The 288,358-nt window shown below is 40.1% G+C and overlaps 2 protein-coding genes across 7 annotated transcripts; both read left to right on the plus strand.

Annotated features, from left to right (window-relative positions):
• Positions 1 to 21,897: 21,897 nt before the first annotated feature.
• Positions 21,898 to 214,698, plus strand: NCOA2 (nuclear receptor coactivator 2). 6 transcript variants are annotated; one of them, XM_042785714.1, is made up of 26 exons: positions 21,905 to 22,037; positions 31,963 to 32,042; positions 60,517 to 60,557; positions 93,219 to 93,467; positions 122,778 to 122,875; positions 138,263 to 138,364; positions 138,538 to 138,710; positions 162,800 to 162,903; positions 167,851 to 168,028; positions 169,433 to 169,618; positions 170,455 to 170,556; positions 170,649 to 170,789; positions 174,167 to 174,314; positions 176,483 to 177,752; positions 186,735 to 186,945; positions 189,757 to 189,966; positions 191,963 to 192,178; positions 192,812 to 192,941; positions 196,000 to 196,165; positions 198,077 to 198,355; positions 199,219 to 199,296; positions 199,813 to 200,068; positions 201,745 to 201,922; positions 204,212 to 204,410; positions 209,934 to 210,023; positions 214,326 to 214,698. In XM_042785714.1, exons 6-26 carry the CDS (start codon positions 138,282 to 138,284, stop codon positions 214,335 to 214,337), a joined length of 4,410 nt encoding a protein of 1,469 aa, XP_042641648.1. In that variant the 5' UTR covers positions 21,905 to 22,037; positions 31,963 to 32,042; positions 60,517 to 60,557; positions 93,219 to 93,467; positions 122,778 to 122,875; positions 138,263 to 138,281; the 3' UTR covers positions 214,338 to 214,698. The 6 variants fall into 6 exon arrangements, with proteins under 6 accessions (XP_042641649.1, XP_042641648.1, XP_042641646.1 ...); XM_042785715.1 differs by lacking the exon at positions 60,517 to 60,557 and having other exon boundaries at positions 21,898 to 21,992; XM_042785712.1 differs by lacking the exon at positions 60,517 to 60,557.
• Positions 214,699 to 226,446: 11,748 nt separating this feature from the next.
• Positions 226,447 to 234,103, plus strand: PRDM14 (PR/SET domain 14). Its single transcript, XM_042786303.1, has 6 exons — positions 226,447 to 227,305; positions 227,388 to 227,545; positions 227,747 to 228,017; positions 229,582 to 229,784; positions 231,621 to 231,722; positions 233,879 to 234,103. The coding sequence occupies exons 1-6, from the start codon at positions 226,447 to 226,449 to the stop codon at positions 234,101 to 234,103; spliced, it is 1,818 nt and encodes a 605-aa protein (XP_042642237.1).
• The last annotated feature ends 54,255 nt before the right edge of the window (positions 234,104 to 288,358 follow it).

Here is a 288,358-nt window from a genome sequence, read left to right on the forward strand (position 1 = left end):
AAAAAATTGGTAGAAGTTTTGTCTGAAAAGCAGGGAAAAAAATCTCAAAACACTCATCAGTAATTGGGAGAAAAAATAAATTACAGGGATATTGCATTATGAACAAAGCATCAGAAACGCAGAGAAGGCAGGAGAAAGGCTAATGAAACACAGGAAGGTGTACCTCAGGCACACCAGCAATTAGAGGGCTGCTCCTCCTCCTTGCAGTTTGATTCAGGTTGTGAATCCTGCCTAAATCATATTCGTTATTAAAGACATGTTGTACGGCATTTTCCCTTCCTGCTGCACAGTCTCATTAAGCATTTCCCTCCGTGGGACTCTCGTGGGGGCTCTCTTGTGTTAAGATGCTGATCTTCCCCAGGTTACCGCAGCCTTCGTGCCTCGCAGAGCAGAAGCCAAGGTGGCCTCTGAAGAGGATGCATCCCTTGTCCTGCCAGGGGATGGAAAGGGACAGTGAAAAACTGATTAAAAGAAGGAGTGACTGTCTTTGGGAAGGACGGCTGGTGGCCTGGGACCTGCTGAGGGCAATGGGAGGTGACAGCCATTTGGAGAGGGGACATTCCTCAGCGGGGTCCCGCTCAGAGCCCCGTTTATCAGGGCTTTGCCAAGGGCACGCATTTGGGGCTGGAGAGCAAAGGGCTGCTGTGGGGCAGGGGGAATTTCCTGCTCGTGAGGTCTCAGTGCTTTTCAGCTCTGTGGGGAAGATCTGAACTGCAGGGATATAATCACTTGGGACGGGGCAAGTGTGATGCTGGGTGACGTCTGTGCAAGGTCTCATTTTAGAAAAAAACTTTATCTCACATGCTGCTTAGCCTACTGTTCTTCTCAGAAATAAAGTAACAGGCTTGCTGTTACTCTCTGAAAATTACTTCTGCTCCCATAGGATTATTTTCTTCATTTGGGGAAAGAGATTTACGGTGGAAATACCACAAAAATTGAGTTGCCGCTTTACAGATAAGGTGATCTTTACATTTATTTGTTGACTGCCTCTGTAACACCAGTTAAAGACAGATAGCAGTTTTCCAATCTACATAAACCTGATTACTTTCCACCTTTCTTTCTTTTTAGCTTTAATGCCATGTTGTCCTATATAGTGAGTGAGTTATGGTAATTAGTAATAGAAAAATCCTTTAAAAAAAATACTGAAGGCCTGACTTATTTTTCTATCGATAAAGCTTCCGTAATTTCTTGGCTGTCTTGTAGCTTCAGAGAAAATTCAGAGTACCAGCAGAGTAAGTGTAGTGTGGGAGGGGTTCAGCTGAAGCATAAATTAACTGTATTTCATTTCCCCTTAATAAAGAATTTCAGTTTTTCCAGGGCTAACTGTATAATCAATTTGCTCCCCTGCTGGCTTGCTAACTTGCTGTTGGCTTTGCTTCAATAATATCAAGCCTGTAATGAGGGAAATGGGAGGCTCTAATCACACAGAGGAGAAATAAGCAGCTGCAATTGAACGTGTAGTTTAGCTGTGCAGAATTTTGCTGCGGCTTTTATCACTGAAGAGCTCAAATACATTTCCCCCCATGCCTGCCTTGCTTCGGAGACTAAAAAGCAGTGTACTCCTCCAGACTCATTAATCATATTTCACTGATTGGGTGACACTAAATACTTAAATCCTATTCAGTTTTCAGCAGCCTTGAGCTTACTCCTTCTTCTCTGTAAAGTTTTATTTTTAAGCTGTACTTGTGTAGCCAGGGTGCATCACAGCTCTGATTTTCTGTATTAGTAATGTGGCATAATTTCATTTCATTCTGCTGTGAAATTGTTAGTCAAAGTATAATTTAATTGTAACATTATTGTACCACAAGTCTGGGAGAGATTAGAAAGAAAAAAAATAAAAGGTAAAGTAACTGCTGAGTTTGTTTTTCCTGCCTTCACCATGCCTAGAAATTATACCCAGTGTTATGGGTCTGTTCGGTTACTCACTTGTAATTCCACATTTTTTTCCAACACTTTGGATATACAAGACACAAGTTAAACATACAAGATAAACAAAGATTATCTTTAGTCACAGTATCGCCAGACAAAAGGCTCTTCTGAGCTAGCAGTCCCCACCCCTACATTTCTATTTCTGCTCTTCATTCTAAATGCTCTACTTCTAGTTGCAGATAATCTGCCCGGCAGAACTCTGCAAAAAGAAAAGTCTTTATGTCTAATTAAATATACTATTTTTTTTTTTAATTTTTGTTTGACTTTGTGGCCTTTGTGGGGGAATGACTTCTGCTTCATAGTGGGATTTTTTTCTTTTCTTTTTTTTCCTGCCAGTGCAGGGGGGGAATAACTGGGGGGAGGAGGTGGGGTTAAAGTTCAATTTTAGTTTTCTGCGTCATTTGGTCTCATTTTGACTTGTGGCCATGTGATCAGACAGCATTCAATGCAAGGAGAAGCAGAGCGGGGGAGGCTGAGCCAGTGTCAGAAAAGCTTAGAGGAAAAGTAAAGATTGTGAACTGAAAATGTATTTTATTTACTTTTCTGACTTTTTTTTTTTTCTGATTATGAATATGCAATTATAGTTCATAAGCAATTTCTTGTTTGCTTTCTGTGGTGTTTTGGAAACTTCTATTTTCAGAGTCCTGATGAAAAAAAAAATATATCCTTACTGCACACCACCACCAAAAGTCAATACTGTTGCAAAGATATCTGCCTAATTTCTATGTCATCAGAGTGTCCTTGATGTCACTGCAGAATATGTGCCCTATATTTGGTGAAAATTTAAGAAACAAAGTGATGTAAATGTAATCAGGAAAACAATCTTGTTTCACTTTAGAAGCAGGATGAAGCTTACCGTTGATTCTATTGGTGTAGTACCTACAACAGTGCGCGAAATGGTCCTTTTTTTGGCGAGGAAAGCAATCAGAGCGAACAGCAGCCACCCGTCACCTTTTTTTTGTGCGTGTGAGCCGCTGCCACACTGCGTGTGCGCGCGCGCGGGGACGCGGCCGCTGGGCGCGTGCTCAGGCGGCGGGAAGGCGACGGAAGGCGGGGTGGCTCGTTGCCTTCGCGCTCTTTCGGACTCAGAGGGCCACACTGTTGCCCACGGTGCCGGAGCTCTGGTTTTTCTACTGCTGTATTTGGGCTGTACCTGCTTGACGCAGCCCCAAAATGGAGCACGGAAGAAATCCTGAGGGCTACAACGTGGCGGGGGGGGGGGCAGTCCTGGAGGTGCTGCTCAGCACTGAGCAGAAGCCAGAGGTGCCGTGCAGGAGGTGCTCTGGTTGCAGTGCAGGGACGAGCCAAGTACATGTGCTTATTTCAAATATCATGGATAACTGCCAGCGAAAAGAGGCTTTAAGGAGTGGGGGATCCTGGGTATGTGGTGGTAAACCTCTGACGCTCTTTTTTGCGCTGGCTGGATTGAGGAGGCCTACTCCTACTTCTACTTTATTTTCTAGTTTGATCTCAAGATTTATGGAGCATACGAGGTTTTCTGTCTTGGCTCAAAAGACAGAGTTGCCTTGCCTTTTAATTCTTGTGATTCACCATTCTAAAATCTGACTGCATAAAATTAAGGATGAGAAGCACGCTGGTTTTGTTTTAGCACTTCAGAAAGGCAAAAAAAAAAAAAATCAGTTATTAATTAAGTTTTATATTTCTCCCTCTGCATAAAGCAGAGTGGTTCCTATTACAACACGACTTCTTCAAGGTTTCAGAGAGTAACAGCAGCAGTGAGGAAAAAGTGCACAAAGACCCTGCTAGGGCTATAGTACTTGTTGTATTTACTACAAGCTAGGCCAGAAATTGTCTGTCATCAAGGCAGTTGTCAGTAGCAGCCATTACTTTAAGCACTGCTTGAGAGACAAGAGCTCGAAAGCCTTGAAATAGAGACAGGAACAACATGATTTAAAGGAAGCTTTGGTGGGATGAGGAAGTAACAAGGTCTAATGGTAGCGGTGCTCTCTGCTAAACAGTGGGGTTTGTGGCTTTCCACTTCGGATGATTAAACATGACTTGAGTGTCAGCTTTCAGATTGACACATGTTGGTTAAAATGTTGGTCAGAATTCTTGTGAAAAATGCAGAATAATGAGGCCCCAGTCCTCGTGATGAATGCCGTTCATTATATAATTTGAGAATTATTGAGAGCATGTACTTCTGAAAGGAAGCCTCCTGTCTTCTCCTTTCAGACTTTGACTCTTTTGTTGTGACTGATGGAGATACCATTTGTCAGGAGGCCTTTGCGAAAAGGAAACCCTTCTCTCTGGGATTAGTGGAGAGAACCACAACTCATTCCTAATTTGCCACCATTCTTCTGCAAGAGACTTTGAATGGTTTCTAGCCAAAATGAATTGACTCAACCAAGAAATACACCCATTGCCAACCCCTTTTTCATTTTTTTCCCCATCATGTTTTATTTAATGGTTCCAAACTTTTGCTCTCATAACTTTTGCAAATAGGAAAACTCAAAACCTCTTAACAGTTTAATGTTTTCCTTGCAACATTTAGGACCTTTTATCTCCTTCTACCCTTTGTTTCAGTTCATTCCAATCTATGCCAGCATGCTGCATATCTTCTGGGAATGAAAACTGAAACATATTTAGCTAGCAAAAGTGGCTTTCTCTCCTCTATTAGAAGAGAAATACCACAATAACAGCCTGAGTTTTACGTAATTTTTGTGCTGCTACATCATGTTGTGAAATCTTCTCCAAATTGCTGTCTAGTGTCACCTGCAGGGCTGCTCTGGCATGCCTGCTTTCACCATCTCAGCCTTCCCCCCACGAGCTTTGCCTGTGCTCTCCCTGTAATAATTTTCAAAGTTTGTTATTGTATTTTCTTACAATGTTTTCATCCTCTCTGGTTTTTGTATTACCTCCATTCTCACTAATGCCATCAGACCCTCTTATTTTAGCATTATGTGATGTGGTTGGCATGTTGTTTACGACATGATCTGCCATTTTATTAATGAAGATGCTAAATGAGATGAAACCAATTTATAAACCTCCTTAAGCTCTTAAAGAGCTAAATAAACTCAAATACTCACTGCTTACCTTTCTGGTTTTTAAAGATGGCTTTAAACGGCTTTCAAGCCATATAGTCACTCTTGATGGAAGATTAACAAGACGCATCACCAACCCTCATGCAAACCTGTGAAACAGGCCCTGCAATTTCATGAGGGCAACCTGGTTGGGGGCTATGGATGTTACTTCCATTTTTAAAGTGTTTTAAATAAGATTGTATCATCAATTTTGTTTAAGCAGTTGATATTTCTTTCGGGCGTACTCCTTGCTACTTGGAACAAGTATTTTCTCTTCTGATCCTTGCAATAAAGCCAAATCATTCAAGTATTTCCTCTGTGAGGTTATTAGTGATGAATATTGAAAAGGTACGCTCAGGGGTATTCGAGAATGCTCTTCAGTAATTCCTGACTTTTCATTTAGAAAATACGCATCCACGTGACTACAGGTCCAGACGGTGGGCTGTAAAATCTGTTTCATGTAAGAATAGGGGAAAAGAAAGATTTTAAGTAGACCCAAATATATGGCCTTATATATTTTTTGTACGATCTTAACTTTCTCCAGCACATATTCAAATATCTTTGAATCTCTTTGAATATCTTTGTATCTTACATTTTCTGGACAACAGTCTTGAAACGCATTTGTATTTTTTGTTGTATCATCATGTTTGAACTATTTTCTTATTGTGGATATCCCACGCACTCAGGTAAGTTAAAACCTTCTCAAAGACTTACCAATAGTCTTACGGCTGAAAAATGAAGAGCATTGTAATAGTAGTAATAAAAATATAACATGTAGCACTTTATAGTTTCATAACGTTCCACAGAAATTAAAGCACCAGTGTGCCTCGTGCTATCAGTATTAATTGCACCACCTTATCATGGTAATGTGGTAAGAGAGAACTTCCTCAGCATCACACAGCACTGTGGTTAGGTTGTCAGACTGAGCGGTATTGGGCATTCCTGGCTTTTAGTTTGGTACTTTCCCAAAACATTAAATATATCTTGGTTATTGGTTTGCTTGTTAGTGATTATCCTGCCAGCTGATGCATTGGGGAGGTTGTTTCTCCTTCTTGTAAATAAGTTGGATTTTTTTTTTCTTCATAACATTCTTAATTCTTATTTCAGGAGTTGTTACTTATGTGTTAATGTTCCTTTTTGGACATTCCACCATATTCTGTGTTTGCCCAAAATTTTCTCTGGAGTTAGTCAGAATATTCATCAAACTTTGTGAGGTTATCTATTTCCTGAAGGTACTTTCAGGCCACAGTTTTAACAAATTGCTAGTTATTCTCTGTGCCCCAGTTTTCTGGAAACATCAGACCTGATTTTCAGAAACCACTGAAAACAGACCACATTAAAGTTTCAGGTACCCTGAAATTACCAACTGTTAAATCTTGTCCATTACTGCATTCATTTCCCTAGATTGTACTCTGTACTTTGCATATCATCTAGCATCAAAATAATGAGCATTTTGTCTTGCTGTATATTTGCTGTAGAAAGCATCTAATTTAAGGAATTTCAAGAGATGTATAACTCCTGTACTTTACGGGATTTATAACAATTTCAACTCTATTAAAAATATGTAAATACCAATTTAAAATCTTTCCCTCAATTGATTTTGTCTTGCCTTTTTACCATATAATTGAGTATTTTTCACTTTTTTCATAGTTTGATTGGTGTTCCTGTGGAGAAACTGAAGTTACGGTGGTCCCACTGTTTCCCCTTACATTCATTTGTTCACATCAATTTTTTTTCTTAGGAAATCAAAGTACTTTCACTGATCTCTTAGAGCTACATTGCTCTCCTATACTATACTCTGCTTTACGCACAGTGACTATTTGTTTGGGTTGTGTTTTTTTTTTCTTTTTAAAATTTATTTAATGCAATTACAATTCTTTCTTTGACTTTCATCCTCAGAGATGTGGCTTCTTGTTTAATTTCTAATGAAATTAAACATGCATGTCACAAAACTTGCACTCAGTAAAAAACAAAGATCTGTTTTGTGTCTGAAGTTACATTGTAGTATTTCAATGAAGGGCTTAGAGAACTGTTCTTCGTTTCTTAATGGAACTGTAAGTGAGCCCATGTTACGCGGGTTTTTTTTTACTATCCATTATTTTGTTCATTTTGAAAGACGATATCTCAGTTTTCCATGTGAAGTTTCTATGTTCCTTTTCCAGCTAACCTAAGAAAAATATGTTGTTTACTTTAAAAGATTTCGAAGTCTGGGCAAGCTGAGATAGGGAGACACAAATCCGTTTGCATGACAATATTATACTACAGGCCTGTATATTCTTTTCTTCATCAGAAATGGGATTATGGCACGAGTATACAGGATTTCTTATCCATATAATTTGATGGCAGGAAATATTAAAATAAACTATAAACTCAATTTGCAGCTTGTCTAAGGGAGGAAATTGGGACACGACTGGGTAAAATACAGATTGCCAACTAGCAGCTAAAAAATGTGGATTTGCAGAAATGGAACGATTACATAAGGTTCTCTGTTATTTTCTTTCAGTAACATTGAATATAATTACCTTGCCATTTATCTTAGTAAATGTTAGGTTCCCAAGCAAAGCTACACAAACACAAATTTTCGTATCCTTTAAAAATACTGAAGAGACTTAACTATATTTCTGGTGAAGCTTCTACGCCTTAATTCAAGCAATCAAATTAACTAAGGAATTGAAATTCGGAGAAAATAGTTATTACTTTGTAGGAAATTCACTTCTACAAAAAAAAGAATTAGTATTTTGTTATTTTTTAGAACAATGAGGGCCTAATTTTTAAAGGTGCTGAAACTCTTCTAATTAGTTTGTAAGTGAATTAATTGGTTATGGAAGCTATTCTATTGAGATACAAAGAAATTACAAAATGGGCTCCATCCCTGTGCCTCAGGCCCGTCGACAGCAGACCTGTTTTTCTTATGCTTGTTTCAGGCCTGTTCTCTTTTTGTATAAAAAGTCAAAGTGGGGGCCTGTTGGTACTGACTCCTGAGGCTGCTCGTCCTGGGCGAGCTGCCTGGTACCCAAAGCCATGATGCTTCTGATGAGATGCAATGCCTGTGGGAAGCAGGGGGCGGGGGGGTGTCCTTTTTTTACCATCTTGTAGGGACTTTATTTCATTTATTTTATTTTATTTTATTTTATTTTATTTTACTTTTTCCACATCTGCCTGATGCCCGGGTTTCATGAAAAGAAGTTCCACAGAAAAGTCACATTTGTTTTTTGTTTTTTGGGTTTGTTTTGCTTTGTTTTGTTTTGTTTTGTTTTGTTTTTTTAAGAAAGTGAAAGACAAGCAAGCCTCAGGATTTTTATTATTTTGGTATTGTTTCTTCACTCAGCTGTTGCTTTGAATTACCAGTAGTGCAATGATTGTTTGTTTGTTTGTTTGTTTGATTGATTTTCTGGTACCTGTGAGGTACTGTCCAGGTTGAACTCTGGCTTTGGGGGGGCTGCAGGACCACACTGCACTTGCCAGCGCTCAGCAGGGCAGGAGCCCCCGGCCCCAGCCACCCCTGGCAGCACATCCTTCCCCTCCAACGCCTCCCCACTGGCCATTCTCGCCTAGGATCGGAGAAAAAGCATCTTCTCTGTGGAAAAGGGAGCCTGGGGATTTTTTAACAGTCTTGGTGAAAGAGGAAATAAAGACCAAGAGAAGATACGATGGAGGCAAGGATTGCTTTAAGGGACTGTAGCTGGGACAAAAGGAGCACACTGCTAGAAACTGTATGGGTGCAAATCCAGGAGGTGTAAATTTGTGCCTCAGTCCTGGATTGGACCAAAATGGGCCCCTTGGCCCGAGTGCTAAGTAATTCCTCATTACTCTGGCTGAGAATTCCAAAGCAGTTGATTTATTTTCCAAAAGTCAAAAGCTTGCATTGCTTTTTTCACAATTAAAACCGTGCTGGGATTGCTACTTTATGTCAACTTCGAAAGTTTGGCTTCCATCACAGTTTTCTTCGGAAGTTTTACAAGTTCGTCCTCCAGTGCCTAAAGATTTGCCTGACTTACAATGCCTGAGCACCTCCTGCATCTGGAACACCCAAACACACAGGGGTCTGGATGTGATGGTAGGCCTTAATTTCTGATGTATAAAACATACTATGCCGTCAACTGTGAAATAGTACAGATGTACCGTGCTTTTTAATAGAGTTAAAAACATAGTATGTTTAGGGAATTTTAAGCCTTCAGTTTGGAGCTGATACACTGCAAGCTGTTTGGCCTCCATTGCGCTGCTCATAGGAGCATTTTCTCTGGAGTATTATTTATACTTAAAACAGGCAATAAGTAGCAATATCGACAGGAAGATCTCGCAATGCAGAGAGAGGGCTGCTACTGGCTGGAGAAAAGCATAGAGTATTGCTGGAGAAAGATTGGCTGTCGTCTGTTTTTAATGCTGTACAACTTCTTTTCCTTTATGTAAGTGATGTCAGTGCTGCAGTTCCCTCCCAATGCACGGGGCAAAGTAAGGGTGACACAAGGCATTCATATAGAAAAGAGCTGACGCAAGGCTTTGATGCAGATTTCTGCCTACCTGTGTGTGAACCAGTTACACAAGTACTACAAAGTGCGCTTTTATTTTTTTTTTTTTTCCTTATTAGTAAGTAGTAGTTGCAGACACTGTGATTTGAGGCAGGGCGAGGTTCCTTTCTGCCAGTATTTAGAATAATACTTGCATTTTCAAAACACAGTATAGAGTTGAATCTTCACATTGTCTCTCTTGACAGCTTTTTTCAATAAAATCACGCTATATTTCAATGTAGATTCTATCCTTATTGCAATCTGTACAGTACTTTCTCAGGTTTTTCCTATCTAGATTATAGGTAGGTAGGTTTTAGGGGAACATATGAAGTTTGGGATTGTTGCAGGTATAAATAAAGCGACATTTCCATACCTTGACTATTCAGCAACTTCATTTTTTGCAATAAACCTTTGCACTTGCTGTGAAGTAGCAATTCAGTCATGATTTGGTTATGGATTATGGGATATCTAATATGTATGTACATTTCCTTGTTTAAGAAACAACTTGATTTTCAGTTCATCTTAATTTGCATTTAATTTCCAGAATTTCTTACTTCAGACACCAAACTGGCATTTTACATGTAAAGAGGAGAAATTATCTCTTGTAAGTATTCTTGTTTATTAGTATTTTATCTGCCCAGAAATACGCATAGTTTTTTTTTCCTTTTTAGCTTCTATTACTTTGTCTCTTTGCTTTGACTTCAGCATGTTTAATTAGAATGAGTATGAATAATTACAACTGGTTATTTTATAGATGGAATTTATGCCTATAATGTGTATATTGCCACATTTTGAGATATAATGCATTATATTACAAATGATAAATATAGATTTTAAAAGCAACATACTCTGAATGGCAGTGTTCAGATGAAATTCCAAATGTTTAAATACTCTGTTTCTACAAAATAAACAGCATTACTTAGGAAGTGCTCTTGCATTACTTCTTCATTCCATTGTTTGGGGTTTGCCAGCTCACTTGATTTTCTTCTTCGAGTCATGTGAATTAGGAAGGCTTACTCGATGTAGACAAGCCTACTACTCCTTGCTCATGCTCTCCCTGCTATCTGTGGTTAGAATTTGCTTTTTCTAGTTTTTAACAGAATAGTGAGAAAGTACTTGGGAAATAAGGTCACACAGTGAGTAAATTGCAATTTATTACTGCATAGTTGCATAGGCCATCTGATAGTTAAATAGAAACACAATACATAACTTCTCTAACCAACATATTTTCTTACTCCAGAAAAATTTGCAAGTATTCACTAACTGTGTTGCTGAAGAGGATGCTAAGAAAGAGGCACTGAGGAATTTAACACACTTGAAAGTAATGAATCAAATAAAATTCTTGAATAATATCACGAGCAGCTCCCCCAGAGAAAAGGGATATAATCCATTTAATAGGAATATTTTACTTGGTTCTTACGGGTAGATTATAAACTAAAATGCATTTTGTCATAAAATAGCATGTAAGACAGTCAGTATGGAAAGCCAAACCATGTGTTTTGTGATACATACTGCTTTCCTTGAATAGTACTTGTTCTACATGTCACAATCCAGGGTTCCTTCTTTATCATTATTATTAAAAGAAAATGAAAGATTTTGTCAAAGCAGTATGGGATGAGATTTAAGTAATTTCCAAAAAAGCTTTTTTTGATTGCAAACATGTTTTATCTCAGTATTATGTGTTTTACGAATACTGAAGTGTTGGATTGATTAATTTCTTTCACTGATATAATTTTAACAGTAAAAAAGGAATACACGGATCTACAATATTGAGTATGAAAACATTATCTTTAGAGAATATATAGGTAGCAAGTAAATTAAACTAAAGGCATGTTTGGAAGGCATCTTGTATTATGCATGATTCTGTCTTGCAAGAACTAGCTAAAACTGGGCTCACTAGCTTCACGAAAACAAACACATTTCAATTTCCAACTCCAAATAGCTTAAATAGCCTCCTGATTAGCAAGGTACTTAGGCATGTAAGTAGTCTCGGTGAGTATCCCCAGCAAAGCTAAATATATTTGCCAAATCACTTACCTAAGGGTGTCTCCTGAATTTTTTGAATTGTTGCATTGTTTACTCTGCTCTAGTTTCTACCAAGAGTGACTCAACAACAGTTAAGCAGCTGCTCCAGTAGGACACCTCTCTATCATGCCAAACCCTGTACTTGGCCAATTTTTCATTGTTCCTTTTAAATTCAGTCTCTAGGTGCAGGATGGGGATAGGGGTTGTAGGTTGGGGGGGTTTTTGTTTGTTTTTGTTTGTTTTGTTTTTCAGTCAACCCATTCCTTACCTGGTATTTAGCTTGTAATGTTTGGCCACGGAGAATCTTTTTTTTGCAATAAACTTGTACAGTCCTCAGCAAAATTGGATCCCATTCAATAACTAATCACTGCAACAGCAGAAGTGTTTGAATTTAGAGTTATGTGACCTGTTGCAAAAAAATACATGGGTATGAATAGAATACATGAGGAAATGTGAGCATCTCAGTTTCACAGACATAAATAGTGTCTTTCTCCATCCTTGTAGGTTTTTTCCTACAAATTTGTTTGGCTTAAGACTATAGTGAGGTGTTATGAAGACTTTTTTGTAGTTAAAAGAGTGGTTCTCTGATATTCCTGATTCTGATTTGTAGAAATATGACTAGTACAGAAAGTACTATATGTGCTGTTGTCTTTGAAAAATTCAGTCAGATCTACACACAAGCAGTAACAGTATTCTTTGTTTATTATGTTTTGATTTAGAATTTTGATTTTGCCAAAATGTGCAAACATTAGTGCTCTAAACACCTCTGTTAGATTTCTTTCTTTAAAATTTTTTTTTAAATGACTGGGCGAGGTCTTCAGTTTAAGTGGTGTATGTCTTTACTTCAATATAATGTCTGTAACGATGTATTAAACTGCATTTTTACGTTTGGGAGCCCCTGTAGTCAGGATGGTAGATCTGATCTCTGAATAACAGTGGTTCTGTCCCCGTGGGGGAGGAATAAAATGCTTGTTGGGATGTAGAAGGGACATACAGCCTTGGTGGTAAATGAAGTAGTGCTTCCAGCATCAGGAAGGCCTCAAACTAAGAAGTATGCTCGTTATCAAAAATGCATCCTTTTCTCTCCACCAACTGGAAAAAGTCCATAGCAGTGTGAATGATTCGGGGCTGGCATAACGTGTCCTGAAAGGGGAGCTGGAAGGAACTGGGATTGCTCAGGCTAGAAAAAGACTGAGGAGAAACACTGCAGCAGCAGCTCTCCAGATGGGTGAGAATTGGCAAAAAGAAAGAGAGGGGGAAAAAAAATCTCCTTATCTATGGTAGATTTGAGGAGAAGATAAAGGCCTAAAATGCAGCAAAAGAAACAATGTTTAAGCATTAGAAAAACTAATGGTGAGGAGAGTAGAGCAATGCAGGAGCCTGGGAGGCTGAGATGTCTTCAGCACAGGTGATTAAGAACAGGTTAGACCAATGCATTAGGAGGGAGATAGGTGTTGATCATCCTGCCTTAAAGGAAGGGGGTGGACACAGATGGCCTCTTGACCTCTTTCAGCCTCATGATCTTGTTTCTTTTTTTTTTTTTTTGGATTCAGGGTATATATTTAACCAACCCAGCTGTATTTAAACTAAGAAAGAATGTGGTAGATTTCTATATAGAAATTAAATTCTTCTCATATTTCGGCAATCTCTGATGTAAAAAACCGGACACCTTTGTCTCAGCTCAGTCTGTCCTTCAGAGGACTTTTTTTTCCCTTTGATAAACATAAGGCTGAGACTGTGGGTAGAGTAGTATACAAAGGACAATTTGTTTTGGAAGCCTGCATCCCAGCAGGCACTGTATCTGTAACCATCTCATCAAACATACCTGAATTGTCTAACACATGATCTTTCTTAATTTTAACAGTCATAGTAGTGGGGAGGGGAAAGCTTAGGCTGCAACTTGTCTCTGAGAGAGACAGCTTAGAAAGGACTGCAAAGGGGGGGGGGAGTAGCTTTATGCCACTTGTCTTCCAAACGTTAGGGCTACAGTGGCTGTTGCAAAACACTTGTTGATTTAAACAGTGCAAGCAGAGCTATTGACAGAGCCCATTACCTTAGCTGTCAGGTTGGAGTCACCAGACAATGGTAAGGTTGAGTTGGTTAAGCTATGTGTAAGTACACACATGGTTACAAATTGTGCTTTTCCAAACCATTCAGTGCATTTGCATCATCTTTCAAGCACCTATTCAAGCATGTATTATCTTACTGCAAACACCAGCCCTAAGTTAGTTTATCCATTTCTCTCTTAGTTCCTTTTTTAATATTTTTTTTCTTTTATGAAACAGTTTTACTGTTTAATATTTGGTTTTGCAATTATTATGATAATTATTAGAAATGTATTTGAGAACTTAAAAGTGGAGTGGCTGGAGTGGGATGGTATAATAAAAAAATAAAATGTAATACAATAGTAGCCTCTTCCTCCTTTAGTAGCCTCTTCAGACTTTGCTAACCTTACTATTTCTGGATGAGCCATACTTAAAGGATATATATAACAGGCACATGTAGTAAAAACAAAAGCAAAATCTGTCTACAAAAAACAGAGATGTGAGAATGTTCGTGATAGTATCACAACTTCAGAAACGATCTTTTACTGATATAGAGCTGTCTACTTGAGTATGCAAGGAGGCTGGAGCTGAGACTCATTTTGCTGAGGCACTAATTCTGATGCCCAGTGATTATTTAAGTCAACACCATTACCTTTCCTTCCTGACACAAGAAAGGAGAACTAAAACCATAGAACTGCTTGCTATAATGTGAACAGTGTGTCATCTTGATCCTACAGGTGGAGGAATCATGTGGTAATAGTATCTGCCACTAAAGCCCAAAAGTGGGGGAAGCCAGTTCAAGGAGACTGCCAGAGCCTGCAAATCCAAGGAGCTGCTTGGGGAAGGAAAGGACAGATGTCCACAACCCATCAGGGAAATCTTCAGCCCTTCTGGTTGCTCTGCCCTGCCTGGCTCAGTCTTTAAGAATGACTGATCCCCATCCCTCATGCCTTTGTCTGGTGAGTCAGATGAAGCTGATGCTAAGGTGTTTTCAGAGGGCATGTCATTAGGGTGAAGTGGTTGTAGTCCCAGGGAATGGAAAACCTCTGTCCTACTACATAGTCCAAAAGGCTCAGGGAAAATATTTTTTCCCAGTATTTGTTAGATTTAAATAATTCCATACAACAATTTGGTTATTCACAAATTTAGGGTTGGAAGTTGAAATGAAAACATGAGCTTAAGAAGCTCTAATGACAATGTTATTGTTTTAATAATAGAAGTAAATTAAATTAAAATAATAATGTAAAAAAACAGCAAGCAGCTGAATGTCTGAATTTACAGAACTTGAACGTAAAACTCTTAACTCTGTCCTGAAGTGAAGTCAGTCTCCTTATATTTCCTTCGTAATACTTTCTAGACTTTCTTTACTTCAGCTAAAGGTTTGTAAGATCAAGCTTCTGTTCTATCTGTAAATCAAAAAGCTATCTATAGCCTCAAGTTTGGAAAGCCATTTAACTGGTTCTGTGACTAAATCACTGTCATCCTTCCATCTTGATTTCATCTCTTTCATAATGGCATTAAGATCTGCAACAGAGAGGGGCAGATCTTAAGTCTGCTGCATGAAATGTGCTACTTGTACAGACATGCTGAGTTTTTGCCAGTTAAAAACATGCTTCACCACCACTCTGATTTTTTATTTTATGTTGTTTTTTTGTTTTTTTGTTTTTGTTTTTTTTTAATATCTCCTGTGCTCTAATTACATGAGCAGGTAAGTTTACATGTGTACATAACTCTAGATTTACACAGTAAGTGACCAATGCAGAACACAGATTGATCATCCTCGAGGTGTAATCAGCTTAATAGCGAATTTAGAAAGTACATTCAACATAAAAGATGTAGGGTCGCTTAGGCTGAGGGTTGCACAATCATTATGATTTAGGAGGAAAGCATTCTGGTGTATGTGGTCAGTGATAAGAAGTAATTGTTAAATATGAACTAATAAAACTGCCTCAGAATAATTTTTCAGGGGGCACCCCAAAGACAACAGCCCGAAGCGTGTGTCTAGGAGGGTGTCTTATAGTGTACAGCTCTGCTTGCTAATGGTGGGGTTGGCTTTTAGTTCTGCCCTTCCTTAGCAATGCTTTTTATTATCAAATTCTTGTAAAGGTACAAAAATGTGTTTATTCAAGTGCAGGAAATCAAGGGAAGAAGACAGTGTTACACAATTCTAAACAAAAGGTAAGTTAACATGGTCAACAGTGTGACTGCAAGGAGAAGACAACATCGCTCTTTAAAGAGCAAAACCGTAACGAAACACTTCTAGCTCTATTTCTTATATGTTGCTCAGTTATACCCCTTAATGTGTATGCTTGAGGGCTGATTGCATTTTTGGTTGAAGTTGGTTTGTAGGGTCAAGCTGGGATTTTTTCATCCTCGGTAGGAGGAATGACAATGTCTTTATGAATTGTCTGAAAGAATATACAGAGTATGTCATAGCAAAACTATTGTTGTGCACATGCTGCAGGCTGAGAATATGGGAGAGGCAGAATAAGAGCCTAGCAAAAATAAAGAGAAAAGGGAAAATATGGGCAAAGGGAGAAAAAGAAAAAAGGATGGTTAAAGAGAAGAATGATTGGAGAAGTTGGGAGAGCGGTGTGAAATAAAGCAGAGTAGCAGAAGAAATTCTGTTTTCTGCAAAAAGTATCACAGAGCCCCAGAATTCCTGAGGCTGGACAGGACCGCTGGAGGCCATCTGGTCCAACGCCCCAGCTCAAGCAGGGCCATCTCCAGCCGGCTGCCCAGGAGCGCCCAGCGGGCACTGCCCCTTTCCTCGTGGTTGGAATTTGGTGCCACCTGCTCGGCAGTCGGTCCCATCACAGTGTGCGAGAAGAATGTTCGGGGCAGATTTTGTTTGTCTGATCCAGCACTCCATGTGGGCAGATTTTCCATCGGCAGCTGAAGGAAGGTGGCAGGAGCAAGAGGGCTGGGTAAATGGAGGTGCAGGTCCAGCAAGGCAAAAATATAAGGTTTTTTATTGTATTACAATACAATAAAAATATATACACTTCTGGTACTAGCAGTTGTGCTTTAGCTCTGCAGGTGTATTTCCCTCAGCTGAGCATTAGTTTGTCTTAGCATGAATTACTACCAAAGTAGCATGAGTAAAACGAGTCATTTATTTTGGTATAAAAATATTTGCACAAATATTGATTAAAATTTTAATACTTACCCTATACATTTATAACTTCCTTTGGAACATTTCATAAGGTGAAATCGATCTTAATCAATTTCTTGTATTAAAAAAGTATGGCTCCTTTCAAGGTTACCTGATTAAAAAAAAAAAAAAAGAATGAAGCAAATTGCTGAATTAATAAGACATCAACATATAATAATACGTTTCACTGGCCACTTTTGAATTTACAAGTTTGTTATTTGAGGTGCGAAAAATATTTTTTTATGGCTGAAGTTTTTCTAGGACAAAAAAAAAAATTGTACTTTTCGTTTTAGCACATAAGCACTATACACTTAGGATATGCTTCTCACTGCAAGCTCTTAATGAGCCGGGTGTATCACTGTATCAAATGGCAATAAAGCCAAAGTGCCATTGAAGAAGATGAGCCAGATCCTAGATGCTTTAAAGAACACAGTGCCATGTAAGTCAGTGTGTTATTTTGAGAGGGCAGAACATGGTAAAGGGCTAATGGAAGGAGGATATTGAGCGATAGTTTGGAGATGTAATATGAGGTCAGAGAGGTAGTTGTCGTAATGGTGAGGTATGCGTATCACGACAGGTGTGTGCGTATTGTGTGAAGGTGGTGGTGACTGGAGGAGGTGCTTGATGGCTGGAAAAAGATAAATGTTGTGTCCATCTTCAAGGAGGGAGATCCAGGGAACTACAGGCCAACCAGCCTGACCTTGGTCCGGGCAGGGATTAAGTAGTACATCCTCCTGGATGCCACATCCAGGTGTTTGAAAGACAAAAAGCTGACTGGGGATAGGCAGTAAGGGTTGACAAAGGGCAAATTCTGCCTGACTAACATGTCTGCTTTTCATAACGAGATGACTGAGTCTATGCAGAACAGGAGAGCAGTAGACGATATTTACCTTGACTTTAGCAAAGCTTTTGACACAGTCACCCATAGACCTCCTTTAACCACACTGGAGAGGTATGAGCTAGGTTAGGCAAAAGTCAGATGGAAAATTGGCTGGACCATTGGGCTTAAGGTCTCTGATCAGCAGTAGCAGGTCCAGCTGGTGGCCAGTATGCTTCAAGGGTGGATACTGGGACAGATACTGTGTAATGCCTTTGTCGGTGACCTCAGTGACGAGACGAAATGCAGATGACAGCAAATTGGGAAGGATTGGTCAGTGCACTGGAGGGACTTCAGCAGACTGGAGAAATGGGTTGTCAGGTACCTCCTGAAGTTCAGTGAATGGTGGCGCAGCGTCCTGCCTCTGGCACAGAATTGCCATCCGCTTTATGAGCTGGGGAACAAGTAGCTAGGAAAGAGCTTTGCAAAAAAGAATTTGGGGGTCCTGGTGAGCAACAATAAATCAGCAAGTGACCTTGCAAGGTCAACAGCATCCTCGGCCACAGTAGCAAAAGAATAATCAGCGGGTCGAGAAAGGCGGCTATTCCCATCCGCGGAGTACTTGTGAGGTCACATCTGGATTACTGTGTGCAATCTGGGGTTCCCCGTACATGAAAGACATGAACATAAAAAAAGCAAATTTAGAGGAGGGTGCTGGAGCCCATGATGTAGGTGTAGATAAGATGGAGCCCTCTCTGAGGTCCACAGTGGCCTTTTAACTGTAAGAGGCAACAGGCACAGGCTATTAGATCTCAGGGGAAAAGAAAAATTCATAACTGTGGTCAAACACCTGAATGGGTCATCCAGAGAGGCTGTGGACTCTTCATCCTTGGAGGCAGTAAAAACTCAGCTGGATATGACCTTGCAGAATCTGGCATAACTTCAAGATTGGCCCTACTTGGAGTTGAGGGTTCAACCAGAAGACCTCAACAGGTCCCCCGCCACCCAGAAGAGGGTGAAGATGGTATAGTAGGTTTAAATAATTTTAAATTTAATTTTGCTTTCTTTGTGGGTTTGAGTTAGGTATATACTGTGTCAACGAAAACCTTACTGGTTTCATAAAGACCGTATTTAAATCCACTTGGGAATGTTAATGAGTAAGTGGGGATTCAATTCGCTATAAAGGTGGGCAGAGTGATTCTGCAGGGTAAATGCAGCTGCTCATGAAAAAGGCTTTGTGTACCAACAGCTGCATTACGTATACCCCTGGTGTCAGCAGGTGCACATAAACCCTTCTTCCTTAGGCGCTAAAGCTGCAGAGGGAGCTTTATGAGACAGCAACCGTACCTGAGTGGCCCACCAAGTTTGTAAGCATTCAACAGTTTGTTCATAACCTTTCACCTTATGGAAGAATAACTTTAACTTATTTGAAAAACTTAGAAACACACTCACAAATACTAGTTTTAGTCATAGTATCCCATGTACCAATTTTTTAAAGAAATACGTCATGTAGAAAAAGTAAGTAATAAAAAAGAACATTGAAAATAGATGGTTATACTGGTCAGGAAAACATGATTACATTCAGATTCTGTTTTTTTTCCTGTTGATTTATGAAAAAAGGAAAAAAGTTATGAGATTAAATTTAACCAAACTTCACTGAAAATTCAAAATAATGAAAACATTTTCTCTGTGCTAAATTTCACACTAGGAAAGGTTTGCAGATTGCAGTGAACAATCTAGTGAATGCATAAAGTGATGCTGTGAGCAAAATAGCCGGCAGAAGTATAAATGGGAGGAGGATGAATATGAGAAGATGACAGAAAGCTTTCATTAGTCCTGTTTAGAACGCATGAAGGTTCTGTTGAAAAAGTAAGCCCAGCTCTAGTCAGCACAACGCAGCAATGGTGAGACTGGAGAAGGTTCAGAGAAGAGCTCTAATGCTGAATAAAATCCAGCACTGAAGTGTGTTTATCAAATCTGTTTCCCATCTGGAAGATGGTGCTTTCCCTTTAAAGAATAGCAGTTAGGAATAACGTAATTACTGGGCTTTGTTGCACACAATGGTATTTGTAACCCGGGTTTTGGGTTTTGGCCTTAGATGACAAAATGCATTTGATCATGAGTTATAAGCTTGTGGATCTGAGCATATGTATGTAGTTAAAGCCCCTCTCACACCCAGTTTGACAAGGACGCTCAGCCACATCAGACTCAGGGGTTTTTGCCGAAGTTGAGACCATAGACTTTGTGCTACATCTTTTATGTTTGTACTGCAGCAAGTTAAAAGGTCTTCCTTGCTTTTCCTGGTGAGTTTAGGTACTAGTTTAATAAAGACTTTTGGATACATTAAAGGAAATGTGAATTTGGGAAAAACCAAGCTTTCATAAATAAGAAATGTTGGAATTAAAATTACCTGTGCAATTCTAAATTGGATGGCCTATAGTCATAAAATTAAAGACATACTTTTTTTTTTTTTTTTTTTTTTTCCCCCCAGAGGACCACTGTTTCTCTTAGCATAGGAGAACAAATGAATCACGACTGTGAGGTAAATGAGATTATTGCCTGTATAACTCCTAGCTTATTTGCACAGATACAGCAAATGAGGCCAGAGGAAAAGCTCTGTCTCTCCAGAACTCTTTGCCTCAGGTTTTTTTCACATATGAGCTACTCTCATTTGCCATGTTATTTCAAGGTAATATTCTGATTTATCTGCTCCTCAGACAGAACTAACCTTTAATCCCTTTGCTGCCTGCCTGTGTACGGGCAGAGTGGAAGAGCTTCCAGAAGACAGAGTAATTTCTCTGCTGAGTACAACTGATGGAGAGGGACACTTAGAAAGGTTGTCTTCTCCAGCTGCTGCAGCCCAGTGCTGGAGCATGCCCACTTGCCTTCTGGAGATGATGCCAAAGTACCCCACCTAGAACTGTGGCGTTTACTGTAGGTAGGATCTGTGGTTAATTTAGAAGCAAAGCTCTAATTGAGCATATATGAACTATACTCCTTCCACCCCCATTTCCTAATAGGTCTAAATTCAAATACATTTCCAATGGCCATCCCTCCCACACCCAAGTTCTTTCTCCAGAAGAGGAAAATATTAGAAGTTTACAGTGACTTGGTTGCAAAGGCTTTTTTAACATGGGCGAGTATAGTGAGAAAGATAGTTTTCCTTTAATTTGTTTGGAGAAACAATTGAACTATTTTTGCCCAATGAAAGAAGAAAGCTGAAAAAAAAAAATTGAGTCAGACACAAGCACGGGAAATTGTATGTAGCACAGTAGGGCAAAATGTAACCATCTGAAAAACAAGGGTTATGATCAAAAAAGTATTGGAGAAGCCTAATTGCAAGCAGAGTTAGCCATACCACCAGTAACAATGTATAATCTGTGGATAGCTGCAGAAAAACTTGGGGTTGCACACCCATCTGAGAAAACGTCAAAAATAACAATTATTACAGTGTGTAGAGTATAGCTCGCCATGATCACCGCATGAAAATGTAAAGCTTTTCTTTTACGATGATAGGATTTCTGCATCGTGGATTGCTTCTTGAACTGCAGGGCAATGTTTAACGATCGCCCTCCAGCCCTTAATAATTTTTAACTCCTGCGTTCACCCCTCCGACCCAGGAGAAGCCTGCATCTTCATCCCCTCGCTCCCGCGAGTGAGGTACACTCGATGCTGTGTGAGACACGATTTTCAGCGTATGTGTGCTGTCTTTTCTTCTTTTTTTTTTTTTTTTTTTTTTTTTCTCCCGGGGGCAAAGAGAGGACTGATGAGGATTAAGACTCTTCCCCTCCCTACGACCACCCCTCCCTGTTTTTGTGAAGATGAGCCATTGAAAGCCGTATCGGGGTTGATTGCTCCAGTCCCGCTTGAGAGCGAGGTTCCTCCACGGGCGGACCGCAAAGGGCCCCATTTAAAGTCTTGCTCTCCGAGGGCGAAGGACTTTTTTTTTTTTTCTTTTTTTTCTTTTTTTTTTCTCTCTCTTCCCCCCCCCCCCCCCCCTTTTCTTTCCCCTTCCTTCCCCTTTCTCCCCCGTGCGGGTGCCGAGGAGGAGGCTCCCTTGGCGGAGGAGGCTCCCGGCAGCGCTGCGCAGGGCTGCGGGGAGGGAGCGGGGCGGCTGCCATTGTCCCTGCGGGCGGGGAGCGGGGCAGCCCCGCGGCCCGGCGGGCGGCGGCAGCGCCGGCCCGGGCCGCCCCCCGGTACCGCCCGGTGCCGCCCGGCCCGGCCCGGCCCGGCCCGGCCTCCCGCGGCCCGGCCGCTGCCGCCGTGCCCGGGGGCAGGGGGGAGTGACTTGTGCCTCCCCCCGCCTCCTCCCCGTCCAGCCCTCTTCTGGGGGGGGGGGGGGGGGAGGAGGAGGAGGAGGAGGAGGAGGGCGAGTGGTGGGAGGGTCTCCATTGAAATAAACAAGCAGGCAGTTATTAAAACGGGAACATGGCGGCCGCAGCCCCAGCTTCAGCTTCATCTTACAAAGCGAAGGTCAGCGCCGGCGGCAGCCGCGGCGGGAGACGGCACTGACCCCCGGTAACGGCTCCCGCACGCCCCCTCGGCCCCGGTGCGGCGGGGGGTGTGCCCGAGCCCCCCCCCGCGCCTCCCCGGCCGCCTTGTGTAACGCCGGGGGGACGCCCGGGGCCGCGCCGGTGCGCGGAGGGGCGGCGTTGGCGGGCGGCACCGCGGCCGCGGCGAGGCGGCTTCCCCCTGCGCCGGCGGCGGGGAGGGGGGGGGGGGCGGAAAGCGGGGCGGGGGCCGCGGCCCCCTCCGTGGGGAACCGGAGGGGAGCCGGGGGCAGGGGACCGGCGCGGCTGCCCCTCGCCGGGGCATCGTGCTCGTACCGCCGGAGCCCGGCGCTGGGCGGGGGTGGGGGGGTGCGCGGGTTGACTTCCCCGGGACGTCCCCCGTTTTGGCGGAGCGGGGTGGGGGCAGGCGGTACCGCACCCCGCCCTGCCGGGCCGAGGGGGGCTGGTTTCCTGCTCCCAGGCCAGGCGGAGGGTGGGTGCCGCCTCTCCGCGCCCCTGGCTGGGGGGCGGCGGGGGGGCGGGGGGGGAGAGTGCGAGGAGCCGGGGGAAGCGAGGGGTGCTTGCGGCTGCTCCCGGGGGCAGGGGCTGCCCTGCCCGTGCCAGGGGCGGATGGGGCAGCTGAGGTGCGATTTTCAGGGGATTTTGTTTAGGACATCCCCCTCCGAGCCCCTCCGCCAGCACTCGCCGACAGGGAAACTTGAGGGAGGGTCTCTTCTCGCTGACAAAAGGGGCGATTTGGGGAGCAGGGGCGGTGTTCACACACCCCCCCCCCCCCTTCCCCGGCTGACAGCGGCTCAGCGCGCAAGGGTGCGGGGCCGCTCCGCTTTCCCTCCGCGGGGCCGAGCCGGCCGCCCCCCTTTTCCTTCCCCGCGCCGGGCAGGGCCCGCGGTGCCCGGTTGCCGTCTCCCCATCCCCCTGCGCTGGAGCCGGGGCTCCCCGCCGCTCCGCGCCCGCCCGAGACGCGCGGGGAAGGAGGGGGCCAAACGGGCAACTTCTCTTAACTTTCTGCGCCGTTGAGGTGGGGGGGGGGGGGGGGGTGGGGGTTGCGCCTGCGTGTGCGCGGCGGGCCGCGCCGTGGGGCGCGCCGCAGTCGCGCAGCCAGGCCGCGGCGGCATAGCTGCGTGGGAGCGCAGCCCCCGGGGCGCCCGGCCGCCGCCGCCGCCTCCTCCCCACGGCCACGGGAGGGGTGGGGGCCCGGCCGCCGCAGTGCCGTGTGGCTGCGTGTGTGTGCGCGGGGCGGGGAGCGGCGGGAGGAGGAGGAGGAGGAGGGGGATGGCATGGCAGCGGCTGGGCGCGGGGCCGGGGTCTCTGGGTGGGTGCCGCTGGCGGGGCGGGCGGCGCCGCTCGCTCCCGCGGGGCTGCGCGCAAGGCGGCGGGGGGGAGCGGGCCCCGACACGCGTGGGGGGGGTGGGGTGAGGTGTGTGTGCGCGTTGAGGGGTGGTAGATGTCCGCCGCCTCCGCGGAGGGCGGGTGCTCAACCCCTGCCCGCCTCCGCGGGGGGCGGTGTGCGCGCCGCCGCCTCCGCGGGGACCGGCGCTGGTCGGCGGCTGCGGGGCGCGGTGTAACCGGAGCCGCGTCCCTCGCTCCTTCCCCTCCGCTCGGGCCTGAGCGATTCCCCCCCCCCCCCCCCCAGCCCGCGAATCACACGGCTCCTCGTCCAGAGAGGGGCATTCAGGCCGTGCGGGTTGTCTGCGGGAAACCTGCCTGAGAGCCTGGAAAAGAAAAAAAAAAAAAAGAAAAAAAAAAAAAAAAAAAAAAAAGGTGGGGGGGGTGGGGAAGGAAAAAAAAAAAAAAAGAAGGTGGGGGGAAAAGCAAGGAGGTTGCTGGCAGTCACCGGGAAATAATGATATCTGATTCTTAGTTTGTGTTAGCCTGTATACTTCTGTCTGAAGCGTGCGTATGCGGGAGCCCACTGTCTAAATACACTTGTAATTTAGCCAGGAAAGAGTCTCCTTGTGAAAGGAGAACAGCCTGCTCGTTCAGTATTAATCAATTGCTTTTGTATTTATGTGTGGGATTTTTTTTTTTTTTTTTTTTTTTTTACTTTCAGAGTAGTAGATGAATAGGCTCTAGAACTGAACCGATAATATTTTTATGGTATTTAAGTGTAGTTTCAGCTAAGCGTATAGCGTCTGGCTACGACAGTTACAGCAGAGCTCTATTGCTGCTGTAAATAAGTAAGCAGTTTAAGACTGCCAGTCTTTCTACTTAAAGCATTTTGTGTGTGTGTGTGTGTGTTCTTATTTTGCTGCCATTGTGACTGAAGGCAGTCATTTGGTTTTTTTATCCCTTTGGGTTTTTATATACTGAACTATAAAATCAACTCCAGTCAGTTAATTTCCTGGCTCTTCACAGCCCGATAGCAGCGTTGGGCCACCTGGTGGGCTCCTCTCATGGGGGAATCCTCTGCGAGTGATGAGCCGGAGGGAGCTGCTGGTCTGCTGTGTTGGATGCTCTTGGAGACATGACAACATTGCACACCCGTGTTAATTCATACCGCAACTATTCTTCCCCAAAGCAGGGCTCTTGTTTGCTCACACGCAGCTGAAGACCACTGTGAATGGAAACCGGTTGTTTTTATCGCAGTTGGTGTAGGTACTGTGCCTCCTACGTATCTTTCAGGACACTTTCCTTGTTTACATCAGCAGTGGTGTCATAAATAGGATATACCAGGCTTGTGCATATTTGCACGTACAGACGTGTGTACAGGCACGTATGGACGCTTGTGCATTTGTGTTTCTTATTTTGGTGTTTGTGATACTGCTGCTTGGGGACTTGAACACAGAAGTCAGCTCTGCTGTGTCACAGGAGATAAAGGAAGATGTAAATTGCCTCTGAATGGTTAATCCTTAAGTTTATGAGAAGTGCTGTGATAAGCTTAATGTTCATAGCTGCTCTTGGTCATCTTGTAGTCAGTCTTGTAGAAAATACTTTGTCATTGACTCAACCTCCATAAATATTGAGAGCAACTTTAAGAAAAGTCAATCTTTTTAACATCATGCAAATATTTGAAGTATCATGTGATTTTTTTTTTAATATGTTCGTATCGCGTTTTGGTGGGCGTTATGCTATAAATGCCTGACAGAGGTGGTGTAATCATCTCCTAAAAACTGAAGATTTCTCTATTTTGTCTTTTCTCAAGCTTGTGATATTTCCTAGGGAGAGGATCTGTGTATGATGTTCTTCGTCAGTATCACTGCAATGTCTGAAGGCCCTTCTTTAATGTAAATCTCCTTGTGTTCCTCGTTGTGTGTCCTGGTAGCGTCAGTGCTAAATTTGAAACTTGAGACATTTGAGAAAGGAATACTGTATTGGCATCAAGAATGATATCGTGGGAATAAGACAGTTCAATTTAAGTTTTTAAGCTGAAACGACGTTATTTCAGAGAGAAAATAATTTCTGGTAGAAAAATTAGAAAATGCTAGGGAATTACTCACCTGCAGTGTAGTGTATTGCTTTAAACTGAAGCTCTGAAGCCAAAATTAATTATTTAAGAATAATGTTTGCGTTTTTATAATCATTTAGGATGTCGCTTGATCATTGTAAGGCTGAAAGGCTCTGTTAGAAGAGGCACGTAAGCTGTCTGTAGTGTTGCCACTTCCAACTTTTCCCTCTGTCCTCAATAAAACCAGTGAGAGCTGGCCCATCTGCAGGGAGCCCAGGTTTTGCAGCAGGAAGAACAAAGTCAGTGAGCGAGCCAGCTGCTGCTACAATGCCCACTGTCTTCTGCTCCTTGTCTTTGTTGCTGATGTCACTGTTTCTTTGGCAAAATCTGGGCTTCTGCACTCAGCTGGAGTTCCTCTGGCACCTGACACCAGAACTGCAGAAATTGTGGGGGCTTGTGAGGTCTAAGACTTGAGGATGCTGTCAGTTCATTTAAAAGAAAAAGCTGAACTAAGGACTGGTACCAAATTCAAGTATAAATGTAATTCTCTTTGTCTGCCGAGTGCTAATAGATTGTGCGCTGGAGAATGGGAACACTGGACTAAAACTGTTCTTGCTGCGTGCATTTTTTTTGTAGGTTTGCTGTGGTTTGCCTCTCTAAACAAGGCAGTTTGTATGAAAGTTAGGTATAAAGTATTTAACAAATACCACACATTTCTTCAGTGTTCTTACAGTCATTAAAATGCTCAGTATTCATTTATTTCTATGTTTGGCTTTGGAGGTCAGAGGTTAGATGTATTGTTACAGTATATACTCCTCTGCGTGACACAGCCTTTTAAACTAAGAACAGAGTAATGTCAATGTTTACTTTATAAAAGGCATACTGCAGCATCCATTCGTCCACCCATTTTCTACTATTAGTTAATTTAGTTGCAGGCAACTACTCTGGCAGGATCCCTTATTTTTATTTTGAAACGAGGTGAAGTTCACTGCACTACTTTATTTTTGTTAGTTGTTAAAACATTCTCATGCTCCTGGTGGCAGATAATGACAAATCCTTCAATGTAGTGCTGGGAGCACGGGAGGTGGGGAGGGGGGGGTAAGAAACCCCCTCCTGAGCATATGGAGACATCCAGAAAAAGATGTGCATCGTCAGCTGTGATTCCATTGTGTGCTTGCAGACGGGATCTGGGCTCTTCTTCTCTTGGGAATTTAAACCTTACAGAAGTATTCTTTGGCTTTTACCCATCAGGATAATTGAGCTTAGACAACATATTTCACATATTTATTATAGATAATATTTTGATAATATTTTAAGATTTCAGGGAATAAATACAGTTGCCAGGACTCCTGCTCTGTGTTGGAATAATATTTTGAACAGGCATACATACATATTGGTGAAATGGCAACTTTGAGTAGTAAGAATAATTTGTAATATTACATCAGTGGTTACATATTACTAAGACATCTTACCAGTTCTACAGTTAGTAGTTTGTCAGCAGTATTTACATTATGTAAGCACTCCCTGTTTTTAATGATTCAGTAGCTTAGCCTTTTCAAAACATACCGAGTAGAAATGTGACATGAAAAATGACAGCTTGTATAGTTTAATCAATTTAGGATATAGAATTAAAAAAAAACCCAAACCAAACCAAAACAAAAAAAACCCCAAACCTGAAACAAACCAACCAGGGAATATTTTAAACAGAGTTTTAAAGCAAAGCTATTTTGTCAGTGTTTTGAGTATTCAGAAATAGTATTTACATGATGAAAAAACTAGGAAGATATTAATTTTCTTTTATTCAGTCCTGTATTTACCTATTACCTAGAACAGCTTTTTCTCTCCTGAGCATTTGGAATGCTTTTGCTGATTTTATACAATTATTTTGAGTTGATGAATAGTTCGAAAAATAGATCTTGAATGTGGTGGATTTACTGAGTTGCATTATGTTCCTGTTTGTGATTTTTCAATCTTGTTCTATGGAAATTGCATGTTATTCAAGTTAGACTAATGGAAATTTTACTTAAGAGTTGTATGGAAATAAAATAGGCACAATTCCTATGGAAAGTGTATGGTCACTGGGGTGTTTGGAATTTTGAAGTTTGAAATTGGTTCATTAATTTAAATGTCTGAAGCTATACAATGTATTAACAATGCACACTTTTTTTTTTTTTTCTTCCCACAGCTGCATCATTATACCATTCCAAGACTTGCATTTCCTTAAATGGCTTCCATAACAATCTCCCATTAATACAGTTACTGGCAGATATTATTCTTGCTTTGCTCTCATTTTAGCGGTTATATCTGATAGTAAATCTCACTCTTTCTGTGTGAGTGCTCCCATTACTTAGGTATTCAGAAGCCTGTTTGTAATATGCATTTGCTTTTTGCAGCTAAGATGCAGTGCCCTTTGTAATGCCTAATTGCATTTTTCAGTTTGTTTTTAAACTTCAAGAAGTTATTTGCTGTTTGGGAAGGATAACTTGTATTTTTAAAAAATATTCCACATTAGATGGAAACCATTAATGTATTAATGAAAGGGCAGAGAGTATAGGTAAACCAATTAATTAAAATATCTACTGAATGTGTTGATTTATCCATAAATCTTAGGTAGTATGGATCTCATGAGCTTCTGGTGGGGGGGGATCCTGGGACACAGTGAGAACATATATCTGATGTAGTGATGACTGAGTGTTGCTATTTTGATGCTTTTTTAGTGAGCTATGTAAGACATATTGTTGCTCTTTGGTAGGATTTATAGTGGGCATATCACAATTGGCTGCTTTATTGGCTGCCTCGGTGGAAAAGTCTGGGATTGAAGAATGGGCATGGAAAGTGAAATAACATTTTACTTGTTAGGTCAGAATTATTATGGAATTTTACTCTTACTCTGCCCATGCTGTAATTCATCTGTGTGTGAACTGACTTAGTTTTTCATTGCTGTCAGTATTGATCTCTAATGAGCCTTGCCCATGCATTTTGAAGAAAATCGCTCCAATTAAAAACAATGCAGTATGTCACCTATTTGTACCCCACAGATTACAGACGAGGTACTAAATTGCATTTAAAAAGAAAACTTTATGAGGATGGAGGAAAGTCTGCCTATGAATAAATTCGATACTATATAGTTACGCTTTTGTTACAGGTATTTTTGTGAACTTACAAATTCATCATATGCCTGTGTGATGAAATCAAGTTTTAAAAAAACCCCACACAAACCCCAAGGTCATATGTTTTAATACTTGTGCAAGTGAGGGTTCAGATCTCACCCAGTCTGCAGTGGAGATGACTTTTCTTCATACTTGTTCCACCATGCTTTAGGTTCACGAGGTAGCTCTAAAGTCCTTATTCTTTACTATTTCAAAATTAATGTCAGGAGTAACCACTTAGGTTATTCCCATAAATAAATGTGATTAGCAAGTGAAATCAGTTGACAATGCCCTTACACAAGTTGGTACTTTGGTTCCAGAGATATGAGCAATGTCGTCCTCCTGTTCTATCTATTTCTTAAAACGGATTCTTTGTGGAGGAAGATTGAGTCTATACAGATAGATACTTTTTTTTTATTTTATTTTATTTTAGCAGATTTCAGTTGTATTCTTAAGGAGAAAAGCTGTTCCTCAAGTATAAATATTTGTATTTTTTCCAAAATAAAAATTTGCAACTAGAAAGATACTATTTTGTTTCAGTGTGGCCAGAATACTTGTTGCCTTTATCTTAAAAGAAAAAGTAAACCTGTTGATACTTTACTGGCTACAAAATGTAGCTCTAATAGCATAGTTTAAATCTTTTTTTTTTAATTGCTTGGCAATTTGTTGGTATTTGCAGTGCAAACATACTTTTGCTTGTCTTGCTTTTTTTTTTTTCCTTTTTTTTCTTTCTAAGAGTCATGGCTTACTTTGATACAATGATACTGAATTTTTAGTGAAGCCTCAAACTATTTTCTTGTTACAGTTCTGTGTTAAATTAATATTAACTGCACAATGGTGAGATCATTTGTGGCACCATTTCTTCTTAGTAGAAGAATGAGGTAACCTGAAGACTGTATGTAGATAAAAAACTACGTTCACTAAGCTTGCACACTGTAGATGATGGTCTCTTCCAAGTATGTCTAAAGTGGTAGTCGTTCACACCCTTTTAGCTAAACTGTAGTTTGTAGAGTTGATACTGTGAGTTTTGTTCACAACTACAGTTTTTATGGAGCAGGGAGGTAACACATCTTAGGTTCTTGGAATACAGGTGTCCCTTTGCACTGGAAAAGGAAGACATGACTGTGCATGAATGGAAAATAAAGACATAAAGAGCTCTCGAGTTAGAGGATGGCGTGTTATTCTGGGCCATATCAATTGCTTTTAGTTATTATTTGACCCTTAAAAAGTCTTCTTTTACTCCTTGTGGGATGGAGGATTGGTAGTGTTGGCAAGCATGGAAAATGATGGCAATGCTGTATTCCATTTTTATATTGTAGCTAAAGCTGATAATTTGTGTACTGTTTGGGGCAGAGACCTTGCATGAAGGCCTACCTACCGGCCTCTGAGCACCACCGTTAACAGCATTATGATACTGTGAAAGCTGGCTTTTTGCAGGAGTGCTTTATCTTGAGTTTTGAGGGGCATCCCAAGAACTTCCTTGTTCTTGTGGGAACTGGCATGGGTACTAGCATTGCCTGATGCCGCAGAGCCGGCCTGCCTTTATTTCAAGCTTCAGAAAGCGCTTGAGAAGGGAAGGCAAAGGACTAATAGGTAATTTCATTGTCCATCGCTTTTCTTCACTGACTATCTGGTTTAGTTAGAGGAATAAATCTGGAATGTACCAGATTATACATCTATTCAGGTATGTAAGCTTGTCACTAGTTGCTGTATAATCCAAGAGTTTTATTTGGAAAGAAAGATCTTGTTAGTAGTATTTTGAAGGTAGTATTTCTACTGTGAAACAATAATTTATGTCTTCGTTTTCAGACAGTATTATTATTAAATGTTTTATGAGCAGAACAAATGAAAATCAGCAAAACTTGTCATTTTCATTGTTGCCACATGGCACTGTGGGCCAAAGCGTAATGGTCAGGAGCTGTGTTACTCATGTGCAGACTCTTTGAGCTGCAGTACTGGAGGCCACATAGATCATCAGGTGGTGGGACCCAAAAATACCAGTGAGCAGCCATGCTAGCTGTCAGGAAACAAAGTGGTAGTGTAGCAGTCATTCTAGTTCACTGGTGTGCAGCAGCTGAAAGACAGGAGGTGAGTGGAAAATGCTTCTGTCTGCACAGGCACTCTCATCATCATTGCTCCTCTGTGAAAAAGGTCTCCCCACCACGGGCTGGGGGCTGCCGCCTGCATCTGCTGGTGAGACAGTGGCTTCTCTTTGCTGTGTCTTTCTGAACTGCACGTGTCTAACAACAGACACTGTAAATCTCACTGGATCACCAAAAGATCTAGTAGTGCTTCAGCTAAAATTTTATTCTAAGATGAGAAGGTGCTTTCTGCCAGTGAGGACCCACTCCAAGCCCCGTGTTTGTGGCCTGTAGAGCTTGTGTGCTTTTTGGGCATTCCTGAGGAAATAATGTAGTCATATCTTCATGTATATATTTTATAGAAGAATACTTCTTTGTTAATGGTGCCCCTGAGTAGCCTGTTACTTGCCTGTGACTGAAACAACTTAAGCAGAGTTTGTTTGAAGAAGGTTTCTGAGATGGCTGAAATGACAGAAAGAATGAAGTTGTTTCTAAATTTCATTTCTCCTGAAGCATAATTTGTGCACTTTTTTTCCCCCTCTGTTGATGACTCTTGTAGTGTATCTTCCATTTTCTTTATGTTCTGCCTTTTTGTTTGTCAGAATAAGAAGGTAGAAAACTCTTTGGTAGCTTGCTTGGATGCATTTGACATAAAGTGGTGTTTGACCTACAAACAGAAATGCAGGTATAATATTTATGTGGATAGTGGCACGTTCCTCTTCCCTGAAGAAAAGTGTATTGCTGTGCAGTGTATGTCCTCTGCTCTACTGGACTCTTAAGCTCTGTACTAACAAGGAGCTTTCTCTTTTATTGTCCACTGATACTCGTAACTTGGGTCAGGAGTATTGTAAGTAGAGATTCAGAGAAAAAACATGCTTTTGTACCTACAACTTTTAATAATGGTTGAAAGACATTTTATAAGAACACTAGTTTCTCTTCTTTAGAGATTTGAAACTAATGTGTTATAGAGTCAACCAGCCAAGCAGTCAACCAAAAAAGGAACCAACTGCTTTCACAGAGGGTTCCCACAGATTCTCTTGCAAAAATAAAGGCTGTGTACCGTTAATGTAAACATCTTAGTTGTTATCACTGTGAATTTGCAGTAGGCAGCAGGTAGAGAGGAAGTTGTGTGCCTGGAGTGATTGTGCAGCTGGAAGGGGGTTGTAGTTATGTCTGGAAAAACAGATAATGCTCTGAAAAGTTTGTTTCCCTCATTGTGTTATGCTTAAAACTGCAATGTGCTACGCATCATATTTTTATTTTTCTGTGCCTGTCTCCAAAAAATGACCAATATTTTTCTCTCAATTTTGTTCCTAGCATGCTTGAGATGTATCTGAGTAGTGAGGCCCCCCTCACGCACAGCCCCTAGAAATCGTTGCCTGCCTTGCTGAGTCTTGGTGAGTTGCCTATATCCTATTGCATTTAATTGGATTGTGTTACAGTTTTATCTTCTTCACTGGGTAATTTGATGTGAGATGTCTTAAACTGATTGGGTGGATACAGCAGAACAAGCCTTCATTTTAAGTAATGTATGATACTATACAGTGGGTCAAAATGCAAACATTTTAGACACTTTCAAAAATAATGCCCAGGCTGGGTATGGAAGCTGGGATCTTGCTTTAGTGCCAGGACCAGAAATGGGACTCTCTGCTGAGAGGCTGAGGGGATCAACGTGTGATGTTCTTCCACATTAAGTTTCTTTGATATTTTATACAGTAACTAAGGAATTGACATTTTTCAAATGTGCTGATTATGATCTGTCTTTATGGCAAAGGTTGAGTATGAAATAATACAAGCTTTTCCCTCCAACTATCTACACTAATAAATTACTTAAATTGAGGGTTGAAATCGGTATAATGACACTGATGACTTAAACTGCTTGTTGCTCAAGAATTACTGTGTGATGACTCCATCAGGCAGTGCTGTGCCTGTTTAACTCTGCTCACAAGAAGGGATAATACCGCTGAGAACTAGAAAAAGGGACCCCTGCGGATTGTTTAAATGCAGACTAATAATAGTTTGGTAGTGCAGTGAAAGTAAGTAGAATATGAATGCCGTGTTTTCATTTTAGGTATGTTTCATATATCAATATGCTCACTTGGTATAAATATTTTACAAATATGCATTTGAGATTTTGTGAGAACCTTTTCAGGGTACTCATGAATAAATGTTGTCTTTTAACACGTAGAGTGACTTATTAAGGTCAGAAATATGTATTTTTGAGGCTTGAACACTAAATATAGAGGTGGGAAATGAGCCTGCTAAAAAGGTTTTAGCTGTTTGGGGGATAACTTTATAAAATGCTAGCCGTTTATGGGTAAAATTATGTACGTGCACATCAAGTATCATTTCCTCTTTTGTTAATTATGTTGAGCAATTTTTGCAAACAATGCTTTTCTTTAAACTTACTGAATTTTCTAGCATCGTTGGGTGAAAACAGATTAAGAAGCTTTCCAGTCCTTCTGTTTTTTTTCCTGCCTTTTCCCTTGGCTGTTCTAATAAAACACTTTGTAGTTCATTGTGTTCAATGGAGTTTATAATACTGGTTAATAGTTTGTTTATGTATTATGTTAACTTGAAAATGATCAGCCACATAGATGTTATTACTTATTTACACTTATTACTTATACCATGTTACTTATTTATTTACACTACTTATCTGGGCTGCATAATGATCATAATAATGTGTATGTGCAGGTCTTCTCAATAATAAGATGCTTTTTAAGATCATTTAAGCAAATTGTTTTAAGAAAGGAAATAGTGAGAATCTAAAATATTTTTTTTGTAATAGTGAATAGGACTCATAATAGAACGACTTAGGTATGTGTAATAAAGAAAGAGAAAAATGTCACTGCAAAAATTCTCCAAAGAGAACATGAAATTTTGTTGTCAAGTTGATAGTATGTTTGTTTTCAGTTGTCTCAATTGTAATTTTCCATTAAAAAAAAGGAATGCATTAAGTAGAGACTGAAAAAGGTAAATATTCAAATAAAAAGCAATTTGAATATAATTGCCTTTTTTACCCCTTAATTAATATATGTGGGCAAAACCCCCCTCTCTTGCTTATTGTTGCTACATTCTGTACCAAAATTTGGTTGTTACTATGCCAGAAAATAATCCGGTACCTTTACAGATACTAACTAAACCATAGTTGCTGTATTTGAAAAGTTCAAAACCTTTAATAAGAGCAAATAGAGATAAATATTTGTATATGAAGTCTGTGGTGATGACAGTGAGGAAGAAACAGCTGTAAAAAATGGATGTGATGAAAGGATCTAGAGGGCAAGGATGAAGTGTAGTGGTAGTTCTCCATTTCACTCTCCATCCTTTTGCTCTGAAGTGGATAGTTATCCATGTGTTCATGTGATAGTTCAGCGAAAGTAGGTTGCATAAGACAAGGAATAGTTTCAAATTTTGGTTCTTTTGAATCCTTGGAAATTCTTCCATTGATTTTTTGAATGTCCTATTCAGTCCTATTTTTGAACATAGTCAGATGTTTACCTTTTCCATCACAAGATCAGAGAGCTGTAGCTGTTTATTTTAACTAGTACACCCATCTGAAATTACGCTAGTGTCTGAAGGATATATCAGTTGGAGTTTCATTTAAGAAATCCAGGCCTCAGCTTCTGACTGGAATTGCTTGTGGAACAGATGTTGGTTTTGACTGTGTGTTGTTGTGAGACTGTACCACCATTGTGACTGAAATTGTGCACATTCAGCCTGTCCACCACTGTATTAAGTTTTTGGGAAGGTGAAACTAATGCTTAATACTTCATCTATTTTTATGTGATATGATGGATAAGAGTGTGAATCTTCAACCTGGGCTTTAGAATATGTGTATAGGAACTGATAAATACTGTAAGTGACAGAATTTGTGGTTGCTCCCTTTGTACGCTGGTAGTTGGGGCGGTGAAAAATAGCTGCTGCATACTACTGAAAAGCCATGCAATTAAAGACAGTGAGAAGTTTAGACTTTTGTTTAAAAAAAAGCCCCAAGAGATAAAAATACTAACTAGTCTAAAGGTTTTCAGTCAGAAGACATATTTTTTTTATTTTCTCCTCTTCATTTTGCTTTAAATGGTTTGCTTTGTAAGGAACATTTCTCAGAAAAAAAAAAAAGAATTTAGATTAGAGAAATCTGTTTTCTGTCACCCTTGATCTGGAGAGTCTGTTTCAATCTAGCTTTGTAGCGATTTCATTGGCGTTTGTGTTGTAGTTAGCGTCAAGTGTGATAGATAGAAAATATTTGTGTGTCTGTTTGTTCTGAGTTATAGTACTCCTTATTGTTGTCTACAGCAGTAGTAGATAAAGAAAATTCTGACAGATGTCTCATTTTTGACTGTGTCCTCCTAATACATGTGTGTGTAAAGGGAATGCTGTCAGAAAATAAAGTGCAGTACTGAAAATAAAGAGTGCCTTATTGAAATCAAGTTTAAGAGCCTTCAGTATTGGTTTAAGGGTGCGAGTGAGGAACCTACAGTAGGTTTCAAATATCAGATCTGAAGGAGAGCTGGTCTATTGGCATGCAAGGCTGGGCTGGGCTGGTGCCTGCCTAGAGCTCTGGAGTCAGTTCAGAGCACCTTAATTCCCACGGGACCTGTGTTTCTGAAATACCTGAAATAAAATACAGGTATCGATCACAGGTGTGGATAATCTTTACTGCATCGGGTCTTCTCACTTGCACAGGGATCTGTGAGGGATATTTAATCTACATTGAATTGGTTTCTGATAAATAAAGGGAATGTGTTTCCATTCCTAGACTGAAATTGGGGAGTTCTGTGCTGCATGAAATATGATCAATTTTTTCTGTTTTCAGTCACTTCTGTTCAGTAGTGACATTAGTTAATATGAATTGCCTGTAAAGATGCCTGTAAAAGTGGATGCTTGATTATAGTGAATTTAATGCAATCAATGTTCAAATGATACTCCTAATCTGAGAATGAAGTTCTGTGTGGGTGGTACATTGAGAACAGAAGTATAGAGAAATGAGCATCTATTAAGATTTATACAATTGCACCCCACAGACTCTTTTTTTTTCCCTCTAAAATTGGGAATGAGAGCTTATGGAAATCTTTGGGTTTAATTTTCTAGAAAAGCTGAAATTTACACCAATGTAAAATATTGCATTGCCTTCAAAATTGATAAAAAATTGAAAGTATTGTAAAGAGAAATCTGATCATGCTTGCAACTAGCAGAATTAGATTTGTTGATAATGAAAGCAGTTTTAAAGTACTTTAATAATTTTGAGGCCACAATGTTCAAATTCATTATAAATCTGGACTAAACCATTCTTAAATATGTAAAACTCATTAATTACTGTGAATGGAATGAAATGGAGGGCTCAGTCAGTGAACTTTTTACTGAGCTGATGAAACCAAACTTCATATATATCTAGGACTGTTGAAAACACTGTGGTTCAATTGATTGAAGCCTGCCTTTTGTATGTTGCTATATCCCGGAAGATTATTTTTAACATTTCAGTTTCAGTGAGATAAATAAAAAATATTTAGGAAATGAGATTGCTAACTTGATTTTATTCATTTCTTAAATATTGGGTTTGACTTAGTAATGGGCTTTGCTAAGATTTTTTCATTTCTTACCTTGATAGGAACCTTTTTATATGGGCAAAGGTATAGCATATGCACATTTGCAGAAGAAATAGCTGTCATTATCATCTGTGGAAAATCAATATATATTTTAAATATAGATTGATGACACTGTACCACCAGTATTGGAGCCTGGGAATTCTAGAGGGGTCAAGAACAGGACAACTGAGCACTTGCATCATCAAAGGAGATGAGATGCATTTACTCAGGCAGATTTTCCTCTGGGCCTGCCTTTAGACTCTGAATTGGAAAGAGTGAAATATTTACCCGACTTGGCGCTTGACAGTAAATAGTATTAATTAAATACAGGGCTTGAAAATGACACTGGTATTTCAGATTAAGGCCAGTAGATTTTGCCTTGGCTTTCTGGAAATTGAATTCCAGTAGTCTGTTTATTTGACAGCATTATAGTACAATAATTTGAGGTTCATGGATATTTCTGTGCATTAAAGTGGGTGAATTTTTATAATGTCACAATGCTGGGATGTTAGGCTCAGAAGACTTATGTGACTAGAATAGTAAGTGAATTTGCAGCTGATTAATATGAAGTGTGGCACAGTGTGTTTCCATCTGATTAATTTACCTTTATATTAACTGAACTGGCAAGAAATTACAGATTTTCTTTTAAAAAAACTTTGGATGTTGAAAAATAGAGATGAAAGGTCTTATCTAAGTTACAGATGTTAAGAAGTTAGATATTAAAATTATTTAGAGATATTGGTGAGTTTTACAGTATCATCGTGAAGGGCTCTAACTATTAAAAATGTTTTACAAAATCCTCCTCTATTTGTCTCACCACAAGCAAAAAGGGGTACTGACACTGCTACGTACACAATATCTGTCAGTGTGTAAATGCTGTTGGTAAAACTCTATTTACAACTGTGGTCATGATAAACGAAGAATGTACTCTGTTCTCCTGTTCCGACACTTCTGGTTTTATGTTCCGGATTTTTTCCCTTTCATTTTCAGTACTTTTGTTCCTTTAGTAATCCCAGTTCAATAAACTACAGAGTTCTGTCTACACCAAACTCTGTATCTTTCAGAATGATAGCAATAGGCAATCCAGGAATATTTCAAATTAGAATTGAGAAAATAATTAGTTTTATAGTAGGTATTGCAAATCAGTTCATCATTGAGGGAAACTAGTAGTGTCAGAGGGAGTTAAAATGTTTCCATTCATGTTTTTCTTCTGCTTATATTTAGATATTCTCACTTAAACTTTGAATCATCATCCTTACAAGTAACACATGGAATGGAAGATCCCGTTTTGCATTGGGTTCCTTTGTCCTTCAATCTCTAGGTACCTGTTTTACTGCTATGAAAGTGTGAAATGTTTACTACATTTCTTTGTTCAGGTTGTAAGCCTGAAACTCTACTGTGTGGTGCCACAGTTTAGTAGTATTTTGAAATGGGATAAAAGCATCTACATTTCTCTAAAAGTAGGTGGCCAACACATATGAAATTTCACTTGGGTTAATTTTTATGGCCTTTCAGTTTTCAGTTGTGGTTTTTTGCTTGGCTTCTCTTCACAAATCCTGGTTAACTGTGTTTTTATTGCTCAGTCCTGCTGAACAGACTAATGTAAAACCTTTTCTGTCTGGAGTTGCAGTATGTAACTCGCAGAATGTATCCTGCAGTGGAATAGGGTTTATGTGAAGCTTGATGTGTGGACTACTGAATTTTAAAATATTCCTTGTCCCTAACTGTGATTTTAGTCTTTCCTTCCTCATGAGCTCACTCTTTTGTCATTATCCAAGTTCTGGGCTTTCAAATCAACACTGAAATATTTGAGGAACCAGTATGTGTGTGTGTCTATTGTATAACACTGTGGTTGCCACACTTGAAACAAACTCGACACAAATCTACAGAAGCAAAAAAAAATCCAAAACCGAAATCACTCCAAATTAGTCCATTTTATATGAAATATCACATGCTATTCTACTGCTATCACACTCCAAGCACACCACCACCACTACTGTACACCACAGGCTATGTGCCACAACCTAAAGGGCTAAATTGATCTATTAATTTTCTGGTTTTGTTGGTTAGTGTCAAATATGCTGTGTGCGTAGCACATCCAATTCCCAATAGTATGTATGTATTTTTGAATATCATCATGGAACCATGCATATGGTGCTCTGGTTCTGGTTTAGGTACTGTGGGCAATTACTTTTTAAAAACAAACAAACAAAAACAACAAAAAACCCCAAACAAACAAAAAACAAAACAAAACAAAAAAACCCCAAAACAGCCCGATGATGATGATCTTGATTCCAGTAACAGTAGTTATCAAAGTTGCCTCCTACTTAGTCTTCCTCTTATTTGCTTAATCACTCAATTTCTGAGCTATTTCCTTCCACCCCCAGCTTCCAGGAGAAGTATTTTGTGTGTTGTGGTCTTCTGATACAATCTGATAAAGCTTTGGGATAGTCCATTCTCCTGTACTTTTGCCATCTGTCAAAGCCCTCAGGCAGCAGTATAGGAGGAGCAGTGTTTTGGGTCAGGACAGCTTGATCTGTGATTGTGAGACTCTAATAAGAATTGGACGTATTGGGGGGTGTGTGTGTATTTTGAAGGGGAATTACTTACTGAAAATGTATTTTTGGCTAGCTTGAAGCTATTTATGAGTTGGCTTGGATTTCATGAGTAGCTTCGCTGAGGAAGGGGGAAAATACCCTATTAATCAGAAAAGCTATAATGGCTCACTTAGGAAATTCTGAAATTAAAAGTTTTGGATTTCGAGGCTTATTTGACAGGAAGCCTTTAAGGGTCAGTAAGCCGCAGGGAAAGGGCCTGGCTGTGGGGTACAGCTCTGAGCGAGGAGCCGCTGTGGGTGTGCGAGGTGAGGGCTCTCACTGGACTGCGATTCCAGTGGCACAGCCCCTGCCCCGGCTGGAGGGGCGGCTTGTGACGGGTCGGGGGGCTCGTCTGGTGCCTGGTCTGGCTCCCCAGGAGCTGCGGTTTTCACCCCTTTTTACCCGGGATGCGGGTGAGCAACAGGCCGGAGGAGGGAATCGCAACGCTCCTGATTCAGAGAAGAGGTTTGCATTTGGGTCTCCTGCCGCTTGGGAGATTGCTGCCAGCTCTGGGCTGGTGGATGTTATGTTTCTGAGCGGAACTTTGCTGCCTCTGAAACAGCTCTGCTTTTTATTGTTGTGTAAATACTTTGTTAGAGAACTGAATTTCCTACGTCAGCGGCGGCGAGCGCCTTATCTGTTGTGTGTGCCCTACAGTAAAGAACGCTAGTTGCTTCACTTGCCCACTTTCATAGATTTAATTTATTTATCTGCTACCCATAAGGTTGTCTTTTCAGACAAGGTACTATGAAGGAGGCTAAGGTACACATTCACAGATATATTTAGCAATTAAATCCCCTTGTCGATGCTCTTAGTGCTTTGAGGTAGCTTATCCTACTTGGACATGAAGTAAGCTGTTTGAAACAGTGGCATTTTTCCTGGTGAATTGAGTATTTGTGCAACTTGAAACAGTTTTAAAATATGCTCCTCCCCTCCCTGTTCAATGGCTGAAATGAAAAATCCATTATATACACAGCTCTGATCTTGGTATCAGATGTTTCATTGTCCATAATTAAATGGATACATTTGACTACAAAGATATAACACAAAGTTTCACATGGTTGCCACTGTGTATACCATCCTTTTTCAAAATCTTTTAAGGTCAGTGTGAAGTATTTTACTAGTAAAATGGATGAGTTATTGAAAACCCAAAAAGATCAAAATGAGACCTATTTAGATCTCTCAGAGCAAATGAGAAGTAAAAATGTGAACAATGTGTAATGTGTCTGGCAAAGGTAAAAATAAACCCTTAAAAACTTAAAACCACTAGTGAGCATTCAATGTTATGGTGGGAAGAGCCCTATGCCACACCTTTTCTTGCTGTTGACATGATTTCGGGACTGTTCTTACTGTTCTGATTTTGTGGAAATACCGTGGTATAAGCATAGTGATAACTTTTTCATGATGAGCTGTACTCTGCTCTGTTACACTTGTGTAAATAATTTTTACTCAAGTGGTATTGCAGAAGCTGAGAAAGGAAGGTGGTGAGCCTGCCCTTAGAATTTCCTTGGGGGAGGAGGGACTTTTTAGATAGAAGAGATTCTGAGAAGGGAAATAGGAGGGTTTCTTGCAGAGAGGTTCAGCTAACTAGCAGTACAGGAAAGATGAAAATGTAAAATCCAGTATTGGGTCAGACTTCATGCTAATAGAAAATATTTCTCACTTGCATTAGCTGAATATAAAGACAACACTGTTTTACTGGTTTTAACTGACTTTGTTTGCCACTGGCAGGGAAGGAAGTCTGTAAAAGGGAACTGGTATTTTCTTACACAGACAATGTCGTGAGGAGCAGAATAAATTAATGCAACATGGTTTTCTGTGAGGGTGCGTACCTGCAACATGAGAATTTTTTATTTAATATTTTAATAATTGAAAATGTGTGGGTTTTCCTGTGTGTGTATATTTGTTTCTATGTTGTAATTAGTACTGATTTTTATCCCTAGTTTTTAGTGCTGTCCTGTTGCTTTATTCGGTGTACCGGGTAATATCAACCACTTTTATGCCATGTCCATGATGGGCTCTGTGGTTCTTATTGTGCCAAGCTGCTGCTGTTCTTGTGTTGTGTTAATCAGGCAGTTAAAACGATTTATTCAGGCTGGCTGAGGGTCATCTACAAAAATGGAACATACTGTTACCTTGGACAACTTTTTTTTGTTTAATTGACAAATAATTTAGGGTGGCAGAGAACCATCTGTAGAGTTGGGGGACTTATGTTCGCCCCTGCATGTGATGGAAATTTCCCTATAATTATACCGACAGGAATGATCTTATGTGGGTAATGGCAGGGATGGAGCTAGTCCTTGTGCTAGGGAGCCAAGAGTTTACTCTTCAGTGCCAGATCTGCCAGAGGTGTAGTAAACAAGTCACTTGAGCTGCAAGTCCCTCAGTTTCTATTCTGTAAAATGGGGTCAAGCCTCATTATTTTCTCCAAATGCAGAATTCAAATTCATTGGTGTTTGTGGATTGCATCGGCAAACTAAATAAAAATGTATTTATGTATTTAATTTCCTCAAATGTAAATAAAATTCCTGCTTTTATTTACCTATGTTGTGAAATAATACTGAAATTGTAAAAAACGCTAGGGAGAACTCTCCTATTAATGCTGAAGCAATGGCCTTTTGCTATTTTACTAAAGAAGAATCTACCTAGATTGTTTTGAGTTAGTGTTTTTGTCTGCTTATGTTATGAGATAAAACATCAAGTATTGACTTAACTTCACATTTCACAGAGGAAGAATTAAAAATTATCTCTGTGAAGGGTGACTATGGAGTTACTCTTTGAAATTCTAATTTAACACTTCAGTAATGGGTCAAGCCTGCTCTGAATCCTCTGTGGGATTATTTGATTTGCTGTCTGGTTAACCTCAAGGAAAATGGGATGTCTTTAAATTACTAGAGGTGCTAGCTATCACTTTATAATGGAGCCACATGGGATAATTTGTTGTTTTAAATTAGGATTGTCACCTGATGACTAAGGGATTATATGAATGGGGTTTATTTTTAAGATCTATCTTGAGGTTGAAAATTGCATTTTTATTCTTTTACTTATCAACTGTATAATTGGAGATTGATATAATTGAGGGATAAAGGGAAAATATCTTCTTTACCTGAGGGGGGGGGATGGGGCTAGGGGTTTATTTGTTTTGTCTTCAGTGTTATTTATGCATGGAGAAGTTTTTCTTTTGTGTTTATTTGCATGAATGTTTTGTGCCCCAACAAGAAAAGTATTTTTTTTTTTCCATAATAAAATTGATTATTAAATGACATTCATGTGACTGTGGAACTAAAGGGAGAAGTTCTGGTTTTTATAAGTAGACAAAGAAGTAGCTTGAATATTTTGCAAGCTTATGCATGTAAAGTTTATCCTGCCAAAACCTTTAAAATTAATTTGCAAAGTATTGAAATACAAGTACTCAAATGTTTTATGCTGTGTCATACATAAAGGAGTATTTGACAGTTAATTAGTAACTTAAATTTGGGGGGGGGGGTAAAGGCAGGATTTCAGTTAATTACTTCAGCATTTTACTTTTCACTCTATGTTGGACATTCTGTGCATATTGCTGTTATAATTTTTTCAGCTGCAGTTCAACTTTAAAAGCCATATAACATACCTAGTCATATTTTAGCAGGTTACATATTTCTCTGTCTTACAAATTAAATTGAATTTTTAAACATCTATAGTTTGTGATGTCATAGGGTATAAATTAATACAATGAAAAGCTTAGCATAATACATCATTTTAATGGCACTTAGTGTCTCCTCGGGAGTATTGAATGGAGGCAAGCAGTGCAGTATGCATTGCATATACTGAGAAGTTTCACAAGACTTTTTGACAGCAGTTTTGAAATGAGTCGTGGGCTCAGCTTCTCTGCTGCTCTGAGTGTAGTCTGTCCTGCAGAACTTTCCATTGCCAGTCTGTCATGTACCATGTGCCTGTATTTCACTTAAGATTTCTGATTTGAGTAGCTGTGGCTATACATCATTTGAATTGCATACTTAACAGAATTTACTTACTGTTGCTTCTGAGAATTTTATGTTAATTTTTTTTTTTTTTTAAGAACTCAAATACATTTATTCTTTTACAGTTCCATGTATATAAATTTATAATCAATTTTTAATTTGTATATCAACATGGTGTGGTGTGTTTTTGAAGTTGGTAATAGCTACGGAAATGTAAGTTGACCAGGTCCGAGGACTTGTGATTTCAGAAGGAAATATTGGTTAAAACAACATAGTCATCAGTTTTGTACATATGTAGGGAAGGGAGATTTTTTAGGATATGAAAGTTTTTCTGTGCTTTCTAGGAGCTGACAGAGACGTAAATAACACAGTACAATAAAGATTATAAAGATAGAAAATAAGCAGATTTATTTTGTAATATTTGCATCAAAGGTTTGTTTACAAAGGCTCAAAAGCCTTTCTTCTGTCTGCTGCGTTGAAGCGCGTATCGCAAAGTGTGAGTTGCAGCAGAAGCAAGCAGGGCTGGGCTCGCCCGCCTCTATCTGAAGAATTGCTAGCATGCACGAGTTGGGCTGCTTTGCCACTTCAAGCTGCATAGCTTGCTGGTGATAGGAGAGGTCCTACAGCTACACATTTGTTGATTACTAAAAATAGTGGTGCTGGAGTAAGGAGGGTAGAACAGCACAGCACCAGAAAACCCCCCAACTCTCCAGACCCTAAGGTTTTAACAAACAAATGCTTAAAGAAAACGTACCATGTCCCCATGGTAGGCAGAGTTGCAGGCTAGCTCATTCCTCGGGTCTGGCTGACTGGCCAGCTTCTGCAGCATGCCCTGAAGGTCATTCATTTGAACTATTTGGAAAGAGGATGGATTCAAGATGCAGAGGTAAAAAAGCTTTTGTAGGGAATGCTTGATTTGCTTCTCTTTTTTTTCCTAGAGGGGAAATACAAACTGAAGTGTCTTCTGACTCCAGCTGTAGTGGGGGAGTATGAGAGTTCACACAGACAACTTCCAGACAGAAACCTCAAATACAAAATATTATTGTGGATGAATTGGAAATCTTTAGATTGGGGCTGCTATCAAGTGTGAAGAAGAGTGATTTTATTATTGGTAGGTGAAGTGCATCTTGATTTATCTTTCCATTAACCCTGAGGTGACCCTTCAGAAGGTAGAAGGTGGTTCAAACTCTTATTAGCTGAGATCTGGAGATTTCCTGAGTATAAACTTATATGTTTTGCCAAGTTGTATGGCCACAAATCATCAGGCTTTCTCTAGAATTTCAACTTAGTCCAAAGCTGGGGTTCAAATAAGAAAAGAAGAATAGCACTTAATAACATAATTTACACAGACTGTTTCATGTGACAACATTTTAGCTACTGTTTTCTCTTTTTTTTTTTTTTTTTTTTTTGAAATAGTAGGTTGGTGGTTTAGGCTTGTATTTCAGGTAAGTCATGTATTCTGTATTTATGTACAAATTCCCATTAAGAATAAAGGAAGAGATACAGAATCTTTTCAAGCTTGCTTATAATGTGTGTAGGGAAGTGTTAAATATGTTCAAAGTTCTACTGGAAAACTTCTTCAACATTGTAGGGAATTTATTCTGAGTTGCGGTTTTGAGGGATCATTTGCCATGAGAGAACTTGTCACTCAGCAAATCTTCCACTAGTAGTTTGGGTTGTATTTTGGTAGGTAATTCATAAGGCATAACTTTATGATCATGTCATTTCCCCCAATGGCAACAAGAACTGCTTTCATGGGAAATCAGTAGTAAGAACATGGATTGATGTATTTTTAGTTTTCTTTAATGCAATTAAACATCTGGAAGTAAGCAGAGCCATCATCATGTAAGCAGCTAGCTTTCTACAGAATCTCAGGAAATGCTCTTGACAGCTTTTTGCAAATGGCTGCTACAGTTATTTGGTGTCTATTTTTCTGTTCAAGGTACTCAATTTAGTATCCTGTACACATTGTTAGGGTCAGTTTGACATCTGGCCAATATTCCTTCCTGCTTACTATTGAGTACTTACCATGCCTGTTGCTCTGTGTGAAATTAATATATGTTAAGCTTCATGATGGTCTTGTGAGGGTAGGGGTTGTACAGGAAAGTCGGTAGCACAAATAAGAGTAAGAAACTGTATGTCTTCTAGATATTAATGAAAAAAATCAATAGGGTGATGGCTAGTTGCAAATAAGACAGTCTAGTCTGTAAGCATTGATAATGGTTCAGTTAACTTGAGTTTCATTTGTAGAAGCTCACTGTTTCACAGAGTGAGAAGTTAGTAACCGAGTAGTATCTCTGTAAATAAGCTCTTTCCTAGTGAACTTTTTGCCTTCGGACCTGTGCTCTGTTTGTATTAGCCAGGTCTTTAAATACAGAATAAATGAACAAGAAAAATAACTCTCTGGCAACAACTAAGACGAACACTTCATAAGGTGTTTAAGAAAAACAATCTTGATTCCCCTCTCTCCCCCCCTACTTCTCTGCCCTCACAGTCTCTGCTTTCTGCTTATGTCCGGCTAAGATAATATAGTAAATGTCTGAGCTCTCACAAGTAAGGCTGTCACATTGATGTTTAACTGACTTTGAAGCAGTGCAGCTGTAAAGGGGAAATGAATTCTGTTCTCTGTCAAAGCCTGTAAAAGAGTGTTTGTTTTAGCAGCTACTGAAGATGGAAGTGTTTATTCCATGACTGTGTTGGTTGTCAAAGCTGGACATATTTTCCTGTATTAATAATATTTGGAATTTTTCATTAGTTATTATTTCCTGTTGGTTCTTGAAAGAAGTATTGAGATGCTGATCACTGTCCCAATCTTTTTAGCTCTTCTTTCTGAATTTGAATGGAAATCTTGGAATTCTAGAGTGGTGGTGGTGTGGTATGTGTGTGCACGCATGTGTAATTATGTATTATATAAAACTTTAGAAGCAGTTGCAAATGTCTGATACTTTTTGATCCAAGAAGGCAATAGGCTTTTTTACAAGAGGCAGAAGGGCAGCTCTTCCAGTTTGTCCTGTGATGGAAGACTGTGCCTAATATGCATGAAATACAACCGATTAGTCATATTTTTTCTTTTTTTTTTTTTTTTTTCACTATGACTTCTGTCATACTTTTCCTCCTGATATATAGAAGTCTGTCTTGATATAAGAAGACAAACCGTGATCTGGATAGTTACTCTCACTGAAGCATATGTTATTCTGTGTAATTTATTTCAAAAGTAGCTTATCACAGGCACTTACCAAATCTTAGCCATTCACCACAAAGAAAATCCTCCTGAAGTGTTTCCGATGCATTGTTGCTATAGTGAGGGGGAAAAAAGGTAGAGCAGTGGGGTTGGAATATCTTTTGGTTTGTTTGGCTGTTTAAGATAGATCATCTAGAGCTGAAACTTAATTAAGTATAAAGGTTTGAAATTGGAAACAATAACCATGCTAAGTACGCCTGTCATGATCTTGGCATCATTAGAACAGAGAGCAAGCGGTGAGGGAAGCTGGTGTTGCTTAAAATGGTATGTAACTTACTAATTACCTTTGCTGTAAAATGGTTGGTAAAAAGCCAAAATACTGCTTCCCTAGTTCCCTAGGATCCTTGTTCTGAGAGGATTATACTTGCCGGTGTTTTTACAAGAATTACATGGATGCCAAAATGTTTCCAAAGCTTCTCTTTGATGATTGGCACAACGTAACAGGGGAGGATGACCAAAAATTACTGAGGAAGTGAGTAGGAGAGAGATAAAAAGGTGTGAGAATAAATGAATCCAGTAGCTGTGTATTTATACATGTTCCCTACCCTCCTCATTTTTAGTCTGGTTTCTAAAGGAAATGAAACTCATGTGATCATGACTGAGACAAAACATGTTTATGTGCATTTGTGGGGTAGTGTGTGTTTGCCATTTCCTTCCTCTGCCCCAAAGAAGCTGTTCTTCTACAGGTTGCAAGAAAATACATGGTCAGGTAAATAACTCCTGTCTTGTTAGTGAAAGAAGGACCTTACCTGTTGACAGCCCTGATTTGGCTTCAGAAAATCATTATGGGAGAGCAAAATTATGGATAGCCGAGGGCACAAAGTCGGTCAAGTGCAGAGGTCTTGGCGTGTTTGTCAAACTAAATTTCCATGTGCCTTACTCTTTCTGCTTGTCAGCTGGAGATTGAAACACCTTTTGATGCAGAGGAATTATAGAGTTTAAGACTTCTGTATTAAAAACCAGAAGATACGTTATATAAAGACACTGTCTTACATGCTTCAAAATCTATTGATAGAAGTCATGTACAATATTAATATAATCTTCTGAGATATATATGGGTAATTAAAATGTAGAACTCCATTTCTTTTAAATAAAAGCGTGAAAAGCGTTACATACACTGAGAAATTCAGGTTGATTATGTAGATTATGGATCCTTTCATTATACTACAGTAAAGTTATTGCTGGTAGCTGTAGTCTTATTTATTTCACCTATGGGCTAGCCATAATGCCATGTCTTAACATCTATTATTTTTTTATAAGTCTCCATTGATTTTCAAGGTAGAGATAGGAAGAAAATATATAGTGTTCTCTGGCAGTGGGGCAGTGCAGGCCTTAATTTGTCCTTCCCCACATCTAACATAATGATTTTGGCTGTCGGTGCTGTAAGATGTTTGTTTCAGCCTCAGATAATCAATCTGATTAAGTATCTTGGCAGTATTTGATATTATACAGAAAGCATTTGAAATGGCAGTGATATTTCACTGAGCTACTGCTCATGTGGAAAGCTTAATTTTAATAGTCTTGGTGATAACAAAAACTTAATGAAAAGAGTGAGGTGGAGATATATATATATGTAAGTATATATCTATCTTTTGGTGTGAGTGTTTGTAGATATAAACCACTATGAGAACTTTTATGTGCTTGATTCCTGTTTGGATGAGTGAAAGCAGTGAGATTTATGTAGTTAGTCCGTTTTAAGTGTTACTCAGTAAAAAGGTTGAGGAAAAATGTTTTCTGAATGATAACATGGTATAGACAAGTGTCACGAGCTCAAGCTGTTACTTGCCACCTTCATGTTCATCAGAAATTTCTGTCAGGTAGATGATGTCCCTGGTCAGGTCAGATGCCCCTAGTGAGGCCAGCTGTACTTCAGGAAAACTGGAAAATTCAATGTCGTCTTACTTGCCCTGAACAAGGTTCTTCAGCATGATTGCAAGCCAGCTTTAACATAGGCTTCTTTAATTCCTAAATTCAGTGGCTGGATGTTTTTGCTTCAGTTTGTCTTGCAAAATGACACCTAGTAAAATTTTTGTCCTGGGCTTTCCTCAGAAAAGCCCATCGCTTGCCAGCTCCCCCTTGGGACTCACCCAAGTCCAGTGCCTGCTGCAGTGTCTCTGCTAGACAGGAGTCTTAGTTTCATCTTCATCCCTTTAGTCTCACCTCTCTTCCCTCCCTTTCTCACTGCAGAATCAGTGTAAGAAAGGCTAAAATTTTTCTCCTTCATAACATCAAGGCAGAAATTAACTTTACAAAAGAAAAAAACCAAATCAACAATCAAACTATGAATAAACTTACTTTCTAGTGAAAACTTTCTTCATTCACCTTTCTCAGCATTAAAAGTTAAATGGCACAGTGTGCCTGGTATATGAATAAACGCAAGCCTGATTTAGCTTCCTGACTACAGCAGAAAAAAATTCAGGCATGCTTTTTAAGGAATAGTTATTTAAAAGTAATGTGTTTTTGTTACAGCATGATTATATATTTAACAGGAAACTAGGTTGCAGTCTTTATGACTAACTCTTATTACTACTGCTCCCCTGGTTTCCAGGAGATGATGACTATAATGCTATATAAAATCTTCAGGTATGTAGCATCATTTCAGACAATTTTTTTTTTTTTTTTTGTCTCAGGGTATTACTGCTCAATCATTATTTTGTAAAGAAATGTATTATATCTGAAACCAGTATCAATATAATGATTTTATTTTCCTTCTAACTCGTTGGTCAGGGTGGACCGTAGGAGGACAATAATGGGACCACATCCTGAGGTTTTTTGGTTTTTAGTGTTTCATATACACAAGTACAGAGTGTATCTGGAACTTGTGTTTTACATGGAGGAAAAGTTGGCTTTTTAAATCAGTAAAACATACCAAAATAATTACTTTTTGAGATTAAATCAAGTGGGTAATTATTGGGAAGAATTTTTTTTTCCTTAGATGTATTTTTAAAATACTTTTTTTATTGACAAGGGTAAATATGTAATGAATAGCATTTCTTGACCAATATTTACCTACGATAACTCTAAAAGGATTGCATGTGTAATTGCTCAGAACTCAGGTAACTTTTCCTAAAAGGTTTGTGTCGGAAAAAAATAGTTTGGGACTAGTCCTGCACAGACTTCCATTTGAGAGTCAGAAGCATTAAGCACATCTGTTTTTCTAAAGACCACCAGCCCTGTTTGGTTACTTTGATAGCAATGCTGATATTTTCTTATAGCTGCATGCATTTCATGATCTTTAAAATACCAGGAATGTTGCTGTCAGTGTGCCTTTTACCATCGTATATTACCATGATTTGACAGCTGACAAAACAAGCATGCGAAGGCTGACATTTGTGCCAGATGTCTTTCATTATATATTTTTATAGGCTTAATTTTTCATGTGTGCACTTTATGTTGGCAGCTTTAATATTTTTTTGCAGATGAAGCTTAATTGTCTTTTTTATGCACATTTATATTTTAGTAGATTAAAATTTTACCACAAAATGTACTTGTAATTTAAATTGCTGTGCAGAAAATAAAAGCTTACCGAAAAGATGACCTAAAAAGTTTTGACCATTTTTTAGGCTTTAGAAAAAAGAGTTGAAAGCAACTTATTCTGATAGAGAAGCTTTTGACCACCTGAGGAGCTTAAATGCCGTATTTTTCCTTTTATCGCCTTATGGTAACCCTTGAGAAACTCTTGTGATGCTGCTTTAAGGAGTAGATGGAGTCCTGTTATCCATAATCAACTGTACAGTTTAAATATTTGCACTGACTCTAGCTAGATTCTGATGGTATATGTTATTTTATGGCAGTCTCTGAATCCTCAACAAACAAGTGAAGTACCGCGGAAGTTTGAGTTGTCTCTTGGATTTGGCCCTTCTGCCACTTGGTTTCCAAATGCACCTGGGAAGTGTCTCCCAAGGAGGCACCAAACATGCCGGAGTCCTTTGGTCCCATAGCTCCTGCTGTACATTCACACCGGCTGTCAGTCCCTTTACACAAGAGAATCTTAGGAAATGGGAGTGAAGGGTAGGAAACATGGTTTAAGGATTTAACAAGTGTCAGAAGTTAAGCAGGGTAGGGCTAAACCACTTTTTATTTTCCTTTTCTCAAAGGTAAGGAGATATCTGATATATGCTTGTTATATATGAGGATGATATTATGGTTTTAGAAATTTTTCACAGACTGTGGATGAAGGAGAGATTTTGAAATAACAAATAGCCAGTGCTATGGCATTTTCCTGCGGTGACAGGGACTCCAGTTGTAAAATTGTCAACTTGCCCGGGTCAAGTTAGGGTTTTAAAGGTCTCTAATAAGCCCCAGGACTGTTCAGTGGGTTGTCTTGGGGTGATACTCTCATCCTCACTCAAAGGTTTATCCTGAATCTTATTCTAACAGGACTCTCTTAACACTGGAATTTTCTTGCAAAGGAACGGGTTTTGCTAAGTGTTTTTTTGACGAACACTGTCATTTAGAAAGTGTGAGTGCTGCTGATCAGAAGTTGAGCAGTCTGCAGTTGCAGCAGTGCCCCCTTCTCCCCGCTCCCTTGCAGTGGGAAGTTATGTAGAAAGGAACAGAAACCGGGTGCCATCTCTTTTGCCCTAAGTTTTTATGATCATCTTCCAAATGAGATTTGATTCTGGAGGAAACAAAATGGTGCGAAAAAGACCTGTGGTTACAGTAATAAGATGGTGAGAGAATCCACTAAAGTCTGCTGAACATGATGGAACAAAATTTCACGGGTATTTTTAAAACAATAAATATAATTGTTGACTCATTTATATATTTCCTTTGACATAATGCCCCCCCCCACACACAGTTGTTTTGCTCCACTGTACTTTACAAGACTGTGTGTAATATCGTTGCTGTAATCCTGTCCTTCCCTCTCTTAACTTCTCCCTTAATGGCTTTCAAATAATGGTTTGAAATGTTAACACTTCTCTTTTTCGAAAATATTTTTCCTCAGCTTTCAAATGAGAACTACTTTGAATTGTCCTTCTGATACTTTTAGTTTTTCTGCATTTATGAAACCGAATGGAGCATTCTCATTCTTTGTTTCCCTTTGGTAACAGAAAACATAAAAATGAATAGGACCTAATTTGTGCCAGCACTACAAAACTGGTAACATTATCTGCATACATTTGAACACCATTCGGAATTCTAGTTTTATGAAAAATCTTCTATCATCTCTCTTTACTAAATGCAGAATTTATGTGCATTTTAATATAGCATAGTCATGGAGATAAATGAAGGGAAGCAGGTGGATGTGAAAGGGCAATAAAATGAGAAATTTGAACTGCAGAAGACTTTAAAAACTTAAGATACTTGTTTATTCTACTCAAGTGACAAATGTTTTTGGCAAAGAAACTCTTATGGCATGTTAGTTCAGTTGTAAATATATTAATTTGTATATTTAACTACAAATACTATGATGGATATTTTTATAACTATCCTTTAAGAACATTTTATTTTAAAGTATTACAATCTCAAAAAAGTACATAAATTTCTGTTGCACTTTTTACATCAGTAATAACCAGGAAATTCTAAATTCAGACAAAATCTTATTGTTTTTCATGTGCAAATATTTTTTAATGTTTCTGTTCCCAAATTTCCTAAATTGAGCACTAAAATGACAATTTCAGTAGTCATGAATTTTTGTGCTTGTTTTATTATGGACAACATGTATGACATAATTATGTTGAAACAATGTGGATTAAGTGTTTATATACTTTCTGTATATCTGAAGATTTGGTCAGTAGAAGAAGCTAAAAGTCCTGCCTCTCGTGATTGAAATAATCCAAGTGAATAAGTAAATTGTCATAAACTCTGGCAGAAGTGGAAAGATTGGGCTGTTGTCTAGTGCAGTTCTACAAATTAAATGAGTGTTTATCTATCTCCCAAGTGTAATACACAAATGGATGTTACTAAAATATGCAGTTATTACCAGGCAACAGTTATGAGAAAAAAACCTTTAGAGTAACAATTTCACTTTTCACATAAATGTGTCTTATTCCTCTCCTACAAGTTGTTTTCCTGTCCCTTTTATATCTACAGGTGTTACATCACTTGCACGCTTGGTTTTTAAAGGCTCTTGTGAAAGTATCACTCTATTACTTCCAGCTGAGTAAGTACTCAGTTGCACCTCATAAGCTTTCCAAGTCACGTCTCGCAACAGTGACAACCCTGTTAGGAAAACAACTGAGTTTTTAAAGCCCTGTTCTTGTTCTCATGCACCACATTAGTGATGCTTGGAGCTGATTTGCGGGCCTATCGATGACTGATGGTGCAGTAATTTCAATGATTCCGTTCAGTGGTGATGCAGATGTTGATTGGTTTTCAGATACTAATCCTGTTCGTTAATACAGCAGTTGGCCACGCGTGTGAGCTCATCCTGTTAAGAAATGGCCTTTGGGGAAAATAAGTACTGAAACATTTGGGCCTGGTTTTTTATACATTTCCTAGGAAATAGAAAGTAAAGAAGAAATGGGTGGATGGTTTCAAAGGCAGTGACAAGGTACCACTGGCCTATGCCAATGAAAAGCAAATAAAACATCAACATTTTGTAAGGCAGAGTATAAGACTTATTTCCTCGATTGCATTTTATGAAACTTGTCTTGTGCTTAAACTTTTAAACAAAGTTCTTGGGCCATTCAAGTGCTGTCAGTAGTGAAAAAATGTTGTAAGGATATGCAAGATGGTTTTTATTCTAGAGCCAGTTCTACTATTCAGCCTTAATGTCAACAACTTTTGTCACCAGGAATGTAATATAACCAATAGCAGAGCAAAATCTCAGCCCAGCTGTCCAGGGATGATTCCTCTGCTGTTGTAAATTAGTGGGAATTCTTGTGAAAGAAGCTTTCCACATGGGGAGTGCTTTGGAGAGTATTGGCACAGACTTCAGCTGCCTTTCATTTGCGTGCCTTAACTATATGTGATATCCATCTTTGCTCCTAAAAGTTGTGCATAAATAATTATCTGTCACCCTACAAATAGCCCAGCAGAGCTGTGATTGCAAAGCCAGCTCTGACTGGGCTGTGCACAAAAGGACAAGTAGTTTTTCTGTGCATTTGGTTGTATTTGAAATTACTTTTTTCTGGAATATTAAATTGTGCTGTCGTTCTTCAGCTCTGTAATTTCAGAAGACTACCATACATAATGTTCAAATTCTCATGGTAAACTATGAGTACTCTTAAGTCTGTTTATTTTCTAACATTTTAATGTTTTCTACTGAATTATGAATGTTTGGTTTAGTTATGTTGCTTTAGCCAAACATTTTTTTTCTGATGCTGACAATTTCATGATCTGTAGGGAAAGTATGTTTAATTTAAGATCCAAGGACACTTGTGAAGGGCTTGTGTGTGTGTGTGTGTGTGTTCAAAGACAGTATTAAGAATAAATCCTCTGGGTTTTTTCTTTTTGACCTTTTTAAACTACAAAAATATGTTTTAATGGGTTTCCTCAATACACTGATTTGTGGAAGCTTTATGTGGTTTTTGTTCTACCTTGTTCTTAACCAGATTTTCATTGCATCTTTCTTTTCATTTGGCTCCAATGAAATATGAGAGTCAGATTTCTAACATACAGCATGTTAGAACAGGTTTTACTGCATCTCCTTTCTCTCCATTTGTGTGTTTGGGTGCATGCAGGTTTGAGAATTATCTACCTTCGCTTGCTGATTAGAACATTTAATTTATTTGCGGGGTTAAAAAGAAGACCGACTTCTGTAAATCAATACAAATTTACCTGTCTTCAGCTTAAGCTGTAGTTGTTATGTATTTTTGTACTTTTGATAGATAAGACCTGCTTATTTTAATTAACTCTTGGGCAGAAGTCAACAAAACTGAGAGGGAAAGACCACAGTCAAATGAAGTGTATATTCCAACTGATGGGGTGGCTAACATTTTCTACGTACTGTCAGGAGTACTTCAGAGCTGTATTATTTCGTTTTCACATTAAAACATGCTTCAAGGCTACAGCCTTGAATACTTGCCTTTTTTTTTTTTTTTAATTTCTTTTCCTTCCCTCTCCCCCTTTTTATGAAATTACTTTAGTTTTTGTTTGTTCATGTAGAAAACCTTAATGAATGAGGCTTCTGGAGTTGAGAGGTCAGGGTATTCTTCAACTTTGCACCAGAACTGTGTATTTTAACAGTTTTATGTGAATTAGATATGAAGAGTATTTTCTTTAATTATAAACTGTGGGTGTGATAGTGTTTATTTCTGATGACATTTTGAGCAGATCTACTGACATAAGGATATGCTTGAGGGGACTTTTTTAAAGTATTAGATGAAATTTTTGTGACATTAAAATATTGTACTATGGCTAGAAAACAAAAAACAAAACGTGGCAGCCAATGAAGGCTTTTTTCAATCCTGTTGAAATTAATGAGGAAATTAGAAGAAATAATGAATTCCATGGGCACCTTTAGTATATACACAAGACCTTTTTAGGCCTGATTTAGCAAAGTAATCTGATTTTTGTGTTCTGAATGACCACAAGGGGAAATATCCTTAACATTGGTTTGTGTAGCTCTCCCATAGGGTTTCATAAAACCTCTGATTAGCTGTTTTAAGATAAGCTAGCAGAAAAAAAAAATAGTGGTCTGTAATGTCCTAAATTTTGCTTTTATGCAGTCAGCTGTTTAGAGGACTCCAGTATGTGTTTTATATTGTTGTTTCATGGAAACAAAACAAAATCATGCCATCTTTTTAATCAGAATGGTAAGTTCAACAGTTGGAGCAGTTGCTCCAATTGTCCAGGTTTCAAATGCCCCTATCATGCTATCTGGTTTTGTGTGAGCTTTTTATTTATTTTTGGCTTATTCAGTTATGCTTTTTTTTTTTTTCTTTGAAGAATTTCCCTTTGGAGATGTGTTCTCTTTGCCGAGCTAATAGAAGCACTAGAGAAATGCTTTCTTTTTTTGAAAGAGTCACATTTTAGATATTTTTTAATTTTTTCTACTGACAAGGGTCCTAATAATGGAGGCAGCAATGGTTTTCTACTTGAGAAACCTTCATGCTCTACTGGGACATATATATCATTTCAGAGACCTTTATAACACTTGTAACTGTGCATCACAAAGTGCCATCAGTTTTTCTTTTAAGAGACCAAGAAGATACGTGTTTGTTTCTGCATTAAACTGAAGAGTTGCTGGATACCGGTTCCATGCTTAGTTCCCTAGGTCGTGCTGCCTGTGGAAAGGTATTGATCTTGATGTTTAGCAATCTTTGAGTTGCCCCAGTGTACATTGCAGAATTTGTTCTGACATGGGCTATGTTGCCCTGGAAGAAGGCTCACTTGTCAGGAGGCTACGTGTTCACCCATTTGGGGCTTTTCTGAATGTTATGAAATACAATTTAAGTTTTGCAGGAATGTTCAACCAGTAATCTCACTCATCTAAGTTTTAACATATGTCATATTAGCTTTTTAACACATAAGACAAATCTGAATGAATGGTTCCAGATGTTATTTGAAATCCTAGTTCACAAGGACACTTGTTTCAAGAACTGAAATTTATTGCATTTGTGTGACAAGGAATAGAAATTAATATGCTTCTGTATATACTTGCCTGCTAATATCATAAATTGATGGAAGCACAATGTTTATGTAGAACAATAATACTTGGAAGAACATTTGGGGGAAACAAAATACTAAAACCAAGGGATTGCTGACATGCATTTTCACCATATCACAGAGTAGGGAAATGCTGTTCTCTCTTTTTTTTTTTTTTTTTTTTTTTTTTTTAAATTACATTCCGCACAAATCCTGTGATTTCTCGACTTCCTGGATTACCTTTTAAACCTTTTTGGCTGCATGGAGAGGATACACTGATTTGACACTTGCTGTGATTGTAGGAAACGCAGAAGATGTTTTGCATGGTAAGGTGGAACCTGCTGTGTGTTCTGTTGTTAACAAAACTTAAAAGCACAGATGTCTGACTCTCCAGTTGTAGCTGGTGTGTGTATGTGTTACCAAGGGAAGTTGTGCTGGTGGTGGCAGAGTACACAGAGCAGCATTCCACAGAACTTGTGACTTTGTACCCTGAAAGCGTTTAGCAACCTGAAGAGATTGTAACAGCAAACATTTTAACCAACTTTTTCAAAGTTGCTATTACAGGAAGAAAATAATCATTTAACCTTAAATAAACACTTTCTGAAACGGGTTAGGAAAAAATTACAGTTTTATTCTTATTTTGTGGTCTTGTTTTTGAGTAGACTCTGCACAAGTGCAAAGGTTTTGCCCCCTCTTCAGTATAATAGTTCATCATGTTGGCCATACAGGGTGGTTTGTAGCAGCAGCATTTATATGTTTACAGCTACATAAATGCCAATCAAGTTATAAACAGCAAAAAAAGTTAGCTTTAAATACAACCGAGTTAGGAAGAGAAATCGGATTTTGAGTACAATGTAAATCTGACTATTCAGTGCAAAATGTAGTCAGGAATGTACATACTTAGCTATTGTCAATATTATTTGTGTGTTTCTTGGCAAAGTGCATTGGTTGTTTATCAGGTAGAAAAGGTAAAATTAGTGGATATCAGGAAGACTAGAAGCGCAATTCTGAAGCAATGTATTATTGTCAGGACGCAGTTGTTATGAGGCCATGGTAATGGTAATGTAATAATAGTGAAATTGTTAGCAATTTGAAATCCCTTAGGCCCATCTGAAGGTGGGTAAGACTATACGAACAACTTCCTTTTCTCCCCTTGCAGCTCTGTGAGTATCTTTACACCAAGCTTGCCCTGTGTGTCACTGAGTTGGCTTTAGCCATTGATAGGTTTTGAATGTGAGATACTAGTGGAGTATGTTGTATTTTGGGTGTTTTTGTTTTACTGTTTCTGAAGATGGACCCTTTGACATGGGTTTATTTGTCAGCCATGCATGAAAATGTGGTCCACTGCACACTCTATAGTATGCATAGATCCACGCCACATTCAGATGAGCATTGTGTCTACCTGAAAGGCTGGTGTGCCAGCTTAGTGCAAAAATACACATTATGATACAGATTTAGGTGCTTCCTCAGTTTCTGCAGTGGGCAGAAATTGCCCCTGTGCTTGGGCTTGGCTCAAGCTAAGGGATAACTTTCCACTTGGTTCTCGTGCTTGTGTGTCATGTTTGACTTTAGGTAAATGAAAACCAGTTAATTTCTGACAGATTTCTTATTGCACATTATCATTTTGGTGTAGAGTTTAAGGGTTACTTAAGGAGTAAAATGATGCTTCTGATTTGTTTGCCAAGGATAAGGATAGTAAATTCTGCTATAGAATTCCAGTGAGTCACTGAAACTATAAATTTAAATATTGAATAGAATGGTATTTCATAACATTGAGTGATGTTCAAAAAAGCCTCTTTTAATTGGCTTAGAAAGCTAATTAATGAGAGGGCCTTAAGGTCTTGAAAAACCCTGAGAGCTTATATTTGCTTTTCAGATGTAAAAAAGGGTTATATAATTGATTAGTATGAGCAGCTTCTGCCTTTGAGACTATAAATAGACAACGTAGCTCCAAAGACACTAATTTGTCAAAATAGCTTGGATATGTTTGAAAACACTATGAAATAATTACTAGTTCTGACTTAGGTACTGTTTCTATAGAACTTCTAATGGGTATTGAGTAGGTATGAAAGGAAAGGTTAACAGTTTGACTTCTTAAACATACTGTTTGGGTTGGGGTTTTTTTTTGTTGTTGTTGCTGTGAGATTTTTTGGTTTGTTTTGGTGGTTGTGTTGTTTTTTTTGTTTTTTTTTTTTAAACTTAAATTGAGCCAGGGTTTTCCAGAATTTTTTAGCAGTAGAACAGCTTTCCTCCTTCAGTATATTCAAGACCACCGTGCACTTGTAATACAGACTTACAGGGAAAATGTTCTAAATAGGGCCATGTGCAGAACATAGCCTTTTGGACCACCATTTGGAGACTGCCGCTTTATAATATTTATTTGTAAGCCGATAGTATATCTCTTTTGGCCATGGCATGAACATGCATTTTAATAGTGTTAGTACTGTAAAAATCATAACATTGACTGTCATGATTTTCTTCTTAGATAAATCTTGCACTATTACTACATTTTTCCAGATTTTTCATGTTTGATTTGCTGTATTGGAAAATGTAAGTTTTTATGCTTGAGTAACTGTACATGTGGAATCATTTAAAAATAACAATAAATACATTTCCACATATGGACTTTTCATAGGTCCTGATTTTCAGACCAGTGATTAAACACACACTCTTTTTTTAAGAAAACATTTACATAACATTTAACTGAGTAACATATGCTTTGTTAAGTAGGGATATCACCTGAGCTGGAAATTAAGCTTGTTGATTCAGTCTTTATGAAATGTGAGCAAGCCCAGCTTTTGTAACTGATTATTATGGATGTATCAACTTGGATACTATCAAAGTACAATGGCAGAATTGCAAACAGCAGCTGAAAAAAGTTAATATGGTTAGATTTATTGTCATGTTCAGGCTGAAAAGGGGCTGAATGAAATATGAGTTGCTTTTATAATGAAAGCTTTCAGGTTTTGGTTAATAGTTTCTTACACTTGTTTCATTGAGAAGACTATAAATACTTGAAAATAGCAGCAATGAATTAGAGGGTTCTTTTCAGTCTAACCACAGTGCTGTTTCTGTGTCACTAGCATCATAGAATGGTTTGGGTTGGAAGGGACCTTGAGGATTATCTAGTCCCAAGCCCTCTGCCATGGGCAGGGCCACCTTCCACCAGACGAGGTTGCTCAAAGCCCCGTCCAACCTGGCCTTGAACCCTGCCAGGGAGGGGGCAGCCACAGCTGCTCTGGGCACCCTGGGCCAGTGCCTCACCACCCTCACAGGAAAGAATTTCTTCCATCTAATCTAAATCTACACTCTTTCAGGTTAAAACTGCTACCCCTTGTCCTATCCCTACACTCGTTGATAAGAGAGTCCTTACCTTACCTAGCTTTCTTGTAGGCTTCCTGTAGGGACTGGCAGGCTGCAATAAGGTCTCCCCAGAGCCTTCCCTCTTCTAGGCTGAACAACCCCAACTCTCAGCCTGTATCCATAATGGAGGTGCTCCAGTGCCCCAGTCATCTTTGTGGCCCTCCTCCGGACCCACTGGAGCAGGTCCATGTCCTCCTTATGTTGAGGGTTCCAGAGCTGGACACAGTACTTCAGGTGGGGTCTCAGGAGAGCAAGGAAGTAGAGGGGGAGAATAATCTCCCTCAACCTGCTGGCCACACTTCTTTTGATGTAGACCTCTTGAACCTAGTGGCTTTTGGCTTTGCTTTTCAAAGGCAATTTCTTGTTACATAATTATTTCATTGTGTTTGCATTGAGTTTGAAACCTGGCATGCTGGGTGCATGCCCAGATTGCCCACAGTAGCTGTACGTGTGGAATAGCAGATGTGTGCAGCTGCCCAGGGCTGGTGCATGTGCTTTGCTTCCAACAAAGATACAGCAGATGAAGCAGCATCAGCTGTCCCTGTCACAGATAGCTGTGCTCTCTTCTCTGCCTGAAGGTAATTAGAGGTTACTTTTGCTAAGAAAGTTCTAGTAAAGCTCTTTTATACATTACATCATGGTAAATACCAATCATTGAGTTTTGCTGTTGGTACCAAGACCTTGGTACCAAGGTCCGTGTTTGATGGCAGTTAGTAGATGCTCAGCCTGAGAATGTCCATATGTACAATTTTCCCTGCAGATTCCGCTTTTCTAGTGCACCACTGTCTTGTGAGCTGCCCGGGTCATATGTCTTGAGTGCCAAGCAAGTGCTAGGCTGCAGAGGTGCTTGAGGTTGTGTGTGTGCTTGAGGGTGTGCTTGACTTTCCTACCAGAGCAAGCAGATCTGGTCTTGTTGGTGGCCTTGGGGCAGCCTTAAAGAAGCAGAGTAGTTAAAACCAAAGTATTTGGTCTTTGAAATGCCTCTTGCTGTATGACAGTCATTCAGGGGGCCTGTTTTCTAGCATTCTACCCCTCCTCTTTTCTAAACTCTCAAGGGAGACTTTGTGGGAAGTCTGTGATACCCATCTAAAATGATTCTTAATGGAAAAACTCATGAAGAGCAGGTGTGACTCTGAGATGCTCTCTCAGTAGCACATTCCTGCCTTGAAGTTGTCTCTGACATGTTCTGACCGCAAGAGGCAGCTCCAGGAGACAGAAGATCTGTTGATTGAAAGAAACTTCATGCCATGAAGAAATGCTCTGACCTACTTCATCCATCTGTCTGGGCTGGTGGTTACTCCTTCTCCCCGAAGCAGGAGAGATCAAAGATTCCCAGGTGTGGCCCAGCATTATTTGCTTTCACAGAGCTGGCTGAACAGGGGGATAAGAGATTTCATGAGGGTTTCTCTAAGAAGGCACACCTCCTGTATCAAAATTACACCAGTTCTGTGAGATTAAGGCTGGAGGATTACATACCTTGGAGTCAGTACTGTCGCCTTCATCTTTGAGTGAATCAAATTATGAACATTTCTATGATGTTAATGTTGACATACTGATACTTCTTGGTAAAGATGTTGTTTTCTTCTCCTCAGACTGCTTGGTGCCCGATGCCGGTCTGAAATCTTCTATCAAAGTAGTTTTATTCTCCATGTATCTCAAATCTCCGTAGTAATAAAAAAGTGCTGCTCTTCCCTCTTCGTGTATTTCTTCCTTCACTTGGGCATCCCTTGAAGAAATCTCATTGCTAAAGATTCTTTGGGAAGTCTTCCTGCTTTCCTCTCTTATTGCGTAAGAAGTGCTGATGGAACACAGGACTGAATTTGTTTGTCTTGCAAAATGATCAGTCTTTCTCCTTGGCTTCTTGGTCTGTTCCATCCAAAGCAAAATCAGTCATCCTTGGAAGGTCTAGGAAGATTCCAGCATCTTGTTTGCTGAGGCTGTGTCTCTAATTGCTGTAGCCAGGACTACCTCAGGCTTTCTGGAAGTTCTTGTTGATGTCGTGGATATCATATGGGAAGATCTCAGTTTTCTTTGATATTCTACAAGTGAGCTACTGAGCTACTCAAGTCTTGTTCAGCTATTCTCATTAGTGTGTGTACTATGAACTGTAGAAGGTCCCTGTCTCCCTTTTAGAATTGCATGGAAGGGCAGATAGCAGTTATCAGTTTTTCTTTAAAATAATTCTTTGAACACTTTAATCACACCATGCAGAACCACTGAGCTCTAGTCTGTAAATAGATTTTTGTGAATGTAAATATAGTTGGGGAGAAGTTTTGCTTGGGAAGTCTTGTGACTGTCCTCAGGAAAGCCTGTCTCTTTCAAGTGGCTTTGAGGCATGTATAATCCCAGAGTTGGATGAATCTTTCATGTTCCAAAGTTCAGCAGGGCAGGAATGCCCAAATATAGTGTTTGGATGAGCTCATCATAAATGCAAAACTACATAGACTTTGGTTGTTGCCTTGAGAGGTTGTGCAGTCTCCACCCTTGGAGATATTCAAGACCGATTTGGACATGGCCCTGTGCAGTCAGCTCTCACTGACCCTGCTTTGGGAAGGGGTTTGGACTAGATGATCTCCAGAGGTCCTTTCCAACCCCAGCCTTTCTGTGATAGTGTCACAGTGATGCCAGTGTAAATTACCCAGTTTGGGGATGAGGGTAGGATGACAGGGATAACTCCATGCAAGTCCAAGCAACAAGAAGAAAATTTCAGGCAGTATCTCTCTTGGAGATTCTCTCTGGTTGGGTAACATCTGCAACTCTGAGCCTTCCTGAGGTAGGATCAATTGAAAACTGCAGCTGTGGATGAGGGCTGTGGCAAATTCCTACCATCTACCCCTCTTATTTCACTCAGTGTGCTCAGTTGTTTTTTTAGGTCTGAAAAAGAGCCTCTTCTGTCTGGAGAAGAAATAGTTATCTGTTGTATGGGCAGAAGGGATAAGATAGAGGTTGATAGATCGTGAATGACATGCAGAGATTAAAAGCAGGACAGTTGTCGGATGGGGGCCCCCCCAACCTAAGAAGGACATGAATCTGTTGGGGCGAGCCCAGAGGAGGGCAGTGAAGATGATCAGGGGGCTGGAGCACCTCCCTTGTGGATACAGGCTGAGAAAGCTGGGGTTGTTCAGCCTGGAGACGAGAAGGCTCCAGGTAGACCTTACTGCAGCCTTCCAGTACCTAAAGGGGGCCTACAGGAGAGCTGGAGAGGGACTTTCTACAAAGGCATGTAGTGGTAGGACAAGAGGTAATGGTTTTAAACTGAAAGAGAGTAGATTTGGATTAGATACAAGGAGGAAGTTGTTCTTTACTAGGAGAGTAGTGAGGCACTGGCGCAGGTTGCCCGGAGAGGTTGTGGATGCCCCGTTCCTGGAAGTGTCCAAGGCCGGGTTGGATGAGGCTTTGAGCAGCCTGGTCTGGTGGGAGGTGTCCCTGCCCCTGCCCCTGGTTGGGAGGTTGGAACTAGACCATCTTTAAGATTCCCTCCAACCCAATCCATTCTATGATTCTATGATCTTCCTATGGCAATGAATTGAGAGTATGTGAATAGGTGTATGTTCTTCATCTGGAAGTTGCTACGATGGGAGCGTCCTGGTCTACTTGTATTTGGTTGCTGTACTCATTTGCCTTTTTCAGACATTTGTGTATTGTTTTTCTTCACAGTAAAGAAGATAAAGTTAATGAAACAATGGTATTACATAAGTAAAAAAACTCAATCATAATGAATTTGCATGACAGTGTAGAATATCCAAAGCAGCACTGATGACTGTCAAGCTACCATTTCCCATGTTTCAAAGTCTTGAGTGTGTAACCTAAACTAGGTTCTCTAATAATTTGTGCAGGAACATTCCTGGGTTTAATTAGTGGGAAACAATAAGGTTATAGTTTTTCACTGCACCACTGATGTCTTTAAGAGTATTCAACTGAACTACAAAATGATCTGCCATCAGTCTTCACTAGGATAGATAGTTGGATTTTGGTTTTAAGTTGTTTAGATGGGCAAGAAAAATGCTGGTCATGACTTGTGATGCAGTCTTCCATTGTCCCAGACTTAACAAAATGATTCTTTTTGTTACTACTTAGTGGAATATTGGCCGTTGTATCTGTATGCTGAATCTGTTATTTTAGGAGCACTGTGTCATGATTGGATGTAAGGGATCTTCTGACCTGCTGGGTGACTTCTGGAAGGTAAATTGAGAGGACACTGGAGGAAAGAGTTTTCTGCTGGCCACTTAAAGTGATTCTGGCAATTCCATTGCTGCTTTGACAGCGAAGTGAGCCCAGCTTTGTAACTGCTGGTTATGACTCTGTATGCTGCCAAAAATTTTGGAGGAATGCAAGAGGAGAAAAATGTGGACTTTAAGAACTTATACATCATCCAAAAGTGAATGGAATTTCATGGGATAAAATGAAAACAGTTATATAGCCCAGAGGGATCTCTTCTGCTGAGTATCAAAGTTATACTGTAAACCACTGAGGTGTAGGCACTTCTGCTTGAAAAAGTTTCAAGATCCTTTATGATGAAAGGAGTTAGGCAGTTGAAGTGTAAGAGTTACTAACAAGTCTTATTAGAAAGTACATAGCAGTGTTATTTGAAATGTCCCATTCACCTCAATAGGTCTTTATTTTTTTCGTTTGTTGCTACTTGACACTGAGACTGTGTTGAAAAGATACTATGACTTGATGGTTTTTGGGTATACCTGGCATTTTCATCTCAGTGGCCCTGCTCACACTGAGCCAAATTCAGCTTTGGCAAACAAATATCCTGAAATTACTAGACACTTCATTCTTTTAAAAAAGCAAATCTTGAAATCACAGGATTTTGCATATCACAGTTTCTGAAGCTTTTATGCATAATGCATTTGTTGGTAGTTAGATGTAATCATTCTAATGTGTGTGTATTATGTACTTAACTGTTGGACAAAGAATTACTGTGATGTATACTAGAAGATTATAGTGTTTTCCAAATCTACAGAAATTCTAACCAGATTTTTACTTCCCTACAAACATCAGTCTTGAGAATAATAAGGAACCCCTGCAGGGTGCCATTAACTTTCCTAGTAAACCTTGCAAGACAGAGGCTGTCACCTTACGTTTCTCTGGATCGCAGAACAGTGAGGCTTTAATTCTAAACAGAGCATTTGAGAACCACTAAAATATTCATTTTTTTTTAAAAAACCCAGACAAACAAACAAAAACCCCAAACACCACCCCTTCACCCTCCCTTACCACCCCCCCCACCCCCCCGCCCCCCAAAATAGTTTGAGGATGTTTGAGTCACCCATTCCTAATTTTCATTAAACTTCTCAGATATCTGGATGTTCTTTTCCCCTTTTCAGCCTTGATGGACGCTGGCCAATTGAGTCAAAATTTGCAGCTGGCAGGTGTGTTGCAATTTTGAATGCGTTGCTTCCCTAGGTATCCATGCTGAAAACCAATAAGTTTATTTAAATTGGAACAGGCAAATACATTTTATAACTTTGTAATGAAAGTTAATTTGTATGGTGTATGTGGAGTTCATCAGGATATGATTGAAACTGTCTTAATCTCACCTAGCAAGCACCTGCAGTGACTAATTGTACTTTGACTTCTGGAGCTGCTGTTCAGAGTTTTAAGAATCAAACAGGTAATAAAAAGCAATGTGATGAGAAGAGGGCTGCTGGATTGAGGAGCTTTCCAGTTTTCATTTAAATATATACTAAAAAAAAAAAAAAATCATTATTTCTGAAAATTATGCTTAAATTATTCTTCAGGTAATTTTTTTTCCTTTATATTTCTGTGGAGTTAAATAAGCAGAGATACAAATGTTTGTAATCAATCTTAACTACTGAAACAAAAGCTTTTCAGAAGGTAATACTCATGAAGGCTGCAGATTTTACTGATGCAGCCATTGATACCAGTGCCACTGGTAAACAAAATACAGGAATTGCAGGTAAAGAAAATTGAGCTCTTTGCCCATAATACCACCTTCATTGCTTTTTTTAGCTGAACTGCACACAGGTCTCCTCAGTCACACAGTGGAATAGCAAATGGTTTTATTCCACCAGCCTGGCCAATATAATCAACATTTATGTGAACGAATTACAGATAACTGCAACAGGATTATCTTTTATATTTAACCTGTGATCTCTAGAAGCTCAGTGCACACACGTCGCCAAGAAATCGATGGCAGTACCACAGCCCAGGTATGTAACAAGAAGCATTAGTTGCCTGAGCAATGTTGGAAGCAAGGTTTGTTCCCGGGAAGTTGACTGTGGGGTTGCTGGAAGACATTTTGTGAATCCTCCAGTTTCTCTTGCATCCAATCAGGTGAAGCAGGAATTATATTTAACAGCTGCATGTTGGAGTTTCCCCCTGTGCCCCCGCTCCCCCTATGATTTTTTTAAATGCTGTAGTTTTTGTGTGTTTTACATGAGATGCTTAAGGGACTTTGTTTATATCAATGTGTTCCTCATCTGTGCACATTGTTCTAGGTATGTATGTACCTTATGAAAAATGCAATGAAGGACAAGCTAAAGTAAAAATATAAGCAGTAGTATTGTTTTAGTAGAACATACGAAGATGGCAGAGGTTGTAACAATAAGAGGCATAGTCAGAGGGTCTGTATACAGAGGTCTTGGCTCCCTTTGCAGCTAGGCTGGCTGTGGCATAGCAAAATTGCATACAGGAATGTAAGGAATTAAAAGTCGTAAGATTACTAGGAGTTAATAAGACTCAAATGAGTCTAAGTATAGAAGAACATTTTAATGCTGTATTAAAATCACCAGTTAAACACAACTTGCAGAAAAAGACCTAGAAAAGTCATAACCCCAACCCAATAGCGCAGGTTTTCTTGAGCAGCAGCATATTAGTAAAATTTTGAATCTGTGCTCTTAAGAATCCAGTGGTAGAGTTGCATAGCAAGGAAAACCTCCTTTGAGACTTTGGTTTAGCAGCTGAATCTTAGAAAGTTATGCATTACTTTCTAAGTATTTGATATATGAATCAAATGAAAACAAAAGGAAGTAGAGAATTAGAATAAGCAGACTAAACTGAAGTCAAGAATCGGAATAAGCAGACTAAACTGAACATCTAATACTCGTTAACTCAAGTTCAGCACAGGTTCTGTATGTGTAAGGCTGTGTGCTTACTAGTTGAGCTGTCTTGTTTGAAGCTAATGGTTAATAGCTTAAAAGTTGATTAACTTGTCATACCAGTCTCACCATACTTTTGTTTTTCTCAAACTAGATGAAAGGTTTCTTTAAGTATGGTTACTGTAGTACTGCATTCCTGATGATGCTGTTAGCTAATGACGCTCTTTGTTGTAGAAATCAGGAAATGTGGGTTGAGCCTCTGGGATCTGTGTGGCTGGAGTATGCAAATATTATGTCCTAAATGGTAAGGTCTTGCTGGAACTACTTGGTATGTAACATTGCTAATAATACATGTCTGTAGTTTTTGCTTTTCAGATTAATTTACTCCCTTGCTGTAATGCTTCCACCCATGCCAAAATACTACTTCTAAAACTAAAACTATCTTTTTATAATAAGATTTCTCCGTATTTCTTAGGGTGCTTGGTATGGGCGTCTGGCTTCTGTCACCAATACTGTCTGATGGCATTTTTATTCAAAATCTGTTGTACACACAGGTTCTGGTTGGTTAAATTGGCTGACATTTAACATGAATTAATTTCAATACACTAATTAAAACAACCGCTGTGGTATGCAGCCTTGTATTTCCATTTGAATTTTTAATTTAAATACAAAGAAATTATTCATAAATATTTACATAATAGAATGTTTGCCATAAAGTGCAGTTAATGTATGCCAAGCTCAGATGTTCTTACTGTGAGCAATAAGAGGCTGTGGGACTTTCTTGTCCATTTGGCTTGTTTTTCTAAGTTTTCAGTGAAGTGTGGGTGGAGCAGAATTGGCATTGGGGACTAGAGAAAGATTTCTGGTTTTGTGATTAGTTTAACTGAAATATTAGAATCCTTGTGTTTCTTAGAAATTTCATTTTGACAGTGTTTGTTGAAAAGCAAGATGATTTTACTGAAGTGATGTTGACATGTCTTACTACACGGGTATTTGATTTAGGATGCTGGATGTTTATGGAAGGTTCTCTGTCCAAAAGAAAAGTTGCCTGTGGAAATGCAGCCCCTGCTGAAGTATCTCCTGGGGCTACTGCTTGGATTGAGCGTAACTTAGTCTCCTTCTTAACCTCTGCTCTCTCCAATAAGTATTGCATCCCTTGGAAACTATTATGTACTGACCTGTTATATCCAGCTGCATTAAGGACCAGGTCCTCAACCATGATCACAGAGGATAATGTGTTCTGGGGAAACACATTTCATTTGATTGAGGACACGATAGTTGTTTGCATGATAGATGTTGCAGTTTCACTCCTGCCTCCTCATGTTGACTCTTAAGTAGTTGTTGTGCACTTCTGTGTTTTAAGTCATGTCCTTTGGTGCAAAAACATAAACAGAAAGATCAAAACCTATAGGTTCTCAAGCATGCTTGAACAGATTGTCATTGTTACGGTATGTGTACAGTCAGTTCCGTGGGATGCCTCTTGTGCATTCCTCATTTCTTCACAAGAAAGTCATCCAGTTTCAGCAGGATTAATTTACTGAGAAAGCCTGGTGATTTTAGTTTTCATGAAGACTGAAATACAAAGAGAATGTATTAAGGAGTAGTGATGAGCAGTGGCATCCCCTTGCAATGTGCCTATCCTCTCTGGCCTCCCTGAAGATAGGGAATTGTCCTGTGAAGAGCTGAGAACAGATCAGAAATATATACTTGTCTGCTTTTGGGATACATGGCAAAATTCATCATTTTCTGCAGGTTTACTAGACAATAGTGAGATTTGAGGAATTATATAGTGGCTCTAAAATAACCTTTCAAATAAACTTTCTATATGAGAAGGAAACTGGAATTTCTTTATTACCATCCCCCCCACATCCCCCCGGTGATCTTAAATGCATCACCTAAATGAGGCAAAAATCCTAGCATTCATAACTCTCCCAGTTACATTCACCTGCGGAGGGAGTGAAACCCCTAATATCCCAACTTGAACCTTTTCTACAGTAAAATATATAACAACATTTTTCATATAAAAATAGTATATTAAATAGTGAAGTAGGCTTGTTATTTGGCAAGAAGGCTACAAATGTCAAAGGGGTGAATTCATCTTATAAGAACTGGAAAATTGGTTGAGTTAAAATATGACAGTTGGATTTTTGGAAGTATATTGGAAAATTAATATTCCTAATTGTTCTACAAAATGGCAAGATGCCTATCCTTCTAGTCTGACTGTATTTGTTGGTTCAGGTTTTAAGTCTTTTAGTTATCTTTGATATGATCTTTAGAAAGTGCTTGCTAACATAACTGTGACTCAGTAGTATAATGCTTTCTTAATTTTATTTCCTTAAAAATAATTTTTTGCCTTCTATTGAATACTATGTTGGGTTTCCCATCTGCTTTGAACAGTTGACTTGTAAATGTTGCAAGCAAAGTTAGTCCATAAAGATATGACCAAATACAAAAATACAGAGGTATGCTTCTTTTGTTTCAGTTCACTAAGGCATTTTTAACTACCGCAACAGTTCCTGTGTGTTGAAGAGGAGGAGGAGGCTGAAAGGGTGGGCTATTTTCAACTGTAGGTGAAGATGGAAAATGGTTGCTGTTTTAGGATCTTATTTTGAGTTTGGTTTTGGGGGCTTGGGGAGCTGTTTTGGTTTGTTTTTTACTGTGTAGACCAATATATTAAAAACCAAACCAAAATATCAACACCCCCTTGCTTCAACGCCAAATAGCTGCTAGACTTCAGATTATAATTTAGAGTTACAAATAGGTGCCTCATTCTAACTGAATGAGATCTGCACATCTAGCAGTTCTTAAGTTTTCTAGAATGATAGTAAATCTGTGAAGAAATAACAGGGTGGTGAATTCAGTGCCTTTTAAAGGTTTTGTTTTCCACTTTGTTGCATTACTTTGAATCTTCTTTTATGTTTTGCTTCATGAATAAGAATCATGATGTTAGAAAATCTGGCTATTTTCAAATATTATCAAATCAAATCTAGGCATTTATGAGGTTGGAGCCAAAGTTCCATGACTTGCCAAGGCAAGAAAGATTCATCAGTAAGAAAAACTGAGTACATTGTCCTCAGGAAATCATTCAAGTCTCTGATAAGACTGGAATTCTGCTGTTAGTTACATCATTTGTGAGCAGCTACATGCATACAACTGGTATTTTGCCTTAACTCACCTAAGAGAAGGCCCGTTTGTAGAAATACCTTTTTTTTTTGTTGTTGTTTGTCTAGAACACTGCTGTGTCTTTTCTGTTTAATGTGTGCAGTGCTGAAGGAAATTCGAAGGAAAATTATGATATATACACTGATTGTTCTAAAATGTAGTTTAGAACTATCAGGACATAATTTTACCATAGTGCATTGAAAATTCTCCTTCTATAAAGTCTGCATTTGTTAATCTCTTTGTAGTGTGGTTATTGTATTAGTCCTGGGTTCAAACTCTGAAAGGTGGTAGTGCTGATTGAGAGAGACTGAAATTGGGATCTTTTCCCCCGCACCCCCCCCCCCCCTTTTTTTTTAAATACATAATTTTGCAAAAGTTACAGGGAAATACTTGAATAATTGTTCAATAATTTAATTAGTATTTTAGCATGACATTTTTAATATTTAATCAGTACTTTGGATTGATTCAAACTTGGAAAACTTTGCCCTTATAAGGGAGATGAATGGAAGATGAGCCTAAAATAGGAGACTTGGCACATGCTTAATATCTTCAGAAGGGTTTGAATGTAAGGACTGTTTCCAGCAAGATAGTTCTAGAAAAATTGTAGCATTTTAATCTCCTCAAAAGTTTTGGGCATCAAGATTTCCCAGTTGTGTGATACCCTCAAATAAAACTGTTCAACTTTAAAAAGCTGTAGAACTTCTGGTGCAGAAAGTAATCTGGAATTGTTCTATCTTGATTTTTTAAAAATAGAAATACTAAATTAATAAATCCCTTTTGTAATCATCTCTGAAGTAGTCTGTACACTGTGGATGCTCTTATATCCTACTGTTCTGGGATTTTTGCACCTGAAGCTGTAGTAAAAAGAAAAGAGAGGTTTTTGCCTGCATGGCACCTACTCTGCTGTTCTCCAGAACTACTTGCTCACATGTTGCTAAAATGTCCGAGGAGTAATAAACTGCCCTTCCTTCTCAGTTAGAATTAGAGTCTTGCTTAGTTTGAAGCAAGGGAACTCACATTGATGCAGTGCAAGCAAGTTACTGTTTGTCAGTTAAACCTCAGCTTTCTGTGCGTACTCTTACCGTGTTATATGTATTCCCCTTTGCCATTATTTGTGGCAACTGTACAGCATAGATTATCCCTCAGTAAAAAGCTAGACTATCTTACAATTCATGTATGGTGCTGCGGGTGTAATACCGTACGCCAGGACTGCATTTGTGCTAGCCACGGGGACCTTACATCCACTACAGAATTGTCATTATGAGTTCCGAACCAAACCCAGTTACAGATAGTATCTTGCTGAAGGTTTCATCTAGAGATATTAGAGCTAGACCTTGATTGTTTAAGTAGTGCTGAAAGATGGTAGCCTGTATCTAATTAAAGGAAAAATGTATGTTGTTTAACTGGCGTGTATTCTCTTAGCCCAGTGTAAGTGTCACCACTTTTCTTTGTTACAGTAAACCTTTAATCTGTTTATATTATAGCACCTTATAGGCATTGATGCTTAGAAGCCTAGTGGGATATTTGCTAGGTAGTTATGCTAATAAGCATGCTAATAAATCTATCCACTCAATATATATTAGGGTTAGGACTTGTCTAGTCCAGGCTTTAAAGGTGTGATCCTGATTGATTTACCTAGCTCGATCTAATTAACACCTCTAGTTAATAGAGTTAAAGCCTAGGGGAAAGTTTAAGCATTAACTTGTGAGGTTTAACACTTTTTGAAGAACAATTGCTTTGTCTTTGCTAGAGTTTTAGTAAGAAGTTAATTAGGTCAAAACAGGCAACAGATCCAACATCACTCTTAATTTCCAGGCAAGGTAGTGCCGTAACTGTGCACTGCCAGAATTTTAGGCTTTATGTGATTCAGTACAGTTTCTCTGTTCTCATCAGCTTTCAAGAGTTGTGGGTAGTACAACACAAATGTGTTGTGCTTTCCATATATAACAAGATACCCTTCTCTTAGAAAGGATTTAATGACCATTTAAAACTCAGAAGTTCAGTGTTTAAACTTGTTTTGCATTAAAAGCAACGATTATGATTAGGCTGTCTGCCTGTCTTAGGGTTTCATCACTTGTTAGTTTTGAATTATTACCCCTTTTCAGTAAATATTGGCAAATATCTCAAAGGGAGGAGGAATAAGTGTCTCAGACATTAATAACAACAGAAAGTCAGGTAAAGTAGAGCGACTAGTACCTGAACGGAGGAAGAACAGGCGTCAGACCGAAAGGAGTTGGCACAGGTTAGGGTGATTTCATAAATGTCTTGGGCATGGGAAGAGCTTTACAAAGTTATTGAACCGTACATGGCACAAGCCTGTAGGAAAGTAAGCTTTGTTAGTCACAGTGCTTGTTGAATGACTATGTTTAGCAAGCATGTATTATTTGCCTAAGGGAAAGCTATTTGTAAATCTGCATTAAACAAGGTGGCTGTTGGAAGTCAGCAATTCGTTGTGTGCATGTTGAATTAACTGATAAATTAATTTTACTTTAGATTTGAAAGGTGTGTTCAAGATACATTACATTGTCATTAGTAAAGTCAAAACTTAGCCTAAGATGATGGACTAAAGTTGATTCAGAACAGGTTTGCAGATCCATTTATTTGTTAATGGTATTTTGTCAACTCTTTAAAAGCCATTCTGTAGGATGACTGAAATATCTTATTTGGGTGTAGTCCTCCATGTAAATGGTTTTGGTTTTTTTTGCTAATAAGACTTTTCAAGTTGTGTCAAGGTGTCAGATCAGAGAAGTTTTCTTTCCATATATGATAGTCATAGAAAAACTTAGGTACAAATGTAGAGGAAAGATGCTTCAACTTCCTGCGAAGCATCAGTCTGTCATCACAGGTAGAGATGGTATATGCAGCTAGGCTAATCTAAATCTCTGATATCCTTGTTGTTTTTGCAGGGTGACAAGATGTCTTAATTTTCTCTATTTGGGAACAAGTATAAGACTTTTTTTCTTTCAGTCTTGGCACCAATTAGTTCATTGATTATATCTTAGCACTCTTCAGTGTATACGAAAATCAACATGTGTATGTACATAAGGGGTGCATAATGGCATCAGTAGGCTGGTCACTTTTCCAATGTATGCAGAAGTGCTTAGCAAAGGGCATTTTTTAATGAGGAGTTTGTTTTCTTTTTCCCATAAGACTACTGCCTCATATTTGTAATGTTATCTGTTTGTTTAGATAATTGGGAAGAAGTGGAATTTTCTTTGCCTGCAAATGTGTTGTCTTTTCTGTTAATTCAGAAACTCGTTTATTGTGTGATGGGATGAAGCCTCTTTGGCAAATCTCAGAACTATCTGGTATCTGCTTCTAACATTATCACTGTCTTGGAAAGGCTTTAATTACAAGCATTTCTTATGTCAGAAATGTAAAAATGATAAATTGATGCTTATTGCTTTTAGTTACAATTTTGTTAAAATTTTAATAAAATCAGTAGTGTATAAAATGTCCTAGAACTGCTATAATAAAACATCTTTTAAAAAAGGAATCTTTTTCTACTTTGAGAGTGCAGCTTCATTTCTTCCTTGTTTCTCCCCTCTGCTTAATTATTGAAAGGGATCAGTATGGCTTCTGTTGTTTATATCTTTGTGGACTGAAATTATTTTATTGTCCTGCTTTGCTGTTTTATTCACTTTATTAATAAAGGAAAATAAAGTTGTGTTGTTTTTTTTAAGTTATGCAGGTCAGAGACAGATTATGATACTAATATAATAATAATGCCATTTTTATGCACATGAGTCGTAATGATGGAGGCAGATGAGTGTGGGTAAGATACACTGGAGTCAGAGAGCAGAGGTGCAGGGAGCCAGCCGTTCCAAGTCAAAGTGCTTTTGTTCCTAACTGATGCCATCAGCAAACTAAACCAGCCACGTTTTTATGAAATTATGACTACAGAGAATTTCCGTGGAGAATGTTGACAAAATGTAGAGATTTAATGTATCTTTGGAAACAAAATAAAAATGATTTCAGAGGGCTTTATTTTGGCTACTATCTTGGCTGGCCTTGAATTTGAGCAAAGGGATGGAGTTCTTGTGCCCTGCTTGCTGGTATGCAGATGGCAGTTCTGTAGCTGTGCTAATTTGAGTACAGCTGTGATTGACTACTGCTGCAAAAACCTAGAGTAGTCCCCAGTTTTGCCCCTTTCTGCTTCTTATTTGAAGATGGTTGTTTTTCTTTGTGTTGTGGTTGGAATGTTCCTGTTTCCATTTGGCTTACTTTCCATTCCAGTAAAATGAAGATGGTTGGTGAAGGAGGTGAACTTTCTTCCCAGAAGGCAGCTAGCTGGAAGTGAGCCAAGTGTCAAGTTAAGGCATCTCCTGGGAAATCATTGTGGACTCTTTAGAGTGCTGTTTCCAGTATATGGATATCTGATCCAGGTTTTAAATATATAGCAAAGAATTTTAAAAAGTATGTATACAAATACCAATTAGACTTTTTTTTTTCCCTGTGTTAGAAAAGTGAACAATTCACATAACACAAAAAATCCAAAGATCAAAAAAGCACCTGATGAGATGTTTGGGGTTGGGTTTTTTGGTGTTTTTGGTTTTGGTTTGGGTTTGTTGTTTTTTTTTTTTTTTTGGTGTGTTTGGGTTTGTTTGTTTACTTGTTGTTGTTTGTTTTTTTATTTATTTGTTTTTAATTTTTAGATTATTGACTGATACTCTTCTAGGTGGGGAAGCTACGGTTAGAAAAAACATGGCAGTTAGAGATTTTTGTCTCATTCTTTTCAGTTCCTTGGTGAAAAGAGACTTTTAAGGTTCAACTCTTGGTGTAAGGAAATTGGAAGGTAGTGTGCTAAGGAGGAGCAGTACTGCAAATCCGTTGATTTTTTTTTTTGTGTGTGTGTGTGTGTGAAAAATGTGAGCAAAAATATAATGTTTGACTCAAATCTACTCAAAGGATCATTTGCTTCCATAAGGAAGTATTTGAAAAATAAACAAACCAACAAAAGCCCCAAAACACCACCACCACCAAAAAACACCCCACCTCACATGCTGATTTATGACTGGAAAACTGAAACAGACCTAAGCGTATTGAGGACATCTGACTGTCAGAAATGGTGTCATTAATTGTCTGTGATTTTTCAGACAACCCTGAAGGAAATGATTTTAAATGTTTATGACAGAGCGTAAGATGAAGATCTGCTAAAGTCACGCTACAGCTGAGAGCATTTGACCCTCCAGGAGATGAGGAAGAGGAGAAGAGAGGATGATAATGTGGGAGATTTCAAGCTGAGGAGTACATACTAAGTCTCCCTTGAATTACCATAACTTTGAGCGTTCTAAATATAGAAACAGCAAGTTCATCCCATTGAGTGAAATAAAGATTGAACGCACAACCTTTTTTTTTTTTTTAAAAAAAAAAAAAAAAAAAAAAAAAAGCTTATGTGTTTCAAGGTATGATCCAGAGTGAACCATTTGAGGAGGAGGGGAAGAAAAAGTACATATCTAATAAAGCTAGGTTCACATAGATTTATGTATTTTACGCTGCAGAAAGTGTGAAATACACAAATTATAAGCCACATGATTTGAAAAAGAATTGCTTTAAATAAACCACAACAACAAACCAGCACTCTGTGGATGAAAAATGATGGTTTACAAACCTTCAACATTAGGGAGAGAATTAAGGCAGTTTGGGAATGGTGTGTAACAAATCAAAGGGAGTGGGGAAGATGACAAATCTAAATCAGAAGCTTGTGATTGTAGAAAGTAACAAAAGAAAAAGCAAAGCAACCCAAGGAGAAAAATAACTTAGCAATCAACAATACAGAAATTGAAGAATGTATTTCTTTTGGAATTTGATTAACCACCTCCCCCCCCCCCCCCCCCCCCCCAAAAAAAAAAAAAAACACATGAAACAAAAAACAACCAAATGATTTGATGCTTTGATGCTGTGAGCTGATGATGAAACACTTGCCTTTCCTGTGCTGGCTCAGGAGGCTATGAAACAGCAGTGTAGTTAGGCATACTGGGTTAATTTGCCAACTTCTGCTCATGATTTCGTGGGATTAGCTGCAGAATTATCTCTACTGACAGTGTTGATTTTTTCCTTTTTATTCTACTCCCTGGGAAGCCCCCCCCCCCTTGTTACACGTGGAAAATTTAGATATACTTGGAAGAAGTTTAATAGTGTCTTGGGCAGGATGAGCTGCTTATTCTAGATTTAACAGCTTGACTCCAGCCTTGAGATAAAATCTCAAACAGGCTGACCAAGGGCTTGATTAACCAGGAATTAGAACAGAGGAATATAATTAATGGTAGCCAAAATAGTTTATTTGACAAGATCATCTCTGATTTTATCTGGAGGAACAATTAGTAGTTTTCATGTAATAGGCTAAGATACAGTATGTTCCAGAAACAGAGCTCAGATAAACTTTAGGTGACTAAGTGCAGAGGCTGCTGTCCAGGTCGTTCTTCCCCAGCAGTATCTGTACAAGGATGGTACAATGTTCTTGTTTGTATATTTTAAACTATTTTTTGTTTTGTTCTTTTAATCTGGAGCCGTTGAAAAATAAAACAAAAGCAGACCTGGGAACAAAGAGTAGGAGTCAGGACTTTCTTCTTAAAAGAGCTCCTGAACTCTAATCTAAAATAAATAAACTAAAAAACTCTCCAAATACATTACATTTACTATCACATTTTGCCTATGTTTATTCCAGTCATTCTCCACAGTGAAATACATACACAGAGAGAGCAAATGAGGAGGATTTGGATACTGCAGCGATTCAAGGTATAATTTAGAACCATGACTGCCCTTCATTCTACGTAAATTTTTGGGTGGTCCTGTGGACCCTGCAGTTTGGGTTGCTGTTGCACAGAATTTTAACAAATTAGAACAGGGCAAACTCAGTGATACATACCTGCTACATTAACGCTGGCTAATATGTTCTAAATGGGGAATCACTGAGCAACTAGTTTAGCAGAAGACACACTTATTTGCTCATACACTCTTTGATATTTGTGATACGAAATAGAACTTTGCAGTCTTTTTGCATATATAAATGATACAAAAGTATTTAAAATGATGAACAGTGAAGAGAACAAGCAGCTACTACAGAGCCATATGGATCACTTGACAAGTGCTAGCAAGCTAACAAAATGTGCATTTGAATACAGTGAAATATGAAGTCCTACATCCAGAAACAAAATAACAAAGGTGGGTGTGGAAGGATGATGGTGAATAATCAGCTGCATACAGGAGTTCCCCAATAATTCTGGTGAAAAGGACCAATACAAATGTGGCTGTGTAAACAGAAAGCAGAGCAGAGGATTGCAATAGTCAGGATATTGTATAATTTCTGCATTAAACTACAGTAATTATTTAGTTTGCTGGCCCCCACAAGTTGGGTTCATAAACTGGAACTGCTCCAAGTCAGATCTTTTGATTAAAGAATCAGAAAAGAGCTGAGAACCTGGGTGTGCTTCCCTTCAAAAAGACATGGCTAAAGTTGGAAGAGGTGACCTTTGCCTGCCTCTGTGTTCCTACAAAATGAACAGTTCTGTGATAGCAGGCCCGTAAGTTAAGCAAACAAATCCGTAAGCAGATCCATGGGCGGGAAGGCTAGATAAATTTAATTCAAAACTAAAGGTGCAAGTTTTTAAAGGAAGGGTAACAGCAGCAGAACATTACATTGCCATATATGGGAGTGGATTTCACAGCAACTTTTAATCAAGATCAGATGTCTTTCTGTGGAGAAAACTACTACTTCAATGATTAATTCAAAAATTGATTTAATTTTATTGCCTGTAGTAAGATTGTAAGATGACAATAGATCTTCTGGTTTAGTAATCTGCTCTCTGTAATGTGATCAGGTGTTTGCTTACTGCACACACATTAATAGCGTGACTTTCCTTCTAAGGGGATCCAAAAGGGAAGGAGAACATCATCGTATGAAATCTCCGGTTCCCCAGTATGATAAACAGCTGTGTCTTTATACGAGACTTGAATTACTTTATTATTTTTAGTTCACAGACATCTTGAATTGGGGCTGTGTATTTTACGCATTCCATTTGTATTCAAACTTGTGCTAGTGGTCCATAAATGAACAGTTCAGCAACAAATATGATGCCAAAGAGCCAGAGTTGCCTTTGCAGTATATTTGTAATAAATATGACATTCAATTGAGAAGCTTTTCAGCAAATGCCCCTTTTTCCGGAATGGATGCTTTATAATTTAAGTAAATGAAGTGTGAGAGAATAAAACATTGTCTTCCTTATCCCCCTCTCCAAAGTCTGATTTATTAATATTTAAGTAAAATTTGGCTGTAGTATTTTACATATATATATATATATATATATAAAAAGCATAGAAACCTACCTATATGTAAGATAGATAAACAAGTAGAAGCATATACTTACCCATATATATAAAAATAAAAGTGCATAAAAAATTGTGGCCTGTAAAGCGGACAACCCACATAAAAGGGGCAAAGAGTTGGAGAAGGTAATATTTTAAGCCAAACTGTTAGTATAATATCTACAATTTCTACTGACAGATCTCAATATGAATATGAAATCTGATTTCCCATTGCTTCCATCTTTACCAAGTTTTTGTGGTAGGTGTCTACCTAAAGCTGAATTAATAAATACTTGTTCTGTGGAAAATTTCTAGCCGTTTTTGTGAATGAGACTGATTAAAACTGTATTGTGTCCTTTTTTAAAAGTTCTGTAGACTGGTATGCTTTGGAGTGAACGTTTTTTTTTTTTTTCCTCAAAAAAAACACTCAAAACAAAAAACCAAACCCAAACCTTCCTGTAATGCATTTTGCTCTGTCCCAATGTAAAAACAAGCAAATTTGGCCAGGGTGTACACTTTAAGATACTTTGATGTCAGTAGAGGAAACATCAGACAGATGTTGTCCTTAGCAAGTATACTTGCGCTTTGCTCAGCTTCTTTTGCAAAATGAATGCATTGTTTGCATGGATTAGCTCTACTCGCCTTTCTTTAAATTTCTTACTCCAGGAAGGGATGTGGTGCTTGGCCAGGGGGCTGGCAGGTGGGACTGGGGCTGGGAAGGGAGAGAGAACCACGTTGGGTCGAGCGGCTGGAGCGGCGTCATGCTGGGCAGCCCGTGTTGGTACTGCGTGCTGTGGTGAAGAGGAGGCAGGGGGCACGACGTTTCAGAAAATAGTCTTATGTAGGAATGAAAACAAAACTGAGAGGCTCACCGTATTTCTGCTCTTCATAATGTCTGTGAAATGAACCCATGTTAGAAGGTGGCTGTCTTCGCTTCTGCTTGCCTTGTGAGCTCAAGGTGCTGGAGATCTATTCTGGGATTGCAAGGTATTTGCTTGCCCTGCCTTCATTATGCTTGCAGTTATGATGCCAAGTGATGATTTGTTATTGTTGCTGCTGTTTTTTCCAAAACACAATAAGTGACATACCAGAAATACTCAAAGAATACTAAAGGTGCAAAAGCTATGACACAGAAGTTAGAAATGCCAAAATTCAGGTTATTTGTGCAAGCATAGCTCAGTTCCCTGGCTGTGTATTCATCATGCTACATCATGCTTTGCCACTGCCCACAATTTTACTACTGGACCCCTGTTTTATTTAGCACATACCATAGATCCATTCTTCGTAGGGGTGTTGTTAGATTGTTGTCTTACTGGTAGGAGAACATGGATGGTGAGAATGGAATAGGGCAAGGCTTGCAGTTAGAAAATAGTCTCTTGACCCAAGGCTTGCAGTTAGAAAATAGTGTCCTGATCAAGGCAGCTGTAAAGAACTGAATTCTGCCCTGGGCTCTGCCACCACTTCCGTGTGATGCTTGCATGTCACTCAGCTTTTTAGGAGGTTGACACTAAATATGCATCTTGCTTGCATGCGCTCAGCTTGGGCTGATTTGCAAAAATGCTGAGCACTCAGTCTTCTCAAAGAGAAGCTGTACTTTGAGTCAGGAGATAATGTGCTTTGAATATTTAAATAAATACATTTCCTAAGTAATTTGGAAAATAAGGGCCTAAGTTTCCATAATAACCACCTACATTTATATACTGTCTGTTGCTCATGCTGGAAGCAGGCATAATGCTGATCCTAAATGTAAATGATGCTGTAAGTGAAACAGGTCAACCTACTGATGAACTTCATATAAAGTTCTCTTATGAAAATAATACTCAACACTGAACGCTTCTGAATAGTGCAATAAATGGTGTGTGCAGTCATGCAATGGGCAGTGAAAGTAAGACAAAACATTGAATGTAGTAAATACTGTAGTGAAGTACAGAGAGCAGCACAGTTGGAAAAGGGCACATTTGTGGTTAAAAGAATTATAATTCATCTATGTGAGAAGACTGGTTTACTCAGGCAAGCTAAGCTACATCCTAACTCAAGAGCTTAATTTCTATTCCTGTGCTCTATTTGTTTGGGGTTTTTTTGGGGTACATTAACATGGAAACAAAGTGAGATGATCACCCTCATGGTCATGTGAAACCTGGTTTTGATGGTGCTAAGGGATTTTGTGAGGGTTTTTTTTGTGCTTTTTCCTCTTGTGGTTTTATAATTTAACTCTGCTGAATGCTGAAAAGCTTTATATGGATGGAAAGGAAGCAGTGTCCCTTAAAGATACAACTAGCCCTAGGATCACTTACTTCCACTTGCTGTCTGCAGATGGTTTTAATGGCTTTAGTCTCCTGCAGATACTCAGTTGCACTCACACCAAATTAACTATTATCTTGTAACTGGTTATAAATACCAAGGGATAAAACAACTCCGAAGAAAGCTAATTTATGGTTGGAACTCCAAATCTTCCCTTGTAAATATTAAATGTTTCATTTCATTCCACTGTGAGTCTCAGTTGATTGCCTTCAGACTTTTGTCTGCTCTGGGGTGGGGGAGCCCAAAATGAATTGCTTGAGATGAAGGGTTCTGGAACATGACTAGGACCCTTAGGTGTATTGCAAATATGAGTAAGTACAGAACTTGCTGATACTCAAAAGTATATGTAATAGAGGGGTTTATTCTGTGGATAATTAGTGCACACATGCGACGTGGTGTTAAAGTTTATGCGCCTTTTTTTTTTGTTTGTTTTGTTTTGTTTTCTTTTAAATTTTTTTAAACAGTTGTGTACTTTGAGAGAAATCGTGTAAGCTCGGAAAGAACATTTCTGCTTTGGAACTGAAATGAACGTTTAAGAATTGCCACTGTAGGAAAGATTCATACAGCATCACAGAATTTGGTTAGATGTACCTCTTCATCCCCCCTCTAAAAAACAATCAAAAACATAATTAGCTGCAGTACTTGTGCACAACCAGAAGTGACTTATCAGATCATCTCAAGTACATGGTGTGTATGTAGCAGAAAGGAAACAGTCTGGGACATATAGTGCAGAATATTTTTTGTGCTCTGCTCTGTGAAGGGAAGCTCTGCAGTTCCAGAAGTCCAGATGTAGGTTAAAATGTATTGAATATCTAAACATTAAAATGAGTAAACCTGTAAGTATTAACTGGTGTCACTTGGGGTTGGGTCTTTCTAGTGTTTTTCTTCTGTGTTTTGGTTTGGGGGAAGGGGGAGTTGTTGCTTTTTTTTTAAAAAAAAAAAAGGGATTATTACTCAAAAGAAGGCTTTAGTGTGTCTGTGTTTTGCACTCTGAGAGACGGGGTGAGTGTATTTTTCTTGGAACCAAAAAATCAGTTTCTTCTAATGAAATGAAAGTCCAAAGTTAGGAAGCCAAGAGAAGATGAGGGAGTAAGCAATTGTAGTAACCATGGAAGGTAATGTGCACACTGGAAGAAGCGCTGTTCTTTCAGTGGCTAATACTGTCATATATTGAGATCATATAATGTAATTTTGACGTTTAAATTTTGATGTTTTATTTGCAAAACACTATTAAAAATACAGTTTTGTTTGACAAATAATTTTGCTGAGAACTTCAGCAAATGGATAATCAACCAGCACTATGGCAGAGCTATGCAAATTTTTGCATGCAGTATTGAGAGTGACAGCCAAAAAAACCCAAACTAAACAGAAAGGGAGAGTTGATTTGAGGTTAATTGTTACACAGTTACTTTTCTTTATAAACAAAAATATGGTCCTTATATACTGAAAGCATATTTTCAATCGGTTGCTTGCCTTGTAATTTTAGGTAGTTTTATGGAATTTGATTCTGAACGTATTAACAGGTACTGCTGGAAAAATACAGCTGTTAGATTCCCAACAGTCAAACAGTATCAGTATTCTCAAAATGTGCCTTTAGATGTATGTATTTTCTTTCTGGGTCTCAGCCTTTTCTCTTGATAACGCTTGATGCTTGTAACCATGTGTTCTCTGAGCATCCCACTGCATTTTCTGAGATAATTTACATAGACCTAGACATGTTTATGTCTGTATTTTGAAACAGAAGTAGATAAAGACTTACAAGTGCCTCTTTGGCATTAGTGAAGATCCTTCTTGCAGGGAAAGTAGTACTGAGAAAAGTCAGGGTCAAACTTCCCGACCTTATTTGTTGATGTTGCTGCTGTGAACTGAACTCTGTACAGCCACATATTCCCATTGTGCACTTACTACTGTTGCCTTTGCTACTTGAGCTTTCTCTTCTAGCTCTGAGTGACTTTAGCACATAGCTGAACAAAGAGTCAACCCCAAATTGATACTTTGCTAAGTGAGAGATTTTGAGCAAGTTTCCCCCTCCTGACGGTTTTAGAAACTCCACGCTGCTGCATCTCAGTCAGAATATAACCTTTTTTTGGTCCAGGTCCATTGCCAACTTTAAAATTAAAATGAAAGTGAACATTTCTAGTCAGTTTAAATATCTTGTGGTTTTTTTTAATGTTATATTTAAACATATATGTAATGACTGTTTAGTTTTGCCTCCCCTTTTTTCCTATTCCAAGGAAGCTCATATGGTCAGGTATTTAAAAATAACCCTCTGAGAAGAACTCCTAGACTTACACTTACTCACACAAAGCCTGAGCTGAGATTGGCCTGACGTTGAGCCACGGAAAGTGCTGGGTTGCTGCTTCTGCCTCTGCTGGGCCCGGCCCGTGATGCCGCGGTGGTGCAGCTCCGTGCTTATGTCCTGTCTACCAGTCAGACTCTGGCTCCTCACAACAGCCAAGCTTTTCTGGTGACAAACAGGACTTTACTTGTTTGTAACACCCTACCTTTCAAAAAACTTGTCTTCCTAGCTGGGCAGTTGCTCTGCAGCAGCCTTTCCTATAGCCCAGTAGCATCCCCTGTAGCCTCCCCTATTGCCTTCCCCACCAGGTCCCTGACTGCTCCTTCCTTACAATTTGAACAGAATCTTCTAAGGACTTTTAATACATCTGGACCATATTTCTGGCAGATTTAGAATACTTAAGATAGTGCTTTAATTATGATACTAGTATCCTAGGATATTAGTCTTCCTCGGGGCAGTGGCTACTAAAGTTGCTGCTGATTGCTGTGGAGCTGGGGTGAGTGGAAGCCATTGCAGGGAGCCTTGTAGGACAGTTTTTGGAGGTACTCGAGCAGGATTCATTCTTGGGTTTACTGTGATAGGCTTGTATTTGCATACAGATTTCCTTTGTTTTTCCATGAATCTGCTCTGACTAATCCTCTGGCCTGTATTTCATTAAAAGTGTTGACTGCAGGATGGTGGTTTTGGTAACAGATGAAACAAAACTTTTCCTTTTTTCCTTTGCATGTGCATGTACAAAATAAAAAGTACAGGATGGCCTTTTTTATTTGATAATTGAGAATGTGCCTAACTTTGTTAGAAAAGCCGTAGTCTAAGAATACAATTCACTGGTCTTTTTATAAATGAATGCCAGTATGGTGTATCAGTTCTCACTCCCACTTATCCTCTTATTCTCTCTCCTTCCCATCCCCCACTACTCCCTCCCTATTTTTAGAGGCAACACAAAGCTGTTTTGCTTCAAAGGAGGGACAAAGATTAGGAGAGTTTGAACGTTTTGCAGCAGATTTCTAGAAACTAGATGAGCCACATTTGTATGTTGTACTCCTAAAATGGTGCTAAATTATTTCTACATTGTATTTCATGAATGCTGCGTTTATTTACTTCTAAATAATTTTACTCTTTACCCCCAGGCTATCAGCAAATTACAGCTGAAGTTTGAATTGTGGCGAATCTGTGTGTGAGGGGTACAGATTTGTTCCTTCTCCATATGAGAAACGGTGGTGTGTAATATTCCCTGCGCTCTTGTGCAAATAAAACTTAAGTTCAGAGTTTCTGCCTTCCTGTGATCTTCAGACTGTATAATCAGGAGTATTAAAGAGGGCTGTTTATGTGGTGGTGATAAAAATCACACGTACTTTCAGGAGACCTAAAGACCCTGCAGGTTTTATTAACCTTTGAAGAAAATCATGTGCATGTTTGCATGTTTATCTGTATTGATAAATATATGTAACTAGCACGGAAGGGTGTTGTTAAGACTGCTAATGTTCACGTTCGTGTCAGACGCAAGCTTGCAGCATTGCAAACCTAGTACTGAATGAGGACACTAGACCTTTAGCTTATGTGAAGAGTACTGAATGTTTGACAGGAATTACTTGTTTGAATGGTAAAATCATTATTGACAGTATTTAATAATGTGGAAAACATTTGTGAGTTAGTTTGCAGTTATTCTTAAAGAATGCAATATCATCAATTGATAAAATAAGGGGACGATTCAAGCAAATGATGTCAGTATAGACAGATCCAGAGCAGTCTTAGCATAGCAAGAATATTTCAGTTGAATAAAATGATTAATTAATTCAGTTTTAAAGTCTGAATTTAAGAAGTGGTGTGGATGATGTTGTTTATAAACTTATGCTGTAGAAAATGTAAGAATGTGATGTTGAAGTTTTACTGAAAATCAAAGTTTAGTTTTTTCCCTGGATGTAATATAGTATGCACCTGATTCAATGTGAGAAGTACCTTTTTAACGATGCAGCACATTTTAATCAGTTCATCAAAGCCATCTAGGAATCCATAGTGGTAGTTGAAAGCAAGTCAATCACTCCACCCTGGTAGTTTTCTTCCTTCCTGAAAGCCCCATCCTTTTAAAGAAAAGTTTGTTTTTCTATCTGAAGTTGCCATCAGCACCTTTTCAGCTTAAAGCCTTGTCCCATCTGTCCCTATGACAAGTTCTGGCTACCCTGCAAACACAAGTGAGGTGATGAAACTGGCACTTTAGAGTAGCATAGGTGCAGGCAGTGGGACTTTGAGCAGAGTTATTAAAATTTAAATAGTTATCCAGCTTGCTTATCCACCTTTGTAGAAGATCTTGTTTTATGTATTTATGCAAAGCTTGCCTATTTAAAAAAAAAAAAAGAGATGTTAGATTTTAATAAGACTTTAATTTGGCAGTGTCATCAGTTTGTTTTTTTTTTTTTTTTTTCTTTCTGTGTTGAACGGTCAGTTCAGATTTTTGCTCCCTTTTATAAAAGGTTGCAGTAACACTCGTTGGAAGACACCAAAGATTCGTCCTTTGTGAAGTTGATACTGATAACACGTTGTAAAGAATTATGGAATCTACACATGCCTGAATGGGTCTGGGCTTTTACAAAGCGGGTTTGACACTCGGCCAGTTTTGGTCTCTGTAGACCTAATAAATGAAAGAGATTTTTCCACTGCCCTGTCACAGAAAACAAAAACTCAGCTTACTGAATTGACTGTTCACTGCCAGTTTAGGAAAAAAATTGTCATTTTCTTGCCCTGTATAATAAAAGCAGTACTAATTAGTAGAAAGTATTAAAACAATTTCATATGCTTTTCATCCAGCATTTGAAGCTTTACAAAAAATTCTTTTTTATGTATGGTTGTGACAAGAACTTTGAGAACTTTAAGTGTTGTTAAACTTTAGCAATCAAATTGCATATTTTCAGACAGCTCTTAAGCAGACAAGAGTTGTTACAAGAGTCTCTTTCAGAGAGAAGAGAGACTTACAAACGGTTTGCAAACTCTTACTGACATCTCTTCCTATGAAAGTAAAACAGTCCTTTTCTTCTTTTAAAATTCAAAATAAACCTATAATTGGTTTATAGGGCCTTGCACTCAAGTTGATGGCATTTCTGTCCGTCTGGGATGCAGAAGGAAGAAATGAGGGAAAGAGGGAGCCCCTTGCATCTGGTTAGCAGGCCTAGCTCTGTAATTGTCTGGAGATCAAAGAACCATTTGATGATGGCCGTTAACACCTTCCAGTATAATATCCCCAGCTCCCTCTCTGCCCATCCTCCTAGTGCAGCTTAAAAAGTTGGCGCTCTGAAAGACCTACCTCCTAAACAGAAGGAAGATAGATGGGAATGAGAATTTGGAGTGCATGGGAAGTGGGGTGAAAGAGGAGGTAGAAGAAATGTGAGGTGGGAAGCCCTGGTGTTACCCAAGGATGATTTACAAAACCTTTAGCAGGCTATTGATAGGAATGGGAGGCTGACTGTCCTGCGGACATGCGCAAGGAGAAAAATATTAGCCATGTCAGCTGGCCAGTTATTAACACATTTAAAAAAAAAAAAAAAGCATCTAAAGACGATTGGTTTGCATGCTCAGATGCCATACGTGTGTGCAGCAGTACCAGCCACGCCAAGGGTATGGCACAGATGTGGTGCAAGAGCTGGGAGTCTGCAGAGCCATGGCCAGGCGTGTGTGCTGGTGTTTCCACACATCCCCCGGTGGAGTGGCTACTCAAAGAACTGGAAAATTCAGTCGTGTCATTTGCAGTCATTAAGCCAGCAGTAAAACTGGCCTGCCTGGTTAGAAACCAGTCGGGTGGCAGTCATATAAAAGGCCGGTCCCTTCCCAAAAAGCGGGTGAAGGGAGGAGTAGTGCTTATGTGACTCAAGGAGCAGATGAGGTGGGTCAACAGTCTGTGAAATAGAGGAGGATGGAAGCATGGCACAGGGGTGCTCAGGGTGCTCTGAAGAGTTGTGACGAGCGTGACTGACAGCCGACAGTCATAGCAAAGTGTGAAGCTCTCTTTACCTCCTTTAATTTGTATGTAGTCAAATTTTTTTTGCACAGTACCTTGCGTGACTTTAACTTGGTGAAAGCTGTGGACTGCAGTTGCACTGAGTTGTAGATAAGGCAGCTTTTCTGTTTGCTTCCACTTGCACTTCAGGAACACTTGAAACAAAGTATCTTCTCTCTTGTGAGAGATGCAACTTACTCCATTTGTGTTCAGCAGGAACAAAAGCAGTTTCCTCATTTTTAGGGGTGTCTGCAGAAAGATTCTGGAACCAAAAAAGAAAGTGAGTCATCAAATTTAGTCATAAAATTGGAGCTGTTTTGATTTTTAGAAGAACTGAGTAGCATTTTTGGGGCAGCTTTTTTTAGCCAGCTTTAGAAATTATGTATATGATATGTTTTATAGTTTTATATATATGCATGTGTATATCTATATAAATACATATGCATAATATGTACTACCTGATTTTTTAGTAAATTGAGTAGAATTATTTAATTTTAAACTTGCATTTAAATGCTGGACTTTCTTTTTGACTCCGAAATTAATGGGATTAATATATAGTAATTCTTTGTTTCTGTGTTGTAAGTGCCACTGGAGGGAAGTATTAAAACCATTTCACGTTTGGGGAGATTATGTGATAAAGAAGCTGTTTCTTCATCTGGGTTCCATAGTGAGTTGCTGGTGAGTTGGCTTAAAGAAAAAAAAAAAAGGATGCTTGGCAAGAAATCCAAAAATAATAGAAACCAGGCAGCTGATTTTGAACCAAAATACTGACGTTACTGTTGGTTTTTTTTTTTTTTTTTTTTGTTTGTTTGTTTGTTTGGTTTTTTTTTGTTTTGTTTTTTTGCCTCTGCTGAAAGCCTTAGAAAAGCTTCCATAACTGTTGCACTGTCCAGTTTGAAGTGTGTTAAGCGTGGGGTGTTCGTGGTGTGGTGTCCAAGCCACACTGGCTGAAGGTGAAAGAACTGCCACTGAGACCGTGGGTTAAGAATGGGGCTTGCTCTGGCCATCGACTGTACTGGGGGCTTTCTTCAGTTCTTGCACAAGGATGCAGGCCAGGCAAGCTTTATCACTAGGTGCTTCTCTAAGTTCTTGAGGGTGCTCCCCCCCTGTTACTAAATTTTCTCACTGGCTACTGTTACAACCCTGTGAAATTTAAGCATCAGTGGTATACAATACAGTTCTACCAGACCAGCAGTAGACCGCTTACCATGACTACTGACCATGGATTACAACTTGGAAACTGCTGTTTGGGGTATTTTAGAGATTCTTCACCCTCAATAGGAGAGAGACAGGAGATGGCAGTAGTCGTAGGGCTGCAGAGGCAGAGGTACCCAGTTCACAGGGGTTGTGTAGCTTAGACAGATGCACTCACCTGATAGCAAACATGCCTGATTTCTTGTCTTTGGGCTAGCAAGTGTTAATCTATCTGTGCCAAATGGAGAAGCATCAGCAGGTGAGTGAGAAGGTTTAGTGTGGCGGGATAAATTGAGCTAATCTGGTAGGGGCAAAAAACTGGTGACTTCTGGAAAAGAAAGTCCTTTTCCTTTCTCCCCCTTTGTCTTCTCCAAGGTCTTGGCTAAATTGTCATGTGGTTCCTCTGTTTTGCTGGCTGTAAAACTTCTCTCAGCCCTTGATGAACTTATTCAGTTCGCTAATCCACAAAAAAAAGGTGATCTGATGGGTTTACTAAAGTATAGGATGCATTCAAGGAAGGGGACAGGAGCACAAGAACTTTTTAATAGTATTTAGCTGTTAGGTTGGCTCAGCACCCTGGTGTAACAGCACACTTTGAACATTTCTGTCCAGAATAATGTGGTGATGTTGGGAGTATTTCCATGAGAGGAAGGATTTGTGGGTTCAAATAAGAGATCTCAAAAAGGAGATTATTAAGATTTACAAATTTAGCCCAGGGGGTAGAGGAGAAATCAGCACATTAGATCAGAGCTGTCAAGCTCCGAGGCACCAAAACCACATTTGCTCACAGAGTATTTGTTACAAAATATTCTCTGCTCTTTCTCATCATAGGTTTCAGGCTCAAAACCTACAATTTCTGCAGCTAAGCACAATACTAGAATAGCAATATGGTGTAAAAAAGGACATTTAATTCAAAGAATGTCACAAATTAGGCACAAACAGTATAATAGAGTTTAATGATCATTGTTTTATTAAGGAACCTGTGCGTGACATGCATTTTTGTAAGTTTAGGAGCAATAAAATTTCTCAGTTCTATTTTTTATTCTCTGCTTTATGGAAAACTTTCTTGTGTCTTTGGCAAATGTATGAATTTTATCATGTAATTTTGAGCTTCTGAAAGTTACCTAGGTGAAAACTAAAGCATGGTTTAAAAATAGCCATGAAACCTTGCAGCAAAAAGGGGGTTTTGCTCCCTAAGATAAATGGTCACAGTGTATTCTTGTTCGAAGCTGCAATAATAAGAGGGAAGATAGCTTTAAAGGTTTGCTTTGGTACAGCACTGCCAAATGTGTGCCAGGAGTCATCTTCATGCTGAGATATGTCCCAAGAGCCAGTTCTGTGGCCAGAGAATACTACAGGTGTATTTGCATTTATTCTAAGGACTTCTTGTTAGCTTTATACATAAGAAATCCTTATATCTGTGCTGTTACTCAGTTTTGCTTTTATAACTCTCTGATTTAATAAAAAAAAAGTAAAATCACACATAAATAAATAAATTTTCACAAATCTGAGGCTCCAGTGCATTGTTTTGAAAACTTAACAGACTATAAGTAGATGTAATTGATACCATATGGATAACATAATACTATATACCCTTTACTATTTGCTCTGTAACTATTTTTGGCGCTGTCATTCATAGACTAAGAAAACAAATTTTCTTGTAGAGTACATGAAGTGAGGTGAGCTTAAATATTGGTCTAAAGTAAGCGCTTATGAAATGACTGACTAAAACCTTTAGTCAGTCAGAGCAGTGCTTGAGGTGCTGGAAATTGCTGTAGATCCTAAGAAAGTCAACTGGGGTCATGAGTTGATGTCCATAAAACTATGATACTTTGACTCACTTTGCACCCTATGCTTCTCTAAATGCTTGGTAAAGAATGGAAGAGGCATTCGACCTTAAAAATATTTAACTGAAGCTAAGTTTTTTTGAACTTGCAATGGTGCTGGGAATGGGGTTAGCAGTAGAGGGTTCATGTTATGGGTGCTTCTTATGTCAGACTTGGCTTCCAAGACACAGGCTTCTTTTCATATGTCAGTGAGCCACAAAATTAAGGATTCCCACTGTGCCACAGCAGTGGGAAGTTGTAGGTTCTATTGTCAGTATTGTTAACTCAGATTTCTTTTTTTTTTTTTTTTTTTTTAATACTATGCTCTAGGTCAATAAAATCAGTGGAATACAGGTATAACATTGCTATTCCATTTTAATCTACTTTTCAGTGTGAGGACAAGCTGTGAGCAGCTGTGTGCAGTGTGTTGTGGAGCAGTAACCTTAATGTGGGAGTCTGTTTATTTGCGTAAGAACCATAATGTTTTATACTGAGCTCATCGTGTCATGTTATTTGAACAGATTGAAATAAAAGAGTAAACTACATTATACATGTTGATCAATGCATAAAGTAGTTTTTGTGTTGATGCTAGTGTAGCAGTAGTTATATAAGATACTGCAATTCTTTGAGATGTTTCTTGAAATGAAAAGGGTAGCATGATTTGTTTTTTTTTTAATGATTGAAAGTTCTAGTATTGTAGGAAATTATGTTCCTTATAATGATTTAAAGAACAGCGTCCCTAAACAAACTTAATAACAAAATTAATTTTACCATGTAGAGAAGAATCCCTCATTAAATGATGCCAGTATGTTGATCATAGCAAATACGCTGTTTGCATTGTAGTGAGGCTTTTGTGATAATTGTATTAATAACAGAAAGCTGCTGGAGGTTTTCAGGGAATAACTTGTACTTTAAAAATGCTGGACACTACTTTAAAAAAAAAAAAAAAAAAAAAAGAAAAAGGGACTCTTACCTTATAATGAATTAATGGTCTTGGTTGAATCTTTGCTGTTAGGTAAGATGTTCAATACACTTCAGCCAGCTGGCTTAAGTCCTTGTAAGAATACACTTATCCTAAGGAAGATTAGTCTTTTTGATGATTAGTTCACTGCACAGAGCCTCACCTTTTTCTTGATGTATATAACTGAGTGTTTATATATTCACAAATCTTACATAAATACATGCAATCCTAGAGCCTTTTCAGGCATTTCCGTTATCAGTGTGCTATGATTTGTTTTACATTAAAGCTTTCCTACTTGATGTAGTGGTTTAGCCCATAAATATTGATTTTGATGACAAAATAATTAGGTTAGTTTGTTAAACAAACAGTGGTTTTGGAGGTCTGTTGGATTTCAGCTGAGTTTTTAGGAACACTATAGTGGTCCATAGGAACTAAATCTGTTACAGTTGCTTACAGTTGAGAGACAACTACCAGTGCCTGATAGTTCTAATCAGCTGGGCAGTGCTGTATGAATGGAAATAGTTTCTTTTCCTTTTTCTTCATTGAAGAGTCCTTTGCTGACAGCAAATATGTTATACTCTGCCAAATGAAATAGTGCATGAAATTCTGCTCTCTTTTTTAAGGAAGAAGTTTTGTGTGGTTTCCATGATTGTACATTGAAGTACTGAAGTTTCATTCAGCCTAATTATATTTTTCATCTTAACTGTAACCAGTGTTCAGATAATTATTCTGTCTTTAAAAAAAAAAAAAATCTAGCTATTACAGATGCTTGATAGCCAGTTTCATTACTTAAATTAAATTCAAGATAGAATAAAATTATTTATTAGTAATTTTTGAAAACGGAAATGTGCTTTTAATGCTTTGTTATGTTTTACACACTGATGCTGAAGCTTCCCAGTTTATTTTCATAAGAATAAATATGGATGTTCTAGGAGTGTGCATGTGGGTCACATACTTTTTTTGCCGTAGTTAATAAGTCCTTTTTGACAATTAGGTACATCAGATGACTCTAGGCTAAATAGGATCTCACAGGAATAGTTAGTCATTCCTTGCAAATAATCATTTCTTATTGAAAAATAAGTGTCAGTGCATTTAATTCATACTATAATTTGCATCCATTCGTGAGCATGTGACACTGTTTTTTTCTTTTCTTGGTCTGCTCTTCTGGACCGTGTTTGTACAGAAGTATTTACAAAAGACATCGAGAAGTTGTTGTCTTGTTTACTATTAAGAGCTCAGTTAAAAAAAAATTTCAATTGGATTTTGCTCTAAAAGAATGTATTGTCTGTTTAGAGAAGTTTTCCTCTTTCTGTATATTAGTTGACAGTGTGCTGCGTTTGTTTTTCATGCTGAGATAAATAATTGCTAAATAGAGAAGAGGAAAGAAAAAGTTTCCCAGAGTTTCATACAAGAAGGTTATTTCCCCTCCAGGCAGGGGCAGATGATCACAAGCAATAGTATTGTACAGAGTTACCCTTCTTCTTTGTAACTGATACACAACTGCTCCTAATTTAGCACAAATGTGAAGTAAAATGGATTTGCTTAAATTATCTCTGCTAGCTGTGTGTGACCTTCATCAGGAATGAAGCTAACCCATTTTACTTCAGGTTTTCATGGCCTAGAAGTATTTTGTCATCAGCAGTAGCTTTTCAGGCAAGCACTGGTACCGTCAGGATGCAGATGGTGGAATCCAGAGAAATGCTAGGTGGACTGTGTACTGTTGTCTGATGACGCTGTTTGACCACTGCTTGTAGGCATGCAACAAAACTGGTGGTGAAGCCAGGGGTGGCTTGTGTGCTGTTCACTCTGGCACTGGCCACCCGCAGGCGCTACTCCTCAGTTTGACCACTGGTCTCAGGTGTTAATATTTGCACAGTTGTCATTTAAGGGAGCTGAATGTCTTAGGCTGTTAAGGTCTGAAAGGGGAGTGCCAGGAATTGCAATAAGGAAGGTAGCCTGACGCTTCCCAGTATAGGATACTGGTTGGAGTTTTTTATAGCTTTGCAAAAAGTTAGCCTTTGGGGCTACATACACAGTTTGCCTCTAGCTTTTTTTTTTTTTTTTTCCCCTGCCAAAATTATTTATCTATCTATAAGAATATGTGGAAAATGTTATTTCTAATTGTAGAGTTTTCTTTTTTTTAAAAAAAATAAATCTTCTTTTGGAAATGCTGCATGTCCCTCTCTTGGAAGCAGAGACTAGGAGTTAGATGGCAGTGTGGGAAGCGCCGGTGATAGGCACTGGGGAAGAAGAGCAGCTTATGAGTCATGGCTTTCCCTTTGTCAGCACTGCAAAAATCTCATAACTAACCAAACTTTAACCTCTTAAAGAAATCACAGTTCTTGCATGCTGTCTTGAGCATGTGAGAGCTGTGTGGCCAGGAAAGGGAGGAGGGAGGCTGATCTGAGGGGACAAAACTGATGCCTTGTACCTCAGAAGCTGAGAGCAAGAAGGAGACCCGTGGGGCACTGGCACACACAGGGCCCTGGCATAGTCCTGGCCCCAAAATTCTGTGGACGGGGGAGACAGATCCTGGGGTAAGAGTGAGAGTTCATACAGTGGCATGTTGGGGAATGAAGGAGGGAGGAAGGAGAGGGAGTCAAGGGGTGTGTGTGGCACTGCTGGCCAAGCCTAGAAATGACGGAGCCAGGGGAGATGAAAAACTGGGGGGAGTTGGGTTAAGGAAAGACTTGGCAAGGGCACTGAAGGTAGGCAAGGAGGACCAGGGCTTGGATCAACATGGGCCGGAGGGTATGCCTTGAGGAAAACAGGCAAAGGGTTTGTTCTGGAAGGTCCTTTTCTACAGAGATCTCTGAATGTAAATAAACACTCTGATTTCAGTAGAAGCTCCTTGAGAATATGTTTTAACCATCATCTGTGGCTAGTCTCCATGCAGAGAACTGTTTTCTGTTTGCAACCAGTTTACTGCTTTGCCACAAGAGCTGCATGGTATATCTAAAGATTTCGACCCCACTGCTCTTCTTTGCAGGTGTCAGTGTGACCCCATCGTACAAGGTCTGATGTCTCAGTTTCTTTTTTCTAGAAGCGGTGAATTTTTGCAGTGTGGCAGTGTCCAAGTCAAGGAATGTCAAAACTGAGCTTGTCTTTGCAACGCTCGCTCTTTTCTTGAAGAAGCCTTGCAATTTAATGGTATTTAACTGCGTGCTGACGTGCTGTTTTTTTTTCCCTCAGGACCTCTACTTCATTCCATGCACGGGATGGACTTGCTCCGGGAATGAATCTGGTTAATGCGGTGGAGAAGGCTGTTCTCTGTAGTACCCCTGCCTCACTTCCAGCAGAAGTCGGGACGCGCGCGGCGGGCGAGGGAGGCAGGGGATCGCAGGAGGCAGACGCCGTTCTGGTGCTCTGCGCAGCTGCATGCTGCCCTGGCGAACGGGACTCTCTTCCTGGCTGTGCTGCCGAGTCCCTAGGTGATGCTAGGTAAGTTGCTCAAGCCTGGCTTCTCTTGTGTCTTTGCTGAAATGTACGCGTCTTGCTTTCTCGCAGATGACTTGAGATCTTTGGATGTGATCTGGAAAAGTGCTGAGCACTGATAACTGCGAGTGAGGCAGTGGGGGTTGAGGTTTGAAAGTGCTATATAAAGCACAATGTAATGCTAAGTGCTGTGAAAAAATTAGGTCTGAGTTATGCCAAACTGGAGAAAAAGCTGTCTTCAGAATTGGAGAATCATTTTGACCTTAAAGCTGTCAATGCTTTAGTTAGGAAGTTGGGAACAACACAGTTATTCTAAGTTAGGAATAACAGAGTAACAGTAGGACTAACCATTATGTTGATGAAGCACTCCACTGCACCATTGAATCCACAAAGAAATTACTTGTTCCGTCTTCCAAAAAAAATTTGAGTAGTATGCAGTAAATAAGGTATTGGACCTTATGCCAAATACCAAGAGTAAAACAGATTACTGTTTTGATTAGTGGTAATTCTGTACGCTGAATGAAGCAGAGGTGCTGTGGAAATGGTATGACATAACTGTGGTGTATACCATGCCACAGAAACAAACAAAGGCAAAATTTAGGTTTCTCTAAAACTTACTTCTGACATTTCCTCTTGTGAGTGCTTGCTTCTGCAGATTGTTTTTAGCGTGGATGTTTGTATCACATAATATGATACGGGGTGCCAGAAGCACAACATTTTTTGATGCTGTCAACTCAGATAATATTATGTACATAAAACCAAAATGACACATAAATTCATCATTCATCACAGGGACATGCCTCTTGTGCCTGGTTGTTGTATCAGATGCAAAGTAGACTGTTTGTAATGCCCACAGTCAGAATCGCTTAAGGTCAGAATTTCATCTGCATTTCTTCAGGCTCGGGATTTGTATTTTCCCAGTGTGACGTCCATAGCTAGCTACAATGCTGTCGTAATCGGTAGATACCAGAAAATTTTTTGGCCAAGGCGTGGTTAAGCTAAATATTGTTTTAACTTAGCTAACCTGAATGCAGAATATATAACATTAGATCATATTTAATGAATTAACGAAGAGCGTGTCTTTGGTGCTTAGAAATGTGGTGTGTTTGCCAGATAAGCTGTTGCTCCCTATTGCAGGAGAGAGAGAGAGATGGTAAAAGCTATGAAGCTTTGATAATGGCTAAATATTATATTAAATACACAGAGTAAGAATGCACGTTCCCCTTCCAGTCTGCTCATGGGGGATCTGTTACATGTGGCTTTGTAAAAGCCTGCTGTAATGCTTTAGGTGCCGAGCAATATTTTTAAGTGCTGCTTTCTAAGAAAACCTGAGGTATTTTTGTTTGACTGCTGCCGTACAGTGCAAGTCGTTCTTTAAATATTTAACCATAAACAAAAAAGGCGGGGGGGGTGGGGAGCAGGGGAAACAATCTGTATTTTATGAGCAGAAGTTAAAAATGAAATTATTTGCTTTACCTAGAACATTGAAAATTATGTTGCAATTAGACTGATGCAATAGCACACATTACGAAAGGATCGCACAATTCGCAGAGCCTGCTGGAGAAAAGCACGGGACTGGAACAGCAGGGGTGTTGTGGGCCTGCGGGGCAGCGCTGGCAGAGCTACGCGGGGAAGATTATCGGCTAATGTGGGGAGAGGAGCGCCAAGAAAAATAAAAACTCTCCCTTTCCAGCGTATCCCATAAAACGGGGGGCGGGGGGGAGGAGGAGGGCGACTTGTGTTATCAATGTGCCTACTTTATTTTGGTGGCACGTCTAATCTGGTATGGAAAATGTTTTCTGTTATGTGAAAGAAAGAAAGAAAGAAAGAATGGAAATGGAAGCTAATTTTGAGCCAATATATTTTGAAAGCTGCTAATAATAGTGGAATTTTATTCCGCGCACTCTATTTCTACAATTGAAAAGTAAAATTCCTTTGGGTTAACTGAAACATCTGTTGAACAAATTGGTTCAGTTTCATGAGTGTGTTACTAATTCTGAGAAGTAGATGGTGTTTTATAAAACTAGTAGAGTCCGGGGGGTTAGTGCCCATATTCTTTCATTTTTTAACTTTTATTACAGTGGGTCATTTTGAAGTATTACGTTTTCATGAATACAGTAATACTGTGGTTAATATTTCTAGTATTCCAAGCTTTACCTTTGCTTTAATGAGTTTTCTTCACTGTTTTTAATCAACATTGCTAATATTCTTTTAAAGTCATGTGTTTCCAGCTTTTTGTGAGGTTCTTGATAATTAAGTAATTGACTAATTTTTATTTAAACTCTCTTTTGGTGAATTTCTGCTTGTATTTCCTTGTTTCTGCAGATTTTTCTACTCACAAAGTTTGAATGTTAAGAGGATTTTAGTTGCTCCTACTGCTGTTTTCACGTTTGGACTAATTATTCTTTGTAACTTCATGGTTGTGGGAAGAATATTGTAGGTGACAAATCGATTTATGGCTTCACGTGGTGAAAGCTAAGAATATCATAAGAGTCAACAAGCTGATGTCATGAATTAATAAAAGAAGAAAAAGGGAGAAATTAAAAACAGTTTCTAAAATTCTGTTTGCATGTGACAGGAATGCTCTAATCTTATACACATATACACATCTCAAAGCAGTTTAGGTTTCTCAGGTACATCTATCAATATCATCACTGAAAGGAAATCACAAGTAAGTGTAATGTTAGCATGCAGATCAAATTAAGTTAATTAAGGTCTGTGTGCTTTCCTGTTAAATATATAAAATCAATGCAAGTTCCTGGGTACTACATGTAACTAGCTGTAATACTTTGACACATTTAAGGGGAAAAGCTGAACTTTGAGTTTAAACAGTATATAAGTATTTTCTTTGTAGCTCATATATTATGTGGAAAATACAAGACTGGCATTAAGTATGTACATTCAGTGTGACTGTAAAATATGGCATTTTCAGCTTCGTGGCCAGAGTGTCTGACTGTTTAGAGTAGCTCAGTGAATGAAGGACGTGAACGGAAGTTGATAATACTTTCTAATGTTAGTTTTACCAGATAATTTCCTTTACTTTTTATTATGGCTATTTTTGAAGCTTTAATGTATGTTAATTACGTGGTAATTTGGTTGTCTTCTTTAAAGATAATGCAAGTATACATAAGAGGGACAGCAGTGTGGAGTATTACTGCTTTTGAGGGATTGCTGGGTTGATGAGGAATGGTGATGCATAATTGAGTTTTGTGAAGGTGCATGTGAGTATTGGCAGCACAAGGAGCTGCCCCACTGCTGATAAGATGTTCCAAACTCCCCTTGTGTCAGTTTTGTCCTTGGTGCAGCTCGCCGAAGTTTCAGATGACGTGCATGAAATTAAGTGAGGGGGAAGTTTTGTGGCTGAAGTCCTGTGCCAAGTCTTTTTGAAGTCATATGCAGCAGCTGTGCTGTAGCTAAAGAAAAGCTTTCTTTGCCTCCATCATAACATCTGCATGATCTTTAACAGCAGAATTGTTCCACTATGATGTATCATTTAGCTAATCCGGGTTGCCTTCATTAAGTCTTTTTTTCTTTTCCTTTTTAGAAATGCTCACATTACTTTTGGGAATAAGTTTGCAAAGATCTGGACTTGAGTGCTTCTATGTAGAAACAGTAGGCTTCAGTCGAAAAAAAATAGTCAAAAGAGGAGTTGAGACTTTGCAGCTGTAGCTCAGTGAGGCTCTTAAGGTAACTGGGCAGATTTGGACTGCACCCCATGAATTGGATTTTTCTATGTCCTTCCTTGTTTGGAGGATAGGGGTTGAACATGGGGTCAGTTTTTGTGTAGATGTCACAAATGCAGCATCATCGCAGCTAACCGTGGTCTAACAGCTTCCAGAAGTGCAGCTTGCCACCCTCCCTGCCGAGGTATTACCCCCTCTCCCTCATGCCAGCGCCGCTGCCGCCACGACTCTGGGGTGAGTTGGCTCAGGGAGCCACACCAGTGGTCAGCTCACTGCATTTTTGGTTGGGCTGCTTGGCTGGCTCTTCAACTCTTTGAATCTTGCTAACTGCAGAGTTGGACAAATGTCTGTGCTGAAGATGGCCTGGAAGGGGGACAGCAGGACCAGCCTCCTCTAGTTGCAGAATGGCTTGTCTGCCACTTCAAAACCATGCTTTGACTTGAGGCAGGAAGAAGTCAACCAAGGGAAGTGTTTTTAAAGCACATGAATTAGACTGTATACCGTGTTTACTTTGAATGCTAAGTGGAGAGAAATCAATAAATCAAGTGTAATTGAATTCGAAATTTTAGCTTCAGTGTTTCTTTTAGTTGGCGGTTTTTGCATAAGGACTTTTAAACTGAACCTTTATTTAATCTTATTCCAGTTTGAGACTAAGAGGCGTGTAATTGTTCACTGTCTGTTAGCATGGCAAAGCTGACATGTTCTCGTAGTTAAAGGGTGGGATCTAATGGTCAGAAATAAAAGGTTGTGGTCTCGGAGAGCAAATCAAAGGTAGTAGGAATGCTCACACTTCTCAGTGTTAAGGATTTTGGTGATCTTGACTGTATATATCTTGCATTTATAGAGGGTGCTTGACTCCCAAGTATGTCATGAACTAAATCTGGAGGAATACATTGTAAATTACATGTGAGTGGGGGTTTTTTGTAAGTAAGAATTATCACATTTTATCATCAGGAATTACTGGATATGTATTTGCTTTTCAGTTGAACAATATGATCAGTCTTCCTGCTGTAATCTCGTAGGAAAATGACTGTCAATGGAAAAGCAGAGTGCTGATTTATGTAATTGTACTCATTGCAGAAGTTTGGTTTGTGAGATCCAATTAACATAAAAAAGCAAAGTAAGAGAAAAGGCACAGGAAACATACTGCTGCTTATCAGGGTTGTTAAATGGTATTTTCAAAATTACATTCTAGTCGAATAATGATTTTCTTCGATTTATGCCAGGAGGACTGCGTTACTCCCCATACTCAGTGTCTATAAAATTGACCATCTACTTGCCACAATGAAGAATTAATACCATACTGTGCAAAATAACAAAGCTGCTATTAAAAATTACTTGAAATACTGCATATTGAGTGGAAAAAGATAGATCTGCTGGCGTGTGTAATTCAGAGCGCAGCCTGGCAGCTCGGGGGAACGCGACACGCCTGTCTCCCCGTCCGAGAGCGACTGTGACCACGTCACCAAGGTCTGAGCACGCCCCGGGTGACAGCTGGGCGTTTCAGTCTCACACGTGGAAAACATATGTGTTTCCCAACGCCTAAGGAGTATGGTTAGGTCCTAGAAATAGAGATGCTTGACAGCAGTAGTCCGATACATGCGTTTTTACCTACATATTTAAAACCAGTAAAATAAGATCTTAAAACCAGTCTTCAAAACCGAGCACATTTAATACATTCTGGTTCCAGCAACGTTACCGTGAGGTAGGAGTGAGAAGCTGAGGACTTGCTTCAAAAACAGGAAGTGCCCACATTTATATAAAATTGCATAGTTTCAGCTGTCATAAATGTGGTTTCGATGCAGTTGCAGGAGTAAAGCCCAAAGTAGTTATAACCAGCTTACTTCCTCTTCCAGTCAAAGTGCAAATAGCCATATAATTAACAATCTGTGGCTCATTTTCTCTAGCTGGGTTAAGTATTCTGTTTCGCCTGTTCAGTCACTGTATAAACAGAGGGAACTTGACTTGCTTAAGAGCGTTTTAAAACACAAATATTCTCGGTCATAACCAGATCTGCAGATTCACAAAAGGGGATCTTCGATTGCCCCTGGAGCTTGGCAGCAGCAGTGAGACCTGTGAGTGTGGCTGGCGTGCTGCCAGGCTCCTTGGAGAAGAGTGAGCCTTTGCCAAGTTGGCTTCTCGCCATGGTAAACTGCATGGGGCAGCAAAACCTGCTGCAGAGCTGGTAGACAGTTTTTCTCTTTAGGGACTTCCCTTCTTACATTCCATTACAAATTGGCTTTATTCAAAGTCTTTTATCATTAATTTTTTGAGGACTGATTGCTCAGCTTTTTTGGACAGCTTTTTTCTGAGTTAATTCACCCATCCTGCCTTTGAATCTTTGCTCATGCACTCAGTATGGCAAAAAAGCACGCGTACAGAAGGATACGAGTGAGTTCCTCTTCTGCTCCTGTACACTCTTGGGTTGGTTCACATACATTTTAGGCTGCTGGGGGCCTTTGAGGAGAGCCCTAACTTTTCATCCAGAAAGGGCCTATCATCACTTCTCTGTCTCTGCAGATATCAGGCACTTGAGCAACAAATAGCTACTGAATATTCCCCACGTACTCTGCTTGCTGGGAGGAGCTGGTGAGGAGCCTTTCCAGGGAGAGGGAGCTCTCCCAGCAGAGTTTCTCGAGGAAAGCTCTGCTTGGTTACTGAAGCTGCAGCACTTGCTGCGTATGGTAATCGACAGTGGACCTTTCTTCCTGTGACAGATTCTTGGAGACAGGCTTCTCTCCATGTGAGAGGTAGCACTGCATTTTGCAAAGCCCTGTGAGAAACCTTTAGGCAGAGCTCAACGAACATTACTCTGTCCTAAACTTAATATGAAACATTTCCCTTACCTTTCCTAGCTTTCCTCTTCAACTATCAGATAAATAGTGGAGAATACTTACTCAAGACCTTATGAAATATACGTTCATAGTGACCATCTTTTGACTTTATGCAAGAAAGTTAATAGTCCTTAAAAGGACTATTTCATCCTGTGCTGCCCAAGGTTTTGCCTTCTTCAGGAAAAGCTGGCTAACTCATATTGTTGTCACTGGAACAACCAGAAGAGCTACATCAGTGACCAGAACCATGACTCATCTTTCTGAATGGAGTTTTGAAAGCAAAAGGAGTCTTAACAGCCTCTGTGTAAAAACCAAGATAGATCTGACTGATTGTGAAGGGAACAGAAATTAGGACAGAGTTCTGCTTTGAGCTCCCTAGTGATTTTAGCTGTAATTTAGCAGGGGAGACAAGGGAAGACCAATGAAAGTGAGTACTCCTTTGCATCCTCTGAAAAAACACGGTTGTTAGATATATTGAAGTGTTTCTTTCATTCTAAATAAAATTTGGAAACTTTCAGGACACAGCAAGGTTTATAACATTTTTAATTGTGTAAAAGTTTCCTTTCTATTCTTATCTTCCAATCTTTTAAGAGAACATACAGCTGCCACTCTGAAGAGGATGGTTGCAAAGCTTCTGCTGCTGCTTCTGCTTTCTCCGTGTCTGTGTGTCGGTAATAATTTAGTATAACATCAATATAACATTACCTTCAGTCATTCAGAAGAGTCTTATCTTAGGTGCTTGCCAGAGTTACTCATGTGTTTCTTTGCTTAGCGTGACATGGCCATATTTTCCTTCATGGCTTAGTTCCTAACCCAAGCACAGGCAATGAAATGTGCTCACACTGCGCTGTGTTTTATCACTGAGTTAAGGGATTGGATGGGGTTGCGTTGTAAAAGAGGACAGTAGGGCCAGTCAGTTCGATGCAATGAATAGATTGCTCTTATTCGTAGAGGAGTATGGTCCAAACAGTGGTCTGTGGGCCAAGACCTGCCTACAGGAAATTTCCATCTGTCCTGCTTTTTACCAAAGGAGATGGAGAGCAGCTTTGCAGCAGCAAATGCTGCCCAGCAACTGGGCTGTATTGGAGGCTTGCCACAATCCAATTTAGAGGGCTGCCTCCAGGGGAGTGGAAGAAGGTGGAGTGGAAGGTGCCAGGTGGAAGAGCCTCCCTTCTCTCGTGGTCCGGTCTTAGTTCCATGATGGCATCTTGACAGTATTCCCAGGATACCTACTTGTGGCATATGCAGGCTGGTTGGGTTGGTGACTACCCTGGGGACTAGGAAGTGAGGTCTGTGAGAATTAGCTGGTGGGAGGTTCTGCCACCACCAAAATATATTTGCAAACCCCTTATGTTAAGCGACCTCTTTTAATAGAAAACCACATCCTTTAAAACAGTTCACTAAAAATGCCCTTATCAATGACAAGCCACCATGTCATATAAAAAAGCATCATATTTGCACATGAAGTAATTCAGATTCAAGCTTCTGATTGCCATTTGAGACATCAAATACTAATTTTTGAGTGGATTTTGATACTATAGTTTTATATTGCCTTTTATAAGAATTTAAAAATTAATTTGAGACCGTAACTATTAAACCTGAAAAGTATGGGATGTTGGAAAGTTATATATATATATATATAAGCAAAAAATAATAATAAAAAAAAATTTGTACATGTCCTCTTCATTGGCATGCAGTGATAGTCTATCAAGTTTTTATTATCCTGAGATAATACTCATACCTATTACATGAGAGTGCTGAATAACTTTTTAATCTATGCAGGTCATCCAAAATAAACGCCTCTAACAATTATCTCCACACTTGGTTGTGTATTTTTATCATCATAAGGTTAAATACTGAATGAAGACTTAGATTTTTATATGATTTTCAACTTTTGTGGTTTTTTTTCAAATTCACTGTTTTAAGAATTTTCACACTTAGGAAACCATTAAGCTCTTGTAATAATTAAGATGGTTCATGTGAAAATGAAGTAGTGCAAAAATCACGTACAAAAAGGATGCTAGATTTAAGATCTTGACTTACTGTATTTCTTTCAGCAGATAGTAGAAAAAACTTTAAGTTACTTCTGTGTATGTATATTTATACAAATAATCTGGATCACCTAATTCCGATACAGTCAAATAGAGAAATACATGCATTATTGTAAAGAGTTATTGCAATTAGCCTGGCCTCTAGTATTCTAGGAGAGTTGTTGTTCTTAAATAACACTGAATGAAAGCAATTCTCCTGCATCCCAGGTCCCGCATATCACTGCTCTATGGACCTACATGAAATCCAGGTACTTATAAATTCCCCTGAGCCTTATCGGACTCCTGTAATGTTTCTGGCTCTGGCATGAAAGATCTGTTTGCTGGGGACAGATTGTTTCTCTTTATCAGGAATGGGGCCCTCATGAGTCAGCTAACCAAATTGCTAAGATCAGTGCTGAACTCTCCAAATTGCCCCAGTAATATAAAGAACAGTATAAATTCATGCTCAGTTGCAAACTTTCTAAAGTCACTTTTTGTACTGTAGAAAAATTAGAAGAGATGCACACACTTAGAATAGCAAATGGCTTTATAGTATTTCCATGCTACTGGATCACCTTGAGGTTTGAGTCAGGTTTCCTGAGTTCTAAGCTTCACTCCTCCAGTCTGTCAGCCCTTGCAGTTGTTTGAGCTCTGCTCTTGATCAAACTTCTCTGCCAAGGTGACAAATTTCTCTGTGTTCAGACACGTAGATACCTTTGGGTACCTTCAGCCTTCCCACTTGCATTCTTAAGAGTCAGTTCTGTCACCTTGTTTTCTCTGTTTCTTTGTTTATACTGTGCTTTTTCCACTGTTCTTTTCCCTTTTGCTGCTGATAAGCTGAGTAGAGTGAGTTTCCATTAAACATCATCCATCTTGCTCTCCCCTGGATGAAAGACTATTCACTTGTTCCTGGCCTGGATCATAGGTGACAGCAGTCCTGTTAGCAGGTGTCTGAATGCTGTGTGTGTATGTGGACACATTTTATTTATTTTTTAATATTTATGTATAAAACATTTAAAAGAAACCTCTACATTGTGTATAATTTTATATTGCATCTAATACCTGCTGTCTGGTATATGATTGTTAGTATTAATCATTTTATAATTCATTATTTTATGTCGGCAGATGTGATTTTATATATAAATATGTTTTCCAGTTGGATAAATCTGTTTCAATGCTTTAAAATGTTGATTTCTATTTTGCTTTGTTTGTTTGTTTGTTTGGAAGAAATACAACATTGCCAAGTAGCTTTTTCTGTTTTCTAAAGATCAGGCATTGACTGAGACTGATCAGTTTACGGGAGTAGGATATGATGGAAGTAGTATATGACTTGGTGGATAGCATCCTAAAGAGATGTGCCTCATTAAAAAGTGTGTAACAGCTTGGGTTCAGTTCCTGTGTATTTTTATTCTGGTGGGACTCCTAACTAGCAATATTTAAAAGATTTCTCTAAGGTTCCAGTTCTTACCTTTAAGAATTAAAAAGTGGTATAAGGGCTTTTCTCAACTTTTGTTTGTTGTTTGTTCTTTCAAATCTGGTTTCCATTTCAGATAGTTTCCACGTTTTCCTACAGCAAGAAAAATTACAGGGTTCAGCAAGGTTGTGACACTTTAAAATTCTGTTTGTTTCTGCAAGATTTTAAATTAGTCTCCTGTCACTGCTGTTAATAAGGGACACAAAAATTAGAAAAATTAAGCATCTTTATGGGCATGTGAAGAATTATTCAAGTATTAGGTAGGCATGTAGATCAAAGGTCTTGTCTGGAAGTTTGTTAAAGCTTTTAGACATGAATTACTGCTTACTGAGGATAGAACAACTTTTTTTGTAACTGTAATTGAAGAACAGAGCCATGGAAGTATCTCCAAGCACAGATGCTGGTTTAGAAGTGCATATTTTGTCTGTTCTGCCTTTGACAGTACATGTATGTCCAGACATGGTTAGGTCTGAAATAGGTAGGTTGTTGGTAACAACATATAAATGCGATAAGCTTCACTGGCGGGTCCCAGAGTATCAGACTTGCTTTAAGAGCTGCTAAGTAAAATCCTATGTTCTTTGTTTGAGATGATGGACTGTTTTAGCCTTAGAATCTATCTTTTGATTTATTTATTTGGACTGATTTTTATTCTGTCTTTTAGTAAATGATTGGATTTCATAACTATTTAAATTTTGTATGTGAATATATTTTATGACCTGCTTAGAAATGGTTTAATGCTGTTATTTGTTTGATTATTATCTGGTATATATTACTTAACTGATCTTCTCAGTGGCATGGGCTTGCTTTTTTTCTCTGTTACATTTACGAAGGGTTTAGCATCTAAGAGTCAGATGTGAAATGGAGCAACTATTCATGTGAGTGCTGACTTGTGTGTATATCCTTGGAGACAGGACATGTATAAATGCTAGATTTAAAAAAATGGAAGGATCTCAAATCTATCACAATTCTTAGATTACAGTAAAATACATATCTATGGAAAAGTATCTATTTATCTATATCTCCTATTAAAAGATAAATGGGGCCTGTTTGTCTGTTTTCCTCTGAAAACTGTCTGGCAAAATCTACGAGATGGATGTAAATATTGTGATACTACTTTTAGGTGATCTGTTAATATAGCCAGCTGTTTAGTTTGGCCCATCTAAATTAGCTTTCTGTGAAATTATAATAAGGTCAAACATTCTGCTTTATTTTTAGCCTCATTTCCTATGGAAACAAGGCTCATGAGCTCACACCATGCAGTTGTGTACAGGCACACACATCCCTTCATCTCCCCTCAGAAGCTTTTGAACCTGTTGTTGATTTTGATCATGTTTTTTGACACAGCAGAGGTCTCAAAATTCAGATTCCACAACTTTTGTATGAAAATAAGTCACTGACTATTGGTGGAAGCACCTGAAGTTGCCTTGACAGAGTGAAAGGTTATGGCATAAAATAATCTTATTAGTTGCCTGGGAATCCTAGTGATGGGAAAAGAGAGACTTTAAACAAATGTCCCAACTGTGGGAAAAGCTTTGTTCAAAGCTTTCATCTTTCTAGACACCAAAGTCAACAAATCAGGAGGTGAAAGTCTGTGGGAGATGCTGCTTGATTAAATCTGTTCTTCATGGGACTACTTGTTTATTATTATTATCATTATTATTATTATTATTATTATTATTATTATTATTATTATTATTATTAGTAGTAGTAGTAGTAGTAGTAGTAGTAGTAGTAGTAGTAGTAGTAGTTGTTGTTGTTGTTGTTGTTGCTGTTGTTGTTGTAGTAGTAGTAGTAGCAGCAGCAGCAGCAGTAGCGTCATAAATGTTTCCATGTATATTTTTGCATATTTAATTTTTAAGGTAAATATATAGGGCTATTCTTATGACAATCCTAATTTTCAACACAGTTTTTGTTATCACTGTGAACATTAATTTAAATGTTTACAGAGCATATTCTCTCCCAGTTAGGACAAACTGAGCAGTTACTTCTGCCTACTTCTGAAACAACAGGTACCGTGAATGCTTTCCAGCCTTGTTTTGCATGTGGTTCTGGATTGCAGCTAGCCAGAAATGCTGGAGCATTTTGCAGGGAGAATTCCTGGCAGTATGGTTGTGCTCCAATGGAGTTAACTGGGAAGAACGAGGTTGGTACAGTACGCTTACTGAATATGGAAATAATAATAATTATTAAGCTAACTAACAAGAAGTGTGTTCTTAATAAAATGTGTGGGTTTTTCAGTGTAATCATATGACTGTATAATACAAAAATTGCTTTGAGAGTGGGTCAAAGATTACACACAGCAGAGACTTGTGTGATTGGTTATGAACAAGTGAAAATGGGGGTAAACTTTTGACCCGGCAGCAGCAAATGGAACTGTATAAAGCACCTACAGATGGCAGGATTTAACATATAGTCAGTCTCTCGCCCTTTCACAGCAATTACGATCATATTACACCAGGCACAGAGGGGAAGGCACTCTGTAACTGTAATACAGTGCGTCTTTGAAAGTTTTGAATATGCAGTTGCGTGTTTCATTTTTGTAGGACCATCAATTAGCTTAGCAAGAAGAATTCTACTTTTGTTGCTTGTGTTTGACTCGACGAGTTCCTGACCGGTGTGCCAAGTCCATTTGGAACAAAAAAATCATTTGAACGGTCTGAATAATTTTGATAATTCAGACTGCAGTGGATTTATTCCTAAACTTGAAAGACTTGGTCAAAGTTTTATGCTGTTGTGGTGGTGATGTGGGGTTGAAGGGACGAGGAGAATGTGGCTACAGAGAGGGGTCTGGGAAACAACATTCCCAAGCAGCTCCTTACATCCTTGTGTAAATGCATTCATCTTTCTAGTTGAGTTTTAAGTTTGCAACACTTAAACAGCATAAAGACCAGTTGATAAACTCCATTTATATGGCAATATTGTGTCATTTAGACAATTCAGTGGCTTTCGGTTTTGTTCATAGCTATGAAATACTTCACAAATCAGAAAAAGCGAAAGAGTCTTGTGAATTAGAGATGAATGATTGCCATTTTCCTGTGAATGTTGTCTGTTAACAAAATCAGAAGCCCACTTGCACTTTTGGCACGGAGTGATAGTTCTGAAGTCATCCAAGTGTATTTCATGTAATTGACTGCCTTGCGGGGAACTGATTGAAGCGGGGGGGGGTGATGCTTGTGTATGCACGTGTGGACTAATCCTATGTTTGGTTTTATTGATCACACTTTGATGTATTGGCATTTGGGAAAAAAAGTCTGAATTATAGAATGCATGCTTCCTTCTAGTTGTGATCCAGCCACTATCTCCCTTTCTGTCTCTTCGCTTTGCCTTCTGGCCTGTAATCTGATGCGTGTGCCAGATGTGGGGAGGTGGAATAGGAGCAATCCAAGCTTTTAGACCATTTCGTGGAGGGGGTTATTTTATTATATCTGTGGTTCACAAAAATTTTCCTTTGGTTTTCCAGAATGACTACTACGGAGAGTAGAAATTGCAAGCATATGGTAATAAGCTAAATAAGATACTGAAAAATGCCTTTTGGAGGAAGGGAGAATTTTCAAATACTGATAAAATAAAGAGTGGTTGGTTGGGTTTTTTTCCTTCTTAAATCATGCTGAAGCTTGCAGTGTACATAGATTGCTGGGTTTAATTCCATTTCTTTTTGGAGACAAATTGTATTCATTTTAGCCATGCCTGTACCTGCACCAAAGAGCTGCTTCTGAAAGCTTTAAGGCACTTAAACAGCTCAGTGACTGCTACCACATGAGTTTGATCTTGTCACACAAGATTCTGAAACTTTCCTGGTTTTTAAAGTGCAGTGAAATGAAAACTATTCTTCTTGAATGCCAAACAGCACACGCTGTCATCAACTGATTCCTTCTACATTTTTCTAACCGCCCCCCACCAAAAAAACCCCAAAAACCGAACACCAAAACAAAGTACACCACCAAACCAAGCTCTAAGTCATTTAAAAATACCACCTGTGCATTCCCCTCTTTTACTGATGATCAGCCTTGAGATACCGAGGTTTGAGCTGCTCTCAGAATTCGCCCGGACCTGTTGAGGCCTCAGCTCCTCAGAGGAGGCTGGGGAGCCACGGCACTGCCCCGTGCTCCCTGCCGGGCTGGGCCCGGGGCCTACAGCCGGCCTCCGCCACGGATAGGGGCTTGGCACAGACCTCGTTAAAAACTAATTGAGTAATCTGAATCTAAAGGTAGTACCCTAATTCTTCAGCGGGAGGTGGTTGTCTCTGTTGTGTTAATGATTTGTATGAATTAGGGCTGTTTGTGGGACAGCTATTCCACCTGAAAAGCCGGGGCAGTTATTGCCAGCTTTCTGCCTTGGGTGTTCTGGTATTCTTGTACTTGGGAGATGTAAAAAACCAAAACCAAGCCAGTAGAGAAAACATGTTCTTAATATATGGAGTAGAAAGGAAAATGAATTAAAGAGATCGGTTTTGTACTTGAGAAAGAAAGCGATTTTATCTCATTACATTCTTTCATGTTCTTTTTGAAGTACAAAAAGGTATTGAAATGTTCTTACTGAAATGTTATTATTGAAACATCATTGAACTATTATGGGATTATTCCCATAGTTTCACTGATTAAATTAGAACTCTAATTGAAGGATGTGTACTCTTCACAGCTATTTTTTTAAATAATAGATTAACTAGTTTAGTATTCCAGTAACCAAAATACTGCCAACGATTATAGCTACTTAGGAAATACACTGTATGCTTCTTTAAAACATAAAATGTGTTAACACATCAACCAAACTGAGGGATGTATTAAACCTTTAAACCAGTAACTTGCTTTATAATAGTTGCTTATATATTCTTCTTTTAATTCTGATCATTATTTCTTGCCACAGTGTAACAGAGAGGCTCATATTTCCTAATAGTTGCTGGAAGAAAAACAGTTAAAATGACTCTTCTAGTATCATTCAAAGCTAAGTACGAAGGTTTCCATTATGAGTTGCACAGAAAGTTCTTATCTACCCTTTGGTAAGTAGGTGAAACGCCTGTGTGCAGTATGTGTAAGCTTAGTTTCCTTTCGGTGTTATCTAAATATCTAATTTAGTTTTCCTTTGTATGTGCTCTGAAAGAGCAACTGACAAAAGCTATCATTTCTTAGACTACATCTCATATCCAGATACAAGTAAAGCATGATGGGCTTTTTCTGCTCCCAGAAGACAACTTTCCAAACCTCGTGGAATGTTTCCTTGTTGTCCCGTATTGAAGCATTGCTCACCTGTGTCAATACTTACCTGGTCTAACTCAGGTTTGAAATTAATGTGGCAAGAGAGCACCATCACCACTGTACCAGTAATACTTAGGTTACTACAAGGGAATCATTGTCACAGGAATATTATGGATATTGGGATGTTTTAAACCAGTCATTAAACCATTGTATGATCATTGCAAATAAATTAATACGTAGATTATAGTTGTAGCATAACACGTAGTTATTTCTGTGCTGCTCACCAAGCTAAGTGCTGGCTGTGTAACTGGAGAATTAAAGTAGTAATTTGCCCATACAGATCTAACTAAAAGAACTGGTGTTCCTGATAAATTTAATTTTCTAGTGGAATAGTAGACAAGTTGCAGATTATTATTATTTTTTTTTTTAATGTAAAGCACCAAATTTAAGGTGAAATATTTATTACAAGGAGGTATTGAACTTGTCTCTTTGAATTTGTAGATGTCCCAGATGAACCCCACTCCTGAGGTGTGTGATCTTCTGAGAGAGATTTTCTCTTCAAACAGGTCACCTCACAGGCTGTGGAGATCACTGGCTTTGCACAACATAGGTGAAATAACAAATACCTTGAATAGGACGACAAATAAAGTGGCTTGACACGTTTGTTTTCCATAGGCATGGGAATGAGATTGGTACTGGTCTTTAGCAGAAGAGAGGGAGACAGGACCACGATTTCTGTGCCCCGCGTTGGCTCAGGGGACAGTTTTGACCTCCTGACAGTCAATCCCGAGGCGCAGCAGGAGCACTGGTAGGGTGCAGATTAGCAAAAGCTGATTGGCACCAAGCACCAGCCCTTCCCATGTTTGTAGACGTGACCACTTACACCTATTAAGCCTATAATAATTTCTGCTTAAGCACAGGTGGTGAAAGTAGTAGCAAAGGAAAAGGTAAGGAGCTTAAATACGAAGAAGGTATGGGGCGAACTGTGGTGAAACATGTGCTGTGTGTGGTAATCATAATCGTGCAGCTCCTTTCACAGGGGGGCTTGTGTTCATCCTGGTCCTCGATGGTGATATTCCTGTTTACACATCAATGCTAGGGGAGTCGGAGACTGAACTCCACCAAGAAGCATTACTTATCTCTCCATTACATTAAAATATTTTTGCAGTTGGGCATAAATATAAAGACTTTCAATGGCTTCTTATAAATCCTGCGGAGAAATTTTTTGATAACACATGCACATTTTGTTTTACTGCCTGGAGGACTCTGTTTGCACAGAGAAATATATTTCATTTGGTCTTCTGAATGAGTTTATATTTTGAAAGCTTAAAAAATTTTCTCTAAACCAGATTGCTTTGCTGTGGATGACTTGATTGGAAAATAGCACATGTCTCCCTGCCTACTTTGCATTTGTTACCTAAATGGAGTAAATTCAGCTTGGAGAGGCTTGGGTAGAAGAGGGATTTAAAATGATTCCCCTTTAATTAATCCCAGGAAAAATCTGGTAAATCTGTCTTTTCTTAGTGCACGCTGTATTCTTTTAACTCCATTTCATTCTGAATGCATAGACAAAAATTAGTTTGTTTTTTTCTTTCACAATGATACTTTGGTTTGTCAATAGCCAGGTTTTGGGTTTACCTTATTTTAGCACATTCAGAGTAAGGAGTGCATGTGGTTTGTGATTCTTTTGTCTTTTCAAAAGCCTGTTTTCTGTGAAGGAAACATTCCAATGGTGGCATTAGGTAAATCTAGTTTTGAAGTACTGACCTTTTATGAAATAGTGTTTTACTACCAATTGTTATAAGCCAGTGGTGATATTCCGCACACCCCCCCCCCCCCCCCCGTAAAATATAAATCTTTGGTTTGTTTAAACATCACATTATTTGAAGAGAGTAAGCTCCCTCTGTGGCAGGGTATAGTATGTTCTTTCTTTGGGGAAAAAGAAACAAACACAAGCAAAACAAAGAAACAACCCAAGGCTTATTTCTTTCTTATCTTTCTTGGTTAACACAAAAGGACCTTGGGTCCTACGACTGCTGCACTTCAGAGGACAGCTGAACAGGTAATTTATGCATGTTGTATGCTTTTAAGTCCTCAGTGGTCTTAAGACAACATAAGGACTCCATCCTGGAAAGTAGAGAACATGCTGATCTTACTCCAGGAAAACATTTACACATAATCTTTACAATTAAGGACATGAGTGGAGCCTTGGACTTAATGTTAGGCAAGACAGTTCAGAGAACTGCAAGATTAAGTATTTAATCTAAACCATTATTTCTTTGGAGTTAATGAACAAATAACTGTCTTCCTACAGTGGTACATTCTCATAAATAGTCTCATATTAATGTATCAGTTTGGGGTTGTAATTAAACAATTTTATATACAAAGCTTTTTGCATGTTTATTTTTTATTTAATATATTTTTCAGAAGTTAAACTGAAATATTAACATCAGGGAAAACACCACTTTTTAGTCTTCTAAGATAAAAGAGTATCATGGATTTCCTAGAAATTTAATTGTGGCTCTGTTCTGGTTTACATAACTTAAGTCCTAGTAGCGTACCTTTTTCTGGTAATGTTGCTGTAAGTAGAATCAGTCTTTCTAAAATGAATTATTTCCTGGTTGGACTGTTCACAATGTGTCATAAAATCAATATCAGAAAATAATCTGCTCAAGTACCTCTCTGTACAATTTATGTAATAGTATACTACAACCACTACTGTCTTCAGGTTCAGTCTGGTATCTGATATGGTCTCCAAGAAATTCTCATTGTGGAAGAGGACAGCTTTGTTGATCCCTGTTCAGCAAATCCTGACAGCTCTGTCCGTGGAGCCAGTGCCCTTTCCAGAGTGTTTGCAAAAGATGATTCTGGGGCAGTTCTGTACTGTCCTGGTGCCACATTCCTAGAGTTAATTTTTTTCTTTTTCCCCATGAATATGTTTAGACTTATATATTTATAAAAGAGCTAACGTCCTTCGTGCTTTCTTTTGAGTAGCATTGAGGTTCAAGACGGTATCTGACTGTTTTCATAGTGTCATTGTAAGTTGCAACCTGAGTAAAAAGGCAGCATGCCTGGTAATACCCACTTAAATATACCTGGCTTAGTGAATGACCTTCAGTGGGTCATCTTATGTCTCTCTTCATCCTGAGATCTATAAACTGCAGATAATAAAACATATATCCACCTTTGCAAAAGCTCTTTGAAATCCATGAGTAAAAGGTATCCCATAAGGTCAAAATATGAATTATTTATTGCTACATGACATGCACAGCATGCAGACTGTAGGGTTATAGAAATTTGTTCTGTTCCTTTTTCCCCTGAGAATAGAAGTCATATCTTCAGAGCCCTACTTAGAAAAGAAGTATTTGTCATATGAAATCTAATATAATCTTTATGAGTATGTGATAATATTGAAACTTTGGTATCTCCAAGGAATTGGTTTCAAGTGTTAATAACCAGCTTCCTCTGTCAAGTGCAAATGCAGTTTTCAAAATAATAAACATTTTAAAGAAGGAATATGAGAAGATTAGGAAGAATAGTCAGAGGTGGAGAGAAGACTGGGTTTTGAAGTAAGGGAATCAGAATTTCATGGCACCAAAATTGTGTTAGGGTTACTACAGAGTAACAGATCACTTGACTTCCTGGTGATTACTAATACTCGTAGCCATTCTCCATTTCCTAATATGTGAAATGACAGCAGTGGTCTTTGAAAGAACCTGGTATTTCTTTGAGTACGTGTCCTAGAGTTTGTTGTAGGCCTTACTTGTCATCAAAGGATGTAAGGGGAAAAAAGTGTTCTCTGCTCACTATTTATATTATTTATTTTATTAATTTAGGTATGTGGTTTTCAAGATAAGCTGTATATACACACACACATATATACAGGTAGATACAGATATAAAACATACAGAAAGCAAGAATAGGCATGTTGCAAGTTTTACACTTCAGTGTGAACATCTTCAACTATACTTGGAGATCAGTAGGCAACTAGTACAGATTTTGAAGAACTGGTATAGAAGTTCCTGCTGAGATATGTTACCTTAATAACTGGGTTTCTCTATGTCAGTTTTGGCCTCTGAAAGTCTTTCAGGAGTGGTCTTCAGCAGAGCACACTTAAATTATCTAGCCTTGAGATCCATAACATTAGCATACATTTAAAGCGATTGGCCTTTAATCCAAGTCCAAATATTAGGTCAGAATTGTATCCAGCTAAATCCAAAAGAGCCTTTAACTATTTGGGATAGGCCCAGGCTTTCTAACACTGACAATAGAGGCAAGAGGGTTCTTGCACAGATTTTAAAACTCCCCTGGGGATAACAGACTCCTGGATAACTTTGGTTCTCTACTGCACTATTGGATGAAGTGCAGTTTTACAGCTGAAGTCACATCCAGTTGGCAAGACTGGGGAGATGTTCCTAGAAAGAAGATTGTCACTGAGAAGGGAAGTAGCGCTATGCCCAAATAAGACATTTTTGAGAAAATTGCTCAAAGAAAAATTACTTCTATGTCTTAATACAGTTGGTTTAGAAAACTATACTTTTAGACCATAGTGAATTGTCTGGTTAAAAGGAGCCATCTGCTCAGAAATATTTCCCTTCATGTTACCTTCCATCTTGGTTCTCTTCCATTATGCTTTAGGCATCGTTTTGCTTGTTCTTTGTATTTATTTGATACTTTCATCTAACCCTCTTCACAGCTGTAGAATCTGAGGACTTTGCTAGTCTGATTTTTCTTACGTGCCCATTGTTCTGGCTCTTGAGAGTGGCTGAGGTACTGCAGGCTATATACTAATAAAGGTAATTCATCTATATAAATTTACATGTAGCATAGATATTGAGTGAGATGTATTAAAGATTGCAAGGATCCTGTGTCATGGAAGCTTCCTAAGTACCTAAAATTTAAATGGGTACTTTTTCACTTCCTCTTCTTTCTCCTTATCCTTCTCAGTAATCTCCATTGCAAATACAAATGTTACTGTCAGTGTTACATAGGGGTATTCCCTTTGCTGTTTTTTCCCCTTGTATTATGAAATATTTAAACTCATAATATTGCTGCTGCAGAAGTTTTTTTAAAACCCTACTTTAATAGGGAAGAACTGCATTGCAGCCAGGACCTGTAATCTCATACTGCCTGGTTTTCTAAAATTGAGTCATTTTAATTGATCCTGTTACTTAATTCCCAATGCATCACTCATTACTTCCACTGGAGACTCTCCCTTGTTGCTCTTCTCAAAAAGTGTTCTCACGTATAACCCTCCTCAGTGCCAAATAGTATGAGCCTATATATAGTACGTACAGCTATCATATTTAGAATTGTGTTATATCCGAAGTCTCCAGACAGCAGGTAATTTAAGAAATTGCATCTCTTTTGGCTAATAGGGACATAGATTTGCCATTCTTTATTGGCTTCTTTCCATGTTTTTTAAAATTTCTTTTAATTTAGATATCTTTGCCTAATGATCTGGAAGGGCTTACATTTCTGGATGGTTATCACTGTATGTTGCACCCACTCCCAGGTAAGATTAAAACAATGGAAAAGCTTTTTTCTCAAAGGCCTTTCAAGAAGAAAAATCCCTCAGTTGCCCCCTAATACCTTAACTTTCTTTGAACAGTAACCTCAGCAAACCCATGCAGTGTCAAATATTCTTATCAAGAGAATCACTCCAGTTTGAGAACAAATCTCCCTTCAATATTAATTAATGGCCTTAGTTCACTTAAATTGCATTGTATCCACCCCTGTTAGACTGTTGTCTGGGAGAACAAGTAATTGACCCTGAACCTTGTCTCTGCTGAGCTAAGTTAAAAGTAATTTCCAAAATCTGAGTGGCTATCAGAGTGTCTGTGTAGATGTTCCAAAACAACCCAGAAGTCCCATCATACACAATAAAATCAACCTTCCAGTGTCCAGGACCCTGCATGGCCTTATCAGTTGATACAAATGCACATCATAGAACAAAACCTCAAGATGGTCTTGAAATGTTGCTCAGCAAGTAAGGCTGGCTGGATTGCCCTTGGACAGCCGAGGTGGCTGTGCACTTGGTGCTGAAGGTGGCCCCGCGGTGGAGGCGTAGTTTGGAAGCGCAGAGCACATCAGTTCTCTCACGGTTGCTTTGGTTGTCTGTTGGCTTGTGGTTGAATTTCTGACTTTTGAAAGCCATATATGACTTTACGTTCAGATTATTTCACAGATCATCTCTGTCTTCTTTTGCCATACTGCTGTTAAAACTGCCAGCAAAATGTTCCCTGTGAGGCCTTTTTGTCTTGATGTGTTGCATGCCCTGCCTATCTTCTCTGTAGTTTTGGGAAAGAAGTTGCACAGGAGAAAAGACAGTTAATTTCAGGGACTTGGCTGATCTCTTCCCAGAAGGATACTCTCTTCACTCAAGGTAAATGGCTTATACAATATTATTTGTTATTACGTTATTAACTTGAAGCTTAGAAAATCTGAGTTCTTAAGAACGTGGGACAGGCAATTTGTAAAATTCTAAATAACTTACAAATCTCATATTAAGGGTGATTTACTGAGGGTTTTAAGAAATAGTCCTGTGAACTGTGAAGTACTGCAGTTTAAAGATGAGAGAGTCATGACAAACGTGTTTGAAAGGTAAAGATGGTAGTCTCTTTGCCAAAAGCAAAGCAATGAAATTGTCATGTATTCTTCCAAACTTGACTTTTCTCTCCATTTAACTGACCTTGTATCATCTTTTGCTTCAGTACAACATGCTCAAGTGCAGTCTTTAAGAAAAATAAATGCGCCATCCCTATTGTTGATATTTTTGTTAAAGTAATGCTTTTGAGGTTCCTTTTGTGGAAAAGCTAAAATGTGTAAACATAGTAGGGGCCACTAATTTTATACTGAGAGAAGATCTGTCAGCCCTGATAGTTGCACATGGTGGCAGTTGTAATGTGTCTGCCATCTATTTTTAAAAATTGTGTCTGCCTTTAACTTTTCATATTGATGTACAATATAACATCAATATGTGTGTGTGTAGGAGTTCTCAGGATGGGACAGGATTTGCTATATGTTCTAAATATTTCAGATTAAAATGATTGAGCTGCATGCTGTTTCTGATGCCTTTCCTTTCAGTCATACATATACACCTACTTTGCAGTCCATTTTAGTGAAAACCTGGAACAAACTGAAGTTGAAAAATAGATTTCTGTTTTGGAATTCAGTGTGTTGAACTTTTCTCTTAGAAGTTAGCAATAGACCCAAGTCCTGACATGTTTCCTCTCTTATCATAGACTGAAATATTCAACACTAACCACACTGGGGGTTATTTGAGATTGTGCAGCATTTCTGCTCAGAATTAGGTCTCTGTTAGAATGTTACATCTTGTTTCTACTGCAGATAATTTCCTGCACACCTACATTTTGCTGTCAATTTATTTAGATGAAATGAGTATTGTCTTCCATGTTTTAGAGCTGCCATTTGTTATTACTGGAACTAGTAGCGAACTTGCACTTTTGTCAGATAAGAAGTGAAAAGTCCGGTTTCTGTTGAACACATAACTGTCATTGTTTTAAATATTCCTTACTACCCTACATTCAGTGATTGCTGTTCTGTTCTAGCACAAGTTTGTTTTTTTCTTTTACCATCAACAAGTAAAATTTGAAGTTTTTGAATTTTCACAATACTTCAGTTAAATCTCAGTTTTGTCACATCAGCCTAATTAAAAAAAGGAGCACACACTGATTGTCTTAAAGTTGATTTTGGCTTCCTATCAGAGTATTTAATCATTTGATTGTAAATCAAATGAATTCCAGCTGCTGCTACTTTTCTTTTCACTTTTGTTTTACTTGGTAGGCTGCAGTCTCTGGCTCTTGGTTTTCTCAACAAATAGTGTTATCTCTGACGGTCCTTGTAGTTTTCAGGAGTATTTGTGCTTGGGCTCAGTTAAACAAGGTTTTTATTTCACAATTCTGTCTGCTACTGATAGAAATTATCACCAGAACACTTTAAAACTCTTATTGAAAAGCTGACTTGCTTTAGTTTCTCTTCTGTACATCGTATCATCCCCTGATATTCTGGATATTTAAAAATACCAAAATTTGGGGCATGACCCTGATTTACTGCACACTAAATTCCTAATGGTTAAGGCAAGAGATTAGTCCTCAGTGTTTACTGTTCATCACTGTTTACCGTTCAGCATTGACATTGACTTAGTGCTATTTGACGTGTTTGTAAGATTTGGCTAGAGTGGAAGGTGCAGCATGAAATTAGCTTATTTATTCTCAGATTTCTGAAGAGCAACTGTCCCTGTGTTCTGGTTTCTTCCATGTGAGGCTAGTTGTAGTCGGTAGCTTCTCCCTTCTTCAGTCAGGTCCTTTGGAGGGATGTGAAAGCCCAGAATTTCAGGGTCTGCAACATACAGTCTGTGTGCTTCCTCCTTGCTGCTCACAGGAACTGACTTTTCAAATGCACAGCAATATCTGCAAGCCACTAGCAGTTAGAAGATGACTACTGAACATAGATGAGACATGAGACTTTTAGGACTTACTGGGAAATGTTAACTTTCTGTTCAGCAAGAGGTCTAGGTGCAGAGACCCACGTATTCATCACCAGGTATGGTAATTTGCTGTATCCTAAACTAAAGGTAGAGGTCCCACTTGCGTTAAACACAACAGCAACTTTCTGTTTCAAGGAAAACCACAAGCAATATATAAAATCTTGCTGAGTTCACACAGCATTGCTGTTATGGCCAGATGGAGCGTTACACTGTGCTGCCCTGCCTGGTTATCAGAGACCATGAAATTTTACCAAATGATTTCTTCCTCAATCCGCTACCTTGGTTAAGTCACATCGTGTAATTTAGAAATGTATTTATTTTTAGCTGAAACTACATGAAAGAAAACCTATCTTATCCTTGGATGAATTAGTATTATTTTGTTCTACTTTTAATAAGAAACATTTTCTAGTGTGACTTTTGTCGAATTAAAACTTTTGTCCAATTTAAATGTCAGCAATTGAGTCTTGCCAGCTGTTGGTCTGCAGATTTCAGGAACCTTTTATTATCAGAAGACTCTTCCTATATAAGTACCTCTGTTCTGGGATGAGGTGAAATAAAGAGTTTAAGCTGATTTTAGAAATATATTCACTGAAAGACACATTTTCTAGAGCTAAAAGTAATTTATTTAAAAAATAAGTTCCCAGACTCTTTATAATTTAGCTACATTCTGTTAAAAATGGATGGTAGCACTAGATGTTTTTATATTTATGTAATGTGTCATGTTAATACAACATTTCTTTCTATGCTGTAGTATTTCCATTGGGGTTCTGGTTTTCTCTGCTTGCTCAACTTCCTGTGCCGAGTTCCCCTCGTGCTGTCAGCGCAGATGGAAGCAACTCACTGTCTTGAACTTGTCTCTCTGTGGGTTGAGGCCCATCTCTACCAGAGAGCACCTCGCTGTGTACAACCCATAGAGAGCACCAGCAAGCACCCTGAGGCAGACTCGGAGCAGGGGATCTGATCCTTTTATAGTTTGCCAGAAGGGAAAAAGATGAGCCAGGAACTGCCCATTTCCAGACTGCACTGAAATAAGCCCTTTTTATTCTCTCATATGCCTTCTTAATTAAAGGTAAGAGAGTGAAGCAGTAGAGATTTAAAAAAAAAAAAAAAAAAAAAAAAAAAAAAGAAGAAATCCCAACCATTACTCAAAAATCTCAGTAAACTATAGTCATCATACTTGTATTAAAAAAAAAAAAAAAAAAAAAGCACAATTGAATTGTCAATGAACGTGCCCATACAGAACTTAATTGCTATATATAGCACATACTGCAGTATTGAATTCTTCAGTTAGATATTGCAGAAACATGCACACAGAATACTTCAGATGGGTTGCTGGGTGCACGCTTATGAAGTTATAAGAACCCTGGTAAGCTGTGTTCACGAAGCACGGATATTTTCATACTACAAAGAGAAGTCAGCAGTAACATCTGAGAGGTTGGGAGCAGAGAGAGTGTCTTTTTCATTGCCCTCACATGGACAGAAGTCACAAGGTACTTAGCACTGTAGATATATGTACTGCTAATACACAGATCGACTGTGAGAAATGCCAAGTGCTCTAAATCCCAGTGGATGTACATTTGATATGATTCTTGTGTCCCTCAAGAGGAGATGCAAAGGTCAGAAAAACTAGATTTATCTACAGTATCCTATTTATTTTTCCTCAGCTGATAAAAGGAAAAAAAAAAAATCTACTTAGTTGTCAAGTAGTGGTGAATTTGGAGAGCCTGAACTGGTAAAATGTTAATATCAACATGTAAGTCAACAAGTTTCCAGTTTTGACATGAAAACCCTGATATTTTTGTTAGTGTTCAGATAGAGGAATTAAAAAAGTTGACCTAATATTTGAAAACTGTATGCTTGGTTCTACATTTATTGAAATGTAACACATGAAAAATCATTGTACTGTCTTTGTTCCTGACCTGAGCAGTAGTATCTTTATTGTGCTTCTTGGCAGTCAGTCCTAGTAGTTTCTGCTTGTTGTTCTCTGTGCCGGTGTGGGGCTTTGCCCTTCCAGTCTTTCTCATGGGTAGTACTTAATGCTGCCTAGTCAGCTTTCCTAAAGTCAGTGTCCTCTTGCCTTGAATAAAGCCTAGCGAGTCAGCTTTGTAATCTTTCAAACATATTTTGAAGTCCTTTACTGTCCTGCAGTGTAAACAAGGGCCATCACTGTAGTTGGCAATGATGGTCCCCTTTGGGTACTCCAAACTGAGAGGATTGAAGGGATTATGAAGATGGAAATGGATCCTCCTGGATATGGTATAGAGGGTGAGAGAAAGGACTAAAAAATGATGTTTTGTGACTAAAAGTCTGAAAAGATGTTTTGGGATAGCTTTACCAGTCCTTGTGTCAGGTTGCAGGAGGAAGGTCAAACACCACCAGATTGTGTTGTGGTATGTCCTTGTCTGTGCCCAATTCACTCTTTCTTAAGAGAAAATAAAGGAAGAAAAACAAAACACAAACTCGAGAGAACTGTGAAATGCATGCAATGAAAGTAATTTTCTGTTTATCAATTTCAATTATTTCATCATGTTAAAACATCAATTGTAAATGTTTTAGTGAAGGTGTAGCTTCCCTGTGTCTACTGCAAAGCCACCTGTGGCTGGGCAAACGAAGTATTAATGAAATAGGTGAACCTCTTCTGCTGTATGAGATGTTTGTCTTATCCTAATATGAAAAAATCTGTAGTGCCAGAATTAGTTTTAAAGGTCACCTGCTCATCCCCAAATTATGTGTATGATTCCTGTGCCAACCCTATTTAAAAGGAAGCAACAATTCTGTCATTTTCACTGGAAGCATGTATTCGCTGCCTGATAAAACCGAGGAGCCTTTCCTTCTTTGCAGTTGCATGTTTCCTTATTTATAATCAGACCGGTGTTTTCTAACAGGAACATTTTTTCACTCATTTATTTTTTTCCCTTTTTGTCTGGAATCGGTCTGTGCGCTGCAGCGGTATGTTCCCTCATCTCCATTTGCTTTATCTGTACTCTGTTCTTCACTAAGCAATCTTTTTAACAACATCTGTATACTTTCACTCCTTTCAGTCTTCAATTCATATTTTATTGCTACAATGACCATTTTCTGTTACCTCCTTTTTATTTACACATAATTCCTTCCCTAACAGTGTGATTGTTGTGTTAGTGCTCACCATATTGTGTTGCCTCTGAATGTATCATTTTATCATTCCTGTAAATATCAGCAGTACAGTTTTAGCTTTGGGAACTGACTGGTATGTTCCCCTTTTTTGTTTTCCTTAGATTTGTACTTAATAAGTGAAGTATTTTGTGTGTGTGCATTTTCTTGTGAATACTCATTTTCCTTCTGGTGTTTGTCTATTAATATATTTTCTTGAATATCAGAGATGCTCTCTGTAACATTCACAGTTTCCCCCACATTTGTATCATTTTCCAGTTTAACCAGTATGCTTGATACACCTTCCTTCAGCTAAGGAATTAATACGGAAAATGCAAGTGACTGTTTTTAATAAAAGAAAGTCATGATTGCAAAACACTTCATGTTCAGTTGAGCTTAAAGTTATATGTAGCTCGGAATAACATTCATTTTGCTTACCTTACCCAGTATGGTGCTTTGAGATGGAAAGACATACTTAGAACTGGGAAAAAGAACCCAACCTCAATTTAGAGTATATGTTTATATGCTTTTCTGCTGAACATAGTGTATTATACAGTCTCCTTGTGGAACCAGATTATTTCCTCGTGGACTGAGGAGGTTTCTCACAGTCTCCCTAAAGCATGGGAAAGGGTAGAGTAGAAAAGAAGATTCGTGCTGCTGCAGAAGGGGCCCCGTTCCCGTTCTGTTTCCAGCTCCTCTGCCGCAGAAGGGTTGTGCCTGGGCTCTGATCGCAGCCTTGGAGCAGGGATCCCCCCGAGCCTTGGGCAGGGCCACTTCCCTCGGTAAGGCTGTCCAGGGGGAGAGGAGTAAACAGAAGAGGTGACGGGGCAACGTTGGCAAAGATGGTGCGTACAAGATAGCCGCTATTTCCTCAGAATTTCCACCCTATTTTCCTATAAGTACAACCACAGCCTCTAACACTAACCTTTTCAGTTTCTGGAGAAACTGTAAGTTTATGATCAATGTTGTCTTTAAGTAAAATTATTTAGTGTAATGGGAAAAGATGGAAGTAGAAGGAGAAAAGGAGATAATTCTGTTTCCTAAACAGATTGGAAAATTAGGTACAAAGCTGCAAAAGTTGTTCTGCAGGCTTGAAAATTATGTTAAGATGCTTCATCCACACCTTGCTTAAACGATTTGCAAACCCCAACACTGAAATGTCAGGTGAAAGGCTATGCCACTGCCCAGTGCTGTCAGAGGTGGGCAGACCCTGAGGGAATAAATTGGATGTCTTTTATGCCACGGTAACAGGGAAACAGTGTGCCAGTGCAGAAGAGGGAAGTTTTTCAGCTTTCAGTCTGTGAAATACTTCAGTGAGGGCAGGACAGAGCAGCATGTTTGCACGTATACATTGCCTTTTACAAGCAGGAAACCTTCTGAACAGTGAGGTGCAAAACCACCCGGGGCTTGGCACTCAGGAGGGATGGGAACTCTGAAGCTGGCGCTTAGGTCGGTTTCCCCACTGGGCAGTGTATTTAAAAAATGTTGAAGATGTTTTTCAGGGTACTGAGTTAAAGCAAGATAAATGATGTCGCTTTAAGGAGGGGGGAAGAAGAGAAAAAGGGAAGTACTCACACTGGAGGTTGTAGTGTGAATCGTTTGTTATTTGTGCTTTTTTGTATTTGCAGTACAGTTGGGTGCTGGGAGAAGTTGAACCATAGGATGTTGCTGAGAGAAGAGTCTTTATTGCAGCAGAACTAAAATTACAGGCAAAAAAATAAAGTACTCTAGAGGAAAAAGAGTAATTCTAGCATGCCAGATATTCAGTATTAAGCATGCTTAATATTCAGTTTAGTCTCATACAACATGTTTATGACCAGTGTGTGTGCCCCGATGAAGGTACTGCCTAAAAATGTATTTGTTAATTAGTTTTGGTGCAAGAAGTAGAAAGAGCACCAGTACTCCTTCACCGACAGCACAGTTTGCTTTTTGATAGAGGAAGATGCAAAATGATTTCAAGTGTGCCAGGTTTGGGTTTCTCCTGGAGTCGTACACTTAAAATCAGCAGAAGGGAGGGAGGGGAGTTACTCTGTCTATTATCATCAAGCTCTGCTAATGTAGCCCGGGCGCCACGTGACTGCAGAAAAGGCTATTATCTCAATGAAAAGGAAACTGCTTTTTAGAGCAGCAACAGAACAGAAGCAGGAGGAATTTTCGAGTACTCCACCATGCTGGATTGTCAAAGGGGGATCTCTCTGATCAGCAGTTAGGGAAGGATTAGCGTGGCCAGTTTGTCAGCTGTCATTAGAAGCAGATGACAGAGATGATAAGCTGCTGTGTGCGCACGTCCTCACTCAGCATGTGCTTTGGTTTACATCAAGACACAACACTGGTTTGGGATAACGGAGAGCTGATATTTTTAAGGCTGTAAATTTACTGGTAATTGTATCCTTTTTTCTTTTATTATTTTTCCTTTTTTTTTTTTTTTTTTTTTTTTCCCTTCTCCTTCTGTTTTTAATAAAAAGCCAGTGTGATGGATGGGGAATTTATCTACATCTTGATCTGAAGACGCAGAAAAACTAGTGAGATCTACCTTCAACTGCAAAGGCTGGAAGACAACAAGGTGTGTTTCTGAAGTGCTGTGACTTCATTGTTAGCACTGTCTTTTTCCACGTATATGTGCTCCCCTGTGTGTATCGTAGGTGTCTGGATGTTAGGGAGGGTAGGCTGGGGGGGGTGGGGTGGGGTGTTGGTTTGGGCAGGTGGGAGGAAGAGCTAATTTATATTTGAACAAGAGAGTTTAAAGATAATGTTTCTAGATAGCAAATACAAAGAAATAATGTAAATTTGATGCTCCAGTTTCTGTAGTTTCCCCCCTTTTTAGTGGCTACAGGTGTACTTGTGGTTGCCTGTGACAGCTTTATGGGTTTATGAGGCTAAATATATCTTAGTGCACAGGAAATATTTTTGTAAGCAAGTTTTCTGGCATCCAGAATAATACACAAGCTCATCTATATTTTCCCACTGTCAAGAGGAGGTGGAGCCCAAGGATGTCTTTTTCATTGCAGTAATTACTATTCAATATTCAGTAATTTCTGTGCACATGAAAAAGTAGAGAGTAAGTCAGACTAAGACATTTTTCCAACAAAGCTTTCTCTTTCTGACCAAGAGCTTGGGTAGACAAAACACACTGAAACATTCGTAGTTGTTACGTAACTTTCTCTGTTCTCTAATCTTAATAGTTTTCTTTACAAGTACACGATCCGGTAAACAGAATGACATTCAGTTAATCTTCAGACCTGCTATTTATCTCATGGTTATGAATGCTGATGTCATTAAATATCTTGGCAGTATTTACCTTCCTTTTAACCTTGGGAGGGCAACATTTAATATTGCAGATTAATTAAATAATAATATCCCCTGAAAAAGGTTGTAGATAGTTACTTGTAGTACGTGAAGATAGTATGCTGTCTCGCCTGCTTGGGAAGTTATCGCAGGCTTGTTGGGATTATTTTCCTATTGTACACAGCATTAAGCCCAGCATTGCTCTTTACCTCACATCAATAATACTAATCCCAGACCACAAAAAAAAAAAAAGATAAAATTAAGTGTTTGGATTTGCATAGGCGTGCTGATTGTCACTTCTCTAGAATTTTGTCTGCAAAGTTAAGGGCAGGATTGCAAAGATGCAAATAACCAGTTATTACTGCAGTGCGCTGACAGTTTGTGAAAAGTGTGTTTTCCCGGATTCATATTGAAATAGTGGTGGTGACTATCATGCTTAGAATCCGTTTAATAATTAACTAAATACATACAGGAAATGCCTTAGTTTATTTTATTTAGGACTTTGAAAAACTCATGCTACTTTGAGATAGGAGGGGGGAAGGAAAATATTATTGTTTTTCAAATTAATGTAGTATGTGTTTGAAGAGACTTTATTTCATACTGTGAGAGCAGAGCCAGAAACGTAAACAAGGTAGCGCTATTTATTTGCTTGTTCTCTTTGGGCTCAGTTTGATTATTTTAATTGCAGTATATCTACATTTTGATACAGAGGCTTGGGGCAGGCGGTGCCGCCGAGTAGAGCCTTGAGAGCCCGTCACGTTTGTGGCACCAAATGTCGAAGCCACAAGAACAATGAAACTTCCTCTCTGCTTGTTGTGTTTTCTTCCTTTATTTCATTACGGAAGATCTAAGAAGATAGAGGGGACCAAGTAGTGCTTACTGAAATATTGGCACCTATGTTTTGTAGGAAAATAGATTTTTTGCTGCTTGTACAGTCATTTTGATTTGCCTGATGCTTTTTCAGGTTGTATTAAGGGAGGAAATTTGTACAACATCACACCCTTTTGTGTAGACTGTGTTCTTCAGTTCTGTGTTCTCACAAAAGTCAAGGTGGGGTGTTTTCTTTCATAAACAATTTCTCACAGAATTATGGTATGTAGCATATATAAAACTACAAGCACTATCTTTGACCAGAGTAATTGTGTTTTCCCACTCTTCAAAATTCTGTACACTGCTGTAGTCAACAAGGTTACACTTGTAATGTTCAAAAAGTGCTGCTCTCTTCTTTTTTCTTTTTTTTTTTTTCCTTCTTTTTTGTTGTCATCTCTGCAAGGTAAATTTCTTGTGCAAGGAGAGAGGAAGACATAACTGCATTGCAAAATATACCGTGTTCTAAGAAAAAAAAAACCTTCTTGGAATGTCTGAGCTAGAGGAGCACTCTGAAATATTTAATTTCGCTCCAGAGTTCTTAGCACAATATTTAATAACAAATGTCATTAGGAAGTCAGCTGGCTGGTTAGATTTCGCAGTGCCATTTTATTTTTTTACTTGTTTTTTATTTGTTTACTAGTAACAGGGAAAAAAATGAGGAAAGGCATGAAAACAACCTTGATTCTCAGAATCTACTTCATTAATAAATGGAATGAATTTGTTAGTGCGCTCCTATAGAATAGCTTCATAATTGTAACAAGAAATATGAGTTAAGGACTGAGGACTGGGTCTACAAGTCAAGCTGTCTGAGCTGAGTAAACGAGAAGACAAAGACAGTTTGTAAATTGATAATCACTGTACCTGTGAGGAAATCCCACTGGAGTCATCTTACTGCCTGCGTTCCTCCTTAGCTTTTCTTACTCACTTATGTTCAGCTGTGGCAGGCCTAGAAGGATGCCTGAATTGAACTGAAAATTATTATTAGCAGGTAAAGCTTTAGTCTCTGAAGGTGAGAGTTAGGATTTGAAAGGCTGTGTCTTTCAGAAGTGGGCTGCTTTAAATACCCAGGAGTCTGTGGCTGACCCAGCAGGTAGTTTCCCTGATATCTGGAGTTGTACAGGGAGGGATTGACAAAGGCTGGCTGGGATGTGAGGATACAGAGCATAAGAAAGATCTCAGGAATTTGATGAAAATCCTAAATGAAGAATCAAACCAAAAGTTTATCATAAATGCAATTAATTTTCAGTGTGTGTTACACCTGAATCTCCTCTTTGCTGTTCCCATTTAATTTTTTCCTATGCACGCTGTCCCCAAACAAACTCCATCAGGATACTGTAGTGCTCAGATTTTCCATTCCTGATAGCATAGGCTGTTGTGATTGAGCAACCATCTAACACAAGATTCTCATGAAGAAACTTCTGTTAGAACTGCATGGTAATAAAAACATTTTCGTTGCTTTTCCTGAATTTTTTCCAGGTGTTCAGTCCAACCAGTTTTAAATGTGTGTTATTTTTTACTTTGGGGCAGTGTATTACAGGCTTCTGGTCAACTCTTTCTATGAATGTAGTGGGCATTTCTTCCCCTCTTCAGTAATTATATTTCACTATATTCCAGAATTAAAACTACTTGGAATATATGCTAGTTCTTTCTTAGCACTTGTGATTCTTCTTTACCATAAAAGATTTAATTGTTAACACAAATACATTTCGGTTTATTTTTACAAAGAGAATAAAGTGGCTGATAGTGAACATTCAGCTTTAATAGTAGAGTAACCTTGTTTTCCTTGGGCTGCAGGATACAGGCACAGTTGTGTGAGGCCTATGGAGTGATTTATGCCCTACGAAAGAGAGAAATAACAGTTTGACATCTTCCTCTAGTAGACTAGAGGAAAATCCAAGCTTCAGTGAAGTCAGTGATAAAATTCTGATTTATTTCTGTTGAGTCATAACATCCCCTTAGAACTCTTCAATTTTTTTCCAGAATGTCATTTCTGCTGTTAAGGGAGCTGTGGTAAAGCTCACAGGGTGTTGCCTGTAAGTGTTGTGGAGGCCAAAGGCATATATGGATTTAAGAAGGAATTAGGCACAACTGAAGATAGGTTCAGAAGGAGGAGGAGGGACAGCAACAACACAGCTAAGCTTGAACCACCGATTGTCAGAGACAGAGAGAGGAGATATTGGGGAAGGATCATTCTGCTGCTGCCATGTACTTTTTCCTGAGGCATCTGCAATTAGCTTCCATGACAGACGAGTCACTAACTAAATGTCTCTCATTTGACTCATACAGCCATTGCTATGTATGTTTTATTTGGTCATAGTCTGTACTCATAAGTATGTGTTTTTATATATATATACACACACACACAGAGTTGTGGGTACAAAGCTTTTGTCCACAAGGTTTTATTCCTTGGTAGTTAACTAGGTAAAGCAACAAGATTTTTGAGAGTTGTGTTTTCGTTTTAAATGCTTAAAAATTACAGTTAAATTTTCATCTTCTTTTGTTATTGCTGGTTGCAGTATTCAACTAAAGCAAATAGGATGAAGACCGACGTGAAATTTGAAGCAATTACTATTTGTTATTCATGTTCACAGATCAGTTTTTAAACTCATGCATGTATTAAGAATGTATTTGATTATGGTGTACAGGCTATTATGGACATTTGATTTTTATCAAGTTAATCATACGTTGTGTTTGCAACACTTGTGTATGACTCTGATGTAATTTATTCTATTAGTTTTGATTTTTTGCTTAGTAACAATGTGCATAGTTAGTACTCTCAATGGCTTTGCCAAGAGTTTAACATACATCTAACAGACATCTGTATTAAGTAAAAAACTGTAATTCTGCATGTTGGGAGATAATACAAGTATAATCTTTTATGCATATCGCTGTATTCTTTCACAAAGCATGTGTTAAATTGGTTGTTTTTCAAACCTTAATAAGGAAAGAGTAATAAAATTTTTTCTAGTTCCTAACTCTTACACTGCTGCTCCAGTATAAATGGATGATACTGGCATGGGTACCAGTATCAGCAGGAAGCACCTGCTGAAGGGAACTACTTGCTCATGCAAATACAGGGTAGCAATAGGGGCCAAACCCCATCTGGTCTCTCCCATAATATCCAGAACCACGTCCTTGTCACCAGGGCACCCTCTGGGACCAGGGCTGAGGCAAGCCACCTTAGGCTGAAGGAGATACTGAGATTTCCATGAGGGATGCTCTAAATGCATTTCAGAGGCAGAGAGGATGGGTCAGCCGGGGCCCGTACTGAAGAGAATGACTTGGGTATACAATTTCAAGAAGTGCTGCAGGGTTCTGAGCCTTCTGTGGGCACCAGCCACGTCCCTGACTGACAGAGAACGTCAACGTGAAGTCAAATTCACCTCACAGCCAGCTGTTAACATTACTATGACCATTTGTGGAGCTGAGTACTAGTGTTTATTTAACTTTAATATAGGTATGTTTGACTTTGGTCTGTTGTTAGCTTGCAACCTTCTAGAACAAAGAAGTTTGAATTCTTAATTCTTAAATTGAAACTTTATTGTTATACACTGTTAAACTCAATGCATGCTTATGAGAGCATCTCAGTATTTTAGAAGGAAGTGTGAAGTATATAAGTGTATGTTGTAGGTATGTGTGGAGTAGGTTATTCATTTGCCGTAATAACAATGTCAAAATGTATAGAATTGCTTTAGATAATGTTTAGGTACACTTCCTGCAAATTAGAGTTTTAATTCAGTGCTTGGCATCTGAAAGAATGGCCTGAAGTTTCAACATGCTTCCTAGTAATAGGTGGTTTTGTAGAAGAAAAAAATAAACCCTCTTAGTGCTGCAGCTATGTGAATATCAAAAACATGAATTGAAGTTTTGATTAGGCACCAGAGAAGATGCACAGGGCTGGGCTTTCTGCACTGCAGCGAAAATTTCAGTAAGATCATGTGTTTTCAGTAACAGTATCTACTCCGGGACTGAAGGAACGTTATTTTGATGACCAGGTTAGAGCTATGAAAGGTGGCATGCAACATAGGCATCTCTTGCTGAGGCTCCAGTGCAAGCTTGGGTTGCACATCACATTGCACCTGACCGTGCAGAGGTGCTAAGTTCATCCTAGTGACCAGGAGGACCGATGCCTCTCTAGCTGTGTGAAGTCACTGAAATGGAGATTGATAGGTGATGGAACTCAAATTCAGATATCACAGGTTTGGTATCTGTGTGTAGGTTCGATAACTCTATGTGTTACTTACTGTGTACAAATGATGCAGAAACACAACACTGTTCTCTCTGGCTCACCCTCTGCTTTTTACTTTTTACCCATACGGAACCCAGTTTCCTGTGCTTTTTATTAATGGAATATATTTTATCTAAAGTAAACAGACTGGTATTTGACAGGCAGTTAACTGGAGTTAAATCCTAATATAGGCATACACACACCACAGAGATGCATAAATGCCTTTGTCTGTTGTGATCAGTCATATTTTTCTCACTGCTAAGACAGGCATCTTGAAAATCACACTGAACTGTATAAGCTTACTGATATTGTAAGTAATGCATACGTTTGTATCAGTTATATTCATGAGGTTAGAAAATGGTCCTGGATTTGAGCTTTTCCACCGTGCCTTACACTTGTGAGAGCAGTTGTTTCACTCCTCCCCTCTCGCTGGTCTGGTTTTCCCCTTGCACTTTGGTGGTTTCTAAGGGGGGAATGTCGGTGTGGGAATTTAAGTGGACAAATAACAGTTTTGAAACTGAAATTGGAAGAGAGGGTTCAGTAGGAGTTAAAATATGCTTAACTCACTGTTTCAGAAGTACCATCAACTGGAAAGGAAAGCTATTTAAATACAAAGTTTCCTATCAGATTATCCTTTTCTATATTGTTAAATCTGCTTCATTTGTCAGCTATGCTGTTCACAAAGTTTTACTTTAAATCATAGTAGAGTTGAAATACTAGGCGTTTCAGTCAGTTTCATAAGTAAAGTTGTTAATAATTGTGAGCTGTAAGAAAAATTCTAGAATAAATATCTTACATGGTGAATTTGGACTCCCTTTTCCAGTAAAAATACTTGCAGGCTTAATATTTTTTGTGGCCATAGTTTGATACTTATCAAATAAAACCTAGAAGGTTAAATAGTTTTAGAATTACTTGTTTTGTTTTGTTTTTTAACTTTGCTACCCACCACAAACAAAATGATGCAAGGATGACTGGCATATATACAAATAATGTTCTGGCGTTGTGTTTTGTTTTCTAATCTGGTGTTTCAGGGGGAGCTTTAGTGGTATTAAGCGGCATTTCTTTTGTCCTCAAGTATTAAGAATTGGAAACAATTCTTGATAATAAGAGAAAGATAGATTCTCCAGCCTGAAATTATGATACAGAGTCTTGAACAATTTTTTGCAGTAGTATCACCTGCCTTCTCTTTGACAATGTTTTGGTGTAAACAGACGTTTCCCTCTTTAAAAGTGGAAATTGAGCAAACTCGTTGTATGTTATGTTTTAAAAAACGGTACTTTCTTCCTCTGATGTTTTTTCTCTGTTGTCTTATTAAAGCCTGGTCTTGCTATTCCTGGGCATATTAGAGGTGGCTGACCTAGTCTAATCCGCCAGCAGCTGGGTGAGTGGCTCTGTAAGAGCCTTAGCCTATGGGAATACAGAAGGTAGGAGCCATTTGACAGCACTGGGGCCAGTCTGGAGAGGTTCTTGCAAAGTCTCAAGCAGAACCCCGGGGGTTTCTCAAACCTGTGGGTTTGAGTAGCTGAGAAAAACCTCTTTCTCCTTCAAGATTTAGGTGGATTTTGAAGAAAGTCCTGTTAAATACCAGTCTGTAACACTGAACATTAATGTTACCATTTATTTGATTGTTACAGCGTGTGTTAAAGAGCTGCTGCCACCCATTTGCAGCCTAATGTGTTTATTAGATGTTCTTCCCAGTGGCATCTTGAAGTGTCTTTCAGGTAAAAAATTCATGAGCATTATTGGCTTTCAGGCTGCAAATGGAATATGTCTTCTTCTTACTGTCTAATATACCACTCTAAAGCCATTACACAGAAGTAAGGGAAAAGATGTTGTTGAGGAAGGAGCCTTCAGCTTAAACATTTGTTTATAGTCTGTTATGGCTTTTTGATGACTGAGGAAAAATGTGAGTAGTAGATGTTGGAGCCAGTTTTCTGTTCTTTTACATGCGAGTTCAGTGGCATTTGCTAGTAAATTATATTCCTTTTCTTAGTTTGTGGAGTTCAAGAATAGAGTAGAATTTAGTGAATATTACCATAGATCTTGTTTTAATGTTACCTGTAATAGGCTCTCTTTCAAATGAAATTGTATCTTCTAAGTAGCAAGTATTATCTTCAGATAGAAGAGGCTACAGGTGCACATCAAGTTCGAGTATAAGTCCTTTAAAGGTGACTGTCAGCTTGCTGCTACTGCTTTCCCCACAGAAATTCTGTTTTCTGTTTTTGCTTTGTACTATGTGACTGTTGTAGGGTGGCAGATTTTTAGGCTGTTTTATCTATAGTGAAAGTGGCAGTGCTGTTTGAGAAAAAAAGCATACCCTTGAATAAATTAATTTGTATTTTTAGTATGAGGTTACCATCAATAATCAAGGTATTGGATATCTTGCTTACTTTGGCAGACTGGCATTGTTTCATTTGGGGTATATCCCAATTCCAGGTGTTCAATGATGAAGGAAGGGTATAGTAAACTGGTTGTAGAACACGTGACTTCTGTAAACCAGGGATGCAGGACGATGGTTTAATATATCTTTATTTCCTGTCAAACTTTTTAGTGGTGGATCTCTTGCTTTAATTTAATTTTACCAGACAATTGAGTCTTTTTTTTCCAGCTCCTTTTATTACCTTTGATTTTCACCTCTATTTTTTTTACTCATTTACAAACCTTTATCTATGTCTCTCAAGATTTGTCAAAATACCTATGCAAGAAAAAGTTTGCATGCCAGGAGGCAGAGGTTTTCCCAGCACGTGGCAGCTCAATTAGCTGATTAGGATTCTGAGGGGTGGGACAGTGAAAACTGCTGGGAGTCAAAGCAACCCTTCCTCCTGGACTGCTGTGGCTCACCAATACAAGGTTGGCCTTAGGCTCCAGTGGCTCCAGTCTCTGATCTACCACCTTATCCTGCCTCTGACAGCGATTTCCTCTTGAGGCCTGGGAAAGTGGCTGGCAAGTACTGCCTTCTTCAAAAGGGTTCAACATTACAGTGTGTATCAATATTAAATATTTTCCAACTCAGAAATGGAACCAGTGAAAAAAAGAGTTCATAAGCAGGAAAAAATGTGAAGAATCAGAAGTTGCATGTGACTTCCAGCTTTCTTCTTGCTTCTACCAGAATTAATGCTACACAGAGTACATCAGTAATTTTGAAACCGAGACTAAAAGCTTCTAGTCATGAGAACTTCACAGGAAAAAAATATGAATTATAGTGGATATATGTTTGAGTTTATAATTAGCTGCAGGAGTATGAGCTGGTTATATTTTTGAATTGGACTGTTAGACAAAATTTTTGCCAAACTTTTCACTGATTTGTAATATTTTTGGTCAATAAACAGTATTTTGCTGTTTGATACTCAATAAAACAGTGACTTCAATAAATCACTTCTATATTCATCAGTTGTATCTGCACTAAATGATGTGATGGTGTGCTGGAAGGGTGATAATGTTGTGCTGCTACCTGATTGTCTGCTATATGGTACTTTACCTTTTGTTTGCTACTTTTCAGATTGAAATAGCAGCTTTGAAGGTGTAATCCTCATTTATTCTTTAACTGCATTTGTTAGGCTTATAATAAATCTGACAGTTTAACAGGCCTTGTTTGGAAGATGGCCTGCCCTGATAAGAGATAAAATGCACATTATCTTCTACATTGACTCTGGATGATTAACTGGATTCACTGATGCTGAGGATCAGTGCTGGAAGGTTTATTCTGCATACCGTGTTCCTTCGTGGCATTAGAGGAGTGGAGGAGATGATACAGATTCACACATCTGATTTGTGCTAGATTTTTTTCTGTCTCCTACTTCACGGAGCTCCTGCTTTTCTTTGTTTTTCTCCCATGTGTTTTATTTTGGCGTTTGCATTGTTTTATGGTTTTTTTTCCCTTTGAAAGATTAATGTCTTGTAAAAATATGTTTACTATTGCTTTATAATTAGGTTAAGTCTTTCTCTGTATTCTAACTTGGAGCTGTTGCTGGTGGAGGATGTGAAGGAGGATGTGCTGTCACGATGAGAGCAGAAACTATTGTTTTATTACTGATAACAAGAAAAAATGAATTTAAGCCTCTTTCAGGCTCTGTCATTTCTACCTACCAACATCTGGTAGAAACTGGTTTGGTCTCAGTGACTGTAATTACTAACATATACTGTCAGAGAGTTTATTAATTTAATTTTTCAGTGTTTGTCATTTACATTTATCAATTGGAAAAATTAGACAGTGATTTTACCTACAAGTATTTTCGATGCCTAGGCCTGTGGTAGCGAAACTGAGAGAGCAGGAAAACACACTTGGTGTTAAATGTAAATACAAAGAAAGTATTTACTTACCTGAGATGTCCTTTTGGAACAGGTCATCTGTAAGAGCCTAAAATTAGCTCTTTAGGTATTTTTAGTAATAATAATTTTGTTTCTCTAATTATCGCCTTCCTTATATGAAAATGCTGCGATGAGTGTATTTATCTTTCCATTGCTCCATTGCTCCTCATTGATCCCCAGTGGAATTGAAGCTTAAGGAGCATCTGAGTCAGCATTAGAAGTTCAGCTTTTAGTTATTGTTCTGGGTTTTTTGTAGGACAATTGGAAAAAAACTTTAATATATATTGAGAAGAAAAATCTGCTACCACCACTGAAGGCAAAATACTAATCCCGCAGTGGGATATTATGCTTGTATTTTTGAGTGCAGTACAGCTCCTGAACAACTTACACAATAAAAAAGGGAGTGCCTGGTCTTGCATGACAGTTCATTCTGCAAGATGCACATTCAAATTCAGCTTTGTAAGACATTTTCTTTCAAATAAAAATTGGTTTAGTTCAGCATCTGACATATCATGATGCTATTTTTTTCATTAACAAACATGTGTCTCTGTCTCTCTCTCCACAATGCAGTGATTACTGCTCGGTTTGTTTTTACTAATTCCCAATTTGGTTAATCCTTTTCCTATTCTATACCATGCTAAATAGGCCTTACCCACTTTTTCTTGATTTTTGTTTCAGAAGACATATGGTAGAGCTGATACTACATTTCCATTTCTTCTAAAGCACTAAATGAACCGAACTGTTGAATTTCTTTATTCTTTCTGGAAATTCCTTCAGAGATGTAGAAAAAGATCAGAGGAGCAGGATGAACACTGCTTTCTAATCTCAGGCAGTTTCCTGTAGGGAAGATTTAGTGGAGTAAAACTTTGAGCTTCTGACTTGTCATTCTACTCGCAGTGGCTTCAGTATTGAATTGTCATGTTTTTTAGAAAAATTCAAACTTCAAGTTTGGGAGCTTAATTTTCTGGTTTAAGAAGCTATCCATGTGGTTCAGGAGCCCAAGAATGACTTTAAAAGTTCCTAAATTTTCTTGTTAAAAACACTGATTTATTTAATGTAATTAATTTTTGTGTGTTAGAAATCTACTAGTAATAATGAATAACCAAGAAATTTTGAAGTGGATAAATTAATGCGTATGGAGGGAGTTAGGGCAGAACCTAAAAAACATTATATGCAGTTTAGCTGCTCCTGGCCCACAGATGTTTGTTTGTATGTCTAAAATTAATCTGTCGATTCAATCTAAATTCATGAGGTTTTCCCCTTCTCACTTAAAAGTTTCCTAGGTGCCTGCTTGTTGGTACTGAATGTGCCCAGAAGCACTTTCTTCTGAAAAATGTGGTTTTAGTTCCTTGCTTATGCCACATTAAATTTGTAGAGGTACCTAGACCCTTCAGAGATCTTCATCTAGTAGTATGCATAAATCCTGAATGTGAGTTAGCACATGGAAGAAATTTTAAATAGCTGCTTTCTTTTTAAGACATGAGGAAACTTGAAAAGTGATCACCTCTTTGACTTGACTTACTAGTGTCATTGCTGAGAAACGGGAGATACAGGTTTGTTACCCTCCTCAGCCTAAGGGATTCAAACCTCAATCCTTTGTGTTTTAAGACAGTGTTTTGGGCTACATACCTAAAGATTCCTACTGCACATCAAGAGTTAATTAACCTTGCCCTCTTTGCTTCACAAATGTCCAGTTTTGGCAAGCAGATAGCCTACCAACTAGGAGGCTGTCCTGCATGATTGAAAATACAGGCTGGAAATCCCTCTGTGAAGAGGGAACCGAATCCCCATAGCTCAGCTTCTGGCCCTTTTAGTTGATACATAGTATTATGGAAGAGCAGGGCAGCAGATTATCCACAATTTCTAACAGGTGATTCCTCCTCATTTCTCCTAATTCCGGAGAGGATTTTAGTTTCTGAATTCCAAGAGAATAGCAGAACTTTACATATCCCAGTCAGCCCCTAAATCCCTAGGGAGATAGGGTTTGGCGGGCACATCCTTTTGATTTTAGTACTGTGTACTCGATACTGCTGAATGACTTTCATTTTGGCCTGTGAGATTTTTTAGATTGCCATTGTATCATCTGTCTAGCTCTCCACTTTCCAAGGCACCTATCTGGGTTTGTGCATTCTGCTCTGGAGCACAGACACCGACAACACAGACAGGAGGTGCAGAGCCTATGCAGATCTTTGAGGTATAGAACATGACTTTTTAATGAAGACATAGGGGAGAGCAGAAAGCAAACATGGTAGTAGGTGGTAGATTTCCAGAAACACTTTATGATGAGTAAAAAGAAACGGGTAACTCTTTCTAAGAACAAACCAATAAAGCTGATGAGAAAAAGACATAGTGGCAGCTAAATGCAAACAAAAATAAAATTAAAGAAATTGTTTGTTTAGAACTATTTACTGTGTTTAATAAGGGAAGAAGGAGGTGCTAGTTTTTTAATAATTATACCACTTTTGTTCCCTTAAATGCAGAAGGATGAAGTTTAGCTGTTTATGGTAGGAGGCTAGTTTTAATGTGTCCTTTGAAGGCTGATACCATAGACCTAGTGGAATTCCAACAGAATAGCATCGGTGGGAATGCAAGAATTGAGCTATGCATCGGTGGAGCTACCAGTGAAACTGGTTCCTGCAAAAATAAACTTCCCTTTGAAGTAAGCCTGGCGGAGTAGGTGGGAAAACTGTCAATAACTGTTCCTATTTGCTTTCTTGTGGAGGAAGGGGAGAGCAGAGGGGTGTGTTCCCCCTAAATGCTTACCTCTGACTTTAATTCTTAATACTTCAGGGGGAGAAGATGACTGTTGAATGTTTGATGGGGTTTTACGAATTGTTGTTCTTGCCTTTCTCAAGAAAAATAGTTAACTGATTTACATTTCTCAGGTATTACTTGGGAAGCATAAGAAATGAAGGGATTCCCCAGCCTAATTTTTCTTCTGAACTTTAGGTCACCATCTGAGTTTGGCTCAGAGATCAGATGACCTCAGCAATGTACAGCTTTCATCATACTGATGATTTTTTCTCACCCTGGTCAGTGAAAAATTTAGTCATTGGAACAGAACCCCAAGGACAGTTCAAGCTCTCCACTAACAGAGATGTGGAACTGCTGTCTCCTCACAACTTCTCTTTAATTATTGTCACAGTTTTCTTAATAGTGTCTTGCTCCTTCCTTGGAGCTCTACTTGTGAAACTGCGTGTTTTCAAGGAAGTGCTTACCTACTAACAAATTAGAAGAATGTATATTTCTACTTTTGTCATTAGATAAATTAGGATCTAAATGACTGTTGGAGCAAGAAATCAGTGAAAATACGTAGTTGTTAAGGAACAGCCGGTGTCACAGGCCCCACTGGAGACTGTGGTAGATGTTTCCTGCTCTGTGGCAGTAAGGTTGGTGTTGGTGTGGTGCTGTGAATGCCCTGACTGGGGTCACTGAGGGTTCTTCAGCAAGTACAGAATGATGGAGTTTGTGATGGCACATTTTCCCTTTGAGAGCTCAGCTCTGCTCCACCGCAGAACCTCAGGTCCTTCTAACTCTTCTCAAAACGTTGGCAGTATGTACAAACAAGTAGATATACATATGAATGTTTAGACTCAATAGAGAAAATGATAATCCAGTTATTTTTCAAATAGAATTTGATACCATCCATGTCAAAGACCATCTGGGAGCTGTATGTTTCAGGCATGATTCAGTCTTTTTCATGTAACTTGACCATTATCTAGAAAAAGGAAAATAACTGCACATTCTCTTCAAACTGGTTAAAAACAATATTTTCGGTACAAAGAAAGGCATTTTTATTCCTTTTTTTTTTTTTTTCCCTCTTTTATTTCTTTTGTTAATTTTGAAAAATGTTACATGGTGTTCAGTTCTGAACCTGAGACAGCTCTGAGTCTTTGTTTGCTTGTTGAAGTTTCAGGAAGTAGCCTTTCTCAGCATCCCTGCAGAACTCCTTGGAATTTAATCTCCAGGCTGTTTCTACCAATATCTTAATTCAGCCAGTTCATTGAGAAAACTGAGATTTCCAGTGTGAACATCCTATTACCAACACCTACTCTGGCTGCTGGATTTTATAAAGTGTCAAAAAGGAAAGAAGAGAAGGGGCTGCAGTTTTAACCCACAGTAGTTCCCTCATTTAAATTCAGTGCATGGCTGACTGGGCCAGCAGAGGGAAGGGAACTGGTGGGGCAGAAATGAAGGGTTTGAAGGAGGTGAACCGCCTTGTTTTGATACCTAATTTCCATTTTGTACCAGTGTGAAGTGATCATAAAAAGAACTACAGACTCTAGCTCTTATTTTAGCATGGTATGAATCACCTCCTGGAGACACTCACCTCCTTCAGGGCCCTTGTGTTTATTTTTCTGCTAATCCCAAACAATACAGGAGCTCTCTGAAATGTCTGGCAACATCTCTCTGCCATCATCCTTACAAAGCTGTCACCAGCTAAGTAGATAATAAGGACTGCCCTCTCTTGCATGAGCTTTTTGATCATTTACATCATCTTACTATGCCCTTTGTAATAATGATTTCTGCCTCCAGAATATTGGTACTTATTGAGGAGTATGTAATCTGAGGCAGGCGAGTTTCATGTGCTCATATGGTGCATAGGACAACAGACAGCCAGGAGCAGGGCTGTTCATTGCACTAATTATAATAACCTTGTGTTGTTTTAACACATGATAGCTTGACAAGTTATTTTCCTTATGAGGTGGATTCTATGTACAAAATATCATTTTCTCAGTGATCCTTAGTGTTGACAGATGTTCTGTTTCTACAATATTGTACATGTACTTGTGCAAGCATTTTCTTCTGATTTTTAACTGAAGCCACATGTGCTACCTTTTCATGTAGCTGGGATACATGTTTCATTTCGTGTATTTCAATTCTGTTGTGTTTTTTCTTGTTGTGTGGCACTATGGCTTCTCCTTTGTCTTCCGTCATTCAAGCTTGCAAAATTGCCATGAAAATTCAGCAACCCGGGCACAAAATGTACTTATCTGTTCTTACATAACTGGTAACAATCAAAGAGATGATAATGCTTTGTTTGCTCTTCACAAATTTTCTTCTGAAGGAGTTTTGTGTAGCATTTTGTGGGGTCATAAACAGAACGTTTTTATTGGTACCTTTCAAACAAACTCTATTTCAAATGATAGATTTGTCAAGTAAAAGCTGAGTTGAGCAAGGATCAAGGAACTTGGAACTATGAACAGAGAACTCATGTCTTGTCCACCATAACCCTTTCTTGTACTTTTTTCCTTTTAGTTGCTGATATGTGTTCAAGATGAGCGGGATGGGAGAAAATACCTCTGACCCATCCAGAGCAGATTCAAGAAAGCGCAAGGATCCTGATCAGCTTGGACCCAGGTTAGACCATTTACGTCTGAAAACATTGAAAGACTTAACAAAAAATGTTACACGTGCATGTGTTTTTCAGTTAGAAAATGACAAACTTAACCATTCTCTCAAAGAGAAGACAGTACCAAACTATTCTGGTAATCTGACATGAAATATGACACTTTTATAAACTCCTCTTTCAGCCCTAAAAGAAGCACTGAGAAACGCAATCGTGAGCAAGAGAATAAATACATAGAAGAACTTGCAGAGCTGATTTTTGCAAATTTTAATGATATTGACAACTTTAACTTTAAACCTGACAAATGTGCAATCTTGAAAGAAACTGTGAAGCAAATTCGTCAGATAAAAGAACAAGGTAAGAAGACTAATTAATTGACTTTGACTATTTTCTGTGTTGATTGTTACTTTATTTTTGTCAAACCCAATAGACTCTTCAGCTTTTCTTTAGCAAGTTCCCAGGTTTTTCATTAATCAGTAATGAAAAATGCTGTAACGTCATGTGAATGGAGTGTGTTTTGTCATATTCAGTATTTTAAAAATAAGCTTCACAGAAAATTCAGAAATTGCCAAGAGAGAGAGAAAATCTGTCAGTCCGTTGTGTGCATCTAATGGGGTTGAAATCAGTTGTGCTTTTACAAAAGTTAAACTAGCAGATGGCTTTGGAGGAGAAAAAAAAAGAAAAGACTACTTGCATACTCTTACAAGGATGATGAATCCATACAAAATAGGAATAATTCAGGAGAGTGGGGTATGAAAGCATTCTGCATCCCCTTTTGCTTTCTTTTGTTGGTATGAATAGATATTGTGGACTAAATTATCTGCGTCCCTTAAATGATGACATCATATCCTCAACTACAATAGATTTGAAACTATTCTAATCTCTAGATAGGGTCCTGTTATAAATGTAAACCAGAGAACGTGACAGTTTTCTTCCTGTTCTTTGTCTAGAAGATTAGTTTTTTATTTCTTTTCTTTTGATATATTTTCTATTTAAAGAAAAACACCAAATCTTTTCAAAACTTTAAATTTTTGAAAGTGCATTTTGTGGCACAGGTCAGGCAGGAATAGCACTGCAGGTGTTTGGGGCAGATTCAAATTCTTAAAGTAGGTGTGTATCATTTTTCTTTTAGTGTAGAAGATTACAATCTCTTCATAAACTGTGTTTGGAGAGGTTCCTTTGTTTTTCAAACATTATAATTAACATCTTTCGCTTTTTTAGTATTCTGTGATTTCTGTGGGAAAACAACGCTTCCTTTTCCATACTGTATATGTGAAGTTAGAAAAGTGGAGATTGCGTGTTGTATAATTTAGATATAGATTTATTTCTAAAACAAATAGCTAAGTAGATCTGCAGTTTCAGACATCAGCCTATTCAAAGCTAAATGAACAGTGGAAAGTGCCAAACTGTGTCAACTGCCTTCAAAGTGGCTCTAATTGATTAATCTTCAGGAATGTTCCTATTTCTCAGCTTGTTCTCTTCTTATTGCTATTAGGTTGCCATAATTTTAAAAATGGATATTCAAGTGAAGTTGCCGTGCCCCACATTAGAAGTATACCTCTTAACCTGCCCCAGTGTCCATCATCATTTTGCATCTTGGTGGCTTTTGAGATTATTGTTTTTTCCTTCTTTTCTTTTCTTTTTCCTTTTCTCATTTCCAGTCTTGGATTTTTGTTTTGCTATCACCAAGAGACACATTCTGCTTATCATTACCTGAGAAGGGTTAAGGAGAAAAATTTGTGTTTTCCTGGGAAGTGGGTGCACAGAGAAAAATCTGTTAGTCCACTTGGCAATTCTCTCAGAAGCTCTAGAAAATCTAGTCTGAAAATCTGGCTCTAATTAACAACAAACTTTGGCAAATCCAGGGTTTCATCGTTCAGAACCAATATCATGAAAACAGTTTTTATAGTGTTATAAAATGTTCACACTCATCAGACCAGGTTACATGTAAATTATTTAAATTATTATGGGCCAGAATTGTACCAAAGCTGAATGTACACTTAATTTTCTAAACTCACAATGTTTTATTGCAAAAACAACTGGAAATGCAATTCTAAAGAAACACTAAAATGCTGTGAATACTGTTTGTTTCAGCAACTAGAAGTAGTTTGCAACCCTTGAGCAATTAAGATACTAAATTACTCCTTATGATGTTGATTTGTTGCACAAGGTTCTTCTGCTGAGAACAATTAGATTGATAACTGTTTGAGTCTTCGCATAAAACTCATAGCTGGTACAGACTAGACTTTAAGGCTCTCTAAGGGACATTGCAAAACACTGATACTTTCAAGATGGACATTAATAGCATCTCAGGATCTAGAAACGAAGATTAGAATACTTGAAATTATTCCTTTAAACTAATTAAAAAGTCTGATACAGATTTCTACATGGAAGCTACATCTGTTTGTTGTAATAGAAAATTTAAAAGCCTTTTCATTTTAAGAAGAAATTGAAATGACAGGACACTCTGAAATGCAGCATTGTTTTGGAGCGGGCATTTCATTAACGAATAGGTCGCACATACAGTTAACATTCAAACTGCACAAACAGTAAAGTACACCTATACTTCTGTTGAGTGCCACAAAAAACCTGATCTAAGCAAGGCAAACAGATTGAAGACCTCATGAGGCTATTACTATTGCGGTCTCATGTTTTATGTAGTTTATCACCTCACATTGGGAATCCTGCGCATGTATATATAGATTCATCATTTAAATGCATTAACTTTTAGGTTGTTCCAAAACTTTCTGTTTGCTTTTCCACTGCCAAGATGTGTTAGAAGACAACTTGCATTATCTTAACAATAACTATTTCTAAAGCAAAGTCATGAAAATAATACTATACTTGCATAAAGTGCTCTGAGGCTCAACATAAAAATCGTATTTTCTTACAGTTAAGATGTTTTCTTTATTTTTAGTGTTACACTAAATACATGTAGGACAGAACTAAATAAACGTCCTGGAATTCCTGAGTGATTCTATACTAACATGGACAAATTAAGATGGCTCAGTTTTTGCTCAGTGAGTCTGCTCTGCACTTCTTCAAAAACAGATTAGATTAAATTAATGAAAACTTATTTTACAGTTTTATTATTTAGAAGTTTTAGTAAAGAGGTTAGATTTTTGAAACAAATACTATATATTCTTCATAAATTTTCATCTATTAATAAAATTGTACATTAAAGTCCAATTACTAACAAAAGCACAGTCAGTTATAAATACCTTGTAAAGCCACTGAAAGCAACAAGTTTTATAGCTGTTACTGAGATTTGACAAGGAGACTTTGTTCTAGGTTCTAGGAATGAAAACAAGGAAGGAAGAAATACAGATTGATATTCATATCCCATGTCAAGCTTGCTGGGCTGGTAGCTGAAAAAAGTAAAAGATTTTTTGCTGTGGTAGTACCATATAATTTAGTATAATGTTATCCTGATCTATTTTATATGCAAATATGTATTTGCAATACTATATCTGTTATCTTTATATCATTTCTCACAGTATATATTTTAAAGATTCTTTAGTTGTGGTATGTTAGAGATTCAGTTTATTACAATTTGAAAGTAAATTATAAATATATGCATGTAACTGAATTCATTAGAAGAATTAAAGATATTTGGAAGATGTAACAATTGCGTTTAGTTTTAATCTGGGTTTTGAAATGGTTTTAGTCCTTGGGAAAATTAAGACAAGTTTATTTACAGAAGCTTAATTTTCTACTGAGGACTTTTACCATATTATCTTACAGTGATTGGATAGAGATTTGTGGATGTCCAGAGGAGATGAAAAATTGTGATTTTTAGCATGAAGATGAAACAGAAGTTGTATTCATGTAAATCTTAAGTGGATATTTCTACTGGGGATTTGAGATTTGTGTTTCAAGCAGTTGGGAAAAAATTAATTCAGTTTTTTATTTATAGCATAAAAGTGATATGAAATGGTGGGTTTATGACTGTGTTATTATATGGTCATGAAAGTGCAAGCTCTCCTGTTAATTGCAGTCTGCGTTAAGTTGCTTTGAAAGAATAATAGTCATATAAGTTTCAGATGTGTTCATAAGTTACACAGATGTGTACGAGCACAGTAAGTTCCAATTTGCACATAATTAATAAAAAAAGCTTGTTTTAAGTAAGCGTAAAGATCATTCGGCTCCTTTATATGCCAGACAGCCATGAAGCTATAAACCCATTTGACTGTACTTAAGAAATATGTTTAGTAAAATAGTGTCTGATTGATTTTAAGGTCCTACCTTATTTTTAAGAAACAACTTCAGCACATAAGGCAGATTCATTTCAGTTGTATAAGTACTGCTGAAAATGTTTTCTCAGATCTGAAGACAAGAAAATTCTGACAGCAAATAAAGGAGTCTGGATTCTCTTCTTCCTTATGTTATAGTCAATTGAACTGTTTCACATCAATCTCATTTGATTTCCTATCTACTACATACCTACATTTTCATTGAATCTTGTCATCTGCCTGACTCCTCTCATTATATTAGCACTTTTCTTTCTCATTACTGTTTTTGGTTCCTCTGTTCCCCTATAGCTGATTTTTTTTTTCCTTCTAGGTATTAAGCAGGATATAAAAATTAAACCTTTGCCCTTAGTTTAAAGCTCTTTTTATCCATCATGATAACCTCAGTTTCAGCAGGTAAATAGCTCACATTTTAAAGCAGAGACTATTTGTTACATTTCACTGCTTGAACATCTGGTTCAGGCTTTGAAACCTCCTTTTCTTCGTTATCTAGTTGTGCTTTTACCCTCCTCTCTGGATATCAGCAATGCAGTAGGTACAGAGGGTACTGAAGATCACCTTAAGCTTCTTCAGCAGTTTCTCTACCTTAGCAATCTCCTCTGACCCCTTCAGTAGGAGTGCTGAAGAATGTGTCTTGACATCAAGTACAAGACGTGTTGTTTTTTTTCCTCAAGTCCCCCGAGTACCTTTTATTAAACTCCAGGTCTGCATCTCTTGTTTTTCTCCTTTTACTCTCCATGCTTTTCTATTTTCTGTAGCATTTTTTTAGGATGGCATCCACCTGTCTTACTTGGATTCACATACGGTGGGATATAACCTACTGTGCCAAAGTATCCGCAAATGTGATTTTTATGTCTCAGTTCCATTCTCCTGCAGAGTCCAGCTTTCATCTGTCACCAGTTTCTGAAGAGGTTTTGTGTTCTCTAGATCAACTTTGCAGTAGTACAGGGAAGGGATATCAGGGTGGTGATTATCAGTCTAGCTGTTAATGTATACTTTTGAGTTGTCAGATCTAGTTTTCAGAATAGCCTTACAAGTCAGACCTTGGATAGAATGAATCACCATGTGAAAGCTAAACAGCATTGGGAGAAGGAGAAGTACTTGGTTAAGAGAGACATGCAAGACCTATGGAACCTGTATGAATATAAAAAGCATTCTTGTTGTTAGTCATATATATCTTCTTTTTCTGGTTTCACATTTGATAGCAAAAACAGTTTTTGCTTCCCTGTAGCAGTACTGCTTTGTAATCACAGGGTCACTCCAGCAGATAGTCTATTGTTGCCTCCAGCGTCAGTATGCAAGTAAAATCGCTTGCTAAAGGAAAACAGCATGGTCTTAAAGCTGTAATGAGGTGTTACGTTGGCTGCTGCTACTTTGAATTTATAAGATCTGAATTCAGATTCATATTTCACAAGGTATTTAAGCAACTGCCTAACTTTAAGCAGATGAGTAATCCCTGTTAAGTCAGTGGAACTACTTAAAGGTTTAAAGTTATGTGCATAAATATCTTACCAAATCAGGATATTAAGACAAGCCAGCATATGCAGACTTGTTTTTTGTTTGTTGTTTTTTGTTTTGCAAATATTTTAGTTGGTCAATTTTACTGTAATTATATTTTTTTAATGTTAATCGTATTTGAGATGGCAGATTTAAAATTGATACCAATTCTTGAATCTTTTTTTGAAGGAGTTCTGCATGGCTGTTATTATTTATATGTGCTGTACTTCCAGCCTGATAGGATTTTAAGACTGAATTAAGTGTCAGAGGAATTTGTGCTGTGAAGTGAAGCAATTTATGCAGACCATTTACAAAAAAAAAATCTATTACTGAATTTGTTTTGCTGTCTCCTCTACCTATAGCTGAGAATGGTGCACTGAAAATGGCTTTGATCTTCCTCTGTACTTTGTAAAGCTTTTTGGCTAAATATCCAGTTATGTTGACTTTACCACTTCCATGCCTCCAGAGAACTACTGATTCACTGAAGAATTTAAACTGGTTTTAGGTAATGCCGCCCATCAGTTTCTTTTCTAGCTCTGATGAAAAGTAGTCATTAGCCAGCAGACCCATCAAGTGGGAAATTTCCTGGGCTTTGCTTATTTTACTGGAGTTGCATGTCATGCAGAATAGTTGGCTTAGGCCGTATCTACACATAAGTGATGGTATTTTAGCTTTACTAATAGTTTTCTGTGGAAGCAGAGTTATAATTTAATTATTATGACTTATGAGAGGAGTAGCTGAAGATGCCTTTATGACATACAGCTGTGTCCACACGGAGCTCAAGCTATTGAGAGAGTTGGGATTGTTCAGCCTGGAGAGGAGAAGGCTCTGGGGACCTGTTATTGCATCCATTCAATATATAAAGCGGGCTTATAAGAAAGACAGAGACTTTTTACTAGGCCTGTATTGACAAGACAAGGGGCAATGGTTTTAAGCTGAGAAAGGGTAGTCTTATATTGGACATAAGGAAGACATTTTTTACTATGAGAGTGGCGAGATGCTGGCACAAGTTGCCCAGAGAAGCTGCGAATGCCCTCTCCCAGGAGCTGTTCAATGTCAGGCTGGACAGGACTCTAAGCAACCTGATCTAGTGAAAGATGTCCCTGCCCATGGCAGGGGGGTTGGACTAAATGATCTTTACAGCTGCCTTCTAACCCAAACAGGTCTGCGATTCTGTGATTCTCTTGCTTCAAGATAACAGACAAAAATAATCATCAAACTGGCAATCAAAATTGTGAAACCGGTGTAAAATCTATGCACTTAATGGGATTTAGTGGATTGTTGTCATTTTTTCCTTCCTAATCATGGTTGAAGCCCTATCTGCTGTTTTAGAATAAATATAACCTTGTTCCCCAAAGGTAATGAGACTGTTTACTCATCATCTGATTAGGAGATTTGTGTCAATTTTGTTATTCTTTATTTTGACTAAGAGCAAAAATAGAGTAGTCCTAAAGATGTTGATGTGCAGGCTGCAGGCTAACCTGCGGGAAATGAGGCAGCTCTTGAAATCCCTGGTTCCCCCATCCCTGCCCTCCTCCTGGCCTTCAGTTTCCATTCCGTCCCTTATCTGGACAGTAGCTTTTGTGGGGTTGTGTGGTGAGCCTGAGCAGGATTTTTGGCTTGGCTGGGAGGAGAGGACCTATCTCCCCACAAGTCGTTGGTGAGGCCCCCTCCAACGCAGGTCCGAGTGTGCCAGCAGTGACTGCACCATCGGCTAACGCCCACAGCTGCCTTGGTGCTGGTGGACATTGCAGGGTGTTGGGCAATGACTGTCACTTAACATTTCTCTTGTCTGGGGGCTTCAACTTTGTTCATGATAGATGACTTAAATTCTAGAGGTAATTTATTTGAAGTTTTATACCAGAAGCTTTGACTCCAAGTTGTGGTTCAAAGTTGAAGAGAAACTAAAGGTTCACTCCTAACTGTTTTCAGGTAGAAGTAGTAATTATTGGCAGGTGTTACAGGAAAACTTGCTTGTTTGTTCTGTATCCTACTTATATTTTGCTTTTCTTTGATCTTGATTTTGTTTTCTTTCATAACTTCTAAATGACCAAGAGAGAGAATCAAACTAGTGGAGCATGGTTGCTTATTTTATGTTCTGTAGCTGCAAAGATGGTTGCAATCTAAGAGGTCCATAATATCAGTGTTGGGGACTGTTAGGAAGGATTAAGCTGCTTCTCTTATGTTTAGCATGCTCTGGGGAATGTGTTTCAAGTGTTCCCTCTTTGTTCTTTGCAGTAATATTTTCATTAACATTTTGGTTTTGTTACATTAATATTTAACAATCATAGAATTTTCTACGTACTTCTGGGAGTGTAGTAAAAAATGTCTTGTATAAGAAAGGTGGAGGCATCACTTCCTGAAATTTAAGGTTTTAGAGGCTACCTCCTTTCAGACAGTGTATTGTTCTCAAGCTGCATTTAAGCTGTCACTGAGCACTTTAAACTTCAAAACTTTATAGTTTTTCTTTTGCAGTTTATCATGTATTCTCTTATGAACTGTAAACATCATAAATGCATTTAGCATTTTAAATTTGGGAAAAAAAGAGTGCAGAAATACAGACTGACATCCAGCCCTCCACAATATGAACTAAGCTCTTGGGTTTAGTGTTTCTTGCCACCTGCTTTGTCTTTAGAGGTGTCTGGTCAATAAGAAATACAGAGTTTAGGTGCTAAAGAAGAAATACTACTAAGTTTAGGTCCTAAAGAAGAATTGGGAGCTGCTGATTTGAGTTAATATTTGTGTTTGTAGTCTTACTGCTGGAAGGTATGTAGTGTAAAAGGTGCTGACTGTAGAACACCAGGGCTTGCTGTGTGCTTTAGATTAGTGAACGCGACATACTAATCTCAGCAGTGTGTAAAGCAAATAAATGGAGAAAGAGACTTCATATTACCTTAACTGTCTCTGTGGAGCTTAATTTATGGAATAACAAATTAATTTACTGAGAGTAGCAATGATACTTCAGTCAAAATAAGATCATCTGTTATATGGAACCTAGCTTTTGTTACACATCTTTTATCTTTTCTTTTAAAGACTGCAGCTTGAAAAGTGATAATATCATATTTAGTCACAATAGGGTGCAATGCCTTTCATACCATGTTTGAATTCTGAAAACCTGTGGATTCACAGCACATTAAAGAGGTATTGATCAAAGGCTCCTCTGTTCAGACTAGAACTAAGATAATTGCATCTGTTCTAAGTCATGCATTTTGTTATTTCTGTAAAAGATTCTGTGTCTGGACAGTTAGAAACAGGGGTCCTTGAATGTGAAGTGACAGGATATGAAAAACAATTACTGCTTCAGCTTTCAGTTTCTTTTATGAAAACCCACAGTGTGCAACTGGGGGAAAAAACAGACTGAAGTTTGAAGGATGACGTGGCAAATCATCAGTTATTTGTTCTGTCATGTACACAGTTGAGCTACTAGTGAATGTCCTCAGACAGATGGTTGGAGAGCCAAGACATATATGCCTTCTGTTTCCTTTCATTGTAAAATGTGTTGGCACATCTATTTGTATTTTACAAGACAATGGGTACTCTAGTGTGTGCACTATACACTTAAACACACACATACTCTCCCTCTTCCCTCTGAAAGCAAACCAGTCTTCTTTAGCTCACACAAGACCAGAGCAAATGTCAGAAGATGGAGACAGAAAAATACATGAATTTAAGTTCTGCTAAAGTAGAAAACTTTTGACGTAGATACTCCATAACTGAAGATGCTCCAGATATTGCCATGTTATCTGAAATAGTATCCACGTGCCCCTTTGGAAGAAGCAGCAGTCTGATACCTCTATTCACTGAGGCTCCATTCATCTTGAAGCAGAAAGACATGTCCCTGCAAACTTTGTTTTGCTTACTGATGCAAAGCAAAATGGTGCTACAGTGTGCCTGCCGCAGAGGACTCTGACACACAAAGACAGGGTATGGCCTAACAGCTGGAATCTGTGGCCAAAGCCAACTCATACATAAGGTGCAGATTCTCAGTGAAAGGTTAATTGAAATTTGAAGCAACTTAGTGAAGAAATTGGTAAGTTCTATCAGCCCTCCCAAACAGATTTGAATGTCCTTCAAAATATAAATTGTAATTCAGTGGAAGTTCTTGGCATGATGCAGGCATCACTTGGTGAAACATTTTGGGATGCATTACAGAGATCCGGCTAGACAGTTAGAGTGGTCCCTTGTCATCTTAAGATGTATGAGCATGAAGAGCATTAGCCTTTTACTGGTACTTTTTCTTCTGAGGCACAATTTCCTAGAAAGACTTGGAACAACCTGCAGTTCCCATCATCATTCTGAGGGAGATGTCTTCCAGAGACAGGTTATTCTATGTCAAATTAGGTCTGGGCCTATGTTCAACATCGAAGCGGAAGTGTTCTTAAATATAACAGTTGAGTCACTTGGAAATTAAAAACAAAACAAAAAAAAAAAAAAAGAAGAGGAAGAGATATCAAGGTTGTAAATTCTAATTATAGATAGGAAAACTCACACGGACCCTCATTTAGATTTTTCTTGGTTTGTTTGTTTTGGTGTTTGATGGAAAATCATTGAGGTATTTTGTGCCAATAACATAAAATAGTTCATGTCTTCCTTCTTTTGTACAAAACCTTTCACCTCCTTAGCTTGGAGGAAATATTTGAATGTTTGAATTTATTTTTCTATCTTTAGTTATTTTTTGAGTATCCCTCTTGACATTTCTGAGCACAGTGCTCGCTGTAACTAGCTGTCAAAAGTGATTTTATGTAGAATGGATTTTCTTTGTATTTCCCTGTTTCTCCCTTTTCTCTTGAAGGCTTTTATTTTTCAGCCTTTGCTGTTTTCTTTTCTCTCTTTTTTAATAATTATCCTGCATTTTGTTTTTCACTTCTTCCCCATTATGTTCCCTCTTGCTTTCAGTGTGACTTTAGCCATAGTTTTGGGATCAGCATCACCATACCTCTAACAGTGTTATTCCATTTACTGTTGCCTCTCTGATACTGTTTTTTCATAGTGCTGCAGTAAGAAATCATGGGACAGTTTCAGGGAATGTGACGAAACTGACTAATGAATCGTTGAGTGTTACACTGATCGATATCAAGGATTATTGTGATAACTATTAAGCTTGAAAGTTGAGTCACCATCTGTCTAGCTGCTAGAGATGCTGATTTTAACTGGACATTATAATACCGCTTGTTAGGCCATTGTACTGAATGTTCAAAATATAATTATGTGCTTGCAGTTGGCAATATAAAATGTAAAGATGCCCAGTAAACTTTTTTTTTTCTTCCTTTTTTGTATGAGCGATACAGGTGGAGAAACCAGTCCATAAAACCTTTATTAAAGATAACTGAAGGAGGGTATTAGCGTTCTTGGGGTCATTGTGAGCTGTGGGGCAAGAATACTCTTCCTTTCCCTGAGCTCTGTGATGGTCGTGGGTGTTGTCACTCCTTCATTCTTTGAAGCTCAGACAAGAGGCATATAATCTTTATTTCAACAGTTTAAGCCCTTTCTAAACTTGGGGGTTTGGTTTCTTTTGCTCATTTTTTTGTTGGTTGTTTTTTTGTCGTTTTTTTGTTGTTTAATAAGGACTTTGGCCCAGATCTACGAATGGCTTAGAGTTTAGGTATTTAGCTCAAAACCCAGTATCCTTAAATGTTTAGGCTGAGGTGGACCCATAATCCTGTGGAAATAACAACTATTATTTGAAAGGTCTCACCTGTTGAAGCTGTAATGGGTGAATGAGGAGCAGGCACCCACATTCCTAAGTAAATTCCAGACTGGAGGAAATGTTTCTGGATTATCAGTTCTTACCTGATGCACGGGCTTGGCTGCAGACCTGCATTACCAGCCTCTGTGCCAAGGAGAGACATGACTGGAGTCAGACCTTAATCTTCAACTTTTCCTGTTTAAAGCCGCATTTATTCAGCATGCTCAATGTGATGATTGCCAAATGGGGGTACCTCACTCCCAGCCTCCACCACATCAGGAGCTTGGGGCTGGGAAAGAGCAGCGAAGCTACAGAGCTGGCCACTGCAGCTGTGACATGGAGCATCCTTTCCAATGAGCTGCTAGTCTCCCGTGGTTAAGGGAACTGTTTTTAAGGCAGGTCAAAGTTTCTTCTCAGAGGAGAACTGATAAAGCTCACTGAGAAAATAGAGACAGCAATACTGTTTGTGTTTCATTATTTTTCTGTTTATGGATTATACTGACGTATTCTATTTAAGTTGAGGTGCTGATCCCTACTTCATGAATCTGAAATAGAGAACAAGAAATGATAACAAACACAAAAAGGAAGCCTACAGAGGGTGGAAGCAAGGACAGGTAGCCTGGGAGGAATACAGAGAAACTGTCTGGGTAGCCAGGGATCAGGTTAGGAAGGCCAAAGCCCTGACAGAATTAAATCTGGCCAGGGATGTCAAGGGCAACAAGAAAAGCTTTTACAGGTATGTTGGTGATAAAAGGAAGACTAGGGAAAATGTGGGCCCTCCCCAGGAGGATATGGGAGACCTGGTTACCTGGGATATGGAGAAAGCTGAGGTGCTCAATTACTTTCTTGCCACAGTCTTCACCAGCAAGTGCTCCAGCCATACCACCCAAGATGCAGAAGGCAAGGGTGGGGACTGGGAGAATGAACTGTCCTCTGTAGAAGAAGATCAGGTCTGAGACCATCTAAGGAAACTGAAGGTGCACAAGTCCATGGGACCTGATGTGATGCATCTGCAGGTGCTGAGGGAACAGGCCGATGAAGTGCCTGAGCCACTATCGTCCATCATATTTGAGAAGACATGTCTGTCCAGTGAAGTTCCTGCAGACTGGAAAAGGGGAAACAAAAGTCCCATTTTTAAAAAGGGAAATAAAGAGGACCCAGGGAACTACAGGCCGTTCGGTCTCACCCCTGTGCTCACCAAGATCATGGGGCAGATCCTCCAGGAAATTATGCTGGGGCACATGGCAAATAAAGAGGTGATTGGTGACAGCCAACATAGCTTCACTAAAGGCAAATTGTGCCTGACAAATTTGGTGGCCTTCTATGACAGGGTTACGGTGTTGGTGGATAAGGGAAGAGCAACTGACATCATCTACCTGGATTTGTGCAAAGCATTTGGCACTGTCCCACGCAATATCCTTGTTTCTAAATTGGAGAGACATGGATTTGACAGACAGACGACTCAATGGATAAGGAATTGGCTGGACGGTTGCACTTAAGAGTTGCGGTCAATGGCTCAATGTCAAAGTGGAGACCAGCGATGAGTGACTTTCCTCAGGGGCCAGTATAGGGACCAGAGCTGTTTAACATCTTTATTGGTGGCACAGTCAGTGGGATTGCATCCTCATCAAGTTTGCCGACAACACCAAGCTGTGTGGTGCGGTCAACACGCTGGAGGGAGGGGATGTCATCCAGAGGGACCTTGAGAGTTGGGCCCATGCAAACCTCATGAAGTTCAACAATGTCAAGTGCAAGATCCTGCACATGGGTTGGGCCAATCCCAAGCACAAATACAGGCTGAGCAAAGAGTCGATTGAAAGTAGCCCTGCAGAGGAGGACTTGGGGCTATTAGTGGATGGAAAACTGACTATGAGTCAGCAATGTGCACTTGTAGCCCAGAAAGCCAACCATGTCCTGGGCTGCATAGAGAGAAGTGTGACCAGCAGGTTGAGGGAGGGGATTCTCCCCCTCTACTGCACTCTCATGAGACCCCCACCTGGAGTACTGTGTTCAACTCTGGGGTCCCTGACCTAAGAAGGACATAGATCAGCTTGAGCAGGTCCAGAGGAGGACGACGAAGATGATCAAGGGGCTGAAGCACCTCCCCGATGAAGACAGGCTGAGAGATTTGGGGGTGTTCAGCCTGGAGACGAGAAGGCTCTGAGGAGAACTTCTAACAGCCTTCCAGTATTTAAAGGGGGCTACAGGAAAGATGGGGAGGGACTCTCTATCAGGGAGTGTAGTGATAATGATAGGAGGGGTAATGGTTTTAAACTAAAAGAGTGTAGATTCAGATTAGATGTAAGGAAGTAATGCTTTCCTCTGCGGGTGGTGAGACACTGGCACAGATTGCCCAGAGAGGTTGTGGCTGCCCCCTCCCTGGAGTGTTCAAGGCCAGGTTGGACGGGGCTTTGAGCAACCTGGTCTAGTGGAAGGTGTCCCTGTCCACGTCATGGGGGTTGGAACTAGACGATCTTTAAGGTCCCTTCCATCCCAAACCATTCTATAATGCCTAATTAATTAAGTTGTAAGCAAAGTTCCATTTATTGAAGGGAAGCCATTTGTACCTATCAATTCTGTTAGCAGGCATTTTAAAATGTGACAGAAAAAACTAATGTAATTGAGATTAAAAGTGACTTTGTCTAGATGTCTTAGTAACAAGATAAGCTAAACTCTTTTAGGGTAATGAAAAAAAGATCTTTTATTTTTAGAGAATATCTTAAACGATACATGTTAATTGTTATTCCCATCCTTCCAACAGCCATATTGTATTCATTATGTACCTCAAGTAATGCAGCCATTGTTGAAATATATGAAATGAATCTTAAACACAGTTTTATAAAGGATTTGGATTTTAAAATTCCTTTAAGTAACTAACATGCAGAGGTAAACAGGTTCTTTTAGGAAGCTTTTGTTTTTCCTTCTGCTTTCCTGGCAGTTACAGGAATTTTTCTGTTTCTAAATTGACTTAAAGGTTTGGCTGAGGCCTGTGATGGTGGCTTGGACAAGCAAGAAGAGGGGCCCCGGCTTCTATTTCTGAACACTGGGTTATTATAGGAAGTAAACCTTACTTGTCCATAATGATTTAGAGCTTTTTTGTAAAAGATTTATCTGCTGTAATCTGGACCATTAGAAGCAGTGGGAGGCCTGTTATCCATGTTAGCATGAACACATTAAATTAGACTTGTTTCTGTTCTTCCTTAGCTGTCTTCAGTTATCTGTGCTCCATTTTGGCCTACACTTTATTATGGAAACTTTTTTCTTTCATGGGCTCACAGTGAGCCCATGATCCATCATATTTATTTTTGGTGCACCATATTAGGTCTCTTGAAAACTTATGCAGTCATCGATGGCAATTTATAAAAGCCAAAAGATCTTTGCCTGTTGTTGTGAATGATCTGGTGTGTCACAAAGATTTATCATCAGCATCCTAAAATAAAGAAGATATTTTGTAATAATGGCAATGTGGCATTCAAAGAACGGGAGTCATCTGTTTCCTTTTAACAGTTGGTTGAGTACATAAGAGTAAGGCTTCAAGAAATGGTGTCTGGCTAGATTAATATTCCTTTCCAGTATGTTATTTTGGCCTGTTTTGGAAACCTATAAATTTAATTAGCTTGGCAATTGCATCTGCAGATTCTAGTCTAAAGAGTGTTAACCCTTGTATCTTTATTTTCAAAATCTTGCCTGTGTTTTTACGCCTCAAAGAACCAACTGGAGAGCTGTTAACTTTTGTGAAAGCAATATATTATTTCTGTGACAGTAATGGAGCCCTGTTTTGAACGAAATTATAAGATCCTGCCATGTTTCTTGTATTTGAAAACATCAGCACAGCCAAAATGTTAAAGAACATTGGGCTCCCACCATTTAGACATTCATATTAATACTGTTTTTAGAGATGAATTATCAAAACAAGATGAGGTTACTCATTTAGTAAATATCTGACACTTACAAAATTGTAAATGCCAAAAAATACAGTAAAATTTTCTGTCCTAATTCAGTACATACCAAAGAAAATAATTACTTTGTTAAACTGAGTGATGCCAAATATTTGTATCTAATATTTCAGTGCAGAGGTCAGTTAGCTTGGCTTTCTTTTGAAATTCAGCCATGTTAATGTAACAGATTTTAAGTCAATGTTGATGGATGCATGTTGTTTGTTATCCTGTACAGTTGAGTAGTTTATGTGAGTGTTTTGAAGTCATCTAAATACCAACAGAGGCAAAACTGTTTCCTGGATATGTAAGTGTTTGTATATACAGCTACAGATACATATATTTAAATCTGCTTATCTGATTCCAGAATAGGATAACAAGTGACTGATTAAATTGAGTGTATTTTTGGGTAAGGCACTGATAGCCAATGTATTTAATCTACAATGTGTACTCCTTTGTTGTCTGAATACTGTATTTTAGGCACTTATAAAATATTCTAAATTGCACCACGACCAGTCAGAGATTTGAGATTATACCAGTTACTACACGTTCCCAGGAAGTGTAAATGCAAAAAAAAAACCCAAAACCTTAGCATTTAAAAAAGCATTTTAAATAAGTGAGAATCTGTACATTCTCAGCACCATCCTAGATTTTGGCCTTTTGATTAGGAAGTCTCCTGGCCAGATACCACCTTTGATAACTTATTTATGCTCTTTCTCCAGTCAGTCAGTATACACTGGAATGCCAGTGTTAGTGGTACTTTTGGGAAAAGAGAAGAATTTAGCTTAAAAGCATAGGAATATACACACACATTCAGTTCGTCAGCTTGCAAGTTAAGCACACCCTTTCATTTTATATAAAAGCATATGTTGAATGTACTCAACTATTTTGATAAACTAAGACGTATCTAAAAATTCTGCAGGGGTAAAACTATACCTGGTTATATTCCTTTCCACTTTTTTTTGCAAACTTAGTGGAAAAGGTCAATGTTGCAGCATGTCCAGGGGTTGAACAGGTGATGATCATGATGGAAGCTTAATTTCCACGTTCAAGAGATGAAAAACAACTTTACACTCACAATGTGATAGTTTGATGTATCCTCACAGTTTAAACTGAGTCATGGGGTGAGAAATAGTTTCTGCATCCAGGGGTTGCTTTTTTAGTCTTAGTTTACATTTCACTTAAATGGTAGGCTAACAGTTGTCCGGTATCTTTACTGATAAATAAAAATTCTAGGAATAATCTCAGCAGGGAAATTTATTTTACTCGTTGTGGTGTTTGTATTTTTGTTGTGTGCTGGGGTTGCATCAAGCCATTGAGGATTTGTGGTCCCAGACAGGACACTTTATTCTTCAGTTAAGCAACAGCAAGCGGGTTGTAATGCTGGGGTTTCCTTCAGCCCCCCAGTCCTTAATTTAGCAGAAACTAGTGACTTTTTGAGATCATCTCAGGTGTGAATAATCTCTGCCACTGCATTAAACAGATAAATCTGGTACGTATTTCTGTAAATGATGCTATTTCTGCAAATAATACTGTTTCTGTAAATAACGCTGTCATTTTTAGTTGCCGCTGTTAAATCTAAGAGTTAGCAATCTTCAGAGAAGCTATTTAAGTGTATTTATAGAGGGTGAGACTCAGCCTCAGTGCTCTGAATGGGGCCATGTGCCGGGGGACACTGCGATACCCCAGCTCATGGGGCTTGGAGGCAACCAGCTCCTGGGGCGAGGGAAGGAAGGAGGTGCCGCCTCCACTGCTGCTGCCCGTCCTCTTCCTCACTTCCAAGAAGTAGACCATTGAGTTTTGTAATAATGAGAGAAAAAAAGGGATTGTAGATGTGATGACAGAAAAGACAGACAAAATGAGAATGAGGAGGAAAAGAAACCAAGGAAAAGACAGTAAAATGCGTATTAAAGTATTAGGGAAAACTACGTACAGAGATACTAGTCTTCTTTCTGTCCAGCCTTTAAATATTGTTCTTGGTGAGCTGAATTTCATTATTTTTGTCCTTGTTCCAGTTTAACTGAGCTGGAGGCGATTATTTCTCAGGCAGTACTTCTTACAGAAGTTGTACTGGGTGACAAAAGTGCTGACTTGTACAAAAAGAATGATGGATAAATGTCAAAATTATTAAGAGAAATGAAGCGAGTATTAATTTTATGTATTATTACTTCCTTTTGTTGCTATTCGTAAATCCATTGTGGGTTTTCAGTGCTTGTTTTACTTTCAGAGTCCATGAAAATTTTACACACTGGCTACTGTTACTGAATTTTCTAGGAGCAGACATCGCTCAAAGCTTGAAAAGCTCCGTGAAAGTTTACCTGTATTTGGTGGTTTTGTGCAAATACAAAGCTTTTTGCCGAGCTGGTGTCCTACTGACACTTCTTTACAGTGGTGGGACAGGAGAGTAGCTGCACCAATTAGAAGTTAAAAACACTTAAAGGAAGAAATTGTGGTGTTGTAAGTGCTATTATTCCTGAGCGAGTAATTGAGCTTAGAGTTTTCTGAGGGCTTTTAGCGTAAGCCCTGGGGTCATTTACGATTTAAGCATGCTTCCACCAGCAGTAGTAAATATGAAGCAAAACCATGTGGGTGTGATGAGTGGAGACGGGGCATGGGAGGGAGCGGGGTGCTGCTGGGCAGAGCTGGGCAGGCAAGTGGGCGAATGGGTGGGCACGCAGCCCTTCCCAACCAAAGGGGATCCGAGCCGTGCTAACAAGAGGGCTGTGTGTTGGGGAGGTGGGCAAAGCTGTGCTCTTAGATTGCTCGCAGTGAATAAACGTGCTGAGAAGAAGTGCAGCTGTGCTTTTTTAATATGCACTGCAGGAGATTTCAGCAGCCTGATGATATATCGTGCATTAATGTTGAAAAGATAAACACATTTGGAGAGCACAGGAAGGCCTTGTGTTTTTATGTTAGCAGAATGCTTCCTAATGAATAAGAACGTGCTGCTGGCTTCACAGAGCCATATGGCAGCTTTTCTAATTTTAGTTTTGTGCAGATGCATAATTCTCCCTTGTTTTACCTCCTAAAACCTTCCTGAGATGTTGCATAGTTTTTCCTGTAAGACTTGATCTATAGTTTCTGAGGGAAAAAAAATGTATTAGAGTCTAATAGCTTCTTTGCTCTGGACAGATGTATGCTGTGTGATGACAGAGCAACCTCACTACATAATCACTTCCCTAAAATAGTAGCTAACTTTATTCACAGGCATGGGATAAGCTGGTCTTAAAACTGATTGCTGAAATAGTTGCTGTATCTTAGGCACCAGCCTTTTTAAAATTTACTTGCTTTCAGGGAGGAAAAACAACTGTGTCAAGGCGATGGGAGCTGGATAAGAAATGTGCATATGGATATCGAGTTCCATATGAGCCGTGGCTCTTAGTGCTTTGAATTACGCAGCTACAAGGCAGAGCTGCTTTCCCTGTGGTTAACCAAGCATCAAAATAACTTACACGTTCTTCACTGCTTTGCTTCATCATGTGTAGTGATCCAAAGCTACTCACGTTACCAAATACAAGCTTTCTTTTTCTGTGTGTTTTTTTCTTTTTTTTTTTTTATTCATATTAACACATTTGAAGGTACCTTTTGTATAGCCCTATTCATATTAAAAACCTCCTCTCTGTTACCGCAGTCAATATCATTACTTAGCAATAGTCATACAGAGATGTTATTAAATCTGATATTTCAAATGTTATTAAATCTAATACTTAAAACTGTGTGTCTAGCAGTTTGATAAGTATACTTTCTATTATATATTAACAGTTTTTAATATTGTATCTACACTTATCTTTGGCTAGTTACATACTTTTACTGTTTCCTTGATTGTTTGCATTTTATTTTTGCACAGCAAATCAGGAGAGATCAGAAGGACCACACAGGGTAAACTTACTCACAAATATGAATGAGGCAAACAAAAGTAGTTGCCTAATGCATACAAAAAAATGAAAAGATAAGTTGTTTTCAAGTCAGTTGCAATGGAAAATTTAATAGCATGTTTAAACTTCATAGAGCATTTGCAATCACTTCCAAGTGATGTTGCCGTAATTGCTATAAGGATCTTTCTTGATTCATGTGATTTTTCTAATGTGCAGAGTTGAGCTTTCTTATAATAAATCTATTTGCTTCTGTTTTTTACCTATTATATAAATGAAGGTACATGATTTGAGAGGGGTGTGGCAATTCCATAAAATTATGAAGAACAGGAATTATATGGGGCACCTGAGCAGACCTGTTTTAAACAGTACTGGGTAATAAATTTGATTCTGCCTGTTACATATTGTTTTTCTCTGGATCTCTTTCCTCAGCAGTTCATAGAGTACGGGTGCTGCCTTGTCCAGGGTTTCAACAGCATCTCTTTTTTGCTCCTCTTGTTCTATGAAGAACCTTAAGTGTTTCTGCTCTGAAAAATAAACTAAATGTGTGTTGATGCACATTTTCTCTTTCAGATTACGCTTCATGTTTTTGCAATCCCTACAGGGGCTATGGTTTTGTTCTTTACTTCAAAAATGCATTTTGGTTTTGCAGAGAGCATTAAGGGGGAAATATTTCTGTATCTGGCTTCATTAAGGAAGTCGGAGTAGAGCTTGATTACACACAAAGAGAGCTTTTTGGGTGGTTCAGCTGGTCCTGCCTGCCCACCTGTAGGAAGGGAGGGTTTGAAACAACCAAGAGGAGGCGATGCCTGTCAGTAGCGCTTCTGAGTCTGCTGTCAGAAATCCAGAAAGAACCGACATAGCTTGAGTTGGGAGGATGGAAAACCAGGAAGGCTTCCTAAGTTAAAATGTAGCAGGAGACTTCAAACTATTGCTTTTGGCTTCTCTTTCTCTGACTTACAAATTTCTGTTAAACTAATGTGATTTCACAAAGGTTTGCTTTCGGAATCTGGAATGAGCTTCAAATAAAGCTTGAGGCTTTCCCACTGATAAATTTGTCAGAAAATATTTGTGAAGGCTATTTTTTCCCTTCTTTCTTCTGTATATTAACATAGAAAAGTAAATACAGTTTATGATCACTAGTAAGGCGCCCAATTGAAAATATTAATATGTATTTTAGTATATTACTGCTTATACACTTGTAAACATACCCGCCGTTTAAATTCTAAATTACATACATCACTAAAACGCTACATAATTGGATGCATATATTCTTTGTGGTATCTCTCTCAAGAGTACTTCTATTTTATTTAATTTTTTTTCTCTCTCTAGGCTAAACTCTTAATTGAGCAGAGCTAATAATTATTTCATGTGCATGAAGTTTATTCCGCTGTAGTTGAGATAAAATATGCTTGATCCCTGGTAGCCACATTCATAAGGATGGGATCGGTTTCTAATTTAATGCTCCCTCTCCAGTGGAGAATTCCCTATGTGAAGGTGCAGCCATGGGAAGCCCCTTTCCACCCCGCTCACTTCCTCCACCGGCACAAGGCTGTGTTTCTCTTTCCATACTAAACCCCCGCTCGGCTTTTGCCGCTGTGCCAGTCGGATGCCTGGTAACGCCTTCCCAGCATTTTACATTTGAACAGGGGCATCGCTGTTTTAGGAGGCAGCGGCGCTGGAAGGTGCGAGATCAGGGAACCGGCTCCTGCGCTCCGTGTTAGTGGCTGCAGTGGAAAAATCTAGCGGCTGTGGTTAGTCACAGAGCAATACCGGCGATTCTCCTGGGGCTGGAAAAAAGGCTTCTGAGAGGCTTTGCAAGGTTGGGCCTCTGCAGCTATTTTCCTAACCCCTAACATTCAAAAATCATTAATCTAATGTAGAAATAATAAACTCTCTGTGCTTTTGATTTGTTTGTAGGGCCCCCAGTGAACCTAAAAAAGATAGGAGAAGTAAAAAGAGGAAAAGTAAACTTTACATTTTTGCTCCACTACTTAACACCAGAAGCTGGAACTATTAAGAAAAAGAAAAAATACTGACTCGTGATAAATGCACGAGTGTTGTCGGAACTCGGAATTCATGTACCAGTTGTTTTTTTCCAACCTTCCTGCAACAAGTTTTTGTTCGCAATTAGCCCCACATGTTGTATCCCAGAAGAAAAGATTTGCATTTCAAGACATTCCCCATGCCTGGCTGACACTGCTGACAGGGTTTGCACTTACTTTTCCTGTATGTGCTGATAGAATCTTCACAAGGGGCTTTGTAGTTTAGTCGCAAAAATTGATAGTTTATTGTGTAGTTGAGCACTATCTGTAGCTGCAGTTTATAACATTGACATAAGTTACTGCTGGTCCTACTCAGAGGCTGGCTGAGGCCTCTGAAATAAATAAATGCCACTTAAATAAATGTATAGGGACATGTTGCCTGAATGTGTAGCCTTTTCTAAGATCTCCAGCCACTTAATTTCTTACACAATTAAGTTACAGATCCAGTTTTGAAGTCCATAATTTTGGAGCACTTGTGATTTATAAAGCTTTTCAGAATGCCTAACCAAACATCAAGAGTAGTGTAGCATATGATGTCACCATTGCTGACAGAGACAGGTAGGCAACATTTGTGTCTAAATAGCATTTTCATATTTTCTCCATTCGTTATACTTTTTTCTTGAGCAAGCACTGTGTGTATTGATCCCACAAAGGTGTTGGGCCCTCTGTGGAAAGGGGTGTTTAAGGGAAAAGCAAATAGAGAGGTTGAATGGTTGTGAGGGACAGCTGATAATGGAGTGGAAGTGGTCGGGGATCAAAAGGTCAAAAGGAAGAAATGGAGAACCAAAGGAAAGCAGCCACTGTCAGCGACTGGATGTGAGGCTTGAGAGGTCCTTGGTCTGACCCGGTATTACAGCTTCTGTGCTGATTACCGTTACAGTAATTAAAAACTTTCTTCTTTTTCTTTGTATAAAACCTCACCTGTGTACATAAAAGAGAACAGTTACATGTTATTGGTGACTTGTATGAACTCCGTCGTTGTAAGAATGAAAAAAAAATCTTCAGCAAATGTTTTATATTATGTGAAATATAATCAGTAAAAGTAGTCTTTGTAAATTGGTGAAATGAGGAAACACCATGTAATGAATGTGCTTGCACACCATTGCTGGACCATATCTGCAGCCCCTTCACTTCTAGCACACAGAGAACAATCCCATGTTCTCCGATACTCAGGATGATATCAACGGCTGAAGGAGTGAGGGGATGAAAGCAGGAAGCTGGTATCTGTATCTATGATAATATTTTGCAGTGTGAAACCAGGGATCGCGTTATGCTACGAGGAGCAGATGGAAAATGAATATCATCACTGACTTGGTTAAAAGCTCAACCTTATTGTCATAATCTTTTAGAATTCTTTCACAATTTTTAGAACATGTTTTCAGTATCGTATCATCATATGGTGTCAACTCTGCTGTATCGTAGTATGGGAAGGATTGTTCAATTTTTTTCCTGTTACACCTAATCTCTGCTTTTTGCCAAAAGAAGAACGAAAAGAAAGAAAGAAAAAAATGGCAAATCCCACAGGAGTCCTCAGTCCAAACCAGAAATACTAATTTTGTATCCTGGTGAGTTTAAGTGGCAGAGGAAGTTTTAGTAGTTATTTCTAGTGTCTTTATTTCTATCAGATTATGCTAAACAAAGTGATTTAAAATTATTCCATTAGTTGCAACGGTCCATCTACAGAAAGATTACATTTCATCATTATTCACTATGGTGTTAGATTGTGTGTGAACATATCCTGAGAAGACAGCTAAGAGTTTCATGAAAGGAAGAAACCATGGAAATCTAGGATGAGACAGCCCAAGTGACCAAAGCCTTACAGCCAGCAGGTGATCGATCGCTGATAGGAGAGCACCCAGGGGTTCTCAGAAGCAGTTCCTTTACTGTATGTCTAAGCAGCGTATATGCACACTGACCTTATAACCTCTGCCAAGGAAAGAGTTCAGAGGAACTTTGGCTGCCGTCTTGCAGATCTACAGATAGTGGAAAATACTGTACATTTGGGTACGTTTCAATTTGTACAACTGATGCTTTAATTTTCACTAAGGGCGGTTTTCCAAAGGCACTTTGCTCCAACCACACATGGTACTTATGGTAATTCCTGCAGTGAATCTTCTTCTGGTTTATTGTTGTAGAAGGCGTAAATGATTGTTATCATAATTTCAGTGTGATTTCATATTTGTTAAAATGATCTATTTGTGATGTTAAAAATTTTTAAATCTTTAATTATTTTTAATAATCTAGATTGTAGTGTAGCCCTACCTTTTACATAATTGTTCGAAAAATAAAAGAATGTTCTGAATATAGAACTAACAACAGAAAAATCACTTGTTTCATTAACTTAAAATGTAGAATATGTATCTTGTATAGTGTTTTTATTACTTTTATTACTTTTCCTTTAAACACCAATGTAATTCTTGGAATAGAAAAATGAATACAGTCCATTACTTGGTAGGAATTACAAACCCTCTTGATATGAAAGTTCCAGTATGTATGAATATCCCTTGCATTTGGAGTTGAGTATGATCTCTGATACTGTGTATAACGTCTTGTAATATGTGGCACTGTGCTCCAGAAACCTTAAATCATTATTTTCTTGCCTGTAATTTTCAAATACAGCACTTGAAATTGTATGTGGTTTTAGTAACATTGGTAAATAAGACAGTATGAAAATTATGTGATAGTAAAAATGTGGGTGGGGGCATGGGAACAGAAATGATACTGGTGTTTCTCAGTACTGAAACAGTAGATTGCAGACTTATGTTTTTCCTTCTAAATATAGCGATCATGGAAAAGTTGTGCAGCTGTGAGCTTCGCATGCTCTTCTAGATCAGACTTTGAATACACCTTGATCTTGGCTTTTGCTCACTGCGCCTTCATAAGCAGCCCTTGTCTTTGTCTAGTGTTACATTTGTAGTTTAGTAAAGTATCTGTCAGAAACAGCAGAAATTATTTCATTTGTGTCATAAAACTTCCAAAACCTGAGAAGCAAATATGCTAGTTACGCTTCTGTTGAATCATTATGGGAAGCTATTTAATTTCATTTTCAGAATTGTTGCACTGTAACCATTTCACAGCTAGTCTGAATACTCTGTGGGCTTTTACTGTACCACTTAGAGAGCACTGCTCTGTCATTTAACACATAGTTTTCTTTATTGCAGAAAAAGCAGCAGCAGCTAATGAAGATGAAGTGCAAAAAGCAGATGTATCATCTACGGGTCAGAGTGTCATCGACAAGGATGCACTTGGACCAATGATGCTTGAGGTGAAGAGCACAAAATTCCTTTATTTAAGCCAGTTCTGCTCCCCGTAGAATGAAGAGCAGTGTAATGAAATGGAAAAGTGCAGTCAGAGGTCGCTGTAAGAGAATGGTCAAGAGAGACGAGCCATCCTGGCTATTTAGGATTATGTCATTTAAGAGCAGGCAGCATATTTCTATTGGGTTCTGTGATAAAATTCTCTTTAACTTGGGCTGGGGAGAGGCAGAGAAAGGAGATAATTCTGCTGCTTTGTAATGCAGACAACTTGAGGGGCTTCAGTTGGTAGCAAGTCTTGGGTATCTGCATGTGTGTGTTTTATTTGTTCTAAACCACGACAGATTTAGGAGACCTGTTGTACCTAAACACTGACTTGACTTACATATGCAGTAGTATACATGTGAATAATACTTCCTCTAAAATTGCATGTCGTTGCTATACTGTTTTAATGGTTTATCATTTCAGTACTTACAGCATGACTTTTCCCTTTAGAATATGAAAGTAATCTAGGAGAGCTTTTCGAGACATATATTTCCGTTTGTTCAGTTAAGATTTCTGTCTGATTTTCACTGTTATTTTGATATTCCAAAAGACTGCATGGTTAAAACCTAGCTTCTAAATGTATTAACAATAATGTTGGGTAGGTACATTATCTGGGAACCTCATGTCATATGCTACTGTCCTTTGGCACTACTGCTTTATCTGCTTAAGCTCACTTGCAAACTGTTTATTCCTGTTCTGACTCTGGACTTTATCTGTAAGGAAGAATAAATGTTACTTTAGATAAAACACAAACTCTGAATTAAGCTAAAAAAAAAACAACTTTGGCAGAAGCATAATTATTCTGTCATTTCTGAATGTTGCAGGAATAAGATACACATTGTAAAAGTTTCAAGTATTTGAATTGGTTTTTATTATTTGTTAGACAAAAACGTAGTTTTCTGTACTACATATGAAATAGAGGCTCCAAAATCACAGTTCTAAGCATAAGGAAGATCAGACAGGTTGGAGTAAAAACATTCTTCTTTGAAAAGTGGGGGAAACAAATTAATTGATTTAATTTAATATTTATTATACATGCTTACTGAATTGTTGTTGCTTTTGCTATCAAACAAGGTTAAACATTCATCTCTTACATTGCTATGTTAAAATTTATCTTTAATTTCCTATTAATTTAATTGTAAGGGCCTTTTTTAATCATAGGGAAAATAAGGATAAGGTGATTTTTTTTTTTCCTGGCTTTTCTTGCATGATTGGCTACTGCAGCAAACATGATATGTAAAATCATCCGTCTGTTCCATTATTCCATTTAATTTACTTTTCCTTTGCAGTAAAATCATTGCATATTAACAATGAAAGATTGTGGAACTAAATTAATAAACCGTGGTCCTTTTGCACCAAGAAACGTTAAAGGACTGAAAGTTGTTACACGTTTACTGTGAAAAGACTTCGTATACTTTCTTTGTATCTTTATCTCCTTAAGGAAATGCAATTAAGTTATTTCATCTTTACAGAACCCCTTTATACAAACTCTTAAAAAACCTACTCTTTTCCATTGCCAAATAATAATAAAAATGGCAATGCTGATGAACAGTTTATTTGTTGATTTGGTTTAGAAGTACAGTTGACTGTTTTTTTAAAGAATAAAACTGAAGAATCCTCAAAATAGTGAATCTTCCCAGCTGAAGAAAGTGAGTAAATTGCATCATGCAGCTGCCTCTGAAGAATATTTTAACATATTTCTTGGTTAAAGCATAAAGTGGATAGGAAGAGAGGGTGAAAAAACAGTCAAGAGAGAGCTGACAGGATCTCAAAGAACACAACTGTATTTTCCATTCCCGTATATCATGTAAAATAATATCTGTTCTCTTGTTTTCTCTTCCAGCATATTGTCCATTATTTGTTCCCCCATTGTCCCAATAGCTCTGAAGAAAAGTTGTTTATTGTGATGGCATACATCTGGGGACAGAATTAAGAAATCATTGCAAAAGTGGAAGCTTCTAAAAGATTTAAGTGACTTGGTGCATTAACTTGCTCCAAAACCTGCTGCTGCTTGCCTACAAGATTATTTTATTAATAGAATAGAAAGAAATGGGAGACTGGCATATAAAGCCCTGTGTTACTCTAGGCTCAGATCACCACATCTGTGGTCAACCCAAGGAGCAGCTGTGGGGAAACAGCACAGAGCACTTCCTTGCCAAAAAGGTTGCCACAGTAGGATATAGCAGAGAAAACTGAAGATTATTGTGGGATGCCAGTACTTGCGTAATCTCTTGCTTGCCATCTCTGTCTTTGAAAGTTTTCTCCTTAAGACTGATAAACATCTGCTATGGCTTTGGTTTTGCAATCCCTTTGAATTGATGTAAGTGTGGATGACTGCCAAGCAGAATGGTTCAGCCAAACCCACACCCTTCTGCCAGCTCTAAACGCCACGTGGTTTCATGGTGGGCTAGTTCAGGGGACTGATGTAGCTAGCATGTTGTTTTGTTTTGTTTTGTTTTTTTTTTTCCCTTGCATTAGTTTTCAGCCAACTCAGTTCTCTGGTCCAGCTCTTTAAATCCTCAGGCAGTACAGGGAGTTGTCATGATGTAGAAAGGACTAAACCAAAGAGGTCATGCTTACACTGGCTTCAAGCAGTGGTGAATTGCAGACTAGGACACTAATCCATAGCAGAGATGCTGACAGAAAATTGTATTAGAGCCTCAATTAATTAAATCTTGTAAATCATTGTTAGTTAAACTAAATACTAGTCAACAGGAAAATGTCATGAATGTTTCAAAAGCACATGGAAAGGAGGGAGCTCTCCAAAGACAGTGAATTAACAGGAGGGACCAAGAATGATCAGAAACAAAAAGAAGGAAATAATAGAAAACTAAGTCAGAGATTAGAATTTGTGACAATTAACAGGAGAAAAAAAGACTTAGTTTATCGTAATTTAGAGGCAGTCTGGAAAAGTATATACTTGTACATTTATTTGTGGGATTTATTATTTTGTAATTTAAAAATGGAACAAACAAAACGTTTGGCAACCACTGGCTCAGCCACTTGTGTGTTGTGCTTTCACTGTCCCAAACCTTTAGCAGAATCATTAACTAACTTAGTCTGGGAGGGACCTCTGGAGCTGCTGTGGTCCCACTTCCCACTGCGAGCAGCTCCAGCCACAGCAGGCAGCTCAGGTCTGAGTCCAGCCAAGGTCTGAATATCTCTTCCGTGGGGAAGGAGATTTCACAGCATCTTTGAGAAGCCTTTTCCCATATCTGACCACCTTCATGCTGAATTATTTTTTTTCTCGTATCTCCGTGAAGGTTCTTGTCTTGCAATCTGTGTCTGTTGTGTCTTCTCCTTTCCTTGTGAACCTCTGAATAGAGCCTGGCTCTGTCTTCTCTTTAGCCTTCTGCTAGGTGGCTGAAGACAGAAATAAGATCCCTCCTTAGCCTCCTCTTTTGTACTGTTTGGATTTGCTAACTGCTCAGTATTGTACAATATTTTTAATACATATCTGTAGCCTGAGGACTTGAGAACTGCCTGCTAAGACCTACACGCAAGCTGTACAGTATGCAAGTTTGGTCATAACAAAAATGCCACATGCCTGTATACGCTTGCTATGGCAGCTCCTCCTTGTTAGATTGTTTTGCAGTGAGATGAGCTGAGGTTTAGTATGGCTCCACTCGCTTTTAATTAACCCATGATGAATCATGGGTTGCCTGTTTTTCTGACTTGTTTCTGACCCTGGAGATGCAGTAACTAACAACTGCCTCGGTGATTTCCCACCGATCCTTAGAGAGGTGAATAAATCAGGCAAAGCTGCAGAAGTCTGTATGGGCTAACTGTTAATTGAATGCTTAGACCAAAAGCTTTGGTACATTTAAGATTAAATGTATCCCCCATTATCTGCTCATATGGCATAAAGTTAGAGGGATGTATTCTGAAAAGTTTCTACCATCCACAGTCATGCTTGAATCTTAAGGAGAAGAAAGTTGGCATTAGAAGTTCTTACTGATACTCAAATTTTTACTTTATCCTCATCAGGTGGAAGTGATGTAGTATTTGGCTTAGGTTTCAGATAACATACAGCAGATATCTTGGAAAGAATGCTGCAGCTAGGTTGTCACCATCACAGGCGATAAGTGGGGAAACCAATCAGCAGAAATGACTAATTTAGACACTTCCTCACAGAAACTTTTAAGTCCTTTGGAGTGCTGTGGAGCTGAGTTGAAGAGGTGAAAGTCTAGTTCCTGTCCACTGAATCATGTGTGGACTGAATTAAATTGGTGTCAAATAAAAAAAATGAAAGCAGTCCTGGGAGGAGGGTCTAAAGCTGTCCCATCCTCGCTGATCACTGCCTGCTCTCTACTCTCTTTGCCCTTCTCTGCTTTTGATCCTTCACGTGCCTGGCTGCATGGGTCCTCACTTCTATGAAGATGCACTACTGGGAATGGGGAGAGAGCCTTTCTCTTTCTTTTCTGCCAGGGTTTTCCTTGCCTTGTGCCAGCACATCTTGTCATGTTTTCCTGGGATCAGTCTCCCTGTGCTGCACAGAGAGTGAACAGACTCTAGGCTTAGCAGAACCAGCTTCTGGTCCAGATTTCTTACTCCACAGGCAGGCAGATAGGTAGCGACCCCTTCCATTATTTTTGTTTGTTTCTTTGGGGCAGGGGATTTGTTTTGTTTTCATGTGTGGGTTTCATTATTTTACACGGTGTGCACCTTTCTGTGCTTTTAGACTGGTTTGATATAAGTAAGATTAGATGCTCAATCTGAAATGTGTCCTTTACTATTACAGACAAGAATATAAGAACGGGGATGGATGCAGAAAGATTCAACTATGTCTTCTGAAGGGAATATTTATTTTCTGGGTATCTTGTTGTTAATCTGATTGTTTGGTATTGTGTTTCTCTCTCTTTCTCTCTCTTTTTCTCTTTCCTCTCTCTCTGCTTTTTTTCCCCCCCCTTTAGGCCCTAGATGGGTTCTTCTTTGTAGTGAACCCAGAAGGTAATGTTGTGTTTGTTTCTGAGAATGTGACACAGTACCTAAGGTACAACCAAGAAGAGCTGATGAACACAAGCATATATAGCATCCTGCATGTAGGGGACCACAATGAATTTGTCAAAATCCTGCTGCCAAAATCTTTAGGTATATATCTTTTGCTCATATCATACCATTACTTATTTAACTTTGGTTTCATAAATTAGTGTTTCAATAACTTAAGTTAATGTTCTTCCACCACTTAAATTTCATCGTATACACTCTATTTATTTTTGATGTATATATAGGCTGTATGAATGATTAATGTTATTCTCAAAAGCATCCTCCACTCTTTTCAGATTCTTCTTTGTTAAAATTACTCTTAGTAACTCATGTTAGCTGATATTTTTAATGGATCTCCAGAGTGAATCACTAAAGGACAGCTATGTGAACTCAGTTCTGTCTAGGCTGGTTATTCTAAGAATGGCCCAAGAAACAGGAAATATAAAAGAAAAATCAGAAAACACCTTATGCTAGAATTTTTATTTCAGTGTTTTTAGTCTCACCAGTATTTACCCTTATCTCTCAAAACCTGTTTTTGTTAGTTGCAGCCACTTTTGGATTCATATTAATATTGAGTTTAATGTCATTGGTTTTTGGAGGAGGTGAAAAGAAAGAGAAAGTCAATACTGGTCACCTCATTTACTCACCGCAGTTTAAAAAGTATAAGTGATTCACTTAGCATTTTATGACTTTACTTACAAACCCCTGAAGGATCAAAAATGTAAATGGCTAAACTCCATAAATTATTGCCTTTATTGCATTTTATGACTGAAGAGGGCAAGCGAAGAGTATTTTAAATATGACCCTTAATATTTCCCTATGTTGTGTTACATAAAGTCACTCTGACTGATGTCCAGTAACTATATTTGTGCATCTCAGGATTTTGTTTCCTTTTTTACTTGTCTTAAGCACTGTGTTAGGCTTTAGTTTTATCCATGACTGCACCCAGGTCATTCTCATCCCTTCAGTCTTTCCATCTGTAGCTGAGAATATGTCTTTCAATATACTCACAATTGTATTGCTTCCTGTTTTCATAAATGCGTATTAGTTTATTTTTTTTCTCTTTCTAATCTGGACACAGATTTTTATACAATGCTGCCATGTTTTTTTTTGTTAATCACCTTTAAATTCTTGTAGGACAGATCCTACATACCGCCTTATTTCTTCCAGACACATAGATTAATTTGATCTACCCAATAGGCTTTTCACTGTACTTAACTTTTACACGCACCAATATTTAGACTTTTATCCTGCTTTTCTATTATGTTGTTGTAAGTCACTTGAAAAAAACATGATAACTGAACAAATTAGCAGTGTTCTTAAAATCTGAGAGTTTTATAAATTACCTTGTTATGTGCTGGTTTGGGCTCTAATATTAAAAATAGATTGTTGTTAAACGAGCTTGTTTCCCGACCAGTCTGCAAAGCACCTTGATTAATTTCCTGTGGATAAGCAGCAGAAATGACTGCTACCAGATTTATCTCACTATATGATCTTTTCTTTGCTCAGTGAACGGGGGATCTTGGTCTGGTGACACTCCTAGGCGTAATAGCCATACCTTTAATTGTCGGATGCTGGTAAAACCTCTTGCTGATTCTGAAGAAGGCCATGATAACCAGGAAGCACATCAGAAATATGAAACTATGCAGTGCTTTGCTGTTTCTCAACCAAATTCCTTCAAGGAGGATGGTGAAGGTATTTTCTCTTTTCATGCTGTTGTGGCTCAGCAGTTTTGGTGTAGTTGATGGTGAGGTAAAGTGGCTTCTAAATCCTAAAAAATGGAAAAATTGGAAGTTTTTTCCATTTTCGTTTAACTGTAGAAGTGTACTTTCATCTTGGATTATAAGTGTATACACTTGCATGCACTTATTTGTTAAACTAACATAGTTGAAATTGAGAGAAACTCTGTTTACCTTAAAGAGATATCCTAGTTTTATATCACTGTAATTATAAGAAGAATGAGCTGACTGGGAGGAAGGTTTCAATGGGCAATTTTCCGAGTTCTTAGAATTTGAAGACAATTGTGGATCACCATTTCCTCTGCCATTTACTACTTCATCAGGCAAATTTACTCAGAATGTATTTTAAGTATTCAGATAAGTAAAAATCAGGGACAGCAAGCATTTTTGGCATGTTACAGAAATGTGGCTTAGAAGGTACAGAACGGTAAGTGGTGAAGAAATGTGCTCTCTGTGCATGCAGTATATTCTTTTTTATTATTTATCTTCTGAGTGATTGAGCTGTTACAGGTATACACATAAACACATGCCAATAATTATGGACCGTGCTAGAGTCCTTGATAATTTTTCTTCTAGAAATGAAAACAAACCCATCTTTCCTGTGTTGTTTAATGTTGTAGGAAATAAGGAAGATGTAAAACCACTGAGTTCTATCTGTCCTTTTATTGGTACAAAATCTATTATTTTGGTGCAAAAAGATTTAAAGGACTTTTTAAAAGTACTTCTCAATTCTTTGTGGAAACAAAATCTTACCCTTCTGTACAAATTACTGAAGTAACCTTTTTCTTTAAGATTTGCAGTCTTGCTTGATTTGTGTTGCAAGAAGAGCTCCAATGAAGGAAAGACCACTTCTTCCTTCATCAGAGAGCTTTACTACTCGCCAGGATCTACAAGGTATTGTGAAATAGGAGGTTTTAATTTTTTTTTTTTTTTTTCCCCCCTCCCAAAGGGGAAATTGCTGTAACAAATGTTTTATCTAATATCAGGCAAAATAACTTCACTGGACACAAGTACCATGCGAGCAGCTATGAAACCTGGCTGGGAGGATTTGGTGAGAAGATGCATTCAGAGGTTCCATTCGCAGCACGAGGGAGAAGTATCTTTTGCCAAGAGGCATCACCAGGAAGGTTAGGTTTCATATTTTTAGCACTTTCTATATTTAAACTGTTTGTCATTTGTATCTCTTGGTTGTGTTCTCTTTGTTACATTTACATGGAACGATCAAGGGCTACTGACAGTCCCTTTTTCAAGCTGATTTGCCTAACACACTGACAGCTCTCTCTAGAGAGGTTTTGCACCTTTCTCCCAGTTTGTTTTAGCCTGATTGTTATAACTGTGCCATATTGGAGAGTGTTGTAAATCTTCAAATTGTCTCAATCATTTTAGAAAGAAAGACCCTTGCATGTTGCTCACCAAAATATTCACTATCCGTCATTCTTCAGAACCTCAGCTCACACATAGCAGTTCCTTGACCTGTATACTTTTTTTCTACAAAAATGGACTTTTACTGTCACATTTCCTGTGAGAAACACTCAATGTGAATGATCAAAGATGCAGCCCTGGTAATGTCTGAAACCTACATTGTTGTAGTGTAACTATCTGATAAGTGTTATAGGATACACCACAAGTACATCTACTCAGTCAAGATTATGATAGGAGGGATGTAGGATAGTACCTCACTGTGGAAGGTTCCCCATGAGGTTTGTGTGGTCGTGACTGGGGATTTTTCTTTTCATAAAACACTGATACTGCTAATTCTAGTAACACAGATCCAAATTACTAAAAACAAATAGCCCTTTATAGTCCACAGGAAAGTCCTTTCAAAATCAGTGGGGAATAACTGGAACATTTCCAGTGCAGGAGCATCATTCTTTGGGTTCATGTTTGTAGAACAAGGTTTACAGCTGGCCTGTAACAAATAGTTGCCATGGTCATTAAACAACTGGCATGCTGTCTTGAAAACTGAATTGTAACTGGAATCTCAAATTATTCCACCAAATACACACACACACACACACACACACACACAAAATTCTTTAGTCATGTAGTATTAGTTAAATATTTTTTAATATGTTCTGCTTTCATGAAACCTTCAGGTTTCATTTTGGGAATGTGGGGGCACAGAAATACTGTGATATTTTAGATAACATCTTTTTGGGGTATATACAGCAGGAATGCTAAAAGTTCACAGCCTTATGATGTGATTTCGGGCATAACTGAAGAAGGCAATATGCAATTAAAGTTACAGCAGGGGTTTAGAGAGCAGTGTCAGGTAAGGACCCATCTCTGCCAAAGGTGATTTAGGAGTTTCTGTTGTGGCATCCAGCCACTTGTTACTTCAGTCCTCTTCAAATGATTCCTGACCAAATTAGCAGCTTCTCCTGCCAGTGCCAGTGCTTGAGTGGGTCCTCCCTAAGCTGTCTGTGAATTGATAAAAATATACATGTTTTGGAGTTTTCACTGTATCGTTTTGCAGGAGAGGCTTAGGTTCATCATATAAACTGTGGAATTAGTCTAAATGAAGGGGTTCTTTACTTCTTGTGGAAGTGAAGAGAGTGAGTGATAGGAGGAGGAAAAACCTCTGGAATTGCTTTGCTGCAAAGCATCCAGCACTAGAGGGGAATAATAGATGAAATGTTTCCCTCCCCTGCCCTGCAGCATGGAGAAGCAAAACAAGGCATATCTTGGGTAGTAGCATCTTTGCACTTGGTGGAGGAACTCCTTGCATTTTTTAAGTCATCATGGTTTGAGAATTGAAGAAAAGAAAGTACTGGTCTCCTGCATGTAATTCAGTGTTACAGTGTGGAAAAAAAAAAATAAACACTAGCTTGATAAACAATAAAAACCACAAAGCTTTCAAATCAACTCTCAGTATCAAGTGTAAAATATATGGTAAGTTTTTATTGGCCACAGTCAGAAAAATAGCATTTCCTCAAGAGGAATACGGAAACATTCTTGTTTGCTTAAAGAATTAGTTTGGAAAATGATTTAAGTAGAGATTTCACTTGTATCCTGTTGGCATTGAGTGCTGGAATTTCCTGATGTGGTATATGCTAAAGTTAAGAGCTTTGGACCTTCTGGTGCCCAAAGGTTAAACTGAAACAATGACATACCTAACAGTGAAATTTTGCTTTGTATTGTTTCACAGTTGTAGGTTTTTGTTTTTCTTTACATTTTTACTCTGAAAACCCCCTTCTGATTGTTTAAATTGTGCTTCCTGTTTTCTCACTGCCTAAATAATACTTTAAAACCTTGCAGAACAATATATAACAGTGGGGGGGACAGGGAAGGAAAGCAATCATAACCAGTCCTGCAAGGCTGAAAATCTGTTAGCTCTGTAAAGGAGACTATTTAATGAAGCCACACTCAGAAAACTGTATTATTTCATTACAACAGGAAATATTAAAAGGCAAGCAATGAAATGAAGATCAGATTATACTATTAATTAAAAAAAAAAAAAAAAAGCCAAACACACCAAAACCATATGATATGTGTATATATTAAAAAATATGAAATAAAAATATTTTTAGTGTTTCGTTCCTAATTTTCCCTAAACAACTATATGAACATTCTGAAGTATTCCCTTCCTGCCATATCTACAATCCTAATCTAATGGCTTTTGGACTAGGAATTGAAAATGATCAGACTTGTTTCATTGATGGCAAAAAGTGAACAGTAGAATAAATGGTTGGAGATTTGCTTTTCCATGGCATGATTTTAATTTTTAATTAGAGAAATGTCACAGGGGTCTACAGAAGTTAGAGAATTTAATTTGTTGAAGTTCAGGTTTACACTGAAAATTTAAGGGCTGCAGAATACGTCAAGTGAAGTAAATCCCAAACCTGAAATGCAGTCATATCTAACACTGGGGAAGGATAGTACAGCCCCAATTTTGGTTTAGGTAATTTTTAGGTATTTGTAATTTGTTTTAGCTGTATGTTTTTGTATTTGCTCTTTAAAAAGTAATAATTTCTTGTTCCAGTTCTTCTTACTTCTAATTGTTCTCATGTAAGAGATTTATGTACTTTTTAAATGAAAGAAGTAGTGAGAGTAACTATTACAAGATAATTTAAGCAGGCAGTAAGGAGGAAAAGATACAGGCTAATGGAAACAGATGATCTAGAAGCTAAGGGCATTTATATTAATCATTGTGATGTAGATGATACAGATGAACAAATGTATGAGGAACAAAAGGAGTTAGACACATATTTGATGAAAAGTGAAATCGACGACTTCTTGGTCCACTCCTGAAATACTCTGTCTTGTTATTGCTGTCACTCCTTGTAGGTTTTCTTTTGATCACCCTACAGTATGTGAGTTCCTTTATTTTAGATGTATCCCACCTATTTATTTTCAAAATTTTTCTTTTTTTTTTTTTTTTCCTATTTAATGCAGTGTCTGTGGTATCAGCGCTGATGGATTTAGAACATCAGATGTTGAGCAGCTAATGTGCCTATAATATAGTTTGTCATTAATGTAAGTCTGTTATTTTGCTTGCTTGCAGTGCTGAGGCAGGGACTAGCATTTAGTCCTGTTTATCGGTTTTCCTTGTCTGATGGCACTATCGTTTCTGCCCAAACCAAGAGCAAGCTCATCCGTTCTCAGACGACTAGTGAACCTCAGCTTGTAATCTCCTTGCATATGCTTCACAGGTAATCCTGACTGGTTAATTGCATCCGCACTTTGCAGAGAGACAGGGAAGGTACAGAGTTGCCAAAACAGATTGTTTAAGGCTGATAGATGTTAAATTGACCTGGACCTGATAGCATGAAAAGAAAATAAGTTTTTGAGATCAATGCTTACAGCAGGAAAAGACTGTAAATATTGTTTCAGGACTTACAAGTGGCGTGATGGATCGAGATCTTCCATTAAACATACAAAATTTCCTTTAATCTCATGTTCTTAATTTCAGTATTTTCATTTCCTGTATTTTGCATAGTAGACAGAAGAAGTTGTCCAAATGTAATTAAATCTAGAAAACTTAGAAGGATTGAATTCCTGTACTTCATGGTCAGTCATATGTTGGCCTGGGTCTTCTTTAATTAGTATGTTATGATTATTAGAACTGCATTTTTAGACAAACTGCATATTTTAACTCCTTGTCTCTCTTAATTCCTTGTCTTTTATGGTTCATGAAGTAGTGGCTTTCACACCTCCAGTACTGAGAAATGCCACCACTATTAGTTTTTTTTTAAAAAATGCACAGGCAATAATATGTTAATGTCAAGGATAAGTAATCACTGACATCAGAACTTCAATGTAAAATTTGAATTAAGTCATTGCATGTCCTAGTATATTTCTGTCAGATTTTCTTTCAGGTTTTGTTTGCTGATTATAATTACAATGCTGTCTCCCTGTATCCACAGTATCACTTTTTTGAGAGGAAGAAAACAGCTCCAAACATAATTAAAACTTAAACCATTTTACATAGATTGTAGATTTGGAAATTGGCTTGACCAAAAGCTGTCTGAAATTCGTTTTTTTTGGATTGCTGAATATACTTGGTATTTCACAAAGTGCTAAATTTTAAATTTAAAAAAGCACCATTATGTTAAAAATGGTACTTGCAAATATTCATGCTTTTTTTAGCAGAACACTGGTACTATTGTATTTGTAATAACGTTTTAAAAATCCATCTCTCTTTTTAATGTTTACCTTTGCCTCTATACTTAAGGTAACAAATACAGAGTAACAAGCTCCAGTACTCTGTGTGCTTTGCTTCTTCTCATGGTTTAGCAAAATGCGAAGGTTTATCTGTACTTATCCTGTGCAAGTAGGAATGGTTTTCATCTCATTGAAAATGCATATTAAGAATGTTCCGTTAGTATTTGTTTTTGTAAGTCCAGAGTTGATTTGATTTTTCTCAGAACCTCTTCCTTATTTTTTCCTTCTTCCTAATCTACTTGACTCTGTCTCTTTTATAGCTTTTAACATTTGGTAATATGTGTGATTTAAGTTCTAGCACAGAAGTAAAAAGTAGATTGCATCCTCCCATAAACTAATTAAAATCTACTGAGGAAAAGAGAAGTGACTTCAGGTGCTCTCACAAGAGCTTTTCCTCTGTGTGTGTGTCTCTCTCTTCTGTTTCCTCCATCTTGCAGCCTACATCTCTGAAATACGAGTTTCAGCTCCTATGTGTGTGGATTTTTTTCTTTTCTCTCTTCTCCTCTTTTCCTAACCGCCAGTGCAGGACTGGATTGCTAACAGACTGTTCCCATTCTGAAGCAATATTCAGTAGTTCTCTTGGCTCACATGCTGTTTTGGACCAGTATCGAAATACTCTGGCAGTATAGAAATGTGACTTTCTCAACTTTTTTTTCACTATGAACTTGGTGGGCAAACAGCCCACTCCAGCCTTGTGGTGGGGCTAACTCACAGATATTCAAAACTCCAACAAACAGATGTTCACAGCTGTCTTGTAAAATATGTATTTGTTTGGATCATATGTTTCAGATGAGATTCTGTCAGTTCTAGAAGTTAGCTCTTGTTGAATTGTAGAGAAGAGATATATGTTAAAGGGAGAGAGTCTGAAATTGTAACCTATCTGCATTTCTAATGACTGTCATTTAAATGAGGTATAATTTTGTTTTTCCTCTCTGCCACTGACTTGTTAATGAGGTACTGAAAAACCATACTGCTAATGTGCAACCATGTTGAGAGTTGCGTAACACTTTTGTCAAATTGTCAATTTTAGTTGTAGGTTTGTTGTGTTATTTTAAAGTGAGGTTTGGGGTTTTGCTTCTTTTTTCTGTAATGTAATTGCAAATTGGCCACTATCATTTCATCTAATGGGTTGGTTTTCTTCCCCCCTGCCATACAGAGAGCAGAATGTCTGTGGAATGAATCAGGATTTGACTGGACAAGGAATGGGGAAGATACTGAACCCGATTAGCTCCAGCAGCCCTGCCCATCAGGCCATGTGCAGTGGGAACCCAGGTCAGGATATGACCATCAGTAGCAATATAAATTTTGCCATAAATGGCCCAAAGGAACAAATGGGCATGCCAGCAGGCAGGTTCGGTGGTTCAGGGGGAATGAACCATGTGTCAAGCATACAAGCATCCACTCCTCAGGGTAGTAACTATGCACTAAAAATGAATAGCCCCTCACAAAGCAGCCCCGGCATGAACCCGGGGCAGCCAAACTCTATGCTTTCCCCAAGGCATCGTGTGAGCCCTGGAGTGGCAGGAAGTCCTCGCATCCCACCCAGTCAGTTCTCCCCTGCAGGAAGCTTACATTCACCCGTGGGAGTCTGCAGCAGCACAGGAAATAGCCATAACTACACCAACAGTTCCCTGAACGCACTTCAGGCCCTCAGCGAGGGCCACGGCGTTTCTCTAGGATCGTCGTTGGCTTCACCTGACCTAAAAATGGGAAATTTACAAAATTCCCCTGTGAATATGAATCCTCCCCAGCTAAGCAAGATGGGAAGCCTGGACTCTAAAGACTGCTTTGGACTGTATGGGGAGCAATCAGAAGGTACAACTGGACAAGCAGAGAGCAGCTGCCATTCAGGAGAACAGAAAGATAATAGCGATAGCAACATGCCACCAGTTGTCAGTGGCGAGAGACCTGATGGACAGAATAAACTGCACGATGGAAAAAGCCAGACAAAGCTCTTACAATTGCTGACCACCAAATCGGATCAGATGGAGCCTTCGCCTTTGTCCAGTACCATGGGAGACGTTAGCAAGGACTCCACGGGAGGGTTGCCTGGGTCTGGTTCGACACATGGAACCTCGCTCAAGGAGAAGCATAAAATTTTGCACAGACTATTGCAGGACAGTAGTTCTCCTGTAGATTTGGCCAAGCTCACAGCAGAGGCCACAGGCAAAGAACTGAACCAGGAGTCCAGTAGCACAGCTCCTGGTTCAGAGGTGACTGTTAAACAGGAGCCAGTGAGTCCTAAGAAGAATAATAATGCACTACTTCGCTACTTGCTAGATAAAGATGATACTAAAGATATTGGTTTACCAGACATACCCCCCAAACTGGAGCGGTTGGACAGTAAGACAGACCCTTCCAGTAGCACAAAGTTGATAGCTATGAGGACGGAAAAAGAAGAGATAAGCTTTGAGCCTAATGAACAGGTAAGCAAATCTTTGCGTTACGTGTGAACGAGATGTTTGAACCCTGCATTCCTGCCATCTGACTTCCTCTGAAGAGTAATTTCTTGACCCTTCAAGAGGCTGTTACCGGTCTTTTGAAATCCAGTCTTCACTCAGTTTTCCAGTTGGTGTTACTAAGTTGTGAGCATCACTCTGTCTAAAAGAACAGACTCTGCCTGAGAGGAGATAGATCATGCAGGGACTGAACGGTGGGGAACCTTTCCCAGATGGTAGTCAGACAAAAATACTTGTAACTGTTGGTTAATGCTGGTTTATTGACAGCTTTTCCCATAGGCTGTTGTTGAACTGCTGTGGGCTAGATGGGCTCTTGACCTAGCCCAGCACAGCAACTACACTTCTCCTCTGTAAAGCAGGTTCATGCTCAAGGGCAGGAGTTGTTTGAGAGGATCTGATACCAACTTTGTGTTACTGATCTTTGCGCTGCACTTGATCTGCAAATGAAAATCAAGGCAATTAGACTTCCCTTGTTTCTGTGGCAATTAGAGGTGTTTTGTTGTTGGGCTTTTTTTTTAACTTAAAGTGTTTTTTTATATTTGACCCCAAGTTCCTGTGGGTGATTAATTGTTCAGTGCAGAGATCATGTCTCCCTGCGCAAGGTTATCTGCACTGAATTTTACCTTCAGAATTTCTTTGTGTTCTGTGCAAGATTGCTTGTTGCTCTGCTGCCCAACATACTAATAAACTGCATACTTTTGTAGGACCTCTGCTAAAAAGTGTTATTTCCCTGGCTTTCATGCAGAATTCACTTTCAAAAAGCACCAAGTTCACATCACCCAGAATGCTCCAGTTTTCAGAGCTCTGCAAGAAAAAGGGGTGCAGCAAAAGCAATTTGCTACTTCAATGTTACTGTTCATTTTATTTATAAAATGGGTAATTACAATATCAACTTTAGTATAAGGCATTTTCTGGGGAGTTTATAACTACCTGGAGTTAATGATCCTTAGCTCTGTACTACACTATCAACTCTCCCAGCTGGTCATTAATCCCTAGGCAGTGCCCTGTGTTTGAAGCCTTAGATTATAAATCATGATCAGATCATACACTGTGCAAACATTCATGACTCTCTCATTCACAGCCATATCCTTCACTTTTAAAATACTGTGTATTTTTAATATGCGGGTTGGGTTTGAGCTTGTTTATTTTTGTGAATCTATTGTATGTTTATTATTGTGTGTATATAAATACATCCTTTTTTTATATTTTCTATGTTACACTTTGAGGCTGAGGAAGAATAGACAATATTTTCTTATCCCTAAGTCACAGCACTGGATTTTTTTTTTTGCTTTGCCCTTTCAACGGTCTCAAACCAGTAGACAGTTCTTTCAACAGTGGTTATAACCACAAAATGTAGAGGCCAAACATGCTACTGCAGTGTGGACGCAGCATTGTTAAAATCTGAGTTGTCCAGGCATCTCTTAAGGTTACTTTACCTCTCCTGTTTCAACAGAATTTGACAACTATTGCCATTATATAGGAGCAATAGTGGCTTTTCAATCCTTTTCATAATTTAGGGGGAAACTGAGCCAAATTACACTAATTTCTACAGGGATTTATCCTCAAGCCTGGATGTTAGTTTAGTTCTGAATATAGCTGCTATTTTGTAGTGCCTGTAGAGGGAGGGCTTAGATTCTCTGTGAGAACTTGTGCTTTGTTAGGCTAGGAAAAGCACAGATATCAAGAAATACACAGCTAAACTGGCAAGAATAAACTATTGTAAAATTATCTAATAGATTTCAATTCCTAGTTCAGATCCTACATGTTGAAGTCAATACTGGATTGAAGGCAGAGATCCTTCAGTCCTCAATATTTGATACTGGACAAGGACATAGAATTTGGGAATCACCAAAAAATTTATGCCCATTTAAGTAGATCAAAATCACGGCCTTCAAATGTTTTACTCACCAAGAATTAAATTTGTAAAAGAGTTAAAGTTTCCTCTTTCATGATCTCTGTGGAGTAGACAAGAAGCGCCTTAGCTTGTGAACCCATTTTCAAGAAAAGCAGGTTTTGTCCCCGCTGGAAGTTAGCTGCCTAGTCCCAGATAGTCCTACGAGCTCCTTTTATTGTTGATGGAAAAATAGGGAAATACTCCAGGATTTTTTTTGTCTTATCCTAATGTATGTCTAACACAGGGAAGGTAAGCTGTTCTCTAGTGATGCTCCCTTTGACTGGAGGCATCCTAGATGGCAGGTTGAAACCAGCTGCCTTACTTTTTCATGACTAAAGATAGGCAAGTTTGTCTCGCCCTAAATGTAAACATGTAACTATAGGCATAACTTTAAAGAGACTTCAGTGTCTATAAGCATTGCCAGCCTCAGGCATTTGAAATGCAGGTCCCCAGTATTATGAATTTGTGAAGTGAACAGTCTATTCATTTTTTATTTTTAGACTTTGCTTCTGGGGTCAGGGGAGGGATTTGAGGGGGTTGGAGTACGGACTATGGATCTATTGCGGTTTTTTTAAATTTGAAGATGGAGATCATCTCCCAGGAGAGAGGGATCCGGAGGTACAGGGGAAGGTCCAGGAGTTGGGGCTGTTCAGAAAACCACAAAGCAGTGCAGGAGTTGTGATAAAGTGGTAAGGGCTGAAGTGCTTGGGCCACCTCAGCGCTGAAATAAGGAGAAGCCAGTCCCACAGCTGTGATGGAAGGCTTCTGGATAATGACAGAAGGGCTTTTGTTGCTCCCATTGGTTGTAAATAGAGTTTTAAAACCTTCTTAAAATACAGTGAAACCTGGAACTGAACAAACAGGAGAAATCCAGCATGGAGTAGGAGAGGAAAGGGTAGGGAATATAAAATAATGTAAGCATTTATCTAGCTGAGGGCCAGGCCTTTAAACAAATAACCACTTTACCCCAATTATAAAATCACTGAAAATATTTAGCATCAAAAACTCTTCAGCTTTGGAAGACGGTCTCCCACAGGAAGTGCTCATTGCCTAAATTTAGATCAAAGCTGGAACTATTTAGTACAAGACTAGAACACAGATTCTTGTGCTAAATTCTTCCATCCTCCTGCGTCCTTCCCCCCCCGCCCCTTCTTCCTCCCATATGTAAAAATTAGCCATGTGCTTGTGTTACCTATTTTGCAGGTTTATTTAAAACTTCTCCTCCCCAAGGAATGTTGTATTTTTAAGTAATTAGTCACTGGAGTGTGCAGTTTCTCTGGAAACTGCAGCGGAGCAGCAGTGGGATGGCCTCTGCAAGGAGGATCGGGGTGTTGGGAGGCAGCAGAGCCATTACGTTTTCTCCTTTTACTTTTGGTGTGACTTTCTGAGCAGGAAATGCTTTGAAGTGCACCACTGTACTAAAAATAGCAGTCTTCTAGGTAGTGTGTTTAAACATATACTTCTGCAGAGAGCAGCAACTGACAGGAAGCCTTTCTCAAATGGCAGACAGTATTTCCAGCGCCACCGTACCTTTTTCCCTTCCTTGGTGGGATGATGGTTATCAAGCTCTATTAGGCTGATTGCTATTCCAGTTAAGGCAGCTGTGGGGGAGAGGATGAAAGAGAGACCTGCTGGGGAGGCTCAGCAGAGCTTTTCCTACAGCATCAACAGTAGTAGGACTGTTGCCATCAAGCACTGCGAGTGCTCATATCATTTTCCACTATTAAAAAGGGAAGGCAGTGGAAACACGAGTCTTGATTTGCTACAGATTTGTTTTATAGGGCATCCCTTAGCAGCGAGCCTACGTTTCCCTGCTGGTGGCCCACCAGCTCCTGTGGACCTGCCATGGTGGGACTTGATCCCGCACCCTCCTTCCCTGTGCTGTCTCCCCAAAACCCCCTCGTTGTGCTCCTGGCTGCCGCCAGCACACGCTGCTGCTGGCTGGGAGCAGCCTGTGTCGTGGTCAGCAGATGGTCAGGTCTGACAAGGACCGGCTAACAGCTTGGGGGAAGGAGAGTGGAAGTGGAGGGTTACGTCAGGGAAACGTCATGCCCTGACAATGTCGGGTATTGCCTTGCTAAAGAAACATTTTGTTTAGCCGTGTTGTTCTGTACTGCAAAACTCTTCTGGAAAATTGAGTGTGGATTATTATATTCGTGTTGCAGATGAAGAAACCAAGAGGTGGAAATGTGCTGTAGCTTACCCTCTGAGAAAGCACTTGGCGTAGTGTGGAACAGAATCCTTATCTCAATAAGTATATTCTCCTCTTTTTTAGCTAGCAGACAATATAGACAGCCTGTTTGTCAGATAGGGACTTTGCAATGCCACAGTTTCCACCACTGCTGTTCCAGAAACAATCTTAAGCACGTACCTTTTTGTCCTAAAACTCAGAAACTGTTGCGGTGTTCCTCACACACTTTTATCAACTCAGCTGTCGTCTTGCTTTATGTGGAAACCAGTATCTACCCCAATACTAAAATATTTCCTTTACACATGCCCCTTATCTTCCAGAAACCTATTTCTTGATGTCCGGAGTCCATTAAATGAAAGAAGGACATTGGTTTCTTTCACTGAAATTCTATCAAAACCTTAGAATGGGGATTCCATTTTCTGGATGTCTTTCAATTAGAGTTCTGTTTCCAGAAGTTAGCAGTAGATTAGCCTGATAATATAATGGGATTTCTAGCCAATTGTATGTTTATTGCAGTTACTAGGGAGAAAAAGACTATATTGATTCCACTTCTGTTTTACTTTTGCCTTCTTTTTATAATCCTTTAATTTATGACCAGTTTGGAGCAGGGATTTGTTTACCTTTTATGGTCAAATGTTTTGACTGTGCTACAGAGTTAGCTAATGAGCTTACTTGGGGTTTATATAAGGCAGGTATAGTTTCAAGTTGTGTCCCCACCAAAAGACATCCTGTTGTAAGGAAGAAGTCCCAGATGCCTCTGTCATACATAGTCATAAAGGAAACGCGTATATGTATGAAGCTTGAAATACAGGTTTTTGGTGCAAGCCATGGGCATTGCCTGTGGAGAATTTAGGATCTTATCCAGTCCTTTGCAATCCATGGAAGCTAGACTTTGACATAGCAACTTTTGTAAACAAAACTTCATGTTGAGGTGTAACTGCCTTTCAATAGAGCTGAAAAAATTCTGTAATCAATTAAAACACTTTATTCTGTCTTTCTGTATGTGACAGTGATAAGTGCTTCAAAAGTAGGTACTTTTTCAAATGCAAAAATATGTTTAAACACAATTTGTCTTATGTTTTCTGGCACTTCTGTCCAAGTTCTACAGAGATTGTTGTAATTGCATTGCTTAAAGATAGTGAAAATATGTGAATGAGAACTTTCTTGTGATGCTTAGCACTTTATCGGGCTTTTTTTTTTTTTTTAATTCATGACAAATAATTGTTTTACAGGGAGGTTAGGGTGTGCCTTCTATTTACATAAAGTTCAACTTAGACCATTAACAAAATAAATATAGAATATAAATAAAAGAAAAATCCCATTAAACTAACCAAGTAAATATTTTAATGCTAGTTTGTGCACATATTGGTGCCAGTTGAGGGTGGGTCTGGAAAGAGTTAGGCTAGCATCATAGCCTAGTGTTAATTCTAAATCTATCTTGGAGCTTTTGCAGCAGTTGAGAACCCTCATCTCATCAAAAAACTAAAGATTAAATATTTGGTATTGATTATGTTAAGCAAAAAAGAAGGAAGGTTATGTACTTGTGTTGTTATAATACATCTGTTGTATTTGGCCTTTCTTTGCCACTTCCTGAGAGAAATTAAAAACATCTTGGGGAGTGCAGTTTTCTGACACATTTGGATCAATATGTTCTTCTCTGGCTTTGTTTTGGGTTTGTTGTTTGTTTAGGGGTTTTTTACATCTGATGTTTAAACAAAGAATTGCAGTAGCCAGAATGTTAAAAAAAAAAAAGGAAGAAAAAAAGACACAAAGTCCCACACAAAACCAAACAAAAAACCCCCTGCGACATATAAAACTTTTTGAGACACTGTTGTCTCAAATATGTTTAATGAAGGCCGTATGTCTTAATTCCCCCAAAGAGTACTGAATCACCCTTCTATAATTTACATTACCCTACGTCAGTCTCCTACTGGCTCTTTCAGTCTTCTTGTACCAGGTCTCCCAGTGCTCAAAATGCAGCTGCTCTAAACATCGCTCACCGCGGTCCCTTGGAGCGCCTTTTTGAATCTGCTCATCACCTGCCCGCAAGATGAGATCACGTTTGATTCCTCCTGTCCCTACCTTTTGTGTTGGTGTGCTGTGTCCACCCAACTGCTTGGAAATGCCTGGAAAGGCTGCGAGTCAGCAGGGGGATTTGTCAAGAGCAGGTGATGTGGGACCAGCCTGTTCACCTTCTGCAAGAGGTTAGCGGGCTTTTTAGCATAAGAGCAGCACCCTATGCCATGTGTCTTGGGTACTTTGGCACTCTTACGCATGGCATTCTCCTAAGCAGATTAGAGCTGCATGGTCATGACGAAACTGCTGTGAGTGGGTAGGAAGATGTGTGCAAATCCTTACACACCAAGTGGTTCTTTAAGGATTCACTGTCAGAATGGAGGTGCTGCAGGAGCCCGTGCAGCATCTAGAGCTGCTCAGTGTTTGAATAGAGCTTACGCTTGGTAAAGCTATGTGTGGCCCTTGAATGTCTACAAATACGCTGGAGGACAGAATGAAAATTCAGCTGCAAACAGGAGACATGGAGAAAAAAATCTTAGGAGAACCTTCAGGATGAACAAATGCTATTTATTACAATTAGTCAAGAATAATGTCACAGATTTTTTTTTTTACAAAAAGGGGACAACTGGCTAGGTAGGACTTCTCAGAGCCATGTCTAGGGATCATAGCACAAGGTGAGGAAGAGTCAGTAATGTCATGTAATTAAATCACAGGCTTCTCTGGAATACACCATCAGAGCGTACTATGTGTAGAGTAAATTTTCTGCTTTTCTCAGCAGTTGTAAAGCTTCATCATAAGTCCTGTTCTGGACATGACACTTCAGCAAAAGTGTGGATCAACTGAAGACAGTCCACAGGAGCAACAAGAGGAATGAGAGGTCTAGGAAACAGGTTATGGGCTGAAGAAAATTCAACAAGCTGAGATTGCTTATTAACTTCAGCTTAAAACCAAAAAGGCACATGTTTTCAAATACAGAGAAGGTTAGAAAAATAAAGGGGAACACAGTTTGTTCTTCGGGTTCAAAATTTGACAGAAAGGAAAGGCCTAAATTGCAGTGAGGGAGATTTTGCATTGACACTGAGGAAAAAAGTTTGCATAGTAGGGATGACTGTGTGCTGAAACCAATTCCCTGGGGAAGCTCTGGATTTTCTGTCACTGGATGTCTATAACAAGAGGCTATATGAACTTCTCTAGGGAATGGCATACACTGATTTTGCCTTGAGGCTTTAAATTTCTTCCAGCCCTCTGATTCTGTGATTTCCTCCCATTTTGCCAATATCACCAGATCACCCACATGCTGCCTTTTAACGTAGTAAACTCCTTCCTCTTTTGCACTATATATTCCAATCTGTAAGACCAGGAGGTGATGTGGAAGGAGTAAAGAGTAATACCGTGTTTATCTGCAGTCAGTCATCTGGGAAAGGTATGTAGACGTATAACCTGGAGGCATCTTAGCTGCCTTTGAATAAAACAGCTAGGCTTCCCAGGAGTAGGTTAGCTGTGGCAGGAGGACTTTAGTACAGACTAATGTGCAGTGCTTCCCACCTAGGCTGTGAGAGCCTTGGTAGGTAGTTTAAAGCCATCTCAGGTATTTCTACATTATCCTGTGATCTGCAGTGTAAGCTTGCTTTCAATAAGTTCACAATGTGGCAGTAGGACAAAAAAGAACGGGAAGAATTGTATTTCGGTTGTGTGCATGACTGTGGTGCTATTTCTCGGTTCCCCATCCTTCACGGCTGGCTGCTCACTCTCTGCCTCTCTTCCGTCGTCGCACATTTCCTAATGAAGGTGCTGATTTTGAGTAGGTTTTTGTTACAAATACTGTCATGAAATGTTTCCTGTGCAACTTGGTGGTAACTGAGACTGGACTGCCTTTACCCAAAAGGGTTTTATCCCATTCAGAGGTTCAGGATCGGAGAGTATACTTGTAATCATCTCCAAATTCCAGTCAGGAAAAGTTTTTAATTCTGAGGGTTTATAGATGGAGAAACTGACCCCAAAAAAATACTGGTGAAAATCAAAATTTTTAAGAAAAACACGCAGGTCAGTATTTATGTTAGTATAGGATGAACTTATTTTTTTTCCCATCTTTATTTCATGATCAGTTTCTACTGAATTCAATGTAACTGGATTTATCTGTTTGGGGTTTTTTCTTAATGTAGAGAAGTTATTGTCACTGATTTGGGAAGTTGTGATCAAAAGAAATTCCTAAATCTAGTAACTAGTTGACAGGTTTTAATTTATAGAATTTAATTCAAATATATATTTCTTGCCAGTTAACTTGCATACAGTTAGTCGGTGTTAAGGTTTTGAATGTAACAAAGCAAATGCATATGGGGAGTTGTTTTAGCCATGAAGCAACTTTTCCATCGTATGCTTTTAATCAAGTCATAAAGAGACTAGAAATATGACTGTGCTGAAAGGAATATTGGTTATACCTACATTAAACCCCCTGTCTTCATCACTGTTGGATCTCTTCCCCTGGCAAATTATCCGTGCTGTCTTTACTGGTCACAGAGTGCACAGGGAGAATCTCCCCGTTGCCCGAGGTACGGAATGTGTGGATTCATAGGTCCCGATGCCAGGGCTTTGAAGGGGTGCCAGTGCCACACAGGGCTCCGCAAATGCAAGGCAAACGAGCCCTGGGAAGCCTGTACAGTCTCCTTTCAACAATTTTGTGAGCTTCTTGCACATCGGGCTTCTTGCAGGAAGCATCCAAAGCCGGTGCGGGTGTAACGGTTGTGGGCTGCCGAGCAGGACGCCAACAGCAGGCGAGCAGCGACGTGTACTGTGGGTTTGTGTTTTGTTTTGTATTTTTTTTTTTTTTTTTTTTTTGTCTTCATTGCAGCCAGGCAGTGAATTGGATAACTTGGAGGAGATTCTGGATGACCTGCAGAACAGCCAGTTACCGCAGCTTTTCCCAGATAGCCGCCCAGGCGCGCCAGCGGGCTCGGTCGACAAGCAAGCCATCATCAATGACCTCATGCAGCTCACCAGTGACAGCAGCCCCGGCGCAGCTGTGGCCACCCAGAAACCAGCAATGAGGATTTCACAGAGCAGTGAGTCCACCTCCCACACCTCGTGAAACCACCACCCCCCCCCCCCCCCCCCAAAAAAGCGGGTCCTGGTGCGGTGCCCCTGGGTCAGCCGGGGAGGAATTGGGCTGCTCCTCGTCTCGGTCTGGTCTTGCGTGATGACACAGCGCCATCTGCGGTCGTCCCATTTCGACACACATGTTGGGGGGTCACGTCTTAATTCACGCGGCGCCCTGGAAGCCCGTGGCCTCTTGCAGGGGTGCCCTCAAAATAAATGAAACGTCCCCTGCTGTGGTTATGGGAGAGTGCATGCATTTTGTTGTCACGCAGATCGCTCCTTTCCAGCAGCTCTTTCAGTAAAAGGGACGAGAGAGGCTTCTCTCAGCGTGGAGAGTCTTCTTCTAAACCCACAAGATTAATAGAAAGACATATGATTAAGAGGAATGCCCAAGTTTAATTTGAAATTGTGGCTTTTAATTGAGTCACTTCCAGCTGGCAGTGTTCCTTAACTTTATTAATTAACTTACAAATCAGCGTTGAAATGTTGGTCTACCACCATAGAATAATGGAAAGTGAGCAAGATGGGAGTCTTATCAGATATAAATGTTGAAGAAAATAGCATTAAAAGCCATTGCTTCGGGTTTTTTTCCCCTGTTGTCTAGGATGGCAGCATCTATTTACTTCATTAAATGTACAATGGTGAGGTTTTTTATAAAACATAGGGCTTAGATAATATTTTTAGACATTCTGATGGTACTAAAATAACACTCCGCCACTTTCAAATGAACTCAAATTATTACTTAGAAATGTTTAAATTAATAATAAATATTAGTGTTTAAATTAATATCAAAATAACTACAGATCCTTCAATTGTGATTTCTTATCGGTGTTGCTCATAGAAAGATGCTTGGATTTAATGTGCTCGTTTTTATAAGTATGGGGTACTGACAGCAGCAACACACAAGTCAGAAGGAATTCTCTGTGCATCTGAAATCTTTAGCATGTCCTTTCTGAAGCAAGGTCTGCTGGTTCCTTCCACTGTAGCCTTCTGGCTTTCCAGAGTTAACCTGTCTTCAGATCTGCTTTCAAAGCTACTGGCAGTACTGTAACAGTATGATTGTAAATGAGAGTGTCTTGGTGGTTACCAGCAGTTTTGTAAAAGCAACATCCCATTTCCCATGGAAATTAAAACCCTAAAACTTTTTCCCCCAGCTTAGTCTTGTGTCTGTGCCTGATTCCTCTAGGGAATTTCTGCCTTCTTTTCACTAGAAGAGCATACAGAAAACAGGTGCACAGAAATAGTGAGTGGCTTCTCATATGCTCAAAGAAAGCAGTGTAGAATGAATGTCAAATCATACACAATTCCAAAAGAGATTTGGGAGTTTTAATTTTTTTTTTTTCTGAAGAAATAACCAGCTTTCATTTTAAGGTTTTGCATGAAAATACTTAAAATATTTTTATCTGTTGAAACCAAAACAGCACAAAACTTGAAAGCTGCTAGATTTGCCAAATTGTTAGTTTGTTGCATGCGGGAGAGGGAGACAGGGAGCATCCTTCAGGCCCATCCCGACCAAGAGCCGAATATGTGACCTCAACACTATCACATCTCAACTGTGTTGTTAATTTGTGCTGCATTTCCAGCTTTCCTTTATATAGGATCAGTGAGTGCATGAGTTTCTGTAGTCCAGTTTTATAAAATAAGAAAAGTCAGAGACCTCTGTTATAAGATGTTTCTGTACTTTTTAACAAGCTTAATAAACCTCATCTAAGTTCTCAAATTCAAAAGCATTACTACTTTGACCTAAAATAAGAAAAAAGTTCTTTAGCTTCTTTGTAATGTGGTGAATATAAAAATGCAGAAGTCGCTTTAAGGATGCTCTTATATCGGAGACTCTCCTAGGGGAGGCTATCAAGAAGTAGTGCAAATAATGAATTCACAAAAATGCTTCATTTATTTGTATGTGCTTTGTTGGTATGATTGGAAATGGAATTATAGGCACAAGGTCAGTGTTTGAGTCATGTTTGAGAACTAGTTGTGCCCACAGGAGATGTTTTCATGCACTGGAACATTGCCCAAAGACCAGCTGAGCCAGATGCTTGCCAGTCATGATCTAAAGCTCACTTTTCTGAGACAGTCTGCAGTTTTCTTTGCAGAGGCTGGTTTTAAGAGCACAAAACACCTCAACAGAAGCAAATAGTTATCTAAAGATGACAGTAACCATCAAACATGGTTCTGTTTACCAGAATATTATGATGGCACAGCTCTAATTCTGGACTGCTTAGTTGTTGTTGCTGACTCATGGAAGTATTTATTTTTATTAATGACAAAAAATGTAAAAAAAAAAAAATTGAGGGAGATGTAGAAATGAGAATACAAGATCTGATATAGACTCAGTCTGTCCTTTACTTTGGTAACTTCATCAGGGGCACAGCTTATGCTGGAAAACTTTCAAAACTGAGATAATTCCTAACAATCTGCCTCAGAATGACATCTGCATGCAATTACAATCCTGCTAGGTATAAGATTAATTGGCAGTAGTATACACATCACACAGTGGTATATTTTGCTGTAGTAGCTCTTCTGTCAGTCAAATTGCATCATTTAAAGTTTTAAAAATATACGTCATATCTGGTTTAGTGTCAGAATGTTCCATGTTGAAATTTACATAAAAATGTCAAGAAGGGATGTTTCTCAGACAGATATGGAATGGTTAAATTACACAGCATTAAATAGCTCAGCCCAAGAGCTTAAAGTTTGTTTGGGTTGGGTTTTCTTTTTGACGAGTAAAGTTTCCACTCTTCTAACTTTGCTTTTTCTTTGCTCCTCCTGTCTAGCTTTTAATAACCCACGAGCAGGGCAACTGGGCAGGTTATTACCAAACCAGAATTTACCACTTGACATCACACTGCAAAACCCAACAGGTGCAGGAACTTTCCCACCCATAAGAACGAGTAGCCCCTATTCAGTGATACCTCAGCCAGGACTGATGGGCAGGAATGAAGGGATGATAGGAAGTCAAGGAACTTTAGGCAACAGTAGCACAGGTAAGATGACTTACTATTTTTTTAAATATACTCAAGTAACAGACTATAGCATGTGTAACTTAATGTTGGAGTTATTGCAAGTGCAGGTTATTAGAAGTAAAAAGTCTGGACAAAAAAAAAAAAAATCCTATTTCATGGGCTGTTACGTATTAGCATATTTGTTTTGATTTTCTGTTTCTGCATATTTTTAGTCCTGCTCTGTATGAAATGCTTTTCAGCTACCTGAAAACTTCTGGATGAACACAGTGTATTGGCAGTTAGAGTCTGTTCACATCAGAAGCCAATCATTCTGCCTCGAAAAAGCAAATAACTGAACCACTTGTCTGTAGAGGTAGTTCTTTCAAAACAAAATTGTGGGCAGTGCTATTGCCCTTATGATGTGTATCTCTACAGACCTTGGTTTTGGTCTCAGCTGTCTTTTATTTATTAGCCTTAGTTCTCATTTTAAATTAAAGAAGTGCTAATGTTTTCATCATTTTCTGAAACAAACTTTTTGGGAAACATCAGCTGTTGCAGTGGTATTACCTCTTGTCATAGATTATGCCTGATCTGTGGTGCATTGATTTCTTCATGTTGCCCTAATACTGTACAAAGATACCATAGGGGATTTCACAAGAAAAGTCTGGCTGATTGACTTACTTCAACTAGTACGTAGTCTGAGATTGTCCAAGTGTGCAACAGCTGCTAAGAACTCTGAATGAGTAAATAAATGGGTGTTTTAAGTCCTTTCAGCTGGTTATTCATTGTCAAAAATTTATATTTAGTTTGCATCGGTATTAAAAAAGACATGCTGCCAGACACTGAAATAACATATTTAAGCAGTTCAGAGGTCAGCTTGTAGCCTTTCAAGTGTCCTATTACTTTCATGTTCTGTATACATATTAGAGGATGTTATTCATCTTATGTATACAAGTTAGAGAGTATTATCTGTGTTCCTGCCGTTTGTTCTAGCACACCACATATTTCAGCTGATAAAATGTGTACACAAACAGAACAAACCTGAGGATATAACACCGAGGCAAATTTTCTACAGCAGCTGAAATAATGACCCTCTTCAGAAGTTTTTTGTCCTTGGTTGTATATCACCAAATAATTGAACTAACAAGTAGTAATAATTATTTGTATGGCTTTTAGTAGTCGTTTAAGGATGTTGCAAAATGCGACTAGAGAGACCAGTAGTCCAATCTGAAATCAGAGTTCTCTCTGCTCTCTTGACTGTATAAAATTGAAATGTATAAATACTATGAATGCATGTCTGGGGTTTGGGGGGTTTTCGTGCTGGGCTTTGGTTGGATTTTTTGACTACTGTCAGACTGTAGTACTCTATATATTCCAAGTGTAAATAAACTGTATCAGTTGTTTACAGTAGATGTAGGAGGACTTCCCCTAAAATAACGGTAATGAACTTCAGCATCTATCGGAAAGTTCCTGTGAGTAATTTCCCTGCACTGCATATTGGTTCAAGATTATCTGGGTGAGCCTTGAAGCTAAGGCAGCCCTAGGTTCCAAATGAAAGGACTCGCCAAAAGATGTTTGCAGAATGAGAATTTAAAATCAAGCCTTCTAATTTGGAAGCATGTGTAGCAATAACATGTTGTACTCAAGTCTTCATTCTCACTTAGCACTTGGAAAGTAAAGCACTGACACACACATCAGCAAACGTGATTCATTTCCTGAGGAAGGAAGTTAGGGCTATCCACACACCCTCGGCACCTGTTGCAGACTACATGTGGGAACACTTACTCTGAACAGCGTTTCGGAAATGATAAAAGGATCTTCCTCTTGTAAAACGTAAACCAATCTGCAGTCCCTTGACTAAGCAGCGTAAGGCATCGTTCTGTAGCTTTGCACATCTGGACGGGCAGTTGTGGTGCAGTGTGCTTTGAGTGAAACTACTGCATTTGCGTCGCTAAACACGCGGCTCATCGGGCAGTTGTAATGCTAAAGCTGTTCTGAACCATGTGCCGGCACCTGAGTCTGTTTGGCTTTTGTGCAGGAATGATCGGTGGCAATGCCCCTCGGCCTGCCATGACGTCTGGAGACTGGGGAGGCCAGGCTCCTGCCGTGAGGGTGACCTGCACGCCCACAGCTAGTGCCATGAACAGGCCGGTGCAAGCAGGCATGATCCGCAACCCCACGGCCAGCATCCCCTTGAGACCCAGCAGCCAGCCTGGCCCGAGGCAGATGCTGCCATCTCAGGTCATGAATATGGGTAAGTCGGTGTGGAGTTGTGCCTTTTGGCACAGGTGGGGCAGAAAAGAAAAAAAAGAAAAAAAAAAAAAAACAAACCAAACCAAAAAAAGACTCATTTCAATTAGAGATTTGATAAGAATCATGTTCCACAGTGGAAGTTTTCTGTGGAAGTGGGAAGGTAGGTGTGTAAAACACTAACTTTTAATGCATGTATTGATATGAACAATCCTAACTCCACAGTGGTGTGGCCAAAGAAAGAGGATATGAAGTTGCCCGTGCTTATTAAAGACTGTAGGGTTTTTTTAAGAGAAATTGCTGTGAACATAATCATTGTTCTTCGTCACTTTTAAAGCAAGTACGTTATGATACTGACTCTATATACTTTTTTTATGCTTATCTTACTAATTTTTTGATCTATGATGTCATATCTGCCCTTTTGTGGTTTTGAACCACTTTCAGAGTTCTCATGTCATTTTCTCGAATTTTAAAAGCAATTTTTAACAAAAAAAATCAAGATGCTTTTGTGTGTAATGCTACTGAAGTCTTAATGGTTTTATTTGCTTCTACTGTAACATAGATAATTCAATGGAAAGAATTAACATGAAAGTGGATTCTTTTCACAAAAGTTAGGTGATTATTTTTCCTTGATTAGGGCCATCCGAATTGGAGATGAACATAGGAGGACCTCAGTATAACCAACAACAGGCACCTCCAAATCAGACTGCACCGTGGCCAGACAGCATCTTGCCTATAGATCAGGCATCTTTTGGTAATCAGAACAGGTGAGTCTTGGTGTCACATCAAAACATGGAGAGATTTTACAGGCCTGTATTTTATATAACTCATGGAAATACTTACCATAATATAATTCACACAAAATACTCACCGAATGTACCTCAATGTAATGCCTGTAGTATTTTATGCTCGTGAAATGTATACATGTTACAGTAATACTTACAAATGCTCTCTTTACCATTTAATGTGTTGGAAGAATTGGAAGTTCTGCATCACCGTGGATACTGTCAGTACTTTGTGTAGTTGCACCATTTTCGCCTCTCGAGCATTAACATGGGCATGATTCTGCCTGATTTTGGTGTTCTTATTGTTAACAATTATACTTAACGCTAAATGTGGAAAAATGCCAGAGCCTTTGTAGTTATAACATAGCTGTCTTTTCCTGCAGCAAGGTAGAATTCTAAGTAGTGCAGGACACAGTTAACTTATGTTTTGTTTGGGGTTTTTTAACGGACCTAAAAAGTAAGGAAGGATGAAGGGAAGGGGGGACTGCCTCTTCCCTGAAGTTAGCTCCTTCTCAGGTAACCAGAACTACAGTTCAATCACAACTCATTACCTCTTATGTAATGTATAAACTTTGTTCTTTATTAAGACTTTTAAATAATGTCAAAACTATGAAAAGCAGTTTATACTTTGTAAAAAAGAGCCATCTCTTCTCCAAAAAGTTGGCAGCTTACATTACAGAAGCTCTTTCTCTCTAGATAGATATAGATAGATAGACAGACAGACAGACAGATGCATAGATGGACTGTGTAAATGATGCAAAATGGACAACTACGTCAAAATTGTTGAAATATTTTGAATTGTGTAAGTTGGGATATTTTTCAGTAGTGAATGGGGGGAGTGCTGGAAAGAAAATTAAGAGGAAGCAGTGGGAAAAAAGTGTGTTTGAGAAAAAGTTAATCTAATGACATTCTCAATTTTTATTATGAAGGGGTGTCTGCAAATATTATCTGTAAATTTAAGTGTGTCATTTTCTCTGTTACTTTTTATGCTTTTCAAGTTGTCTCCTGGTGCTAATTATCTCCCAGTTAGGGTGTCCATATGCCAAAAGCATTGTTTGAATAATGTAATTATTCACTTAAAAAATGACGCTGTAAAATAAAATACAGGGCTGTGTTTGGTCAGCAAGCCAGGCAGATAATTCTTCCAATTTGTTCCCTTTTCATTTCTCATCATTTCCTTGTAGCTGAAGACGGTGAAAAAAATTCCCATTGTGTTGCATCTGAAAGTAACCATATTTTGATCATTTACACACAGAGATGACGAATTGTTTGGTGCTTCCATTTCTTATTTTATTCAATAATCCCTGGGATTTGTATTTTTATAATCTAATTATCATCATGAGTATTAAATTTTGTAAAAGTTAAGTCGTGGGTAAAAATAATTCTTTAAGAGAAAAATTAAACATTATCGTTGTGTTTATAAAATATGGGGAAGAAAACAAAGTAATTGTCATCGTTTAACATACAGAATTTGACAAATGTTTTAAACTTTTTCTTATCATGTGTATTCATGCACATTTACAATTTGAGGGAGGTTTTCTGGCTAGCTTTATCGATTATTTTTCCAGATGTTAGAACCCTTCTTTTAAGTCATCTTTAAAGTTTGCAAGCAATTTGATTCAAAGGGGTTTTTTTCTCTTCCCTTTTACTGATTTATAATTCCATCTGTGAGAGTCATCGATACTTCTCTATATATTAGTTTGATTAATACTTTGAGATGTTTTAAAGGTACGTCAATATGTATCCGTATTTTTATTTTATACAGTCCAGGACCTAATTAAAAATAAGATGTTTTTGTTAGTTTTCCTGCCTGCCATCCTTTGGTTTTTTAGGTGTATAGGCTGATGATGCAGCTCTTTCCTTCTGCTTAGCTTTGACATAGAGATTAGACTTCCATGGCAACCATATATCTCATTATGGAAACTAAATACACAAACATGTTTCTTTGTTTTTCCAAACAGACATGTGAAAAGGGTTCACATATAGGGCTGTTTCCTCCCTCCATGTGTGACAGCTTTTGTTGTCTCTGAGTAATTATCTGGGATGAGATTCTGCCATGACGTGCATACAGTAGCTGCCCTCGCTGGCAGAATGTTTCGCTCTTTATATTTTCTATTGTAGTCTTGTAGTATTGTGCATGAAGTAAAGCTCATGTGTGAACTGCAAAACAAAAATATGTCATTTGGTTGCAGATAAGGTGTTATTTCAGATGTAGTTTGTTTCTCAGTAAGTTTTGTCCTTCAGGTTTGGAATAAACCTTTATTCTGCCTTTGTAACTGTGAGTGTGCTTTGCATACAAATTCAGGGGTGAGGTAAGCAGGATTTATAGAGCCAGCACACTCTGCCTGGCAGTATCCAAATTCTTGCTGACACCCTTCTGAGGCACATAACCCAGTCCATAAACTGGTACCCGAGTGTGCAATTCCATAAGATGGGTTGAGCTGATGCAGTGTTTCACTGCAAGCAAAAAGGGGAATGTCCTTTTCTCCCTGCTCCCTCAAGCTTCTGGCCAGCTCTTCCAGATGTTTGGTTTGTGCAGGCTCAGACAGTCCTCAGACCCTCTGTGACCTCTTCGGCTTGCTTAGTCCCACAGAAAACCAACTAAGGAGAGTGTCTCTGGAAATCAGTTCTTTTCCCACTTGTGGTAGTATACTTAATCTAACGTCTAAAATTCAAAGTTACAGCTAGTTAAAAAAAAAAAAAAATTTAGTCTTCTGTGTTCAGTGACTATACTCTATACTGACTTCTGTGCTCCTCTGTTGACTCTGTAATATGAAATCAGCACTTGGGAGTACTTTTAGTGTGCTTGCTTACTTGTTGGATATAAGGTGTTTGTAGAGTCTTGACAGGCATTAATCACGCTATTTAGTTATTTCTTTGTGTAACATAACTTTCATCCGGAATAGTTTTCTAAACAGAATTGGTAGTGATGAAAATAATTTCTGTCTCCACTTGTTAGTTCAATCCGAGTACTAATCCTCTGATATTATTTTTTGTTTTTCAGCAGCTGTTTACCAACGCTGTGTTCATGTTTTGACAGGCAACCGTTTGGCAGCTCACCAGATGATCTCTTGTGTAATCATCCTTCATCAGAGTCACCAAGTGATGAGGGTGCTCTCCTGGATCAGCTTTACATGGCATTAAGGAATTTTGATGGTTTAGAAGAAATCGACAGGGCTCTAGGAATACCAGAACTAGTTAGCCAGGTATACTGGACATTGCATTTGCATGTATTGTGTATTGCATTTAAAGGATATGCTGTTAAGGTGGAGGTAAAATGTGTTGAAAAAGAGGATTATAAAGCACTTCTTGCCAGCTAGGTTGGAGTTACGTATTTTGGTGGGAGTCCATCTAAGAGCTCAGGGTCACTTGAAAAGCTTCCTTCAGCCCCAGGTTTAGTCTTCCTTCCTCTCCCCTGCCACACTCGCCTAGCTCTCTTGCTTCTGACCTGTGCTGAGCCACTTCACTTTATGCAGCTAACCTAACCAAAACCAAAAAAATGAACAGGCTTCTGCTCACCTCGTGGTCAGAGGAATGACTGTGGGAGAAACATACGATCACAGCCAGCAACAGGGTTTAGAAAAGAAGAAAAAAGAAAGTGAAGGCCTAGGAGCAAGATCAAGACCTTTGTGTGATGGGGGCAACAAGCTTTTGCATGAGCAAACATGTAACGTGTAACTTCACCCATAGTTCTTCCCTTAGTTGATTAACGTGTGTAAGGGATGAGTTTCACCTGAAGCAGACGATTTCATTCCAAGCACTTCAAACTGGAAATTTTTTTTAAATTACAAAAATGGTTCCTAAACTTTAGAGCGTGAATTTTTTCTATTATTTTTCATCCATTTTTTTTCCCCAGTTATTTTTTATTAGCTTCCAGTTGGTTCTTGTCCATTTCAGTCTTACACGATGTAAAAAAAGTGTGGTGTAAAAAAAAAAAAAACCCAAAAAAACAGAAAACTGGGGAGCAAAAGCTAGCACTTGATGTTTTTGGCATCAAAATTTTATTTCCAAAACCAGCTGTATGTGTCTCTGTAATGATTTAATATTCTCAGACAAGCCTAGAATACCTATTTAATTTCCCAGCACTCATCAGCATCCTGAGCATAACTTCTGAACTAGCTCTGCATTTTAGATATGAAATAGGACCAATGAAATCCTGCTTTGGACATGAGAAAACTATCTCCAAGCCTATTTGGTACAACACAGAAGTCAGTGAGATGTTAAGCCTGAAGGTATAATTTACTGGTGAACTTTCATGTGTGGCACTTCCATGCAATACGACATAGCTTTTAGAATACCACCACCAAAAAAAATACTGTTTTATTTCAAACTAAGTGCTAAACATCTTTCAATTTAATGAATATCTCAGTGGAAACAGTTAAAGAATTTTGCAGGTAAGAGGACTGTTGCATTTTAGAACATGGTTTTAAAATATCCATCAAACATTTTATAGGAGCTTAAAGTCTTCTCATGAGGGCGCTGAAATTTATTTTAACTTGATTTCCAAGGTCAGTGTGGAATAAGCTATAAAATTATTCCGGCTAGAGGAAATATTGGGGGAGTACCTAGAATGGAGTTTAGGACTGTGTTAGCTTTTTTATGCTAATGGATAATCAGTTTGTGTGAAAGTGCCCTGAAAGAACTAGGCACTCTGTTCACATTAGCTTTTGTAATAGTTTCAGGCATCTTTATTTGGAGTCATTATTTTGTTTAAAGATACTGATAAAAATCTACTTTCTTATTCATTTGTAACGTCTTGAATTTACCTCAGATTCAATGGCAAAAATATGCTGGCATCGCTTCATTTACAGATTTTCATACAGCATTTGTCATTTCAGGTTTTCACTCGCTAGCAGAAGAACATGACAGAGATTGCGGGTCTTTGTTTTTAAAAGAGAGGAGGAATTTGTCTCCCTGAATGTGTTTTGACACCCCAAAACGCAATTCTCTTTGGTTCCAAGTTTTATATTTAGGTGAAGAAAATTTATGTAGTTTTCTGTTTAAAAGCATTCACCTCCCGTGCGGTTGGTTTTGCGGGCTGGCTGTGTTAGTCTCGCGTAACCCCCGTGAAAAGCCCCGTCCCGCCGACCGTTCCTATTGTTCACGCGTTTCTGCAGAGCCAAGCTGTCGACCCGGAGACCTTCCCCAGCCAGGAGTCGGGCATCCTGATGGAGCAGAAGGCTCCGGTGTTCTCCCAGCAGTACGCGGCGCAGGCTCCGCTGGCGCAGGGCAGCTACGCGCCCATGCAGGACCCCAGCTTCCACCCCATGGGGCAGCGCCCGGGCTACGCGGCCCTGCGCATGCAGCCGCGGCCCGGCCTGCGCCCCGCCGGCATCGTGCAGGGCCAGCCCAACCAGCTGCGGCTCCAGCTGCAGCACCGGCTCCAGGCACAGCAGGTAGGTGCGCGTACGAGCCACGGCCGCGGGGCAGGCGCCTCTCCTGGGCAGAGCCTGCTGGCCGAGCACCCGCTCGCCCCAGGTACACCGGGTCCTAAGTGTGCGCCCTGTTTCATTACGGTCCAATTCCACGTGGGAACCCAAAGCGCTAGCCAGAATGAGTTCTACTACCCTGCGCGTTCTTGCTTTTTTTATCTTTTTTGCATCTTTCCGTTGTTCTTTCTATGCAAGAACGTGCCTAGTATTTAAGCTTAGGTCCCACTGATTCTTCGAGCAAGGCTACGGTGGTGCTTTTTGTTATACGGGTCCTCTGTTTGTTCTGTCTTGACTCTTCCAGTTAATCTGAGTGACTTTTTCTATTGCTGCCTGTTACCTACATATGTTTCTTGTCATGGCCTTGGTCTCCTTTTAAGGATCATTTTCAGTTGTTGTTTCTTGTTTCATTTTTAAATCTATAGGTTTGTAGTACTATAAATAAGACACTAATGCTCTTCTCGTGGAGGAGGAAAGATCACTTCTGCCTTCAGACACCAGAATAAGGTCTAATTCAGAGTAAACCTCAACAGTCCAGTCCCAAACTCAAAAAGTGTAGAAACTGTAAAGGCAGCATGTTTGGTAAACAGCTTCATGCCTGTATTGTTATTTGCGTGGTGTGTTACCTCCCTAAGAAACAGGATTCTGTGAACAATAATAGGACTTGAGCAGGAAAACCAGTCCCTGTTTGGGTATGTAAAACTCAGTCCTCAAACCAACTGATCAGCAAGTAGATGCATATACCTCTGTATATAGAATTTCCTTTTTCTTGTTTTCCTCCTAAAAACTTCTGGGTTTTGGTGTTGGGGTGTCTTTTTTTTTTCCTTTAGAATCGGCAGCCACTGATAAATCAGATCAGCAGTGTCTCCAATATGAATCTGTCTTTGAGACCTGGAGTGCCAACACAGGTGAGAGAAATATTAGTTGTTTTAAAAAAATCACTTTGTTTTCTTCTTTCTCCCCCCAGTTAAATACAGTAGTAATGCTATGTGGTAAACACGTACAATAAATTCTAAAGCTTGAATACAAATAATGCAGTAATGCAGTCAGTAGGAGAAGAAGTATTTTACTGTTTTGTTTCTGAGAGCCTTTCCCATATTTACACGGGGTAGATGGTTGCTTACTAGAGATAGGCTATAGCTGCATTTTAACCAAGCTTCTCGTTTCCTAAAGACGCGTTTGTTTAATGAGCTAGTCTATTTGCAATTACAAATCACTGTGACATTAAACACTGGTATTATTTCAGTTACTGACTCCTGCACTGTTGGAAGTCTTTCCCAGCAGAAGCGTTCATATTACTGTTAGTCGTGTGGTGGGGGGGAAAAGACCTGGAATCTGCCAGATTGCGCCGGTGGAGATGCCTCCACCGGTCAGGTTGCCTGGGAAGGGGGGTTATTGATAGGTGGCGGTGGTTTTCCGTGCAGGGCCCTATCAACGCGCAGATGCTGGCGCAGAGGCAGCGGGAGATCCTGAGCCAGCACCTGCGGCAGCGGCAGATGCAGCAGCAGCAGCAGCAGCAGCAGCAGCAGCAGCAAGTGCAGCAGCGGACGCTGATGATGCGAGGGCAGGGCTTGAACATGACCCCCAGCATGGTGGCCGCCGGTGGCATACCAGCAACCATGAGCAACCCGCGGATCCCGCAGGCAAACGCACAGCAGTTCCCGTTTCCTCCAAACTACGGTACTGGTTCCACCCCCTCCCAGGGCATTTCGGCACTCCTTACTCCCCTGTGTCCCCCCCGCCAGTGCTGGGTCCAAGCCCCACTCCCACAGGCCCTTGCCTGGCGCCCGGGGAACAATGGGAAACTTGGGAGTCCTTAAATGCAACACCGTCCCTCCCGCTTCCCTGGTCCTAGTACCACGTATTCTCCAAGCACCGCTCTTTTTCCGAGCAGTGGCAGAAGTGCGGTGTGTGTGTTTGTTTACACGTATAGATATATGCAGATCAAAGTGTGTATGCACACATATACGCGTATGTATTGGCTTGAGGGACTCCGAATTTTCACTGAACTAAACAAACCAACATATGCGATAAAAGTGCAAATGAAGGAAAATATGTGAATTAACGTTGGCAAACAACGTAAAGCGACCAGAAACAATGCTGTACATAATTTTTCGAATCTTGATAATGAGACATTGCTTAAATATCAGACAGGTTCCTCCCCAAGAAAGATGATTCTTCAGATGTAAATTACAATGTAAAATTAACAACTAACTGTTGAATTTAAATAATATAAATTACTTTCAGGTAAGGCCTTCCCATCCCTGTCCTTAAGCCTGGGTGTAATATGATAATTAATACCATTTTGTTTGTATGTTTTACAAAGCTGCACACCACTTTTTTGCTGGGGGTACATGGGGCAGTTACCTCTATATGGTTATTGTTATTCAGCTTCTTGTCTAAGTTGTATTACAATTATATTAAATAATGTTATGTGCAACTTCTGCTGATATAACAAATTATGTCCATCCAATTCTAAATGTGCTGTCTACTCTTGCTGATCTGTCATCCTTTACACCGGTTTCTAAATCATAGGTGCTTTCCCTCTATGTATTTGTAATTGCTTTATGAAAATGAAGAGGCATTATGTTATTCCCATTTTATGATATAGACAAAGATACAGAGAAGTCAAGTAATGCAGACAGTCAATATAAGAATAGATTTCATACCACCTGATTCTTGCCCCAGCATTGAGAGGCTTGTTTCAGAGTATGCTGTTCATGATTACCTTAAGCAAAACTAAAGTTACTCGATTTAAAACAAAATTCCTGCCCACAGTTGTCATTTTACAGCTTAAATTAGGTTTTCTTTGCATCAAGATAATTTTTTGATTTTACAAAATCATTAAACGTTTGCACAAAACAGCATTGCCTGTTTTTTTGCAGGGACACTGAAATAGAGATACTGAGGTTATAGGAACTTCAGAAAAAATTGAAAATTGTAGCCTAAATGTTAAAAGGTGGTGCCATTCAGTAAATGGGTTGTGCATAACTTAAACCAAAATGGATTTCTAGACAGAAGCAATGTGTTTTATTTGTTGTTTTGAATGCAGTCTTGGGGAGGGGGGCAAGTCACTTACCAGCGTTTTTCTTTTGGTCTTTAGAGCGGAGAGACCACTTGTGTGATTAGGATGCACAGGCAGCCAACAGACTCAGGCAAATTTATTTTTTTAAGGTTATACATACAGTATTAGTTGATGATGTCTTGCTTTTCACCTAAATCCCATGTTAAGTTGCAAGGTGATAGGTTCCAGATGACATAAGAAGGGCAGCGTAAAGACATGTCTACAGGTATGAGTCCTTGGCTTGTTTTAAAGTTGAATGTGCAGTGGCTAAATTTCGTGTTTTCTTCTTCAGGTATTAGTCAGCAGCCGGATCCAGGCTTCACAGGAGCCACCACTCCTCAGAGTCCACTGATGTCCCCAAGACTGGCTCATACACAGAGCCCCATGATTCAGCAGTCTCAGGCTAATCCTGCCTATCAGTCCTCTACGGAGATGAATGGGTGGGCACAAGGGAACATGGGTGGAAACAGGTAAATCCAGAACAAAACCAAAATGAACACACAGAGTACTGGGGTCATTTGTGGTCTACGCTTATTTACGGAGATGTTTTGTGTAATTGTTTGCTTGTTTGTTTGTTGTTAACTGTCTGTCCTAAATGAGATTTACTTTTCAATTTGGCTTGACGAGTTGGTTTAAATTCTGTCTTCCTACAAGGCAAAGTGAGTGCATAGCTAAAAGACCTGCATCCACACAACGCGCTGCTTTGTCTGTGATAACCGATAAAACACTGTGTGTCGTTAAGAAGCTCTGCTGCACAGTGAACTCCAGCCCCTAACGTTTGTGTGGATGCATCTCTTCTGCGTACGATTTTCATGTTGTGCTCCCACACTGCTTTCCACACGGCTGGATCAGCTGAGCTGGAGCCTACGCATTCCCTGCTGCTCTGGAATTGCGGCGACTGGATATCGCCTCCCCCTTTAAACGCTGGAGTGCAACCAGGTTCAGTCCATTAGTGCTTGCACACACCGGGGGTCAGCATATAACTGTCATTCTCCGAGAGCATTGTAGCATGCCTCATGCATGCAGTCACCTTCTCAGTTGAAGCCTGTGCCCCAGTCAGTATAGCTCTGACAATCAGCCTTTCCACACTGAATGGGGTGGATGTTGAATGCTGCCGGTGGGCAGCAGTGAGCTTCCAAACGGCAGTGATCTGTGCTTTTCAGTGGAAGACAGGAGGAACTATCAGGTTGGTGTACAGCCTGTATCACTTGACACTGGGGTACACACAGGTGTCTTTAGCACAGCGCCTTCGTCATCCTGAAGTTCTCAGGCTGCTTTTACTATCCCAGCCCAGCAACAAGTCTTTTTCCTGCTGGTTGACAAAGATTTAATAAACCCAAAACACCAGTATTTCAGTGATGATGCTGATCCAGGTAAAGGTCCCCTTAAAGCAACTCGTTTCTCTCTTATCCTCAGCCTCAGCCGTGCCTCTTCCTCAGTGTCTTCCCGAAGCAGCTGCAGGAGGCATAGCTACCTCTGTCGTGGCTTCTGCTGAAACGGCAGCAGGGGCAGCTCGATAAGGCCAACGGTTGGCTTGCTAAACCGCAGCTCTACAGCAGAGACATGTCAAATGCGTTTACACAAGCCACTGAGTATTCACAATGATCGGTAGTGTACTGTTTCAGCCATCCAGATAACAACTTAAAAATGGGGCTAGGTGGCCTGACAAGACGTGGGACTGGAAGGAAGAGAATGGTGGGATTTTCCGAGTTTGGTCCTGTGCCCAGAATGCCGTTGCGCTCCACCAGGTCTCGCAGTGGGCAGCAGTAGCCTGATGGAGTACCCAAGTGCGAGGCTGAGCGTTAACCCTGACAGATTTCCTCAGCTGTGGAAGCAGTGCTTCACAGGGAAGTAAAAGTCAGCCATTGATATGGAGGTGGTTACTGCGTGCCATCTGACACACAGCAGCCCTTTGACTGACACACTGCCGGTAATAATTCCTCCGCTGACTGTTGGATTATGCTGAAAGAGCAGAAAAGACTGATATGTAAGCAGTGGAGTGCATTTTAGGAAATGTAAAAAAGTTTCTCGTGTTACTTCCGACATAACGGGAAGGAAAATACTGTCCAGAAAGCACTTGCCTTTGAATAAAATCTGGGATGAGATCTTCCACAGTTACTCCTCCTTAAGTTGTTCTGAAGTGGCCTTAAAGGAACGTAGAGGGTAATCGTCTTAGACTTTATGTTGTTTCTTACAGTGCCACATTTTCAAAACCTGATCCTAAGATTTAGTAAATAAATTCCTGCACAATTGCATGTCTATATTTGTGAGCCCACTTGCCATAATTGTATGTGCAAATCTGGTATTCATATGTGCCAACAGCCTCTTTTGCAAAAAGAAAGCTTTTTTTTCAGACCAGATCAAATTTCATCTCAACAGTCCTGTGCTGTGCTAACACTGGAGGGAGAAGAAGGCTGGTATCCTTTCCCTCCAAAAATTACTTTCCCAAACATACTTAAAATACATACAAAGCCCATTTAGACAGCTAACTGGCTGTTACTGCACATGCATAACAGATCTGTACTCTGCCATAGTTTCACACGCAAAGGCATGCATTTTTGTGCACAGACATGGGACCTTAAATTTTGAAAATCTCTTCCTTAGACGGTAATGTAGCTGAAAACTAGTTTTTCCTTTGAAGGTGGAATAAATGGCAGTATATACAAAGTCTAGCTTAAGATATATTAAAAAGAGAGTAGTTTCTTAGCGGCTTCAGCATTCTAAGTCTGACACATTGCTTTTTCCATTCCTTGCTGTAGCATGTTTTCACAACAGTCCCCACCACATTTTGGGCAGCAAGCAAGCACCAGCATGTACAATAATAACATGAACATCAGTGTATCCATGGCAACCAACACAAGTGGTATGAACAACATGAACCAGATGACAGGGCAGATCAGCATGACCTCAGCGACCTCTGTGCCTACATCAGGGTTGTCCTCCATGGGTCCTGAGCAGGTGAGAATTTAAGGACGTGAGATGACAGCTAGAGGATTTGCTTTGACTTTCAGTAGTTTCTCAGGTCCGCTGCGTTGGGCTGTAACTGCTGTAAGCCATTACGTTTCTTTGACTAGTTTTCTTGAGAAATGATGCTGTTAAAAAGGCTTTGTTTTTAGCTCTGCACTCAGATAACCAAGGTGACCGATGAGGTAGAGAGCACTTTTTGCACCTCAATTTCCCATTTTGACCTAGCACCACTGTAACTAGCACATGTAGTTGCTCCTGGACTTCGTGGAAAGTGCACGCTGATCTAGCTCCTGTTCTCAGTAGGTAAGTTTCCACAGCACAGTTGCAGATCACCAGTGTCCTTGCTAATTTTCTCAGCAGCGGAGGCTAGGACTGCGTGGCAGGCAGCTGTTTCCTAGAGATAAAAGTGAAAGATGCTGGCGTAGGCAGTGTGTGGAAGATGCTTCTACTGCCGCTCTGTTTGTAGTACCAGACAATAGGCAGTCAGCTTCAAGAGCTATCAATCTGGCACCTTCACGAGCACAAAATCCACACTTTTTGTAATGCGGTGCATACAAAACAGGATGCTGAATCAGTGCGTAAGTCACACGTTCTTTTCTGCTGAGAGGAGGTTTACACGCTTGCTTTTACTTGAGACGGCTACTTAGGGTATCTGAAATAAGGAAAATAACATTTCCATTTGTTGACTTGCAATTAAACTGGCACAGTACATTAATAAGTATTTGACAAACAAATCTTTTCAATTAACAGGTTCATATGTCTATTTCAGAGCTGAACTCCCATCCGTTCAAAACACAGACTTGAAATTATGGCCTTTCCTTAGAAATATTGGCAGGAAATACCTCTTGTGTCTTCAGGCAGCATCTCCTGCTACGGTGGACAATATCTTAAACCTTTTTCCTGAGACCATAAGGTCACAGTTTAAAACTGGTTATATCACTGGCTTGTTAACGTACGTCCTTTTTCCAGCCTAAATTTGATAACAGAGCATTTACTTTTCCAGTATTGTCCTTTAGCTTAAATAGCTCTTTCCTCTTCCTGTATTTAAGAAAGAGCCATTCTATCAAGATGATTTTTTTTGTTTTTGTTTTGAGATTGTTGGATTGTTTTGTTTTGGGTTTCTTGGGGTTTTTCTTGTAAGCTAAACAAGCCACAGTGTTTCAGTCTCTTCTGGTAGGCTTTAAATTCCCTTTCCTTTTTTGCACCTGTTCCAGTTTGAATCAGTATTTCCTAAGCACCAGAGCCATGTGCATAACACTAGTTCTTCCCCATTTCTCTTGGAATACTCTGACAGATATAGCCCTAGATCACATTTGTCTTTTACAGCTGCCACATACTGGTGACCTGAAGTAATTTTGATACTCCCAAATCTGTCACCTTCTCTGATATTCCCAGTTGCTAAGCCCAATTATAGCAGACTTTTTTATTACTATTATTTCCCAAGGGCATACTGTTGCACTCAATTAATGTAGTAAAACAACAGTAAAACCAAAAAAGGAAAGAGTGAGGATTTGGAGATGACAGCCCAGTCTGATTTTTCAGCCTGCCCATGCTATTTTCCCCGGGAACCCGAATTGAGAAACACACCATAGAAAGGGATCTGGTTTTATTTCAAAGATTTCCACAAAGACCACTGTTTCCACTGGCACAGTTGTCGCACAGCTTTTCCTTCCTGTTAGACTACAAGATCTTGTTTCAAGATAGCATTTATCTAACTTCCAGTAAGCTAAATAGGCTGAGGTTCTTTATCCATTTCAACATTGGTTTTTCAGCCCATCAGTCTGTTTTGTGCATCTACTTTACACTCCACTGTTGTAACCTCCTTCTAGAAGTACGAACACAGTGACCGGAGGCAGTGATTTAACAGTGACTGCACCAAAGCTCTGTAGAGTCAAGTTCTGCTTGTAATTTCTCTTTCAATCCATGGGTTGCCTTGGCTCTGTTGGTGACAATGTCACCCTGGAGAGCACATACTGAAGCCCTTACGATGATCCCCAAATCCTCCTCAGCACATTCTACGTGGATGAAACCTGCGTTCTTTGTTCCCAAATCTCTTCTCTTCCTTTTGTCTACATCAGATTGCATTTCTTGGATTGAGTCTGTTTAACCAAAGTGCTGTGGCTCATTCCACAACAGTAACCTGCTTTCCTCCTGATTTGCCACCCCAGCACTTTGTCATCTGCAAACTCTGCAGGCAAATGTTTTATGTCTCATCTAGGTCAGAGGTGGCCAACTGACAGCTGAGGGGCATTTCTAGGCTGCAAGACAGTACTTTTTAGTCCTCGGGAATGTTTGCTGTGCTGCTTCACATTTTCTTTTCTGAGAGGCAAGAACAAATATGTATATTTGAATACTAAAATTGATCTGTTTTTCTGTTTTCAGGGCATAGTGTTTTAAAATTTAGCATCTTTATTTAGCAATTGACCTCGGCTATGCTGAACCTTTTCTTGTAACTGGTGGTTTTCAAAATGACTGCATTTTCTTTAATTCTGCTGAGTGTTGCCATTTCATTCATTCTTTTGGGGTTTTTTTATACTGTCACTTGCACTTTTACTTACTTATTCAATGACATTTTTTGTTCCATAAAACATAATTTTAACTTCACATACGCATCTCTTTCTAACCACAGTGAATAACAGTGGTTAACGCTACGAATGTGTTCCAGCTTTTGAAAAAAAATAAACGCTTCACATGTTATTGGATGGTTTTGGAAGTAATATGTACTACCTGTTAGTACAAAGCTGTGTCTGGGCTTGTTTACCTGGTGAGAAGCAGGTATATTACCTTTAGTACCAAACAGGTTTGTTTGGCTCTGTCTCCTGTCTCTTTGTGGCACCACACAGTATCGTACAGACATGTCCAGAGCTCAGAAATACTAAATTTGGTGTTTCTGCTCATACTGGTCTATCTCCAACTTCTCTTGTTTACTACCTGGGCTCCCAGCATCACCAAGTAAAAAATGAAGATTATGGCCAAAATGGGCTTGCTATTTATTATGATGGTTAGGGACTCTTTTTATGTACTTAAAGGATCAGACCTTGTCTCATTATCATCTTCTCCCTTATAATTACATTAAATCTCCTGAGGCTGCTCTTACTTGTATGTCTTTGAGGAGGCTGCTACCAGGAATGCTGAAATGCTAGCTGCCAGGTCTGCAGGTTCCTTCTGTCCAAAACAGCTTCTCCAGGCATCAAGAAAGTCTAAACCTTCTGGTGTTTCACCATTCACACAACTTAGTGTGTCCTTGTCCTCATCTTCTTGTTTGCACAATGGACTGTTGCCGTGTTTTTGCCTGTTAACTTATTTTGCAGCATGGATCCATGTAATGCACTGAGCTATCAGAGAAGCAATTTGAAACCTATGCAAGAGAAGAGGCTTTTCTTATTTATGAAATAAACCCCTTTCTAGATGTCCACTCAGAGTAGATGTTTATTAATCCTCACAGGGCAGTACTCCCCAGGCCAAAATTATCATGGCGTCTACAAAGAGTTATCTTGAAACAGTATTTTGATTTTGTTCAGCATACTGGATGAAAGGAGCTCTGGAGTGGTAGGAAACTTGTCTTGTTAGACACCTTGTATATAATTCTGCTTTGATAACAGGAGGCTGTATTAATGTGCTTAATTGCAAAGGAATTGTAAAATACCTTCTGTCTTGTTTTAGTCAGATTTCATATCTGATAACACCACTTGACCTGTCCCTAGAAAATCATAAAAACCTTTCCATGTCTTTGTCCTTCTCCACACTTTTCTGATTGAATTGTTATTGCAGTCGAAAAAGTCGAAAGCATGTGTGAATGTGGGGTGTTTTGTTTCAAGGACTTGTGAACGTAGCAAAACAGCAGATTTTTTTTTATCTGATACCATGACAGTCAGGATTCTTGCATCATCACCGGCAAAGAGATTCTGTGATAGGAACGTCACTGAACCATCCTTTTCTGTACCTGTCCTAACTGCCATGATGCAAATCATGCAGTTATCTTTTGGTTCTAAAACTGCTGTGCATTCAGTATACTATTTTTTTATTTCTGGCTTTTTTTTTTTTCCTTCCTTTGTCTACTGAACAAACAGAAAAGCATTTGTACCTGTGCATTCCAATGAATGTTGATCAATAGGAGGAAATACTTTGCAAACGTGGATTCTGTTGCTTAGTCAAATGCATGTAGATAAAACTGCAAAACTGTCTAATTTCTTTATTTCTGAACAAAATAGTGTGGTTCTCTTCCCTTCTGATTTAAATTTTCACATTCAGATTTTAAAATCTGCTCATTTGTAGTAGTAAGAAGAAATCATCATGAGGAAGCTTGCAGCACTTAATCGATTTCTTCAGGGTTGAAATTCCTATTGCAAAAATAGTTAAGGTTTTAGCCTTTCCAGTTGAACTGCAGTCTTGTCTCTGGCAGCTTTCAAAACCATCTCTTTAGGTGGTTGCATGTGACTGCATTTAGCTTAGCGACATTTTGCAAAATCAGTGAATAGCAACACAAACAACAGTCAGAAGGACCTGAAATGAGAAGATGTTGGTGTAGTAAATTCAAGACAGTCTTCCCCCCTTGCTGCAGCAGGTTGCTGTAGCTGACGTGAGGTAGTGCAGTGGCAGAATCTCCTCTCCTTGGCAACACGAGTCTCCTAAAGGGCAGGTGACACGGGAAACATCTTTTTCCTTCCAGCAAAACGTGGAGGGGCATATCTTCACTATTATCACATCCATCTAGTCTGAGGGAAGTAAAAGAGAGAACTAAGTCAACAAAGGGTCCCTAGGAAGAGGTTTATTTCCTTGTAAAACTTCTAAGGAAAGCTGGATTTTTCTAATATTTCAGAACCATGAAAGGCTGTGTTTTATGTTTTGTACCAGTTCCTACACAGTGAGATTAATCCTTTGATTAAGAAAGCAGTGCTGTAAATTTGGCAAGCCACTCTTTCCACATAGCTAAGCATGACAGACCCTTTGGTTGTGCAGAAATACACAGCTTCAATACTTTCCCGTGGCTGCGTTCAGAAAATTGTTGAGACCATCCCTTTAGGAAAGCACGCCACTGCACGTTTTTCCATTTAATGCTGTCTTCCTCCCATTGCTTACAAGCAGAAAAATAAGTGCCATTAAGTCAGGCTTTGAAAAAATGGTATGGTGGTTTGCAAGCAGAAAAGCTGTGTGTTACTGAGGTTTGGAAAGTAGTTACATATTTCTGCTTTCAGGACTTTCATAGCAGGCATGTCCTCTTCAAATAACACTGACCTAATTTATGGAGCCTGCTTTGTAAAATACGCACAAGGGTCATAGTATCAAGAATGAAATCTTTGTTGTTGACTGTGAAGCAGAATAATATGAGTCAAACACATGCTGCGCAAGAAGGGTGCTCGGCTATATAGCCACTTCCCCAATTGCAACATCATCTCAAAAGTGGATATTGGTATATGCAGGTAGCGTAGTTGTTTATAAGGCTTCTTTTTAATTCCCAGACCCCTTCCCAACGTATTTTTTAATTCATTCTCCTTAACGTCTTGTTACCAATAGGTTAATGATCCTGCTATGAGGGGAGGCAATCTTTTTCCAAACCAGCTGCCTGGAATGGATATGATAAAGCAGGACGGAGATGCAACACGGGTAAGAAATGGCATACAGAGGCACAGATCTGTGAATACGCTGTGGTCTAGGATGGGTATGGTATCTTTTTACATACGAAGTTGACAGTACCCAGGGTAATAGTAATTAAGTTGCTTGCAATTAATTTTTTTAATTCTGCTTTTGGCGACATCTGTATTAAGTTTCTTGTTTAGATCCCACTAGCGTTACTGAGGTGAATAATACAGAATACATTTACATTAACAGAACACATTACATTATTGAATTAACAAACAGTCACATTCAGCAGACTTATGTATAGTTGTATTTGCTTTTTACAGAGCAATTATATAACTATTTGCTGATAATGGGAAAGACTTACTGTTTATTTAAATTTGCACTGCTGCATGCTTAACCCATTTCATGTTTCATCCCGCCTAAGTGTTTTTCTACTTCTCGTTGTATTATACTTAGGGCAAAAATCTCATGAATTATTTAATTTATTACTTTCTATACAGTGCCGCTTCTGAGAAGAGTGGTAGAACTGAACTAATTTTCACACAAATTTCCAACTGACAGGGTAATTAGCGTTTGCTGAGGTCAAAACCGATTTGTATTCCAGACAGTAGCGGTACTGAAGGAAATTGTGGAGTTCTTGGCTTGTGGCCAAGTAAATGAAGTGCTTTTTTATGTGCCCCTCCTCAGCGGAAGGTTGGTTTTGGTTTGGTTTTTTTTTTTTTGGTTGTTTTGTTTTTATGGAAACAATCTTCATCTAAATAAAGTTTCCTGCAAGAAGCCCGGTATTTCGCGACCCGGCGTGATTTCGACCGCGGGCGAGGTCGCCTCGCCCCTGCGTGCTCCGCCTGGCACCGCGGCTGTGCCGTGCGGGCCCAGCCCAACGGCAGCAGCCGGCACCGCCCCGCCCCGCCCCGCCCCGCCCCGCCCCGCCGGGCGAGCAACCTGCGCGGGCAGCCGGGCCCGGGCCCTCAGCGCCGCGGGGCCGGCGCCATCTTGCGGCCGCGGCCCGCCCGCCGCCGCTGCCCCCGCCGGCTCCTCCCGGCTCCCCCGCTCGGGACGAGGCTTTAAATCGCCCGTTCCCTCAGCTGCGCGTTGTAACCGAAACGGGCAGATCTAAGCCGTGGTTCCCACAGGAGCCGCCCGATAACCTGCTCGAGGGTCCGCCCCGCGCACCACTGTTTGCTGTCACCTCCTTGCATGCGGTGTTGAGATCAGAAAGATGGAATTAAACCCATTTTCCTCTCGTGCTGAATCCAGTGGCAAAATCTAAAGTTTTCTACTGTTAAAGAAATTTGAATAATAAGGGAAATTTTAAAAAATCGACTCAAAATGTATCAAGATTAATGAAAACGAAGAATGTGGAAGTACTGAGGAAGAAGTAACTGTGCATGTAGTTTATTGTATCCCTCTTTTTTTTTTTTTTTTTTCTGCACACGCATGTGTTTAAAACTTCTTGGAGGCTGATTCTTTCCACACCTTCATGGTTCATGTGAAAAGACAGGTGCCTGTCTCTGAGCTTGAAGAATCTGTGCATGGAGCGAGGGTTTTCTGCAGTCATGTCATGGTCACTTTGATGCTCAATAAAGAGATGCAGTATGTTCTGCTTTAGAGAAGGCAGAGAGAGTGGATGTGACAGAAAAGGTCCAGACATACGAGAGAGGCTGGAAAGAAGTCACGGAAGAGGGTGCAGGTGGAGGAAACAAGTGGCAGGACTTGGACAGGGAATCTGTGAGATTTAAAATTAAAATAACGGGGTTGGTGCCTTGACAATGTGATGGACAGTGTCTGTGCACAGAGAGCAGCTTTGTCTCCCCTGTGGAAAAGGAACTTCTTAAACCAGACTACACTGTGTTTTTACATTTATTCTGCTAATGTAGCTCTGACTGTCAATGAAAATGTAGATGGTTTACATACACTATAAATACCTTTTACTGAACTTTGAACTCTTGTAGAGGTTAAGTAACTGCTATTTTCATAGGTCTGTGCTATAAACTACTCCTATGTAGCTTTTTTTAAAAAAAAAAAAAAAAAAAGCACAAGTTGTATAACTAGAAAGCTGAGGAGGGGATTAATGTTGGCAGTTGTGGCTATAACGTGAAAGCTGAGAAGTTTGTCTGACAAATTAGAAACTGAGAAACTCCTCTGGCAAATTTAAGATTTTTTAAAATGTTTCATAAGGTACATCTCAACAACTGTATCCTTTGAAGGGATTGGTTCTGTTCGGAGTTGAGTAACCAGGAAATAACACGCTATTGCTGAAATCTGTACAACTGTGAATGTCAGATCTATACATTTACTGTTTTAACTTGTTTGCTTAATACTGTTTCACTTTGTTTTAACATGCTAAGGATAAAACTTCAACAGCTTAAGACTTGCAAGGATGATACTAATATTTAATAGAGAAGCTGTTTTTAAAGTAAATAGAGGACAGCAAATTTTCTGTCTCTTTCAAGGCACAAAGTACCCTTCATTTGTAGAGCTGAAAATAGTTGCAACTGGAACAGTTTAATATATTATTTTGCCATTATTGGAACATACTTGTATTAACTAATTTCACATGGTAAAAGAAAATTTTGAACCTGCTCCTATTTAAAATTAAATATCTGAAGAATACTGTTTGTAGCTGAGGTTTTTGAGGGGCATCCAGTTTAACTTCATACAGTGTAGCAGGAACCTTATAGTCAATGATCTTCGGGGTTTTTGGATTACTTCTCTACTCTGAAGTTGCATGCATCAGCCGTGGCAGTTATTCTGAGCAATTTTTCCCATGTTCACAATCAGCCTGGAAATAATAACTGGGCATATTTCTTCAAAGTCCTGTTTGCTTTGGTTATATCTAAATAAAAAGGGGTGGAGGAATGTTTTTCTAGGGGTACACTCGTGCCTTCTTTATCTTATTCCCTCCTTTATGTATTTTATCACCTTGTCACTCAAATTTTTGTTAAATTATTTTTAAAAACCCAACTTTTGCAGTGCATTAATTTTTTTCAAGTCACTGGCATAATGGAAGCATTTATTTAGCATCTCTGTAGAGATAGTGTTCGCTAAATGTCCGCTCTGAAAATACAAACATGTTTGGATTTTCACTTCTGTTCCACACTTTATGATCAAAAACCTCTACTAGGGTCCCCGAACTGCCTCTCAACATGTTAGGAAGAGAAGCCAAAGTTTAGCTTGTCCGTATTAGTCAGGAGATGAGAGATGTGAGTGTGATGTGCGTGTCCTGTGATGGAGCGAGGAGGAGCAGGAGCAGGACTCCCTGTGCTGGCGTCCGGACCGTGCTCATGGCCGGTTGCCCCCCGAGAGCTCCAGCTGCACCAGCTGGGACTTTTATTTGTCAATAAAGATCCACGTCTGGGCCTTGTGCGATTGCAGAGGAAAGTGTGGTCAAGTCCAACACGTGGGCAGGCAGCCTGGCAGCGTGCACATGGAGCGGTGAGAAAACGGCCCTGCTGCCAGCGCCGTCCCACGCCAACGGGCCCGTCCTCGTGCACGGCAGGAGGCCGTGAGCTAAGAGCCACCCCGCTGCCGGAGCCACAGGGTACGAGTGAAAAAACAAACCCAGGGGAGGAGAAAAAGGGGCTTTGGCTGGATTAGCTCTGACCTGAGTGACCACAGAGCCCCATGGGAGCAGGAGTTTGCAAGGGGAGGAAGACAGAGAGGCACGGGTTGCAGTCACTGGAAGGGACAGACTTAAAACAACTGCGAAAACCACATCCTGAGGGTTTTTTTTTAAATAAGAAAGTACAAGATAATCAACTCAGCTGAAAGCAGTTTGTACTGCATTTGTGTAAGGACACTGGAAGGGTAGTAAGTATGAAGTAAAGAACATCTCTAGGGATCAGTAGCTGAAGCTTTTTTTACTTCTTTATTCCTTTTTTGTTAGGGTTCTTGGAGGGGAAAGTGAACCATGGCAGCTGTTTCCTTTAAGGGTGGTGCAGCATAACACAGAGAGCTTTTGTACATAATTCAAGAATAAGACTTCTCTTAAAGCATACTGTTGCACCTTTAGCTGGAGTCTACAAGAGGTAGATGATCCTGAGTTGTTATAATATCCATCATAACTGGACCTAAGAACGCAGTGAAATTAAACCCCTACTGATATCACTGGAATTAAATCGCAGGTCAACTGTATCAGTGTGCACAAAGAATAGTCTAGCTTTATAAATTCCAATTATATTTCAGCTTTAAAGTAATACACCGATGTATGGTTGGCGGCGGATGCTGCAGTCCAACATCCAGCTCTCACTGACCTATCCGTCTTCACTCTCCCAGAAGGAAGAATTCATCTGTTTTTCTCCACTTTCTCCTTTTTTTTTTTTGCAGAAATACTGCTGACCCTGAGCGTGGTTCGGTTGCTCCTTTCTTCAGCTGACTGGGCTTACGGCCCCAAATCCTTACCGGTTTGAAGAGCTGCGTCTGTTTGTCGTGACCCAGCTGAGCTGCCAGCGGCGGTGGCAGCTGCCTGCCGCCGCCAGGACTCAGCCAGCCCTGCCTTCCCGAGGGGAGCCGGGCGGTCCTTGCCGACCAGCAGCCTCTTCTTTGACAGTCTGAAGCTAGCGTACAGACAGTTGCTCAGTCTGTTCACTGCATTCACCTTAGTGCAACTTAGATCTCTCCTGCGAAGTAAATGTTGACAGGCAATTTTCATAAACCATGTCAGATTGAATGTATTTAAATGTATGTATTTAAGGAAAAACAACCATGCTCTTGTTCTGTTTCTGTTTAGTTCTAGACCTTGGGGTTTGTTTTTTTTTTTTTTGCTTTGTTTTCCCTGGCTTACTTAGTCTGGTGCAAAGGATTCAGTTCTGTCTGAAAACTGGTGTTTTAGACTAAGGCCTGCATTTTGGGGCGGAGAGGAGGCATGGAGGAGGGTGTAGAAGCAACGTCTGGTACATACAGAGACCTCCAACGAGCACGTTCCACTGACAAGTCAGAGAAGATGAACCGATGCAGAAAACTATACAGACCAATTTTGAATGGGGTTGAAGTTGTAAAACAGATGAAAATTACCCTGTGAGAGGGCTGTTTATAAGGGGCGTTTCAATTGGGTTTTGTGGTAGTGTTTATAATGCAAGTCATGAATCCAAAAATACAAGTTGGTTACATTCTTATTTAACTAAATTCCTAACAATCAGCAAATCCTGATTTTTTTACCTGGCTCTCCTGACCTCTGTCATCTTCCTCTTCTTTCTAATAGAATAAGAAAACAGGTTACCCCTTTATTTCCCTAGGTGTGTTTCCAGCAATCTGGACGGCCTGTTACTGGATGCTGAACAGCAAATTTCGATGGTAATGCATGTACTGATTATGGTAGTGGCAGAATTGGTGCATAATATCAAAGAGCTCAAGATACCTGTTTTAAAGCATGATAATTTCTGGTTCCCATCCCCTTAGCTGGGAAAATCACGATTCCTGTAATACCTATAGCAGATATCACTACAGACTTCACCACTATCGTGTGTTTCTGATTATTTTGAAGCAGTGTGGACTACGAGGACGTTTTGTAAGGTACCTAAAATCCAGTTTATATGTAAACAAGCAATAATTTAAGTTGAAAACTTAAGTGTTTTACTTGTATAATTTTTGTGAGATATACATGTTGTGAAGTTGATTCCAAATGAGGTACTTCAGTATTAAATTAGATATCTTCTTAGCCGTGTGTGTCTCCTGGAAAAGTGTTTTGTAAAGGATCACAATGCCTTGATTAGACCTAATTTGTAGGCTTGAGACTTCTCATTTTCTAAACCTTGTGATTCTGCTCATAATGTCATTTAACTAACCTATATTATATGCAGCCACTGTAGGAACCAATTATTGATTTTTGTATGTTTATATCCTTTCGTAACAAATCTTAGAAAAACTGTTACTAAGCAGGCCACTGTTAGGGGGTGGGGCTTTTTTTCTTGCCCACTGTGGTTGGAATAATCTTTTACTAAACTGACATCAGTTTCTGAGGACTTTAAATATCAAGAAATTGATGTTTTTGACCTCTGTTTTCTTTCTGCTGATCCCCAATCCACAAACTTTCTAACCCAAATGCAGATTTTTTGATGTCATGTAAAATGCAATGCATTTTATAATATCTCATCAGCCACGCCTTTTGGGAGTGAAAGGTTTATTCTGTTGCCATTTAATTTGTTTTGGTTTTCAGGTGGGAGTTCAAATAAAATAGCAGCTATTCTGTATTAAGGCCGAGGAAAATATGATAAAGGTGGTTCGAAATAGGCTGTTTCTGTAGAAGGCTTTTGATGAAAGCCCGGGAAATGTACTCTTGTGCTTGTCCCTAAGGAGGGCAGTGCCATCGTTCTGGAGAAGCAACATTTTTCAGCTGTCACCATTCTGTTACCAAAGTCAAATGGAATGTTCAGTCAGCTGAGCCATCCTCTTACCTGCTGATGGGAAACCAAAATAGCTGTCAGGCCTGAGCTCCACAGGCTCCTTACTACGACGACATTTGTGTTAAACTTGCCTTGTATACCTGACAAGAAATTACTTATGTAAGAAATGCATATGTTTGAAGGAATTAACTTCATGCACCACAAAGTGTAAATGAGTTTTAAAATAATTTTGTTTCTATTCCATTCTTTTTTGGTTCTTAACTGTAGCCTCTGCAGATAGATTATTCTTTTTCACAGTGGACAAAATAGTTTAAATTTGTCCCGTTTCATGACAGACCTGCAAACCCTTATCATCTGTAGTGATTATGATACTTCTTCATCCATTGCCATTTTGACAGAAAGGAGATTGTACCTATCACTTTGGCTCCGTTTAGGTTCATCGTGACTTTAGTCGTCTTCTAACTAATGAAAGAGAAAAGTGAGTGAAGGAATCTTCTGATCATATTGATCACTATAGAAACAAAAAAGCCAAATCAGTTCCCTTCATTATCAGTATTTTTCATCCTGTATACAGTAAATTTGTCGGAGAAAGTACTCGGATTTTGTTTAACAGAACAATTAATCAGTGTTCTACTTACATTACTAAATGTGAAAGGCGCATAATGTGAAAAATAAGCATATATACATGGTCACACGACCTGTTTAAATGTTCATGTAATGTGGTAAGTTTAAAAAGTGAAGTGAGCTGTTTTGCTACAATGAATTAATTTGTACTCGATCTTTAAAATATTGTCCCACACCAGTATCCCTTTGGGCCTGTATTAATTAAAAGCAATGTTTTTGCAGTTTATACAATACATTTTTTAATCTTTGTTTAAAAGCGGAATTCATATGGGCTTAACAGATGAAATGGGTGGCACAGCTCCACTTGCAGAACCCAAAGATACACAATCAGTTTTGAAATGCAACTTAAGCCATTAATTGTTGGTGTGAATTTAAAAGTTTTCTAGTATTTGTATGGTAGTATGCTGCCTAAGAGCAAAAGCATTCTCTGCACAAAAGAAAATTTACTGTAGTGGCTTTGATTTTGATTAGAATTTTCTCCCTGGTGTTTCTTTGTAGACTAAAACAAAATCTTTTAAGTTTCTTACTACAGGTAAAAGCTATGTGCAAGAACCTCAAAATGCTAAAATCTAGCATAATGCCTTAGATCTGTTTTTAAGTCTTGTATATTCCTACATAGCTGTCTGATGTATTATATTTGTATAGTGAATTGTGTACAATTTTGGAATAAGTGCATCATCACTTAATCTTTATGTTGTTCAATAGAGATGATGGACACATTTCTTCAAACATTTACTGTCATTTAATTTTTTCCCTTTATGTCATTTGTGGGTTTTATTTGTACAGTTCATCATGAAGTTGCATCTGAGATGTGTGTATATGAAAAGATTATACAAGGGTAAAATTAAGCAATATATAAACTATGGTTCTTCAGGAGAAAGCTTACAGTGTTTCAGGTTGTGATTTATTTTCAAAACGGAGTTGACTCTGAACATCACTTTGTTCACCTGCATTGATGTTTGTATTTCTAGTGTGAGCAGTTTATGCAAAGGTAGATATATTCAGAGAAATTTTAAATACATTTATGCAAGTTAATATTGCTTTGCTGATGCTATTTGCTTATTTGATGTTAAATAATGCTATTGTAAATAAAGAATTCTGTTGTTATTGCATCATTTAATAAATTTTAATGCCTTCGGGTTTTACATGGCTTTAGAGATTTCAACGTGTTTCTGTTGTGTCTTCATTTATTCACCGAAGGGTGTAAGATGCAGTACTAAAGCACTAGAGGGGAGGTGAATCAGCAGGTTTTAAAGCGGACAGCAGGCTTTCTGTGTTGAAGGCTTTTATATATTCCGACTAGTCGTTACTCCCAAAGCCTTTTATCTTTATAGGGCTATATTAATTGAAAATTATCATCATATAGCTTAGTACGGAACCAGTTCATTATGAGTACTTTTTTATATCACAGTCAGGATAAAAAGGGCATCTTTCATGACGGTTTCAGCAGAGGCCAGCCTCCAGCAGTGTGAAGTGGGACCCAGGAGAGTTACATCTGCTTCTCCTTGCCACCCCACCTGGTTCATTTAAGACCGTTGGAAATACTTGGTTGGTCAATTTAAATTAAAAAATAAAAAAGCAGCTACAAGAATGCTTGTTTATCCAAATGGTCTTCTGCGCTCTCTGAGAAATGGATGAGGGAGAAAAGCTATTTATGTTAAAAATTTTAGCAGCTAAAGTTATTTTAAAGACCTCCAAATATTGTTAACCTTTCGCCATTCCTAGAAAAACAACAAGGCTTATCCTGCAGTTCTCCTGGCTTCAAAATGATCGTGCTCCTTGGATATGAGGAAAATACCACCATGTTAAGGAAAGCAAGGAAGGGTGGTGTCTTCCCAGTGTGAGGTCAGAAACAAGCAGAGAAAACATCTGTGTATAGTAAGAGGAAAAATGTTTCCTACCAGAAGCTTGCCTTTGAGCATGATTATCCCCTTATAATTTATTAATAATAAAAATAAATGGAAAATTCTTGGCAGTAGTTTTAACTAAAACTCCTGGCATCAGTCCGAGTATGACGAGCTAATGATGACCTCTGATGTAATTGACTTTACAAAAGAGAAGTGCTGCCTTTTACTTTCTGGATCAGGCTTTGCTGACAGAGGCCAGCCCATGTAACGTACAGCCAAGTTCTTCTGACATCGTGACAAAAGAGACAAAAAGTCACACTGCCTTTTGACGGTCCTTCTCGTGGTAAACCATATGCTGAGTCTTGCAGACCGGACTTTTCACAGGGATGGAAGAGGGATGCCCGGAGGCTTTGAATTGCTCCCCAGCTTGTTGCTCGCTGCTTATGCTGGTTCTCCACGTGTGGTACCCAGTGTGGGAGGATGCTGCGTGTGCTTGGGCTCGGGCTGCGGTGAGGGAAGAGGGCAGCCAGGGGGATCTGCCCTCTGCCTTGGCCGTTTGGACTCCAGAGTGGAAGTAGAGGTGCTAAGTTACAGCCTGAGTGGGCCTCTCGATCAAACTCTCGCCCTGTTTCCTGAAATGGCAATCATGGTGAAACATTCACGATGAATTAGTTCTTGTACTGAAAGAGGCAGAATTAGTTCTTGCGCTGAATCCAGAGCAGCCGTGAGTGGTTCTGTGGCCTTGGGCACGTAACAGGTACATACAATTTGTGTCCTCTTTTACCTGTCTGTGGCACAGCATCTCCAGGTGCCCGCTCTCCAGGGACAGGGTTCCCATCAGCAGAGGCTGTCACTCGGATGCTTCCTGTCCTCTCCTATAGCTGTAGCAATAAGTTACTTCTGCTTTTGACGTGATCTAAATTGCAATTTGGGTTATTTCTGTGACAGCATCTGGTGCCGTGACTGGGATTCACACGTCCTGCTTCGCTTGGGAGGACCATGGGCTGTTCCCTGCTGAGCCCCCAGCATTGCTTGGAAAGGTACAGGACCTTCTGAAATCCCTAATTCTGAAATCTTCCTGCAGAGTCCAGGGGCTGCCGAATCCCAGCTTTTAATACAGGCCAGTCCAAAGTCCCACTAAGAGTTCCCTCTCTTTAGCCTGCTAAAAGAAGGAAGAATGAACGATCACAAATTGATAAAGGAGAGGTGGGTTGGGAAAGGTCCGGGTTGGAATTACAGTGACAATGAACCTGTACAGACCGTGGTGCTTGAGAGCTGGACATTGATGTCCGTGCCACTTAGGGACAGACACTTGGGACATCTCTCAGCTACAAAATAGATCACTCCAGCATTTAAACACACAGGTGGTGTGACTAACCCCATTAACCTTTCCACATCCCTGGTTCCAGTCTGAGTCTCCTTTGGTACCACTGCTAATGACCCCAACTCCAGCCAGCACAGTGGGCTCATCCTAGACAGTGTGACCAGGAGGGACCCCCTCATGTGTCCTGTCTCCTTCCCCTTAGTCTCTGGTTCTGGATAGTTGCCTTGGGGATGAAAAGCATGCAGTTGATTGTTTTGAGGGGATTAAGTCTTTTTGGGGATGCCCGAACCTCTTCTCTTACCCCTTTGCCATGGTCTCAGCTTTGTACTCCCTGGATGAGAATACAGATGCCATGGGCTCCCTCTGACTTAACTTTGTTTCCCTTGAAAGAGTAAAAATGGGACCCAGACAATCAGAGGAAGCACCACTGCTGCCAAAGGCAGCTCCAGCTCCTTGTGTGCATACACTGCCCTCTCCACCCTGTGCGCGTGCCCCGTGTCTGTGTGTCTCTGGGATTTGTGCTCAGCTTCACTGACAGGCAAACCCGCAAACGGGAAAGTGGCAACGGCATCCCCCAGCCTGGTCAGGGACCCTGGGCAGGAGGCTCCTGGACTGGGGCTGCTGGAGGAGGCAGCTGCTTCTAACAGCCCTTAGCAGTTCTGCAGCCAGCAAGATCTGGCCAAGTTACAAGTATTCCTGAGATTAGATGGATATAGTCCTTATGGGATGGGAGACCAACCCTTTGCTAGTGTGCCCATAGTGTGAAGTTTGTAAGCAAACTTCCAGAGCATTAGGGAGGCATCCAGTGCTCCCATTATGCACTAACACTATGTGTATGCCCATAGACCATTTTGGAGGCACCCAAACAGGAGCAGTGCTAGTAAATCTTTGGGTTAATTGGAACAGGTGGATTGGAAAATAAAAGTTTATAGAACATTAGAAGGACAATAAAACTTGTAAATGGTTGAAGCTGAAGGCAAGGTGATCCACATTTGTAGTGTGAGGGATGAAGAGAAGGTTTTAGCATAGTGTGTACAAGACCTCCCTCCTGTAAGTAACAGATCACTTCCACCTATCAAATGGATAAACAATGTTGGCTACAAAACCGGAGAGAAACTGGGAGAATCAGGCTAAGGCTGAGCTCTGTGCAGTTAGAACTTTCAAAGTTGTGAAGAATTGGGTAGAAAGGGAAATGCGCAGTTGCAAAGGAATAGCCTCGATTTACAGAGATTTAAACCTGATAAAGCTGAGTAGTGGAACCAAGTAGCACAGAGGAAATTGGTGAGTTATGGGGATGAGTCATCTGAGTCTGCAAATAACGTATCCAGTAGAAATGTGTTATCTCCTGTGGCTGCTGTCATTAAACAAATGCATACCACCCTGCCTGTGCACAAGGGATGGCTGGGCAGGACAACCCAGGGTCAGCCAGTATGATCGTCAGTGGCACGAGAGGTCTGTGTGTCCAAGGATGCTCAGATAATTCCCTGATCCAATGAGAGATGTGGCTTTTTTACTTTCTCTTCCCCTGAGGAGGTGCAACCCTTCTGGGGATCATGACAAGATTCTGGCTTTAAGAACAACAGTTTGGGCACAGGGGACGGGCCAGGTGGCAGGTTCAGTGCCATCCAACATGGTGTTTCCCCCCCGCCTCCCCTGAAGTTAGTCACTAAGCGTGGCAGCGCTCAGCGGTGAAGGGGGCTGCGTGCAGGGGAAGGGGCTGAGATAACATTCAGACCCTCCTTCTGCCAGAAAGCCAGAGGTCAGGCTCATTCACCAGGGCAGCAGGAACTTTGCTTTAAATGTTTCAGTTCATACTGAATATGCACTAAATGAACTACTCAACCGCCACCGACTGAGATATTTAAGGATGAAGAAAGTGGGGGTCAATCAGTTGACGCTGAGCCACCCCCCAGCCCCAGAGCTGGCGAGGTGGGTTTCCTCTGGCTCCTGTGATGTGCCCAGGGATTTCTCCCTGGGAGTTGTTCCTGGGAAGACAGGGCAGGAGAGGTGGTGAGACTCTCCTTTTGCTCCCAAAACGTCTCTCCCACCTCAGTTTCAGGCTACAGCTCACTTCATCACCTCACATGAATTGTACTACAACTACTCAGGAAGGATCCATGGTGAACCTGGCCAGAGTAGCTTACCCAGTCCCCTGCAAACTGCTGGCAAAGTGGCTTTGAGAGCCAACAAGACCAAGAGATTCCTGCCCCAGTTCATGTACCCCACCAAGGGGGGAGGATTGCAGCTATATGATAGGTTTGGTTTGCTCCAAATTTTAGATTGGCTTGCTCCAACTTTTTCTCGTGCATGTATTTTTCAATTATTTGTCTATTCTCAGTGTATTTAGAATGGAATGAGAGCCATGGATTGCTTTAGTGAAGTCACTGAGCTAATGATGACATCATCAAAATGCTGCTCTATGTAAAGATACAAGTAGTACTGGAAAAGGAAAGTGGAAGCACTTTAATATTTGATTTCCCTTTTTTTAATAGTCCACATCAGCAGAGGCTGTTGCTCTGCTGCTCCCCGTCCTTTTCTATACCCATAGCAATGGACTGCTTCTGCTCTGACCTGATCTAAATTGTAATTCGGGTCATTTCCACGACAGCATCTAGTGCTGTGACTGGGATTCACACATTCACGCTGCAGTGGTTGTCAGTGTAAGTGCTGGGCCCCAGGGAGCCCACAGGTGAGAAGCTGGGCAGTCTGGAGTAAGGAAGAGGTAGAGTGGGAGTAAGAGTCGTGATGAAGAGCTTGTGTCTAAACCGAGAGGACGTGGTTTTTTGGATCAAGAAATCTGGATCAATCCAGGGAGATGAGATCTGTGTCAGGCCACTTTTAGGCGACTGAATGGTGTGCAAGCAGCCTGCAGGGATGTCACTCGGTGCTTGTCTTTAATACGCATCTCCACGTCACTGTGGAGAAGGAATACCCGCAAACCTGGGGGAGGGAGGCAGGTAGACTGCTGTGATTACTGTGTAACGAGCCATAAAATCATAAGAAAGTTCCAAAGGAAAACCTGGGCGTCACTTCAACAGCCAAAAAAGGCAAATGTTGGAGGCACAGGTACACTGCTGGTGGGCGAAGGTGGGAGGGCTCTGTGCTCTGGGCGGGTGGCTCTGGCTTGGGGGACATCTACAAGGTGCCACTGAGCGAGGTGCTAAATACCAGCGGAGTGGGGTGGGAGCCGGGGGAGCCATGGGAGCCGCTCCTGGTGGCAGTTAGGGAGTCCCCAGGGCTTGCTTCAAGGCTTTTCTTTTTGTAGCCATCATTTCAGAGTGAATTTTCCCTTCATGTGATGCTCCCCCCCGCCCCCCGCTGCTGGCAGCAGGGGTGCTCTGCACCTAGGGGTGCCTGCCTGGCCAGAGTGTGTGTGGGCCAGAGATTTCCCCCCAAAGTGAATCGGAGTTTCTCTCTGCTCCTCTTTTTCACAGACAGAAGAGGCAAGCTATTTCCCTGGCCAGGCTGAAGACATACATGTGGACTAGCACCTCGAAGTTGATTTTATTTTTACAGAGCTGTTTCCCTGCCGTGGTGAGCAAAACCAAACCCCGGCTTGTTTTGGGTGCAGCCCTGGAGAACCGGGGGCCGCAGAGATGGGGCTGGCTGTGGGGCTGGCCGTGGGGCTGGCCTGTCTGCTGGAGGTGGCTCTGCAGGCCTGCACTTCTGCTCCCCCCACATCTCTCTTTTTTAATGCAATAAATGCCTGTAACCTCTTAGGGGATGAAAGCCCCTGAAGATTATCTGCAATATAGTGACAAAGGTGCCTAAAGCCCTTTTCTTCTCCTGGGCTCTGTCTGTGTCACCAGGCTTCTAGAAAAAGAAATACTTTTATTTCTTGGCATATCGACAATTTAACTAATGACAAGAATTTCAAAATCTCAAGTTATTTTTGATGGTCTTCATTTCTCCTGAATCTCCAATGTGAGCATGTCTCCTCCACAAGCCCCTTTTCCTGTGCTGTGGTACCTGGACACAGGGTAGCCAAAGGATTCCAGATTATCTGGCAACACTTAATTTCTGAGGATAACTCAAACTTTTCTGTGCAATCAGAGCTCAAATGCTTATTCCCGTAAATCTGATTAATGCTGGCACTACCTTTATGCTACTGATGTTGCACTCAAAAAACCATATTAAACTGCCTACCTGAAACTGTTTCCTAAAGCAATACAGCCTCAATTCTGTTTTACAAATAACAAAGGTTTGGAACAACACAGACAGTTTAAAAAAAGACAGATAACAACTACCAAAAAAATCAGGCTATTTAAGCTGAGGGACTATCTTAAACAAGTTTCAGAAGTCTGCATTCCGACCTTCTCCCTAAGCATCCTGTGCATATTGGCTGTCCCTGGTGTATTCAGTACTTTTGTCTTGCAAACAGAGGTTAGGATGGAGAATGAGGTTGAAGGTGAGAGAATTAGCCCAATACATTTAATGCAAAGTACATAAATGTTCAAACTCAAGGTTGGGGACAAGTCTTGGGAGCTGGGAGAGCCTGATGGGTTCTGATCAGCGCCTTGGTGGTGCTGGGTGCTTGTGCTGGTCTTACTGTTGGTGTCCTGAGGGGGGGGAAGAAAAAAAAAAAAAAAAAAAAACAAAAAAAACAAACAAGGGGATGTTCCAAATTGAAGCTTTTGGTAGTGAGGAATTACAGTGCCAGGTCCTATGCTCTGAACACCCCCATTCCCTCAGGCAGCTGGTGATTCTTTTTCAAACGCTATTTCAGGGTACTTCACTCAGGCTAGAAGAGAAATAAGGACTGGAGGGATGGCTTCACCTCTGGTCAAGAACTGCCAGCGGCTGTGTCTGGAGCCACGGTCTCTCTGTCTGAGGCTGCTTCAGGTGATTCCAGACACATCCCTTCTTGGGGCCAAAGGCCATGTTTTACAGAAGATCACATGCAGCTATGTTAATTCATTTTTATAGTACACCATAACCATTCAAATGGCATCTGAACCTCTGGGCAACAGACCTGGCTGTGTTTGCCCCCCACTCCGGCTGTGTCTGTGTGCAGTTTGGCTCGTGCTGCGCTGTGCCCCAGGAGGCCCCACTGCTGCCTTGCTCGGAGAGGCACCCATGGGTGCAAGTCCCCGAGCCCACCCTGCACAGTCCCTTCCCTCCCTGCCTGCGTGTGCAGTGTCACCCAGGCTGGACACTGGCAGGGAATGAGCGACCCAAGGCGGGGCTCTGCAGTAACCCATCCTGTATGGAGTTTTGCCCTGGACTAAAGGATTTCTCCAGCTCCCTGCACCATCAGGGATGACATCCTGCAACGGCAGGGTGCATGCCTGGGAGCCTGGGAGCCTGCAGCCCCCTTCCAGGTCCCCCTTTTACAGCAATTGCGGCATGTAGCCACCCGGGAGGAAGGGGAGATGAGAAGGAGAAACCCCACAAAAAAATCCAGATGAAACCTTGCAGAAGGGGGATCACCCAGCACCTCTGCAGGGGGCAATGGCCAGATGTCTTCCCCCTGGTCCCATTTTGGGCAAGTCCTGGCACAAGCCTGGTCATGGATCCTGGGAAACCCCAGCAGGAGCCCAGTGTCCTGCCAGGCACCCAACAGGCAGCCCCCAAGGTAAAGCAAAATCACCTCCGCAACGCCCGTGAAACCCACAGCGGCTGGGAGCGTGCTGCTGTGTGTCCAGGTCACCGGGGGTTGGGAGGGGGGGGGGGGGGGGGGGAGTGTGTGGGGGGGTGTTTGACTTGTCATATCCAAACCCCACACCTGCAACCCCCGAGACACTGTGCCTAGGGCTGTGGGACCCGCTGGGGAGCGCGGAGGTCCGCTGGCACGGCGCTTACCTACCGCAGTGGGGGGTGCGTGGGGTGCTCGGGGGGGAGACAGAGCCCACGCGGGCGGCGGCCGGGGCTCGGAGAGGCGGAGGGCAGAGCCGGCGGCAGCGGAGGTGGGTCCGGGAGGTGGGGGGGGGGGGGGGGGGGGGGGGTCCCCCCCATCGCCCTCTCCGGCCTCGACGTGGAGGGGGGCGGCCCGGCCTCTCCGGGAGTAGCGGCGGCTCCGCCCTGGGGTAGGGGCGACGGTCGGGGCAGCCCCCCCCCCCCCCCCGCCGACCCCCGGGGCGGGCCGCCTCCCCCACTCCCTTCCCTCCTTCCCTCCCTCCCTCCCTCCCTCCCTCCCTCCCTCCCTCCCTCCCTCCCTCCTCTCCCCGGGCCCATATAGCCGCGGGGTGCCGGCCCCCTCGCCCCGACGGCGCCGGGCAGCGAGCGGCGGTTCCCGCTCCTCCATCCCGCTGCGCAGCAGCCGGTGTCAGCGCTCCGCTCCCTCCCTCCCTCCCTCCCGGGCCCGGCCCGACATGGCTCTGTCCCTGGCCGGCGAGTGGGCCCCCGGAGACGGCGGAGATTCTCTCGGGATGAGCCCCGCCAGCCTCGCTGCCTACCACCCCTCCTTCCCCCCTCCTGCCGCCCAGTACTTCGAGGAGGCCCCCGACTTCTTCCAGCCCTTGAAATCCCTGGGCGGGTTTGTCCCCCCCGCCTCCCCGCCTCTGCCCCCCTTCAGCTACAGCAGGGTCCCCGCTTTCCTGAGCCACCCGCTCCCCCTGCCCGCCGAGCCTTTCTCCGGCCTCCCCCTGCCCCTCTACGCCAAGCCGCCGACCCCCTTCTCCCCCAGGCCCACGGGCTCGCCCACGGCGCCCTGCCCCAGCCCCCCCCGCAGGGCTGCCCGCAGCCCGGGGGCCGGCGGGCCGGCGGGGCAGAGCTACCGGTACCACTTCACCGAGGAGGAGCTGAACGCGGTGCTGTACGGGCCGCTGCGGGGCAGCCAGCCGGCCGGCAGCCTCCACGCCATCCCGCCCGCCAGCCCGGGTAAGGGGGCGCCCGGTGTGTGCGCAAGGGGCTGCCGGCTTGGGGGGGGGCACCGGGGGGCACGGTCGGGTTTGGGGTGTGCGGGTGGGGTTTGGGGACGGTCCTCCAAGAGGGGCGGTGGCAGCCAGGCTTCCCCGGGCATCGCCGGGGCCACCTCGGGTTTCCCCTTCCCCGCTGTTTATCTCTTGCGTTACGAACCCACAGCTTTTGCCCCGCTGCACCGGCACGGCCGGCGCCGGGCTGAGGAAGATGGGGGGGGGGTGTGGGGTGTGTGTGTGTGTCCTTCTTCTGCAGGTGCCGCGGACTCCTCCGCCCCGCTGCTCGACAGGGACTCGCTGCAGCTGCCCGAAGGTAGGGCCCCGGCGCAGGCTGCGCGCCCCCCTCCGCGCCCGCCCGCGGCCGCGCCGCGCTCAGCGCGCCCTGTCCCCCGCAGGGCTCTCGGTGCTGCGGATGGCGTACGGGGACGTGTCTCGGCTCGGGGTCATCTGCACGGAGCCCATCCCCAAAGGAGTCCGCTTCGGCCCTTTCCAAGGCAGAGTGGTCAACACCAGCGAGATCAAGACTTACGACGACAACTCGCTGATGTGGGAGGTAGTGGAGGAACCGCCGGCCTCTCCCCCCCCCCCCCCCCCCCACTTCACCCCCGAAACGGGGCCGGGGCGAGGGTTTCGGGCTTCCCTCTCCCGTAGCCTGCAAGAGGGGCTCGGCCCGGTGCGGGTGGTGGGATTGGTGCGAGCGGGACGTGTGCGGGAAGGGTCGGTGGACCCTGATCCGGTTCTCCCTGCCCTCCAGATCTTCGAATACGGCCGCCTGAGCCACTTCATAGACGGGAAGGGCGCCTCTGGCAACTGGATGTCTCTGGTGAACTGCGCCAGGTTCCCCGAGGAGCAGAATTTGACGGCTATCCAGTGCCAGGGGCAAATCTTCTACGAGAGCTGCAAGGAAATCTTACCCACGCAGGAGCTGCTGGTGTGGTACGGCGATTGCTACGTGAAGTTCCTGGGCATCCCCATCAGCCTGAAGGGCATGCCGGAGGGGAAGAGACCCCCGCAGCACCCCGAAGGTGAGCCTGCCAGCCAGCCCTCGAGGGGCACTGCCCCTTGTTCCCGCGGCCCTGCGCCTGGCCGGGATTAGATTCGCGTGGAGGGGGGGAGGTAAAGGAATTCAGGCATCACCTTTGGGGTTTGGTTGGTTTTTCCAGCTGTGTTGTACTTTCAGTGTTTCCCAATCGCTGCGGTGAGCCGGCGGCGGGGTGGCCGGCCCTGCCGCGGGGATGCTCTGGGGTGCCGGCCCCCCCCCCCCCCCCCCCTTCCCTTGCAGCCTCCAGCACCCCCGGAGCTGCAGCTTCCCCTGGGCACCGGGGAGCCCCGGGCATTGCACCGAGGGCTGCTGCCAGCCCGGAGCCAGAGGCACCCCCTCTGTGCCCCCGCAGCCTTTGCTCCCGGCTCGCGTCCCCTTGGGGAGTTCCAAGTGTTCATCTGGCGACTGTAAAACATCTGGTGGGGCTGGGCCGAGCTTTCCTCGGCTCCGCAGCGCCGTTGTTCGAAGCGGGGGGGTGTGTGTGTGGGGATCCCGTTTGGGGAGGAGAAGGGGCTTTTTGGGGTCGTTCCTCGTTTGGTCCTGTTTTATCCGACGATTGCACATACCTGACGCCGTAACATTTTCCAAGCAATTAACACGCCCAAGTCTATGGGGCAGGCTGAAGTCGTTGCGATCCGATATAACGCTGATATTGCCTGCAGAAGAAATGCCAAATGCACTTACTCCCGGAGTAGTTTTGCTGAGAATGTGCAGAAAGCAGGACGTGTTCTCATAAGCCAAGCTCATCCGCGGAGAAAACAGAGTTGTGCCAGTGCAGGGAAAGGTGGAGCGGGTGAGGGACGGGGGGACGGGTGCAGCAGGGAGGGGGAGAAGCAGCCAACTGGCGTGGAAATTTGGCGTGGAAATTTTTGTAGCTGTTGTCTTAAGGTGCCTGGTTCCGACAGCTGATAAATTGTTCATTTCATTTGAAGGCTTAAGCCCAAGTGACTTTTATTTAAGACAGAAAAGGATGTGTAAACGTTTGAAAAATAGCCCGTGTTGTTCCTAAAGTCAGCGGTTAAGAACGGTTTGAAATACAAAAGAAAACCAAATAAACGTGTTTTTGTTCGGTAGTATTTTGAAAACGATAGAAAAGACGTGCAAATTATTTTTTCTTTTGGGGATGGGAGGTAAAATTTACGGACAAAATTGACAATAAATACCTGGCTACCTTGCCGTGTGGGGAGACGCTTTTACGTGGGAGACTGTGTTGGTTTTTCCCATTCGTTCGCTGTTCATGGAGGTACAAGGATGAAAGAAATCCTGTCTTTGCTGAAGTCAGTAGCTAAAACCAATGATTTCCTCAGGCTGTGGACTCTCTAAATTTGTTTCCCTCCGTTAGAAAGGCAAGTGGAGCAGTGCGAACCCTCAAGAGATCCGACGTGTGTTTTGTTAATTGTAGTGCCAGAATCCCTTTACCGTTATTACCCTCCCGGACGCTTAAAAATTGGGGGTTGGGTCCCAGCTCTGACAAGGCAGCAGATCCGAAGTGAGCCCGTTTTGCTGCGGTGTAACGCAGGGGTGGCACTTTCCTTTCTGCCGTACAGAAGCCGGGGAGAGCTTCAAGTGTGAGCGCTGCGGCAAGGTTTTTGCCTACAAGTACTACCGGGACAAGCACCTCAAGTACACTCGCTGCGTGGACCAGGGGGACCGCAAATTTCCTTGTCACCTTTGCAGCCGATCCTTTGAAAAAAGAGACAGGCTGAGGATCCATGTTCTCCACGTTCACGAAAAGCACAGACCTCACAAGGTGAGTCTGCTCCTGGGTCTCTCCGGCTTTTTTTTTTTTTGGGGGGGGTGGGGGGGCTAGTTAAGGAGTCTTGGGTTTTTTTAGGAGAGGTAGCATGCCGATGTTGTTCCCCCTTCTCCAGTTCCCCTGGCAGCTCGCTGGTGGGACTGCTCTGCCTGTACAGGAAGAGTTTGTCTTGTGCAGCAGAGCTCAGTTGAAGATATCTGCTGAGTTTATATCGGGAAAATAAACCCCACAGTCTCGGTGAGAGTTTTTGCAAGGAAACAGTATTTCCCTTGGGCTTTTAGGGTGTTGGCATGTGGGATTTGCTACTTTTCTTACACACTGTGGGACTGAATTGTGTCTGAAGGGGCTCCGCTTGTCCAGGATCAGGAGAAACGATGTCTCCTATCCTCCCATCCCTGGCTTCAGTCTGGGAACTGACAGGCATCTGTGGCTGTTGGCTGAAACAGGAGTTGAAAGTTTTGTATTCGACGTGGAGCAGGTTTTCAATTGATGAAAACAAATCTTTGCTGAGATACTTTCCTCATCTCCACCAAACGCCTCTCTGCAGCATCAGTTTTTTCTCTAGGAACACTGGGAGTGGAAAATTGGACTTTCTCTAAAGGCTTGGGAAGGGCAAGTTCCAGTGTTTGAAATGGCACAGTTTAATCAGTCCTGAAAATTCTCCAAATACCCATTTTATAGATCACCCTGAAAGAAAGTGATTTTTTCAGGAAAAGGTTTTATAACTAAGTCAGCAATATTACAATGTCAGAATTTTGCATTGATTTAGTAACGGATGAAAAATATTATTCTATTAAATATGAGGTATTAAAAATAATTTCTTACCCTTTCCTTTTTTTCATTTTCCTTTTTTTCCTTTTCCTTTTTTCCCTTTTCCTTTCACATTTATTTTGGAATACATACAAAAGAAATAATTTAGAACAGCAGTAAGATAAACCTCTTCTGAATATATTGCATTTATATGAGAACAGATCAACTCAAAAATCAAAGGTGTCAAATGTGTCAGTAAAAAAAAAAAATCTTATTTCAAGATCAATCATAGCTTAGTTTATTTTGAACATATGAAGGATAATTTCTTTCAAATTATTGTAGGGGGGAAATTATTCTGGGGCTCATACAAATTGCCCTGAATCCATGCAAGTCTCCCGAGTGACTTCAGCCCCCTCTGACCGGGGTTTTGCCCCGTGGCTGCTCGCGCGGCAGCTCCGTGGGTGGGAGGATGAAGCGCCGCTTGTTTCACTCCCCAGGAAAAGGCACTTCTGCCAGACCACGCTGTAAGCTAAGGGCTCTCACTGGTTCACCATTTCTGACAAATGGCTATTATTTTAGGATTTCCCTTAAGATTTTTTTGGGGGGGGGGGAAGTTTATCTTTTGAGTAAAAATTAAAAATGGCAACTGGAACTTGATTTACCTTTTGAAGAAAAGTGGTGATTTTGCAGAAATTTTCAGATTTTGATTACTGAAAGTCAGTATTTTCTGTTCATGTTCTGAAGGGATGATTTTTAATGAAGCAATTTTAACCACACACACACACAAAAGCTTTGAAATTTTGCATTATTTTTCTTCTTTTTTTTTTTTTTTTAATAACTTATCTGTTTTTAAAACCAGATTAAAATTCTAACTTTATTTCAAATTGTTACTGCTTAAATTACTACTGTGCTTGTCTATGCATAAATACACATATATAGATATATGCCTATACACAAATATACATAAATACATGTAGGAAAATACATGCACACATCATCCACGTACTTAATTTTTCTTTTTAGCTACGCTTGTGTGCTTCCTTTTAACTTTATCCTTTTTTTATTTTTTTTTTTTCCCAGTGCTCAGTGTGTGGGAAGAGCTTTTCTCAGTCCTCCAGCCTGAACAAACACATGAGGGTTCACTCTGGGGAGCGCCCCTACAAATGTGTCTACTGCAACAAGGTAAGGCCAAACCCTGGCACATCCGTCTGTCCGTCCTCTTCTGCGCTCAGTGTCGCACTGCACCTGACAGGGGGTGGCTCTTTTCCTCCTCCATTTTTTCAATTTTTCTGCTTCTTTTCTGTTTTCTTCCAAGAAAATGCCTTCTATTTAAGTTGGGAACCAGCTAAGTGAGTGTATATTCTGGGCACAGCTGTGAGTTGAAGTGACGGGGTGGCTGAGCCTGAAGAAACAGGGTCTGGTCTCCATCCGATGTGGAATTTGTGTTTCACCCCAGCTCAGAGAGCTGCCGTGGGGATAAGGTCTAGGAAAGCTTGTTGAGAGCATTTCAAATACAATCCAAGACATGCAGCTAGGTCCAATATTCCCCTTTTTCATCAGAGAGGTAGTTTTTTTATGTTACTGACACTGCTTCGGGAGTGCGGCAGACAGATCTGTCCCGTAAGCTGAACCTGCACGATATGACTTTGTGCACGCTTGCCTTGGAGTAACAGGGCCATGGATGTGCAACTGGGCGTGGAGGTTTCATTTGAAAAAGAACATGAATAGGGGCATACAAAATTGGTCAGAAATGGGCTCGGCTGTTACTACCCTTCACAGCAGGGTTGGTTCAGGTGAGCTCTCCTTGTGAGAGCTCTGACTGCTCTCCCAGCAGGGAGAGGGTGGATGCACAGGCTGCTGCTGGATCAATATCAGTAGATCTCCAGGGGTGCTATGGAGTGTCCGTGCAATGCAGGAGCACCATCAGCATGTAGTAAGGTGCTCCTGATTTTGGAGAGAAAGAGAGGTTTTGTGACTGAAGTGTTCTGTAGTAAAAAAAACGTAGAAGAAGCTCCTTTAGGCTCTTATATTTTTTCTCTCCCAGACATCCTGAAAAATCTATAGGCAGAGTTTAGGATGAAATGTCATCCTTTAATCTTCCCATCACAGGAAGAGATGGCAGAGCTTCACAAGGTTGCTCTGCGAACAGGTTTCTAGGATGCATGCGACCCTTCATCAGCCCCAGCCGTTCTGGTAGGACTGTGGCAGATTGGATCAGATTAAACCATTAGTCCTCAGGCTGCCAGGATGCAGCTATCCTGGGACACAGCCATCATTTCTGTGTCTGGAAAACCAGGGGCAATTTTAAAGCACCCTCACCCGCTCCTCCTAGGCAGTCATGATTCCCCTTTGCCTCTTCTACCTTTAACAGTGGCTGTGCTCCGGGGCAGCTTTGCTTTCCCTGCCCCTTCGTTCACTATCTCGGTGATATCATGAAATTAAAGAAGTGTTAGGCCAAGATCACCATTCTGGCCCTCAAACACACTTTGGCCCTCTTAATATACACCTCCAGGGACTTTTCTGTAGGAATCTCAGATCTGTTCATGCTCTAAGGTTCCTAGCAAAAAGGTACCTGAGATATATTGATTTATGCTGTGAAAACTTACTTGTGATGGTTCAGCAACATAACAGTTCTAAAGAGGATTTGTTTTGTATTGTCTGCAAATAGCAAAGGGCCTGAAAGTGTCTCTCTTGGGAAAAGAAAAAATGGGGAAAACATGGGCAACTTTGCAACATTCCTGCTCAAGTCTTGGTGAGAGGGTTTTCCCCCCAAGTGGAGGAGGACAAAGTGTGATTGTGCACTCTTTGCTACTTGAGTGTGTGTGGGGGGTGAAACGGGATGGAAGGTCTGGCTGAAGGAAGAGCAGAGTATGATGGAGGGGGGAAAATGAAACCCCCAAAGATGGATGCTGGACTGCACAGATGAATTCTGCCAGCTGAATCCCAAGCCAGTGTATGTGGACATGAAAGGGTTTAACTTTGAAAGGAAAACCTGCATTATGGTTCCCAAAGCTGCAAAGCCAATTAGGACAGTATTGACTTCTTATACTTTGACACGTAGAAGATATTTACTGGTGTCTCTAGCCAGAAATCTTTCTCTAAGCTAAATCTAACTCCATGGACTCAGCCACATCTGTATAGTGATAGCTTCTGGTTTCTCGTTGCTGAGAGTTTTTATTTTTTCTCCAATTATCTGAGGATGCGAGCTATTTTGAGGACTTATTTTCAAGGTACAGTGCTTCTGACAGGGTCTGGGTGAGCGGAAACTGGTGGTTATATATGTGAAAACAGAGTACTTTAAACTCCTTCTCCCTTGTTTCGGATCCCTGCCCTTTCAGGCATTCACAGCGTCCAGCATCCTGCGCACTCACATCCGCCAGCATTCGGGGGAGAAGCCCTTCAAGTGCAAGCACTGCGGCAAAACCTTCGCCTCACACGCTGCCCACGACAGCCACGTGCGCCGCACGCACAGCAAGAAGGGCTGCACTTGCTCGGTGTGTGGCCAGCACTTCCCAGAGCAGGAGGCTTACCACTTCCACATGAAGATTCACGCTGCTCATTAGGGAAGAGCCCCGCGGACGCGTCCCGGACTAGCTCCTGTGTGTACCGGTCTATGTGCGTGTGTTTGTGCGTGGCTGTGTGCACGCCACGGGAGGAGACACCCACTCCCGCAGCAACTCTTTGGCTATGTCCAGTCCCCAGATGCTGAGAATGGAAATTCTGAGTGCAGGGGATGGGAGTTTATCTCGCTCGGGTGCCCTGATGCCACACTGGGCTGAAGTCCCAACATGCACTACCCCATGTTTCCCTTCCACTACTCCCATACCCTAATTTCAACAAAAAGAAACACAGGCAGGAGGGAATTTCACCTCCCATGGACGTGTTGTGCCTGAACACTGCTGTGAGGAGTGTTTCTGTGCCTCCGATGCACCACGTCTATGGGCTGCTGGGTGCGGCCCGGACCAAAGCTTCTGTGAGGGACGTTTTGATCGAGTGCATTTTCCAAAGCCAGTTTAACGTTTTTGTTTTATTTGGGTGCATGACCGGGTATGGGGTCTACTTCCTCTTAATGTGCAAGCCTTTTAATGACACTCTATTTAAATGTGAACTGCCTCAGGTACCAGCTGCTGGACCAGCATAGGGGCATTTAATTCTTTTAGAGGACCACATGTGAAGATATTCCTAAGCACCAGTGAGCTCTTAGGTGGGTTGCTAAACAGTCAAGTGGCCTTGTAGAGACGCTGCACTGTGGGCTCAGCACAGGCCAGGAGCAGGCACGATCCCACCACTGGGCTCTTCTGTCCTGTAACCATCTCTGGTCTAGAAATTTGCCACTCCAGGGTGTCCCGGCCAGGCGGGCCTTTGCGGTGAGTCCTGACATGAAGGCTGGGCTCTTCTGCTTCCTCCTGCTGGCTCTATGTAGGATGGCTGCTGTAGTGTCACTCCTGAATGCTTTTAAAAATGCACCACATACTAGTTCTTAAGGCACAAAGGTTTTAAAATCAGCTCTGTGATACCTCTGTTTAGGAAGGGGGAAACGTTCTCCTACCCTAAATTTGAAGGTTTGAGGTGTAGGATAGACAATGCCAGGACTGTCTCAAGTGCATATTACAATGGATAAAGTAATTTCAGTGTAAAACCACAAGTGATTAGACCCTGGGTTTTTTTGCAAAGTATTTTCAGAATCGTAAAGAACCTTAATGAACAGCATTCCTTGGCAATGCAAAATCTCAGCTCAGTGAAGGCTTAGCAAAAAGTCTGCTGAAGGAGCACTGAGTATGGGGAGTGCTGTAACTGGTGCAGAAGCCTCTTCTCACCAAGTGGCCAGTGCCATGGGCAGGGGGCTGTGCCAAGTGAGAGTCTCACCCTGCATCCGTGGGACTGTGTATTGCATCCAGGAGGCATAATGGAAGCCCTTGCTAGAGCTGGTTGATTAACACAGACAGGTTGATGTTACTGGGATGACGAGGTTCTCTTAATATCCTAGATCAGCAAGGATTAACAAGGACTTTGCAAGTAAGTATCAGAGATCATAAAGTTTTTATTTTGTGCCAACCTTAACAATCTCTTTAAATCAGCACAGAGCTAGGAAAAATGTTATCTGAACATTTAATTATAGCATGCAGATACTGTATCTATAAATACACTGATTTGCACTAATTTTATATGTTTTACTGTACCTTAAGTTGCTCTGTCCTCATTGTTCTCATGGTTAAAATATTTTAAAAAATATTTATAGAACCACTTACTTGAAAGTAAAATACTGAGGCCCAGCACTAAGCAGTATCTGAAATAAGCAAGCCATTGGTATTGCACGTAATGTATGTAGATTTTAGGGTAGAATGAAGATTACCTTTTGTTCTGAATTTTTTTGCTTATTTGAATATCAGAGATTCCCATAATACAGCAGGCTGAATTTTGTACATACTGAGGGCTGAACTGGTGAGCTCTAAACAGGTAAAATTCACTCCTGAGCAGAAAATTGTCGCAGCATTTATGTCCACAAACCATGCTGAAGTACAGGTGGGGGAACTGAATGTTATTTCCAGATGCCTGTCTATATGGAGATGGTTTTCCCCAAGCATAGAGAACCCTGGCCGAAAAATGTGAAGACGAGGTAAAAGCTTTGCTGGTTCATTCCCATAACTAACTCATGATTTGTTGAAATCATCAACTATCTAGTAATGAAATAAATATTATGACTAGGAATGGCTTCAAAGTGCTATGAACTACACGGTTAGCTTCCCATGCAGGTTTGTTTCTTGTGAACAAGGGTTATTTATTTAAGTTGTGCATATTCTGTAATGCTTTTAGTTGTGTGCATTTTCTTCTGCTTGAAGAACCCCCAAATATCTTATACCAAAATATTAGCACTCTTCTACAGTTTTGTGTGATGAGTTGTCTGTAGAGGAGTATGTGAAGGATTTCGCTTGTACTTGTGATTGAAGGTATTGGTTGTCTTGCACATTAAACCTGTATATGTAAATGTTGATGTTAATAATGTTATTACAACGAGATTCATAGAAAGGATGAAAATAATTTATTGGAGGCTGCAGTGTACACTAATGGGCTATAGGCTGTTTTCTGCCCAACACATTGGAGTTGTATCTTTGGGATACTACCAAATGGTTGAAGGGTGTTTTCTGTGTCATTTGTAAGTCATTACAGAGTCAAACTGTCTGTTACTGGGAATTGTAGTCCTTATCCTGCTGGGTAGCAGCTGACTGCCTTAGAAGTCAAAGGCACCCAGTGTCTTGATGGATTGGGCCTTAAAGTGTACCAGTAGCTCATGGAAGCTGTGGTCATTCAGGTCTGGACTGAGTTCATTCCCACTTGCAAGCAAGGAGATGGATCCGGACTGAGCACTAAAAAGGGCATTTAACTACCTTATATCATTTAACTACCCTATAGCATCGTCTTCTCCCTTCTGAATAGCGAGTCCCAGCTGTGCTGGGGCTGGGGGGCAGCGGGGGTGGCACGCACTTCACAGCGGGGTGGGGAGAAATAAAGCAGCAGGGAGCAGGAGGGAGGGCAGGCTGAGCCGTCCTGCCAGCCCACAACAGCGTTCCTTCCCCTGCAGGGAAAGTGCAGTGATTGGCAGTGCAAACATACTGTGCCGGAGAGGGTTTAGGAGAGTTTTGATTTAGATTTAGGGAATGCCCCTGTGTACATGTACCCTGCGTGCATCCAATGAGCTGAGGTTTTCCTCCACGGGGATTTGCACATTTACTTCCACCTGTGGCCATGCTGCCAGCGGCTCCCGCCAGCCCATCTTGGAGTGGGGTTTCAGTATTTATACACACAGATCAGAAGCAGGGAGGGGGAGGGTGTTTGTGTGTACGCACTTTTTTTCATCTGGCAGGTTCCCAGCATGACTGCACGGGGCAGAAAGCCTCGTGCATGGAGGAGGCCGTACTGCAAGTTCAACCGAAGGGAGAATATTTGTGACCAAGCCAACTGTAAAGGCTCAGTCCTTTCCCTGGGAAGCCCCAGCTGCTAGGTCGCTCCTGAGCAGACACCACGGTACTCAATGCTCCCGCTGGACATTTTTGAGCTGAGGCTGCTGAAGGCAGGACATCCCTGCAGCTCTGAGGGACCTGGCTGTGACTTTGCATGCTGTACTAGATCCACCTCTCCCATTTCTTGGCATCATCAAATATGGGACAGAAGTGACATTCTCATTGATAGTGACTACAGTAATACTCTTATGTGCAATAGGTACCTATGTTTCTCACTCAGTTTGGCTTAAACTGGCTCTAGCATGACTTCCCTAGACTTGACATGGGCACCCTGGCTGTTTTTCCTAACTAGGATTAAAAACGGTCCTGCCAAGGGGAGCAGCAAGTCAAGTCGTTGGGATGAATCAACCATGTAAGACACTAGCGGATTTTAAGTGTTTTGCATTAACTGTGTCAGGGTTTTTTAAACGTTAAATGGAAAGTGATCTAAATAGAAACCAGAGGATGAGGGCAATCATCTCAGCTGTTTTGTTGGGGCAGTGGGGGTTGAGCAGCGGTGTAACTCCTGAAAAGCCCCTTCTTGGTGAATGACAATGGCCAGACAAAACAAAAAGGTGGTCCCAGAGCTCAGGCTGGCAAGTGCAGGGAACAAAAGGCCTGGCCACCAACATCTGCCGCCTTCAGCATCTCCCTGCTCTTCAAATGCCTGAGCCCCATCCCCCCGCCGTCCTGGTCCCTGTCCGCTGTGCTCCCCAGGGGACTCGGGGAGGTGGGGAAAAGGGAGGTGGTTAACCACCACCGAGGGAAGGCAAAAAGCAGCTAGGAGCTTAGTGAATTGAAGATAATGCCACAAACAAATATTGATTAGTGCCAAACTGTCCATTGAACAAGAGACATCGTTCACCAGGGGAGCTCTGACTGGCTGTCCCCTCTTTCAGAAAGCAGTTTCTCGGGGTCCCCAGTGCCCTACATGCCTCTGCAGCAAGCACTGGGGCTTTCACCCCTACACACGCAGTCACTGTCACCTTCATTCGTCTTTTTCCTCTTGCACCTTCTTTCTTCTGGCTCTCCTTAATGCACACAGTGGAGGGCCTTGGGCACACAAGAGGTGTCAGGAGACTCGGGCTTTGCTGTCTGCTTTCCTTCTTTTTTGACCTCATGTAAAACACAACCAGATTTTCAGTGAGACCAGCAACTGTCTTGTTTCTATGGTGTTTGACTTAAGCTGTAAAAAGGCTTAATCTCCACTAGTGAATGCCTTTTCTGAAAAGCCAGTCCCTCGAAGGCACCTGGTGTTGGGTGTTGGCAACTGGGGGTATGCGGGAGCACTGGAGGAGAGTGTCAGCACCTCTGCCTGTCCTACAGGGACCCCAGTGACTCTACTCCACCTCCATCCCCAGATGGTCACTCTGCAGCAGCTCTCGCTGTAGAGACTGTCCTGGAACCCCCAGCTTTGCTGCGTTACAGCAGTGGCAAACCAGGCTTAAATTCAGAGCACTAACCTCTGGCTAGCCCAAAAGTTTAGCAGTGTAGAGAGCGCTGTCGCGTGCCTTAGTGTGAGAATGCCACACAGCCCTGCAAAGCTATGGTATTCTCAGTCTGGAAAGTAGCGGTGAGAAAAATGAAATTTCTCCCCCTTAGACTGCAGAGACTTGAGCAGAACCCGTAGGAGACACCTTGGTCATAAACAAATGCGGTAGCAGAGAAAACGTCCTCTGTCAAGGAAGGGGAAAGGGATGAATTCTTGGGTTATATTGGCCAAAAAACGCAGTTCACAGATAAACCCTGAAGTGAAATTGAGCTGTGGAGCCCCTTCTCTCTAGGGAGAAAGGGTCAAATCCATCCTTTGCCTTAATCCAAGCGAGGTGGGTGGTGTTCCCGGCATTCCCTCTGGGGCTGCAGGGCTGGGAGGGCGCTGGCCTGGCACAGTGACAGTGGGGACATGGTGGCAGGCCGCTCCCCAGGGAAGTCTCACTTTCCCACAAGTGACCCCACGGCAGCGGCCAGGACAGCCCCACGGCGGGTGGGTGCTGGTGGCCAGCTGAAGGATTACCTGTATTGATTCTCTAATAGCTGTCAAGGTGGAGGGAAAGACTACTCTGCCACAAGCTCAGAGCTCTTAGCTGAGTGGGAGTATAAACACCCCATTAAAGGTTTCATTCAATAGCAATCTTTACTAAAGCAAATGGACAACAGCAGTCCCTGACCCCCCCCCCCCCCCCACTCCCCCCCCCGCCCAGTTCCTAATGCAAGAGCCATTATGGAGCAGGAAGGCAGCATGCAGGAACATATATTTCTGCAGTATCAGTTTCACCAACAGACTCAACCGACTCTTTTAATGAAAAGTGGATTTTTTTTTTTTTTTTTTTTTTTTCTTTCAGGGATGTGAAAACCCCAAGGAAACAACCAAAGGGGGATCCATTCACTTTCTTGAACCTCCCCTGCAGCCTGATGTGTGGCTGTTCCCCCCCCACACCATGTACCCTCCATCGAGCTGGGACGCAGGCTGGCAGCACCCCGCTCTTGCTGCTACTGGGGACGGGCCAGACGGGGGAACAGGGAGCACGGGAGATGGCAGCCCTGAAGGATGCCGGTGGGGCTGGGGGTTTTCCCCTCCGTAAGCCACGTGCAGTGCGGAAAGTTTGCCAGCCCTGCCCTGGAGGGCAGCAACGCTTGCTTGGATCTTCTGCCCTGGTGTGTCTAGAGCTGCCGTCTCTAAGGCTTCCTTCCCCACCCTGGCAGTGAAAAATGCTTCACGCCATGGCCCCCCCGAGGCCTGGGCAGCTGAGACAGACCTCTGCTGGGTGTCCTTGCTCCACACAGTGTAGCAAGGCCCATCCAGACCTTTGCTAGTCAAAATGAATTTTTCTCCCTACTAAAATGGACCTATGGTCAAGGGTGGTATGAAAGCTTGTACGGATATTACTATATTTATTAATCTATCACGGTAGGTTTCTATTTAACCCATGCCTCTCCTTCTAAGCCTTTTTCCCTCAGTTTCAGAACTCAAAGAAGCCCACACACAGTTACTCTAGTACACACAAAACAAAATTCAGCATGAAAAAACATGTCAGCAAAAGGGAAAAATCATGGAAAAGAGATATTTGGTTATTTGCTGAAGCACCTGGATTCTTTACTTTTCCCACCAGGTCCCTTCCCAGGCGTGTGCTCAGACTAATATTTTGGAGGTTTTGGAAAGGATGGATGAAGAAGGAGCCTTTCTGGTAGGTTTGTTTGTTTGTTTGTTTGTTTTTTTTTTGAGTTTGTTTCCATCAGGGGGACAGCTCAGGTGCCAGATCTGCAGGCAGGGAGGTAGAGAAAACTACTCTGAGCTTAAGTCCATGTGGGGAAGGCACCTGGATTTAGGGCTTTTAAGCTCCTCCTGTGTTTCTACACTGCTATGAAACTGGTATCACTGTGTTAACATAGTTTGGTTTAATATTTTTTTTTAACTGTATATTATTAAAATGAAAAAGGTGTGTTGATTTTGGTTAGAGTAACTGGTTAGATCTATTCAGATGATCTGTCTAACCTATTTTAATTGCTGTCAGTTTTGTATTAGACATGAACAGTAAGGCCTGGGAAGAAAAAACATTCTTCTTTTATGGCTTTGATTGATTTTGTCTCATGGGAGCTGTTTTGGCCAGGATGTTGTTATGACAAAAAGGTTCAAAGGGAAAGAGAAGGAAGAACAGTAGTTTTTCTGAATAAGGGAATAGAAGTTAATTTTGGGGATAGAATAGAAGGAAAACAAAGTGACTGGTAGAATTTAAAACCTCCCCCCAAATCCATGGAACTTTTTGGTCTCTGACACTTATCTATTATATCAATTATATCTATCTTGTAGATATATCACTTCTTTTTCTAGCAGCAATAAGGAAATCAAAATTATTATAAAATCTTTTAAATTTTATCTTTACTTTTTCAATCTAAGTTGTTGGGACTCATCTTTCTTGCAGCAGAATTTCATTAGGTTAGAACAAATGGAAATTCTGTATAATGTACAACGATGGCCAAAGATGATGCATATTGTGTTTGTACAGGTCTGTGCTTTTAATCATTGTCATAGGAGAAAAACCCACTTGTTTCCATAATACTTATGACACAAGGTATTAAACTGACATTATAATAACAGAATTATGCTAGGTGGGTTAAAATCAAAATTAAGTATTACGGATTATGAGATTCCTATTTGCTTCTGTTTTATAGAACTGTATGGTTGTACTGATAACCCCTTCCACTGCACTGTGTAACTATTTTCCAAGTGTATTCACCATTGTTAACAGAATATTACTGACTCCGTGTTTAGTATTTGTGTGTACATATGTGCATTTGTGTACATGTAGGTACGCCCATGCATATGTATAAAGCCTATTAAAAATGTCCTTCTGAAAAATCAAGCAATACTGAATATTCAAGTAAACTGAATATAGAAGTAGTAACTATCCACTCTGTTTCATTACTCCTTTGGATGACATTCATGTTGCAAAAAAGAGTGAATTTGCTAGAGCTTCTTTTCAAGAAATGCTGTGACTTTCAAACTAAGTGCTCAACATCATCAATTTATTTCCCAGCCCTACCTGTATGGAGGATGAGCAGAAGACTTTACAGCAATGACAGATGGCAGCCACTCTTCTTGTCTGACTGCCAATGACAGCTGTGGTTCCCTTGGGCCCCAGTGGGATGGTGGTTCATAGCCTTTCCAGTCTTTATGTTGAGTTGATATTTGGCATCCCTTGCTTTTTTTTTTTTTTTTTTTTTTTTTTACATTCCATACACCCTTCCGTAATATGAAAGAGCTGACAGTGTCCATCTGAAGGGCTAAGTCCTTTGAAGTGGCTTTGCTGTTAATACATTTTAGCATCTGCTTTTGTGGAAGCTGCTCTACTTCGTAGTGTTACTATATTGGTATTGATCTGTGCTGTGTAGGTCCGTATTTGTCAAGCTTTCAAAGACATATTATCAAAGATTTCTACACGAGAGACTAATTAAAGGTCAACCTCATAAATAGTTATAACACCCAAGGCCAAAGGGGAGTTTTTACAGTCATTAGAAACTCATCAGAAGTTTAACCTGCCAGAGTTTAGTCTGAGGTGCCTTAGCTGCAACATGGTCAAGTCCTGCCACGGCCAGGTGGCCCCGTGAGAGCAGCTCTCTTTTCATCATCACTTGCAGGGTATGGAATAAAAGAAATTTAAAGAATTACACAGTTCAGTGGGTTAACGTATGGCTGGAGAAAAAGGGCAAAGATTTTACAAATTCAATCCATTTTTTCCTTGCTAAACATGACATTTAAAAGCGTCAAAGCTTGAGACAGTCGGCTCAGTTAACTACCTTCGGAGGGGTAAAGAGGTCTCTTAGTACTATTCATCACCTTGAAGACCATGCTCTTTACACTCAATTTCATGAGTTTGGATTATTTTACTTAAACCTGCATCTAATTTAGAGATTTTTTTTTTTTTTTTTTTTCCCAAGACAGCTATAGGACTATTGTCAGCTTCCACCCATTTCCATTCACTTGGATAACAATATATCAAGAAGTTAATTGTTTTTTGTACCCAGATCTTTAAAGATTCTATCATAATCAAATATTTCCATTCCCCAAAAGAATAGCTGAGAGAGGGAAAAGTTTATTACTTTTTTTTTTTTTCTTATTTTAGGCAGTTATCAGTAAAATATTAAATTAACTTCAAGTCACAAATGAGAACCTTTCAGATATTGTCTTTTGTGACTGGCTGTCTAGACCAGGGTAAAACATATCTGAATAAGCTTGAGGAATTTGATTCCCAGAGGGACTTGACTTGCTGAGGTGGGGATGAACACTCATGGCTGTTCTAACACGTTTTTTACATGAGTAAAATACACAGGCTTTTCTAACCACTGTGTTCAAATCTCTAATGTGCACTTGCAATGGAAGCTTCTCCTCCAGGAAAAGCATCATTTGGAGAGGGGTTGATATTCTTTCACAAATAATTCAAGTTTAATAGGGAACTGCTGACTTTCTGAACTGTACCTTGAGAGCAGGAAGGCAGGTATCACAGACCCAGCCAGGACACATTAGCAGTGGTGCCTTTTGGGCGCACGGTTTTCATACAGGAACTGAGTGTTAACACTCAGCTTCCCCCAGGCCAGAAGATCATAACTGTTTGTGACTGGTAAATTACTGTGTGTGGCAATAAAAAAAAATTCTGGTACGAGACTTGTCCGGTTGATTGATGGGAAAGGGTGGTAAAATCCCATTTACCAATAAATTACTTCAGAATTAACAAAACTGATAGGAATGTAGCCAGTAAGAACATTAATTTATGTATAAACGAGTTTCCTCCCCTCCTTCTGGGGGCTTATTGCCTGCACTAATAGGGTCTTGGGTCTTTTCCTGATAGATGCCTGAATGGGAGGCAGCAGATTTAAAGATAATAATGACAATGACTCTGGTAATGGCCAGCTCTGTAGCCTAAAGCTGGGGATGGGGAGTGTGAAAGCATCTTGGCACAGGTGGCACAGCACTTTCCTCCCTTCCTGCTGTGAGATTATCTCCACCCTCAGGAGTTTAACCTGCTATGAGGGTCAACCCTCTTTGACCTGCTCTGCTCTGACACTAGAATTGACATGTAAAGGTATTTTAAAACGTCCCTATTGATTTCACTACAATGGCTCCTTTGCAGGACAATGACCCCAATCCTGGAGCTTCTGGCTGGGCTGAGCTGGTCTTGACAACACCTCTGGCTCCCAGCTGTGTAGGGCAGGTTGGTCTCTTCCAAACCTCTTTCTTGCTGACTTCTGACTGCCACCTTCTCCAAGGGCCTGTTAAAGCAGCCAGGACAGGGTGGAACCCTGCAACAGAGAAAGATGTTGGAGCTATTTTAGTGACCTCCTGTTACTCAGTGATTTCTCTGCTGAAATAGGGTCTTCCCAAGGCACTAAAAGTGGAAGCAGGGCTGATGGACATGGTCAGAAACTTGGGAGAGCTACAGTGGGCACATTTTAATGTCCCAGTGTGATATCGATTCACACCTATTTTCCTGAGATCTTCAGATGTTTTTATAAGGACAGATGAGGATAGCATATTCTTATTTTTCCAAATGGAATGGCGACAGGTCAGCTAAATTATTTTCCTTGCACTGCAGAGACTGATGCCAAAAGGAGAGCCCAAATCCATGTTAATGGACCTCACAAAAATTACTATACAGAAGTGAGACACAGACATGTACTTCCCACAGCCAGCTTTGCCTCCTTCTCCCACTATGGCATATTCTCCAAGGGAAGGAGCCCCAGTGCACAGCCTGGAAGGGAGCTGCAGCACGTGCCGGCTCTATAGGCTGCTTGCAACCAACCCTTGCTTTGTGTGCTCTACAATACATTGCTTCTCCCAGTGTATGGGGGGAAAAAAGAGCAACGAAGGAACATCATAGTGCATGTGAGCTATTCTAAACCTCAGTGTCATAAGCAGTGGATCAGCACATTTGTAACCACCATTTACTATTTCTTCATTGGCCCAGTCCAAAGTGAGGACAGTTTCCCTCTTGAACATTTCGGTGTGCTAGTCTCTGCCAGGTCCTTGTCTTTGTCCTGCTGCCTATGTCTTCCTAATCCCATTTGCTCAGTTCCTTTTGCCCAGCTTCCAAGGGCAGAGCTTGCATTTACATGCTTTGATGATGCTTTTTGCTGGATCACTGTGTAATCTGTGTAATTGTATGTGCCTCTGTAACCACGCTCAGGAACCCACTTCATAGTCTGCAAAGCTAACAACTCACTCTCCACTGGAACTGGTCAGTGGAATGCATCTATCCCCCATTGCACCTGGGGGTCTAGTAGCTCTTCAGAATATCCCAGGCAGTTTGCTTTCGGTTACATTTCTCCCCCTTTTTAATGAAGTTATTTGTTATAGGGTTTTACGTATACTTGGAATTTCCTTCTCCCGCATTGCTGAATTTCCTTTTGTGTAGACTTTCTCCTTGGAGATGAAGCCTTTTTGTTATTTTAAATAGTGAACAAATTGACACAACTTTGTACCTACTTAAACTTTCAAGATTATAATTAGCACATATATGGGAAAAGAGCTAAGACATACATGGTCTTTAGAAGAGAGACAGATGTCTGAATTGCTTGATTAAAACCCTACTGCTACACCAATTATGCTGCTTAGAATTTGCTCCTTATTAGCCAGTTCTTTAAAAAGAAAAACAGGAGTAATATTTATGTTTAAATACTTATGGCCTGTTACACCTCTTATTTCCTTAATAATATTCAGTAGCTACTCCCTTCACATTCTACTCACAGTCTAGGGCCTGGTGGAAAGGCACACAGGTGCACAACATCCATTGCAAAAACACTTGCTTGAGTTGCAAGTGTTTTCTGCACCTCAGCCACTGGAAAGAGAATAGCCTGGGGCAGAGGGGCTCAGAGACTCTCATCTGAGTATTAACATTACAGAATTTAGCTCCAGCACGCAGCATAATTATTGATTACTATTGCTTTATACATATTGCTTTATATATTTCAGGTGTAAAAACATGACAAGTAGAACATGAGTCATTTGACAAGTAGAACATGAGGGTGGGGTCTTTGGATGAACAACAAATTCAACACAAGCCTGAAAACTGAAGATGAATTAAGATATTCCAATTAATATTTGGCCTAGATGTCAAACTTCTCATTATGATATTTGATGCTGAACACAGGCACTTGGCAAATATTTCCCACAGGTGTAGGGGGAGGTTCCTACAAAAGAAAAAATTGCATTAGTGGATGCTCAGATTGAGTGATGGACATGCTGTAGGAATCCAAAGAGATTAAACAGAAGAATTGAACAAAGAATTCTCATTTCAGTGAATTGTCAAAGTTTTACCCTTATTTTATGTATGAGATAAAGTGAAAATAATAACTAGGGATGGGGCAATGGGAGACAACATCCTTGTCAGTACTCCTTTCCCACCTGTGAACAGTGGCATAAGGTACAACGATAACATTCCTTAAAAGAGGAAGGCTCACGATCTCATTTATTTCTGTATTAAATATTTGTCACAGTACAACCTAAGGTCTAAAATTACCGTTTTCTTCTTTGCTCCTGACCATTTTGATTCTTAACTCTCTTGTGTGTAAACGTACACGTATGTATTTACAAAGACATGTTGAGGTAAGGACAGTAAACAATGTATAAGCTACAATGTGAATGTTATATATTTTCATGTTTGCAGTTCACCAGAGCTGCACAAAATACACAACATTTTGTGTTACCTGATTTAAAAACCTAAACTTGCAATAACAAAATAACAAATCACATGCCTAAAGTCTGAAGTGAAATGAACATCGTGCTTTCCTTCATATTTTGCAGTACACAGGATTTACTTCCTTAAATAGGGAATAGCATTTAATAAATATTTTGATATATGTGAATTCACAGTACTAAAGACAATGCCAACACATTAATTTTTAACAATTTTATATTTCTAAAGAAGTAGAAAATAAGGTGTAATAAAACTGTGGTACCAGTGCCTTTTTAAGCTGTTGAGGCACCATTATAATGAGTCTGTAGTTACAGGACTGGAGGGGGTGTGTGTGTTTATGTGTGTATGCACATGTAATTTTTATTTTTGTTTTCTTTTAAATCACTGTTTTGCTAGTGTTGTTTTGCTAGTTTTAGCCAGAGGTCAGACTGTCACTGTGACTTTTTTTAATCTTCATCATTTTAAATAATCATTTCAGTTTCTGAATTTTTTTCTGTCAACAAGTCAAAAAAACTGTCTCTCTCTGTCCAACAGTGTCAGGACAGTGCGGGTTTCTTTCCGAGAAAAACATAACTTTGAGGGGCAAATCCTACAACTGGTCCTCCATGACCAGACTTCCCAGTGTCTGTGAAGTTTGCCTGGAGAGTTTTGTGGATAGCGCAGAACTCCGATAGCGGCATCTCCGTATCTGAAAAATGTTACTCTTCTTCTTGTGAAAGAGTACAGCTCTCCAGGTACACCACTTGAGCTTTTTTGCTTCCTCTGGTCATGGCATGTTTTATCTAAGGAACAGACTGAATTCTTCTGGGCTCCAGAAGATCAGCTGGTTTCTTATTGATACAGGAAATCCCTACAGAAAAAAAACAGGGGAGCTGTTCAAAGAATTCCAATGGGAGACCCCAGGAGGCATGAACTGGAGCTTTCTGTGGTCTTTTTAAAATTCACTTCATAGTTTTGAGATTATTTTTTTGTTTTGTTTTGTGTTTTTTTTGTTGTTTTTTTGTTTGTTTGTTTTTTTTTTTTTTTTGCCTTGCTAGTGGGTTTTCAAGACCGCGGATGTCCTTGGCTACTCCTCATCAATAAACTGTTACAAAGCCTCTGCTGTACTTTACCACAATGTCTGTCAGCCAAAAATAAAAAATTAAAAAAGGGACCCAAAGGGCTGGAAAGAACATTTGCTCTTCCTCATATGAACACTTCTTACCAGAAATTGATTTCTTGATTTTTTTAATGCCTTTTAACATAAATATATCCCCATTACACTTAAGGTTTCAAAAAGTAAGAACATATATGATTGACATCTGTAAGTACAACTGCATGGAACATATGTGCCCTTTTCAGTGATTATATTGAACGTATCTCATCCTAAGAAGTGTGACCTTGAGTTGTTTTTGTTTTAGTAAACTCAGTCTGGTTAGGAATCTTCCATTAATGTCCTAGAATGAAAGCTATAGCTCAGACCCCTGGGGTATCAGGAACAGGGGAATTTCACTGTCCTCTGTACATTGCAATCCATTTGTTAAAATATATGCTGAGTGAGATGGATTCTAACCTAAAATATTTCATTTGTTTTTAGGGTGATATCATGCTCATCAGATCTTTCCTTCTTTTTGCAATTCTTTTTTTTTTTTTTTTAATCTCATCCCTTATATGTATTTTAGAATAATATTTCCACATATCTGAAAGAAAGAATATAGAGAAAATAAATAGAAGAGGTTTTTTCTTTTCTTTTGCATATAATCAGCTGTTTTCCTACTTTTCTGGATTTTGTTGTGGTGAGGGGGGGGGTTTTCCCCCCTAGGCACACCTGAAGAATGAAAAAGATTTCAACATGTGATGGAGCTACCATACTTGATAAGCTGGTTCACCCCGTTTAAGCTATGAATGTTTTGGCAGGTAACTAACACCTGATATGTATAATTCAAGGAAGACCTTTAGTATTAGAGGCCCAGGCAGGTTTTAAGTAGCCTCTTTTTTGCAGTCCCAAGGAACATGAGGAAAAAATTTCAGCAGCTACTATTCAAACAGGATGACATGGATTGGAATGGGATATATAGTTTGTAGTGGGAATATTGAGAAAACAAATGTAATATAGTAATATCACATTTTACTGAGTAACTACTAAGTAATTACTATTGGTAATTAGATTGTCTTACAGTCCAGGGGTGCCTAGAGGAAGGTCTGGGCTGGCAGAGTCAGCCCCATGTTGTGGTTCCTGCCATCCTGACTCCTCTGGCCTGGGGAGCAATGGGCTTTCTATGAAACCCTCTCCTGAGTTGTTCCTTCCCACATTACCCTGGACAGAAATCTTCTGCATGGCCTAACATAATGACCTTTCTGTGATCACTTGGTGCTGGCAGGTCTGGGTGCATTGCAGGGAAATGCATACCAGGTCAGATAATGCCATTCGTGGTGGCAGGAGCATATGCCCAGACAATGATTAGGAAGAGCCTCACCATGTAATCCTTGAGAGCATGGCTCCCATAAGAAGCAACATGGCCCAATGTCAGAAGCGGTGGCCACCACGCTGGTGGCAGATTCAGGACAAAGAGAGCATCCCCGCAAACTGGTGCCTGTGCAGGAGGGAAGGAGATGATGAAACAGCCTCTCGCTGAGTGACTTTGGGGAAGGAATGGCTGTCTGCGTGCCTGGCCAAGCCCCTGTTGTGCTCTCTTGCTGTAGCCGGTTGTGCTCAGCTCCACAGCACTTTGCACGTATGTAGGGGCTTGGCAGCAGGAGCTGATTGTTCTTTCAGTGCCGTCTGCCAGCAGGATTGCTGTCTGTGTCCTGTGATGGCTATCTGGCTTGCATGTGTCTGAGCGGGGTGAGGGGTAATGGGAAAGGGAGAAGAACAGGTAATGAAAAAAAAGGACAGGTGGAAGGTATCAGTTGATACCTGAATATCTGTGAAAAAGAGGCTGGGTTTTTTAGGGGTCTTATCAGAGCAAAGTAAAGGTCAAGGGAGTAATGGGGGGTGGGGGGGGAAGAGAAGACAATGCAAGGAGAGTTGAGGAGCAGGGAAGGGATGAAGTGAAGAGCATGTTTCGGAGAACAGAAGGGAGATGGAGTGATGGGAATAATCAGATGAGGTGGGTTGGAGACTTCAATAGGTGTTGGGCCTTGGCTGCTTCAAGTTCTTGACTGCCCCTGAGCATGGTAGGAAAGCAGCAAACCAAAAGCGTCTGGAGAGCTGTGCACTTCTCCATAAGCTGTGAGTGCCAAGATCCCTGCAGTCACATTGCTTCTCAACTGCCCTCAGTGACAGGGGAGAAAGGACTTTGTGTTAAGCCCGGGTGACCTGTTCAAAGCCCGGACGGGCTGGCTGCTGCAGCCAGCCTCGTGCCGCGGCCAGGCAGCAGGGAGGCCCAGGGCCTGTGCTGCCTTTGTGCAATCAGGCTAGGTGCACTTTCCTTTCCCCTCATGTTTGACTTCATTTTGAAGACCACGCAAATCTGCTTAGTGTGGTTTAATTAATGAAAGGATTATTGCAAGCTGCTTAAATGCTTATCTCAGCCAGTGAAGCACGCCTGCCCCCGCCCTGTGTCGGCCCTGGGAAAGCAGCTCCCTTGTGCAGTGCATCAAGCCTGGCACACTCTCAGGGTCTTGTGCTGGAGGTGGCAGGGCAGGAGAGTCCCCTGCAAGGCTTGGGTGCCAGTAGCAAAACTGGCTTAAAATCTTCCTGCTTGGGGCCATGTGTTTGTGAACCTTAGCAGGATGGAGAAAACATTCACAGTCTGGGCTAATGTGGAATTCCACTTGCACCTTAACTCTGCAACAATATAATTTCCTCACACCTTCTCTAACTATGCAAAACTGTTACAGTTACCCTAATGAAATAGCTTGAATCTTAGAATATGATTTTGATTTTTGGTTATATGGGTGATATAGAGTTATAGTAGCTATGAGAAAATAGGACACGTCAAGGTTTTAGGAATGAGCAACTAGCATTGTGTTTGCCTCAACTACTATGGAAATAGTTATGGACTCTGAATTAAAGCAATGGGTACCAGAAGAAACTGGCCTTGGTTTGGGAGATTGGCCAAAGGGTGAAATGAGCATGCCCAAGGATGGAGTTCAATCAACCGACACAGTGAGGAAGACTATCAGTGGCCACCAGAGGATCCTGTCCAACATTACCAGGCATGTGTTAGAGACATTTGGATATGATAATGATTTCCAGGAAATAACATGAATATGCTAATCATTATCCTCCCCTCTTTGGTTTTAATATCAATGATTACAATCAGTAAAGTTAACCAATGACTACTTTAGAATAGGGACATGGATAAGGTGAGGTCATTGATAAAACTAATCATTATAAAGATCAAATTAAGAAGCGAGCATTCTATGCATTTTTGTGTAAAGAATCTGAGGTAACTATGACTCTGCTAAAAAAGTGTATAAATATGTTGTGCTTTGCACCTGTTGGTGAACAGGTTTTTGGCGGAGCTATCGCCTGTGTTCCCCAGTGCTGGAATAAAGAAGTGCCTGCTTATCCACTTCATGTAGATGAGTTTTCTTTGCGATTGCAATTGCAATTGCTAACAGAACCACCTGCTGGTGAAGCCAGGTCATGTTGCTCATCTTCTTGGAGTTCACAGTCTTCTGTTAGGGTTTATCAGCATATCACCTGAAAAGGGAAATTCTCAGCTTCACACTCCTGTCTAGCTTGCGGATGGGAAGCTGAGGCACAGCGAGGTTCCGCAGTCTCTCACTGGGATGCTTCTGCCTAACTCCTGGTGCTTAGCCACCAAGATTGTGATTTTAAGGTCCTCACAAGTTGCTTCCAAGGCAATGTGACTCGAAATACTAACAAATGAGAAGTCCTGTATCTCATGTATCCATTGCTGTACCCAGCTTCAGCTTGATTTCTCCTAATATCCTAAGAGAAGCTAGGAACCAAGGATTTGTGGGATGGCTTTGGAGGGCTGTGTTAATGCAAGTAAAAAAAAAAATAAAATTCTTCAGTAAAGACCACCAACAGTAAAGATGAAATCTTCATGATTTACTTCACACCCCTAGCATGATTCTGAACTCAAAACTCGCAAACACCCATGCAGAAGGATTTTAAATAGGTACGATAGGAGGAGTTGTTCAAAACCAGACCTGCTTGTAGCATAGATAATGCTTTCCATGAGGCTGAAAATTCATCTGCAGCTTTCTTTTAAGATAACCTTTACACAATTGCTATCCTAGCCTAAGTCTTCCTACTGTATAAATCTCAGCACTGACACATGAAAAATGTGATTTCATACCTTTAGGAAACCGTAGGAGGTAGCTTGAAGCCACTGATACCCAAATACTAGTTGCTAATGTAAACCTTCTATCAAATGCAGAGACACGAAGGAATTTTTGGAATTTTTCTTAAATTCTGTATTAGGAAATTTACTCTGATAGTGAGATGACAGGTATTTATATTTAAAACTTCAGAGAAATAGTAACATTCCAGGAATGAAAATACTTTTGTAGTTTTTCCTATTGAGTACCAGGAAAAGTGTCTGATTCCTTATCAATCACATGACCAAATGTGATAAAAGCCCACTTCTGCCCATGCTTTGTTTTCTAAACACTCCGCCACTGGATTTGCCTGGAAGCAGCCTCTCTAATGGAAGGTTCCCTAAGAAAGAAATGTCACTCCCCATCACTGATACTGTACACAAAGGAGGGCACTGAAAGGCTCAGGAGACACTCCTGCACTATAGAGCTGAACAATTGATCCTTGCCACAGCACTATTAAGAGTCCTTGATACCCACTACCTCCCAGACAATGTATTATACAGAGAATTGTGGTTTGTTGTCAAGTGGCCTGTGGAAAGCATAATGGAGGTACTTGGTACTATAGATTGTTTAGAAATGGACATATTAATGAGAAGAGGCTGCTCATGTGATCAGAAAATGAAAACCCATGAAGATAAGAATAACAATGGTTTTTAATTAGGAACCCTTGTGTCCTCCCACTGGCTAGCCTATCTGTGCAGCTCCCCTCTGGCAGACATTCTTAGCACAATACAGTGCTTTTAAGGTCTATTATTCAGATGCTTTTGGTCTGGAAGTTGTGTGTTTCTATTTGGAGAATAAATGGTGGATAGTTAGCAGCAAGCATCAGTCTTGGGTACAGACTCTTATCCTGAATTCCAACGATGCAGACCAGAAGTAGTTTGCATTGCTGAGAAATGTGCTGTAAGCTGTACCTTTTACAATCTTTGCTATTGCCAGGACTACCTACTACAGGTGGAAGAATGGTGAAAAAGTCTTTTTTCTTCTCCTAGTAGTTGAAGAAATCTAGACCAACTCAAATGAACTCAACAAAGACAAGAGGAATGATTTTCATAACAACAGGTAGAGCTACTTTAATGTGCAATCTGTGCTGAATCAGATTTTTGGAGGCCTTTGAATGCCATTTTCACTGTCAGTGCTGCTGTGAGGGAAAAAAACCCAAACGAACAAAACAAAAAAATACCCAAAACCAAATAGCTACTGACTGTGACAGTTACGTCTAATATATACTTGTCATGAAAATACTTGAAATAGTGGCAATGGTCAATCATTGAGTGGGAAAGTGGCAGCCTGCGAAAGAGTTGTCTGAGACATTTCACAGCGGCTCTGCTGTGCTGAGTTCTCTACTAGCACATTCAGATGATGCATGCGGAGAAAAAAAAAAAAAAACATTTCCTTTTGCTCTGACTTGCATCATGTTTAGGCCTCCAGCACCAGTGCAGTGACAGTCAGGGGCAGAGGAGCTGAGGGCCGTGGGAGAAGTGCCACCACCTCCCAAATCCGTTTTAGCCACCCGTAGTTAAACTTATATTGACTTCCCTGGGCGCTTGTTTTGGTTGTGCTGGCAGTTGCTGAAATAACCCCTCAGCACTGGAATATCTCCAACGGCATCATTAAAATAAAGTACAATACACCAGCTGGCTCTCCTTGCCCCTGGACAGGCTGAGGGCGGTGTGCAGGAGAGGGCAGAGGTCTGCCATGCCTTCCCAGTGCCATTAGCATTTTGTGCAGGAAACTATAACCCCTACATGCTGGGTGTCACTCTCCACCAGAAACAGCTAAATATTTGGCAAAAGGCACCTCAGCACAGAGGTGCCACCAATATGTCTCTGTTGCTATAAGTTTTTGGCAGATGCTGTTAAGGTACGACAGGTGGTGACAAAATACATCTCTGTACAAATATATTCTTGACGGGTCATTTTAATTTTGCAGCTATGAAGAAGTAGAGGTAAAAGAACAAACCACATGTGGCTCTGTGTCTTCAGATAAAATTGCTATCCTTAGTTTGCCCTTGCACAGTTCAGCATCAGTGCATTATTGATTGGAATTAGGAAGTTAATAAGGTTCGGGCTAATTAATCAGATGGGTAGGGACTGGAACTGCACTGCAAGGCTTAATCAAGTCATCAAAGCTCTCAAGCCGTGAAGAAGGTAATTAAAGGAAAAGGATGCCTGTTATATAGTAACAGGAATCTAGGAGAGGACAAGAGCTAGATAGAGAAGCTCCATTTTCTTTTGTACACTTTTCTGATATAAATCAGACCAAATGACCCAGGTACAGTGCTCAGCTTCCTATCAGCAAATTAAGTTGGATGAATTTATAAATCATGTCAGAGAGGAATTTAGTCCAGCTAGTCTAATTGCCAAGAAATCTATGTTTGCTCATAGAAGCTGGGTTTTTTTGCAATAACAAGGCCTAGAGCACAATCTCTTACTGACTGGGACTGTTATCCCAAGGTTGCTGGATATGGAATGAAGCAACGTGGTTTACAAACCTAATTTAAAAAACACCCCACATGTTTGTTAAGGCACAATTGATTAATGTGGAAGTATTTTGTGGCCTATTGAGTGCTTACTATAGAAGGCCAAATCTCAAACTTTCTTTACTCAGTTGCTTTGCTGAAAGTAATCTAAGTACCAAAAAACCTTAGTGGTTTCATTAAGAAAGAGGTCTTACAGCCTTTCTGATTGTATTTTGCAACTCACTGCTGTCAGATTAAAATAATGCAGGCATTCTTTTCTTTTTTTTTTTTTTTTTTTTTTTTTTTTTGGCAAAGACCATACAAGAAATAACCACTAATGGCCTAAAAATAGTATTTAATATGTGTCTTCTACATTTACAATCACTGATGGATCTAATGTTTGATGCCAACTAGCCACAGTGAGCTGAAGTAGTAGCTTGCTAACATCCAGTGTCAAACTATGTGTTATTTTACTGGAAATTTCAATTAAAAAAAAAAAATTCTTCTAGTATGTATCTTTAGTTTCATTCTGTTTTCAAAACTAAAATCCTCACATTTTAACATTTTTATTATAAACAGAAAATAATCTTTTGGAGGAAAATTCAGATAAGTATTTAAAGAAACTGGCACTGAAGAAATCAAGTGTATTAAAGGAGCAGGTGAAGCATTTGAATTTTCATGAGGTGACATTCTCATCCTATGTCCTTACCTGAGGGCATTTGATTTCGCAAGTGCTTAGCAAAAAAAACTACAAGTAGTGTAGCAAAACATTTATAACGAAGAAAAATAAGGAAGATTAATTAGCTAGAAAATAAGTATAGATTGTGTGCTATAATAATGTACTAATGATCTTTAAGTTTGAGAAATTATATATATATATGCCCTTTTATATATATATACATATGAATTCATTATAGCTATACATAGGGCCTGACATACGGGATTCAGTTGTTAATATTTTTGTCTATTTTTTCCAGCTTTGGAGAGAGGCAAAGTCAGAGTGTACCTATTTCTGTAGTAGAGGATTAAATCCATATGTTTGAATGATACTGATTTACAAATTTAGCCTGCAGTCACTATTCTGTGTATTAAAGAAAAGTGTTCAGGAAATCTTGCTATGTTTTCAGATGGAACTGAAAGTAGAAAATGCTAGAGCTGTGGTGCATGTGTCAAGTTCTGAATTTAAGCTCTGTGTTTTGATGAGCAGTTGACAGTCATGAGCACAATCTTGTTCATTAAAAAGAAAGCAATCACTCTACTCATGCTGAAACCCATCATGTGTCCCATACTCAAGTTTGGTTGTGCCTTGTCCCATCATTCACTGATGAACAATGAATTCAGAATACTGGCAAAAATCCTGGCTAACAGTGCAAAGTGATTCACATCTGGACTTGTAACCTAGACTAAATGGTATTTCTCTGGAGGGCTTTATAGGGATTATATTGAAACATACCTTTCTAATACTTGTTGCTTGTAAGATGAAAATGAGCCTGTTAATATACAATCATTGAAATTAAGAATAAATTGTTACTGAAATCAAAAAGGAAAATCCAATGATCTTTACTGTCTCTCTGTAAAGATATTATCTTTAAAGGCTCCCTTTCTGTCCTACACATATACACCCATATACATTTCAAATTCTATTTGCCTAGGAAAACCGCAGTATGAACCAGAGAGTAACAATGTCTTCAAAGAGCTAGATACTGAAAAATAAGACTAAACATGAAGACATCTTTGCATACATTTGCTTATGTTTGCTAACTCCTACATACCTCTGCTGGCTAACACTTTGGAAAAAGTCTGTAGAATATACATCAGCTCTGCTGCTCAATAGTTTGGAAAAAGTCCATAATAAACACATCAAATCTACTGGCTAACATTTTGAAGGAAATATAGGAAATATCTCAATATCTCTTTCATATGAAATGCTACATCTTTCATGAAGCATCCTTGATACCCTCCAAAGTTAGGGGGGGGAAAAAAAAAAAAAGAAAGAAAGAAAAATGTCTGCACTTTTATAAGATCTCAGAGTTCAACAAATGCAATAAATTCAGGTCTCCTTTGCACGTAAGCAGAAAGCATACATAAGACTATTTTTGTCTTTCTTGCGAGGTAATATAAGAATATGAGTACTGGTTCAGATCTAAGGTTAAAGAAATTGTAACTCTGAGTGGTCATTTCTCCATGGATAGTGAAAATATGAAAAGACAAGTACAGAAAACTATTACTCCTGATGTGCTCTTCAAGTTTCCTGCCACCTGTATTTTAGGGATTTTGCAAGCTGAGTCTGCATTCAGGTTTTTTTTTGCTGACACAGTCCTTGGAGGAACATTTTTACTGTGAGTTTATCAAGATGTTTTTGGTGCAACTTTTGCTGCTGTCACTCCCCAAACTCCCCATGACAATAAATGTACTTATACCCGGTGAGAAGAGTTCTTCTTTTTCCTGCATTTTAAATCTGCTTCCTAACTATTTCATTTTAAAAGAAACAGAAGAATGTACTTCAGGTCACACATGCTACAGGGAGGTAATTCTAAGGTTTATGTGGCTGGCTTTACTTCACCAGGTTTCACATCAGGAAGAGACAGAGTGTGCCCATACCTATGTCCCCACACACAGCAACAAGGGAGCAGTTTCATCAGCTATAAATGAGAGGTTAATTAACAGTACAGATTTCCACCAGCACTGGAAAATAAAAGGTTGTAATTGCAAGTAGGACAATTCCTTTGTGGTGTGCCAGGGCCCTCCTGGCCTTGTGATTTTGGGAGTTCACACTCAGCATTCGCTCACCTTTCCTGCTTGGATGTTTGGTCCCCAAGGACATGATATCTACTACCAGCTCATTTTTTATGGGTCACTAAACAGCTGTCACCTGGTGCCACCATGAGTCATGTTCTAGACAGCAGTAATAGAGAACTGAAAACCTTAACAAAACATTAGCAGTCCCTCAACTACATAATTATTACACCCATTGGTGAGTAATCCTAATGTACACAATCTTCACCCAAACGACCTCTCAAGTGTGGCCAAATCATCCTGGTGTGTACTTTCGCATCCTCATTGAGGTAAAAAGACAACTGATTTAATGAGAATTTTAATAGTATAAAAACTGAATGGAGTGAAGGAGTTTTGAATTTCAGTCTGCTGTTAATATATAGAGGCAGTAATGCCCATATGTTCATTCTTTATGGCCTAATTCAAAACTATTGCTCAAATACCTGGAGAAAATAAAAACAGTATGAGGAAATATTAACCTCTGAGAACAACAGCAATGTTTGCATTAGCCAGATTTATAATAAAGATGACCAATAGGTGTTTTCTTTTTGAATTAATCAAAGTATACAAGGCAAATGTATCAATCATTAAATTAATTAGTATTTTTGGAAGTGTGCAGGGTCTATAGGTACAGGAACACGAGTGCTGACACCACTGTACATCATTAATGCTGAGTTTATCATGGTAATCACCAATAATTACTGTAGTTTTCTGTCTTAGGCAGGCGGGGCACAGTGGTGTGAGCTAGGAAACCAGTAAACTTGGAACAACAGTGAGAAGCAGAGCTGTTTGTTTGACATCGAGTAGGCTTTTAATAGACTGTGTTAATCATTCACTGCCGAAGTAGTTTGAGAGTTAGCCTTTCAAAATTATATCCAGTTACTACTATCTCTGTTGCTTTGGAAATACCCAGTGCTCATAGCATGGGGTTAACGCTCTTTGTCTGTCCTTGGCTAGTTTAGTGATGGTATCTGATTCTTCCTCCCAGTTTCTTGCACAGAGAAAAATAAATATAATTTATGTGATATGTGAAATATTATACCCAGTTTTAAAAGGGCAGTTGCAAATGCTGTAATTATTTATTGACTTGGGAAGATTTTTACATTTAAATATGTAAGCAAATAGATCTATTATCTCCAGTATTAATTTGTATTTCGGAATCGCTTTCTAGCAGAGTAGAAACTAAAACCTCTCAGTCACTGAGTGTTGGGTAAATGTCCCTCTTGTTTGTGAAATGAGACCATAATCCATTTAATCACTCAGCTGAGATGTATTTGTTAACTGAACTGATACCACCTGATATTTTTCTGGAGGTGCCAGTAGCATAACAGCCTTGTGCCAGGTCCTTGACAAGACTATTTTAATTCAAAAAGAGGTGTATTAGCTCCTCCAATATCTCTTTCATTGCTTCAGCAACAGAAACAATGACTGCAGTAACAGTGGTTTCTTGAATGATCTTCAGGAAAGTAGTTGTTGTTGTTATTAGTATTAGCATTAGTGTTAGTATTATACTCTGGGGCTCATACGGAGCTTGCAGTTTTGTGAAGTAATGTTTTTTTAATAAGTAAAATGTTCATGTCTTAAATTCTTGACAGATGGAGGATATCCTTCTGTTAAAGCTCCAGATCACATGTATGTGTTATTCCTAGCACTATTTTTTCTTAAGAGGACAATGAAATAGTCTCTTATTTTCTTTATTCTAAATGTTTTAGGCAAAGACACCTTCATGGCTGGAGACCAACTCTCTGCTACCTGACAGGTAGAAAAACACCTATGTTACTTAAGCAGTGCTATTTTCCATCATACTCATGCTGCTAGATCCCCATGTATGCTATCTTGTACTTTATGGGACATTCTTCCTAACTCCAATGTTTCATGTAAAAAAAAAATTGGCTTGATACCTGCTAGACTCAGAGTGAGAGGCTGGAGGATAACTCTATTGGCTTAGGGTAAACCAGGGTTGTGGCAGGACCATGGAATTGGATTTTTTGGAGTCAGCATAATGAAAACCTGCACTTGGCTGATGTGCTCTAAAGCATTAGAAGTTATTCTTCCACTGCTCTAGGCTCAACAAGGCATAGTCAGTCCTGACTAATTGTGTGATTTGCATCTTCATTTCCGAAACTGTCTCCTGACATTGTCTGGTCATTGTCTTATATTCACATATTAAGGTTCTGTTTCCTATCTGTCATTATTTGTTCTATGTTGGTCTCATTTAATACATTTGGATGTTGTCATTATCTTGTCTCTAAGACTTATGTCCTTTAACAAAGGTAAAATAATGGTAAATGATTTAGAGCTGAGGAACTTAAAACAGTATGAAATGCTGTGATTTGTCACAGCATTCACTTTGTAAAAGATGGGATTAAGAGACAGATAAGCTAATATGCTCAGTAGGAGCTAGACATATCAGAAGGATGTTTTGCTATTCAGTGCAGTTTGATCAAATAAACAGTAAGAATGGAAGAGAGGGAGACAAACAAGCAAACAAACAGAAAAGATCTAATTTAACTCACCATTTTTGCTTCAGTAATGTTAATTTTTACAGGTTGCTTCAGCTGCCTCAAGAAGACCTACCAGTCTAGCTGGAACAGAATTTTGTATAATTCATATTCGTTAGAAAATTTTAAATTGCCACAGAAAAGGGTTCCCCTGTGGGTTAAGAATAGGGTACCACTAGTACACAGAGCAAAGATAGTTATGCCTGGAAGATCCCTGCTTGAAGATTAGGATTGTGTGACAGGAGGACAGACAAATGCTCTGATATTTTTTCCTGCTGGGTATGGCTGCAAGGCTGTTGCCAAGGCAGTGCAAGGGAAAAAGCAAGGGAGACAAATCTTTGCAGATGTGTCTTGTAATTGCTTGTAGCGTTCTCTGGGTGCACTGGAAGAGCATACATTGAAGAAGGTAAATAATACTCCACCTCCTGGCTTTATGAAAGGTTAAGATAGTCATCTGAGTTTTACTTATATTTTTCTTATGTATAACCTTTTTCCTGTTTTGTAATCAACTGTAATACCAAGTGAGTTTATCCATTATGCCTGTAGTAGGACATTTATTATGTGGTAGTTACTTCTAAAGATAAATCCCTTATCCTTTGGAACTGATGCTTATTAATGTTGGCCTAATTGTGGTCTTGAGCTGTCACTCATTTATTATTTATCTTCAGACCCTTTAACCTGCTTCTCTATCCATTTTAACAAAACAAGACTACCCTAGAGGATTTGCCTGATCTGAAATACATTCAGCTTTCCAAGTTGCAGATGGCTTTGAGTGTTAATATCCAGCAACATCACCTATTTTAAGGAGAGGTTGGCTTGCTGCATTAAGCGGAAGCTTTGCTGAGCCCCTACTTGAGAATAACCAAGCACAAAGTTTGCTATACCGACTGCATTAAACCCCTTTGTCTTGCCTTCTGCAGTGTTCCTGTTGCTGATGTAAGTCATGGTACTGGCTGATGGGTGCTTTTTGATTATTTTTTAAAGCATTTTTAAAATGTGTTTAATTTTTAAAAAATCAGGTCAGTTTTCCAGTGTGGTGCAGAGGATGTGCTCATGAGCAGCCGCATTAGATGAACTAAGGGAGCAGCATACCGCTGAGTAGGAATTTGAATGAATGGAGAAGAGGGTGATATCTTATACTGGCACATCATCTACCTTTCAGAGATGTGGAGCCAAGAACGCTTGTGCTGATCATTGCTGGGTCACAATTTACCACTGCTATTGGGGACTTACTTTATCAGCTGTATGAACCCAGTAAGCTGGATGTCAAAGCTGGCACAGAGTATGTTCCGTTCATTGCCAACGTTAAACTAGAGTTTGTGAAAATGGCAAAATGATATTTGAAAACGAGCTCCTAAAAGGTCTGCGTTTAAGATACTTCAGGAACTTTATAATCATGTTGTTCAGGTCTTAGTAGCATAGGAAGATGTACAACTAACAGATGTATTTCTTGAAAACCTGTGTTTATCTCTGTTGCCAGAGTTTTGCAGGAGCTGAGACTGTATTTTTGTTGGAATACAGTGCAAAATGCTATAATTTAAAGTGCTTCTTGTACTTAACTTATTCTGAAAGATTTTGTGCATAATTTTTAAAAAATGCATTTTTATATTCATACATTTGACTGATTATTTTTAGTATCATGGTCTATTTTGAAACTGATCATTTTGGTTCTTCATATCTAAAGTGTTGAATTGCTTCAACATCATATTTACCAGTGTTCTGTTAAAGAGCTAGGAAATCCTGACTGATAAGTGAGTTTGTAATTGAAAAACACCATCTAAACATCTTCTTTTTTCCTTCAACCAGTTCTGTTTCTCAAATTTCATTTGAATGTGAGCTAAAATAAAAACAAAATCCACTTTATGGACAGTTTAGGGTTCTAGGAAATACTGCATTTCTGTTTAATTTCAGAAAGGTGAGACAGACCCTCCTTGAACCTCATGCCCTGGCTGCAGAGCTGTCTGTCTCACCACAGAGCGGAGTTAAAGGGTGAGTCAACATGAAGACAACAGAGATGGTTCAGCCTGATGCCGGGAATGAGGCAAATTCCTGAAAATTCAGCCACATCTGGCAGAAATGCAGTGGGATCAACTGCTTTTACCTGCTTCCTCTAAATTTGTGGTGCTCTTAGACTTTGCAGGGTTACCTGCTCTTTACAGGTTAGAAAATATCTCTGACACCAAACCAATAGTATCTTCATGGGGATTTGCCACTTTACTTTCCAGAACAGAGCTGTCTGTAATAAAGGCTGGCTAAATCCCCCAAAAGCTCTTGTCTGGAAAATTGCTAAGCAATGTTTCTCTCCAGTCTTCTTTTCCTCAGTGAGGTGGAACCAAGTATTTTTAAAAGCATAAAATAAATTATAACCCAATTCCCTTCCCTTCAAAAGAAAGGCAAACAAGTGTGAAGCTGTGACTTGATCACTTAATGCACATGAACTAATGGCTACCTGCTACTAAACACAGCAATTTTGTTCCTTCATTCCTAGTTATGCTCTGCTCCCTTTGTGCTGCTACTGATGCTTCTTGGATCCCGCACAAAGAGGTAACTTTGGGAGCAGAAATGTTTTTTTTTCCCATTTTTTAAGACAGTATTCTGTCTGTCTCACCCATGAACATGGAGCCAGACAAATGTCACTAAAGATGCAGGCAAGAGGGAATTTGTGAAAAACTGCTATAAAAGCAGCAACCAGATGTTTGATAAATTTATCTGTATTACAAAACAAAACAGTTTTTGTCACTCAGGAAGCAATAGTTATTTTTTCCAAAGTGGAGAGCTCTTGGAAGAGATTGAGGAAAATTCTCTTCCTCCTGCAGTAGCCCAAGGCTAGTGCAAAGCTGAAGCAGAGGAAGAATAGGTCTTCACCATCCTAGCCAAGTGTCCTAATCACTGATCTATTCCTTAGTCTGGGGTGGAGATGTCTCTCCAAATTCCTGTGCTGCAGAGTCCTTTCCCGGTGAGAATTTCCTGGGGGGGTGGGGGGGGGCAGGTACATTCTTAGGTAATGTCTCCATCTACACAAATTAGCATGAGTTTTTTTTTTTTTTTAAAAAAAAAAAAACAAACAAACCAAAAAACAAAACCAACAAACCAAAACAAAAAAATCCAAACCTTTTGTTAGAGAATTCCTCAATAGTTCCCACTGGAGGCCAGTGCTTTTTGTAACAGTATTTGGCAGCTGCTGAAGGGCTGCAGCAATGTCACCGACTATACAGCAGCAACTGGAGAAGCCAGGCAAAAGGAGGGTGATATGCAGGGAGGTGCTGTGCAGAAATAACCGGGTCTCAAAACACCTTGACTCCCCCATCCTGCACATATAAATGGCACGGTAGCAAAACCGTGACTGGTAGGAGAGAACCTTGCACCGATCAATTAATCCTTGACCCATTTGCTTCTCTAGGTGGTTCTTTGGGGACTGACAAATAATGGATCCAATATTTGGATGCAATCAACGCTGACATTATGAGAGTTAATAAAACTCATTATCCTCTGGCTGTTTGCTTCCCATGGCAAGGGAAAGGATGATAATTTAACGTTTTTTTTAATTAACTAACATTCTAACTAGCCATAAGCCTCTGCCTCCAGCTAATGTTTAAAAAATTAAAACAAAACTTAGAGCGAAACCGCTTGTGTAGCAATAAGCCTCAAAATTATGCTACTAGTCAAGCAACCAAAATGATTACGTTCCTTCGTTTTTGAGAGCTTGCATTCGGGAGATTATTTTAATTTCACTTTTCCTGGTGTCTTACATAGTAAAATAATGGAACATTATTTATCCCAACACAGAAACCATGTAAAATGTTATTTACCTGTTCTGTTGGTGAAATGTTTGCATAAGCAGAGATTTGAGACATCTGGGTATGACCAGTAAGGAGCAAAGTGGAACAGGCAAATGACTCAGGAGTTGCACGTGTGTACAGGGAGGTCTGTGTGTAACTGCAAAAGAAAACTGGTTCTATTGGGGCTGAAAGCAGAGGAAAAGCTTTTCAGCATCTGTAGCTGAAGTGGAAGGACAAGGGATCTGCTTGGGCGGGATGTTCCCTCTGGACTGTGCTAGACACCTTGTGAAAACACTAATATAAACTTTAATCACTGAAAGCTAAATGCCTGGGATGAGTTAATCGTGTATGTACTTCTCATAGATGGTCTCTGTAGATGTCCTCTCGCCCACCTGGTTTACATACCTTCCTGGGGTGGGAGGAATATCTCTGGGAAGGTGCCTATTCTGTTGCCACTGGCTGTGGAGGAAGTCCAGGTGAATGGGTCAGACCTGAAGCTTATCTCTTGGGTGGCTGAACCCAGGCAATTCACACTTTTGTGCAGATGGGATTATTATGATTACTGATAAAAAACTAGGGCTGATTAAGAAAACTAAACCAGCAGCTTTCTTTTCTATCTGTCGTAATGCAAAATCTGTGGGCAAAGCTTAATTTTATGTAGATTTTATCCAGGGGAAGGCTCTTAGTGTATATCCACCCCACTGTGCATTCAAACTAGCAGAGAATTATTGTTACCTTTGGTCATTCAGACTGGTGGTGGCCATGTTCCTTCCCTACATCTCTTCACAACCACTCAAAAAAAAAAAAAATTGCTAAATGATAATAGTATACTGATATAGATCATTATTTTTGAGAGCAGATTAAATCAGATCAACATAAGAACATTGTATAAATATAAATTAAAAATGCATACAAAATTTGTGTAACATTAATGATTCAAAAGTGACCAGGACAGCATGGTTTAAGAAGTTATTGCCTCCTAAATTAAGGTTTTAACTTGAACAAATTAGGAACACACAACTACTCTAGCCCTGAACTGCCATAATTTAAACTGTTCCAGGTAGATTTGTATTTCTGACCATACCCTGTGTCTACCTGGATAAGCACAACTTTACAATTTCAAACAGCTCTTCTACCCAGGACAGTCTACTACTCAACATTTGGTAATTTCAGTGGGTGTTGTGCCCTAACAAAACTGGACCCAAAGACACTATCACAGAATATACCCTGCCAAGGCTCCTAAGGTGTGTGTGACTGCCCTGGTAACTCATTATATTAGCTAGTTCCACTTAGAGCTATGAGCTAACCACTTGGGAAATGAAAAGTCAGTCTTATTTCAGTGACTTCAGTATGTCTGCATATACTTAAATCAGAGTATTGCATCCACTGTAGTTTAAATACCTCTTCTGTGTGTTATTTATAGGCACAAATCCACAGTTGTTTGAAAACAAGTCTTTGAAAACTTTGGGTTCGCATTAAAAACACACTTGGCAGCCCATTCTGCTATTGGATCATTTGTCACTGTCTCCCTGCCTTCCCCACAGCATTCCAGATCCATTCATTGATAAATACTTCATGGATATCAGAGAAGAGAGAGTTATCCCTTGGTGAGTACAAAGTCTGTATTTACACTGTCTACTGATACGGCTGTGTATCACATGAAGAGTTTTAATATTTCCATAACAGAGAAAGTCGCAGGCACAATACTTTACAGCCACAGGACTAATAAAAAATACTTTACTCTTATGTGCATTAAACCAGTTGATATAGTGCTTTAGACTGAAACTGGCAATGAAGCTGAAATCCAATTGAGGTCAGTTCTTTTTATATGTTGTTTCTGTTTAAGGGCTTTAAGACACTGCCAATCACCTCTAATTGCTCTAAACAGTCTGCATTAAGTGTGATTACCCTGTTGAATTCCCACTGTTGTTAGGGTCTTTATTTTAGCAAAAGTCTAAGCACTTATCAGATCTTCCTAACAAAACACTTTAGCTGCAGCCCAATACCTTAACCCTGCTGTGCTATTGTCTAGTTTCAACTACATCCTGCGTCTAACCATGCCATCTTTGATGGATCTATGTAAATATGGACTGAAAAGCCCCAGCAAAACCTTTTGTTAAGTAAATACAGAAATTCAAATAAGGACACAACACAAATGATTTAATCATAAAGCTTGTGTATGGTCCAGCTTACACAACGTACTTATTTACATGCCTTTAAAAAAAAATCTTTGTTATCAAAGCTATATAAATATCAGTGAGACAAATTTTTGGTCAGACAGACTGATGGAAGTCTAGCTTCCAGGAGTTAGAAGGTATGGTCGAACAATGATACAGAAATACAATTCTAAATAAGAATGTATTTTAAATACAAAGGGGTGTGAGTTTATACAGAGGTCTTGTTTATTTAGCATTTTTCTGATGAACCAGAAGATGCAAAATTCTGGTCTGTGCTAATATACTGCACTTCACAAGGTCTTAATTTATTTCTCCTAATACACAGTTTCTAGTAAATGTTTGTGTTACCATTCACAGATGGGGGAAACTAAGACTAGGAAGTCTGAGCTTGTTAGATTGGTTAAGATAAGAATAAATAAGACTATAGAAGCTAAGTTCATCTACAGCAGTGGTCTAATTTGAAGATCAAGATTTCCTACCCCGGGTTCCACAGTAACAGAAAAGCTGATCTATTTTAAATCCCATTCACATGAATGCAACAAGTGCGGAAGGAGAAATTAGAAGTATGGTATAGGTACCCTGCTTTCTCTGTATAGGTACACTGCTTTCTCTTCTGGCAAAGCCAGTTTGGGAAGTTCCCTCCTTGTGTGATTTTGGAATTCATCCTCGTGGGGATTTTGTTTGCAGCGTTGCCCCACAGAGTTGCACGAACAGAGCATAGTGGGCTCTAAGCTGCAGCATGGGAAGCAAATTGTGTGAAGTCAAGAGGGGTGAAAAATGAGAACCATGAACTTCTCAAGACCTTTTTGCCACCAGAGAAAACGGCAGTGTAACTGCATTCATGGTTTCACACAAATTGTGCAACCGTTCTCCCCATCCATTCCTTCTCTGCTGTCATCTTCTGCCTTCAGGGGCAGAAGTTCCAGTATGGAAGAACCTGAATAGTCTCAGGACATCACCACATTTGCCGAATCTCTTAGCTATAGATAACTGCATCAGCTTAGACCACTGGTGCAATGAATGAATGGCGAACTCAGTGATATTCTGGGTATTTGGTGGCTCCTGCTGGACTCTGTGGATATCAGCATCTGCACTGACTAGTTTAAAAGTGAAGGTCTATGCATGCTGCAACCACAATTCTGATTGCAGCATAGATTTATCATTAGACAGGAAAGTGTATCTGAGGCCATATTTTTTAATTTCATGTTCTTAATAGGATGGGTTTGCATCTTGAATCACTTCTCTCAGATTGTGTCTCATCTATTTTATCTGTTTCTCAACTCTGATTTAATTCTACTTACCTACAGTAGGATCTTACCAGGAGCTCACTGGGTGCTCATTAGGAAGCTACAGGTTCCAAGTTCTCATTAGGTTGATTCTGACTTGTCTCAAAGCTTTTCTCCCACCAAAACATTTAATGGTTCTGGCAAGCCTTTACCTCATCACCAAGAAATCATCTATCTATGTAATTTTTGAGAAAGCGCACATGGGCACGTTACTAATGTGCTTGATGAAAAACAGAGAGGAGTTTCATTTCACAATATAAATATTTCCCAAAAAGGTCTTCAGTCCTCTATGCTCTTTGAAAAAAGATTTGGATTCCATCGATATATATACATAAGAAATTATGAGAGGGAGCCTGTTTTATTTTGGCATTTAAAAGGTGCATTGCAAGTGTACTTATGAATGTTGCAAGAAGGAGATATATTGTGTTATTGTGGTCTCAAACTCAGCAGTGAGTGGCTATAATCTATTTAAAAAACCCTATCGGTTAAGATACTCTGTGGCTTCTTGCAGTGAGTAGATTAGCACCTTATAAATCAGGTCAGGAACCAGAGTTGGCCTGACCATGGTGGGAAAACACATTATTTGAGTGTCCCTTGTCCCAGAGACCTTTCAATGCAAATGGATGAGATAAGTGCACAAGGAGGAAAAGGAAATCATGAGACAGGGCAGTGAGTTGCAGGATGGCAGCAAGCATTGTTGGTTACAGCGGCTTGGGGAGAGCAAATCAGAGGGAAAGAAAAGGAGGGAGTGAAAGAAAGAGGATTAGAATAGACAGCTAATGAGCAGAAAGAGGTGAAAATGTGCACACAGCTGTAAAGACGTCTCTGGATGTTCAGTGACTCCTGCTTTGGCTGCTTTTGCAATTTCTTCTACTGCCTGAATCCTAGCTTTACTTTAAATCATGCAATATAAGTAAAGGAAGATGCATCATGTTTTCTACTGCTTGTACAATGGGTTTAGTAGCCTATGAACTTTTTACTCTCTTCCTACCACCCCAATAGTCCTTCCTATTTTTATATTCTACCCCTTCGGAAATATGTATCTGTTTGGTGTTTGGCCACAGCCTGTGTTCAGAAAGCCATGCCTTCTTGTGCAGGCAGCACCTTGTGCAGCCTCTGTGATACCTTTGTTACTTCTTCTTTTTCTGCTACTAGATTATATTATGTTACATTATACATGAGGTCTTTGTTATTGTCCAGTGGTTGTTTAGATGCTCAGGGGATTCATAGAAAGAAAACTGGACCATTTGATAGTTTTAAAAAGCTAAGATGTAGTCAGTGTTGCAGTTCTCTCAATGATTATAGTGTTGAAATCACATCTCTAAATGGACTATCATAGATGATAACTTACTTGGTGTTGGATGCTTCATCACCTGGGCATTAAATCTGACATGAAATCTGGTGGCTACTGAGAATTCATTCACAAAGAATCTGTCCCATGTTATGCCCAGGAAGTTGTTGGGTGCAATAATCTGAATTGCCCTTCTATAGCTTATCACTTAAATTCTCTTATGGCTGGAGTGAGAATTAAGGGGGAGACAGTGTTTTTGGTGGGCTCAGAGTTCGAAGTTGGACTGCACATCTTCCAATTTGAGCATGCAGTCATATAACAAATATTTCAAAAATATGAGACTTTCCTGACCCTTGGAGGTAAGTAATATTTTCAAAGTATAAAGTACTACATAAGGCCCTAATTCATGTGCAGTCTGCTGGGTATTTTGTACCACTTCAGAGCTTTTTTACTATACTAAAGATTTGCAACTGTGTGGGGCAAATGCTCCTTTGAGAGTCTCCTTTTGTGTTGATGCTATTCAAAGACAAATGTGCTGGAGATACCTTTCTTTAATTCCTTTCTAGGGCTTCAGAAGCTTGAGGGATGATCAGAGACTACTTTAAAAGCTGATGAGTTCTTTTGAGTGCCCTCATTCTCTCTACAAGATAAGTCCATGGAATTTTCTTTTGGCAGTTCAGATACCACTCAGCATAACTCACTGATTGGCTGTTCTCACTTCTCAGAGAATCTAAAATCTACATTGATACTCTGAGCTCATGAATGAGAAAATAATATTACATATGTTATGATGCTTCTTCCCTGTTGTTTCTTTGTGGTAAGGCAGGAACTGAAATGGAAGCTGCATGCTCTAATTGATCTGTTCAATAAACACTTAGCGTGAGTTCAGAAGTAGTCACTGGAACAACTGTACCATAAGGAGGAGTAATATGTAAGTACACAATTATGATCTCTTTTACTTGAATTACAACAATAGAGACTAATTCTAGAAATTAAGTGTAGTTACTTGCTATTCACTAAGAGAGTATACAGTCTTTCAAAACACACCCTGAAGTTTTCACATCTAAAAATGATATAATGGACTATAATCTGCCTTACTCTTAGGATGTAGTTGTTGAATGCGGCCACTGAAGATTTAACATACTTGTTAACTATTAGTTACAGGTATTTATATAAGAATGACCAACCTCCTTTCTTCCTTCCCAGTGCAACCTCATTAAAAAATATCCACTCAAGTAGCTACTAAAAAATGAAGATGTTAAAGACCCACTGCAAATTGTGCCAACTCTGTTGCAAAGATTGCACACAGAAGCAATACTGTGTAATGTAAATAATCTCATTAACTTCAGAAGGGCTGATTATTAGCCAAAGGTCTAATGTTAGACCTGTAGATCTTTTTAAACCCCTAAGCCTAGCTTTCCTTTTATTCCTCCAAAAGCCAGTAAGTCTTACAGACTACAAACACAAACAAGTAACTAGTTGATCAAGAGGATTTTATCTTCCTGTCCATGTCTGTCTGGAAGGGGTGTGCACAACTCAACACGTTTTCAAGACCTTACAGGACTGGGTCTGTGCAATGGCAGAAGAACCTCAAGGAGGGTGCATGTTCCCTTTTCCTTGAGATGTGGTACAACATAATGGCCCAGTAGACTCAGTGTAGCTTAGGTTGACCAATTTGAATACTGCCCAATGTTTAGAATACTACCAATAGTTACAAGAAGTGAGATTTGTCCATTTGATTTGCTGTGACCTTATGTAACATAAGGCAATAAGACTGCTTGTGCTACCAGACCACTAAGGGCAGTTATTCCTTGAGCAGTACTTTCAACTGGGTGATTAAAAAAGCCCTTTAGCAGAGATTAAACTGGTTTACAGAACTGCTTTTGAGTTGAATTATACATTATAACTAGATTTTTCCTTAAAAACACATATTTCACTACTTAGCATATGAGAACACTCTCTGAGTTTCATGGGAGCTAGTGGTTAGGCCTTCCAGAATTTTCAACCATGGTATTAGGGGCCATGCAATTTTAACCAAAAGCCTATTTCTTCTGCTTAAAAATCAGCAGAAAGATTTACATTTATCAAGAACAGCAGATATCAAAGTCTGGCTTACTTGTTGGTTGGTAAAACTGTAGAATTTTTTTTTTCTGGCTGAAAATACAGTGTTCATGTTGTAGTCATGCTGAAAGTGCTAAATGACTCTTCAGACTTTGCAGAGAAACATTATCTATTCAATTAATGGGCCATAAAATGATTTAGATAAAAGACAAGCCTGAAATGTCATTAGAAATCCAAAGGAAGAAAACTAATACTGTCTAATTTCTCAAACTTCAAGGATATAAAAGGTTTAGGAAATGTAAAACATCACTTGCACAGGATTCTGCACAACACTTTAGGAAACCAGAAACTACAAACTGAATGGATATCAGAAGTACAGTATCCTATATGCGGTAAAACACGCATTAATGCATAAATGCACACTGTCATTTTCTAGGGGCGATGCATTTAATACACTTTCCAGCTACGATGACTGAAGAACAAGAAGGTTAAGTGATCTGACCGCAGACATTGGTCAATGGCCCTGTGTGATTGGAATTAGCACTTTCCTGGCTCCCACAAACCACTACACCAGGACCTCTCATAAATATATTTTTTTCAATCTCTGAAATAATTTATTAGCTGTCATGGCTATTATGCCATAATAAACCAGCAATTTTACATCTTTATTGATAGATATGCAGAAATTGTTAAAGAAAAGGGAAAAACAAGGACTTGACTTGCATTGATTTTGGTCAATTTGCTTTGAAGATTTCGTCCTATAATTGATAAAGTTGCAATATTATCTCAGCTTTGCAGAAAACTACTTGAATTTTAATGAATTCTTTTCTTGCATATGTATTTTTGTCCTGAGTATTTTATAGTATAATAGTCCTAATCATAGTATAATTATCAGTTAACAAATTTGCTTTCAGTTACACCCCCATATGGAGATTCTGACCATAGTTTCCCTGTCTTGGGGCAAAGAAATTCACGTTTAAACTTTGGCAGGTCTTTCAAGTGGACATTGTACAACCTCAAGGAGCAATCATGTTGTACATAAGGGAGTCACAGGAGCTCCCTATTGCCACACATTTCATTGCAGTAGACTGCATTAAGGCCCTACACTGTCCTGTGAAGTGTGGTCAGAATACCAGGCTTTTTTTACATGTTTGCTTTGGTTGACAAATTTTAGAACCATTTGAGGAAAACTTAACCATTTTCCAGTTATAAACATATGGACAGGAAAATGTAGATGTCTCCAACCAGAAGAACAGCAATTAGCACTGGTAAGGAGTCGTTTGCACCATATACAAAACTTTATCTTTGTCTTTCAAAGCCCTGAAAATACTCAGTGCACCACTGAGTCACACATGGCTGTGCTAATGTGGCTGGCTAACTCATTATACATATAAAGGCACAAAACAACCTAAAAACAGCAAGAAAGGTAGAGTTCAGATATTTTAGGCAAACTTAACTTTCATGTTTCCAGTAAATATAATAGAAGTTTATTGTACTAGGAGATAAAACCCAGTAAAGTAGATTTCATTGACAGATGTCAGGATAAGGAAAGCAAAATGCAAAAAAAAAACAATAAAAATGTGTGAACTGTATTTATCAAAGGCAAAAAGGGCAGTGTCTCTAAGGATAGTGAAGTTTTATATATAATACTAACTTTGCTTTCCAAAAGAGGTGTGACCTGGGTCTTCCAATCTTCCACATCCACTGCTGTCCCTCTCCACCTTGTTGCTGCACCCAATCCCTGCCTGCTGGGCAAGAGCAGGGCCTTTGCCTGGTCAGGAGCTGCTGGGTGCTGCCTTTCCTCTGCCTGGGGTCTTTTCCCTCCAGCTACACTGCAGTTCTTGTGCAAACTGCAGCAACGTAAAATCTTTGAGGCCTTTACTTCTCTCAGGTATGAGTACAATTGACCAAGAAGTTCATCATCACTAGAAGTGAGAGGACTGACAGACAGACAGATACTGCAGTTGTATTATGCCTCCTGCTCCTAAGAAAAAGGAAGTAAAAAAAAAATGAGAGAACAACTTACTAGCTCTGCCTACTGATCATGTTTTTTTTTCTCATCAACAGACCAAACATTTTTATATGGCTGCGTAATAACAGCATGAATCCAGGAAACTGTAACTTGGTACAGGGGAAAGGATGAAGGGTGTATGAGTTGTGTGGGCTTGTGTGCCAGAATGACCAGCAGACTGTTCACCGTTCAGTAGCTATGACCAGCACTTGACACCCCTGTGCTGCTGCTGCCAGCACCATTTCCAGGTGAGGTCTCCCCACGGGGACTCTACTCCAGATGTGTTGTTATGAGAATGGTATCAAGTTCCTGTTGGGAGTTTTCACACCCTCCTTATGTACAGGTGGTAAGATCAGGCTTTGTTGAGATTACTTTGAGTTTTCTGGTAGTGCAGACCTTGCCAGGGATATGCCATGATTTCTATTAATGTGGTTGATAACTAGCCTGAGTCCTTTTTACTGAAGGTGGAAATGCATAAATACAGCATCATCACTGTTGCCTATGAAGGGATTCCCATGAGCACTGGAGGGACAACGGGACAACTGATGACACTGCGTGCCTCCACTGGCAGTTTAAATTCTGTGATATTATTCCATGAGAAGTGCTACGGTCAAGGAAACACTGTCTGACGCTGCTTTCCCAAGCTCTGGGCAGCAGCCTTATTGCCTGCACTGTGACCTCGTGAGAGCTCCTGGGTCAGCAGAGCAGGCCCTAGTTAGACCCTGTATGTTTGCTGAGATGCTGTGGTGGCTGGTGATACAATAAGCAACTCTCCTCCAAGTCAGCCACTATCCCACAACGGCTCTCCTTTGGTCAGCCTGATGGGATGCAAGTGAGTAGGTTCTTGGTTTTACAGTAGTTAAAAAAAAAAAAGAGCAATTCAGAAGATCATCTGGGTCAAACCACATGTGTTTGGACTAACTAAAGTTTTTCTTAATTTTTCAGGGCTGATAGTATTGTTTTGCATTTGTCTTGAACCAACGTGTAGTTGGTGCATGCTGTGCTCTCCAAAAGTGAATTTCTGTGGTGTGTCAGCTGAACCTTCCTTTTCCTTGGCTATATTAGCCAGCAGATCTGATGTGCTTCATTATTTAGTGTTTATAAAGTTCTTTTCAGATCTCTGAAACACACAACCTGCTAATTACTGAAGCCATGGCTGTTACGATTTCTGCAGGAGTAGGCTACTTGGTCTCTTGCTCATCACGACAACTAAAGGTCACAGGAAACAATTTTTAGAAGAATCTAGACATGGTATTTTGCTTATAGCTAGTCAGCAAGCAGCATTTCTGTAGGAAAAGTCAAATTGTTCAAGATTTGACTTTTTGATATGTAAAAAAATAGACAGACTGAAACCAGTAAATTGTTTGGATGATGCTGTTTGTACTACCCTGGTCTTCTTGATAAAGATCATCTGTGGTGGATGAATGTTAGACTGAAACCCTGGCACAGTCTGCCAGGAAACTTGTCCTAGTTTTGGCAAAAGTTATTTGAATATGAGGTGCTTCCAAAGAAACACTTGGGTGCAGGGCATCCGCTTTTGTCTGTGCCATTTGGCTGCCTCCCTGACCTCTGGCTTCACCATGGGAAACCACCCTTGGCCCTCATCACACAAGAAAAACACCGAGAACAGGAATAGAAATTACTTTACATGTTTTCCTGGTTCGGTGAATGGACATTTTCTGAGCTGCCAAAAGTTCTCATAACATGGTGCATTGATACCACCCAGAGGGTTTGAGAAAAACCTTTAAGAGGACCCTCTCAAGGTGGCATTATGGCTCAGAGCTTGTGTCTTGGGGTGGATGAGGGAGATATTTCCCCCAAAACTTTGAAGCAGGGGGACAGAAGAAGGAACAGGGAGAAGCACGGAGCAATAAACTCTCCCTATGTCCACCGGTTTAAAGTTCATAGAGAAAGCGGTGAGGCAGAGAGTGGTACTGCTGAAAGTGCTTTAACTGGATGCAGAGGGGAACACAGAGGCAGATGCACCCAGAGGGTGCACAAGTCTGTGCCAGGAAGACCAGTAGGACACACTGGTTGGAACTGGAGGGCAGAAAGAGGAGGAGGTGGAAAGCAGAGGCAGGGAGGGTGGAGGGGACACTGTGCTGGCTGCACCCACACGGCCACCGTCTCTCTGCAATGCCCGTGCATCAGTGTGAGCGTTGAACTCCTCTATACAGACTGCCTTTTCCCCTTCTCTGTGCTTTCAAAAGCCTAAAATAAATGTATTTGTTTGTTTCTGCCTTTCTTCAAGTACATTTGCACATATGCTTTAAATGAACGCCTTCTCTCTAAGGATGAATCGCTGCACATCAGACCTTTAGCAGGTTTTCAGTCTGGTGAGCAGGGCTCTAATAAGACACGCTCCTGAACTATATACAGGAGCAAAATACAGTATAGTTACAAAAGGGAGTAGAAATGCTATGTTATATTGGTACAAAGCGTTTATTCTTTCGCGCCCCCCCCCCCCCCCCCCCTTCATAGCATGGATTTCTGGTGTGCAAGGAAGGAGCATGACCTTTGGGTCTTTTCGGTGACGTAATATTGCCCTCTTCTGGCCAAATTTGGAAATTACCTTTCTCTGATCAGACTCAAGATCTAGGATATGTAATACCCTGACTCTTCAGATGTTTCAGATTATCCTGAAACCATGACACACCGCTTTAGTAACCACACTATTTCAAAGATGTCTGGGAGCCTGACAGCACTGTTTGAACTGGTTATGTGAGAATTTGCTGTTAAGGGCCTATGGTCTCTAAGGCAAGAACCTAAAGATTGACGCTTTTGCAGTGTTCACCTTTAAAAAGTAATTCAGCCTTAGCTGGCCTGTTTGGTATAATGTAAAATGTTTTATTTGAAGTATCTGTTTCATTAAACTCTCAAAAATTGACAGTTTCAAAGTTACTATTGCTAACTGCGGCATCCATTAATCACAGATGGTCTCTATGCAGGTGAAATAGGGTCACTGATCTAGGTAAGATAGCAGATCTACAGGAAAATGTTAATATTCTTCAAACACCAGAAGAACATGTAACTATTATGATTTTGAATTGTTACTCCACAATATTCCATGATGAAATATTTCCAGCATCTCTCATAAACTTTTTTTTTTTTTTTTTAAATCAGGGATATGAACTTGGAAGCAATTTCTCCTGCGATTATTTCTATTTGCTGTTGTTTATAACGTCCTCCTTGTAAGTACCATCTTCTGAGGACATTACCTGCAGGTGAGTTGTGTATAACAAATGTATCTATTCCAGGTAATAGAGCAACAATCTGCTGTCCAAATGGTTTGCTGAGAACACTGTTACCACTGTAACACAGGCTGTGAATATAACATTTAGCAGCTCTCTCACACATATTAAAGATCCCTAAGACCAGAAGCCCAACACTCTAGATGTCATAAATGGCGAAATACAATAATAACTAGGAATGTCCGGTACATATTCTTGAATGGTGTTTGTACTGGTGAAAACGCCACGATTTGCACATCTTTCAAGAACAGTCAGTGATTGCAAACAAATGGCCCTACTAAGAACAGCTGCTGATTTTGTCAACATGTCTTTTCATGTCTTTATTCTCTTAGTCAACGTAGGACAGATGGTTCAAGTATGTAGCTGCAGGTACAACTGCAGCTGGGGTAGAAAGGGTATATTTAATGCAGTGCAATCAAATTTCCAATCTATTTAAAGAGGGTTATCATTGTTTCTTACCAGTCAGCAGGAAGAGGGGATGAAAGGACACCAGCACTTTCTGAAATAGAGCAGAAAATTGGAGGTTGTTCTCTTCCTCCTCTCCTGACACACTCCATACTGCATACTCAAACACGCAGAAGTGCTCATGTTTCTGGAACCCAGTGAGGCATAAATTTAGAGGAAAGGAAATTACAGCACAATAATATAGTGATAGGAAAGAGCTGTCAAATTAACTAAGACTTGATTATATATCAGAATAATGGAAGTTATCCACTATCTAAGAACAGAACGAGGAAGGTTTTATAAGGAAAACACATTTTTCCAATCTTGCTATAAACTCTAGTTATAAATACCAATGCTGTTGAATAATTATCTCATTCATATGTAATGTATGCATAATGAAAACATTAAGATGGGCTCTGGACATATGTATGAGCAGGCAGAGGATGACAATAGTGAGGTAGATATGTACATTTAGTTCTGAGATCAGATGGAGTATATATGCAGCCAATACACTGTAAAGAGACATGTCTCCTTGCGGCACGTTCAGGATCTTTTTTTTGACTTGTTGATTTTGCTCATGAATGTAAGTCTGCTTTGCTGTAAATCTGGACACCAAGTCCTAGGTCAGACACGTTTCTGTGTCCCTGCTGTGCCGTGTTGGCATTTGACTGAGAGCAGTTGTAGAATAATTGTAGAGGTGGTTCTGTGGGACGTGACCCTTTTCTTTGGAGTGGGTTGGATGGCTTGTGGAGGAATACAACATTCAATCTGAAAAAAAAATTCAGACAAAATAGTAGGATGGAAGCTAGAACTGGAATAATACTTCTCAGATCCTTCCCCTTTCTTTCCTTCTGAAAAATGTATATTTGGACTCATGAAATCATGTCAGATTATTTCAATTTTTGAGATCATCAAGTGATGGTCTCATTAAAAAAAAAAAAATAGTTTTTTCATTTGCATGTTTACAGAGCAGCATTCCAGATTTTTTTCTATTGAGACAGAATTTCATTTAGACTTCCTGAAATTAACTTTTACCATGTCTAGGTCAACACAGATCAACAAAGGCTTAAACAATGATGTTTGTATATGTGGGCATGTATCCATGTTTCTTTCATGTTCTCCCTAGCAGATTTGAATCCCATGCTGATTTTTGATAGTTTTAGCAGCCAGGTAGTGATCTCAGAGGAGGTGAAGACAGGTGTTGCCTTAGAAGCCTGAACATAAGAAAGCTATGCTGTGGGCGGCCAAAGATGAAAAGATGCTTCAGTCAACACTCACATTTTTGACATTAAAATTACTCACACGTAAGATCCAAATTCAAAGAAAACCAGTTTGTTAAGAAAAAGGTAATGGCATTTTTTTAACACCAAAACAATCATTTAGGTTTTGGCTTAGGCAAGGGAACCAGTAAATCAGCTAGCTGCTCAGTTCTCCTGCAAGGCACTATATTTCAGTGAGGGACTTTCAGAACAGTTGCCCTGATAAAAAGGTTGGAGGCCAGCCACGGAGACAGAAACCACAGGAGAGAAAGCTCTGTAGGCATCATGGAACGGCACTGCTGGTGGCTCAGTTTTGGGGCTTACCCCAGGGCTGACAGGAGTGACCAGAACAAGATGGAGGGTATTGAAGTACAACTTGTCCAGCTGGGCACTGTTGCTGTCCATTTGTGCCTGAGATTCCCTCCACTTCGCAAGGTTATCAAGGGAAGGGTTTCATCTCACCTAGTTCATCTTTCCCTTTAAAAGTCAGATGGAGCATATAGATCCTACAGTCAGAAGAAGGTAAGCATCTCTACAGATGTGTCACCCTGTCTTAAACTGAGTGCCTAAAGTAACCTGAACTGCCTTCCACGAGTGCCTACTGCTTTCCACCACTGACAAAGAGGTTCACAAAACTGGCTTAGGCCGCAGTCCCAACTTACAGATGGATTGAATTAGTTGAGTCGGTTCATCTCCGGGTTGTACAACGAGGCCTAGGAGTGACTGTCTTGCGCAGACCCTTTTTGCAGGGTTTGAAAAGCCTGCAGAAAGTAATGGCAAAAGTTTGATCAGTTCCTGTGCCAGGAGAACAGGGTCCCTGATTACAGTCCAGCAGACAATTAACTGTGCTTTAACTTCCTTCCTCATTAATATTTCCAGAAGTAGGAAGTGTTGCTATAGTGCTATTTTTTTAATGTTGATTTAAATGAGTCATAGCATTTACAAAGACTCTGTTTTGTCATTGCAGTTATTGACCAGTTGTGTCTACCACACTACCACTGTCCTTTAAAAGATCACAGAGGCTTTTATTTTTAGTGAAAACAAGATTTAAAAATATCCTTTGAGAACATTTCATTTTCCTTAATGCAGTCAGCTGAAAATACCCAGACTTTCCAAATCCATTTATTTCTGATTTCTCTCTTATTCTCTCCTCCCCTTGCTGGGTCAGGTTGAGACTTTTGGCCAGTGCTTGGTTGTGCAGGGCAGGCAGGACTGTCTTCCCCTGCATGACACGGCAAGAGGCATTGCAGAAATGAGATGTCAAATGCCAGTTGAGAGAGAGACGTTTTGCTGGGAACCCTTTCCACGTGGCTCTTGTGCATCCGATGCACAATGAAATGCAGGCTACAGCGAGTACAGTGTCAGCACAGTGTCCCCATGTTTCCTAGTTTATTCTTTTTGCTTGTTTTTTGTCTCCACAAAGGCCCATATAGAACCACATTAAGTGTGACTTATAAGTAGATGTATATGTATGCTCCCGCCCTATGCCTCCCAGGTAATGATCTGATCTGGAGGCTATAATTAAGAGCGTGCACTACTTCCTTACCTCCTTAGGGACCACAGGAGAAGCTCACTGTTGCTTTTTCCATCTGACAAATGAACAAATCTCCTTTCTGCCTGTCAGCTGTGAGGCAGACCAGGACCTGCTTCAAAGTGACCAGCCTGCTATCCAGCAGAGATGCACGCAAGGAACCACATACACACAAAAAAAATTACAGAGTTCCTTGTATCACTGCAAACACGGGGCAGGACTCCCTGAGTCCCCTGCACCAGTGTAACTCTACCAGTTGCAGTAGATATTAAGGACCAGGTCTTGCAGGGATCGCAGAAGGATTTTCTTTGCCGGTGCAGGTTCTTCACATCACAGCTTGTACAGGGTCCCTTTAGCCCTCACTAGCATGAGTCAGTACTCCTGTGAGGCAGATGGTGTCCAGATGGACGAGCTATCTGCCTCAGCCAGCCAGAACAGCCAGGGAACTTGTGTGAGGGCAGTAACTGGTATCAAGGGAGGTCATTAAGGGATTGTTTTCTAAAGGATGAGCTTTGACATCCAGGACTTGCACACTCGAACTGTAGTGTCTTGACCTTTAAAATACAGTTTAATTAAGATGGACACTGAGTATATTTCTATCCACAGATTTAGTTACTGAGACACACCACCACAAAACCATGACCGTACCACTTCCCACCCTGGGCTGGCGGGTGTGAAACCAGCCCTCGGGCCTCCTCAGCACTCCCATCTCTGGAGCTAACAGGGACCTGACTTGGACTTGCTTGCCCTTGCTGAGGTGGGACAGGCCCTTTTCCCACGTGTTGGGTGGCACAGGGAGGCTCTTGGCTCCCTCTGTGCTGGGGTGGCAGGGAAAGGCCAGCAGCCCGTCCGGGGTGGCCCCTCGCCACGCTGGGCAGCACGCGGAGGGGTGCCCCTTGTCTGAAGCCTTGTCTGCAGTCTGGTGGCAGTGTGGGACTGGCTTGTTCAATACACACATGGGAAGCACACTTCATTTTCCCTTCCACCTACAGACCGGCGTATGGAGAGAGCTAAGGCCGCCGTTGTTTCTGTTCGGGTTATTTTGACTTGTGACATGGGAGATGGACAGGACAGCCAGCTGCAATGGCACCGCACAGCGAGGCTGAACACTTTGTAGTTAAAAGCACTCTGTCCTCACAGGGCTGGAGTTCGACAAGTGCAATGAACCAAAACCGGTTCCAAAGAGGGACACTTGGGAACAGAATACCGCCCCATTTTCTTTCTCTGCCTTTTGCCTTTCAGGCAGATAGTACAATGCAGTTATAAGGATGACTGCGATGCTGTGGTGATACATTTGAATCAAACATAGCATTGCTACTATTTGGTTTATAATAAAGATACTGTGTCAGATTTATTTGGTAGCACTACTTGAAGAAAACGATGTCCACTTTTGTTGGCATGATGCTCCTCAGTCTGATTCATTCCTTCCAGACACAATTTCCAAAGCATTAGTGCTCCCTGTTACTGTCCCTGAGTAGAAGTGGAAATCAGGAGGCAGATGAATATTACCAGATTTAAAAAAAAAATGTTTTTTTTTAGCACTGTCACTCTCACTTTTGGTTTAGATGACATTGCAGACAGTTGTATTACAGCCTAAACTGCTTTTCTCTGGGACATGGGATTTTCCTACAGACCATCTCAAGGTGGAGTTCGTAGTTGTTCTTGCAATATTTATCCCAAAAATTTATATTTTCAGTGAGTCAGCTTGGGAAAGAGATGAAAGGCACTCTACTGCTCTTGTCCACTTTCAGCTCTTGTATAGATAAGTTCTTTCACTATATCCATCTATAAGTGAAATCATTCATTGTCTTACCAAACATTGGTATAAGGGGCACAAAGACTAAACCAGCAAAAATTCACCAGATGCTGTGATTAAAGGTTGTGCAAAATTTCTTTTTAGTTTTTTCGCAAATACAGACTTCAGTTCCCACATCTTCTTTGTTATTCATCTTGTACCGGCTAGGTTAGGACTAGAATTAATCAAGTAGTCATTGCTATTCTCATCAAGAGTCTGAGAAACAATGAACTGATTGGCATTTCATATCATAGCAGGCTTTAACAACCATTAAGAAATCATTAACAGTGTTTTGGCTTGTTTGCCTATTGTTTTGAAGAAATGCTATGAAACTGTGCTATTGTTGATGCTAATTTTAAAGTATATTGCTATCCAGCTGCTCTTTAATGGCAATACCTCCAAGGTTTTTTGTGAAACAGCTTGATTCAGTTTGGTTGAACTGACTGCTGAATCACAGCTATACCTTGAGCTGCCTGTTAAAACGTGCCGTGACTGTGCCCAGCTCCATGCAGCCAGGCTCTTTCCAGAAGCTTTTTCCTTCTGCTTCACACCCAGAAGTCCCTGACCCTGTGTGCATACAAGCCCGGGAGGAGGCGGTTGTTCTCAGGTGTCTGCCCTGGCCCTGGGCTGATCTGTCCCCAGGAGGCCGGGAGCGTCCCCAGGGCAGCTCACCCCTGAATAATCTGTTACGGCTATTTACTGCAGCAAAGCATGGGGCAGCCCCATACCTAACTGACAGCAACAAGAATATCCAGCTAAATCCCTTGCTGCACTGAAGTATTGGTTTATTGGAGGCAGATGCCTGCAGTCCTGCAATATCCCTTTTGCTAATATCCTCCCTCTGTTCCCCAGGAGCATCAGGGTTATGGTGACCCAAACTGATAGATGTTTGATACACATGCTTTTTAATATCTGAGTCATAAAATATTCAGTAACGCCTGTCACTGCAGTGCCTGGTCTCTAGCCATGACCTAGCATAATTCTCTGAGCAGCTGCCTCTCAGGGCCTGAGGGCTTAATTTAGAGTCCATTGAGGCAAGCAGGAGCTTTCCATTGGCACTGGTGATGCTGGATCTGGCCCAAAGGCCCAGATCCTTCATCATCTTATTCTTACAGGTGATCCTTAAGGAGTCTGTGCTAGGAGCTTTAACTGTGTTACTGCTGTACCACGTTGGCCTCACCAAACCTGAACAAATACCTCCTGAATCTCTTTCCTCCTCACATATTACTTGGGAGGGAATTTGGGTGTTATTTTTCCTCTGAGGACTAGGGTAGATAAGCACAAGTAGAAAGTCCCATGGTGGATCTAGATGACATTTGTTGCTGGATCAGGTTTGAGCGTCCCTAGGCAGCATCACATCATGCAGGGCAGACCTATGGACTCCGGGGTTTTAGCAGCTCTGTTAACATGCCACATTTCAGCCTGCTTTATCTATTACAGTTAGACAACCCTGTGTTACGTGGTTGATGAAACATGACAGAACACCTCCAAGGGCTGCTACATAACCTGGAATAAACATTGGGCCTAACTCTGCTCTGAGGTCTGGGGAGCAACCTGCGTCGGTATAAAAGTGCTAGATTCCTATATCAACAGTGAGTTAAAAATGTAGAATGGTTGCTTTCTCATAGTGGAGTTTTGCGTATTCTGACCACAGAGAAAAGGAGACGAATTTGGGCAAATTGCAGGAAAAGTTGCAATGTTCCTCACAAATGCATCTGTGAGCCTCTGAGCACAGGGTTTATTAGAGATAGGCACTCTGGTTGTGTCTGCAGGTGTGAAACTGGAGTCTGCATGGGGAAAAGCTAAATGAGTAACTGGCAGGGCAGAGATGGGAAACAGTAAGCAAAGGAAGCAGACGCAGGCCTTGCAGGGCATGAGTTCTTATGGCCACACTGTATAGATTCCATTTCTTAGAGTTTAATCACATACAGAAAAGAGGGCACAGTTAATCAATCAAGCCTGATGAGGCAAATCTTTCTCAGAGCTGCAGGTGGTTCAACTCTACCTGTCTAGCTTCTGGTCCGTGGACTCTGAATCTACTATCAGCATATGCAGTTACAGAGAGAATTCCCAATTTGCCAGTTGTATTTGTTTGTGTTATTTTCAGCTGTGAATTCTTTTATACTTGGTTGCTCTGTGTCTTTAGAGCAGGTTTAGGGTAATGTAGTCACTGGCTTATTTGTGTCCTTTATTATCACAGCTCAGGTGGATGCCTTCTGGAAGGCATCCTCCCTGAGGAAACCACTTGCTGAATCAGCCTTGTGAGCTCTTGTAATGTACCTGCAGTCAAGCACAGAGGATTCACAGCTACCAAATATTTCCTGGCCACTGAAGGAACAGTTTATCTCAAATGCTGTTCTTGGAAATGAGAGTGGCTCCTAGCATCAGCCCTGTTGGTTTTCTAGCAGCATCTCTGTGGCATTGGCAAAATGCACCACCCATTAAACAATGTATGACTAATACCCCTAATGGCTACATTAGAGGTGTCTCTTTTTAACTGTTTTTTTCTTGGTTCTTGGAGGCAAGGCTGTGGGATTAATCAATGCAGCAAGAGCCAAGGACATGGGGTCAACTTTCAGAACGGTGTGTGGCAGAGTCGCAAAGCAGGAGCATGTTAGAGAGGTTACAGAGAAGAGAAAACTGTCTGCAGCTGGACTCATGAGGTCTTTCTCTACATTTCTGAATGTTATCGCTGTGTACTAATGTAGTTTCTGTGTTTTGGCCACCGACAGTCAACCTGCCAGATTTATAGCTTAACTGATTGACACAGCTCCTATAAACTCAGCAAAGTTTGTACCACCTGACAGCCAAATGCTAAGGAATATTCTGGAAGTATAATCTTGATCATTACTTGCAATCGATACAAATGCTGTTTTTAATCACTAGATCTAATGGGGAGATTGTCACTGTTGTAAGCACTGAGTAAATTCTGCTGGTCTGTCAATCATGTTGTCTTTCCTGGTCCTCCCACCTTGGGCATGGGTATCCAAGGGGTAGCACAGTCAGACTCAGCCCAATTTGTGCTATTCCTGCCCAGTCCCTGGAACTCCAGCTTCACTGTGACTGTAGCTGGGATGGGTGATGAGGAGCAGAGCCTTACTTCACGCTCTTGACTTTCTGCCTGGAATGTTAATCAAGCTGTCTCCTTTGGGAGGTTAAATTGGTAGGCATGTTTTGCTGGATACTTTCCAAAGCAGCAATATCATTCTTTGAATCAAATGAACCAATCTTTGAAGCCAACCATCCAAGTTCACCCTTTAGGTAACTTACATCTAGTCTCAGTTCCACAATCTCAGTCACCATTGAAATGATTTCCTGCATCAGGATAATTTATTGACAATGACATCAACTTTTTTAGATTCATTTCATTTTTGTTCTAAATGAAATGGGAAATCCTGTATGTTTATGTTTATATATGTTTGTATGTTAATACATGCCCTTTATGTAAATTTATAAGGGCTTGCAAATGGGCCTTGTAACAGAAAGTGTTGGTCAGCTGGAAGGGTTTGTTGCTAACGCTGCCAGTAACAGTGTGTAACATACATACCAGTAGGACAGGATTCAGCCCCAGCAGTGACTGTGGAAATGCTCAGCTGTGGTAGTCTGACCAGAACTTTGCATATACCATACTACATAATAGTAATAGGAGGGGCTACAGCTACAGCTTCTCTTCAGCCTAATTCCTCATACAAATGATTATAACTTCAGTGGAACTGAAAATCCACCCATGTGATATGCTTGCCTAGTAAGAAGAACTTAATTTTTTTTAAAGGCAATGACTCAGTGATTCACATACATTATTCCATATATGGCTCCCAACCTACCACTTTCTTTTTTGTTCAAGAGGTCTTACAATGAACACAGTTTCCACTATCCTGACTACCATTTCTCTGAGACTTAAAGTGGAGTGCCACTGTGATGGGAAAGATGAGTGGGTGAAGCTTAGGCAAACCTTATATGTTTTCTGATGTTCTGTAACAAAATAAAGACCTCTGGTTAATGACCTAATTTAAGAAGCACAGTGAAGTATGAAGAATCCTTTCCCAGCACTTACATTAGAGGCTAAGCATTACCCAGACTTCCTGGTCTAGAAGGAAAACTTTGCTCCATTTCCATTCCTATTAACACACAACAAGTTCCCTGAGCAGCAGAGCAGGGAAGGAAGATGCAAATGAAGCTAGAATGCAATCCTATCCCCAAAAGACCAGGAAGATTTTGAGATTTATTTTCATGCTTTTTTGTAATCACTGTGTTCCTAAGTTAGGAGGAATATTAAATAAAGGACCGAAATCAAGGAACTTGATGATGAGGGATCTGTCCACTACCATGACTGTGGCTTGCCAAGAGCCAGAGATGAGGACAATGTATTAGCTAAAAAATCGTAATGTGTTTGATTGTTTGACCTCTCTATAATTCAACATTCAGTTTTGCAGCTCAGCCCTTAGCCCGTTGCTTTGTTAGAATAAGTTTGATTTAGTATGTTCCTAGAAGAAAATCTAGCAATAAAAATGTTCTCAGAGTAATGTAACAAACATGATATGAGCAGCAAATCTACAGCTAAGCTGGCCCATCCTAAACTTCCTATCATCTAGCCTGGGGCAGAGAGAGGGACACAGTGTAAGCACTCTTTATCAGGCTGCTAGGGGGGCTTGGGGACCAGGGTGGCCAGGTACCCACTGCCGACAGGGAGGTTTTCCTTGGCAGGCATCAGGCACCTGCTCCTCAGCAAGCAGCAAGCGGTTGGAAGGCAAATAGTGCTGAAAGCATCCATTACTGTGACAGCAATCGTTAAAAGGTCCTGGGTGAAGATAGCAGGGAGGGAAGCACCAGAATATACTTTTTTAATCCTGATAACCGTACATCCACAAACTAGACAGAGTGGATGTGTTTTCAATCTTCATCCTTCCTGTTTCTGTTTTGACATCAGCTGTATGCTCTGCATGCAGCTCACAGCTGCCGTGGCACTTTGCAGGGACAAGTTTTGTCAGTGTTGCTTGAATGAGGCTTCATTTCAGGTGGAGATTTTTTTTCCTTTGTTTTGGTCTGATCTGGCAGTACATACTCTAGGAAGAAAACATGAATTGTAAGACTTAATCAACCTTGATTTGGGATGCTCAGTGGATGGTGGTGGTGGGCAGAGCAAAAAGTTGTCTACTCTTTCTCCCTTTTTTTTTCAGCTGTTCAGATTTGTTTGAGGATATGGAGACCATCTGACTCACTCTCACCATCAGCAGTACTACTAAGAAAATGAGTCAGAAGTGGAATCACAATTATTTTCTAATGCCAAAGTGTTCCAGAGGCATCCTCTGTCATTTTGAACAGCCTGGGCACATGCAGAATGAGTGACTAATGCCTGTAGTCCAGTTTTTATTTAATTTGATTATGTCATCTGTAGTTTCACCACTTTCCCTAGAGGGCTTCTTCACTTCTTTAAATATAAAGGGTCTTTTTGCCTAAATGAACATTTATTACTTCACAGGTCTAGTCATAGCTAAGAAGGTAAAGCATTAACAAGAGGGGCAAATGTAGACAGTAATTTCCTTTAAATACTGAATCCCATTTGCTGCTACCTTTGACAGCAACCTACTAGAGAGTCGTCACATGGAGTTAGGATGTAGCAGTATGTTAGGCAGGACTCCTAGGACCCCTTTCAGCCTGTTTTCCATCATTTCACACAGAGATTAGTTTCTTCTAGGCTATTTCAAATATACAAGATGTCCTGTTCTGGGCTGTATGCAGGAAGGGAGACACAGCTGTCAGCGGCCAGGGGTAGTCTTTTAATTTAATCTTTCTTGCTCTAATTCACTGAACTATGTTGTTTATGTTTGCATGGATGGGGCTGATTGCCTCTTAGTAGAGAGGCACCAGGGTCAGCAAATAACTACAGTTAAATATATAGTTGTTTTACATTTAAAATAAGCAACATACATGCAGACAAAGCAGGCACAACAGAGGCAGTCAGCTAGCCTTAACTCTGCCCTGCCATAACACTATACAGTAACCACAGAATCCTGGTGACTGCATGGCTGGATTTTTTATAATTGGTTCCTTGAGTCTCAGTTTCCCAGTTTATATTGCCTGAGCTCTGGATAATTACAGTAGTCCTTTAATGTATTTTACCTCTGAATTATTGACAAGTGCTTTCAACCCTAAATCCACTTAAAAGTAGAATAGATTTCTGAAGTGATCATTATACTATCTTGTGTGTCTCTTTTATTACCCTTCAGAGACTATACAATATTTGTATATTTACATTTATTTACGAAGGAAGTGTCTGAAAAAACCCTTGGTTATGGACACAGGATGATGTATCTGAATGGGATTGTTACCCAGTCTCCTCCTCCGTTTCTTTTTGCTTATTCATTATATCACATCTAAACTTGTCTTGCCTTTTTCTCCTTTGTTTTAATTGAAGTTTCTTTTAAGAAGGAATTTTGCATATATTTAATATGACACACCAGACATGCCATAGTAACAGGTACAAAAATAAACTCGACACTTTTTATTTAGAGAGACATTTGACAGCAATACAATCATCATATTTTTCTGACTGATGAGGGCAGGATGACCCCTCCCACAGCCTCAGGCTGGATGGTTTAGTTGATTTTGATACTAGTTGTGGTCACACTTAATTTTTCTTAACTCTATATTAATTTTAATATGGTTTTGATCTGATGTAGAAGTACTGAAAATTATTCTAAGTACCTATATTAGGGGTCTATCTAAGTCATCTCTTGGAGAAGTTATTCTCCTGCTTTGGACTATCAGGAATTTAAGAAGATATTACTGTTAGATATTAATAGGTAAAAAATGAGACTAACCCCAGTATTTTTGGTGTTATGACCTGTACTGCCCTGTCACTGTAAGAAATCACCAAATAAGCACCCTGTGCTTGCTCCAGGCACAGCTACTGCCTGAATCCCAGGTCCCCAGGAAAGGACATTTCCCTCCTCTCCTCCACTAGCTTGGAAGTTGCACCTTGTCTGACCAAGCAGAGCCTTCAAGGTCTGCTGCCAGATGTTCTGGGGCTGACATCACAGTGCCTAAAACGCAATTTAGAACTGTAAATGTTCTGGACTTGCCTTCATTCAGAGTTGGGAAGCAGAGCCAAGTGTGGGAGTGAGCTGAGCCCCTGGCAGCCCAGCTGAGCTCCGTGGATGCTCTGCCTGCCCAGATGTGGTTCCCCACTTATTGAGGTCTCCATGTGCAAAGATGTCTCATCCACACATCTGGCATCCACACATCTCACCCGCTCATGCCTGGCATATGCAGCCTAGGGCATACCAGGAAATGCCAGGCAATATCTTGCTGTTTCCAGTGTTATGTGTGAATGTGATTCCCAAAGAATTGGTTTTAAACCTAGTCCTGTGTATTTGACTCTTCAGCAGAAGCCTTTTATAGAAGTGCAGAAAACAGTCTTGATGGGAATAAATGGTGTTCTGTATTTTCAAGTTTAGAAGAATCTGGATTTAGACCTGGGATCATCAAATGGGTAAAACTCTTCATGCTCAGAAGGGTACAAGTACACTTATAAAGTAGTTGATCTCTCTGTCAGCTAAATTGTTTGCTGGGAACCCTTTGATAAAGGCCTGAGGGCTATCATGTCTCATATTTATGCTCCTCCATAAATTGTTTTCCTTACTGTGAATGTGAGATTACATAAACCTCTGCTACTGATGACTGATTGCACCTACTTTGGGAATGCTTTTAAGGGTACATCAGGTTTTCCAAAG

The sequence above is a fragment of the Tyto alba genome, unplaced genomic scaffold (genome assembly GCF_018691265.1).
Source record: "Tyto alba isolate M040663 unplaced genomic scaffold, T.alba_DEE_v4.0 Super-Scaffold_9, whole genome shotgun sequence".
NCBI lineage: Eukaryota > Metazoa > Chordata > Aves > Strigiformes > Tytonidae > Tyto > Tyto alba.

Excerpts from the sequence above, each read along its gene's own strand:
- NCOA2 (XM_042785715.1), top strand. The coding sequence starts at position 138,282 with ATGAGCGGGATGGGAGAAAATACCTCTGACCCATCCAGAGCAGATTCA. Across the intron at positions 186,946-189,756 it reads AATGAGGATTTCACAGAGCA|CTTTTAATAACCCACGAGCA; the intron begins GTGAGTCCACCT and ends CCTCCTGTCTAG. Across the intron at positions 201,923-204,211 it reads GGGAACATGGGTGGAAACAG|CATGTTTTCACAACAGTCCC; the intron begins GTAAATCCAGAA and ends TCCTTGCTGTAG.
- PRDM14 (XM_042786303.1), top strand. The coding sequence starts at position 226,447 with ATGGCTCTGTCCCTGGCCGGCGAGTGGGCCCCCGGAGACGGCGGAGAT. Across the intron at positions 228,018-229,581 it reads ACCCCCGCAGCACCCCGAAG|AAGCCGGGGAGAGCTTCAAG; the intron begins GTGAGCCTGCCA and ends TCTGCCGTACAG. Across the intron at positions 231,723-233,878 it reads AATGTGTCTACTGCAACAAG|GCATTCACAGCGTCCAGCAT; the intron begins GTAAGGCCAAAC and ends CTGCCCTTTCAG.